Here is a 288,358-nt window from a genome sequence, read left to right as displayed (position 1 = left end):
ATAATGCCTGCTTCTCCAGTGGATAGATTCCTATTTTTCCATGGTTGTGAAGTTATTTTTAAGGCTTAGCAGGACTGGGGTGGGGATAGGACAAGTTTAAACCCCACAAAACTGACCGTTCTTACCTAGATTTAGTATTAAAAGAAAAATGCTACTATTGTGCAAACCTTAATCTCAAAAGTTCTGAAAATGTAAATTCTCATTTTATCCTTTTTATTAGTATTCTCATTGCCTTTATGGATGAGGAAAATTTAAGAGATCCTTACTTTGCTATTCTAGAAGTGCTTCTCTTTTATCCCTTTTCATAGATCAAGTTTTGTTAAAATTTTCCATATTACTACTTCTGTCTTTGTTATTCCATATTTTGAATATATTCATCATGATTGTTTAAAAATCTTGCCTACTAACTCCAACATATATATTAACTATAAGTTTCTTTTAATTTTCTCTTGCTTTTCATTCATATGGTCTTGCCTCTTTGTAATACCTAGTAATTTTTATTTGAATTATGTGCCTATACACACACACACACACATATGTACATGTATATAAACACATTATGGAGTATCTGGATGTTATATTCTTCTCCCAGAGATAATGCATTATTTCCTGTTCTAGACAATAAAGCAGCTCTGAATTATCTTAATTAGATCAAAGTTAGCTTAAGCCTGGGTTTCAAGTTTTGAAAGGTTCTATTTACCTCTGGGTCACCTCTGTTTCAGAGACATAGTCCTTGGCAATCTTTAAAGACTGATCACTACGAATCTTCCCTACTGTCTTGAACTGTAAATATTTGTGCAACAGAGCTTAAATCTTGATTCCAGACATCATCCTTTTTCCCTGTGTCCAAAATTGTAAAATGCCTCCACAAGCAAAGCAGCTGTACAATTTCAGTTCAGCTTTTTTTCCAATGTTCTAATTTCTCCAGAATCTTTGCCTCTCTATTTCTCATTTAAGTAGCTTTCTAATATTTTAAAATAGACCATTTTTTCAATATTTTATAAATAAAAAATCTTGTTTTTACAAAAATTGTTTTCATCATCTTATGTGAAAGACCAATTATGAATGCAGTGGGTTTTCCATTCATGCTGACATGGGCAAATGTTATTTCCTGAGTAGTAACCTATTTCATTTATATTCTATGTTTTTTGTGAGACATACAATTAATTTTTATAAATAAATAATTACAAACTAAGGAATATTCAAGTCTCAATTATATCAAACTTGTAAATTACAACTTAGTTGACTTTGCATGTGAGGTCATAAATTTAGCATTCCTTAATTTCTTTTTCTGGTCTCAAACTGACTAATTTAAAATTCCTCACTTGGCTCTGATTCAAATGTATATATATTTTTCTTCAAAGGTTGATGGAATGTTAATGAACTACATCTGTGAATTTACACTATTTGCAGCATTTATCTTCATTACATTTTTATTTTGGAATCATAATGTAATATTTCATACAGTTTTAGACTGTGGTGCTCAATTTTATCTGATTCCCATTTTTGTTTTATTTTGTTTTTCTTACAAAAGCTATTAATTGGAGTTAAGTGTAAAATAATGCTAGCAGCATCTTTTATAAATTGGATACAAATGAATTCCTATGAACAAATATCTACATTTGAAATGTTTAGAAATCTAGGTTATCCCTTACTAATTCTATTTAGAATTACACAAACAGGTAGAAATGAAATAAAACATGCAGAAAGTTACAAAATGATAAAATTAAACTTTTTAGGTAATCATATTACTATTTTTCTTTACAGTTATGTTGATTTCAAATTAAATTTTAATATAATGTTACTAGTTTGGGATCAGAAAATATGTGTTCTGACATACAGCACACTAATTTCTGTCAATATAATCTCCTTTTCAACAAGTTACTTAATAATCAATTCTTATTTATTTTACTGTAAAATAACATTACAGAACATTTCCTATTTCTATACATGTGCTTAGAGGAATTATTATATTCAATTTGTACAGAACTCTAGAAATGAAGATATTGATGTTTTCATTTTACACATAAGAATCAGGTATCAAGAATAAATCATTAGGTGTATGTGCATGTATGTGTGTATATGATTATTTTTGTGATATAATTTTAGACTTAGAGAAAAGTTGGAAAAATAGTACACAGATTCAAATATCCTGTATTCAGACTCATCAAATAAAGTGTTCCCAATTTGTCTTAATATCATCATTCTTTCCCTCTATCTTCATGTCTCTGTTTTTCTCTCTTCTTTTCTTTCTCTTTCTCCAAACACATCATTGTGAATAATATACATATATACATTTTTCCTATACAGTTTTAGTCATATACATAATATCCTTTTATCCCTCAGTACTTCAGTAAATATTTCCTAAGAAAGAGAGTTCTATTATACAACCACAATTATCAAAATCAATATATTTAACACTGAATCAATGCCATCATCTAACTGTTCATTTAACAAAGTCTATACATAAATTAATTGAATTGTCCGAATATTGTTCTTTAAAATTATTTTGTTTGTCTAGTCTAGGAAGTAGTCTAGAATAAATAATTGCATTTGCCTGTTGTCTTTCTTAGTTATCCACTATATGAAAAACCTTCAAAATGTTTTTGTCTTACATTTTAAAACAACACAATCGAAAAAAACACAACAAAAAAACAATGATCTCTGACCTTGTAAATGCTAAAATCTTTAAAGCCTCTCACTTTCCTATTGGTAAGATGGGTTGTTGTAATAATTAAATGAAGTACAACACATTAAACATTCAGCAAAACAATGGAACAAAAATGCTATTTAAAATCATGTGAGAGTTGGACTGTGAAGAAAGCTGAGCGCCGAAGAATTGATGCTTTTTGAACTGTGTTGTTGGAGAAGACTCTTGAGAGTCCTTTGGACTGCAAGGAGATCCAACCAGTCCATTCTAAAGGAGATCAGCCCTGGGTGTTCTTTGGAAGGAATGATGCTAAAACTGAAACTCCAATACTTTGGCCACCTCACATGAAGAGTTGACTCTTTGGAAAAGACTCTGATGCTGGGAGGGATTGGGGGCTGGAGGAGAAGGGGACGACAGAGGATGAGATGGCTGGATGGCATCACCGACTCGATGGACATGAGTTTGAGTGAACTCCAGGAGATGGTGATGGACAGGGAGGCCTGGTGTGCTGCAATTCATGGGGTCGCAAAGAGTCGGACACGACTGAGTGACTGAACTGAACAGCAATGCATGTGATACACTCAAAACAAAATTAAATAGAGATATTGGTTTTATTTAGAAAGATAAATATTTTTAAATAGTTGAAATAGGGTTTTATTTTGAAGAATAATTTCTCCCCTTTAGATTATCCTCTATTTTTCCTATTCAAATTTGTGTTTTATAGATTGAAATTTAAATAGATTAATGGCTTGATTGAATAGCAAATTAATACATTTTCAATCTGTCTCTGCTGAAAACACTTGATAAGAACCTGTAAGATACTCTAAGATACTCCATTTCTATAGTGAATCTTGGCTATCTATAAAGTCTCTTCCAATTTTAGAATTTTATGATGCTATGGTTTTATGTCAGATATCTGAGGATTAGGTAGACATCAATTATAGAAACATTTATTATCCTAAATTAGGCTCTTCAAATTTTTTTAACACATGTTAATACTAAGTTGTGTAAAACCTTAAAATATGACTCAGGGATTTTCTTCATGTTTTTAATTTTTGTACCTTACTCTTCTAAAATGTGTACAGCATACATTGTGTAAGGACACAAAAACAGTCTTGATAGTTTTGATTAATGCCCTGATCAACTTAATATTTCTCTTATATTAAGTATTATCTACCCATGATAAAATTATAATAATAGGCAAAAATTGACTGAGTATGCACCATCTGTCAAGTACTATGGTAAGCTCAATACACATATTTTCTTACATATCCTTAAACAATTTTTATATTAATATGAGGTTTTATTATAATTTTATAACATAGGAACATGAACTATATATAGATTATATTACTGAAAATTAATTGCTAATTAACGAGAAGGCAGTTAAAGTCAGATCAGCTGATTTATAAATCCTCTTTTCCTCCCATGCTAGATTATTCTAAAACTTGTTCTATAAATTGGTGTTCTGAACAAAATTATTTAATTGTCAAAAATTCTTTTACATCACAATGTTATATTATCTCAGCAGTCAATTTAAATCAAATAGAATTAAATATAACAAAATTTATTATCATGTATAACTAGAAGTCCAAAGTGAAGATAAGTTTCAGGGTTGAATTAACTTAAAGAATTTATTTTGGTTCACATCTCTTTACCTCAGTTCAGTTCAGTTCAGTCACTCAGTCGTGTCCGACTCTTTGCAGCCCCATAAATCGCAGTACACCAGGCCTCCCTGTCCATTACCAACTCCTGGAGTTCACCCAAACTCATGTCCATTGACTGGGTGATGCCATCCAGCCATCTCATCTTCTGTCATCCCCTTCTGCTCCTGAACCCAATCCCTCCCAGCATCAGGGTCTTTTCTAATGAGTCAACTCTTCGCATGAGGTGGCCAAAGTATTGGCGTTTCAGCTTCAACATCAGTCCTTCAAATTAACACCCAGGACTGATCTCCTTTAGGGTGGACTGGTTGGATCTCCTTGCAGTCCAAGAGACTCTCACGAGTCTTCTCCAACACCACAGTTCAAAAGCATCAATTCTTTGGTGCTCAGCTTTCTTCACAGTCCAATGCTCATATCCATACATGACCACTGAAAAAACCATAGCCTTGATTAGACGGACCTTTGTTGGCAAAGTAATGTCTCTGCTTTTGAATATGCTATCTAGGTTGGTCATAACTTTCCTTCCAAGGAGTTAGTGTCTTTTAATTTCATGGCTGCAGTCACCATCTGCTAACCTCCTCTAATTCTCAGCTTCATTCTCAGGTTAGTAGTCAAAGGAATGTATCACATAACTGAACAACAATGTCCAAAACCAAACACAATGAAGTGCTTCTTCCTAAAGATCAGAATGAAAACAAAATCATAAAACACATCAGAAAACGTATTGTTTTATTTCTGAATCACAGGCCTGTTGGCAAATGTAATTTTATCTGAAGGTAATGCTATACACTCCCTAACTTAGTTCTATGGCCCTAAAACAAAAAAGAAGATGGCCATGATCAACTTAGACCAGCCAGACCACTCAGCACCCCGAATCTACTTTTTAACATAATGGAATGAGATAGAATCTTGTGGAAACAAGAACTGTTTTCCTTCAAAGTGTTTTTTATATTTATCACAAACATTAATACAATAAATTTATCTGAGAATTTCTAAAGAAAGCTATTTAATTTTAAATACCTCACTATTTTCTGAAAACACATGACAGTGGCTCATTGTTTCCTAGGATAGCTACTGGCATAACTAGAGACCTTAAGTCTACTGCAAAATGTGGTGGTATATTCTGTTCTATCCTAATAATTCTCAAAATAAATTATAGGAAATAGTAATTGCCTTCCACAAGACAGATTACCAACCCCTCCCCCCCACACATATATACAAACCCATACTCCACAAATATTAGCAGAACTCTGTAAGATCTGTAGATAAGAGGTCTGGAAAAAGCTATTTTATTATTTGGTGATGGTTCATACCTGTCGAGTGACAACTGTATCTGAGTAATGTTTTAACACTAGATATAAGCGTGCTGCGGTTCATGGGGTCGCAAAGATTCAGACACGATTGAGCCACTGAACTGAACTGAATAAGCCTGGCATGCTGCAGTACATGGGGTTGCAAAGAGTCAGAAACATGGAGAAACTGAACTGAACTGAAATAAATCACAAAGATTTAATAATGTCCACTTAAGAACTTGGACACTAATACTGTAAAACTAGTTTAAAACCTATCATTAAATCTCTTCAATTGGACAATCTCAAATAGTATTCTTTATTTTCTTTCATATATGTATTTGCCATTGTGTTGAAAATTCAATCAGAAATTATAGAAAAATGTTCCACCCAGGATGCCTTCTACTTGTCATCTAAAATCTGTCAATAAAATAAATCTAGGAATGAAAAAATTTCTAAACTTGTGAGAATGTATACAATGTGTCAGAGTCACACAGGGATTTTTTAATATATTATCTGGTTTGATATTAACAGTAATCCTATAAAATAGTTATTATTATCATTTTCCAGTTAAGGGGTATTAACCACTTTACCTCCAATTTCAAAATTTATAATTATAAATTACTATAAAAATTAAACCTCCTGTAGCATAACTAGACTCACTGATAAAACATAATTGTTACACCTTTCTTTTCATTTTCAGTTTACTCATTGACTAGACCAATATTCTGTACCTAAGTATTTAATATTCTTTTTTTCTAAATGATTCCATCATCAGTTTCTATTGCATACCAAGGATTCAGATAAATGCCAATGATGCAGAAAATCTGGGTAATAGTTGTTACCTGAATTGAGGAATAAGGATATAAATGTTGTACTAACATTCTCAGATGGAAATCTTGCAATCCATGTAAAATAATGCTGAAATGGCTAATTAAATGATTATCTATGATAACCTAGTACAAAATGTCTATAGAAGTCAAAGCTTGAGGAAAATATATTTATGTTGTAAATATAAATATCAATAATTCGAGGACCATGGGGAATTGTGGGTATCTCTGAGTTAAAGAGAAAATTACTGACCAGATCAAGTACCTAGGGTGAAATTAATGGGCTTTCTATAAATATACTTGGACATTCCTATGATGCTCAGTGGTAAAGAATACCCCTACAATGCAGGAGATGCTGGTTCAGTTCCTGCGTCAGGAAGATCCCCTGGAGAAGGAAATGGCAACCCATTCCAGTATTCTTGCCTGGCAAATCCCATGGACAGAGGAGACTGGCAGGCTGCAATCTACGGGATCACAAGAATTAGACATGACTTATCAACTCAACAACAACAGTACTTCGAGTCCCTGATCTTTTCACTACAGGACTAAGTTTGCTGCTGGTGTTAAGTCACTCCAGTCGTGTCCGGCTCTATGCGACCCCATAGACGGCAGCCCACCATTAAGAATCTTTAAATTTGATCATAGGCATCACCAAATTATAATTTCAGAATAATGGAAAAGCTTACCTATTGCTACAAGAAAAAGTCAGCTGAAGTTACATAAAGAGAATTGAAATGAGGATGTCTGATAATATAGGGAAAACCAGAGTTCCCTAATGCCCTATCCAATACTGCACCTTGCTTGCTTGTCCACTGAAGGCTCTTTTCTGCATTGAGACTTCCATTCCTTCTTTACAATTTTGTTATTTTTTGCCTCAGAAATTTTTTTGCAAAAGCAATACAGTTCCACTTATGCTTCCCTACACTGTCTTCAGAACTACAGTCAGGTCCAAGTGTGTCCTAAGAAGGAAAATAAAATAGCAAAACAACATAAAGCAGTCCTCTGGGTGCATCTGAGGTATGAGATTTCTCTAATAATGTTGGAGAAATATAATTTCAGTTGCCCTCATTAGGGTTCAAAGTTCTATGGATAATAGATTGTTTCATTCAAATATTTTGTATGTAAACAGAGAGTTGTCTCAAAGGTGACCCATGTTAGAATATGTAAGATCTGCAAAAGTCTTTTCAATAGTGTAGAAATAGAAATAAAAATATTTGGGAAATTAAAAATACTAAGTGAATTTAGCTTGAGTTCAGTTTATGCAACCTCTATTTAAAATGCACAAGAGACAAAGAAATCAATCACTCAGAGCTTGAGTGGACAACCAGCAACTGAAAATTACCTTAGTCATAATGTGAAATACTATAGTTTAAATGATTATTTTCATTTCCATGGGATGGTAATAGATATAGGGTGGCAAAAAAAGTCTCTTGATATTTTGCTATCAGGGGCCATGTAACTCTAGTTACCACTTGGGGATAGAGATGATGTAAAAATCATGACATGACCTAGAGGGAATTTAGCTGGTGGATATTTTGGCATATATTACTGTATTATATTTCAATAATGCACTTTGTTCCTGAATCTGCAAGTTTTATTTCTTTTCTGATTTACCCTCTTTCTATAGTCATGAAACCATGTACGCCTTTGCAACTGCTATAGTAACAGATTGAACTATTTATGAGAAACAATCCTGTTCTCTCATATTACCTGCAGGTACAACCTTAGTGATCCTGGCTTCTTAGCTGGCTATTCTGATTCCCTCAACTCCTGCCCCAGTGTTTCTTCTTTGATACAAGACACATACACCCCTATTTGAAATTAGCCTGGGACAACCAAAAATGGGGAGGAGGTAAAACTTCATGGGTAAATACTTGATCAGTGAGAGACTTGAGTCAGTGGATAATTTTTTTCCCCTCCCATATTCATGGCCTGTGGGCTGATGATGGTCCTGCATCATCCTGCATCCAATGATGCAGTTCACATGGCTTCTTAAAAGACATACAAGGGATTTAAACAGTCAGTTGGACATCTCAGCAGTCAGTTGTAATGCAACTTTGCATGGGCTTTTCTGTCTTTTTCACTTTTCTTTTTTGCAGCCATGAAATTAAAAGACGCTTACTCCTTGGAAGAAAAGTTATGACCAACCTAGATAGTATATTGAAAAACAGAGACATTACTTTGCCAACAAAGGTCCATCTAGTCAAGGCTATGGTTTTTCCAGTGGTCATGTATGGATGTGAGAGTTGGACTGTGAAGAAGGCTGAGCACCAAAGAATTGATGCTTTTGAACTGTGGTGCTGGAGAAGACTCTTGAGAGTTCCTTGGACTGCAAGGAGATCCAACCAGTCCATTCTGAAGGAGATCAGCCCTGGGATTTCTTTGGAAGGAATGATGTTAAAGCTGAAACTCCAGTACTTTGGCCACCTCATGCGAAGAGTTGACTGATTGGAAAAGACTCTGATGCTGAGAGGGATTGGGGACAGGAGGAGAAGGGGACGACAGAGGATGAGATGGCTGTATGGCATCACTGACTCGATGGACATGAGTCTGGGTGAACACCGGGAGTTGGTGATGGACAGGGAGGCCTGGCGTGCTGCGATTCATGGGGTCGCAAAGAGTCGGACACGCCTGAGCAACTGAACTGAACTGAACTGAACACCTACTCATTGAGTTATACTGCCTAATAAAGTAATAACATGCAAATCTTCTGTTAAACACTGTTTTCTGAGACTATAGTAAGAGGGTTGCACTAAAGTTAAGATAGGATTCCAGGACTATGAACTGGTCTGATGGCACTAAGGATCCCACTATTGGGAGAAAGCTTGAAGTAACAATGAACAGCAGTTGTGACAACAGTAACATCAAACTATGAAAGTTGTCCTTTCTGTTTTATTTAGAATGAGATGTAGATGGGACATAAGAAATAGGAATATGATGATTATGACATTAAATATTTGGCAAATTATACTAATTATTATACAAATGATCATAATTTGGTACTTGGCAAATTATAATTGATTGCAGAAGTGTTATTTCTTTTAAACCCATTGATAACATTGAAAACAATAATGATATGGCCAGGGAAGACAACAACCATTGCAATGCAGTAACACTGTCAGACACAGGGAAGGCTAGATGCAGAATTATGACTAGTTTCTAACTTTAATGGTGACATATCTGCAAATAGGAGCACTGTTAGAAAATTGTAGGGTCCTGAGAAACAGGATAGGGACATTTGGATAGATGAACCTGAGCATCTTGTGCCTCCAAACTTCCCGGTGATAATTTCAGGATGACCATATGAAGAACTCACCTGAGGAAAACACCTCATCATATAAGACTGATTGTCCTTAAGATCTGCTATCATTACCCTCATGGACTCTGTTGATTATCAAGGAAACGTCTCTTTATAGCCACACTATGTGCCAAAGGAATTGCTGACTCAGGGAAATATATATGAAAGTGCAAATTGAGAGTTTTGGTCTTTGGGGGCAGAAAATAAAATCAGATATGAGCACTCAACCCTCTCTACAAAAGGGTGTCTGTTATAGTAGCTTGTAGCAATACAGCTTTCTAAGGATTACAATATATAAATATAAAATATTTTCCTGGTTCTTTTCCAAAGGGGTCTGAGGTTATTTTGTATATATATCATAGGGGAATGGGGATATTCAGACTTTCTGAGGACTGCTAGCTACATTTTCTGAGCTGAAAATTTAGTCAAATAATGTGACATATATTAATCATAATGATGCCTGAAATTATTGTATGTCATTTACTGACTAGATAGAATAATAAATAGTACCTTTAATTTTTCAACAAAAGTTATAGTTAGCCCTACCTTGAGGATCAGGAAATTAAATCTCAGAGAAATTAAATAACTTTGCTAAAAATATCACATTACTCTAAGTGTTGGAGCCAATTAGGTTTTAGTCCACACTGTGCACTCTTTCACTATTATTATGCAATCATAGCATCATAAAATGCTATTTTATATCTTCATTATTAAAGAAATACATTCTCACAACTAGAAATATAAAGAATAAAGACTAGCAAAAGAACACAGAAATTCACTCTTGACTTCATAACTTATCTATAATACCACTAGCGTTATAAAATAAAGAATTTCATATAAACAGCAACAATATCAACAAAGACAATAGCAAATGCATTGAGAAATGTGAGTACTATAACAGATACACAATAAGATGACTTAATTTCTCACGGGTCATAAAATGCTTCATTGTCCAAAACTTGCTACTCAATATGCTCTCAAATTCAGAGAAAAAATATCAATATGAATGCATATGTAAAAGAAATAGTACCATTTTTTAATTATCTAAATGTCATAATAAAACTCACAAGTTGTTTCATATGAAATTGCATACTATCAACTGGAATGAAGAGACTCCTTCACATCTGCAGGATGATCTCCGACCGTCTGGAAAAATTGTTGAATTATAACTATCTGACAAAAATCAACTTAATTTCCCAATTCACATCTAATTAGACATGGCAACACAATGTCATGGATGAAGGAGCCTGGTGGGCTATGTTCATAGAGTGGCAAAGAGTCAGCGACTTCACTTTCATATTGGATACATATTGAATACTATATCCAATATGTTTATCCATTTATGTCTTTCAAATTGTTCAGTTAATACATCAGCATATTATTCACATTCCATACTTTCAAATCATAAAGTATCTTCCTATGTATTTGAGATTGTTTTGCTTAAATATTAATTTATATATTTATTTAGAAATTCTGTAAAAAGCAATTAACTTCCAGTTTGATGGCCAACATGCAAAAAACATGGAAATGATAGAAAATGAATATATATTACTCTAACCTGAAGCTATCATGAATAAACTTAGAAAACTCAATTTTTCTCTGTGCTAAAAATAAGATGTCATGATAGTAGATCACAAGGGAAAAAAAGTGATATTTGAGAACTCATAAAATCTACTTCTAATGAGTTTGTGAGATTGAAATTTCAAATATGAAATTTTCAGCTAAAGGGAAAATGTTGTTGAATCAAGTTACATCCTTTTGGGCTATTTAACAAATATTCTACGTACAATAAGTTATCAGCATTATTTTAGCCAAATTACTTTATGTGTGTTTTTTTTTTTTTTTCCTTCATAGGGCTGTGGAGATACTTTCTGGCCTTTTAAATTCAATGGCTACCTAATCAATCTTTATGAAACATTTCAACACATTACTGGAAGTTTCCCTTTTCTTAAGCTAGAATAATTTCTTTTTCATATGTTGGGTATCCCTGCTTATTCTTTGAAAATGCATAAAAACAATGAAGAAAAAATTTTGAAAAGATTTAAGCATTGCACTTAAGTATAGAGAGCCAAATTAAAGCATCTATTTCTATGAATTTCATATCCTGATTTGTTTCCCCAGAATTCAATGATTTAGTTTTTTTTCTTCTTTTCTTTTAAATTAACATTATTGGAACACATAGAAGATACATACTCCCTGGAGTCAGATTGTATGGACTTGTGTACCAGACTTTCTACCGGATGGTTGTGTGATATTGTGCGAATTTCCTCACTTCTCTGTGTCTCTTTCTTCATCAGTAAAACATTGATATTAACAGTACCTATATGTTAGTATTGTTGTGTGGATTAAATAACTGAATACATTTAAAACATTTAGGACAATGATAGGCAATTTGTAAACGTTCAGTATCATTACCATTATACAACTAAGTATATATGCTTTTTTGTTTGTTTTTAATGTCTAAATGAAAAAATGATATTAAATATTTACCTTTGTTTTTCAAAAATATAATTGCCTTGAGGATCTTTCCATGACAGTATGTACATTTGCTTCTTCCCTTCTTTTAAAGGTTCCTTACGTTTCATGTTATTTAAATATTCTGATTGATTTAAATCAGGGTTTCTCATTCTTGGCATGCTGGGCTGAAAATTCCTTGTTGTGGGAGTTGTACTATACATTAGCAGCATCACTGATCTCTCCCTATTAATCACCCATACCTGTTCCCAGTGTAGATATGACAATCAAAATAAAAAATGTTTCCAAAAATTTCCAATTTTTTTGAGGGATGGGGTGCCCCACAGCATATGGGATCTTAGTCCCCTGACCAGGAATTGAACTTTTTCCCCCCTGCAGTGCAAGTGCAAAATCTTAACCACTGGACCTCCAGGTAAGTTCCCTGCCAAATGTTTTTTGAGAGACAAAATTATCACCAGAGGAAAACAGTGATTTAGCCAATCATCAATTAAGGGAAAGTTAGATGATTTTTAAATTTTGCTGTTTGCAACAATGTCTTGAGCTTCATTGTAAAGAAGTACTTGTTTTTCTTTTTTGTTTACACATTAGTTGGTTTCTTTCTTCCTTTTGATCCTAGAATACTGAAAGTTTTAGTTACAGTTTCTCTCAAGCAATCTGAATCTCCAGTAAAACACATTTCTATTTGTTTCTAGAAATGAGTCTTTTACTTTCCTCCTTTTAAAATCATGACTGTCTTCTCTTCCCTTTTTAAGTTTAAAAAATCCAATCAATTTTTCATTCCTGAACTCCAAGAAATATTGTTTGGGCTTGTCCCATTAGATGGAACAAGAATGAGTCCTGAATAACCTCAATATCTTGGTGAGAATAGAAAATCTGGCCAGTACCAGAAAGTTAACAGCACAAAAACCCAAAATCAATGGATGAGACAGAAGATTAAGTTAGCAGAGGTTTCAAGATGCAAACAAACAAACAAAAAAGTATCTAGAAGTTTCAAACTGTCAGGCAATGCTATCTGGTCTCTAAGTCTTTATATGTCCATTATGCAAAAGTCCCATCAATTGCTTTGAGAAGGCCTTAACAGGACACTAGTTTTTAAAAATAGGACAGTGAAGTAAAGAAGCATTTAGCAGGCATAGTTGAAAAATCAGACAAATATAAGCACATAGTCTGGATTTTACTTTTACTAGATGTATATGACCTTTCACTTTTTAAAATCCTATGAGCCTCAATTCCCTTATGTAACAAAAAGAATAACACAATCTCAAAGTGTCTCAAAGTCTTTGCGCAATATATGCTAATACAGGTATAGTATATGCAGAGGGTCTGGTGTTGATTAAGCATGAAATAAATGTCTGTTTCCAGATTACAAAGAAATCTTTCTAGATATCCTTGTGACATGATTTGTCTCTAAAAATCTCTCTAAAATTTACTTAGCAGTGATGTTCGAGATGTTGACAGGTCCTGTAGCTTCTGAAGCATCCTAGCTAGACTCTTACTGGTAAAACATAGTTAAACTTTCTTTTTATTTTTCACTTCACTAATTTGCTGATTAATATTTTATCTTAAACTAAGTATTCAATCTTTTTTTTCAAATAAATATATTTTTTTAAATCAACGTTTTCAGCATCACTTTCTGTTGTATACAACCAAAGACCCAAATTGATACTGATGATGCAATTCACTGAAATTGTACACTGAAATTCCTGACATGTATCATTTTTTATTTGTTAGTGAACCTTGGTGCTGAATAAAAGCTGTATCTCATGCAAATCTGTTAGGCAACCACATCAACAATGTATACATGAAATATCCCCCAGTTACCAGATACAAATCTTAAAAACTATGATTTGAAATACATATGTAAATCAAATACTGAACACATCAACCATAAGTTCTCCAGTGAACTTGAAAAACATATTAATTACATATGTATATATATATATATATATATATGTATATGTATATACATATACATGAGTGACTTTACTTTCACTTTTCACTTTCATGCACTGGAGAAGGAAATGGCAACCCGCTCCATTCTTGCCTGGAGAATCTCAGGGATGGGGGAGCCTGGTGGGCTGCCGGCTACGAAGTCGCACAGAGTTGGACATGATTGAAGTGACTTAGCAGCAGCAGCAGCAGCAGCAGCAGCAGCAGCAGCAGCGGCAGCATATATGCATATATATTATACTCTATGGATGTGTAACTAGAAACATGGGTAAGGCTGAAAAGAAAGTAAATAACATAAGAGACAGAAATAAATATATACAATTGAGAAAAAATATAAAATGATTAGGAGTATAAATACATGGGGAATAGGATGGCAATATTTTACATATATTTTATAAGAATCTGTGTATAAAGGAATAGGGCAAATGGAAGTTTAAATTTTTAAACTGATATTATTAAAAGAACTATGGAGAACAGTGTAGAGATTCCTTAAAAAACTGGAAATAGAACTACCTTATGATCCAGCAATCCCACTGCTGGGCATACACACTGAGGAAAACAGAAGGGAAAGAGACACATGTACCCCAATGTTCATCGCAGCACTGTTTATAATAGCCAGGACATGGAAGCAACCTAGATGCCCATCAGCTGATGAATGGATAAGAAAGCTGTGGTACATATACACAATGGAGTATTACTCAGCCATTAAAAAGAATACATTTGAATCCGTTCTAATGAGATGGATGAAACTGGAACCTATTATACAGAGTGAAGTAAGCCAGAAAGAAAAATACCAATACAGTATACTAACGCATATATATGGAATTTAGAAAGATGGTAACAATAACCCTGGGTAGGAGACAGCAAAAGAGACACTGATGTGTAGATCAGTCTTATGGACTCTGTGGGAGAGGGAGAGGGTGGGGAGATTTGGGAGAATAGCATTGAAACATGTATAATATCATGTATGAAATGAGTCGCCAGTCCAGGTTCAATGCACGGTACTGGATGCTTGGGGCTGGTGCAATGGGACGACCCAGAGGGAGGTTATGGGGAGGGAGGAGGGAGGAGGGTTCAGGATGGGGAACACAGGTATACCTGTGGCGGATTCATTTTGATATTTGGCAAAACTAATACAATATTGTAAAGTTTAAAAATAAAATAAAATTTATAAAAAAAAAAGATTGGACTTTTAAAGAGTTTTATTGAGAAGAAATAAAACAATCTCAGACTAAATATCTGAACCACAAAGTAGATGTGTACACAGTGAAACTGGTGAAGTTGACAAGAGTCAAAACATGGTCTGTGTGAAAACTTAAAATTACATAATAAGAACTAATTTGTGTGATTAAAAATAATTAAACTACAGAGGAAAAATGACACATTATGTGAGGAGAGAATAGGAGACAATGTGTTTTAAAGCTCTTACATTTTTCCAGAGACAAAATAAGTTCCTATTTATTTTAGACTTCATTAAGAATTAGAAAACAATTTTAAGAGCAACTATTTGGGAAAAAAATAAACTGGATTAGAATATTTATTATATCTCAAACAAGTACAAAGAAACAACTGAGAAAACAAACAAAAACTAAAAAAAGATAAAATGGATCTAACTGCATAGACAAAAATAAACTTGAAATGGATCAAAGACCTAAATGTAAGGCCAAACATTATGAAATTCTTAGCAGGAAACATAGACAGAACACCCTTTGACATAAACTGCAGCAATATCTTTTTGCTTCCACTTTCTAGAGTAATGGAAATTTAAAAAAAAAAGGGAGCTAATTAAATTTTTGCACAGCAAAGGCAATAATAAACAAAAGGAAAAGATAATCCACTGAAAATATTTGCAAATGATGCAATTTGACAAGAGATTAATCTCCAAAATATACAAAGAGCACAGGCAGATCTATGCAAAAAAAAAAAAACTAAAAAAAAAAATCAGAAAATGGGCAGAACACCTAAGTAGGCATTTCTCCAAAGAAGACATACAGATGGCCAAAAATCACATTTAAAAAAATGCTCAACATCACTAATTATTAGAGAAATGCAAATTAAAATTATAATGATGTATCACCTCAGACCAGTCAGAATGGCCATCATCACAAAGTCTACAAACTATAAATGCAGGATAGATTGTGGAGAAAAGGGAACCCTACTACACTGTTGGTAGAAATGCATTTTGACATAACAACAATGGAGAACAGTATGGAGGTTCCTTAAAAAAAACTAAAACTAAAGTTACCATATGATCCAGTGATCTCACTCATGGGCATATATCCAGAGAAACTATAATCTGAAGGGATACATGTACCATAATATTCACTGAAGGACTATTTACAATAGCCCAGACCAAGAAGCAACCTAAATGTCCATCACAGGGGAATGGATAAAAAAGATGTGATACATATATACAATGGAATATTATTCAGCCACAAAAAAAGAATGAATAGCCATTTGCGATAACATGGGTTGACATATAGATTACCATACTAAGTGAAGTAAATCATACAAAGACAATATCATGATATCACTTATATGTGGAATCTAGTTTTTTTTTTTTTAATTTTAAGAAAATATATGGTTTTTCCAGTGGTCATGTATGGATGTGAGAGTTGGACTGTGAAGAAGGCTGAGCGCTGAAGAATTGACGCTTTTGAACTGTGCTGTTGGAGAAGACTCTTGAGAATCCCTTGGACTGCAAGGAGATCCAACCAGTCCATCCGAAGGGGATCAGTCCTGGGTGTTCATTGGAAGGACTGATATTGAAGCTGAAACTTCAATACTTTGGCCACCTGATGTGAAGAGCTGACTCATTTGAAAAGACCCTAATGCTGGGAAAGATTGAGGGCAGGAGGAGAAGGGGACGACAGAGGATGAGATGTTTGGATGGCATCACCGACTCAATGGACGTGGGTTTGGGTGGACTTCAGGAGTTGGTGATGGACAGAGAGGCCTGGCGTGCTGCGGTTCATGGGGTCACCAAGAGTTGGACACGACTGAGCAACTGAACTGAACTGAAACAAACTTACTTATTTATAAAACAGAAATAGACAGATATTGAAAAACATACTTATGGTTACCAAAGGGGAAATGTGGTGGGAGGGATAAATCAGAAGCTTGGAATGAACACACTTACATTACTATACATAAGGTAGCTAACCAACAAGGACCTACTGCATAACATAAAGAACTCTACTCAATATTCTGTGATAAACTAATTGAGTTTATCTTAAAAGAATCTAAGAAAGAATAAATACATGTACACCTGTAACTGAATCACTTTCCTGTATACCCAAAACTAACACTATATTGTAAATCAATAATACTCCAATATAAAAAGGGAAATAAAAATATGTTGGACAATTGAAAAGCAATTCAACCTAGAAAAAAATATAACTCAAAGTATGTCATAAATATTTCAAACTGAATGATAATAAAAATACTAAACTTTAAACTCATAGAAAACCTCTAAAGTAACACTTAAAGTATACCATTAAATGCTTATATTAAAAGACAGGAAATGTTGAAAAACATAAAACTAAACCTTTGTCTTAAAGTTGTTAAAATCATACCTATCCAAGCAATATATTGATAGAGGGAAAGTATTAACAAAGACTAGACTATTCACTCTGGAGAAGGCAATGGCAACCCACTCCAGTACTATTGCCTGGAGAATCCCATGGAGGGAGGAGCCTGGTGGGCTGCAGTCCTTGGGGTCCTCAGAGTTGGACACAACTGAGCGACTTCACTTTCACTTTTCACTTTCATGCATTGGAGAAGGAAATGGCAACCCACTCCAGTGTTCTTGCCTGGAGAATCCCAGGGACGGGGGAGCCTGGTGGGCTGCCGTCTATGGGGTCACACAGAGTCGGACAAGACTGAAGTGACTTAGCAGCAGCAGTAGCAGACTATTCACTAATAAATATAAGGTTAATCCCTGGAGAAAAATGTAAATCCTGTAAAAAAAGACTAATAAATAATTCTCTATTAGGAATAAAAAGGAAATCTACAAACTGTGTTTCCCTGATGGCTCAATGGGTAAAGAATCTCTCCGCAATGCAGGAGACACAGGAGATGAGGTATGATCCTTGGGAAAATCCCCTGGTTAAGGAAGCGGCAACACAGTCCAGTATTCTTGCCTGAAAAATCTCATGGACAGAGGAGACTGGTGGGCTATAGTATAAAGGGTCACAAAGAGTGGGACATGATTGAACAAATAAGCATACATGCACAAACAAATTACATTAGGATTTAAACTTATAAAACAAGAAACTTTAAAAATGTTATCAAGGTATATATAAATTTAGGTAAAATGAAGACACTTTTAGAAAATACAACTTAACAAAACTGTCTCAAAAAATGGAAAGTATGAATAATATTATAAATATAAATTAAATTTTATATATAAATCTTCTATCAAAAGAAACCCTACACTGTGTTTTACAAGCTCCAAACTTTCATAAAATAGATAGCACCAAACATATTTACTTTTTCAACAACTACAGAAAAGAAGAAATGCTACAAAAGCATTGATTTGAGGCTAGCAAAACATAAGTGTACCATAAGTCTCCATAAGTGCATGGGCGTGTGTGTCTAAAATGCCTGCAATCTAGGAGAAAGATAACTTGCAGGTGAATTTCACATATTAACCGAAATATAAATATCCTAAGTGAAAGGAGATCAGTCCTGGGTGTTCATTGGAAGGACTGATTGTTGAAGCTGAAATTTTGGCCACCTGATGAGAAGAACTGACTCATTTGAAAAGACCCTGATGCTGGGAAAGATTGAGGGCAGGAGGAGAAGGGGACGGCAGAGGATGAGATGGGTGGATGGCATCACCAACTCGACAGACATGGGTTTGGATGGACTCCGGGAGTTGGTGATGGACAGGAAGGCATGGCGTGCTGTAGTTCATAGGGTTGCAAAGAGTCGGACACGACTGAGTGACTGAACTGAAGTGAAATGATTCCAAACTATATCCCCAAATGAACAAATTATAGATTATTTTCAAAATGGAAAATAAGTGTCAATACGATAAGTGATGAAAATGGTTAATCATGAGCTTAATGCTCAACTCAAACATTACTATTATTTGCACATATTAACTAACTTAATTCCTACAATGACCTTATAATGTAGGCCTTTTTATTACCATAAAAATTTATTAAAAAGGAAACAGAGCACTGTATGGTCATACAGGAATGAGCAGAGCTTGCTTATATTTATTTTCAAGAAATCAGGTCAGGTTTAAATATACATGGATATTCAAACCCAAGAAAAAATCCTTAAATATAAATGTATATGTGATAAAACTGCATATTATTACATCCTTTGTATATATAATAAAAATTCCAAATAAATATTTTGTCTGAAAGGGTTGATCTCTGAGACATATTCACAGATATCTAAAAATTATTGGTATGACAATGAGATTTTGCTTTAATTATTTTACCATATAGCTATGTCATACATAAAGCATACATACATAATGTATATAGTAAATATATATGCATGCAACCATGCATATGCAAGTGCAGACATATATGTAGATATGTACATATGTTTTTCATACAAGAGGTATGCTTATGCATATTATATCTATGCCAATATCTATGTATCTATGTGTCTCTCCATGTATTTATCGATCCTTCTATCTAAATATTTATTTATATTAGATGTTAAAAATTTTATCTATTTTTATTTGATAAGGGAGAAAGTGTTTTTGGAGCATTGACTGACATTTTTAACTAGATGTATACAAGTATGAATTCCACAAAATTAAAAAAAAATAATAGCTATGATAATAAAAGACAAAAGACTTTAAAATTATGTTCCAATAGCATATATTATCAATTTTTATAGCCAAGGAGTGAAGTCTCTTTAATGATATGAAATATGATAAAGGATAATAATTTAAAGGTGAAAAGGCAGTATGCAAACTAATATGTAACAGAATATGTGATAGTAAATAATTGCAAACAGTTGAAATCATCACATTTTAAATTTAAATTTATGTTCAGAAATTGTGAAGAAAGCATGAACACACTTGATGTGTTTTCTCGGAAAACAAAGGAACAGTAAATTTTATAATTATGATAGATTTAATGGAAAGAAAATGAACATCTATTTAGTTTGGCTCCTACTGTTGCAACTAGCAGATAATCTATCTCAAATAAATTTATGCAAACAAATATATCTATTTTTTCACATAACTGAAAAATACAAGATCCTCCACCAGACTTCTATCTTATAAGTTATATTGACATTACTGAAGAAACATTAAAAGCAATCCTATTAAAATGAAGTACTATGGATTGACATTAACTTTACATTTTTTCTTTGTCCTTAGCCAATGAAATAGAACAAGATATTTTTAAAAGATGAAAATATTGTGAAGAAAAAATAGTCATTTTTTATATAAATTTCTTTATTAAAAGCCCAACAGAAACAAATGAGAAGTTTATGAAAGTTAGTAAGAAATTTAGGTAGGAAAACAAACAAAAGAAAAAGTATTTTTTTTAAATCAATATCTTTTCTACTGCTGCTGCTGCTAAGTCGCTTCAGTCATGTTCGACTCCGTGCGACCCCGTATATGGCAGCCCAGCAGGCTCCTCCACCCCTGGGACTCTCCAGGCAAGAATACTGGAGTGGGTTGCCATTTCCTTCTTCAATGCATGAAAGTGAAAAGTGAAAGTGAAGTCGCTCAGTCGTGTCCACTCTTAGCGACCCCATGGACTGCAGCCCACCAGGCTCCTCCATCCATGGGATTCTCCAGGCAAGAATACTGGAGTGGGTTGCCATTTCCTTCTTCAATGCATGGAAGTGAAAAGTGAAAGTGAAGTCGCTCAGTCGTGTCCGACTCTTAGCGACCCGTGGACTGCAGCCTACCAGGCTCCTCCATCCATGGTATTTTCCAGGCAAGAATACTGGAGTGGGTTGCCATTTCCTTCTTCAATGCATGAAAGTGAAAAGTGAAAGTGAAGTCGCTCAGTCGTGTCCACTCTTAGCGACCCCATGGACTGCAGCCTACCAGGCTCCTCCATCCATATTTTCCAGGCAAGAGTACTGGAGTGGGGTGCCATTGCCTTCTCCGATCTTATCTACAGGCCAGCATTAAATGATGCATGTTTAAGTATAACTTTGGTGAATTTTTTCTAAGCTCTCCACATACACAAGTTACAATTTTATTTGAGATACTTTTCATTTTTCATTATTCCTCAGATATTTACTTTGATGTTTGTTAACTTCTCTCATGATGCTTATTTTCATCAAATATTTGGGGATTCTTTGATGTTGCTTTATCTCTCTTTTGGTAATCCTATTACTAGAGGCACACTGAGTCAAAGATACTCAGGCAACTGAAACATAGAGGCAGGACCTGCCATCCATTTTTCTATACTCCTTTCCTAAATCTTGAACAACCTTACCCTTTTTGGAATTTCTATTATTTTGACCCAAGAATGAATGCCATTGCAATTTGCTCTTCATCCCAAGTAGGAGAGGTGAGAGAGTGTCATCTTCTCAGCTGTTCTAAATGAATTAATTATATTTTGAATCTCCTCTTAACACTTTGTATTAGTAGGTTCCAATCTTGTAACAGTAAAAATCCTCACTAGTCCTTTTCTATTTGTGTTTCTGGCTGTGATTTCCTCTGGTCTTATTTCTCCATCAAATAATTAACATCTGCTTCCTAGTTTTCATGAATATTTGGGAAAAAATTGTCCTAATGCTATTCTTTCTTATTTTTCAGCTCTATTGCGGTTATATTTCAAATTAAATTTGTTTCTCTTTTCAAAAGATTGGGTGAAACAGCTGATCAATACCATCAATACCAATATCATTACCATCTTATCTCCCCAGCTTAGAAAAGGGATTATATGTCCATAAATTATTTGGGAAAATTTGCAATCTTTCAGTGACAAAATGACCTAAAAAATATTTTTAAATATGCTTATATGTAAGCATACATGTATATATGAATGTTTGTGACATTGTTAGAAAGCATATACAAACATGTCAACCTACTTATAGACATCATGTATGCATACATGAATAGACATATACACATGAATTTGAATACATATATACACACATCGGTACACAGATATGCATTCAGATATGCACATGCATGTGTACATTTGCATATGTCTCCATGTGGGTATATAACTCTATTGAAACATACACAAAGATATCAGGAAAAACATCTCCATACACAAGCATATATATACATATATATATATATACACATATATACATACATACACACAAATATGTATAAAAACAGGTATATATATATGCTTATTTATGTATGCATGCATATGAATGTGCATATAAACTATGATATAAACATACTTCAGGCTTCAGTTCAGTTCAGTCACTCAGTTGTGTCTGACTGTGACCCCATGGACTGCAGCATGCCAAGCCTCCCTGTCCATCACCAACTCTCATAGTTTACTCAAATTCATGTCCATCGAGTTAGTGATGCCATTCAACCATCTCATCCTCTGTCATCTCCTTCTTCTCATGCCTTCAATCTTTCCCAGAATTAGGGTCTTTTCCAATGAGTCAGTTCTTCACATCAGGTGGCCAAAGTATTGGTGTTTTAGCTACAGTATCAGTCAGTCCTTCTAATGAATATTCAGGACTGATTCCTTTAGGATGGACTGGTTAGATCTCCTTATAGTCCAAGGGACTTTCAAGAGTCTTATCCAACACTACAGTTCAAAAGCATCAATTCTCCGGTGCTCAGCTTTCTTAATAGTTGAACTCTCACATCCATACATGACTACTGGAAAAACCATAGCTTTAACTAGATGGACCTTTGTTGGCATAGTAACGTCTCTCCTTTTTAATATGCTGTCTAGGTTGGCCATACTTCTCTTCCAAGGAGCAAGCGTCTTTTAATTTCATGGCTGTAGTCACCATCTGCAGGGATGTTGAAGCCCAAGAAAACAAAGTGTCTCACTGTTTCCTTTGTTTTCCCATCTGTTTGCCATGAAGTGATGGGAGCAGATGCCATGATATTTGTTTTTTGAATGTTGAGTTTTATGCCAACTTTTTCACTCTCTTCTTTCACTTTCATCAAGAGACTCTAGTTTTTCTTCACTTTCTGCCATAAGGGTGGTGTCATCAGCATATCTGAGGTTATTGATGTTTCTCCCAGCAATCTTGATTCCAGCTTGTGCTTCATCCAGCCCAATGTTTCTCATGATGTACTCTGCATATAAGTTAAATAAGCTAGGTGACAATATACAGCCTTGATATACTCATTTCCTGATTTGGAACCAGTCTGTTGTTCCATGTCCAGTTCTAACTGTTGCTTCCTGACTTCCATACAGGTTTCTCAATAAGCAGGTCAGGTGGTCTGGTATTCCCATCTCTTTCAGAATTTTCCACAGTTTGTTGTGATCCACACAGTTAAAGGCTTTGGCATAGTAAATAGAACAAAAGTAGATGTTTTTCTGTAACTCTCTTTTTTTTTCGATGCTCCAACGGATGTTGGCAATTTGATCTCTGGTTCTTCTGCCTTTCCTAAATTCAACTTGAACATCTGGAAGTTCATGGTTCATGTACTGTTGAAGCCTGGCTTGGAGAATTTTGAGAATTACTTTAGTAATGTGTGAGATGAATGCAATTGTGCAGCAGTTTGAGAATTCTTTGGCATTGCCTTTCTTTTGGATTAGAATGAAAATGGACCTTTTCCAGCCCTGTGGCCACTGCTGAGTTTTCCAAATTTGCTGGCATATTGATTGCAGCACTTTCACAGCATCATCTTTTATGATATGAAATAGCTCAACTGGAATGCCATCACCTCCACTAGCTTTGTTTGTAGTGACTCTTCCTAAGGCCCACTTGATTCTACATTCCAGGATATCTGGCTCTAGGTGAGGGATCACACCATTGTGATTATCTGGGTCATGAAGATCATTTTTGCATAGTATACTTCAGGGATTTTCATATATTTGCCTAAAATACATATATGATTATGTATATTTTGAACATTTTTGTAGGCCTATGAATATCTCCTTGATATCATTTAATGGTGATTTCTATTACATTGCATATTTGTCTAATAATTCTATTTATTAAAGTTAAATTTCTATCTTTAAATTCTGTTCCTTCATTTCTACTACAATACGTTGTTTCTTTAACAGCTGGGTCCTGTAGTCACATTACATGGAACATCAGTAGTAGTGAATGCTGTTCTTCTAATAACAATGTTCTCAGGATTTAATGAGTAGGATAAGTAAAGCCCAACAGTGGCTTGTGTTTAGTAGATAGTATTTTATGAATTATAACTGTTTTTGCTGTATAAGGATATGTATGTATAAAACATTACTACATATAAATATATGGCTGCTGCTGCTTCTGCTTAGTCACTTTAGTCGTGTTCAACTCTGTGCGACCCCATAGACGGCAGCCCACCAGGCTCCCCTGTCCCTGGGCATATTAATCTAAATGCAGATATTTGCCCTTGGGATTTATCATTACTCTACAATATATTCTAAAAGTAGAGTTTGAAGGTCTAGAAAGATTTAACACTTTGACAGATCTTTCAAATTTTCTTCCAGAAAAATCGTACTAATTTATAATTGTATTCACAAGTAACTACCCACTCATTTATAATCATTCTCATCATTTTTCTTTCTTTTGTCCTTAATAATTCTTTCTCTTTAGCATAATTAAAAGATATACCATCTTTGTTTAGAAAGACTTAAGACTAGAAATACTTTATGCAAATGCAAAATGATTCCAATCAAAATGCCAAGAAGCCAACAGGCAAGATGAAGTCTTAAATGGTAACTGGGTAAGAGCTTGTAGTCTGTATGCGGTGTTCCTTGTTTACGTGGCTTTATTTTTCCTCAACATTTCCTTAAAGTAATGGCACTAAATATCACATTTCTGAACTTCCATGAAACAAAATAAATATTTGTTTTTTCCTAATTCATCCTAACCTCAGCATGCTCAATTCAAAGTTTCAATGGAAGAAGTACCAATCTGCTGAATATGGTTGCTTCCCTGCTGGTTCTGTTTTGTTTCCTTTACTTCTAAAAAACAATGACAGTGAGGTTTCTTTATGCTGCATTAGGGTATCCCTACAGAAGAAATTAAAGTCTCTATGAGAAATATGTACATTATGACTATGGCATGTTACAGAAGAGAAAAATGAGAAGCTGTCTATCCTCAACTAAGTAAACAAACAACAACAGCACAGTTAAAGGGGAAGAATAGTCAGACTTTGGTTAAGATTTCAGCCAGAGCAGGAGTTATTAAATTCAGGACGTGGAAAATGTTGGTCTTCTATCATAAAAAATCAGAAGGCGATTTGTTACATCAAAACAAAGTATCTTATATACTGATTATAGATATTAACTGAGCAAAGCATGTGACTAAAGCTTCCTGGAGTCAAAATTAAGATGTATAAATAAAAATAATTTTATAGAAAGTGGTAATCTATTTTAATTGATAAATTATTTGGGTGAGATAAACTTTCTCACCTAAGAGACTTACAATAGCTAACCTTTAGAGATTAAAATGGTTAAAGGAAATAAACTATGTAAAAGGTCTAGCACAGAAGAAGAAACGATGCTTTCTTTTTAAATATTTTCTTTTCTTACTCAATTTTCCAAATAAACAAGTAAAATCTTGACAATGTGTAGTTATTTTACTCTGGGCAAATGAGGAATTGAAAATTTTGATGTTTTTTTTTATGGTCCTGAATATTCAGTGAATCATTTTTGGAAAAAAAAATGTTTTCTACTAGGTGATATTCATAACTCAAGTATCGCCTTTGGGTTTAAACTGATTAGAATTGAGGCATTACTATGAATAATGACTTAGTAACTTTCAGTATGTAAAATATAAAGAAGTCCATTGCTTTTCCAATCCTCACATTCTTTTTTCCTCTACACAGAAACTAGAATTCATTTTCAAAAAGCTAAGCTCTCTATTAAATATTCTAATTGTCCTCATTTGACAAATAGGACACCTAAGTCACAGAAAATTTATATATTAATAATATTCAATAGATAGGGTTACATAGAACAAGTAAGAGGAATGATTAATTTTAATAGGTCTGTCTGACTTCAGAGCCTAAGTCCCTATACAATAACATACTTCTCATACATGAACACTTGAAGATCTGCATGATCTTCAGAACCTGCCAAATTCAGTGCTCAGCTCATACAACTCAGGACAGCTTCTTTAGTATATCCATCATCTTTCTTCATTGGGTTCCTCTTACAGTATTTTTAAACAAGTCGTAGCTTAGATTATAAATTTCCTTGTCTATAACCTACTTATAAACTAAAAGCTTAATTTTTCAGTTTTTAAATAGCATTCAGATTTCCACTTTGATACTTGCAAGAGAAGTGACAATAATGAAGAGCTATCTTGATTAGTTGATGGACACTTTTCACATTCAAATACAACATTTTACATACAGCTTGCATAGTAATAAAAGGTTTTATTGAACATTCTAAATTGTAGACTGTGTCTCAATTAAAATAAGGTTGAGTTATGGTTCCCTGATAATCTTACTTAAATTTTGGGTTAATATAACCAGTTTATCAATATAATTGTATGGATATAAACTTACTTACACTTTAAAATTGAAATAAATTAAAACATTTCTTCAAACTTTTCAAGAAATAATGACTCTCTTTTATCAAACATATAATTTTAAATAAAAAAATGATCTTTAATAATATGTGTTCTTTGAGTAAACATATGGTGAAACAATATGATTAGAATTATTTTGCCTGAAAGTTTTTGTGGTATAAATTTCATAGGTTTTGTAATCAAACAGAAGTGTTTAACTTTTAGCTCTGTGTTTAACTACTTTGCAATTTAAAGCACTTTTTATATTCAATTTATTTAAACTAAAAACAATGTCAAAAACAATTCACCCATTTCTCCCCAATTCTACCCCTTAACTCTCCCAATCAACAACCTGTTCTCTGTATCACCTTAAATATACCTTAATGTATATTTATAGCACAATTCCTTTATCCATTCACCCATTTACCAACAGTTAGGTATTTTTCCATATCTTGGCTTTTGTAAATAATGCTACAGTGAACATAGGGATACATATATATTTTAAGGTAGATGCCCAGAATTGGAATTACTGGGGCATATGGAAATTCTATTTTTAATTTTTTGAAAAATTTTCATACTGTTTTCTATAGTGGCCATGCTAACTTACAGTCCCAAAATCAGTGAATGAGGATTCCCTTTTCTCCACTTCCTTACCAACACTTGCTATTCCTAGTCTTCTTGATAATAGTCATTTTAAAACGTACACTGTGTTATCTCATTGAGATTTCTATTTTCATTCTTCTGATGATTAATAATGTAGATTAACTTTTCAAGAATTTGTTGGCCATCTGTATTACCTTCTTTGGAAAAAAATGTTTATTCAGGTATTTCTTTTCAGTTTTTAATTGATTGTTTTGTGTTATTGAGTTGTATGAGTTCTCTATATATTTTAAATATTATCCCCTTATCAGATATATGATTAACAAATATTTTCTCCCATTCAGTATGTTGCATTTTCTTGATGGTTTCTTTGCTGTGCAGAAGCTTTCTGGGGTCTTTTTTATAAGGACACAAAATTCATTTATGAGAGATCTGCCCTCATGACCAAATCATCTCCCAAAGATCCCACCAATGAATACCACCAAACTGGGGATTGGTTTTCAACATATGAATCTGGGGAGGGGAGGGGAAACACACATTCAGTATAGAGTACTCTTCCCCTGCATTTCCAGATTCATGTCCTCCTTGCATGCAATAAGATAACTCTAAATAGTTCTAAAACTGTTTACAGGATGGGGAAATTCTGGGCAAATTTCTTGGATAACCTATGTAAGTATCGGGAGAGATTGGATTTGTACAGGGGATCACATTGTTAGCAGAGAACAAGTCTCTACTACTGAGATTTGATGGGTATAAGTACTAAATATAGAGATACATATCAATGCATGTAATATAAAAATTATAGATTTTGTTACAGTAATCTGAAGAGGCAAGCTCTATCTCCTCTGTGGAGAGTGGAAGCTTAAATTTTTGGTCAGTTTTTGGTTATTTGGATTTTTCCCCATGCATTCATGGTTTAGGTTTTAGCAGATATTTGAACAGATTTATTTATAGGAATTTGGTTTCCCTCTCTCTTTTCCAGGATTTCCTGCCTCAACTCTCAACAGTTTTAGTTTCTTTGAATTCTATTTTCTTGATCTTCAAACCACCAAAACTGCAGGTTTTCTTTTGAATTTTAGCTGCTTCACATGGTACTTAGGCTAAAATCCTGAAACCTACCCAGTATTTTTTTTTTCTTTTTCTTTCAATTTTAAACTCTCCTTTAGTTTCTACCTGCTTTTGTTAATTTTCTAATGCCTTCAAGTAGGTTTAATGTTTTGCTTTTTAGGATTTATGGTTATTACCTGTGGGAGGACAGATTTGATCGGATCTTCTCAGCCATTATAGAAGTGGAATCTTAGATTACTTAACACAAAAATATGTTTATTATTCTACATGGTGATAATTTTTTCTTGGTCATGCATAATTTGAGAAAGTACATAAAGTTAATGGTTGTTTGAATCGTACACATTTACCAAATGTTTGGGTGTATATCATAACAACATATACATACACTTTAAAAATAGTATGCCTGGGATATATTTTTGTTTGTTTTACCCAGATGAATCTAGTACCTCACAGGTATCTTTAGATAACATACAGGAAAATATTTACTCAACTGATATCCTGAGTCTCTTTCCATAGTAAAACCTAACAATATTTTGAATTGTTGCTATTGTCATTCTCTTCACCCTCTTTGTGATTCTTATCAATTATTTTAAATGAGGAGAAGAGGCAATTGGCAAGAATCTATTTTGTCAGGATTAACTGTTAGTACAACAAAACTAGCATATTTGGTTAGCTTGATTGTTTCTAACAATCAAGACTAGGGACTCTTTCTTCCTGAATATCGATTGTTTCTTTTTGTCATCAAATTGCATTAAATTAAAGAACATTTTTGTACTTATTAATATATTACTGCATTTACATTTTGAGTGGCATTTGGCATTCAGTGCTTCTACTGTTCGTTTTAGCTTTTACTACTGTTTTATAAACTAAGGAGCTATATTTTAGTAGTCTTAATAACAAATATATTACATACAGTTTTATTTTAAATAAATACAAGCTTTACAGTTGACTGGATAATTATAGCAACTCTTTTTACACTCTCAGCCTTAAAACAATGTGGAAATAACATAGTATTTTCTAAAATACTGTCACCATATCTAGAGCACTTGGTAGAAAACCTGGCCTGTTTTCCAGTATTACCATACTTCCCTAAAATCCATCTATTCTTTAGACAAGGGATAAAAAATACAAGCTTTTGAGTCTTTCAGATTTGAGTTTGAAACATGGTTTGCCACTTACAAGTTTTTTTTTTTTTTTTTAATTTTCTGGACATTTTATTCTCTCTGAAGTTAAGGGAAATGTATCTAGTATTTATTGAGGTGATTACACTATAGTTTTTGTATTATTTTGTTTATCAAACATTAAATGTATATTTAACTGAGCATAAGAATCATTGTTATCTTTCCTAACTTACTAATATTATATATGGAGAAACTGAACGTTGAATTCAATTAATTCTCTCCAAAGTAAATACCATTTGATATATACCATATCACTTTGAGAACCTCAGTTTCCATGTGTGTAAGGTGGATAAACTAATTGCTACTGTAGGAAATTACTGGGAAGGCTTCCCTGGTAGCTCAGATGGTAAAGAACCTGAGATTACTATAAAAATTAATTTTATTGTAAAAATGTGTGGGAGATTGTCCAGTGATTGTGGATGCTTATTAACTGTTTGGTTGTTGTTTCAGGTTCTCCTATGTCAGTAAATAAAGAATTATGGATAATCAGATACAACTTATATGGGTCAGGTTAAAAAAAAAGAAAATGGTATATCAGATTTCCATAAAAGAAGCAATTGTTCCTTGTTGCTAAGTCTTAAATTATGAGAAATTTGTGATGAAAATACATATTCTACTTTAACATGTGCACAGTAAAACTGTAAATAAAATATGTATGATGTATTTCTACTCTATTGTCCCTAATAACAGGGCAATAAAGCCTGGAAATTGAGATGAGGTGTGCTAAGGATTACTATTGGTTGGTTGAGGAAGAGTTTAAAATCCTAAGCAGGAGAAGTAGTTGGAAAATTACTGTAACTACATAACTATTACTGTTGTTGTTATATTATAGTCTTTTGGTTCATTAAGGATAAAAATTGCCTAATGATGATCCCAAGGAGCAAAAGATATAGTGAAACAAAGTTTAGGTTGATTTGTTCCCCGTTCTCCAAACAAATCCCTGAATCCTAGTCTGGAGAAGAATTAATTTCAGGTAGAGAGAAGCACTTAAAGTCCTGAATGGCTATGACTCATAAGGCTGTGATAGACTTTCTAACAATAGAACAGAGGGTCTAGGTTGATGTGCAATAGCACACGTGACAGAAAAGAGGCATGCTCATTTTGAAGAGGTCGTGACTGCTATCTCTGGGGTTTACTGTTGTTGTTTTTTTTTTTCCCCAATTGGCTTCCTTCTTAAATCCCAGCTATGTTCTCTTCCTTGTTTTTCAGCTTTCTCAAGTACAAGTGATGAATATAATTGTAAGATATTTAAAGTGTAGAACATGATAGCTTGATATATATATATACACTGTGAAAAGATTCTGTTCACTGAGTCAGTAACACATCCATCACCTCGGGGATTTACTTTTGATATGGAAATTGAGAGATAGCAGGGAATTAAGTGAATTAAGTCTTTGTCAACTGGAACCACATGTAAGTTTGAGAATTTTGTGTGGAAGTTTTGCAGTCTGAATCTGGCTTTTCTTTAATCCAGTCCCATATCTGGTCTATAGTTCCGGCTGGTGACAGAAACAGCATGGAGGCACATGTACATTCTCCAAACACCTCTTTTGATTTAAAAGAATTATCTGAAAATTGACCATTCAGTCATTTTAAGACACCTCATCTCAATATCCAGGTTTTATTGCCCTATCATTAGCAATAAAATAATACAAATGAAGGTAAATAAAGTGTGCACGATGTGTTCTTAAAATCTAGTCAGTCTAACTCCAAAGACTAAATTTCTCTATCCTTTTAGTATGCTGCTGCTGCTGCTAAGTCACTTCAGTCATGTCCAATTCTGTGCGACCCCATAGACGGCAGCCCACCAGTCTCCTCAATCCCTGGGATTCTCCAGGCAAGAATACTGGAGTGGGTTGCCATTTCCTTCTCCAATGCATGCAGGTGAAAAGTGAAAATGAAGTCACTCATTTGTGTCCAACTCTTAGCGACCCCATGGACTGCAGCCTACCAAGCTCCTCTGTCCATGGGATTTTCCAGGCAAGAGTACTGGAGTGGGGTGCCATTGCCTTCTCCGATCCTTTTAGTATATAAAATACTAAAAAAGGGCACAAATTATAAACTTTCAGCTCAAACTCTTACATAGTAAATGTATTCATGTAAACCCCATCCAAGTGAAAGAACAGAATATTACAAGTTCCATATAAACCCCTTTCATGTCCCCATCCACTCATTACCTCTACTCCTAAAAGTAACCACTATCTTTACTTCATCACTGAAGAATAAACTGGGATGGTTTTATAATTCATATAAATAATATATTATTGCCTGTATTGTGTCAGGCTTCTTTTACTCAATTTTATGTTTAAGATTCATGCTGTTGTGTGAAACATTATTTTTATTTCTAAACATTGCCCCATTCATTGAATATACCAAGATTTCTTTATCCATCCATTATTAATGAAAATCTTTTTTGTTATCCATTTTTGTTGATTAGAAACATATTGTTAAAAACATTTATAAGTCTGTCTTTGGGTGCACAAACACACACGTTTTTGCTAGGCCTCTTAACTAGAAGTGGATTTTTTTTTTCTTTTTACTTATAGGATATATAAATTTATTAATCTATATTTATCTGTCTACCAACCTACTATCTATCTATTTAGCTGGCTAGCTAGCAAGCTACCAACCTATCAGTTCAGTTCAGTCACTCAGTCGTGTCTGACTCTTTGCAACCCCATGAACCGCAGCACACCAGGCCTCCCTGTCCATCACCAACTCTTGGAGTTTATCCAAACTCATGTCCATTGAGTCAGTGACACCATCCAACCATCTCATCCTCTGTCGTCCCCTTCTCTTCCTGCCTTCAATCTTTCCCAACATCAGGGTCTTTTCAAATGAGTCAGCTCTTTATATCAGGTTGCCAAAGTATTGGAGTTTCAGCTTCAACATCAGTCCTTCCAATGAACACCCAGAACTGATTTCCTTTAGGATGGACTGGTTGGATCTCCTTGCAATCATCACCTACCTATCAATCATCACAAAATAATTTGTAAACTTGCTAGAACAACTTAACTTCCCATCAGCATAGAATAAGAGTTCCCAGTACCCTGCAGCATTATCAACTTGTGTTATACAGGTATTTCTGCATACTCTTAGTGATTTATAATAATTAACTTTTACTTTTCTTGCTAACAGGTTTGTGAAATAGCTGTAAGGCTCCGCTTCAGGCTGAAGGTCTGACTGAAGTTTGCTTCATGTGTCTTCATTCTCCTTGGACCAAGACATGCTCATTTCATAAGTTAAAAGGACCACAAAATGAACAAGAAGGAATCTTACAGTGCCTTAAGCCTTTTTGCCCAGAATTGGCACAGCATCATTTCCCTCATATTCTGTTGGCAAAAGCAAGTCATGTTGGCAAGTCAAAAATCAATTGCCTAAAGCAGCCAATATGGTGGAGTAGAAAGATGAGTTCACCCCTTCTCATGAGCACTCCAAAATCACAACTATCTTAAGAATAACCATCAGTGAAAAAACTGAAACCTATCAGAAAATATCTACAACTAAATACATGAGGGTTCACAATAAGATGTGTTGAAAGGGCAGATTGAAAATATAATCAAATCTCATTACCCCTGGGGTAGGCAACCCACAAACTAGAGAAAAATTATATAACAGATTTTCTCCCATGAAAGTGAGAGTTTAGAGCCCTAAAACAGATTCCCTAGCTGAGGGATCCAACATAGGTAAGAAGTGCCCCCAGAATACTTGGCTTTGAAGACTAGTGGGGCTTAATTGCAGGAGTCCCACAGGACTGGGGGAAATACTCTACTCTTAAAGGGCATGCACAAAATCTCATGTGCACCAGGACCCAGGACAAAAGCAGGAATTTGATAAAAGCCTGGGCCAGACATAACTGCTGGTCTTGTAGAGGCTCCTGCAGAGGCAGAGGGTGGCTGCAGCTAACCCTGGTGACATGGATACTGCTTTCAGACATATTTGGGAACAGCCAACTGCATGAACATTGCTGCTTCTGGCAGCTGACATCTTGGCTCACTACCACCAAGACCTGGCCCCACCTAACAGCCTGTAGGCACTCGTGCTGAGATGCCTCTGGCCAAACAACTCACTGGGAGGGGACACACAGCCCCAGTCATCAGCAGACAGGTTGCCTAAAGTCTTCTTGGACCCACAGCCATCACTAGACTAAACTTTGACTAGAGGGCCAGCATTCAACCTGCTCACTAGAGGACCAAGAATTAGGTCCTCCCACCAGTGGGCAAGCATTGGCTCTTCCTGCAAGTAAGCCTCCAGACAAGTCTCACTCACCAGGGGCAGACATAAGAAGTTAGATAACTATGATCCCAAAGCCTATGGAACAAGTCCACCAACAGGCCAGACCCTATGCTGGGATGATCTGGGCCCTTGTTCTGACCACTGGCTGGGCAACACAACCATCAGAACACATTGGACAAAATAACCAATTGTGTCAGGAAATAGGCTCCCACATCAACAATCTGAAATGAGCTCTGTGATCCCTAGACATGGAAGCCAGATTCCAGGAATCAATTCTGCCCGTCAATAGTCAGGCATTAACCCCAGGACCTGGGTTCACCTGCCAGTGGTGGCAATAGACCTGGAGTCTCTATATGTTGATTCTGTCCACCAGTGATCCAGCACTCACCCCCAAGACCACATAGGTTTCAGCAACCATCCATCTCCTAAACAGGTCCATACTAAAAAGCAGCAAGTAACATACACAAAGCAAGGCCTGGCAAACAACCAGAATAGGAGTCAAACAAGCCTACCACACCACCCACATAATCAGCTTGCCACAAAAGAAGGATCTGCATAGCCCTCTTAAGGGCAACCACTAGAGCATACAGCTTGAGTGACAAGAGGGTGGTACACTGTTGGAATGCATAGGAAGTCTCCTGTAGAGGGTCATTTCTCCAAGGTTGAGAGATGTAACTAACCTACCACATACATAAAAATACAAATAGCAACTTCGACAAAATGAAGCAGCTAGATGTTCAAGATCAAGGTGTCAGCAGTGTTGGTTTTGTCTGAGGCCTCTTCCTTTGGCTTGCAGATGACCATCGTCTCCTCCCTATGTCTTTATATGGCTTTCATTTTGTATATAGTTGTGACCTCATCTTATGAGAAACATGGTATTATATGATTAGGGGCTTCCCTGATAGCTCAGTTGGTGGAGAATCTGCCTGCAATGCAGGAGACCCCAATTCGATTGCTGGGTTGGGAAGATCTTCTGGAGAAGGGAAAAAGCTACCCACTCCAGTATTCTGGCCTGGGAAACTCCCTGGACTGTATAGGCCATAGAGTTACAAAGAGTCAGATAGGACTGAGCAACTTTCACTTTCATTTGATTCCCCAGTGACTCAGATAGTAAAGAGTCTGCCTGCAAGCTGGAGAGCCAGGTTCGATTCTTGGGTCAGAAAGATCCCCTGGAGAAGGAAATAGCAACCCACTCCAATATTCTTGCCTGGAAAATCCCATGGACAGAGGAGCCTGGAAGACTACAGTCCATGGGGCCGCAATGGGTCAGACAAAACTGAGTGACTTCACTTTCACTTTTCCACCCTAATTACATTTTAACAGTTACTATTTTAAAGATAATATCTGCAAATATAGTCACATTCTGAGGTACTGGTATTAGGACTTCATCATATGAATTTGTGGGGGACATACTTTGGCCCTCAAAAACAGGTATTTTCATCTTGTGAAAGAAATTGATTTGTATATATACTATTTGGATAAATATATGCACACACAAAAAATACGTTTCAAATAAGAGTTCTCTCATCTGCTCTCTGATTCTGCCCCTTAAAAAAAAAAAAAAAAGATAATTGCTTTACCATGTTGTATTGGTTTCTGCTGTATGACAATGTGAATCAGCCAAACGTGTACATATATCCCCTCAATCTTGAACATCCCTCTAACCCCTACCATCCATCCCATCCCTCTAGATCATCATAGAGTGCTGGACTGGGCTCACTGTGTTATATAGCAGCTTACTAGTAAATATCTATAAATATTTTATACATGGTAGTGTATATATGTCAATACAGTTCTCTCAGTTCGTCCCACCCTCTCCTTCCCCCACTGTGTCCACAAATCTGACTTTACATCTGCATCTCTATTCCTTCCCTGCAAATAGGTTCATCAATACCAGTTTTATAGATTCCATACATATGCTTTAATATATGATTGGTCACAATTGAAACTGTGATTAAAAAAAAAAAAATCTTCCATCAAACAAAAGCCCAGTGCCAGACAGATTCATAGGAGAACTCTATCAAATATTTAGAGAAGAGTTAACACCTGAAAAAGTTGGCTTAAAACTCAACATTCAAAAAACTAAGACCATGGCATCCAGTCCCATCACTTCATGGCAAATAGATGGGGAAACAATGAAAACAGTGACAGACTTTCTTTTCTTGGTTTCCAAAATCACTGAAGATGGTGACTACAGCTATGAAATAAAAAAAAAAAAAAAAAAATTGTTCCTTGGGAAAAAAAAAAGCTAATTCCAATTTAGACAGCATATTAAAAAGCAGAGACATTACTTTGCCAACAAGGTCCATCTAGTCAAAGCTATGGTTTTTCCAGTAGCCATGTATGGATGTGAGAGTTAGACCATGAAGAAAGCTGAGCACCAAAGGACTGATGCTTTTTGACTGTGGTGTTGGAGAAGACTCTTGAGAGTCCCTTGGACTGCAAGGAGATCAAACCAGTCCATCCTAAAGAAAATAAATCCTGAATATTCATTGGAAGGACTGATGCTGAAACTCCAATACTTTGGCCACTTGATGCGAATAACTGAATCTTTGGAAAAGACTCTGATTCTGGGAAAGATTAAAGGCAGGAGGAGAAGGGAATGACAGAGGATAAGAAGATTGGATGGCATCACTGGCTCGATGGACATGAGTTTGAGCAAGCTGCGGGAGTTGGTGATGGACAGTGAAGCCTGGCATGCTGCAGTCCATGTGGTCACAAAGCGTTGGACATGACTGAGTGGCTGAACTGAACAGAACTGATATTGATATAATGAATTGCTGCCCTTAAATCTTGGCCTCTGTATCATAAGTTACAAGGTGGGAATAAAAGCATGACAAAATGGAAATGACATTATAGCTATACAAATAATGGTAGAATCAACATGCATACTAAGTTACCATAAAATTTTAGTATTGGGGACACTAGCTAAGATGATGGAGGAATAGGATGGGGAGACAACTTTCTTCCCCACTAATTCATCAAAAGAAAATTTGAACCCTGAGCAAATTCCACAAAACAACTTCTGAATGCTGGCAGAGGACATCAGGCATCCAGAAAGGCAGTCCATTGTCTTCAAAAGGAGGTAGGACAAAATATAAAAGATAAAAAGAGATGCAAAAGAGGTAGGGATGGAGATCCGTCCCAGGAAGGGAGTCTTAGAAAAAGAGAGAAGTTTCCAAACACCAGGAAACAATCTCACTGGCGGTCTGTGGCAAGTCTTGGAATCTCAGAGGGCAACGTAACCGGGAGGAAAAATAAATAATCAAAACCCACAGATTACGTGCCTAATGGCAACTCCCAGCAGAGAAGCAGCCCAGAAGCTCGCATCTGCCACTAACAAGCAGGTGCTGGACAGGGAGACACAGGCTGCATTGCTTAGTGTAAGGACCAGGCCTGAATGCCCCGAGGGCAATTTGAGGAAATTAAGGTGAGACAGCAACCCAGACTGTGGGATAGCCAGAGAGAGAGAGGAAAAAAAAAAAAAAAAAAGAGACAGAGAACTATTCCCCGAAAAGCCCTAACCTAAGACACTGCCAGGCCCCCTCACAGAACAAAGGACTGAGGAGAGCTAGTTGGCTGTGGATCGGCCCATCCCCCGCTGGAGACAGGCAGGCAGGGGCAGCCAGAGCCAAAAGGGGGCAATCACGACCCCAGAGAGGCATCCTCTACCAAACTGCAAGCAGGCTTTGTTGCTAACCAAGACTTCTTGGGATTCTGGATGGTTGACATCTGCTGGGACGGTCACAGCCAGAGATCAGCTCCCCAGAAGAGACACACAGCACACCTGAGAAGGCACACCTATTGTACACTCAGAAAACCCAGAGGCTGGGACGGGGGAGACGATAAGATGCACCCCACACCTGGGGGTGACTGTGCTAGCCAAGCACCTGGTCATCTGAGCTGCTCGGACCTGGGAAGGGCACAAAATGCAGACCCAACTGAGCCTGCACCTTTGTGGAGTACCCGAGAACCTGAAACTGAGCGACTTAGACTTGGGAAGTACATGCAATCTAGGACCCGCCTCAGACAGTTCCCAGCAAAGCAACCTAGAGCCTGAGAAGTGTAGACCATGAAAGCACACAGTGAGCAGGGCGCAAACCCAGTGCGGCTGAAACACTGTGAGCACTCCTCACACACGCCAGTGATATTTGTTTGCAGTGTTCCTCCCTCCCCACAGCACGACTGAACAAGTGAGTCTAAAAAAGTGACCACCATCACCCCCTCATGTCAGGGCGGAAATTAAATACTGAAGAGACCAGCAGAGAAGAAGCTAAAATAAACAGAAGAAACCGCTTTGGAAGTGACAGGTGTAACAGATTAAAACCTTGTAGTTAGCACTGACTACATAGGAAGGAGCCTATACATCTTGAGAAGTATAAGTCAGATCAAGTAACTATCTGAAAATGAACTGAATCCACACTGTCCACAACAGCTCCAAGGAAATTCCTAGATATATTTTTACTATTATCATTTTTTAAATTTAAATTAAAAAAATTTAAGTCCTCTATTACTCCTTTAATTTTCATTCTTATAACCTACTATTACCTTGAAAAGAAAAAGACCCTATTTTTAAAGCAAACTTCATATATATATTTTATAATTTTTGTGATTTTGTTTTGTTTTTTAATATTGTATTTTTGAGAATCTAACCTCTACTCTAGATTTTTAATCTTTGTCTTTTGGTATTTGTTATCAATTTTGTACATTTAAGAACCCAATTTTCAGTACCCATTTTTACCTGGGAGTGAGATTATTGGCTTGATTGCTCTCTGCCCTTTTTGACTTTCCTTTTTCTTCACCAGGTCGCCTCTATCTCCTCCCTCCCCCTTCTCCTCTCTACCCAACTCTGTGAATCTCTTCATGTGTTCCAGGCTGTGGAGAACACTTAGAGAACTGATTACTGGCTGGATCTGTCTCTCTCATTTTGATTCCCCCTTTTCTTCTCCTGGACACCACTGTCTCCTTCCTCCCTCTTCTATTCTCTGTGTAATTCCATGAACATCTCTGAGGGATCCAGACTCTGGAGAGCACATAGTGAAGTGATTACTGGCTAGCTTGCTCTCTCCTGTTTTGATTCCCCCTCTTCTGCTCCTGGTCACCTCTATATCCCTCCTCTCCATTCTCTTCTCCTTGTAACTCTGTGAAACCCTCTGGGTGTCCCTCACAGTGCAGAAACTTTTCATCATTAACCTCGATGTTTTTCCATCGGTGCTGTATAGATGCAGAAGTTGAGGCTACTGTAACAATAAGACTAAAAACCAGAGGCAGGAGGCTTAAGTCCAAAAGTGGAGAACACCAGAGAACTCCTGACTCCAGGGAACATTAATTGATAAGAGCTCATCAAAAGCCTCCCTACCTACACTGAAACCAAGCACCACCCAAAAGCCAACAAGTTCCAGAGCAAGACATACCATGCAAATTCTCCAGCAACAAAGGAACATAACCCTGAGCTTCAATATCAATTCAGTTCAGTTCAGTCACTCAGTCATACTCCGTTCTTTGCAACTCCATGAATCGCAGCACGCCAGGCCTCCCTGTCCATCACCAACTCCCAGAGATTACCCAAACTCATGTCCATTGAGTTGGTGATGCCATCCAGCCATCTCAACCTCTGTTGTCCCTTTCTCCTCCTGCCCCCAATCCCTCCCACCCTCAAGGTCTTTTCCAATGAGTCAACTGTTTGCATGAGGTGGCCAAAGTATTGCAGTTTCAGCTTCAATATCAGTCCTTCCAAGGAACACCCAGGACTGATTTCCTTTAGGATGGACTGGTCGGATCTCCTTGCAGTCCAAGGGACTCTCAAGAGTCTTCTCCAACGCCACAGTTCAAAAAACATTAATTCTTTGGTGCTCAGCCTTCTTCACAGTCCCACTCTCACATCCATACATGACCACTGGAAAAACCATAGCCTTGACTAGACAGACCTTTGTTGGCAAAGTAATGTCTCTGCTTTTGAATATGCTCTCTAGGTTGGTCATAACTTTCCTTCCAAGGAGTAAGTGTCTTTTAATTTCATCATCTGCAGTGATTTTGGAGCCCCCCAAAATAAAGTCTGCCACTGTTTCCACTGTTTCCCCATCTATTTCCCATGAAGTAATGGGACCAGATGCCATGATCTTCGTTTTCTGAATGTTGAGCTTTAAGCCAACTTTTTCACTCTCCTCTTTCACTTTCATCAAGAAGCTTTTGAGTTCCTCTTCACTTTCTGCCATAAGGGTGGTGTCATCTGCATATCTGAGGTTATTGATATTTCTCCCAGCAATCTTGATTCCAGCTTGTGCTTCTTCCAGCCTAGGGTTTCTCATGATGTACTCTGCATAGAAGTTAAATAAGCAGGGTGACAATATACAGCCTTGACGGACTCCTTTTCCTATTTGGAACCAGTCTGTTTTTCCAGCTTCAATATACAGGCTGACAAAAGTCACACCAAACCCATTGACATCTCAAAACTCACTACTGGACAATTTCATTGCACTCCATAGAGAAGAAATCCAGCTCCACCCACCAGAACACCAACACAAGCTTCCCTAACCAGGAAACCTTGACAAGCCACCCGTCCAACCCCACCCACAGTGAGGAACCTCCACAATAAAGAGGAAACACAAACCGCCTTCCTGACTTCAGGATCTAGTACAAAGCTACAATCATCAAGAAAGTATGGTACTGAAACAAAGACAGAAATGTAGGTCAATGGAACAAAATAGAAAGCCCAGAGATAAATCCATGCACCTATGGACACCTTATCTTTGAAAAAGAAGGCAAGCATATACAATGGAGAAAATAAAATCTCTTTACCAAGTGGTGTTGGGAAAACTGGTCATTCACTTGCAAAAGTATGAAAGTAGAACATTTGCTAACACCATACACAAAAATAAACTCAAAATGGATTAAAGATCTAAAGATGAGACCAGAAACTATAAAACATAGGAAACTAGAAAACATAGGAAAAATAGGCAAAACACTCTCTGACATAAATCACAGCAGGATCCTCTATGACCCACCTCCCAGAATATTGGAAATAAAAGCAAAAATAAACAAATGGGACTTAATTAAACTTAAAAGCTTTTGTACAACAAAGGAAACTATAAGCAAGGTGAAAAGACAGCCTTCAGAATGGAAGAAAATAATAGCAAATGAAGCAACTGACAAATAATTAATCTCAAAAATATACAAGCAACTCCTGCAGCTCAATTTCAGAAAAATAAACATCCACACAAAAAATGGGCCAAAGAACTAAACAGACATTTCTCCAAAGAAGACATACAGATGGCTAACAAACACACGATAAGATGCTCAACATCACTCATTATCAGAGAAATGCAAATCAAAACCACAATGAGGTACCATTTCACGCCAGTCAGAATGACTGCTATTCAAAAGTCTATAAGCAATGAATGCTGGAGAAGGTCTGGAGAAAAGGGAACCCTCTTACACGGTTTGTGGGAATGCAAACTAGTACAACCACTATGGAGAACAGTGTGGAGATTACTTAAAGAACTGGAAATAGAACTGCCATATGACCCAAAATCCCACTGCTGGGCATAAACACTGAGGAAACCAGAACTGAAAGAAACACGTGTACCGTAATGTTCATCCCAGCACTGGTTATAATAGCCAGGACGTGGAAGCAACATAGATGTCCATCAGCAGATGAATGGATAAGAAAGCTATGGAACATATACACAATGGAATATTACTCAGCCATTAAAAAGAATACATTTGAATCAGTTCTAATGAGGTAGATGAAACTGGAACCTATTATACAGAGTGAAGTAAGCCAGAAAGAAAAACACCAATACAGTATGCTAATGCATGTATATGGAATTTAGAAAGATGATAACGATAACCCTATATGTGAGACAGCAAAAGAGACACAGATATATAGAACAGTCTTTGGACTCTGTGTGAGAGGGTGAGGGTGGGATGATCTGGGAGAATGACATTGAAACATGTATATTATCATATGTGAAACGGATTGCCAGTCCAGGTTCAATGCATGAGACAAGGTGCTCGGGGCTGGTGCACTGGAAGGACCCAAAGGGATGGGAGGGGAGGCAGGTGAGAGAGGGGTTCAGGATGGGGAACACATGTACACCTGTGGCGGATTCATGTCACTGTATGGCAAAACTACTTCAATATTGTAAAGTAATTAGCTTCCAATTAAAATAAATAAATCTATATTTAAAAATAAATAAAAATATTTTGCTCAAAAAATAAATTTACTATTGGAACTTCAGCTTCAGTATCAGTCCTTCCAATGAATATTCAGGACTGATTTCCTTGAGGATTGACTTATTTGGTCTCCTTGCAGTCCATGGGATTCTCAAGAGTCTCCTCCAACACCACAGTTCAAAAGCACCAATTCTTCGGTGCTCATCTTTCTTTATAGTCTAACTCTCATATCCATACATGACTACTAGAAAAACCATAATTTTGACTAGAGTTGGGACACAGCAAAAAGTTGGACAAGACTGAGTGACTTAACTGAACTGAACACTGAACACCTATCCTATTCAAACTCTTCAAAAAATGCAGAGGCAGGAACACTCCCAAACTTATTCTATGAGGCCACCATAACCCTGATACCAAAACCAGACAATGATCATACAAAAGATCAGAAAATTACAGGCCAATATCTCTGATGAATAAAGATGAAAAAAATCATCATAATATACTAGGAAATGCAATCCAACAACACATTAAAAGGATCATACACCATGATCAAGTGTGGTTTATCCCAGGGATGCAAGGATTCTTCAATATATGCAAATCAATGTGGTACACTATATCAACAAATTGAAAGATAAAAACCATATGATAAACTCAATAGATGCAGAAACAGATTTCAACAGAATTCAGCACTCATTTATGATAAAAACTTTCCTGAAAATGAGCATAAAAGGAAAATAACTCAACCATAATAAAGGCCATATACAACAAACCCATAGCAAGCATTATTCTCACTGGTGAAAAACTGAAAGCATTTCTTCTATGATCAGGAACAAGACATGGGTGCTGACTCCCATCACTATTATTTAATGCAGTTTTGAAAGTCCTAGCCACAGCGATCAGACTTCACTGGTGGTTCAGTGGTAAAGAATCCTATGCACAATACAGAAGACTTGCAGGAAACACAGGTTTGATCCCTGGGTTGGGAAGACCCTCTGGAGAAGGAAATGGCAACCCACTCCAATATTCCTGTATGAAAAATCCCATGAACAGCGGAGTCTGGCAGACTATAGTTCATGGAATCAGAAACAGTTGGACCTGAAAGAGAGACTAAACAATAACAGACATGGCAATAAAAGAAAAAGAAATAAAAGGAATTAATAATGGAAAAGAAGCAAAACTCTCACTGTTTGCAGATGACGTGATACTATAGATAGAAAACCCTAAAGATGCCACGAAAACATTACAATATTCTGCTCCTTAAGCTCTGTTTTAACCTTTACTTTTTCCTGGGCAGCCCTGCTTAATTTGAATTCTAATCTTTGTAGTTTCACCATTAATATCCATCTTCATATTCTGGAAGAAAAATCTCTCTTAAAGGTTATTTTTATTTCTCACATTCTGATGGCTTTAGGCTGTGTTGTCTCATAACTCTCTAATATAGTGGTTCCCACTGGTCATTTTGATGTCAGAGACAAATTGGAGCTTCTTAGCCCTCTACAAGTCTCATAGGCTTCCTTTGCCTCCTAATAGAGGTTTCCATTCTCCTTCCAGGGAAATACTTACTTCTAGTTATGTATTCTTTCCTCCTTTCACTATTCCAGCACAGTCAGTACTAAAAGTGTTGCAAATTCTGTACAAAGTGAATATTCTTGATCCTGTATTCTCTAGTTTACTAGAAATCACTGTATTTATTCTGTTATTTTTGCTTTACCAGCTTCTATTCTGCCAGGCTTCAGCAGTACATGAACCTTGAGCTTCTAGATGTTCAAGATGTATTTAGAAAAGGCAGAGGAACAAGAGGTCAAATTGCCAGCACCTGTTGGATCATCAAAAAAGCATGAGAGTTCCATAAAAAACATCTACTTCTGCTTTACTGACTATGCCAAAGCCTTTGACTGTGTAGATTACAACAAACTGTGAAAAATTCTTCAATAGATGGAAATACCAGACCACATCACTTGCCTCCAAAGAAATCTGTATGCAGGTCAAGAAGCAATAATTAGAACTGGACATGGAACAACAGACTGGTTCCAAATTGGGAAAGGAGTATGTCAAAGCTGTATATTGTCACCCTGCTTATTTAACTTATATGCAGAGTACATCATGCAAAATGTCGGGCTGGATGAAGCACAAGCTGGAATCAAGATTGCAGGGAGAAATATCAATAACCTCAGATATGCAGATGACACCACCCTTATGGCAGAAAGTGAAGACGAACTAAAAAGCCTCTTGATGAAAGTGAAAGAGGAGAGTGCAAAAGTTGGCTTAAAACAACATTCAGAAAAATAAATCGTGATATCTGGTCCCATCACTTCATGGCAAATAGATGGGGAAACAGTAACAGACTTTATTTTTGGGGGCTCTGAAATCACTGCAGATGATGATTGTAGTGAAGAAATCAAAAGACTCTTGTTCCTTGGAAGATAAGCCATGACCAACCTAGACAGCATATTAAAAAGCAGAGACATTACTTTGCCAACAAAGGTCCGTCTAGTCAAAGCTATAATTTTTCCAGTAGTCATGTATGGATGTGAGAGTTGGACTATAAAGAAGGCTGAGTGCTGAAGAATTGATGCTTTTGAACTGTAGTGTTGGAGAAGACTCTTGAGAGTCCCTTGGACTGCAAGGAGATCCATCTAGTCAATCCTAAAGGAAATCAGTCCTGAATATTCATTGGAAGGACTGATGTTGAAACTGAAACTCCAATATTTTGACCACCTGATTTAAAAAACTGACTCATTGGAAAAGACCTGATGCTGGGAAAGATTGAAAGTGGGAAAAGAAGGGAACAGAGGATGAGATCATTGGATGGCATCACTGTCTCAATGGACATGAGTTTGAGTAGGCTCCGGGAGTTGGTGCTGTACAGGGAGGCCTGGTGTGCTGCAGTCCATAGGGTCGCAAAGAGTCGAACGCGATTGAACTGAACTGGGCTGAACTAGATACTAAACCATGGACAAGATTGTATCTCAGCAGCAAATCCTTAATTTCATAAGTTTCAAAGTTTAATAATGGCATTATACTAATGTGAGAAGCATGGAAATAAACGAAGGTGAACACTGAATGCCTAAAAATATATACATAAAACGATCTAAAGAGATTATAGCTCTGGGATTGTGCATCATTACAGTGCTCCCAACTGAATACTAGTTGGGTTTCTGGGCAGATGAACTGATAGTGTAAAATTCTAAAAGTTAACAATTATTAGTAGAGAGAGAGTTTTTAGTAGTGTTAGGTAGTTAGAATAGGAAATAGGAGTCCAGAATGGCGGTGGCTAAAAGACAAGGAAGGGAAAAGCCTCCAAAAATAGAACAAAGGAAGGTCCAAGGGCCAGAGTGAGGGCCTCAGGTAGAACAAACAGCACTTCTGGCTAGCCCAATTTACATAGGGCAGGCCTGGGGGTGGGGGTGGGGGGGCATATAAAAAGAGGAGCCAAAGGGCCAGAGCACTCTTCTCTTCACGTCTTTGGGTCAGCATGCCCTCACTCCTCGAGGATGTATTTTCCTGCTATTTTCTAAATAAAATTGAGCTGTAACATGGAGCTGTAACACCGATCTGTCTAAGAGTTATAACACAGTCTGTTTGAGACCCAAGAGCTATAACATGGTCTGTCCAAGACCTGAGAGCTATAACATGGTCTGTCTGAGAGCTGTGACATGTCAAGGGCTTTAATGTCCGTCGCTTCAAATTTTTGTTGAGATGAGGCAGAACCAAGGAGATTACACTCCCCTGACAGTAGCATGCATTTACAGAGTTCAGTGGACTTTAAAAATTGAATACATTAAATTTTCATCATTTATTGCACAATATTTAAAGTTATAATATGAAAACAAAAATTAAGTTTATGCACAGATTAAAGAAAACAAGAAATGTCATCATATATTTTTACAATACATGATGTTTTATATATATAATTTATAATTTATGATCCTATTATTAAAATATAAGTATTTATTTTTCAATATATATGCTCATAATAGTGTCTCCCTAATGAGAGTCAATTCCTAGGCAGGTTGATAAGAAGTCCAGGTTTTCTGAGGAGGAGAGAGGGATCTAGGGTTTTCAAGGAGGAGATAGGGGTCTAGAATTCTCAAGGTGGAGGAAAGGACAAACATTTTTTTTTTCTTCTGTCTACATTCCTTAGTCTTAGTCACATAAAACTTTTTTTTTTTTTTTTCTCTCTTAAGCCTGGAACAGATGATTACACAACAAAATTTAGTTAAAACCCTGTACTAAGGATTACATAACAAGAATGTATCCTGCTTGAAGACAGTTTCTCTTTCTTGAAAAACTTCTGACTAATCCTGGTATCTTAGAATGTATATTATGGGAGTGGGTCTGGTAAGACCTTTCCATTGTTAAGTTTTGATCCTGTTACCTTAAAATATAAATTGTGGGAGTGGGTCTGGTAAACGTTTTACAACTATGAGACATTCTTTTGATTTATTCTAATCAGATCAGATCAGATCAAATCAGTCACTCAGTCCTGTCCAACTCTTTGCGACTCCATGAATCACAAAACGCCAGGCTTCCCTGTCCATCACCAACTCCCAGAGTTCACCCAGACTCACGTCCATCAAGTCAGTGATGCCATCCAGCCATCTCATCCTCTGTAGTTCCCTTCTCCTCCTACCCCCAATCCCTCCCAGCATCAGAGTCTTTTCCAAAGAGTCAACTCTTCGCATGAGGTGGCCAAAGTACTGGAGTTTCAGCTTCAGCATCATTCCCTCCAAAGAAATCCCAGGGCTGATCTCCTTCAGAATGGACTGGTTGGATCTCCTTGCAGTCCAAGGCACTCTCAAGAGTCTTCTCCAACACTACAGTTCAAAACATCAATTCTTCAGCGCTCAGCCTTCTTCACAGTCCCACTCTCACATCCATACATGACCACAGGAAAAACCATAGCCTTGACTAGACGAACCTTTGTTGGCAAAGTAATGTCTCTGCTTTTGAATATGCTCTCTAGGTTGGTCATAACTTTCCTTCCAAGGAGTAAGTGTCTTTTAATTTCATGGCTACAATCACCATCTGCAGTGATTTTGGAGCTCAAAAAAATAAAGTCTGACACTGTTTCCACTATTTCCTCATCTATTTCCCATGAAGTGATGGGAGCAGATGCCATGATCTTCATTTTCTGAATGTTGAGCTTTAAGCCAACTTTTTCAGTCTCCTCTTTCACTTTCATCAAGAGGCATTTTTTTTTTTGACTTTTGTTAGATTTTATTTTTTATATTTTATTTTATTTTTAAACTTTACATAATTGTATTAGTTTTGCCAAAAATTGATCCAAAATCTTGAAATTAAAATGGAATCACAGGTAAATAGCCTGGAGACAAGGATTGAGAAGATGCAAGAAAGGTTTAACAAGGACCTAGAAGAAATAAAAAAGAGTCAATATAAAATGAATAATGCAATAAATGAAATTAAAAACACTCTGGAGGCAACAAATAGTAGAATAACAGAGGCAGAAGATAGGATTAGTGAATTAGAAGATAGAATGGTAGAAATAAATGAATCAGAGAGGATAAAAGAAAAACGAGTTAAAAGAAATGAGGACAATCTCAGAGACCTCCAGGACAGTATTAAAGGCTACAACAATTGAATCATAGGGGTTCCAGAAGAAGAAGACAAAAAGAAAGGCCACGAGAAAATACTTGAAGCGATAATAGTTGAAAATTTCCCTAAAATGGGGAAGGAAATAATCACCCAAGTCCAAGAAACCCAGAGAGTCCCAAACAGGATAAACCCAAGGTGAAACACCCCAAGACACATATTAATCAAATTAACAAAGATCAAACACAAAGAACAAATATTAAAAGCAGCAAGGGAAAAACAACAAATAACACACAAGGTAATTCCCATAAGGATAACATCTGATCCATCAAGAGGCATTTTAGTTCCTCTTCACTTTTTGCCATAAGGGTGGTGTCATCTGCATATCTGAGGTTATTGATATTTCTCCCTGCAATCTTGATTCCAGCTTGTGCTTCTTCCAATCCAGCATTTCTCATGATGTACTCTGCATAGAAGTTAAATAAACAGGGTGACAATATACAGCCTTGACATACTCCTTTTCCTATTTGGAACCAGTCTGTTGTTCCATGTCCAGTTCTAACTGTTGCTTCCTGACCTGCATACAAATTTCTCAAGAGGCAGATCAGGTGTTCTGGTACTACCATCTCTTTCAGAATTTTCCACAGTTTATTGGGATCCACACAGTCAAAGCCTTTGGCATAGTCAATAAAGCAGAAATAGATGTTTTTTCTGGAACTCTCTTGCTTTTTCCATGATCTGGTGGATGTTGGCAATTTGATCTCTGGTTCCTCTGCCTTTACAAAACCAGCTTGAACATCAGGAATTTCGTGGTTCACATATTGCTTAAGCCTGACTTGGAGAATTTTGAGCGTTACTTTACTAGCGTATGAGATGAGTGCAATTGTGCGGTAGTTTGAGCATTCATGGCATTGTCTTTCTTTGGGATTGGAATGAAAACTGACCTTTTCCAGTCCTGTGGCCACTGCTGAGTTTTCCAAATTTGTTGGCATATTGAATGCAGCACTTTCACAGCATTCTTTCAGGATTTGGAATAGCTCAACTGAAATTCTATCACCTCCACTAGTTTTGTTCTAGTGATGCTTTCTAAGGCCCATTTGACTTCACATTCCAAGATGTCTGGCTCTAGGTGAGTGATCACACCATCGTGATTATCTGGGAAGTGAAGATCTTTTTTGTACAGTTCTTCTGTGTATTCTTGCTATCTCTTCTTAATATCTTCTGCTTCTGTTAGGTCCATACCATTTCTGTCATTTATCGAGCCCATCTTTGCATGAAATGTTCCTATGGTATCTCTGATTTCCTTGAAGAGATCTCTAGTCTTTCCCATTCTGTTGTTTTCCTCTATTTCTTTGCATTGATCGTTGAAGAAGGCTTTCTTATCTCTTCTTGCTGTTCTTTGGAACTCTGCATTCAGATATTTATATCTTTCCTTTTCTCCTTGCTTTTTGCTTCTCTTCTTTTCACAGCTATTTGTAAGGCCTTCCCAGACAGCCATTTTGCTTTTTTGCATTTCTTTTCCATGGGGATGGTCTTGATCCCTGTCTCCTGTACAATATCATGAACCTCATTCCATAGTTCATCAGGTACTCTATCTATCAGATCTAGGCCCTTAAATCTATTTCTCACTTCTACTGTATAATCATAAGGTATTTGATTTAGGTCATACCTGAATGGTCTGTTGGTTTTCCCTACTTTCTTCAATTTAAGTCTGAATTTGGCAATAAGGAATTCATGGTCTGAGCCACAGTCAGCTCCCCATCTTGTTTTTGCTGACTGTATAGAGCTTCTCCATCTTTGGCTGCAAAGAATATAATCAATCTGATTTTGGTGTTGACCATCTGGTGATGTCCATGTGTAGAGTCTTCTCTTGTGTTGTTGGAAGACGGTGTTTGTTATGACCAGTGCATTTTCTTGGCAAAACTCTATTAGTCTTTGCCCTGCTTCATTCCGTATTCCAAGGCCAAATTTGCCTGTTACTCCAGGTGTTTCTTGACTTCCTACTTTTGCATTCCAGTCCCCTATAATGAAAAGGACATCTTTTTTGGGTGTTAGTTGTAAAAGGTCTTGTAGGTCTTCATAGAACCGTTCAACTTCAGTTTCTTTAGCGTTACTGGTTGGGGCATAGACTTGGATTACTCTGATATTGAATGGTTTGCCTTGGAAACGAACAGAGATCATTCTGTCATTTTTGAGATTGCATCCAAGTACTGCATTTCGGACTCTTTTGTTGACCATGATGGCCACTCCATTTCTTCTGAGGGATTCCTGCCTGCAGTAGTAGATATAATGGTCATCTGAGTTAAATTCACCTATTGCAGTCCATTTTAGTTCGCTGATTCCTAGAATGTTGACATTCAGTCTTGCCATCTCTTGTTTGACCACTTCCAATTTGCCTTGATTCATGGACCTGACATTCCAGGTTCATATGCAATATTTCTCTTTACAGCATCGGACCTTGCTTCCATCACCAGTCACATCCACAGCTGGGTATTCTTTTTGCTTTGGCTCCATCCCTTTATTCTTTCTGGAGTTATTTCTCCACTGATCTCCAGTAGCATATTGGGCACCTACTGACCTGGGGAGTTTCTCTTTCAGTATCCTATCATTTTGCCTTTTAGCTAATTTAAAATATATAACTCCCTTGCTTAGACTAGCAAGGAGGGCACTCTCTGTCCCCCTTCTGATGTCTATATCAGAAGCTTTCTCTTTCTCATACTTTGATGAAACTCTGCTACACAGAAGCTCTTGAGTGATCAATCCTGGTCCCAGTTCCTGAAGTTAAATCTTCTTCTTCAGAGATCATGAATCCAACATTGTTCACCATAACCTATCACTAACCAAGTAAATGAAATGTATGTATCATTTGAACCCCAGGTTCCTTTCTGTTAAACAATCATTATTAATATTTATTATGTACATCTTCCCATTTTTAAGTGACACAAGTATCAATTTATTACATATATCAGAATAATCTATGCATTCTTGTGAACATCACATTTCCTCTTTAACAATATCTTAAGTACTTTTTTACATTAGCACATAGCTCATTCTTCCATCATATTCATAATAGTCATCTAAATTGAGTCCTCGTAATTTATTTCTACCATCCCTACTGAAGGTCTTATTCACTGCCTAAAGTAATTTGCTGTTGCAAACAATGCTGTAACAAACATCCATTATGCAAAAAGCATAGTCTGATGGTTAAAAATTTTATCATATAATTCAAATGCTTAGTCAGTTTTATATTCTCAAATAAATAAATAAATTCTGTAAAACAGGTATCAAGAGCTAAGAAAACAAGACTGATAAACCAGGAAGAAAAAAGTAAGAGAAAGTAAAGAGAAACTCCATTTCGGAATTCAATGCTAGAAGTGTATCTATTAAATCGCCCTGGGGGAACTTAAAAGACTAACTGTAGAACCTCTGTATCTGACATGGTAACCAATTTCCATATTAAATAGTTAAGATATTTAAGTCATAAGTAAAAACCTATAGAAAAATTCTGTAAAAAACAAGCCTTAACTCAACAACTCAGAAGGTTTTACAATGAAGGGGTTGCTAGATATAATTAAATTCAATGTAATATTTCAAATAGGAATAGGTAACAGTACAATTCAAGAAAAAGCAATACACAAAGGAAATAAGGGCACTTCAATAAAATATCTAAAGTATCAGTTCAGTTCAGTTCAGTCACTCAGTCATGTCCGACTCTTTGCGACCCCATGAACTGCAGCATGCCAGGCCTCTCTGTCCATCACCAACTCCCGGAGTTCACTCAAACTCATATCCATCGAGTTGGTGATGCCATTCAGCCATCAAATCCTCTGGCGTCTCCTTCTCCTCCTGCCCCCAATCCCTCCCAGCATCAGAGGCTTTTCCAATGAGTCAACTCTTCGCATGAGGTAGCCAAAGTACTGGAGTTTCAGCTTTAGCATCATTCCTTCCAAAGAAATCCCAGGACTGATCTCCTTTAGAATGGACTGGTTGGATCTCCTTGCAGTCCAAGGGACTCTCAAGAGTCTTCTCCAACACCACAGTTCAAAAGCATCAATTCTTCGGCGCTGAGTTTTCTTCACAGTCCAACTCTCACATCCATACATGACTACTGGAAAAACCATAGACTTGACTAGACGAACCTTTGTTGGCCAAGTAATGTCTCTGCTTTTTAATATGCTATCTAGGTTGGTCATAGCTTTCCTTCCAAGGAGTAAGTGTCTTTCAATTTCATGGCTGCAAACACCAACTCCTATAATTTTGGAGCCCCCCAAAATAAAGTCTGACACTGTTTCCACTGTTTCCCCATCTTTGTCAGGAAGTGATGGGACTGGATGCCATGATCTTCATTTTCTGAATGTTGAGCTTTAAGCCAACTTTTTCACTCTCCTCTTTCAATTTCATCAAGAGGTTTTTTAGTTCCTCTTCACTTTCTGCCATAAGGGTGGTGTCATCTGCATATCTGAGGTTATTGATATTTCTCCCAGCAATCTTGATTCCAGCTTGTGCTTCTTCCAGCCCAGGGTCTCATGATGTGCTCTGCATATAAGTTATCTAAAGTATATCTAAAGTATACTGAACATCAATTGAACATAAATCTTCTTTAAACAGTAAGAGCACAGAATACATTCACTACATAGGAATATAACTGTGCCAGTCTTTAATAAACATTACTTCAATCAGAACAAATGAAGGAGTAAAAAAAATACATATATATCTAGAACAAATGTTATAAAGTCTTATGCACTCTGTGCCTAAACAGGTAAAGTAGTTGTGTGAAATTATCTTGTGTAAGGAAACAGAAACTTTAAGGACTGTGATGAAGGCAGAATAGATAGATGAAGGCAGAATAGATAGATGAAGGCCTTTAAATGGTATGCAAATTGTTTTAAAATGTAAGGAAACATTGTACCAACAAGACAAATGCTCTGTCCAGGTGGTTATTTGATTTATATAGCCTTATAACATTTCTCAGCTCCTTCTGAAATAAAATTCATAAAGATATAAATATAACTGCTCACATCTATGGTCATAATACTATAAAGCTGGCAATTCCTACTATACATATACATGTAATTGACATAAGTGAAAAAAATAATCACTAAGCTAAGTAATGCTTAAGACAAATAAAAGCTTAGAAACTGCAGTTTCAGAATATCTTCATTTTTTCTCTGTTTAGAATTAGTAAGAAATACGTGACTGCTAGGAAGAAATAGGTGTAATGAGTGATGCAAACAAGGGCCAGTTAGTATTTCAGAAGAAGCCTAAGCCCTTGCTTACATAAATAATTAGGGGTGCACAGTATGACAGTCCATGGGGTCACAAAGATTTGGACACAGCTGAGCGACTGAACTGCTTGGCTGAATATGACACGCAGGCACATTCACCAATCTGAAGTAAAAATATACCCCTTCTGGGAGATATAAATATATAAGCTATTTATTTAAAATAGGAGAGCAGAGCTGTAGTTCTTCACAGGAGTTACCTTTAAGTATTCCTCTTGTGCTATTCTCTCTCTCTCGTCTCACAGCCTCAGACAACTAATCTCTTAAACCTAAGCTATGAGTTTCAGAAGAGCAGGATGAAACAGAATTTTCTGAAAATATGATATTATAGTGAAGAGGAATTCATCACATTCATTAAAACAGATAGCGCTATTAAAAGGAATATTATAGAACATTATAGAACCTATTATAGAACATTACTAAAATATATACTGTTAGTGAAGCAAATACTTATAGTTAATAAATAATTTTAGCCATCTATTCTTGATTTTATGTGTATTCATAATAACTGCATAAAAATTCTTGTACTTAATAAAAAGAAGACTACATAGCAGCAGATAAATTTACATTAAATTTAGGAAAATTTATTTTTATCCTCCACATACTGTTATTTTTCAATAAATAATTATAGACATTGGTAGTTATAGCTTATGTACTTCTTAAATTATATTACCTAGGAAATGTAAGAAAATCAGTTGGAAATAAAAGTTATTTAGGGCATAAGAGAGGCATGAGATATCACTTAATAATTCAATAAATAAATAAAATTTATCAACTTCTTATATATTTTCAGTGTCCCCTTAGAGATTGATATAGAAAAAATAAGATTCCATTCATAATGACAATTATAAAATTTTATGTATATATTATACATATTGGTAAGTGACTGATGCAGTAAAGAGGCCAAAAACCTTAAATAAACAAAGAAGCCTGTTCTTGATTAAGAAGGGTAAATATAGTAAATATCAATTAAAGTTATACATAAACATATACAAAAATGTAATTCCAAAAGAAATTTTTAAAAATTGGAACTCGATATTAAGAAGATAGATACACACACAAAAATGTCAAAACATTTTTAAAAGGTATTGAGGGATAAGGTTCATATGATAAGCAGTTAAATACAACACAAATTTCTAAAAGTTTAAAATGTGAAACCTGGACTATACAGGTCAGAGATAGAAATGAAACTGAATTAAATAGAAAATTATGCCTATGTGTATATTAAGGGGAGAAGGCAATGGCACCCCACTCCAATACTCTTGCCTGGAAAATCCCATGGACCGAGGAGCCTGGTGGGCTGCAGTCCTTGGGGTCGCTAAGAGTTGGACATGACTGAGCGACTTCACTTTCACTTTTATGCACTGGAGAAGGAAATGGCAACCCACTCCAGTGTTCTTGCCTGGAGAATCCCAGGGACGGGGAAGCCCGGTGGGCTACCATCTATGGGGTCACACAGAGTCGGACACGACTGAAGCGACTTAGCAGCAGTATATTAAGGAGTGTGTTTTTAATTTGCTTATGTATATGTGTAGGTTTTCTAGATCATTATGCTATATAGTAAATATGCAATTATGAAAACAAGGGCAAATTGTGTTTGATTTGTTAACTCCGGAAAATGATTTTAGATTGTGTCTAACCATGATAAAACTAGAAAGAAATACATAAAAAAGAATTATGGTGTTTAGATTATGTGGTACTATTGCACTTATGTAATGAAGACAACAAATACAGAATAATATAAAGATTGGATTTGTTGAGGAAAAATAAATAAAGAATTATTTGTCCTTAGGTTTTCCTCTATGAGATCAGGAACATGAACACATCCATTACTTTTAAAATTGCAATAGGTATTTTGCTTAAGCAAAATAAGGTGTCGCTTAAGCAGATGCCACCTCCTGCGAAGAGTTGACTCATTGGAAAAGACTGATGCTGGGAAGGATTGGGGGCAGGAGGAGAAGGGGACGACAGAGGATGAGATGGCTGGATGCCATCACTGACTCGATGGACGTGAGTTTGAGTGAACTCCAAGAGTTGGTGATGGACAGGGAGGCGTGCTGCACTTGATGGGGTTGCAAAGAGTCGGACACGACTGAGCGACTGAACTGATGCATGGCTAGATGGGACTACATAGCATGCTATTCCCAGTCCCGTGGTGTCACCCACTCCAGTTCGGCTTTGCAGTTTCTGTACCCTGTCCATCATTGTATCAAGGGAAGTAAGTTGTTTTCTCCGACATCCTTTAGAATTACGTGGACAGGCGGTCTGGCAACAGAACGGCAATGACTGACATTATCCATAATTTAACTTGATGACAAGGGTTGGCTAATCAATAAAAGCAGTCTTTTGACACAGATTGCAATTTATTCTTCATTGATTGTCAGGTGATGAGCGATATCCTGCGTCTATCATTTTTACTTCTTAGGCATTATCCTGTGGCTCCATTTCTGGTCTTGACTGATTGTTGAGTCTGATAATAGATTTATTGCTTTATTCAAAGTGAGAGGACAGTGTTTTTATTCTGACTTTATCCACACATTAACACTTGAAGTTTGATTCTTATCACCAGACTCAATTTGTTTTTCAAAGATCTAGAATTTGCTTGCTTGCAATGAAATCTACTGATTACAAAAATAAACTCATGTTTATAGTTGACTCCTGTCTCAAGGAAATTATCCTGTGGCTCCATCAAATCCATTGCAGTTAATGCTGTAATTGTCCCTTGGAGTCCTTAAAAGTTATTGCAGATATGTTCACTATACAAATTTCTTTTTCTATTTTGCCTTTTCTTTGAATTATTTTCTAAATATCTCACAGTGTCTGTGAGGGGTACTTTGCCACTCTCTCTGTTGAATGCCTATGCAGGTATCTCCAGATAGTCACACTTGAGGACTGAACTATCTCCCCCAAACTGACATCTAAGTTATTAGGGTGATAGATTAGTGTGATAGATTAACTTTCCTCCTGAATGACTGCTACCTCTAGTACTCAGTAACACACACAAGCACAGCTGCAGACTCACTTGTATCACATATCTCCTTCATTCTCTTCTTGCAATCCTTTTTATTCCCCCAGGGTACATGAGTTTCTCAGGTGCCAAATCTTATTAGGTACACAGCTTTGTCAGAATTACCTCTCTCTGTAGAGGACTGAGGCTTTGCTATGAAACCATGCTTACCAGTGTCAAGGCATCTTTTTTAGTCCTCTCCAAGGATAAACTGGTGAGCCTATATGGAATGAACCATTACAGGGATCTCTGCATCAGCTACTTAAATATATCTGGGTATATCTGACAGGATTTACATGGAAATTGAGACTTCTTCTATTGGGACTAATCTATTTAAAATAATATTTCTTTATATGCAGTCATGAAATTAAAAGATGCTTACTCCTTGGAAGGAAAGTTATGACCAACCTAGACAGCATATTCAAAAGCAGAGACATTACTTTGCCAACAAATGTTCATCTAGTCAAGGCTATGGTTTTTCCTGTGGTCATGTATGGATGTGAGAGTTGGACTGTGAAGAAGGCTGAGCGCTGAAGAATTGATGCTTTTGAACTGTAGTGTTGGAGAAGACTATTGAGAGTCCCTTGGACTGCAAGGAGAGCCAACCAGTCCATCCTGAAGGAGATCAGCCCTGGGTGTTCTTTGGAAGGAATGATGCTAAAGCTGAAACTCCAGTACTTTGGCCACCTCATGCGAAGAGTTGACTCATTGGAAAAGACTCTGATGCTGGGAGGGATTGGGGACAGGAGGAGAAGGGGACGACAGAGGATGAGTTGGCTGGATGGCATCACTGACTCGATGGACATGAGTCTGAGTGAACACCGGGAGTTGGTGATGGACAGGGAGGCCTGGTGTGCTGCGATTCATGGGGTTGCAAAGAGTTGGACACGATTCAGTGACTGATCTGATCCGATATTAGATAATTAATAGTTGCTGCAGGAAAATAAAATATTTATAACAAAAACAAGGCATGCAACTATGTATTATATACATAGTGTTGCAAGTAAATTAATATATGAATCATATATATTGTGCTATACTTTTAAATTATTATATCACAACAGCTATTCTATATTAATATCATTCTGTCAATATTAGCAATAATACTCAATAAAATAGCTACAAAAATAATCACAGTTTATATTTGATGTACATTTATTATATGACAGACTATGTCGTCTACATTCTATACAAAACTCATTCATTTGCCTCAACTTTCTTATGAGTCATACACTATTCAGTTCACTTCAGTTCAGTTCAGTCAGTCCTGTCCAGCTTTTTGTGACCCCGTGAATCACAGCACGCCAGGCCTCTCTGTCCATCACCAACTTCGGGAGTTCACTCAAACTCATGTCCATCGAGTCGATGATGCCATTCAGCCATCTCATCCTCTGTCGTCCCCTTCGCCTCCTGCCCCTAATCCCTCCCAGCATCACAGTCTTTTCCAATGAGTCAACTCTTCGTATGAGGTGGCCAAAGCATTGGAGTTTCGCTTCAGCATCAGTCCTTCCAATGAACACCCAGGACTGATATCCTTTAGGATGGACTGGTTGGATCTCCTTGCAGTTCAAGGGACTCTCAAGAGTCTTCTCCAACACCACAGTTCAAAAGCATTAATTCTTTGATGCTCAGCCTTCTTCACAGTCCAACTCTCACATCCATACATGACCACTGGAAAAACCATAGCCTTGACTAGACGGACCTTTGTTGGCAAAGTAATGTCTCTGCTTTTGAATATGCTATCTAGGTTGGTCTTAACTTTCCTTTCAAGCAGTAAGCTTCTTTTAATTTCATGGCTGCAGTCACCATCTGCAGTGATTTTGGAGCCCCCCAGAATAAAGTCTGACACTGTTTCCACTGTTTCCCCATCTATTTCCCATGAAGTGATGGGACCAGATGCCATGATCTTCGTTTTCTGAATGTTGAGCTTTAAGCCAACTTTTTCGCTCTCCTCTTTCACTTTCATCAAGAGGCTTTTTAGTTCCTATTCACTTTCTGCCATAGGGGTGGTGTCATTTCATATCTGAGGTTATTGATATTTCTCCCTGCAATCTTGATTCCAACTTGTATTTCTTTCAGCCCAGCATTTCTCATGATGTACTCTGCATAGAAGTTAAATAAGCAGGGTGACAATACACAGCCTTGACGTACAGTTTTTCCTATTTGGAACCAGTCTGTTGTTCCATGTCCAGTTCTAACTGTTGCTTCCTGACCTGTGTACAGGTTTCTCAAGAGGCAGGTCAGGTGGTCTGGTATTACCATCTCTTTCAGAATTTTCCACAGTTTATTGTGATCCACACAGTCAAAGGCTTTGGCATAGTCAAGAAAGCAGAAATAGATGTTTTTCTGGAACTCTCTTGCTTTTTTGATGATCCAGCAGATTTTGGCAATTTGATCTCTGGTTCCTCTGCCTTTTCTAAAACAAGCTTGAATATCTGGAAGTTCAAGGTTCACAAATTGCTGAAGCCTGGCTTGGAGAATTTTAAGCATTACTTTGCTAGTTTGTGAGATGAGTGCAATTGTGGGTTAGTTTGAGCATTCTTTCTTTGGGATTGGAATGAAAACTGACCTTTTCCAGTCCTGTGGCCACTGCTGAGTTTTCCAAATTTGCTGGCATATTGAGTGCAGCACTTTCGCAGGATCGTCTTTCAGGATTTGAAATAGCTCAACTGGAATTCTGTCAACTGCCCTAGCTTTGTTTGTAGTGATGCTTTCTAAGGCCTACTTGACTTCACATTTCAGGATGTCTGGCTCTAGGTGAGTGATCACACCATCATGATTATCTTGGTCATGAAGATATTTTTTGTACAGTTCTTCTGTGTATTCTTGCCACCTCTTCTTAATATCTTCTGCTTCTGTTAGGTCCATACCATTTCTGTCCTTTATCGAGCTCATCTTTTCATGAAATGTTCCCTTGGTATCTCTAATGACATACCATCTTAGAAATATAGTTAGAATTTTGAATTTTCTAGGTATAGCACAATAGTTTTTAGATGGCAAGTGTAAATTCATAGAATATAGAAATGTTCAATAAAACAAAACACCCAGGCCTATTAATAGTGAAAATGCAAATTAAAATAAGAATAACCTATCTTCAATTTATTCATAATCTTTTCAAATTAAAAATGATTTTTTTTTTTTTTGGTTGAGTGTGGGACAGAGTTATCCTTACATAAAGTAGTTAGACATGTAAATGATGACAACAACTAGGGGCAATAAATCAAGACTTAATCTGTAGTATTTTAATCCTATTATCCAAATATTACGCAACAGAACATATATTGAATCATTTCATAATGTGCTAAAGTTAGAAATAAGTTAAGTGTTCATGAACTTCATAATGTTTATATAATTTATGCTCCATTCATATAATTGAATACTGTAAAGTGAAAGTGAAATGGCTCAGTCATGTCCCATTCTTTGCGAAGCCATAAACTATACAGTCTATGGAATTCCCCAGGCCAGAAGACTGGAGTGGATAGCCTTTCTCTTTTCCAGGAGATCTTCCCAACCCAGGGATCGAACCCAAGCCACCCACACTGCAGGCGGATTCTTTACCAGCTGAGAGACACCAGAGAAGCCACAATTTTCAAGAATATTTTTGGACATGAAATCGTGATGCATGCAAAAAGCAGGATTAAATACAACTAGGTTTGATATTATTTATGTTTAAATATGTACATATGTATTGCAAGAACTCCAGAAAACATATTTACCAGTAATAAAACAGCAATGTCTATTGGTGGTGGTGGCATTCTCATACAATTCTACATTTTTATACTTTTGTATCCAACTTTTAAACAAGAGAATAAAATGTTAGAAAATAGAGGAAAACATTTAATTTTGTAAAACATCTTATTCGTACTTCCCCAAATTTTATATTCAGTGATTTCTTCTAATGTTCCTGCATTTTAAATGTAATAAATATATTGTAAATGATTTGGAAATTTTATTTGGAGGTTTAGTATATTGAAATTTATTCTTTATTTAAGTTTATTTAAATAAATAGTTTTAAATTCATTTAAATTTATTCTTTAAAAATGGATAAACAGTTTATCTCAGTACTTCCAGATATTTCTTCCATCATTATTTAATGATGCCTCTTTGATCATATTTACATATTTTATGTTCTCCTTCTGGGGAGTATTCTGTATTCCACTGAATTGCCTATTATACAGCCTCAGCTTTACAGTGCTTTCATTAATTCCTTGAATGACACTTTCAAGAGGTTTCTAGCTGGTAAAATGTCATGTTCCCATATTCATTAAATTTTTATTTCTAATTCTGATAATCTTATCTTATGCTTTAATTACTGGAAATAATTCATTACACCCATCCAGTAACTTGACATTTACAATACATATTCCTGTATACCATTCCACAAACTCTTATAAAAATACTGTCAATGAAATGCTATTTTTTTCTTTTTTAGCAGATGAAAAACTGAAGGTCAGAGAGGTTATAACCACATGAGGAAATTATTATACTCTACACATAGATTTATATCTAATTTCTCTATCCCATTGAAATTAATATGCCATAAATTATAATATTTACCTATACTTTATATGTCAAAATTAAAAGCATTGTAAATTAACCTGTCAAAGAAACTACCCATATTACTTCAACTTTCTATTTTATTTCTGTTGTAAAAACACTTTGTGTATTATTTTACACACTGATTTTTATCATATACTGTGCTGCTCTAGTTTTATATTTTATACATGCAAATTACTTTGTTTAAATGCTGAATGCTTATAATGTTTTTGAAGGTATTTTAAGCAAGAAATCTCTCTCTTCCTCTCCCATATGTATTATACACACATACACACACATATATATACATACATATATACACACACATATAAAGAGACGGAGAAAAGAGATATGACTTTTATGTTAGACATATATATCTCAACATATTCATGGTTTAAATGATAACAACTCTTGGCCATATGCACAGAAATGAAAAGTACATCATTTTGCTGATTGAAAAACTACAAGTTTAAGTTGGTATCAATTATAGGGCAAATCTCCAGTTGGGATAATAAAATGTGAGAATAAATGTTCACCTTTGAATAAATGAGACAAAATTATTTCATCTCCAGGTCAAAGATATTTACTATCTATCAAGTATCATCAAAATCCTCATAAAATAATTTGAAAAAAGGATAAGAGGCATAGCAACATAAGATAACCTTAGCACCTCTGACTTTCATTCTTCTATAGCATTAAAAAATATTTAAGTATCTAATATACAATGAAGACTCTACAATGAATTCCTAGTTTCCAGAAACATGTACTTTTTTTCTAAAAAGGCACATATGTCATGTCAAATTCTTCTTCAAAAACAGTAGGTGAATTCTGAAACTTACATTAAAAAGTCATTTTTTAATCTGTTACTTATTTCGATAATATTAGGTAACTTAATGTTTTGGTTTAATCTCAAGCTATTTTTCTGTCCAATTTCTATAACTGTGGCTAATTCAACTCAGTTCTCCTGAGCATGTTTTCTTGTTATGAAAATGGGTACAATTACTCACAAATTCTTTACATGTGAAAGCTGAAACCACAAGTCTCAGTTTTGAATGGTAAAGTAGAATTCAAAAAATTCAATGAAAACAAGGCAAGTTACCAAACTGTCCATTAAAGATGGCTTTACTTGTATTCACAGAAAAGCCACACAAATAAGATAAACAACCTGAAACTAAAACAAAGAACTAATAGCAGTGATATACTGGTTTCATTTTTCTTTCATGTGCATTTGTTATTTTTTTACAATAAACCTGTATCAAATAAAATCATAAAAATGTACATTAAAATGTTTCTGTATAATGGTTTTTGGCAAAACTAGGGAAAAAGTAAAAGTGGAATAAAGCTTTCATTATACCACATATTGAAAAGTATATTCTCACTTTCACAAAATCCTGAAGGTGAGAACATAGGTAATAACAAGGTTTCATAGTGTACCATCAAAAATCATCGTGAGTTGACACCAATTTGTCATGTGCTTCTAGAGCTTCTTAATTTTTCACTGTCTGTTTACTCCATTTAATTTTTGTGATTTCCTGCTTGTCAGAGGACTTCACTGTCAGCGGACCTCAGATGACAGTGTTAATAAAGGTGCAATAAAAGTATTATAAATGTAATTATGCCTTATCTTCTTGTAAACTTCATATCTTTCGACAGAATAATACTGAATTTTAGAAAGGTGACTTTCATTACTTCGGTCTCAATATCTTCTTCATTTACATGTTATGCCTTCATCCTCCTCCCCAAATGAAAATAAATGAAGTGCCACATATACAGCAGAATTTTCATATTTGTGTCCTCATAAATGTTGAAATATCTGAGTCCCTTCATTTATTTTTTTACATTTTTAGTGAAGTTAATTTACAATGTTGTGTTAGTTTTAAGTGTAGCAAAGTGACTCAGTTTATGCCCTTTATGGCAGAAAGTGAAGAGGAAGTGAAAAGCCTCTTGATGAAGGTGAAAGTGGAGAGTGAAAAAGTTGGCTTAAAGCTCAACATTGAGAAAACGAAGATCATGGCATCTGGTCCCATCACTTCATGGGAAATAGATGGGGAAACAGTGGAAACAGTGTCAGACTTTATTTTTTTGGGCTCTGAAATCACTGCAGATGGTGACTGCAGCCATGAAATTAAATGACGCTTACTCCTTGGAAGGAAAGTTATGACCAACCTAGATAGCATATTCAAAAGCAGAGACATTACTTTGCCAACAAAGGTTCGTCTAGTCAAGGCTATGGTTTTTCCAGTGGTCATGTATGGATGTGAGAGTTGGACTGTGAAGAAAGCTGAGCGCTTAAGAATTGATGCTTTTGAGCTGTGGTGTTGGATAAGACTATTGAGAGTCCCTTGGACTGCAAGGAGATCCAGCCAGTCCATTCTGAAGGAGATCAGCCCTGGGATTTCTTTGGAAGGAATGATGCTAAAGCTGAAACCCCAATACTTTGGCCACCTCATGCGAAGAGTTGACTCGTTGGAAAAGACTCTGATGCTGGGAGGGATTGGGGGCAGGAGGAGAAGGGGACGACAGAGGATGAGATGTTTGGATGGCATCACCGACTTGATGGACGCAAGTTTGAGTGAACTCCAGGAGTTGGTGATGGACAAGGAGGCCTGGCGTGCTGCAATTCATGGGGTTGCAGAGAGACTGACACGACTGAGCAACTGAACTGAACTGAACTGAATACACACACACACACACACACACACACACACACACACACACATATATATATATATATATATTCTTTTAAAAATTATTTTCCACTATAAGTTATGATAAGACGTTGAGAATAATTCCCTGTGCTATGCATTAGGTCTGTGTATATCATAGAACCCCTCTTATTAACATGGAAACTATTTTATATACAGTTATAATGCCTCTTAAAGAGAATTAATAATGTATACATGTTTCAATACTCAAGTCAGAGACAAAGTGACCTGCTCAGTGCTACCATAAAACATTGAATATAATCCTAGATTGACCCTTTGTATGTGGCATTGTTATTTTTTGATGATTTACTTATAACTTGTCCCTTGTCCTCTCACCTGCTACAGTTCTTTACTCAAAGCAACATTTTAGTAAACACTTATTGCTAATGCATTTTAAATTTCAATGCATTAGCAATTGCTATAGCTATCAACCAACATTCCTTATCCTTATTCTTTGCTTTTTTTAAACCTTCCTATCATTTATTCTCTATTTTTACCAGGCATACATTAGTTACTTGTTTACCTCCTTTCCCTCACAGAAATTGAATCATACAGTGTATAGCTCTTTGATCCTGACTTCTTTAACTTAGCACATTCCATGTAAAATTCATTTGTGTTGTGACAAAAGAAAGAAACTCATCAGTGTCATGTGAATCAGTAGTGTTTTTTTTTTAATTTTGCTTTATGTTGTATTAATTAATAGTATTCTGTTTTGTGAATATGTTCTATAATTTATCTGTTTACTAGTTGAAGCATTTTGTGGTTATTTGCAGATTTGGGCATTCACATAAAAAGCCATCATAAATATTTGTAAATAGCTATTTGCATTAAGATACATTTTCATTTTGAGGGCAAAGCTTAGGCTTTGTGTTGCTGGGACACATGAAGAGTATATGTTAAATTTAAAAACTGATGATTGGTTGGCTAAATTGCCTGTGTCATTTTGCATTCTCTACCAATTTATGAGCTTTCTAGAATTTAGAATTGTTAGTTTTATAATGATAAAATGGTAATACCTTTGTTCAGCAACTCTAATTTGTGTGTAGTACTATTTCATTGTGGGCTTAGATTGCATTTCTCTAATGACTAATAATGTTGAACGCCTTTACCAGAACTCATTTCTGTATCTATCTGTGTGTTGTTAAGGAGGAAATCAGCAGATTCTATGTCTGATCACTAAGAAATAGTCATTTTTGTAGTATTTGACTTGGTGATCATTCTTTGGCTACAAACATGCAAGTCACCCTTCTACTAAGTTCCAGGGGGAATAGGATACCTGGATTGAGCTATTAGAGTTTGGCCATCATTCACAGAAGCAGAAGATATTAAGAATAGGTGGCAAGAACAGAGGGAAGAACTGTACAAAAAACAGCTTCACAACCCAGATATTCATGATGGTGTGATCACTCACCTACAGCCAGACATCCTGGAATGTGAAGTCAAATGGACCTTAGGAAGCATCACTAAAAAACAAAGCTAGTGGAGGTGATGGAATTCCAGTTGAGCTATTTCAAGTCCTGAAAGATGATCCTGTGCAAGTGCTGCAGTCAATATGCCAGCAAATTTGGAAAACTCAGCAGTGGCCACAGGACTGGAAAAGGTCAGTTTTCATTCCAATCCCAAAGAAAGGCAATGCCAAAGAATGCTCAGACTACCCAACAATTGCACTCACCCACATGCTAGTAAACTGATGCTTAAAATTCTCCAAGTCAGGCTTCAGCTTCATACATGAGCTGTGAACTTCCAGATGTTCAAGCCAGTTTTAGAAACGACAGAGGAACCAGAGATCAAATTGCCAACATCTGTTGGATCATGGAAAAAGCAAGGGAGTTCCAGAAAACCATCTATTTCTGCTTTATTATCCCAAAGCCTTTGACTGTGTGGATCACAATAAACTGTGGGAAATTCTGAAAGAGATGGGAATACCAGAGATGGGAATGACCTTCCTCTTGAGAAACCTGTACACAGGTCAGGAAGCAACAGTTAGAACTGGACATGGAACAACAGACTGGTTCCAAATAGGCAAAGGAGTACGTCAAGGCTGTATATTGTCACCCTGCTTATTTAACTTATATGCAGAGTACATCATGAGAAACACTGGGCTGGAAGAAGCACAAGCTGGAATCAAGATTGCCGGGAGAAATATCAATAAACTCAGATATGCAGATGACACCACCCTTATGGCAGAAAGTGAAGACAAACTAAAAATCCTCTTGATGAAAGTGTAAGTGGAGAGTGAAAAAGTTGGCTTAAAGCTCAGCATTCAGAAAGCGAAGATCATGGCATCTGGTCCCATCACTTCATGGCAAATAGATGGGGAAACATTGGAAACAGTAGCTGACTTTATTTTTCTGGGCTCCAAAATCACTGCGGATGGTGATTGCAGCCATGAAATTAAAAGATGCTTACTCCTTGGAAGGAAAGTTATGACCAACCTAGACAGCATATTGAAAAGCAGAGACATTACTTTGCCAACAAAGGTCCATCTAGTCAAGGCTATGGTTTTTCCAGTGGTCATGTATGAATGTGAGTGTTGGACTATAAAGAAAGCTGAGTTCTGGAGAATTGACACTTTTGAACTGTGGTGTTGGAGAAGACTCTTGAGAGTCCCTTGGACTTCAAGAGATCCAACCAGTCCATCCTAAAGGAAATCAGTCCTGAATATTCATTGGAAAGACTGATGCTGAAGCTGAAACTCCAATACTTTGGCCACCTCATGTGAAGAGCTGACTCATTTGAAAAGACCCTGATGCTGGGAAAGACTGATGTCAGGAGGAGAAGGGGACGACAGAGGATGAGATGGTTGGAGGGCATCACTGACTCAATGTACATGGGTTTGGGTGGACTTAGGGAGTTGGTAATGGACAGGGAGGCCTGGAGTGCTGCGGTTCACGGGGTCTCAAAGAGTCGGACATGACTGAGTGACTGAAATGAACTGAACTTCACAGAAGTTGAAATGATCTTACGGAGGGGCCCTTTCAGTTAATTGAATGTACTGTAGTCATTTTCACATCCGCACAGGTAGTAGGGATTGACATGTTTTATACTTATGCATCCTTGTCATATAAATTCCAGAATTTGACTAATTGGAAAGAATAATAAAGGAAAGTGCTAGTGAGATAGAGTAACTAAACTTCATGTGATTTGCCATCAGAGAGTCTGCCAGGATTTAGCATAAGAATATATTTTACTCTCTGACAAGCAAGATGTTCACTGTGTGAATCAATGCTTTTTTTTTTTTTTTTTGAAAGTCAGAAACCTCAGTCTCATTGGAGCTGGCTGTAATGTTGTCATACCTGTACCAACAAGGATGGTTGATACACCCCAGGAAAATTCAGAAGACTGTCAGGTAAGTAAAATATCTTGGGATTATGTGTACATATATTTAATGTTCAATCTCTTCAGTATTCAAAGAAAAAAATGCCATGTGTTTTTTTTCCCACCACTATAAAGAACATCCAGCTCATACTAGTCTCTGTGTATTAAAGATAGTATGTGATGTACATGAACTTTCTACTTGGTCATTTGTATTGGATAACCCAGTAATCAGAGATTTTGAGTGGGAGTCAAACCAACTGGCAATGCTGGAAGCTGGCAGACAAGCTGTGGCATACTTTCTATGTTTTAAGCCTACAATTCTAATAACTCTTTTAAGTTACAATCCCTGTAACTGAAGATTTTGTGGATTGGATCCCCTGGCAAAGGAAGACAAGCTTCAACCAAAGATGCTCTTTACTCAAGGATATTTTAAGTGCTCATTTTTAGTAGGTCAGTCCCAGTAGAGTGAGAGTGAAAAGCACAGATGACAGAATATTACCAAATTGGTTATTGCTTCAGCAAAGACATAACCATTCACTTATCCATGTGAGATACCACTGTGCCTTATACACACCAATAGAAAAAGGGGTGGGAGTGATTTACTTGGACCACCCTCCCAATCTTCTTTCCTTCATTGGTTAAACTTCACCCCTCTCAAATTCTAAGTTATATCATCTGGTTACTTATGTTCTTCCTGGGGAAGTCATATCCCATGACCTGTGACCAGATGCTTCACACATCTCTGAAAGTGAGAGGAGGAGCCAGCCACGTCCACCTTGATGCTGATAAACTACAAACAATAACAACTCTCAGTCTCTACAGAAATGACTAAGAAGAAAGAAATCAAGTGAGGCTGAGAGATCTGAGGCAGCACATTAGGGGCATCTGATGCATATTCCATTACTATTCTTATCTTATTTCCTTTATGAGCTATAAACATAAATAAAGGGTAATGAACACTAAAAAGGGCTATATATAAGTCAACATTCATTTGAAGTTCCTTTTATCACTTAAATTACTGGTCTAAATGAATCATTACATTTTCCATCTACTGAAGTCACTTAAAAGTTTCCTGAAGTGATATTTCCCACTACATCAGGGAAGTAGAATAAGGAAATATCTTTCTTAGGAAAGGAAATTATATATGAAATAATTTATTTCCTTTTTCTAGGCAATATTAATTATTTTAGGGGATATCTATTGCCTGCTATTATTAAATCCTGGTGAGATAGGGGGCTATTAGGCCACTATTAAATAGTGGGAGGAAATTTCTGTAGTTCATTTCTTTTTTCCTCAAGATATGACAAACATGGTTTGATAAACTGGTCAGAATTATATTTGCATTAACTAGTAATATTTTATACACTCTTAACATCTTTAGGACTTCCCTGGTGGCTCAGATGGTAAAAAGTCTGTCTGCAACGTGAGAGACCTGTGTTCAATCCCTGTGTCGGAAGATCCCTTGGAGAAGGAAATGGCAACCCACTCCAGTATTCTTGCCTGGAAAATCCCACGGATGGAGCAGCCTGACAGGCTACAGTCCATGGGGTTGCAAAGAGTTGTACACAACCGAGTGACTTCACTTTCTTTCCTTTAACATCTTTACTTAATAGGCTGTTGCTATGACACCTTTTTACCAAGAACTGTTACAATATCAAAATGAACTGTTTGATGATCCATGTCATTTGATGTGGCATTTTTTTAACCAAGTTTTATCAGTGTGGTGTATGTATTTATAGGTTTTCTCATCACAGCTGGGGAATATATGTAGCCCAGAACACAGTAAATATACTTCTGCTTCTAATGCAAGAATTTGTAATTAGAATATATAAGGAATGGAAATTTATGAATATATGTGTTTATCTGTGTGAGGAAGAGAAAGAAGTCAGGTATTTTACACATCAAACTGTTTCTTCCTGCAGTCAAAATTTAACATTCAAGTAATTACCAATATCTTCAGTAGAAATTGCCATCTGCTTTCAAAAAATTCAAAATTAACTTTTAAATACCATCACTTTGTTAGTAATTTTAAGTTGAGTAGTGCATCCTGAGTCTCAAGCCATGATCACCAAGTCAAATACTATAGAAGGACTGCTTCTTGGTTATCAGATAGAGTCAGTAGATTTTCTCAGTAACAAGATAGTTAAAATAGCAGTCAAACTCACAGAAGCAGAGAACAGAATGGTCATTGCTAAGGGACAGGGGAGGGAGAAATGGGGAGATATTGGTCAAAGGGAATAAAGTTTCTTTTATGCAAGAAGAATAAGTTCTGAAGGTCTAATGTACAGCATACATGACTATAGGTAACAATACTGCATTAGATACCTAAAATTTGCTAAAATGGTAAATCATAAGTATTGTTATCATGAAAATAAAGTAATAAAATAAAAGAAGAAAAATACAAAAATAATTTTGTTCAGTGATGTATGTATTAATTCACTTGATTGTGGTGATTATTTCACAATGTATACATATATCAAAACATCAAGTTGTACATCTTTATATCCAATTCTTATTTGTCTATTATCTCTCAATAAAGATAAGGAGAAAATCAGACTAACAGAGGAAAAAAAACAAAAACAAATTTAAAAAGAAAAAAGGAAACTTGAATTTTTATTCCTATTTGAGGACAACTGCCTTTTCAGAGCAAGGTCATTCAATACTTCAATGATACAACTGATGCACTGTAAAGCAACAATCCCCTCCTTCTTTCTATATTCTCTTTTCCACCAAAGCCTCCAAAATACTTTTTTTAGTTGTATATCAGCCAAGACCAGTTACCAGCACCTCATTATATTCTGACACTCCATTACATTCAGTAGAGCATCCGTAGGTTCATTTGTAAGACAGGTAGGAGAACCTGCACAGCCTGCTCTCGGTGGTAAATGCATCAGCTTTGACAATACGTTCTGTGTCAGACAAGCCACACTCAAGCCTCTCTACAGTAATCCTCATAATTATCACCAATTTCCTATACTCACTATTTATAAAGTCAGAGATTTTTTTCAGTATAACAGGAATTTGTATCCATACTCTACAGACAACTATAAACTTAATACAGATGAGAGAATATACATAGTTTTCAACAGTTCAACATTTATGATTAACTGGAGATCAGCCCTGGGATTTCTTTGGAAGGAATGATGCTAAAGCTGAAACTCCAGTACTTTGGCCACCTCATGCGAAGAGTTGACTCATTGGAAAAGACTCTGATGCTGGGAGGCATTAGGGGCAGGAGGAGAAGAGGACGACAGAGGATGAGATGGCTGGATGGCATCACTGACTCGATGGACGTGAGTCTCACTGAACTCCGGGAGTTGGTGATGGACAGGGAGGCCTGGCGTGCTGCGATTCATGGGGTCACAAAGAGTCTGACATGACTGAGCGACTGAACTGAACTGAACTGAATTCTTTCTAGGTTCAGTCATCCTACTTACGTTGTCCTCCATTTCCTAATCTTGCTAGGAACAAATTAGTATGATTTTCTTTTTACCACATGACAATGATTCCTTTCTGTATTGCTAACATGCAGATAATCATCCATATATACAACTCAAGCTTAACACTGGGATCTAACTTTTTAGAGCAGTGCCAGCAGCAGCAGCAGCAATAGAACTTTCTGCAATGACGAAATTGTCCAGTGGTGACTATTAACCACATGTGCTATTAAAGACAGGAAATGTGACCAATGTGACCCAGTTTTAAAATCTATAATTTAAATGTAAATAGTTAAAGGTTCTATAATATGGGCAGTAGTTTGAGAGAGTAAACTCAATTTTCAAAACCATAACCTAAAAAATATACCCAATACATCAAGGCACATTGGAGTCTAAAATTTTGACCAATTATTTGCAATATACAAATTCTATTCCTTGTAACGTAAAAACTTTGGATGAGTTATTGCTTTCAAAGTGTCAGTAAATTAGGATATTTTACCATAAAAAGGGTGAACATTTTTTATCTCCTTACTCTCTGAAATGAGAGTTCCTATGAACAAAACCTTTCACATATTAAGAAAAAATTTAAGAACAAGGAAACATTTGAAAACAACTATTCTCATTTTTATAGCTCAACAGTCCCCACTCTTTTCAAAGAAGCAAAGTAAGGATTGGACAAGGTCACATGACTACTGAGGAATAGTGTGAGTTATAGACTCAGGCATACTGGCTTCTACTTAGTGCTCTTTAGGCTAAACATATCTAATGTGAAATTATCATAATAAGTAGCTGGTTTTTTTTTTTTAAGAGAAAAAAAACCCACAAAATTTAAAAGGCTTGATATTTTAGAAATGAGTTAAAATTAAACATTCCCAAAAGCACTATCTTGAATAGCAGAGCCAGGTTTTCATGAGTGTTTTCAACTAAGAGCCTAATATATGATACGTAAATGGTCTTTTTAGCACTGAGCTTTGGGTCTTACTTGCAAACATTATTCCGTATTGGAGTAATCTAAGAGTCATCACAAACTCAAAGTGGATTTATGGACTCTTAGTTTGTTTACAGTTTCACAGGGAAGCATTTTTCTTCAAACATACATTTATACTGTAGTACATAGATCATTTTTATGGCTTAACATGTTTTAAAATGAAAAAAAAAAAACAATAATAAAAAACACCTGTGTTCCCACAAGCACTAATTAACAAGCATAAGATTTTGGCATTTTGTTTTAGAAACTTTAGGTACAAAAGATATTGCAGAAAAAGTTGAAGTTCCTTTTGTTTCCTGCATTGTATTTTCAATATTTTTCAGTTTTACTATTTAAGCGGATTTACTGCCTCCTCATACCCCAGACACAGTTGGCAGAAATAATCTGTTGATTAATCAGGATAATATTTTAAAAAAATCTGAATCTGCTCTTGCTTGGATAAATGAAAGATGTCTATCACAAAGTCTGAAATTACTTAAAGATCCATTGGATAGAATGAAGAAATAAATGCTTGGGTAAAAGGCCACATACAACTTTCTAGCTATTACATTCATTCTCCACTGCAATCATTCCAGAGATTGCCCTAGCTTTCCTTCCAAGGTTTACTTTACATAAGAAAACAGACTAACGTCGAGAATATTTTGAGAGTTCTGTCTGTTTCTTGTTCTCAATTCTTGATTTGCTATTTCTGCAGAATTTAGACTAGTCCCTTAATTGATTTTGGCATATGGATATTACAACAAACTAGCTGAAGTTTCAGTGAATTAAAACAAACAGTATTTCTGGTGGTGAACAAATTGTCTTTAGAGTTGTCATTACTGGAGGAAATAAATCTGGTCTTGGTATTAGAATCATGGAAATTTGATTTTAATTCCAAATTTTATTTCTGGCTTATCTAGTTGTGATCTTATGTGAGATGTACAAGTTTCCTCTGAGGTAACTTTCTTTCTTTCTAATAATTTGGCCAAATTAAATGAGACTAAAAAGGTGAAAGAGCAAAAGAGAATATTAGTAATATAGGAAGCTATCAATAATTATTAGATAAATACCCAATAAGTGATTTTGGTGACTCAAAACTCTTACTGCTTGCACAATACTTAGATACTTGAAATGAATACTCTTATGACAGTAATTCTATGGAAGAACTACAAAGAAAAACAGATTTCTTACATGGAATCATTTTTTTTTTTAATTGATTATTTGTAGGTCAATAAGACTAACCCTTAAAATATACTGGAGACTGTTATACTTAAAGACCTTTAGCAAATACACTTTGGGGCTACAAAAGTTAAACAATGTTTTGTTGTTCTCTTTGCAACAGAAAGAGAAAACTAACAAGTATTTTTCTTTCTATTTTCAGTTTACCATTTCCTAGATTGGAAAACATTATACCTATTAACTAACATCCATAAAATGCCTTAAGTTCCAACTGGTTCCTCAATTAGAATTTTACAAAGGGACATGAAATTCATTCACCTTTTTTGGATTCAGTAACTTAATTAGTAAAATCATTTATTATCACTAATTTACATGCCAGAAAGTCAGCCCAAAATAGTTAAATTTCATTATGTTTATTAAACAAGATTTGTTTAGTATGCATACCATGCCTTATGTTATTTAAATATTCATTGCTAATTTCAAGAGCAATCTGCTTTGTATATAAAATTCTTTAATTCTTGCAAACAATAAAAATGATTAATTCTATTTAATGGTTACTAATTGTTAAGTTACTACATTCTTTAAATACATCAGGAAGTAGGTATGGTCATTATCAATTTAGCAGGTAAAGACCTTGAAGTTTAGAGAGGTTAAATAAGTTTTAAATGTCAAAGAGCTAGTAAATGATGTCGGGCAGTGTCTAATTCTGCAACTTCTTCCCTAATATGCTATACTATATTAACATTTTTATGATACATATTTAATCTACTTTACAAAATTGTTTTAAAATTAAATACCTGCACATCATTCTACATTACTATTAATTATATATTTTAGGTTGTGTGCATGCTACATTGCTTCATTCATGTCCGACTCTTTGAGAGCCTATGGGCCATTGCCCATCAAGTCATCCCTATGCAGATTCTCCAGGCAAGAATACTGGAGTGGGTTGCCATGGTCTCCTCCAGGGGATCTTTCCAATCGAGGGGTCAAACACACATCTCTTATGTCTCCTGCATTAGCAGCCAGGTTCTTTATCACTAGTGCTACCTGGGAAGCCCATATTTTAGGTTATGGCTAGTATGATAAGAAAAGAACATATAATCAGAAAAATTTTAATCTGACTTGCAAAGTAAACAGCTGCTTACATAGAAAAGTAGATTTATAAAATATGAATTATATGTTAAAAATAGAGAATAGTTTGTTAAATTAGTAAAAAGTATTTATATATAGTACATAAAAATATTTCATAGGAAAGGATAGTACTTACATAGTTCAAACTAAGAGGTGTTATTGAAAGACATAAAATGAGATATCAAGAGTAAATGCTTTTAGAATATCAGATTTACTATTGTAAAAGTCTATTAATGTAATGTAATTAATGGAACTCTAATCAGGGTTCAGAGTTTAAGGAAAAAAAAAAGAATGATTTTAAATTCCAAAATAAGGAAAACAGTTAAATAAAAGCCAAATCCATTTTGAAAAAGCAAAATTTTAGGAAGGGCTATGAGATCATAAATCGTCTGCCTGCAATGTAGAAGACCCAGGCTGGATTCCTGGGTTGGGAAGACAACCTGGAGAAGGAAGGGGCAACCCCTTCTAGTATTCTTGCCTATAGAATCCCATGGACAGAGGAGCTTGGGGGGCTACAGTCCATGGGGTCTCAACAGTCGGACATGACTTGGCAACTAAACCCACCAACTATGAGATCATAAAATTTACCAAAAGTCTACTTCACTCAAACTAGTATAATATTGGCACAGGATAAATTAACTATTACAATATAAAATATAGGAATTGTGCTAAATATGTTGAGGAAATTATTCTATTACAAAGATAATTTTATTTCAATTAAAATAATTCAATTAATTAATTATTTCAATTAATTAAACTTAAAAGCTTTTGTACAAAAAAAGGAAACTATAAGCAAGGTGAAAAGACAGCCTTCAGAATGGGAGAAAATAATAGCAAATGAAGCAACTGACAAATAATTAATCTCAAAAATATATAATCAACTCCTACAGCTCAATTCCAGAAAAATAAATGACCCAATCAAAAAATGGGCCAAAGAACTAAACAGACATTTCTCCAAAGAAGACATACAGATGGCTAAAAAACACATGAAAAGATGCTCAACATCACTCATTATCAGAGAAATGCAAATCAAAACCACTATGAGGTACCATTTCACACCAGTCAGAATGGCCGCGATCCAAAAGTCTACAAGCAATAAGTGCTGGAGAGGGTGTGGAGAAAAGGGAACTCTCTTACACTGTTGGTGGGAATGCAAACTAGTACAGCCACTATGGAGAACAGTGTGGAGATTCCTTAAAAAACTGGAAACAGAACTGCCTTATGATCCAGCAATCCCACTGCTGGGCATACACACTGAGGAAACCAGAAGGGAAAGAGACACGTGTACCCCAATGTTCATCGCAGCACTGTTTATAGTAGCCAGGAAATGGAAGCAACCTAGATGCCCATCAGCAGATGAATGGATAAGAAAGCTGTAGTACATATACACAATGGAGTATTACTCAGCCATTAAAAAGAATACATTTGAATCAGTTCTAATGAGGTGGATGAAACTGGAGCCTATTATACAGAGTGAAGTAAGCCATAAAGAAAAACACCAATACAGTATACTAACGCATATATATGGAATTTAAAAAGATGGTAACAATAACCCTGTATACGGGACAGCAAAAGAGACACTGATGTATAAAACAGTCTTTTGGACTCTGTGAGAGAGGGAGAGGGTGGGATAATTTGGGAGACTGGTATTGAAACGTATAATATCATATATGAAACGAGTCGCCAGTCCAGGTTTGATGCCCGATACTGGATGCTTGGGGCTGGTGCACTGGGACTACCTGGAGGGATGGTATGGGGAGGGAGGAGGGAGGAGGGTTCAGGATGGGGAACACATGTATACCTGTGGCAGATTCATTTTGATATATGGCAAAACCAATACAATATTTTAAAGTTAAATAAAATAAAATTTAAAAAAAAAAAAAGAGAATTGAATTATTAATTATATTTACTTATATTAATTTGCAAGAAAATTAATATAATTTATTGTTTTATATTTATGTTTATATATATGCATATATATATAATGACACTTGGATGTATAGAATATGACCAAAAAAAAAAAAAACAGTAAGGATAAAAATAATCCAGGAGCCAATAAAGGAAATATAGCTCAACTGACTAAAAAAAAATATTAACAGTTTTGTTAGAGTATAACAGAATTGATATGCATAAACTACAAATATTTAAAGTCTAAAATTTGCTCAGTTTTGACTTACATATGAAATCCTCACCACAGTCATCATAATGAAGGTATACATTAGGTCAAAAAGCTTTCTTATACTCCTTTATAATTAATCCTTCCTTTCCTTTTTAAAATTGCTTTCTGTCACTGATTATTTTCTATTTTCTAGACTTTTATATAAATGGAATTATACAGAATCCATCTGGATTCTTTCACTCAGCATAGTTATTTTGAGATTTCTCCATGTTGCTGTACCAATCATTTCTTTCATTTTACTGCTAAATTCTATTGTATGACTACATCACAATTGGTTTACTAATTCACTTGTTGATGCACATTTGGGCTGTTTTCAATTTTATTCATTTTGAATTATCTTTGTCATGCAAAACCACGGCAAGTACAGTTGCACTATAAGTTTATCTATAAGTGCATTCCCTACGTCCCTCGCCAGGCAGAATGTGGGCACAACCAGAGCCTGGACTTGGCCCCTACTTGCCTGCCCTCTGGCAGAGGGTCACATTTGTCCAGCTCCACGGTCCTGTGACTGTGGAGAGAGGACCTGAAGGATGCTCAGGGCCATTCATGGTTGAATAGGGTCTGCTGGTGCCATTGAGGGTCCCCGCCGGAGTCTGTTTCCACCCTGAGTGAGGTGGAGGGCAGACTCTCCCACCCATCCACCCAGCTTTGGACCAAGAAAGGCTGCAGGGCCCAAGGCCATTCCCAGAGTGTCTGCTCCCAGACTCCCACTTGTCCCCTACAGCTTTCTGGTTCCTGGCCCCCCAGGACGTCCCCGTCAAGACAGACCTCGCACTACAAGGCTTTCTCTGCCGCACCCCCACCCCGCTACCAAACCCACGTCTGCACTCAAGGGTCATCCACCCCTTGCCCCTGGAGTCCCAGCACAGGTGGGAGAGCAGTGTGGGCCACCAGGGCTCAGTGCTTTGTGTAAACTATAAGTTTATCTTTAGCTCAAAGCTTTGAGTCTCACTTGCCAACTGCCTAGTTGAAATAGTCTATAGAATTAGCAGGAACTCAAAATGGATTTACAGACTATTTTTATACCTGTAATGACTTATTTGCTCCCCCATATAAGTTCATTCTCTATTATAATTTAAATGTTTTACAGTGCACAAAAAAAGAAAAAAGGCAATAAAAAGCACCTATATTTCTACAATCAATAATTAATAAGCCTAATATTTTGTCTTTTTTGTTGTTTTAGATATTTTAGTAATAAAATATAGGTTTAATGAAAAGTGGAAGTCACTCAGTCATGTCCAGCTCTTGCGATTCCATGGACTATACAGTCCATGGAATTCTCCAGGCCAGAATGCTGGAGTGGGTAGCCTTACCCTTCTCCAGGGTATCTTCCTGACCCAGGAATTGAACTGGGGAATCCTGCATTGCAGGTGGATTCTTTACCAACTGAGCTATCAAGGAATCCCAAAATATAGATTTAAATTATTTCAAATATAACATGTTAATAAATAGCAAAGTCAAATAAAAAAGCAAAACACAGACTAGAAGATGTATTTGTAGGAAATGTGACAGAAAATGGTTATTACATATAATAGATATATTCAAAATAGGTCAATTTTTCAAGTTTTTTAGTTTTTCATATGTGACACACTGTATTACTTTTTTTATATTAAACATTTAAAATGTTCCTTTTCCTATTTTACATCCTCTTCCTTTTTTCATCCTTCCCTTTTCCTCAACCTTGAAATCTCGAAATAATTCAACTCTAAAGCTAGTGACAGAAGCTGAGCAAAAGTAGTACAGTTTGTCCCTCAATCCTGACTCCTACAACAGAACTCAGAGTGGTTTAGGATTCCAAGTGGGGTGAGAAGGACGTTCACGTGGAAATGCTGGCATCCTTCCTTGTTTAGTGGATGAGAACCAAGTAGGGCAAAGAGGAAATCTACTCTTGGCTTATTGTGGAGATTGAGAGTCTGAGTATGGGGACAGGTCATCCTAACTAAGGAGCTGCTGGAATGTGGTGGTAGAGCCCAAGCAGGACAAGGATAACGTTCACACAGAGGAGGGAGTGGAAGTTGAGATGGGAAACTGCTATTAAATTGGACAAATGATCAAGTAATACCTTTTATTAAATACAGAGAAACACAGTTTTCTCAATGTTAAGCAATGGAATTACAATACAAAACTATGATATTAATAGGGATTTTGAGTATTGGTTTGTGTTCACAGTTTTCAATTTAAATAGATATAATAAGATGATTGATAAACTGAAAGTAAAAATGTACAGAGTTGTGCGTGTGTGTCTATGTAGCCAGGGAACAGAATTTGATATCAATAAGTGGGCCTCTAACAATTATATTTTAGTTTCTAAATTTTCTACTAAAATAAATTAGAACTGCTTGGGCAAAAAGTTAATTCTAGGATTGAGTAGGAAAAGCACAAGAAAGCCTGGCACTCCTTATTGTGCAAAAAAAATGCCAAAGGAATAACAGAAAAATGACAAAGAACATAAAGCCAGATTGAATGGCCAAACTGGGGATACTCTGAATACTCAAAAGATGATTATGATCCAATGAATACAAAGAAAACAAAATTTCATGAGCATGTGGTGTGTGTAATTTTATGAACAGTGGGATTTTTACAGAGCTTCAAATTCTTCAAATTACATCTTTCCCCAAATCCTAAAAATGAAGGAAAAGAAAATCTTTATAATAGAGAAATGAAATATTTCAACTATCAAGTGATCAACATAAAAACCAGTAAAGGGATATACTAGAGCTGTATACCACCTGAAAAGATACGGTGAAAGAACATACCACTTCAGTGATATTCTTGCTGAAAATACATGAGTATAATCATGAGAAGACACTAGAAAAATATAAATTAAGGGACAACCCTAAACAACTGACATTCAATCCTCAAAGCCAAAGAAAAATAACTCTAGAATAACAATAACTCTAGAGAGGAGACTAAAAAGGCATGGCATCTAAATGTATTTACTGATTATTAACAACAGCTATTTAATAGAAGGGTTTCCCTGGTGGCTCAGTGATAAAGAACCCATTGCCAATACAGGAGAGGCTGGTTCAATCCTTGGGCTGAGAAGATCCCCTTGAGGAGGAAATGGTAATCCACTCCAGTATTCTTGCCTGGGAAATCCCATGGACAGAGGAGCCTGGCAGGCTACAGACCCTGGGGTTGCAAAAATTCGGACATGACTTAGTGACTCAACAACAACAACAGTGTATATATACATATACAATACAAATATATGTGTGTATATATATGACTATTATTCAGTCATAAGAACAGGAAATCCTTCCACTTGCAACCCCATGGATAGATCTTGAAGGCATTATGCTAAGTAGAATAAATAAGAGAGACAAAAAACCAAATACTGCATTTAATTTATATGTGGGATCTAAAAAAGAAGTTATACTCTTAGTAACAGAGTAGAGAAGTGGTTGCAGTGGCTCAGAGATGAGGTAAGAAAAAATGAGGTTGGTAACAGAGTACAAATTTTCAGCTATAAGCTAATGTCTGAGGTTCTAACGTAAAACATGGTGACTACAGTTTATAACACCATAGTATATAATTGAAATTTGTGAGAGGAGTAGAAAAATAAGACACATATGTGAGATGTGAGGTGATAGATTTGTTAATTAACTAAATTGTGGAATTCCTTTCACAGTATATTGCAAAATTATATCAAATAACCACTATATGTACTTTCAATGTCTTTGATGTTGTTGAGTCCCTAAGTCATGTCTGACTCTTTGAGGCCCCATGGAGAAGGCAATGGCACCCCACTTCAGTACTCTTGCCTGGAAAATCCCATGGACAGAGGACCCTGGTAGGCTGCAGTCCATGGGGTCGCTAAGAGTTGGACACAACTGAGCAACTTCACTTTCACTTTTCACTGTCATGCACTGGGGAAGGAAATGGCAACCCACTCCAGTGTTCTTGCCTGGAGAATCCCAGGAAAGGTGGAGCCTGATGGGCTGCCGTCTCTGGGGTCACACAGAGTCGGACATGACTGAATCGACTTAGCAGCAGACTGTAGCCTGCCAGACTCCTCTGTCCATGGGATTTCCCAGGCAAGAATACTGGAGTGGGTTGCCATTCCCGTCTATGGAATTTTCCACACCCAGGGATTTAACCACATCTCCCGCATTGGCAGGCAAGGCCTTCACCACTGAGCCCACCAGGGAAGCCCTTGGAGTTTAATTGATAAATACAATTCATATTTGTGAAACTCTAATAAAGCAGAAACAAATAAATGCAATAAATGGTTCTGAAATGGGTCATTTTGCTTTATAGGATATTATTGGGAGATTGTAAAATTTAATTGATCTGAGAAATTAGATATTAGTAATTATCAGTGCTAATTTTTAATTGTTGAATTATCTAGTCTTCCTGTTTCTCTCTTTTTCTGTACAGGAGAATGTACATGTTTATAAGAAAAATACACTATAGTATGTAGAGATGATGAGGCATCAGATCAATAATTTACTCCTAAATAGTTGAAGATAAATTATTCTTTATACTGTAATTCTAATTTTTCTACAGGCTTGTGACTATTTTATGTTTTTAAATAAAAAGGTAATATTTAAGTGAAGACAAATGAAAATACTATTGCTATGATGCAATATGAAAACAAAGAGAATAGTTAAAATTAACATTTTGAATAATTTTTAAGCAAATGTAAACATTAAACAACATCATTACCATTTATAGTTACCTAAATTAATTCATCTGCAATCCAATGATTTATAATTATATGCCTAAATAGCTCACATTACAATCTGTTTATATGTGTTTAAATTAATTACATAGTCAATGAGTTCCTCTCATATATCCTGGATAATCCTTATTAATTTCTCCTCAATGAATCCATGATGCTTAATTTGGTTAAGCAAATACCTTTACTATCATAAATTAATGCATGTGATGTACTTAATATTCACAGTGAATTTTATCTCATATAAAACAATACCGATGGATTAAAGGTGTTCCAGGCAAGAAAAATAATTTCAAAATCTATTATTATATTGAATATAATTATTTTATTCAGTCTATAGCAGTGTGTCTGCTCATTAGGGAACTTTTAAAAAATCAATTATAATGAACCGATATGTCAGGAAAATGTTAAGGATTAGTATTTTTCAATGATTTGTGCACTAATTTAGAGGGAGAATAGATTTAGATTAAAAGTTGTGAGTACCTTGACAACCAGTCTCCGCCGTTTTGTCTTAACCTCTTTTTAAGAACATAAATGAATTTCATGTGCGTGCTTTCTGCTCACAGCACAGTTTACCACTTGTCTGCCGATATCCTTTCCTATGGAGATAGAGAAAGGGTCCCTTTGAAAATGCGGGTCACAAATACCATCAGTTATTTCAATGGGAGTTCAGTATTTGTACAGGAAAATGAGGACTAAGGAGAAAGTATCTGATTCAAAGTTGAGGGAAAACATTTGTTGTCTGTAGGCCTCATGCAGAGAAGACTGAATCCATTGATAGGGATAGGCTTATTGGTACCACATGTTTTGGGAGACAGGCTCCGCTTCATGAAGCCTCTCTGATTAGACAGTGCCACACCTGTCAGGGTTCTGCGATGATGAGTCAGGGCTTCCTAGCTGCAGGACTGGCCACAGGTAGACATTGTACTTCCCTTTGTGGGCTACAGTCCATGGGTTACAAAGAGTCGGACAAGACTGAGTGGCTTCACTTTCACTATACTATCTCAAAAACTTAATAGCATCCTATTTCAAGTGACAATCTAATCTCAACAATTACCTCCAATAATAAAGGTAAGATGTAGTTGAAATGAAACCTCTATGTGAAAGTAGTAGCAAGCTTAGGAAAGGCATTTCTCCAGGATGTTACTACTATGGAGATGTGATCATATATAAAGCTACTAAGAGGAATCTGGCAATAGACATGTAGCGACTATAATACATAATATCTAGCATGGATATGGAGAAGGCAATAGCACCCCACTCCAGTACTCTTGCTTGGAAAATCCCATGGAGAAGCCTGGTAGGCTGCAGTCCATGGGGTTGCTAAGAGTCGGACATGACTGAATGACTTCACTTTCACTTTTCACTTTCATGCATTGGAGAAGGAAATGGCAACACACTCCAGTGTTCTTGCCTGGAGAATCCCAGGGACGGGGGAGCCTGGTGGGCTGCCATCTGTGGGGTCACACAGAGTCGGACACGACTGAAGTGACCTAGCAGTAGCAGCAGCAGCAGCATGGATATGTAAAGAAAATAATTCTCCAAAGATTCTCGAAAATGATTACATATGAGATCCTGATGAAATGTTAAACTTTTTATTAAAAGTAGATGGGTCCCTAGCTAAATATGTTTTGTAGTGTTCATGAAAATGGGATTTAATAGGCTTGTAAAATTGGGAAACACCAGGAATAATTTTAAAAGAAGGAAACAATTCTAACCTTTCAAATACTGCAGGTGAAGTTTTGAAAGTAAATTTTGCCTCCCTCCCAAAATATGCCAAAAGTTTTCGTACTATAGATAGAACCTTTTCTCCTTTGCCATTAGTCCAGTTGCACTTGTTCATAGGGTTCTGCTTCCTCGAGCCTCTCACCCAGGACTTGAGACACAGTTCATAGAGTGAAACGGCTGCCTACACCTCAGCTCTGGAGCCGCATGCAGAAGCTGTCCTCAGCACTCAATCCAAAATGGCTGCAGGATGCAGGAGGTTGTGCTCTGAGATGATGCACCTGCGCTGTTATCTGGAGTGTGAGTGCAGGAGCACCACAGCTGTACCCTATCTAGGAGAACTCTGCCCCTTTCCCAATTATAAGATCCCTATAAATTTGCCTGGCAGCTGGGGAAAGCGCATACTCTATATGGTAGACATATCTTCCCATTTATTCCATGATAACCTATATGAGAAAATCTTAAAAAGAATGAATATATGTATATGCATAACTGAATCACTTTGCTGTACACTTGAAACTAACACAACATTTTAAGTCACATATAGTTCAATAAAACAAATATTAAAAGAATACAACTTTCCTTTTCTTCTGAATTGAGCTTGGTCTCCTAAAGTTCTGAACAACTCAGGGCAGGAGGACCCTTATAGGGGCCCTAATGGAAAGGATCAGTAATAGATACATTGGATAAAATTAAACTATCTTCCTGAGAAATGGCAAATATTCACTTTAAATTATGAAACAAAAATATACATATTTAGTGCCATACTGATGACATTCCATAAAAATTAACTGAGTTATATCTCTTTAAGACCATTCTTTTTTAAAGCAACACTTTTTATTTATCATCATAAGCACGCATAACTCTACAGTAGAAAGACACTACAGAATTCTAATATTTAAATAAAAACTATAGTTAGATACCATACAGGAAATTTCTGGAGTTTTTGTGCTTGAACAGAAATAAATTCCATATAAGTTAATTTATGTCATGTAAATAGGCCATTCTTTGATAAATAATGCTTTTGATAAAGTTAACTTTATTGAATGAGCAGCTCTACTTAAATGAAGTGTTTTAGCCACTTTCATATAAATAATATACTCTTGGAAAATTTAGGACACCTGGTTAGATAGAAAATAGTTTATACATATTGTAAGACACCTAGTTGGGTAAAAATAAAAGAGGAAATGAGGATATTTGAAATTTCTGCTAAAACATAGATTTTTTAAAACCATTTTGGTTTTAAAAATGGTTTTTTTAAAACCATTTAAAACCATTGATGATTGACTTGGGAAAAGCTATACGTATTTAATATACACAACTCAAAGACTTTGGGGATAAGGATACATTCATGAAATCATTACCACCAAGACAATAAATGAATGTTTTCTCCCAAAGATTCCATTTACCCATTATTATTGTTGTTGAAGAGCTTTTTTTTTTTTTTTTTTTTAGTTTTAAAGAACTGTAATATAAATTTTATTTTACATTGGAGTATAGTTGATTAACAATGTTGTGATAGTCTCAGTATACAGCAAAGTGACTCAGCCAACATATACATGTAGCCACTCCCTTTCAAACCCCTCTTCTATTTAGTCTGTCATAACTGAGCAAAGTTATCTGTGCTATACAGTAGTGAAGACCATTATTTTTGAATACAATTGTTTTTACCTAAAATAACATAATGTATGATTAAAACAACAACTTATTTGTTGTGAACATTCAGGCTCTTTGCTATGGATCATGGCAAGATAGTTTTCTATATTTTTTTCCTTACATTTTCTAGTTGCTCTGCTATAGTGAAGATTCAATTCCAAGTTTTCTAATCTGTCAGTGACTATAATAAAGCAGATCCAACTCACAGTGCAGGTTAGCTGTAGGTGAGTCAAAATTATTAGTAGTTATATTGATCCTCAGATTTCTTTTTAGGAAATGACAGTGCTGCTACAATTGAATGAAGATGGCAGTGACAAATCAGCAAAGTGCTGGCTCACTGATTATATCCTATTCTGACAAGACCAATATATATAGAAGTAGCATTGATTTTGTTCCCTAATTTTCTCTTGTCCTTTCCAATGAGGAATACCATACCCAATGCACCAGGATATGACTAACATGTAGCACTGTAGCATCCATGATTCCAGAGTTGAAGAGCTATAGACAGCTAGTTCAATGGGACTCTGATCAGGGGCCTCTTATAGTCACAGTTTATACAGTAACATGAACACTATCATCATCAGTCTTTGAAATTCTGTAATTGAAACTGGTAAAAAAAAAAAAGTGTATATATACCTTTCTATCATGTTCACACTTACCCAAGGTACAAAAGCCTATGAATATTTGGGATGACAAACAACACAGGATCACATAGTTGCAAAAACGTTGAGTGTATATTATCTGCTGCTTTGGAGTAACAGTTCAAATTCCTATCAGTTTTGTTGAGACAGGCTCCACAAGCAGGGTTTCTGAAAACAAAATACTGTAAAAGAATGAGAAACAAGACACAAGAATCCAGTGCAAAGCGAGGATCAGGGGACCAACACCGCTCCAAGGTGGAGGTGCTGACACTGAATCCAAGTCAGCTTAATTATACTTTCAGCCGTGAAGGAAAGAATATGCGGGGAGTTAAGCTATAACCTGTGTGGCCTTCAGGGCCGAAGAACAAAGTGATCATTAACCACTGAGTAACTAAGAAACAGTAATCAATAAAAAATCAGTAACTAGACTAATATTTTTATCTATAGATTTTCCACCAGATACATAAAACATGTGACTATGAGACGCCAGTTGAGAAAAAGTCTGAGGTCGGTTTTCTGACTCTAGGATCATACCTTGTTTTCAAGACTGTGAACTGTGCCCTCTGGACTTTTTCCAAGAGTCTCATGCCTTATAGAAACCAGTTTATCAATAATTATAATTTTCTTTTGTGGTCCTTGCCAGGGCCTGCTGTTCTTTTATCTTCTTGTCTTCTACACAGTTTCAATGATTTTCATGTCTAAATAGAAATGGAGTATTCACTCTATCAAATTACAAATATTTTACACATTTATTCAACATTTTCTTTATCTAATATGTTGAAAACTATCACTAGGATTTGTTCTAGAATTAAAAATAGTGCAAGTGTTACTGAGAATACTTTGTAGACTTATATAAGGGATTTTAAGCCATAAGCAAAATTTTTATCTGCTATCTTTGAAGCATTCAGAAGACAAAACAATCACAAATGCTAAAAATTCTTTGTGCTACCAGAGGTAAATCTTTGACGTTAACTTTGGAGCTTAGGACTACATGACTGTGCAGGGGTGCACATGTATGCATGTGTGTGTGAGAAAGGGGAAGGGGGACTGTGGCACTACCTGCTTTTTCAATATACAAAACAAAGCAAAATTCTATTCTGGACTGGTGGATTTGTAGACATTGGGCAGCAAACTTGCATTCAGTGGTATAAAAGTTCCATTTCTGGATGCAAAAGTTATTATGAGGACAGTGGATTTGGGCTTCCATTGAGAGGTTCTTAGGAACCAGACATCAAATTGCTAACATCCTCTGGGTCATCAAAAAAGCAAGAGAGTTCCAGAAAAATATCTATTTCTACTTTATTGACCATGCCAAAGCCTTTGACTGTGTAGATTATAATAAACTGTGGAAATTCTGAAAGAGATGGGAAAACCAGACCACCTGACCTGCCTCTTGAGAAACCTGTATGCAGGTCAGGAAGCAACAGTTGGAACTGGACACGAAACAACAGACTGGTTCCAAATAGGAAAAGAAGTACATCAAGGCTGTATATTGTCACCTGCTTATTTAACTTCTATGCAGAGTACATCATGAGAAATGCTGGGCAGGATGAAGCACAAGCTGGAATCAAGATTGCTGGGAGAAATATCAATAACCTCAGAAATATTAATAACCTGCAGATAACACCACCCTATAGCAGAAAGTGAAATAACTAAAGAGAGTCTTGATGAAAGTGAAAGAGGAGAGTGAAAAAGTTGGCTTAAAGCTTATGGCATCCGGTCCCATCATTTCATGGCAAATAGATGGAGAAACAGTGGAAACAGTGGCAGACTTTATTGTTTGGGGCTCAAAAATCACTGCAGATGGTGACTGCAGCCATAAAATTAAAAGATGCTTGCTCCTCGGAAGAAAAGTTATGACCAACTTAGACATCATATTAAAAAGCAGAGATACAAGTAGGCCAACAAAGATCTGTCTAGTCAAGGCTATGGTTTTTCCAGTAGTCATGTGTGGAAAGGAGAGTTGGACTATTAAGAAAGCTGAGCGCCAAAGAATTGATGCTTTTGAACTGTGGTGTTGGAGAAGACTCTTGAGAGTCCTGTGGGCTGCAAGGAGATCCAACCAGTCCATGCTAAAGGAGATAAGTCCTGGGTGTTCATTGGAGGGACTGATGTTGAAGCTGAGACTCCAATACTTTGGCCATCTGATGTGAAGTTTGAAGGGATTTTCCAGGCAAGAGTACTGGATTGTGTTGCCATTTCCTTCTCCAGAATGAAAAGCACTGCATGGCAATTTAAAATGACATTCAAAAAGTAGCAACTAGTTAAAAAACAGGCTTTTTAATGATTCTTCAGTAGTACTGAGGAGGTGCTGGACTGTTGAGTCTTAAGAGAAAAATGTAGTCTAAGAATGCAGTTTAGATATTAATGGAAAAGACACCCACATATGGCTCACTCAGATCATTGGGCTACAGTGCAGGTGCTGACTCTTGATGGCATTCCATTCCGCTATCACTTATCCATACATCATGCAATACAGGGAAAATGCCTATACACTGCCCTTTAAAGCATATGCCATTTGTTTCTGTTTATCATCACCTTCACCACAACCAGACCAGGCCAAGCCACCATCTACACCTGAGTTATTGTAGTGTTTTCTATGAGTTATCCTTACTTCCTATTTTATCTCCATTACAACCTTCTCTATACACAAATTATATTTTTAAATGTAAATCAGATCATATCACTTACTTGTCCCAAACAGTTTTATTTCATTTTACTCTTATAAAGTAATTCAAGTATCTTAACATTATTTATAAGACCCTGACTCCTGCCTAATGTGTCACTCCTTGATACTCTCTCTGCTTTAGTAGTAAAAAAGTTTTTGCAATTCCTCAAAGGCATTACTTAGCACCTTTATGCTTCTGTTTCTCACTGCACATCTTCCCATAACATGTTCCTTCACACAGCTTCACATAGCTCTATTCTTCCTGAAATAGATTTCCCAACATTCTCTCTACTTTTTTTTTCAAAGTACATATTGATTTAAAAAAAAAAAAAATTTTGTGGTATTTTTTTCTTTTTATTATAATTTTAAATAAACCAAAGAGAAGTTGAAGGAATTCAAGAATTCCTATATATCCTTTATTATGATTCAACAGTTGTTTACATTTTGTCTGTTTGCTTTTTCTTTATTATTCTCTCTATATACCTATATCTATCTCCATAAGTCAGTATAGTAGTTATATTTCCCACCAAAATTGTTAAAAAAATACAAAATAAGGAAATTTAGCATTGATTTTTATTTAATCAATTATCCATATTTAAATTTTTGAAATTGTCATAATATTGTCCATTGTATTTTTCTTTGCCTTTTCAGGGTCTATCATCCATTTAATTGTTATGTCTCAAGTGTTTGAGAGTCTATGGACAGGCTGTTTTGTGTTGTTGTTTACTGCTAATCCCATTAATTAGAACTTGTGAGGCAACATAGCACTAAGTTTATAATCATGGGCTCTAGAGGGCTGGCTTGGTCTTGCCATCCATCAGCTGTGTAAACTATGGCAGGTGATATAAATTCTCTGTGATCCTAGACTCTTCTTTTGTAAGATAAGGATGATGGCAGTCATTTTCCAGGGCTGAAGTATGATTAAAAGAATTTATGCATAAGTGCTATATTAATCTCTGCTATACAGTAAGCATTATATGTCACTGTAAAACACAATATCTGGCCGATACCTGGCAATCAGCAAACAGCTGCTGAATGAATAAATAGATTTGGTGATACATGATATAGTATAGATTTCACACATATCCCAGATCCTTACAATTAAAGTTTCAGAAAGATGATACTGATCATTGATGTGGAGGGAGAGGAAATTCTGTGGTCATTCAATAATGCCGGCTGACTGAAGCCCTGCTATTGTGAATATATGGTTTCCAAGGTCACTTGGCATATCGTATGTCACCAGTACAAGGGGGAAAATGGAATCAAAATGGTGAAAAAGCCCATGAAGGTTATTTATGGACCAGGTCTATAACATGAATAATATATTTTTTTTGCTAGAACTCAGCCAAATGCCATACCTAACAATAAAAGAAAAAGGCAGATGTGGTTTAGCTATGAGCACAGAAATATTAATAACAGAAAGTTATTCTAGTGAACAGCCATACAGACTGAAAACCATAAAAACTGTTTAAAAATAAGTAAACAAAGATGAAAAATAGCATTTATTAATCATATTCAAGGTGGTAGAAACTCTGCACCTACTACACAGGATTTCAAAATCACAGCTATTAAAGTAGCAGATTCCTATATGTGACAATAAATTGTTTTCCCATAATGATACATAAAATGACTCAGGGCTAAGTAATCAGGAGGAACGCAAATGCTGAAGCAGTGAGAAGTGAATGGTAGTACTTCGGGAAATGGTGGATGATCCAATGTGACTTGAGTCATAGAAAGAATGGAGAAATGGATCTAGAAAGCCAAATATGGCTTCCCTGGTAGCTCAGGTGGTAGAGAATCTGCCTACAATTCAGGAGACCCTATTTGATTCCTGGGTCAGGAATTTCCCCTGGAGAAGGGATAAGCTACCCACTCCAGTATTCTTGGGCTTCCTTGGTGCTCAGACAGTAAAGAATCTGCTTGTAATGTGGAGACCTGAGTTCGAGCCCTGGGTTGGGAAGATCCCCTGGAGGAGAGCATAGCAACCCACTCTAGTATTCTTGCCTGGAGAATCCCCATGGACAGAGGCGCTTGGAGAGCTACAGCTGACAGGGTCACAAAGAGTCAGATACACTGAACAACAAAGCATGGCATATATATATATATATATATATATATACATACACACACACCCATCCATACACATATACATACATATATTCACTATGTCCATAAATTGCTTATAATCTTAAACTATACAGCAGCTTATATGGAGTCTCTCTTTCACTCCAGTTAGGGTTTTAGTCATTTTTCTACCTATACACAAAAAATGTTTCTTTTGCCAGGACTTCCCTGGTGGTTCAGTGGCTGAGACTCTGTGCGCCCAATGCAGGGGACCTGGGTTCAATTCCTAGCTTGGGAACTATATTCCACATGCTGTAACTAAAGATCCCACACCCCACAACCATGACTGAAGATCCCATGTGCTGTAACTAAGACCCAGTGGAGTTAAAGAAATAAATTAGTAAATTAATAAATACATGGAATAACAAACTGGTTCCAAATCAGGAAAGGAATACGTCAAGGCTGTATATTGTCACCATGCTTATTTAACTTACATGTAGAATACATCATGAGAAATGCTGGGTTGGGATGAAGCTCAAGCTGAAATCAAGATTGCTGGGAGAAATATCAGTAACCTCAGATACACAGATGACACCAACCTTATAGCAGAAAGTGAAGAAGAACTAAAGAGCCTCTTGATGAAAGTCAAAGAGGAGACTGAAGAAGTTGGCTTAAAACTCACCATTCAGAAAATTAAGATCATGGCATCTAGTTCCATCATTTCATGGCAAATAGATTGCAGAACAAAGGGAACAGTGACAGACTTTATTTTTGGGGGGTTCAAAAATCTGCAGATGGTGACTGAAGCCATGAAATTAAAAAACACTTGCTCCTTGGAAGAAAAGCTTCCTTGGAAGAAAAGCTATAAAGCAGAGGCATTACTTAGCCAACGAAGGTCTGTCTAGTCAAACCTATGGTTTTTCCAGTAGTAATGTATGGGAGAAGAATTGATGCTTTTGAACTATGGTGTTGGAGAAGACTCTTGAGAGTCCCTTGGACTGCATGGAGATACAACCAGTCCATCCAAAAAGAGATCAGTCCTGGGTGTTCATTGGAAGGACTGATATTGAAGCTGAAACTCCAATATTTTGGCCACCTGAGGCAAAGAGCTGACTCATTTGAAAAAACCCTGATGCTGGAAAAGATTGAAGGCAGGAGGAGAATGGGACAACAGAGGATGAGATGGCTGGATGGCATCACCAACTCAATGGACACGAGTTTGGGTAAACTCCGGGAGTTGGTGATGGACAGGCAGGCCTGGCATGCTACAGTTCATGGGGTTGCAAAGAGTTGGACACGATTAAGCGACTGAACTGACTGACTGATTGAGGCGATGGACATGAGGTTGTAGGCTCCAAGAGTTGGTGATCGACAGGGAAGCCTGGCATTCTGCAGTCCATAGAGTCACAAAGAGTCAGATATGAATGAGTGACTGAACTTAACTGAACTGAATAAATACACACATATAAATAAAAAGTTTTTGTCAAGGTTACTGTGAACTTCATATTGCTAAATTAAATTAAAGCTATATACTTATATACTTATATAAAAATATGTTTAAATAATTATTACAGTAGTTACAATAACAAATAATAATGAAGTCATCTATTGCATCTACTGTGATCATCATCAACTCCAAATTTGCATGCCGTGCAAATATTTGGAAAAAAAAGAAACCTTCATTTTTCCTAGATTCAGTTCATTTCGGTTCAGTCACTCAGTCATGTCCGACTCTTTGCGACCCCATGAATTGCAGCACGCCAGGCCGCTCTGTCCATCACCAAGTCCTGGAGTTCAGTAAACTCATGTCCATTGAGTCGTGGTGTCATCCAGCCACCTCATCCTCTGTCATCCCCTTTTCATCCTGACACCAATCCCTCCCAGCATCAGAATCTTTTCTAAAGAGTCAACTCTTTGCATGAGGTGGCCAAAGTACTGGAGTTTCAGCTTTAGCATCATTCCTTCCAAAGAACACCCAGGGCTGATCTCCCTCAGAATGGACAGGTTGGATCTCCTTGTAGTCCAAGTGACTCTCAAGAGTCTTCTCCAACATCACATTTCAAAAACATCACTTCTTTGGCGCTCAGCTTTCTTCACAGTCCAACTCTCACATCCATACATGACCACTGGAAAAACCATAGCCTCGACTAGACGGACCTTTGTTGGCAAAGTAATGTCTCTGCTTTTGAATATGCTATCTAGGTTGGTCATGACATTCCTTCCAAGGAGTAAGCATCTTTTAATTTCATGGCTGCAGTCACCATCTGCAGTGATTTTGCAGCCCCCAAAAATAAAGTCTGACACTGTTTCCACTGTTTCCCCGTATATTTCCCATGAAGTGATGGGACCGGATGCCATGATCTTCGTTTTCTGAATGTTGAGCTTTAAGCCAACTTTTTCACTCTCCTCTTTCACTTTCATCAAGAGGCTTTTTAGTGCTTCTTCACTTTCTGCCATAAGGGTGGTGTCATCTGCATATCTGAGGTTATTGACATTTCTCCCGGCAATCTTGATTCCAGCTTGTGCTTCTTCCAGCCCAGCGTTTCTCATGATGTACTCTGCATAGAAGTTAAATAAGCAGGGTGACAGTATACAGCCTTGATGTACTCCATTTCCTATTTGGAACCACTGTATTGTTCCATGTCCAGTTCTAACTGTTGCTTCCTGACCTGCATACAGGTTCCTCAAGAGGCAGGTCAGGTGGTCTGGTTTTCCCATCTCTTTCAGAATTTCCACAGTTTATTGTGATCCACACAGTCAAAGGCTTTGGCATAGTCAATAAAGCAGAAATAGATGTTTTCCTGGAACTCTCTTGCTTTTTCCATGATCCAGCAGATGTTGGCAATTTGATCTCTGGTTCCTCTGCCTTTTCTAAATCCAGCTTGAACAGAATAACTGCCCTAGTATGCAAATAATATCTTTGGTTTTCCAGTTTTGTATAGGGCTTCTCATGTGGTGCAGTGGTAAAGAATCTGCCTGTCAATGTAGGAGATATAAGAGACATGAGTTCATTCCCTAGGTTGCGAAGATCTCCTGGAGTAGGAAATGGTAACCCACCCTAGTATTCTTGCCTGGAAAATCTCATAGATGTAGGAGACTGAAGGGCTATAGTCCTTGGGGGCACAAAGAGTCAAACACGACTGTGCACACATGCAGCCATAGGGCGCAACATTTCCTTTAATGTGAACAGATGCAAAGGTAAAATTGGAAAAAAAAGGGGGAATGCCCAATAACTTATTACCTTTGCCTTTTTTTTTTAATTTTCAAAATTTTGAAAGGTTTCAAAATATGAAATCAAGATTGACCCACAACATTGACTTAGTTTCGTCGTATTCTGTTATAAAGTTATGAATGGCTATGCAGTTAATATATGAGATCATTAAACATTAGAGTGACAACCATAACTATATCAATTTGTGATGTAGATCATAGGAAATAAATAGGCAACATAATAATTCACATTTAAAAATCCCTAACATGCCTATGCTGTGGCTGCTAAGTCGCCTCAGTTGTGTCTGACTCTGTGCGACCCCAGAGATGGCAGCCCACCAACTCTCCCGTCCCTGGGATTCTCCAGGCAAGAACACTGGAGTGGGTTGCCATTTCCTTCTCCAATGCATGCAAGTGAAAAGTGAAAGTGAAGTCACTCAGTCTTATCCGACTCTTAGTGATCCCATGGACTATAGCCTACCAGGCTCCTCATCCATGGGAGTTTCCAGGCAAGAGTACTGGAATAGGGTGCCATCGCCTTTTCCAAACATGCCTGTAGTAGCCATAAAAGTAGAAACAATAAAAATATCCACCAACAGGTGAAATAATAAACAAACAATGTTATATCTATACAGTGGGGTACAAGTCAACAATAGATGGGAACAAATTGCTGATACATGCTATGATGTGGATGAATCTCAAAATAATTATGCTAAGTTAAAAAAGAGTAAACACTAAATAATACTATTAATATAAAATTCCAGACAGATACAAACTGATCTCTAGTAACAGAAACTTGACCAGAAGTTCCTGAGGACATGAGGGATGAGCGAAAAGAATTGCATTTCACAAGAAGACTTCCCAAGCATGCGAGTATGACTATTATCTTGATTGTGGTGATGGTTTTATAGGCGTATACATATGTCAAAACTAACTGGAGTGTATATTACATGCAGTTTATTGTACACCAACTGAAATTCTATAAAACTTTAAAAAGATAAACAAAAGAAACATTTAAAAAAACCCTAACAACTTTCTAGTAAAGACAGACCTTTCCATTTTATAGATTACAGTGAAAGTGAAGTCACTCAGTTGTAGTCCAACTCTTTGCGACCCCATGGACTGTAGCCCACCAGGCTCCTCTGTGCATGGAATTTTCCAGGCAAGTGTACTGGAGAAGGGTTGCCATTTCTTTCTCCAGGGGATGTTCCCAACCCAGGGAGCAAACCCGGGTGTCTAGCATTGCAGGCACATGCTTTACCATCTGAGCCACCAGGGAAGCTCTAGATTACCGTACTGAGGGGTTATTGAAGATGTTGCTTGACAATTCTTTTTAAACAGTAGTCCATATTTTTAAAATTTAAAGTGATCCATCAGCATCTATTTTCTCCAACTAAATCTTGACTCTCTTGTCACACTGGCAAGCCAAAGATCTATTCTATTAACTGATTTGAGTTCAGAGTTATGCTCCGAATGGCCCCATTAGCCAGTTTGAATTATTCACCCCAGGAGGATAATGTCATCCATGCTATCACAGATAAAGAACTTCCTAGAAGAAAGTCACGAGCAGAGAAACTGTTTGCAAAAAGAGAATGCTTGAAAAAATGGTAAGAAACTTTCTTCATGTGTTAGATGCTCCCTACAGCTTAATTAATGAAGTCATGCACTCAGATTTATCTATGCCAAAAATGTTTTTCTTTTCATTTGCTGCTCTCCTTTACATTGTGATTGGCAAAAATGAGTCTCAGTTTTTGTCCTTTATTTTCCAAGTTTAAAAAGAAATGGACTTTTCACCTCTCAGCTATTATAAACAGTGCTGCAGTGAACTCTGGAGTGCATACATCCTTTCAGAAAATGTTTTTCTCCAGATATATACCCAAGGGGTGGGATTGCAGGATGATTATGTGAAAGTGCTGCACTCAATATGCCAGCAAATTTGGAAAACTCAGCATGGCCACAGGACTGGAAAAGGTCAGTTTTCATTCCAATCCCAAAGAAAGGCAATGCCAAAGAATGCTCAAACTACCACACAATTGCACTCATCTCACATGCTAGCAAAGTAATGCTCAAAATTCTCCAAGCCAGGCTTAAGCACTACGTGAACCATGAACTTCTAGATGTTCAAGCTGGTTTCAGAAAAGGCAGAGGAACCAGAGATCAAATAGCCAACATCTACTGGATCATCAAAAAAAGCAAGAGAGTTCCAGAAAAATATCTATATCTGCTTTACAGACTATGTCAAAGCATTTGACTGTGTAGATCACAATAAACTGTGGAAGATTCTTCAAGAGATGGGAATATCAGACCACCTGACCTGCCTCTTGAGAAATTTGTATGCAGGTCAGGAAACAACAGTTAGAACTGGACATGGAACAACAGATCGGTTCCAAATAGGAAAAGGAGTACATCAAGGCTGTATATTGTCACCCTGCTTATTTAACTCATATGCAGAGTACCTCATGAGAAACACTGGGCTGGAAGAAGCACAAGCTGGAATCAAGATTGCCGGGAGAAATATCAATAACCTCAGATATGCTGATTACACCACCCTTATGGCAGAAAGTGAAGAAGAAATGATGAAAGTGAAAGAGGAGAGTGAAAAAGTTGACTTAAAGCTCAACATTCAGAAAACTAAGATCATGGCATCTGGTCCTGACACATCTTGGAAAATAGATGGGGAAACAGTGGAAACAGTGGCTGACTATTTTTTTTGGGCTCCAAAATCACTGCAGATGGTGACTGCAGCCATGAAACTGAAAGATGCTTACTCCTTGAAAGGAAAGTTATGACCAACTTAGACGGCATATTAAAAAACAGAGACACTACTTTGCCAACAAAGTTCCATATAGTCAAAGCTATGTTTTTTCCAGTAGTCTTGTTGGATATGAGAGTTGCACTATAAAGAAAGCTGAATGCCGATGAATTGATGCTTTTGAACTGTGGCATTGGAGAAGACTCTTGAGAGTCCCTTGGACTTCAAGGAGATCCAACCAGTCCATCCTAAAGGAGATCAGTCCTGGGTATTCATTGGAAGGACTGATGTTGAAGCTGAGACTCCAATACTTTGGCCACCTGATATGAAGAGCTGACTCATTTGAAAAGACTCTGATGCTGGGAAAGGTTGAGGGCAGGATGAGATGGTTGGATGGCATCACTGAATCAATGGACATGAATTTGGGTGAACTCTGGGAGTTGGTGATGCACAGGGAGGCCTGGAGTGCTGTGGTTCGTGGGGTTGCAAAGAGTCGGACTCAACTGAGCAACTGAACTGAACTGAATGCCTTTGAGTGTGTGGATCACAATAAACTGTGGATAATTCTGAAAGAGATAGGAATACCAGACCACCTGACCTGTCTCTTGAGAAATCTGTATGCAAGTCAGGAAGCAATGTTTGGAACTGGACATGGAACAACAGACTGGTTCCAAATAGGAAAAGGAGTACGTCAAGGCTGTATATTGTCACCAGGCTTATTTAACTTATATGCAGAATACATCATGAGAAATGCTAGGCTGGATGAAGCCTAGCTGGAATCAGATTACTTGGAGAAATATAAATAATCTCAGATATGCAGATGACACCACACTTATGGCAGAAAGTGATGAAGAACTAAAGAAGCTCTTGATGAAAGTGAACAAGGAGAGTGAAGAAGTTGCCTTAAAGCTCAGCATTCAGGAAACTAAGATCATGGCCTCTGGTCCCATCACTTCATGGCAGATAGATGGGGAAACAGTGGAAACAGTGGCTGATGTTATATTTGTGGGCTCCAAAATCACTGCAGATGGTGACTGCAGCCATGAAATTAAAAGATGCTTACTCCTTGGAAGGAAAACTATGATCAAACTAGACAGCATATTAAAGAGCAGAGGCATTACTTTGACAACAAAGGTCCCTCTAGTCAAGGCTATGGTTTTCCAGTAGTCATGTATGGATGTGAGAGTTGGACTGTGAAGAAAGCTGAGCGCTGATGAATTGATGTTTTTGAGCTGTGGTGTTGGAAAAGACTCTTGAGAGTCCTTGGACTGCATGGATATCCAACGGTCCATCCTAAAGGAGATCTGTCCTTATTGTTCACTGGGAGGTCTGATGTTGAAACTAAGAGTCAATACTTTGGCCACCTGATGAGAAAAGCTGACTCATTTGAAAAGACCTGATGCTGGGAAAGTTTGAGGAGGAGAAGGGGATCACAGAGGATGAGATGGTTGGATGGCATCACCGCCTCAATGCACATGAGTTGGTGCTTTTGAACTGTGGCATTGGAGAAGACTCTTGAGAGTCCTGGAGTCCAGGAGTAGACTTCTGAAGTTGGTTATGGACAGGGAGGTCTGGTGTGCTGCAGTCCATGGGGTCACAAAGAGTCGGACACGACTGAGTGATTGAAGCGAACTGAGGTGCTATCTCACTGTAGCTTTGGTTTGCATTTCTCTAATAATTAGCAACGTTGAACATGTTTTCACAGGCGTCTTGGCCATCTGTATGTATACCTTGAAGAAAATGATTATTTAGATTTCCTGACCATTTTTTTAACTTTTTTGTCTGTTTTGATGATAGTAAGCATGTCCGTCAACAGAGCAATGGGTAAAGAAAATGTGGTACATATATACAATGGACTACTGCTTAGCCATTAAAAAGAATAAAATAATGCCTTGGCAATGACATCAATATACCTAGAGAAGGTCTTACAGAGTGAAGTCAGTCATAAGAAATATGTAAATTATATATATATACATATAATATTATATAAACATATTATTTATGTAGTATATAAATATATAATTTATATAGTATAAATTAAATATCATCAGAAATATCATATGATATCTCTTTTATATGCAACCTTAAAATAAATGATACAAAACGAACTTGTTTACAAAATATAAACAGACTTACAGACTTAGTGAACAAACTTATGGTTACCAGCAGGAAAGGTAGAGGAAAAGGTATAGTTAGGAAATTTGGGATTGGCAGGTGCACACATATTTAAAATGGATAATCAACAAAGACCTACAGTATAGTGGTATAGCACAGGGAACTCTGCTTAATATTATGTAAAAACCTAAATGGAAAAATAATTTGAAAAAGAAAAATGTTTGTGTGTGTGTGCATATGTGTGTTTTTTGGTTGCTCAGTCGTGTGTCAATTCTTTGTGACTTCATGGACAGTAGCCCTCCAGGCTCTTTCATTCATGGAATTTTCCAGGCAAGAATACTAGAGTGGGTTACCATTTCCTTCTCCAGGAGATTTTCCCAACCCAGGGATTGAACCTGAGTCTCCCAAGGCAGACTCTTTACCATTTGAACCACCAGGGATATATGTATATGTATAACTGAATCACTTTGTACAGATCAGATCAGATCAGTCACTCAGTCCTGTCCAACTCTTTGCGACCCCATGAATCGCAGCACGCCAGGCCTCCCTGTCCATCACCAACTCCCGGAGTTCACCCAGACTCACGTCCACCCAGTCAGTGATCCCATCCAGCCATCTCATCCTCTGTCGTCCCCTTCTCCTCCTGCCCCCAATCCCTCCCAGCATCAGAGTCTTTTCCAATGAGTCAATTCTTCGCATGAGGTGGCCAAAGTACTGGAGTTTCAGCTTTAACTTCATTCCTTCCAAAGAAATCCCAGGGCTGATCTCCTTCAGAATGGACTGGTTGGATCTCCTTGTAGTTCAAGGGATTCTCAATAGTCTTATCCAACACCACAGTTCAAAAGCATCAATTCCTTGGTGCTCACCCTTCTTCACAGTCCAACTCTCACATCCATACATGACCACTGGAAAAACCATAGCCTTGACTAGATGGACCTTTGTTGGCAAAGTAATGTCTCTGCTTTTCAATATGCTATCTAGGTTGGTCATAACTTTCCTTCCAAGGAGTAAGCATCTTTTAATTTCATGGCTGCAATCACCATCTGTAGTGATTTTGGAGCCCAGAAAAATAAAGTCTGACACTGTTTCCACTGTTTCCCTATCTATTTCCCATGAAGTGGTGGGACCGGATGCCATGATCTTTGTTTTCTGAATGTTGAGCTTTAAGCCAACTTTTTCACTCTCCACTTTCACTTTCATCAAGACACTTTTTAGTGCTTCTTCACTTTCTGACATAAGGGTGGTGTCATCTCCGTATCTGAGGTTATTGATATTTCTCCCGGCAATCTTGATTCCAGCTTGTGTTTCTTCCAGTCCAGCGTTTCTCATGATGTACTCTGCATAGAAGTTAAATAAGCAGGGTGACAATATACAGCCTTGACGAACTCCTTTTCCTATTTGTAACCAGTCTGTTGTTCCATGTCCAGTTCTAACTGTTGCTTCCTGACCTGCATACAGAGATCTCAAGAGACAGATCAGGTGGTCTGGTATTCCCATCTCTTTCAGAAGTTTCCACAGTTTATTGTGATACACACAGTCAAAGGCTTTGGCATAGTCAATGAAACAGAAATAGATGCTTTTCTGGAACTCTCTTGCTTTTTCGATGATCCAGTGGATGTTGGCAATTTGATCTCTGGTTCCTCTGCCTTTCTAAAACCAACTTGAACATCAGGAATTTCATGGTTCACATATTGCTGAAGCCTGGCTTGGAAAATTTTGAGCATTACTTTACTAGCGTGTGAGATGAGTGCAATTGTGTGGTAGTTCACTTTGTACAGTGGGTAGTAAAAAGTCATAAACAACTTTTACTTCCACAAGTTTAACCTTGTCTCCATAGGATGGATGAATGTGAGGTGGGTTTGGAGTCTAGGTAAATAAATGGAAGTTTAGTGGGTATTATTTTATGAATCATACTTAAATTGTATTCTTAAATGTTGGAGCTTATTAATAAATGTTTTTTCAATTCTAGGACTTAAAGTAATTTCACTTTAAATTAAATAAAACAAAATTAACATATGGGCCCATGATAGTTTCATGTATTGAATAGAACATTTGCACATAACTTTATTTTCATAATTAAATCCTCTTCAGAATCCATCTAAGTGGTATAGGCAACAGCTGGCAAATGTCAGAGCTGAAGCTACAACCTGGATATGGCTGAATTAAAAAAAAAAAACTATTATTTTTCTGCTATGTTTAACATTCCTGATATTTATTTACTATTGAGTGTTAAGGACATCAAATATTTCTGTCAAAAATATTTGGATTTTAACAGGATTCATACTCTGTTCAGCTTATTTCCTTTGGAAATTTCAACTTATATGGTGTATCTGTTAAGACTGACTCTTCCAGTTCCACTGTAACTCATTGATCTGATCAATACAGTTGATGCAGTGGCTGGATTATAAATATACACACAACCAAGATATGACAACGTTATATGTTTGGGCCATCAAGTTGCTCAAATTGAGTAGAAAACTCAAATTAATTCCAAGCACTGAATAGTTATCCCCTACATGACTCTTAAATTTCTTCCAAGCCATTCATCTTTAATGTATGTCGAATCAATGCTTTTACACCTATAGGAACTGGGTATTCATTATCTCAGTTAGCAGACATAGTTGAATCACTTTGGCACAAAACTCTGCCTTCACTTAAACACAAATCTATTTTTTGAAATACTTATCTAAAACAGACATTAATCCCTTGCTCATGACAGGCTTTCAAATACTGAAGAGATATACCTAATTCCTTGTGAGCTCACTCTTTGCTGTTTTAAAATGCCATGCTGCCTTCCATCATATGTCAATTTAGACTCCCTTAGATTCTTCTTTACTTCTTCATTTTTATCTGAATTAATTCCATTTTATATACCTGACATTGAACAAAACATCTGAAGAAATGTCATACCCTTAGTTTCCTTGACTGGCAAATCATGAGACTTGTCATACACAGTTACACATCCTTTGAGGATCTTGTAATTTTGTAGTATCTACAGAAATCTCCCAGGTGGCGCTAGTGGTAAAGGACCTGACTGTCAATGCAGGAGACATAAGAGATGCAGGTTTGATCCCTGGGTCAGGAAGATACTCTGGAAGAGTGCAAGGCAACCCACTCCAGTATTCTTGCCTGGAGAATATCATGGAAAAGTAGCCTGGCAGGCTACAGTTTATAGTGTTGCACAGAGTCAGACATGACTGAAAAGACTTATAATGCACAGAATCTAGCAAAGTGCATAGTGTCTTTTTAAAAATGTTAATTATAAGATTGTACATCTACAAATATTACTGTGTTTCATTTACAGTTTAATATCAGAGAGTGAAAATTTAGAAGACATAGATGAATGGTTAACAAGTTTTGCTCTCTGACAGTTACTATCAGCCATAATGACTGTCAGTTTATGTAGATATTATTTTGAAGTTGACTTAGGTGAGCAAGTAATTTGTATGATTTTCCTACAATATGTTCAGTTTAGAGATTTATAATATTCTCCAATAATGATAAAATGATTAAATAGTTCAAAAGACAACTACTAAACTCAAACTTCATTTAAAAATAATACTCAAATTTCCTTTTAAAACTTCTTCTCCTTTTAAGATTTTTATTTGCATCCAGCAACAAAGGAAAAGCACCAGAAAGATGGAATGAGGGGAAAATCATGCTTAGAATCAAACCCCATTCATGCCAGAGACACTCAGAGGTTTCAAACAAACCTTCGACAAACACCAGGACCCAAAGACCTACAGAGACTGAAACATAAATGTGTTTGAGTGTCTCCTTCAGAGGTATGGGTCAGCAGTGGACTGCTCCAGGAACAGGGCCTTTGGGTGCAGTAGACCTGGGTATGGAATAAGCCCTCTTGGAGGAGGTCACCATTAACCCTACCATGGAGCTGCCAGAACTTACACAGGACAGGGGAACAGACTCTTGGAGACCACAAACAAAATCTTGTGTTTTCACCAGGACCCAGAAGAAAGGAACAGTGACCCCACAAGAAACTGACTCAAATTGCCCATGAGTGTCCATGAGTTTCCAGTGCAGGCATGGGTTGGTGGTGGCCTGATGCAGGATTGGGGCCACTGAGTGCAGCAGTACATGCAAGGGTCCTTTTGAAGGAGGTCAACATTATCTTCATTACCTCCACCATAGTTTGGGGTCAGGTCAAATAACAGGGAGGAACACAGCCCGCCCATACACAGAAAATTAGACTAAATTAGATTAAAGGTTTACTAAGCATGGCCACAGGACTGGAAAAGGTGAGTTTTCATTCCAATCCCAAAGAAAGGCAATGCCAAAGAATGCTGAAGCTAATGCCTAATTGCACTCATCTGACATGCTGGTAAAGTAATGCTCAAAATTCTCCAAGGCAGGCTTCAGCAATACGTGAACTGTGAAATTCCAGATGTTCAAGCTGGTTTTAGAAAAAGGCAGAGGAACCAGATATCAAATTGCCAACATCTGCTGGATCATGGAAAGAAGCAAGAGAGTTCCAGAAAAACATCTATTTCTGCTTTATTGACTATGCCAAAGCCTTTGACTGTGTGGATCACAATAAACTGTGGAAACTTCTGAAAGAGATGGGAATACCAGACCATCTGACCTGACTCTTGAGAAACCTATATGTAGGGTGGGAAGCAACAGTTAGAACTGGACATGGAACAACAGACTGGTTCCAAATTAGAAAAGGAGTATGTCAAGGCTGTATATTGTCACACTGCTTATTTAATTTTTATGCAGAGTACATCATGAGAAACACTGGGCTGGAAGAAGCACAAGCTGGAATGAAGATTGCTGGGAGAAATATCAATAACCTCAGATATGCAGATGACACCATCCTTATGGCAGAAAGTGAAGAGGAACTAAGAAGCGTCTTGATGAAAGTGAAAGTGGAGAGTGAAAAAGTTGGCTTAAAGCTCAACATTCAGAAAACTAAGATCGTGGCATCGGGTCCCATCACTTCATGGGAAATAGATAGGGAAACAGTGGAAACAGTGTTAGACTTTATGTTTTGGGGCTCCAAAATCACTGCAGATGGTGATTGCAGCCATGAAATTAAAAGATGCTTACTCCTTGGAAGGAAAGTTATGACCAACCTAGATAGCATATTGAAAAGCAGAGACATTACTTTTGCCAACAAAGGTCCGTCTAGTCAAGGGTATGGTTTTCCAGTGGTCATGTATGGATGTAAGAGTTGGACTGTGAAAAAGCTGACCACTGAAGAATGGATGCATGGACATCACCCAGGTGTCCCAAACAGTTTTATTTCATTTACTCTTATAAAGTAATTCAAAGTATCTTAACATTATTTATAAGACCCTGACTCCTGCCTAATGTGTCACTCCTTGATACTCTCTCTGCTTTAGTAGTAAAAAAGTTTTGCAATTCCTCAAAGGCATTACTTAGCACCTTTATGCTTCTGTTTCTCACTGCACATCTTCCCATAACATGTTCCTTCACACAGCTTCACATAGCTCTATTCTTCCTGAAATAGATTTCCCAACATTCTCTCTGTTTTTTTTTTTCAAGTACATATTGATTTAAAAAAAAAAAAAAATTTGTGGTATTTTTTCTTTTTTATTATAATTTTAAATAAACTAAAGAGAAGTTGAAGGAATTCAAGAATTCTATATATCCTTTATTATGATTCAACAGTTGTTTTACATTTTGTCTGTTTGCTTTTTCTTTTATTATTCTCTCTATATACCTATATCTATCTCCATAAGTCAGTATAGTAGTTATATTTCCCACAAAATTGTTAAAAATACAAAATAAGGAAATTTAGCATTGATTTTTATTTAATCAATTATCCATATTTAAATTTTTGAAAATTGTCATAATATTGTCCATTGTATTTTTCTTTGCCTTTTCAGGTCTATCATCCATTTAATTGTTATGTCTCAAGTGTTTGAGAGTCTATGGACAGGCTGTTTTGTGTTTGTTGTTTACTGCTAATCCCATTAATTAGAACTTGTGGAGGCAACATAGCACTAAGTTTATAATCATGGGCTCTAGAGGGCTGGCTTGGTCTTGCCATCCATCAGCTGTGTAAACTATGGCAGGTGATATAAATTCTCTGTGATCCTAGACTCTTCTTTTGTAAGATAAGGATGATGGCAGTCATTTTCCAGGGCTGAAGTATGATTAAAAGAATTTATGCATAAGTGCTATATTAATCTCTGCTATACAGTAAGCATTATATGTCACTGTAAAACACAATATCTGGCCGATACCTGGCAATCAGCAAACAGCTGCTGAATGAATAAATAGATTTGGTGATACATGATATAGTATAGATTTCACACATATCCCAGATCCCTTACAATTAAAGTTTCAGAAAGATGATACTGATCATTGATGTGGAGGAGAGGAAATTCTGTGTCATTCAATAATGCCGGTGACTGAAGCCCTGCTATTGAATTTTGCCAACAAGGTCCATCTAGTCAAGGCTATGGTTTTCCAGTGGTCATGTATGGATGTGAGAGTTGGACTGTGAAGAAAGCTGAGCACTGAAGGGTGATGCTTTTGAACTGTGGTGTTGGAAGACTCTCTTGAGAGTCCCTTGGACTGCAAGGAGATCAACCAGTCCATCCTAAAAGAGATCAGTCCTGGGTGTTCTTTGGAAGGACTGATGCTAAAGCTGAAACTCAATACTTTGGCCACCTCATGCAAAGAGTTGACTCATTGGAAAATATTCTAACTATTTGCTTCCTAAATTGCTTATAATTTCTCAAGAGAGGCAGGTCAGGTGGTCTCTCTTCCCATCTCTTTCAAATTTTCCACATTTTTCTACCTATCCACAAAAATGTTTCTTTTGGCATAGTCAATAAAGCAGGTTAGATGTTTTCTGGAACTCTCTTGCTTTTTCATGATCAGCAGATGTTTCATTCAATCCCAAAAATCTGCAATGCCAAAAGAATGCTCAAACTACCACACAATTGCACTCATCTCACATGCTAGTAAAGTAATGCTCAAAATTCTCCAAGCCAGGCTTCAGCAATATGTGAACCATGAACTTCCAGATGTTCAAGCTGGTTTTAGAAAGGCAGAGGAACCAGAGATCAAATTGCCAACATCCATGGATCATGGAAAAAAGCAAAGTTCCAGAAAAACATCTATTTCTGCTTTATTGACTATGCAAAAGCCTTTGACTGTGTGGATCACAATAAACTGTGAAAATTCTGATACAGTTCATGGGGCTGCAAAAAGTTGGACACGATTAAGCGACTGAACTGACTGACTGATTGAGGCGATGGACATGAGGTTGTAGGCTCCAAGAGTTGGTGATCGACAGGAAGCCTGGCATTCTGCAGTCCATAGAGTCACAAAGAGTCAGATATGAATGAGTGACTGAACTTAACTGAACTGAATAAATACACACATATAAATAAAAAGTTTTTGTCAAAGGTTACTGTGAACTTCATATTGCTAAATTAAATTAAAGCTATATACTTATATACTTATATAAAAATATGTTTAAATAATTATTACAGTAGTTACAATAACAAATAATAATGAAGTCATCTATTGCATCTACTGTGATCATCATCAACTCCAAATTTGCATGCCGTGCAAATATTTGGAAAAAAAAGAAACCTTCATTTTTCCTAGATTCAGTTCATTTCGGTTCAGTCACTCAGTCATGTCCGACTCTTTTAGGGTACTCCCATGAATTGCAGCACGCCAGGCCGCTCTGTCCATCACCAAGTCCTGGAGTTCAGTAAACTCATGTCCATTGAGTCGTGGTGTCATCCAGCCACCTCATCCTCTGTCATCCCCTTTCATCCTGACACCAATCCTCCCAGCATCAGAATCTTTCTAAAGAGTCAACTCTTTGCATGAGGTGGCCAAAGTACTGGAGTTTCAGCTTTAGCATCATTCCTTCCAAAGAACACCCAGGGCTGATCTCCCTCAGAATGGACAGGTTGGATCTCCTTGTAGTCCAAGTGACTCTCAAGAGTCTTCTCAACATCACATTTCAAAAACATCACTTCTTTGGCGCTCAGCTTTCTTCACAGTCCAACTCTCACATCCATACATGACCACTGGAAAAACCATAGCCTCGACTAGACGGACCTTTGTTGGCAAAAACAATGTCTCTGCTTTTGAATATGCTATCTAGGTTGGTCATGACATTCCTTCCAAGGAGTAAGCATCTTTAATTTCATGGCTGCAGTCACCATCTGCAGTGATTTTGCAGCCCCAAAAATAAAGTCTGACACTGTTTCACTGTTTCCCATGATATTTCCCATGAAGTGATGGGACCGGATGCCATGATCTTCGTTTTCTGAATGTTGAGCTTTAAGCCAACTTTTTCACTCTCCTCTTTCACTTTCATCAAGAGGCTTTTTAGTGCTTCTTCACTTTCTGCCATAAGGGTGGTGTCATCTGCATATCTGAGGTTATTGACATTTCTCCCGGCAATCTTGATTCCAGCTTGTGCTTCTTCCAGCCCAGCGTTTCTCATGATGTACTCTGCATAGAAAGTTAAATAAGCAGGGTGACAGTATACAGCCTTGATGTACTCCATTTCCTATTTGGAACCACTGTATTGTTCCATGTCCAGTTCTAACTGTTGCTTCCTGACCTGCATACAGGTTCCTCAAGAGGCAGGTCAGGTGGTCTGGTTTTCCCATCTCTTTCAGAATTTCCACAGTTTATTGTGATCCACACAGTCAAAGGCTTTGGCATAGTCAATAAAGCAGAAATAGATGTTTTCCTGGAACTCTCTTGCTTTTTTCCATGATCCAGCAGATGTTGGCAATTTGATCTCTGGTTCCTCTGCCTTTCTAAATCCAGCTTGAACAGAATAACTGCCCTAGTATGCAAATAATATCTTTGGTTTTCCAGTTTTGTATAGGGCTTCTCATGTGGTGCAGTGGTAAAGAATCTGCCTGTCAATGTAGGAGATATAAGAGACATGAGTTCATTCCCTAGGTTGCGAAGATCCCCTGGAGTAGGAAATGGTAACCCACTCTAGTATTCTTGCCTGGAAAATCTCATAGATGTAGGAGACTGAAGGGCTATAGTCCTTGGGGGCACAAAGAGTCGAACACGACTGTGCACACATGCAGCCATAGGGCGCAACATTTCCTTTAATGTGTGAACAGATGCAAAGGTAAAATTGGAAAAAAAAAAAAGGGGGGGGGGAATGCCCAATAACTTATTACCTTTGCCTTTTTTTTTTTAATTTTCAAAATTTTGAAAGGTTTCAAAATATGAAATCAAGATTGACCCACAACATTGACTTAGTTTCGTCGTATTCTGTTATAAAGTTATGAATGGCTATGCAGTTAATATATGAGATCATTAAACATTAGAGTGACAACCATAACTATATCAATTTGTGATGTAGATCATAGGAAATAAATAGGCAACATAATAATTCACATTTAAAAATCCCTAACATGCCTATGCTGTGGCTGCTAAGTCGCCTCAGTTGTGTCTGACTCTGTGCGACCCCAGAGATGGCAGCCCACCAACTCTCCCGTCCCTGGGATTCTCCAGGCAAGAACACTGGAGTGGGTTGCCATTTCCTTCTCCAATGCATGCAAGTGAAAAGTGAAAGTGAAGTCACCAGTCTTATCCGACTCTTAGTGATCCCATGGACTATAGCCTACCAGGCTCCTCATCCATGGGAGTTTCCAGGCAAGAGTACTGGAATAGGGTGCCATCGCCTTTTCCAAACATGCCTGTAGTAGCCATAAAAGTAGAAACAATAAAAATATCCACCAACAGGTGAAATAATAAACAAACAATGTTATATCTATACAGTGGGGGGTACAAGTCAACAATAGATGGGAACAAATTGCTGATACATGCTATGATGTGGATGAATCTCAAAATAATTATGCTAAGTTAAAAAGAGTAAACACTAAATAATACTATTAATATAAAATTCCAGACAGATACAAACTGATCTCTAGTAACAGAAACTTGACCAGAAGTTCCTGAGGACATGAGGGATGAGCGAAAAGAATTGCATTTCACAAGAAGACTTCCCAAGCATGCGAGTATGACTATTATCTTGATTGTGGTGATGGTTTTATAGGCGATACATATGTCAAAACTAACTGGAGTGTATATTACATGCAGTTTATTGTACACCAACTGAAATTCTATAAAACTTTAAAAAGATAAACAAAAGAAACATTTAAAAAAACCCTAACAACTTTCTAGTAAAGACAGACCTTTCCATTTTATAGATTACAGTGAAAGTGAAGTCACTCAGTTGTAGTCCAACTCTTTTATGACCCCATGGACTGTAGCCCACCAGGCTCCTCTGTGCATGGAATTTTCCAGGCAAGTGTACTGGAGAAGGGTTGCCATTTCTTTCCCCAGGGGATGTTCCCAACCCAGGGAGCAAACCCGGGTGTCTAGCATTGCAGGCACATGCTTTACCATCTGAGCCACCAGGGAAGCTCTAGATTACCGTACTGAGGGGTTATTGAAGATGTTGCTTGACAATTCTTTTTAAACAGTAGTCCATATTTTTAAAATTTAAAGTGATCCATCAGCATCTATTTTCTCCAACTAAATCTTGACTCTCTTGTCACACTGGCAAGCCAAAGATCTATTCTATTAACTGATTTGAGTTCAGAGTTATGCTCCGAATGGCCCCATTAGCCAGTTTGAATTATTCACCCCAGGAGGATAATGTCATCCATGCTATCACAGATAAAGAACTTCCTAGAAGAAAGTGCGAGAGCAGAGAAACTGTTTGCAAAAAGAGAATGCTTGAAAAAATGGTAAGAAACTTTCTTCATGTGTTAGATGCTCCCTACAGCTTAATTAATGAAGTCATGCACTCAGATTTATCTATGCCAAAAATGTTTTTCTTTTCATTTGCTGCTCTCCTTTACATTGTGATTGGCAAAAATGAGTCTCAGTTTTTGTCCTTTATTTTCCAAGTTTAAAAAGAAATGGACTTTTCACCTCTCAGCTATTATAAACAGTGCTGCAGTGAACTCTGGAGTGCATACATCCTTTCAGAAAATGTTTTTCTCCAGATATATACCCAAGGGGTGGGATTGCAGGATGATTATGTGAAAGTGCTGCACTCAATATGCCAGCAAATTTGGAAAACTCAGCATGGCCACAGGACTGGAAAAGGTCAGTTTTCATTCCAATCCCAAAGAAAGGCAATGCCAAAGAATGCTCAAACTACCACACAATTGCACTCATCTCACATGCTAGCAAAGTAATGCTCAAAATTCTCCAAGCCAGGCTTAAGCACTACGTGAACCATGAACTTCTAGATGTTCAAGCTGGTTTCAGAAAAGGCAGAGGAACCAGAGATCAAATAGCCAACATCTACTGGATCATCAAAAAAAAAAAAGAGAGTTCCAGAAAAATATCTATATCTGCTTTACAGACTATGTCAAAGCATTTGACTGTGTAGATCACAATAAACTGTGGAAGATTCTTCAAGAGATGGGAATATCAGACCACCTGACCTGCCTCTTGAGAAATTTGTATGCAGGTCAGGAAACAACAGTTAGAACTGGACATGGAACAACAGATCGGTTCCAAATAGGAAAAGGAGTACATCAAGGCTGTATATTGTCACCCTGCTTATTTAACTCATATGCAGAGTACCTCATGAGAAACACTGGGCTGGAAGAAGCACAAGCTGGAATCAAGATTGCCGGAGAAATATCAATAACCTCAGATATGCTGATTACACCACCCTTATGGCAGAAAGTGAAGAAGAAATGATGAAAGTGAAAGAGGAGAGTGAAAAAGTTGACTTAAAGCTCAACATTCAGAAAACTAAGATCATGGCATCTGGTCCTGACACATCTTGGAAAATAGATGGGGAAACAGTGAAACAGTGGCTGACTATTTTTTGGGCTCCAAAATCACTGCAGATGGTGACTGCAGCCATGAAACTGAAAGATGCTTACTCCTTGAAAGGAAAGTTATGACCAACTTAGACGGCATATTAAAAACAGAGACACTACTTTGCCAACAAAGTTCCATATAGTCAAAGCTATGTTTTTTCCAGTAGTCTTGTTGGATATGAGAGTTGCACTATAAAGAAAGCTGAATGCCGATGAATTGATGCTTTTGAACTGTGGCATTGAGAAGACTCTTGAGAGTCCCTTGACTTCAAGGAGATCCAACCAGTCCATCCTAAAGGAGATCAGTCCTGGGTATTCATTGGAAGGACTGATGTTGAAGCTGAGACTCAAAATACTTTGGCCACCTGATATGAAGAGCTGACTCATTTGAAAAGACTCTGATGCTGGGAAAGGTTGAGGGCAGGATGAGATGGTTGGATGGCATCACTGAATCAATGGACATGAATTTGGGTGAACTCTGGGAGTTGGTGATGCACAGGGAGGCCTGGAGTGCTGTGGTTCGTGGGGTTGCAAAGAGTCGGACTCAACTGAGCAACTGAACTGAACTGAATGCCTTTGAGTGTGTGGATCACAATAAACTGTGGATAATTCTGAAAGAGATAGGAATACCAGACCACCTGACCTGTCTCTTGAGAAATCTGTATGCAAGTCAGGAAGCAATGTTTGGAACTGGACATGGAACAACAGACTGGTTCCAAATAGGAAAAGGAGTACGTCAAGGCTGTATATTGTCACCAGGCTTATTTAACTTATATGCAGAATACATCATGAGAAATGCTAGGCTGGATGAAGCCCTAGCTGGAATCCAGATTACTTGGAGAAATATAAATAATCTCAGATATGCAGATGACACCACACTTATGGCAGAAAGTGATGAAGAACTAAAGAAGCTCTTGATGAAAGTGAACAAGGAGAGTGAAGAAGTTGCCTTAAAGCTCAGCATTCAGGAAACTAAGATCATGGCCTCTGGTCCCATCACTTCATGGCAGATAGATGGGGAAACAGTGGAAACAGTGGCTGATGTTATATTTGTGGGCTCCAAAATCACTGCAGATGGTGACTGCAGCCATGAAATTAAAAGATGCTTACTCCTTGGAAGGAAAACTATGATCAAACTAGACAGCATATTAAAGAGCAGAGGCATTACTTTGACAACAAAGGTCCCTCTAGTCAAGGCTATGGTTTTTCCAGTAGTCATGTATGGATGTGAGAGTTGGACTGTGAAGAAAGCTGAGCGCTGATGAATTGATGTTTTTGAGCTGTGGTGTTGGAAAAGACTCTTGAGAGTCCCTTGGACTGCATGGATATCCAACCGGTCCATCCTAAAGGAGATCTGTCCTTATTGTTCACTGGGAGGTCTGATGTTGAAACTAAGAGTCCAATACTTTGGCCACCTGATGAGAAAAGCTGACTCATTTGAAAAGACCCTGATGCTGGGAAAGTTTGAGGAGGAGAAGGGGATCACAGAGGATGAGATGGTTGGATGGCATCACCGCCTCAATGCACATGAGTTGGTGCTTTTGAACTGTGGCATTGGAGAAGACTCTTGAGAGTCCTGGAGTCCAGGAGTAGACTTCTGAAGTTGGTTATGGACAGGGAGGTCTGGTGTGCTGCAGTCCATGGGGTCACAAAGAGTCGGACACGACTGAGTGATTGAAGCGAACTGAGGTGCTATCTCACTGTAGCTTTGGTTTGCATTTCTCTAATAATTAGCAACGTTGAACATGTTTTCACAGGCGTCTTGGCCATCTGTATGTATACCTTGAAGAAAATGATTATTTAGATTTCCTGACCATTTTTTTAACTTTTTTGTCTGTTTTGATGATAGTAAGCATGTCCGTCAACAGAGCAATGGGTAAAGAAAATGTGGTACATATATACAATGGACTACTGCTTAGCCATTAAAAAGAATAAAATAATGCCTTGGCAATGACATCAATATACCTAGAGAAGGTCTTACAGAGTGAAGTCAGTCATAAGAAATATGTAAATTATATATATATACATATAATATTATATAAACATATTATTTATGTAGTATATAAATATATAATTTATATAGTATAAATTAAATATCATCAGAAATATCATATGATATCTCTTTTATATGCAACCTTAAAATAAATGATACAAACGAACTTGTTTACAAAATATAAACAGACTTACAGACTTAGTGAACAAACTTATGGTTACCAGCAGGAAAGGTAGAGGGAAAGGTATAGTTAGGAAATTTGGGATTGGCAGGTGCACACATATTTAAAATGGATAATCAACAAAGACCTACAGTATAGTGGTATAGCACAGGGAACTCTGCTTAATATTATGTAAAAACCTAAATGGAAAAATAATTTGAAAAAGAAAAATGTTTGTGTGTGTGTGCATATGTGTGTTTTAGTTGCTCAGTCGTGTCCAATTCTTTGTGACTTCATGGACAGTAGCCCTCCAGGCTCTTTCATTCATGGAATTTTCCAGGCAAGAATACTAGAGTGGGTTACCATTTCCTTCTCCAGGAGATTTTCCCAACCCAGGGATTGAACCTGAGTCTCCCAAGGCAGACTCTTTACCATTTGAACCACCAGGGATATATGTATATGTATAACTGAATCACTTTGTACAGATCAGATCAGATCAGTCACTCAGTCCTGTCCAACTCTTTGCGACCCCATGAATCGCAGCACGCCAGGCCTCCCTGTCCATCACCAACTCCCGGAGTTCACCCAGACTCACGTCCACCCAGTCAGTGATCCCATCCAGCCATCTCATCCTCTGTCGTCCCCTTCTCCTCCTGCCCCAATCCCTCCCAGCATCAGAGTCTTTTCCAATGAGTCAATTCTTCGCATGAGGTGGCCAAAGTACTGGAGTTTCAGCTTTAACTTCATTCCTTCCAAAGAAATCCCAGGGCTGATCTCCTTCAGAATGGACTGGTTGGATCTCCTTGTAGTTCAAGGGATTCTCAATAGTCTTATCCAACACCACAGTTCAAAAGCATCAATTCCTTGGTGCTCACCCTTCTTCACAGTCCAACTCTCACATCCATACATGACCACTGGAAAACCATAGCCTTGACTAGATGGACCTTTGTTGGCAAAAAGTAATGTCTCTGCTTTTCAATATGCTATCTAGGTTGGTCATAACTTTCCTTCCAAGGAGTAAGCATCTTTTAATTTCATGGCTGCAATCACCATCTGTAGTGATTTTGGAGCCCAGAAAAATAAAGTCTGACACTGTTTCCACTGTTTCCCTATCTATTTCCCATGAAGTGGTGGGACCGGATGCCATGATCTTTGTTTTCTGAATGTTGAGCTTTAAGCCAACTTTTTCACTCTCCACTTTCACTTTCATCAAGACACTTTTTAGTGCTTCTTCACTTTCTGACATAAGGGTGGTGTCATCTCCGTATCTGAGGTTATTGATATTTCTCCCGGCAATCTTGATTCCAGCTTGTGCTTCTTCCAGCCCAGCGTTTCTCATGATGTACTCTGCATAGAAGTTAAATAAGCAGGGTGACAATATACAGCCTTGACGAACTCCTTTTCCTATTTGTAACCAGTCTGTTGTTCCATGTCCAGTTCTAACTGTTGCTTCCTGACCTGCATACAGAGATCTCAAGAGACAGATCAGGTGGTCTGGTATTCCCATCTCTTTCAGAAGTTTCCACAGTTTATTGTGATACACACAGTCAAAGGCTTTGGCATAGTCAATGAAACAGAAATAGATGTTTTTCTGGAACTCTCTTGCTTTTTCGATGATCCAGTGGATGTTGGCAATTTGATCTCTGGTTCCTCTGCCTTTTCTAAAACCAACTTGAACATCAGGAATTTCATGGTTCACATATTGCTGAAGCCTGGCTTGGAAAATTTTGAGCATTACTTTACTAGCGTGTGAGATGAGTGCAATTGTGTGGTAGTTCACTTTGTACAGTGGGTAGTAAAAAGTCATAAACAACTTTTACTTCCACAAGTTTAACCTTGTCTCCATAGGATGGATGAATGTGAGGTGGGTTTGGAGTCTAGGGTAAATAAATGGAAGTTTAGTGGGTATTATTTTATGAATCATACTTAAATTGTATTCTTAAATGTTGGAGCTTATTAATAAATGTTTTTTCAATTCTAGGACTTAAAGTAATTTCACTTTAAATTAAATAAAACAAAATTAACATATGGGCCCATGATAGTTTCATGTATTGAATAGAACATTTGCACATAACTTTATTTTCATAATTAAATCCTCTTCAGAATCCATCTAAGTGGTATAGGCAACAGCTGGCAAATGTCAGAGCTGAAGCTACAACCTGGATATGGCTGAATTAAAAAAAAAAAAACTATTATTTTTCTGCTATGTTTAACATTCCTGATATTTATTTACTATTGAGTGTTAAGGACATCAAATATTTCTGTCAAAAATATTTGGATTTTAACAGGATTCATACTCTGTTCAGCTTATTTCCTTTGGAAATTTCAACTTATATGGTGTATCTGTTAAGACTGACTCTTCCAGTTCCACTGTAACTCATTGATCTGATCAGTACAGTTGATGCAGTGGCTGGATTATAAATATACACACAACCAAGATATGACAACGTTATATGTTTGGGCCATCAAGTTGCTCAAATTGAGTAGAAAACTCAAATTAATTCCAAGCACTGAATAGTTATCCCCTACATGACTCTTAAATTTCTTCCAAGCCATTCATCTTTAATGTATGTCGAATCAATGCTTTTACACCTATAGGAACTGGGTATTCATTATCTCAGTTAGCAGACATAGTTGAATCACTTTGGCACAAAACTCTGCCTTCACTTAAACACAAATCTATTTTTGAAATACTTATCTAAAACAGACATTAATCCCCTTGCTCATGACAGGCTTTCAAATACTGAAGAGATATACCTAATTCCCTTGTGAGCTCACTCTTTGCTGTTTTAAAATGCCATGCTGCCTTCCATCATATGTCAATTTAGACTCCCTTAGATTCTTCTTTACTTCTTCATTTTTATCTGAATTAATTCCATTTTTATATACCTGACATTGAACAAAACATCTGAAGAAATGTCATACCCTTAGTTTCCTTGACTGGCAAATCATGAGACTTGTCATACACAGTTACACATCCTTTGAGGATCTTGTAATTTTGTAGTATCTACAGAAATCTCCCAGGTGGCGCTAGTGGTAAAGGACCTGACTGTCAATGCAGGAGACATAAGAGATGCAGGTTTGATCCCTGGGTCAGGAAGATACTCTGGAAGAGTGCAAGGCAACCCACTCCAGTATTCTTGCCTGGAGAATATCATGGAAAAGTAGCCTGGCAGGCTACAGTTTATAGTGTTGCACAGAGTCAGACATGACTGAAAAGACTTATAATGCACAGAATCTAGCAAAGTGCATAGTGTCTTTTTAAAAATGTTAATTGTAAGATTGTACATCTACAAATATTACTGTGTTTCATTTACAGTTTAATATCAGAGAGTGAAAATTTAGAAGACATAGATGAATGGTTAACAAGTTTTGCTCTCTGACAGTTACTATCAGCCATAATGACTGTCAGTTTATGTAGATATTATTTTGAAGTTGACTTAGGTGAGCAAGTAATTTGTATGATTTTCCTACAATATGTTCAGTTTAGAGATTTATAATATTCTCCAATAATGATAAAATGATTAAATAGTTCAAAAGACAACTACTAAACTCAAACTTCATTTAAAAAAATAATACTCAAATTTCCTTTTAAGCTTCTTCTCCTTTTAAGATTTTTATTTGCATCCAGCAACAAAGGAAAAGCACCAGAAAGATGGAATGAGGGGGAAAATCATGCTTAGAATCAAACCCCATTCATGCCAGAGACACTCAGAGGTTTCAAACAAACCTTCGACAAACACCAGGACCCAAAGACCTACAGAGACTGAAACATAAATGTGTTTGAGTGTCTCCTTCAGAGGTATGGGTCAGCAGTGGACTGCTCCAGGAACAGGGCCTTTGGGTGCAGTAGACCTGGGTATGGAATAAGCCCTCTTGGAGGAGGTCACCATTAACCCTACCATGGAGCTGCCAGAACTTACACAGGACAGGGGAAACAGACTCTTGGAGACCACAAACAAAATCTTGTGTTTTCACCAGGACCCAGAAGAAAGGAACAGTGACCCCACAAGAAACTGACTCAAATTGCCCATGAGTGTCCATGAGTTTCCAGTGCAGGCATGGGTTGGTGGTGGCCTGATGCAGGATTGGGGCCACTGAGTGCAGCAGTACATGCAAGGGGTCCTTTTGAAGGAGGTCAACATTATCTTCATTACCTCCACCATAGTTTGGGGTCAGGTCAAATAACAGGGAGGGAACACAGCCCCGCCCATACACAGAAAATTAGACTAAATTAGATTAAAGGTTTACTAAGCATGGCCACAGGACTGGAAAAGGTGAGTTTTCATTCCAATCCCAAAGAAAGGCAATGCCAAAGAATGCTGAAGCTAATGCCTAATTGCACTCATCTGACATGCTGGTAAAGTAATGCTCAAAATTCTCCAAGGCAGGCTTCAGCAATACGTGAACTGTGAAATTCCAGATGTTCAAGCTGGTTTTAGAAAAGGCAGAGGAACCAGATATCAAATTGCCAACATCTGCTGGATCATGGAAAGAAGCAAGAGAGTTCCAGAAAAACATCTATTTCTGCTTTATTGACTATGCCAAAGCCTTTGACTGTGTGGATCACAATAAACTGTGGAAACTTCTGAAAGAGATGGGAATACCAGACCATCTGACCTGACTCTTGAGAAACCTATATGTAGGGTGGGAAGCAACAGTTAGAACTGGACATGGAACAACAGACTGGTTCCAAATTAGAAAAGGAGTATGTCAAGGCTGTATATTGTCACACTGCTTATTTAATTTTTATGCAGAGTACATCATGAGAAACACTGGGCTGGAAGAAGCACAAGCTGGAATGAAGATTGCTGGGAGAAATATCAATAACCTCAGATATGCAGATGACACCATCCTTATGGCAGAAAGTGAAGAGGAACTAAGAAGCGTCTTGATGAAAGTGAAAGTGGAGAGTGAAAAAGTTGGCTTAAAGCTCAACATTCAGAAAACTAAGATCGTGGCATCGGGTCCCATCACTTCATGGGAAATAGATAGGGAAACAGTGGAAACAGTGTTAGACTTTATGTTTTGGGGCTCCAAAATCACTGCAGATGGTGATTGCAGCCATGAAATTAAAAGATGCTTACTCCTTGGAAGGAAAGTTATGACCAACCTAGATAGCATATTGAAAAGCAGAGACATTACTTTGCCAACAAAGGTCCGTCTAGTCAAGGGTATGGTTTTTCCAGTGGTCATGTATGGATGTAAGAGTTGGACTGTGAAAAAAGCTGACCACTGAAGAATGGATGCTTTTGAACTGTGGTGTTGGAGAAGACTCTTGAGAGTCCCTTGGACTGCACGGAGATCCAACCAGTCCACTCTAAAGGAGATCAGCCCTGGGATTTCTTTGGAAGGAATGATGCTAAAGCTGAAACTCCAATACTTTGGCCACCTCATGCGAAGAGTTGACTCATTGGAAAAGACTCTAATGCTGGGAGGGATTGGAGGCAGGAGGAGTAGTGGACGACAGAGGATGAGATGGCTAGATGGCATCACTGACTTGATGGACGTGAGTATGAGTGAACTCCGGGAGTTGGTGATGGACAGGGAGGCCTGGCATGCTGCGATTCATGGGGTTGCGAAGAGTCGGACACGATTGAGTGACTGAACTGAACTGAACTGAAGCATGGCCCCACAATTCAGAACAAGACCCACCCCCTCAGTCAGTCTCTCTCATCAGGAAACTTCCATATGCCTCTTATGCTTCTTCATTAGAAGGTATGCAGAATGAAAACCACAACAAAAAACTAACCAATCTGATCATATGGACCACAGCCTTGTTTAACTGAATGAAACTAAGAGTCATGCTGTATAGGGCCACCCAAGATGGATGGGTCATGGTGGAGAGTTCTGACAAAACGTGGTCCACTGGAGAAAAGAAAGGCAAACCACTTCAGTATTCTTGCCTTGAGAACCCCATGAACAGTATGAAAATGAAAAAACATAGGACACTGAAATATGAACTCACCAGGTCGGCAGGTGCCCAATATGCTACTGGAGAAGAGTGGAGCAATAACTCCAGAAAGCTTGAAGAGACGAAGCCAAAGCAAAAACAACACCTAGCTGTGGATATGACTGGTGATGGAAGTGAAGTCTGATGCCGTAAAGAGCAATATTGCATAGGAACCTTTAAATTCAGATTCATGAATTAAGGCAAAATGGAAGTGGTCAACCAGGAGATGGCAAGAGTGAACACTGACATTTTAGTAATCAGTGAACGAAAATGAACTGGAATGGGTAAATTTAACTCAGATGACCGCTAAATATACTAATGTGGGCAAGAATCCCTTAGAAGAAATGGAGTAGCCATCATGGTCAACAAAAATCTGAAATGCAGTACTTGGATGCAAGGTCAAAAAAAGACATAATTATCTCTGTTCGTTTCCAAGGCAAACCATTCAATATCGCAGTAATCCAAATTTATGCCCCTACCAGTAATGCTGAAGAAGGTGAAGTTAAATGGTTCTATGAAGAGCTACAAGACCTTCTAAAACTAACATGCAAAAAAGATGTCCTTTTCATCATAGGGGACTGGAATGCAAAAGTAGAAAATTAAGAAACACCTGGAGTGACAGGCAAATTTGGCCTCGGAGTACAGAATGAACCTGGTCAAAGGCTAATAAAGTTTTGCCCAGAGAACACACTGATCATAGCAAACACCCTCTTCCAACAACACAAGAGAAGACTCTGTACATGGACATCACCAGATGGTCAATACCGAAATCAGATTGATTACATTCTTTGCAGCCAAAGATGGAGAAGCTCTATACAGTCAGTGAAAACAAGACTGGGAGCTGTCTGTGGATCAGGTCATGAACTCCTGACTGCCAAATTCAGACTTAAATTGAAGAAAGTAGGGAAAACCACTAGACCATTCAGGTATGACCTAAATCAAATACCTTATGATTAACAGTGGGAGTGACAAATAGATTCAAGGCATTATATCTGATAGAAAGAGTGCCTGAAGAACTGTGGACAGGAGTTCATGACATTGTACAGGAGGCAGTGATCAAGACGATCCCCCCAAAAAACAGAAATGTAAAAGGCAAAAATAGCTCTCTGAGGAAGCCTTACAAACAGCTGTGAAAAGAAGAGAAGAGAAAGGCAAAGGAAAAAAAAAAAAACTTACATTCTTAAGAATAAAAAATAAATAAATAAATAAAAATTAAACTGTGCTCTAAAAAAAAAAAAAAAGAAAAGGAAAGATATACCCATTTGAATACAGAGTTCCAAAGAAAAGCAAGGAGAAATAAGAAACACTTCCTCAGTGATCAATGCAAAGAAATAGAGGAAATCAATAGACTGGGAAAGAACAGAGATCTCTTCAAGAAAAGGGAACATTTCATGCAAGGATGGGCATAATAAAGGACAGAAATGGTATGGATCTAACAGAAGCAGGAGATATTAAGAAGAGGAGGCAAGATATACAGTAGAACTATATAAAAAATCTTCATGACACAGATAATCACGATGGTGTGATCCCTCACCTAGAGCCAGACATCCTGGAATGTGAAGTCAAGTGGGCCTTAGGAATCACCACTATGAGCAAGGATAGTGGAGGTGATGGAATTCCAGTTGAGCTATTTCAAATCCTGAAAGATGATGCTGTGAAAGTGCTGCACTCAATATGCCAGCAAATTTGGAAAACTCAGCAGTGGCCACAGGACTGGAAAAGGTCAGTTTTCATTCCAATCCCAAAGAAAGGCAATGACAAAGAGTGCTCAAACTACCATACAATTGCACTTCTCACAAGCTAGCAAAGTAATGCTCAAAATTCTCCAAGCCAGGCTTCAGCAGTACATGAACCGTGAACTTTCAGATGTTCAAGCTTGATTTAGAAAAGGCAGAGGAAACACAGATAAAAATGCCAACATCCATTTGATCATTGAAAAAGTAATAGAGTTCCAGAAAAACATCTACTTCTGCTCTATTGACTATGCCAAAGCCTTTGGTTGTGTGGATCACAATAATCTGTGGAAAATTCTGAAAGAGATGGGAATACCAGAACACCTGATCTGCCTCTTGAGAAATCTGTGTGCAGGGGTAGAAGCAACATTTAGAACTGGACATGAAACAAAAGACTGGTTCCAAATCAGAAAGGAGTATGTCAAGGCTGTATATCATCACCTTGCTTATTTAACTTATATGTCGAGTACATCATGAGAAAGTTTTGACTGGATGAAGCACAAGCTGGAATCAAGATTGCTGGGAGAGATATCAATAACCTCGTATATGCAGATGACACCACCCTTATGGCAGAAAGCAAAGAAGAGCGAGCCTCTTGATGAAAGTAAAAGAGGAGAGTGAGAAAGTTGGCTTAAAGCTCAACATTCAGAAAACTAAAATCACGGCATTTGGTCCCATTGTTCATGGCAAATACATGGGGAAACAATGAAAGCAGTGACAGACTTTAATTTTTTAGGCTCCAAAATCAGTGCAGATGGTGACTGCAGCCATGAAATTAAAAGACACATGCTCCTTGGATGAAAGGCTATGACCAATAAAGACAACATATTAAAAATCAGATGCATTACTTTGCCAACAAATGTCCATATAGTCAAAGCTTTGGTTTTTCCAGTGGTCACGTATGGATGTAAGATTTGGACCATAAAAAAGCTGAGTCCCAAAGAATTGAGGCTTTTGAACTGTGGTGTTGGAGAAGACCCTTGAGAGTCCCTTGGACAGCAAGGAGATCCAACCAGTCTGTCCTAAAGGAAATCAGTCCTGAATATTCATTGGAAAGACTGATGCTGAAGCTGAAACTCCAATACTTTGGCCACCTGATGCAAAGACCTGATTCATTTGAAAAGACCCTGATTCTGGGAATGATTGAAGGCCAGAGGGGTATGGGATGACAGAGGATGAGATGTTGGATGGCATCTCCAACTGAATGGACAGAGTTTGAGTAGGCTCTGAGATTTGGTGATGAACAGCGAGGCCTGTTGTGCTGAAGTCCATGGGGTCGCAAAGAGTCAGACATGACTGAATGACTGAACTGAACTGAACTTAGGAGTTTTAAATAAAAAATCAATTAGAATAAAATAATATCCAATTTTATGAGCCGTGGGAAGACCATGCAATTTAATCTATCATTAGACATCACTTCCACTAAGATATCTTTTGAACATTTTATTCCTAGGGATTGTCTTTCTTTCAGCTGCGTCAGTAAACAGAAGGTGTAATAGTGTTCAATTTTTCTTGTATGTGCTTTGTTTTCATCTGCCATCAGCTGAAGTCACTTGTCGGTCTCGAAGATGTAATTTTGCCATAGAGAATGTCTTGACACAGTTATTAAAATAACAATGAAAGGTTTCTCTAGAGGACACATTTTCTGAACACCATGCAAATGTAATCCTTTTAAAGTGCTTTTTTTTTCCAACATGAATTCCTAACACTATACTTATTTCAAAGTTAAAAGGTACACTTTTAAATTTGTTATTCATATGGATATGTAGTCTTGATGATATGTAACAAAACTAGTAAATACCACATTAAAATCAAGTTAGTTTTTCTTTTGTGGCAAAATAAATAAAACATAAATTAGTATATTAGTCTTTTAACACTTGATACTAAATATGGTCTTAGAACCAAACAAAAAAATAAGTAATGTAATAAATTATATTACAAAATCATGTGAACCTTTTTGCTTTGGAATCTAAAAGAATACAGTTTCTATGAGATACTGTATATGTTCCAATAAAACAGAGAAATAAAAGCATGAACTTAGAAAATGTAATTTTAGTTCCTTTAGGTATAACTTTATTTGACTATGCTCTTCCAAGAAAAGCGTTATCTTTAAATCTTATTTTATTTACAGAAAACTCTAAATTATCATGTGAATAAAAACTTAAAATGAAGGAATTACAGAATGTGATTATATGCTTAGTGATTACATCTGTTACTGAATATTCAGGAACAAAAATTAGCAGTTTAGAGGATAAGGTAAATGGAGTATGTGACAACAAATCTGATGAAATAAATTAAATCTTTGGGAAGTGACATGCAGTATAAGGGAAAAGGGGTCCAGACAGATATATTAAATATTTTGATCCCATCTTACTCTACCACATCTTACTACAGTTGAGTATTGAGTAGTTTATAGATAAAGAAATATCATTCTTATGTTCTAGCTCATTTTTATCTTTCTAAAAATAATTTCTCCCTGCTCCCTATCTAAGAGAGTACAGTTCATTATCCTCTATCCTGCCATCTTTATTCTCATAGTTCTGTTTCTCTCCTCATCCTTTCCACATCTTCTCTCTTCAATTCTCCTTTTCACTTTTCTGCTTTTCTCCTTTGAAATAATCAAAAGTGGTGATTTGATATAGGAAAACCCACTCCTTAATTCTGTCAAATTGAGGCAGAAGTCTCAAGGGATATGTTTTTTCTTACTTTTGAGAATGTATTATGCTAACTTTAAATATGCAGATAAGCAATAGTAAACTGAGCTGCATATTTTAATATAATAAATTTTATGTTACAATGTATTTTCATTTTTTTTTTATCAAATTAGTTTTTAGGTACTTGGTATTTATAGCTTGCCAAGTGACAATCATAAACCACCAAGTAAAAAAAGATTACCATGTGCTCTCAAAGGTCCTGTAATGAATAAAGGCTAAGGTTTAAAACAAAGCTGGGATCTGACCTTAACAAACCAGTTAAACATTCTTTGCTTCATTTATATGTAGTATTAAATGAGGATATTCTTATCCATGTTGTCTATATAACTATTATATTATGGTATTGAGTAGACAGTGCCTTTAGAACAAAATAAGAAATAGAGCCAGCCATAGAGTATTCTGGTAATGAAATAAAACTAATTCTGCCTTTTTTCTTTCAAGAAATGTCTCCTTTTTTGTGTTGTTGTTTAGTCACCAAGTCGTGTTCAACTCTTTGCAACCCCACAAACTGTAGCCCACCAAGCTCCTCTGTCCATCAGATTTACTAGGCAAGAATACAGATGTGACTTGCCATTTCCTTTTCCGGGGAATCTTCCCTGGCCCAGGGATTGAACTTACATCTCCCTTCTGGTACCTAAGGATTGAACCCACTTTCCTGCTTTGCAGGCAGATTTCTACCGCTGAGCCTCCAGGGAACATACATATCCAGGGGTCATATTGCAGCTTCAAATATGTGAAGGGAATTTTAAAACCTGACCTTGCAAACTTTCTTAAGTTTCTTAAGTAATTCTTCTACTAATCTCTCCTCACATCCCTTTGTCAAATTGCACTCTGTTTTCCTTTATAGACTTACCCCATGGTTTTCTTACTTGATTATTTTGTGTCTTGCTCATTAGACCATAAGCTCTGTGACACTGGTGAACATGTCTTTTTAGTTCATCATTATATACCCAGAACAAAACAGAATTGAAAAAAAGGTGGATTAGTGAAAGGAAAAGTAATCTGATTAAGTTCAGTTCAGTTCAGTTCAGTCACTCAGTCGTGTCTGACTCTTTGAGACCTCATGAATTGCAGCACGCCAGGCCTCCCTGTTGGAGAAGGCAATGGCAACCCACTCCAGTACTCTTGCCTGGAAAATCCCATGGACGGAGGAGCCTGGTAGGCTACGGTCCATGGGGTCGCTAGGAGTTGGACACGACTGAGAGACTTCACTTTCACTTTTCACTTTCATGCACTGGAGAAGGAAATGGCAACCCACTCCAGTGTTCTTGTCTGGAGAATCCCAGGGATGGAGGAGCCTGGTGGGCTGCCATCTATGGGGTCGCACAGAGTCAACACAACTGAAGTGACTTAGCAGCAGCAGTAGCAGTCCTCCCTGTTCATCACCATCTCCCGGAGTTCACTCATACTCACGTCCATCAAGTCAGTGATGCCATCTAGCCATCTCATCCTCTGTTGTCCCCTTTTCCTCCTGCCCCCAATCCCTCCCAGCATCAGAGTCTTTTCCAGTGAGTCAACTCTTTGCATGAGGTGGCCAAAGTACTGGAGTTTCAGCTAGAGCATCAGTCCTTCCAAAGAACACCCAGGGCTGATCTCCTTCAGAATGGACTGGTTGGATCTCCTTGCAGTCCAAGGGACTCTCAAGAGTCTTCTCCAACACCACAGTTTAAAAGCATCAATTCTTCGGCGCTTAGTTTTCTTCACAGTCCAACTCTCACATTCATACATGACCACTGGAAAAACCATAGCCTTGACTAGACGGACCTTTGTTGGTAAAGTAATTTCTCTGCTTTTCAATATGCTATCTAGGTTGGTCATAACTTTTCTTCCAAGGAATAAGCGTCTTTTAATTTCATGGCTGCAGTCACCAGCTGCAGTGATTTTGGAGCCCAAAAAACTAACTAAAGTTTGACACTGTTTCCACTGTTTCCGCATCTATTTCCCATGAAGTGATGGGACCAGATACCATGATCTTAGTTTTCTGAATGTTGAGCTTTAAGCCAACTTTTTCACTTACTCTTTCACTTTCTTCAAGAGGCTTTTTAGTTTCCCTTCACTTTCTGCCATACGTGTGGTGTCATCTGCATATCTGAGGTTATTGGTATTTCTCCCCGCAATCTTGATTCCAGCTTGTACTTCTTCCAGGCCAGTGTTTCTCTTGATGTACTCTGCATAGAAGTTAAATAAACAGGGTGACAATATACAGCCTTGACATACTCCTTTTCCTATTTGGAACCAGTCTGTTGTTCCATGTCCAGTTTTAACTGTTGCTTCCTGACCTGCATATAGGTTTCTCAAGAGTCAGGTCAGATGGTCTGGTATTCCCATCTCTTTCAGAATTTTCCACAGTTTATTGTGATCCACACAGTCAAAGGCTTTGGCATAGTCAATAAAGCAGAAATCGATGTTTTTCTGGAACTCTCTTGCTTTTTCCATGATCCAGTGGATGTTGGCAATTTGATCTCTGGTTCCCCTGCCTTTTCTAAAACCAGCTTGAACATCTGGATGTTCACGGTTCACATATTGCTGAAGCCTGGCTTGGAGAATTTTTAGCATTGCTTTACTGGTGTGTGAGATGAATGCAATTGTGCAGTAGTTTGAGCTGATTAAGAGTATCTAATTCCATACATTTTAAAATTACTCACAATAAAAGTGAAATACAAATTAAAATATTCACGAGAAAAAAAATATTCACAAGATATCATTCATCATCATATAGATTGCCAAAGCATACAAACACTGGTAAAGCACAGAACTGGCAAGGCTGTGATAAATTTACACTTATTTGTAATTATAATAAATAATCACATTATTTTTAGGGTAAATTTTAAATTTGTGAGGAATAATTCTTAGGTGGATGTTATTAGGTTGATGAGAAATATGTTTTCTTTCACATATCAACTAAGATTTTTCAATATAAATTTAATATTAGCAAAAAAGTTGAAAAAGGACAAAATTTGTAACTCAGCTTATCAGCTAGGATCACCCTTTCCCTTAACATCCAGACAAAAGCAACTTGAGGGACTTCCCTTGTGATTTAAATGGTAATGAACCTGCCTGCAATGCTAAGATACCCTAGTTCAATCCTTGGGTCTCGTAGATCCCCTGGAGATGGAAATGGCAACCCACTCTATTTTTGTATTTTTACCTGGAGAATCCCATGGACAGAGGAGCCTGGTAGGCTACAGTCCATGGGGGTGCAAAGAGTCAAACACGACTGAGTGACTAACACGTACACATACACACACACACACACACACGATTAGCTTGAATATTCATTTTATATCTTGTGTAAGGAATAGTGTCTTCTTATACAAATAATCAGGCAGCCACCTGTGGCACCATTACTTTCCTTTATTAAGTTATCTTTCTCTGTTTATGCTCTTTCACTTTGGTAACAATTTCAAGCATGCCCTTTATCTTGAAATTTCCCCATCCTTCAACTAAATCAAGCAAATAATAATTTAAAGATGTTTTTATGCACAATTTTAATGAATTCCTGTCAGTGATGAAAGAGTAATTAGGTTGCTGAACTTTTGAATATTATTTATCAGGTACCATATTTCTTAAAAAAAGTCTGAGAGTCCTGTTGACAACTGTCCATATGATGCATCCTTATGTTTATGGTTCCTGTTTCCTGAACTCCACTCTTATTGCACATTTCCTGTATGGATCTTCCAACTGTGTTCTCATTTTTCAATCCTTCCCTAGCAATCTTAGCTGCGGACCTATAATGTTAAAATTTTTTTAACTAAAATAAATACAGGGTACTGTGTGACCATTTGCTAGTAAGAAGGACAATACTTTTTCTCCTTTAAAATAATGTCTAGTTGTAAAATATAGTCATATTTTTATTTATTTTTTTAATTTTATTAAAATTTTAAACTTTACAATATTGTATTAGTTTTGCCAAATATCGAAATGAATCTGCCACAGGTATACATATGTTCCCCATCCTGAACCCTCCTCCCTCCTCCCTCCCCATACCATCCCTCTGGGTCATCCCAGTGCACCAGCCCCAAGCATCCAGTATCGTGCATCGAACCTGGAATGGTGACTCGTTTCATACATGATAGTATACATGTTTCAATGCCATTCTCCCAAATCTTCCCACCCTCTCCCTCTCCCACACAGTCCATAAGACTGTTCTATACATCAGTGTCTCTTTTGCTGTCTCATACACAGGGTTATTGTTACCATCTTTCTAAATTCCATATATGTGCGTTAGTATACTGTATTGGTGTTTTTCTTTATGGCTTACTTCACTCTGTATAATAGGCTCCAGTTTCATCCACCTCATTAGAACTGATTCAAATGTATTCTTTTTAATGGCTGAGTAATACTACATTGTGTATATGTACCACAGCTTGCTTATCCATTCATCTGCTGATGGACATCTAGGTTGCTTCCATGTCCTGTCTATTATAAATAGTGCTGTGATGAACATTGGGGTACACGTGTCTCTTTCCCTTCTGGTTTCCTCAGTGTGTATGCCCAGCAGTGGGATTGCTGGATCATAAGGCAGTTCTATTTCCAGTTTCTTGAGGAATCTCCACACTGTTCTCCATAGTGGCTGTACTAGTTTGCATTCCCACCAACAGTGTAAGAGAGTTCCCTTTTCTCCACACCCTCTCCAGCATTTATTGCTTGTAGACTTTTGGATCGCGGCCATTCTGACTGGTGTGAAATGGTACCTCATAGTGGTTTTGATTTGCATTTCTCTGATAATGAGTGATGTTGAGCATCTTTTCATGTGTTTGTTAGCCATCTGTATGTCTTCTTTGGAGAAATGTCTATTTAGTTCTTTGGCCCATTTTTTATTGGGTCGTTTATTTTTCTGGAGTTGAGTTGTAGGAGTTGCTTGTATATTTTTGAGATTAGTTGTTTGTCAGTTGCTTCATTTGCTATTATTTTCTCCCATTCTGAAGGCTGCCTTTTCACCTTGCTAATAGTTTCCTTTGTTGTTCAGAAGCTTTTAATTTTAATTAGGTCCCATTTGTTTATTTTTGCTTTTATTTCCAATATTCTGGGAGGTGGGTCATAGAGGATCCTGCTGTGGTGTATGTCGGAGAGTGTTTTGCCTATGTTCTCCTCTAGGAGTTTTATAGTTTCTGGTATTGCTAGTCATATTTTTAAAAGTGATCTCTTCTTTAGATGATTCAAATAATTTGTAATGTGATAGGACCAACATGTGACTGAGAATTGTGAAACTTCTAGTCTCTGCTCTGACCATTGCTTTATGAAAGTTGTGGTAAGCAGAATAATCACTGCCTAAAAATTCCTGTATCTTGGGACTTCCCCTGGAAGTCCAGTGATTAATACTCCACACTTCTACTCCAGGGAGCGTGAATTCAGTCTCTGATTGGGGAACTAAGATCCCACATGCTGCATCGTGCTGCCAAAATAAATAAATAAATAAATAAAGCCTATTATCTTAATCCTGCAACCTGTGAATATCTTGCTTTATATGGTAAAAGAACTTTGGAGGTATGATTAAGATGAAGGATCTTGAGATGGACAGAACTATAGCATGATAAACTTGAGCTGTTTTTACCTAGTAAGTTTGTGATAATGTGTTACAGCAGCAAGAAGACACTGACATAGGTTCATCGCATTTCCACACTTGCCAGTATGTGGAAACCAGAATGTATGGGTTTTAGAATAATTTTAATGCACAGAGGCATGTATGTCTCAAAAACTTTTCTAATAAAGACTTATTAAAGAAAATATATGGTCTTTGGAGAAGAGACTATTCTATGAATATACACAATAAAGTAAGTAATCTTGTAGTCACCAAGTATAATACCGAAGTATAATTCAGAAGTAGTTAGTAGAGCAGTTATATGGCATGTGAGAAGTTAAATATAATTTCCTCTCCATGCCATGCATTTGTAATTAATTTCAACACTGAATCAGAGCCACAGTGTAAGCTTAAAATACACTGCAACACAACACTCAAGGGTGCTACTACTAATTTTTAGTTGAAGTGTATGTCATTCAAAATTCATTCTGAGTAGAGTAAGGGTCGTAAGTACTCAAAGTAGTTAAAATATGGGCAACTTAATAGAGAGCTAATTACAAAGGTGACTGAAATCTAAGAAGATAAAAGGGAAAACTGAGGATACTTAGAGATTAACAATGGCAGGAAAACACTACAACCCTCTGCAGGAGTTCTATGTCCTGCTGCTTAGAAGTTATAGCCAGTGCTGGAAAATTTTATGAGGGAAATGAAGGTTGAAATATATATCCTTTGTGTATGTGGATATGTATACATACCTCACTTTCTCTTTATCCATTCAGCTAACAGGGAATTCTTAGTTTGTTTCCCTATCTTCACTATTATAAATAATCCAACAGGAAACATGGGGCTGAGGACATTTTTTCAAGTTAGTGTTTTGTTTCCTCTGGATAAATACTCAGAGTGAAACTGAGTGGATCATATGGGAGTTCTATTTCATAATTTTTGAATACCCACCACTCTACCATCTCCCACTAGTACCTCTCATTAACTCCAAACAAGCTGGAAGCCAAGTGAAACTGAGCCAAGGAAACGTAAGAGGCAAATATCTACTGTACCAAAAAGAGCAAGAGGGATGAGGAAGGGATCTGAGAGCAATTGGCTCTGGATCATCAGTTCAGTTCAGTTCAGTTGCTCAGTCGTGTCCAACTCTTTGCAACCCCGTGAATCATAGCATGCCTGGCCTCCCTGTCCATCACCAAGTCCCGGAGTTCACTCAGATTCATGTCCATCGAGTCAGTGATGCCATCCAGCCACCTCATCCTCTGTCGTCCCCTTCTCCTCCTGCCCCCAATCCCTCCCAGCATCAGAGTCTTTTCCAAAGAGTCAACTCTTCGCATAAGGTGGCCAAGGTACTGGAGTTTTAGCTTTAGCATCATTCCTTCCAAAGAAATCCCAGGGCTTATCTCCTTCAGAATGGACTGGTTGGATCTCCTTGCAGTCCAAGGGACTCTCAAGAGTCTTCTCCAACACCACAGTTCAAAAGCATCAATTCTTTGGCGCTCAGCCTTCTTCACAGTCCAACTCTCACATCCATACATGATCACAGGAAAAACCATAGCCTTGACTAGACGAACCTTTGTTGGTAAAGTAATGTCTCTGCTTTTCAATATGCTATCTAGGTTGGACATAACTTTCCTCCCAAGGAGTAAGCGTCTTTTAATTTCATGGCTGCAGTCGCCATCTGCAGTGATTTTGGAGCCCCAAAAAATAAAGTCGGCCACTGTTTCCACTGTTTCCCCATCTATTTCCCATGAAGTGATAGCATATAAATTTAAGACAAAAATTTTTTAAAGGGCATTCCCTATTAAAACAAACAAACAAACTCTTTGATGTATCCAGAACCTGAAGAAATCATATTTTGAAAAATAGGGATTCTGTAAAAAGGGATGCATTTTCTAGGATGTAATGATGACAAAAACTGAAGTATATAAGACAGAACTGCTCCCACATAAAACTCCTTCCTATTTCACTTGTTTGTAGAAAGCCAGCCTGGTATGCTACATGCATTGGAAAAGATATTTAATAAAAATTGCATGCCCTTTTATTTGACTTGTCCGTGTACAATATAACCATTCTAGCTCAAAAAGTCAATTTATGAATTACATAAGATTAAATAGGTGCAATTTCCAAGTTTTTCAAATGGGTGCTTTGTGGAAATAATTGTTAGGTACGCTATTAGATTAACATAAAATATTAAGAGACTGTTGACTGGATATAGTCATAATGTGGTCATATAGTTTTACTATTTCCACATTTAAGATACATCTAATATTGATTTCATAAGACATAGATAAAATTTGGAATATTCATCATTTTTTAAAAATGAAGATTATAAAGTTTCTGATTTTGTTAGGTGTGTTTCTCTATTGCTATATATAATAATTTCCAGCAGAAAATTATGCTTGGCATTTTTAATTAAAAAAATGAAGTAAAATGTATGCCAATTAGTAGGCAATGATAATTTTCCTAGGATAGATTATAATAAGCACCCACTACACAGATGATTAACTTTGCAAAAACAATCATCAAGATATAATCTGTCTCTCAGCATTTATCAATCTTTTCCCTCCTCAGTCCATCAGCACAGACTTCATGCCCATCTGTCATAATCAATTGAATATTTTTCAGCTGATAGACTAAAGTACATGGGGAAATTCCTAGATGACATGATGGCCAGAACTCTTTCTGTCGGAAAACTGAAAGGTAGATTAAGGATTCATTTTGTCTATTACAAGTGTTTAAGCATTTTGGTTCCTAAAAGTTAGAGTGAAAATTTGTGCCTTTATCCATTGTTCTGCTATGTTAGGGAATTTTCACATTTTATTTACAAATATTTTTATTTTTATTTTTTATTATTATTATTATTTTACTTTACATATTGTATTGGTTTTGCCATACATCAACATGCATCTGCCACAGGTGTACACGTGTTCCCCATCCTGAGCTCCCCTCCCACCTCCCTCCCCATACCATCCCTCTGGGTCATCCCAGTGCACCAGCCCCAAGCTTCCTGTATCCTGCATCAAACCTGGACTGGTGATTCATTTCTTATATGATATTATACGTGTTTTAATGCCATTCTCCCTGATCACCCCCGCCCCCCCTGCCCACAGAGTCCAAAAGACTGTTCTATACATCTGTGTCTCTTTTGCTGTCTTGCATACAGGGTTGTCGTTACCATCTTTCTAAATTCCATATATATGCGTTAGTATATATTTACAAATCTTATGGTATACTTTGCTTTATTTCTCATAAAGAAATCCATCTGTCATTTGAAATGTCTCTGTATAACACAGGTTAATGCCTGTTTGATTCAGTGCTAGGAAGGTGAATTCCTCAATTTAATTTCCTCGGTTAATAGTTTCATCGATAATAAGGTATTGAACTTCCACAATGCATTAATTTTATCTTAATGAGCTCACTGTCTGATAAGAAAGATAAATGTATAAACAAAGTATTACTATTTAGAGTATCACATGTAAAAATGAACTTACGGATACAACATTAAATAGTTGTTGTGGTTCAGTTGTCAGTCGTGTCCGACTCTTTGCTACCCCAGGTGCTGCAGTACGCCAGGCCTCCCTGTCCCTCACCATCCCCTGAAGTTTGCCCAAATTCATGTCTGTTGCATTGGTGATGGCATTCAGTCATTTCATCCTCTGACACACTCATCTACTTTTTCCCTCAAATTTTCCCAGCATCAGGGACTTTTCCATTAAGAGCTGTTTGCATGAGATGACCAAAATACTGGAGTTCCAGCTTCAGCATCAGTCCTTCCAATGAGTGTTCAGAGTTGATTTCCCTTAAGATTGACTGGTTTGATCTCCTTGAAGTCCAAGGGACTCTCAGGAGTCTTCTTTAGCACCACAGTTCAAAGACATCAATTCTTCTGCACTCCGCCTTCTTTACAGTCCAGCTATCACAACCATACATGACGACTGGGAAGACCATAGCCTTGACTATATGGACCTTTGTTGGCAGAGTAACGTTTATGCTTTTCAATACACTGTCTAGTTTTGTCATAGTTTTCCTGCCAGGAAACAAATGTATTCTGATTTCATGGCTGTAGTCACCATCTGCAGTGATTTTAGAGTCCAAGAAGAGGAAATCTGTCACTACTTCCACCTTTCCCCCTCTCTATTTGCCATGAAGTAATGGGACCAGATGCCATGATCTTAGTTGTTTTATAATATTTCGTTTTCAGTCGACTCTCACTTTCTCTTTCACCCTCATCAAAAGGCTCTTTAGTTCTTCTTGGCTTTCTGCCATTAGAATGGTATCATCTGCATATCTGAGGTTGTTGACATTTCTCCTGCCTATGTTGATTTCAGTTTGTAACTCATCCAGACCAGCATTTCTCATGATGTGCTCAGCATATAGGTTAAACAAACCAGGTGACAGCAGACAGCCCTGTCATACTCCTTTCTCAATCTTGAAACAATTAGTTGTTCCATACAGGGTTCTAATTGCTACTTCTTGACCTGCAAGGGACAGGTAAGATGGTCTGGTATTCCCATCTCTTTAAGAGCTTTCTACAGTTTATTATGATCCACACAAAGGCTTTGGCATAGTCGATGAAACAGAAGTAGATGTTTTTCTGGAATTCCCTAGCTATCTCTATGATCCAACGAATGTTGGCAATTTGATCTCAGGTTCCTCTTCTTTTTTCTAAACCCAGTTTGAACATCTGGAAGTTTTTGGTTTGCATAATGCTGAAGCCTAGTGTGCAAGATTTTAAGAAAGATTTTAAGCATGACTTTACTAGTATGAGATATGAGTGCAATTGTTTCATGGTTAGCACATTTTTTGGTACTACCCTTCTTGGGAATTGGGATGAGGATTGACCTCTTCCAGTCCTGTGGCCACCGCTGGATCTTCCAGATTTGCTGACATATTGAATGCAACATGTTGATGGCATCATCCTTTAGTGTTTTGAATAATTCTACTGGAACACTACATAATTAGTTCTACTAAATGATTATTAGTTCTACTAAATAATAATAATAATAATTTTAAAATATAAATATAATAAAAACACTTCTACTAAACCATTAGTCAGGTGGATTAATTTCCTGAAGAATGAGAGGAGTCTTCATGGGAGGTAAAGCTTATCTTTTGATGGAAATGAGCTTTTATTTGAAAATCAGGTATGAGTGTTTATCACAGGAGTGAATGTGTGTTTTCCACTTCATTTATATATGCCCTGCCATGCTAAGTCACTTCAACTGTGTCCAACTCTGTGCGATCTCATGGACCATAGCCCGCCATGCTCTTCTGTTCATGGGATTCTCCAGGCAAGAATACTGCAGTGGGTCACCATGCCCTCCTCTAGGGGATCCTCCTCACCCAGGGATTGAATGTTCGTTTCATGTCTCTTGCATTAGTAGGTGAGGTCCTCATCACTAGTTCTTCATCTACATCAGATAGCATTGTAAAGGCACAGGATGCACACACACACACACACACACATCTATGAAAATTCCATTATCACTACTGACCAAATCTCTTATTAAATTCTAGATGTGAACCAGAGGATGTTTTTATATTAGTTGATTTATACCAGGCATTCAGGAAATTTTACTAATCCATAATGCTCCTATCAATCTAACTCTATACTAGCCATGATAGTGAAAAATATATCTTGATTCTAACCATGCCTCAGTGGGAAATGAACATCTACTTAGTTCTGGCAAAATGCAAAGTCTAGTGCCTGCAGTAGACTTCTAGCAGCTGTCAGTGTGGGGAAGTTATTGTGAGGCAGTCAATCATGAAACTTAGTTTGGATTTTTAATGAGTGACCTTGGTTGAATATTATCAACTCTTATTTAGTATCTTTAAGAAGACCACCACATGGTGTCTTCTATAATATATTGATCTAATGTAGTGTTAAATTTCCTGATGTTGATTCACCCTTGAAGACTTAGAATAAATCCTATTTCTATTATTATTTCTATTGAAATAATCTATTGATGTTAATTTCATTTGCTTTTCCTTTTTTTCACCATTCACAATCATACTAGCTAGTAGTTTTACTGATTTAAATTTGTTACTTTGTTATCAAACATATTCTGGTTAATGAAGCCAGCTAGGGAGATTTCATGTTTTTTATAGTTGAATGTTTTCAATTATATTGGATTTAATTACTATTTTAAAATTATATGTAGAACCCATCTGTAAATTATCTATTCATGGTGACTTTTAAGAATATATTTTAAATTTGTTATATTACTCAGGGAACTTAAACTGGGGCTCTGTAACAACCTAGAGGGATTGGAAGAGGTGGGAGGTGGGAGAGAGGTTTAAGAGGGAGAGGACATTTGTATTTCTATGGCTGATTCATGGTGATGTATGGCAGAAATCAACAGAATATTGTAAAGCAATTATCCTTCAACTAAAAATATTTTTAAAGAATAGATTTTCAACTATCTTCATAATGTATTCTACGATAAATGGTTTATCAAGTCTTTGTCCTTATTTAATAAATAGTGGAAGTTTATCACTAAGAAATTGTCTATTTCCTTCAGATTTTGAAATTTCTTGCCCTAGAGTTTACAGGTAATACTCTCTTAAAAATATATTAACTCTGCTGCATTTGTGGATAAATTTCTGTTTTCATTTCTAATCCTTGAGAATTAGATAAAGGATGAGAATCCTTTCATCTCTAATCCTTCTAATCCTTTACTCTGTCTCTATTTTTTTTCATCAAGCACATGAACCAGTTCTTCATTAATTTATCCTTTCCAGTATTTTCTTGGTTTTCTATATCATTATATTTCTTTTTTTTAATTTTTAATTTAAATTAATTTTATTTTTAAACTTTACAATATTGTATTGGTTTTGCCAAATATCGAAATGAATCCACCACAGGTATACATGTGTTCCCCATCCTAACCCTCCTCCCTCCTCCCTCCCCATACCATCCCTCCAGGTAGTCCCAGTGCACCAGCCCCAAGCATCCAGTATCCTGCATGGAACCTGGACTGGTGACTCGTTTCCTATATGATATTATTCATGTTTCAATGCCATTCTCCCAAATCTTCCCACCCTCTCCCTCTCCCTCTCCCACAGAGTCTATATCATTATATTTCTATGTCTGCTTTTATCATTATTAATTTCTACTTTTTTATTTAAAAAATGCTGCATGCTCTCTTAAAGTAAGTATTAAATTCTTATTGATTAGTCAGTTCAGTTCAATTGCTCAGTTGTGTCTGACTCTTTGAGACCCCGTGGACTGCAGCATGCCAGGCTTCCCTGTCCATGTAATATTATACACACTAACATCAACTTCATGTGAGATTCACTCTTATCTACTATTAGGTTGAGATTACCTTTTAATGAAATATATTTTCATATAACAGAACAGGTCTACAATAAAGATGGAGACTCTCTATTTATAGTTAAATTGTGACCCCAGAAAGATATTTTGCTGTCCTTATATCTGTAGTTATGAATGAGACCCTATTTGGAAAAATATTTGCAAATGTAATCAAATTAAGATGAAGTCATTAGGATGAGTCTTAATTCAATATGACTGGATTCTTATAAGAAAAGGAAAACACTATTTGAATACAGACACTCAGGGAAAATGACATGTGACAGTGGGAACAGAGATTCAGATGCTACAGCTGAAAGCTAAGAAATGCCAAAGATCCCCTGGCAAATCACTAGAAACTAGAAAGAAGCAAGGAAGGAGATACCTCTTCTTGTGAATCATCCCTCCATTATTTATTTCAAGCTTTTATTTAATCATCTGGTTTATCTACAAAAATTACCTTACTATGCTTGTTCATTTGAGGCCACTCCCCACTTTGAGTAAAGATGAAGTTTCACACCATTTTTGTTTGATTTGGTCATATCTTTAGAATTTTATGTAGAAATTTCATGTTTCCATAATCTTAGATTCCCTCTCTTTTCTGAAAGTAGGCTTTTTGATAGGTGGAACTATGTTTATTTTTGTAACTTTCACACCTAAAAAAACTAGGTGCACTGTAAGTATAAAATAAAAATGTATTAAAGGAATGAATGTTACCAATTTGTTCATTATCAAATGACGAGTGTGAAAAAAATTCCCAAAGACATATAATATTTGACAATGGAAAATAATATTTCATATGGCTTTTCACTTACAAAAAGATAAAGTGTATACAATAATTGAGATATAACATCCAGTGTTAAAATGAATTTTCTATTATGTGTTGGTTATTTTTAAAGGATGATCTATACTTTTTTCTAAAGCTAGTAAATATTTTTCATTGATATTTTCATGGTTTCTCAATTTTTACTTAGCAATTTTATCAGAACAGTAGAAACTGCATTATTATTGAGAAATAGGATTTAGAATCCAAGTTCTGTTTCTGTTCATCTTGGTGCATGAGAGTTTTCCAGTCAATTAAAAAGGCCAGTGCCATATTCACCCATGACTGAGATGAAGACAGTATTTAGCTTTAGAATTCTCAATGGATAAAAGATAGTAATTCATGAACCCCATTGAGCATAAATACAAAATCAAATCAATGAATCAAACTCCCTTTTATCAATTACCTACCTAATAGCTAGAAAGTCCATTTTTAATAGCTAGTCATTAGAGACTTGCCTTGGAGTAGAATAAAAAATACTTTAGACAAATGGCATCTGCCTTTAATATTTTCTTTTCCTGTTCTTATTTATCCTAAGAATTAAAAAATCTAAATGTAATAGCACTTCTTGAAGAGTCCTTGACTGTTTTATAAAAATCACTGACCATAAATTTTAGAATTGCTTGTCCAATTTTTCCAAATGGGATATGTGAAGAAAAAATAGAGTGTGTATTTTAGATCATCCAAGAGAGTGAATGCGAGTCTAGAATAAAAAATGTCTCTGAAGAATTCTCAGTTATGTTATTTGAGGTAAAATACTACTATTTTTACAGGGTTTTGACCTTTTTTGTGTATTGAATGCTCTCCAGTTTTCCATACTTTTTCTGACTAGTTGTTAGGGAATTGATTCTTCCTCATTTTTCACTGTCATTCTGAAATTAGCTATCCAGATATCATCTTCTTTACTAGTGGAGAGAGAGAATTATAATCTAAGCTTGACCAGACAAATGCTTTCACTCTAAGAATTTTGAAACTTGAGGTTAGTAATGGAAGTATGGAGATGATTCATCTTGTCAAAATGCAATTTTGAGACTAATCTGGATCTTGGAATTTGCCAGGCATTTTTTTCCTCTTTCCACATCTTGATTTTCCTGATTTCCTAAAAACAGAGATATAATCTTATTTTTTAACTAAAATATGTCTTTCTTACTAAGGAAATATGAACACAATAACTGAGGACAAAAAGCTAATAAGAGAGAATCTTGACTGTTAAAGTACCAAAAGTAAGTCATATGAAGCAAAAACATTGATAAGTTGGACTTCATTAAAATTTAAAAATCTGTCCTGATGAATCTACTTTAAAGAGAATGAAAATACAATTCACATACTGAGGGAATTTTCAAAACCTGTGTGATAAAGAACTGTTATCCAAAATCCACACAGAGTCTTTAAAGTTCATCAACAAAAATAAACAATACAATTAACAAATGCGCAAAAGATCTTAAAAAGATATTTCAGCAAAGAAGATGTTCAGAATTCAAACAAAGAATACTCAATACCATACATCATTCAGATCAGATCAGTCGCTCAGTCGTGTCCAACTCTTTGCGACCCCATGAATCGCAGCACGCCAGGCCTCCCTGTCCATCACCAACTCCCAGAGTTCACTCAAATTCATGTCTATCGAGCTGGTGATGCCATCCAGCCATCTCATCCTCTGTCGTCCCCTTCTCCTCTTGCCCCCAATCCCTCCCAGCATCAGAGTCTTTTCCAATGAGTCAGCTCTTCGCAAGAGGTGGCCAAAGTACTGGAGTTTCAGCTTTAGCATCATTCCTTCCAAAGAAATCCCAGGGCTTATCTCCTTCAGAATGGACTGGTTGGATCTCCTTGCAGTCCAAGGGACTCTCAAGAGTCTTCTCCAACACCACAGTTCAAAAGCATCAATTCTTCGGCACTCAGCCTTCTTCACAGTCCAACTCTCACATCCATACATGACCACAGGAAAAACCACAGCCTTGACTAGACGAACCTTTGTTGGCAAAGTAATGCCTCTGCTTTTGAATATGCTATCTAGGTTGGTCATAACTTTCCTCCCAAGGAGTAAGCGTCTTTTAATTTCATGGCTGCAGTCACCATCTGCAGTGATTTTGGAGCCCAGAAAAATAAAGTCTGACACTGTTTCCACTGTTTCCCTATCTATTTCCCATGAAGTGATGGGACAGGATGCCATGATCTTCGTTTTCTCAATGTTGAGCTTTAATCCAACTTTTTTCACTCTCCACTTTCACCTTCATCAAGAGGCTTTTTAGTTCCTCTTCCCTTTCTGCCATAAGGCTGGTGTCATCTGCATATCTGAGGTTATTGGTATTTCTCCCGGCAATTTTGATTCCAGCTTGTGTTTCTTCCAGTCCAGCGTTTCTCATGATGTACTCTGAATATAAAGTAAATAAGCAGGGTTACAATATACAGCCTTGATGAACTCCTTTTCCTATTTGGAACCAGTCTGTTGTTCCATGTCCAGTTCTAACTGTTGCTTCCTGACCTGCTTACAAATTTCTCAAGAGACAGATCAGGTGGTCTGGTATTCCCATCTCTTTCAGAATTTTCCACAGTTTATTGTGATCCACACAGTCAAAGGCTTTGGCATAGTAATAAAGAAGAAATAGATGTTTTTCTGGAACTCTCTTTCTTTTTCCATGATCCAGCAGATGCTGGCAATTTGATCTCTGGTTCCTCTGCCTTTTCTAAAACCAGCTTGAACATCAGGAAGTTCACAGTTCACATATTGCTGAAGCCTGGCTTGGAGAATTTTGAACATTACTTTACTAGTGTGTGAGATGAGTGCAATTGTGTGGTAGTCTGAGCATTCTTTGGCATTGCCTTTCTTTGGGATTGGAATGAAAACTGACCTTTTCCAGTAGGTTAGACATTGCTATAAAAATTTTTGAAAACTACAACCAGTCTATATGGAGAAAAAATTATAATGAAGTAATAGGAAATAACAAACCACTCCAGTATTCTTGCATGGAGAATCCCATGGACAGAGGAGCCTTGTGGGCTACAGTCCATGGGATTACAAAGAGTGAGACATGTTGAGGGACTTCCACTTTCATCTTCATATAATCTATTATTTTAAGTAATGACTGCATGCATGCATGTTCAGTTGCTTAGTCATGTTGGATTCTTTGCAACTGTTTAGACTGTAACCTGCCAGGCTTCTCTGCCCATGGAATTTTTCAGACAAGAATATTATGGTGGATTGCCATTTCCTCCTTCAGGGGATCTTCTTAATCCAGGGATTAAACCTGTATCTCCTGAGTTGCAGGCAGATTCTTTACCACTGAGTCATCAGGGAAGCCCAAGTAATGATTACTGCTCTATAAATTGCAAATGAAAATTATTATTTTTGTCATAACTGATACTTTACCAATATAGACATAAATATAAATATGAGATCTTGAATATATAGAAAGAAATGTTTAACAGCAGATCAACTAGAAGAATATCAACAGAAATTTGCAAAACAATTATTAAAAAGAAAGGTGCTCAGAACTTCCACATAGAGTATCTAATGATAGATTTAATAATCAACTTAAAAAATAAAATGTACAACTCTATATTCCATAAAAATATGGAAATATTAAATCACAACTCTGTATCACGTTCATCCTAGTATATTTTAAGTAAAACTCTAGTATCTACAAACAAGGAATTTTTATGGCTATGCATCTGTTCATTTTGCTGATCCTGTCTAAAAGGGCATGGTTTTGATGTTGATTTTTCCTTCTTTCATTGTTACCTAACACAAAATAGGAAGATATTTACTAGAAATTTCTCAGGTTTTTCTTCATGGAATTTGAAGTTCTATTCTTACATGCATTAAACAATTAAGCATATTATGTCTCTTTTCTGAATATAGTCCTTAATAGTTCTGAAATATCCCTCCTCTTTCTGTTAACAGTCCTTGATCTGAAGCCTCTCCAGTTTCCTTTTGATTAATGTTTTTATTGCATTTTCCCTCCTCTTTTACTTTTAGCTTATCTACTGTTACATTTAAAATGAAATTCCTGGAGAAAGTATATAAGAATGTCTTATTTTCATTATCAACCTTAGAATCAGTCTTCTTATGAGGATGCTTAGATCATTTACACTTAATACAATTATTGATGTGTTTATGACTGAGCGACTAAACTGACTGACTGATATATAAATATATAATTGTGCTAGTTTCTTTTCATTTTACCTTTTAGTCAACTTTTTTCTGCCTAATTTTAAATTAAATGTGGATTTTTATTACTTAGTTTTATCGTCTTTATAAATTTATTAGTTATGTTTCATTGTCTGTTTTATTAACTGCTCTCAGATGTACAGCATGTATCTTTAACTTATCACAAAGGATCCACAAATATATATTTTTGCACATATTATATGAATATTGCAACAGTGGATTCTAACTTATTTCCCCTCCTTTGTGTCCTTTGTTATATTTTTCACTTACATGGCAGAAACCTATAATTAATCGTTGTCATTCTTGCTTTAGGCAGTCAATTATCTTTACAAGTAGATAATTGTAAATAATAATAAATCAATGCTCTATATTATATCTTGTTTAAGATAATAAATAATTTTTGCATTCACTTTTCTTCTTCCCATTTCTGAAACTACTTATTTATTTGTGTAAATACAAGTTTTTCTCTGTCAACAATTTCTGTATAGATTTTCTTTACCATTTGTTACAGTTCATGTTGGCAACAATTTATTTTTTCAAATATTGCTTGTCTGAAAGCCTTATATTGCCTACTTTTTAAAATTTATTTATTTTAATTTACAATATTGTAATGGTTTTTGCCATACACTGACATGAATCAGCCATGGGTGTACATTTTCCCCCCATCCCGAGTCCCCCTTTCTTCTTCTCTCCCCATCCCATCCCTCTGGGTAATCTCAGTGCCCCGGCCTTGAATGACCTGTTTCATGCATTGAACTTGGACTGGTCATCTATTTCATATATAGTAATATTCATGTTTCAATGCTATTCTCTCAAATCATCCCACTCTCACCTTCTGCCACAAAATCCAAAAGTCTGTTTTTACACCTGTGTTTCTTTTGCTCTCTTGCATATAGGGTCATTGTTATCATCTTTCTAAATTTCATATATATGCATTAATATACTGTATTGGTGTTTCTCTTTCTGACTTATTTCACTCTGTATAATAGGCTCCAGTTTCATCCACCTCATTAGAACTGACTCAAATGTGTTCTTTTTTATAGCTGGGTAATAGTCCATTGTGTATATGTAACACAACTTTCTTATCCATTCTTCTGCTGATAGACATCTAGGTTGCTTCCACGTCCTAGCTATTGTAAACAGTGTTCCAATGAACTTTGGGGTAATGGTTTTCAGGTTTTCATATTAGAATTCCTCTGTTATTGTCATTTTTTCTTATATTTGCTGATTCTTGATATATGGCTAACCTCAAGATCTTCCTTTCATCTGACTTTCAGCTTTCTGAATATTATTTGTCTTGGCATAGTTGTGTTTATTGGTGAGTGCATGTGTGTATATGTGTATGAGTGTGTCTGTCTTAGATATTTATTTTTATTTTACTTTCCTTCACTTTTTGGATTCATTGCTTGATTTATTTCATCATATTTTAAATTTGCTTGCCAGTGCTAAATTCAAACATTTTCTCTTCTTTCCTTCTGCTTCTGAAATTCCAAACTGATATATTCTGCACTATTTGACCAGTTTATCTGTTCTCTTTCCACCTTTGTTTTGTTTTTTTCTTTATGTTTAAGGTTAGTGATTGAACTATATTCAATGTATTTAATTTTTGCTTCAGCACTGTTAACTCTACTGAATAAAACTTTCAAAGGAAATAACCACCGTGACTGCTTTTGATCAGGAAGCAACAGTTATAACTGGACATGGAACAACAAACTGGTTCCAAATTGGAAAAGAAGTATGTCAAGGCTGTATATTGTCACCCTGCTTATTTACTTCTATGCAGAGTACATCATGAGAAACGCTGGGCTGGAAGAAGCACAAGCTGGAATCAAGATTGCCGGGAGAAATATCAATAACCTCAGATATGCAGATGACACCACCCTTATGGCAGAAAGGGAAGAGGAACTAAAAAGCCTCTTGATGAAGGTGAAAGTGGAGAATGAAAAAGTTGGCTTAAAGCTCAACTATCAGAAAGCGAAGATCATGGCATCTGGTCCCATCACTTCATGGGAGATAGATGGGGAAACAGTGGAAACAGTGGCAGACTTTATTTTTTGGGGTTCCGAAATCACTGCAGATGGTGACTGCAGCCATGATATTAAAAGACGCTTACTCCCTGGAAGAAAAGTTATCACCAACGTAGATAGCATATTGAAAAGCAGAGGCATTACTTTGCCAACAAAGGTCCGTCTAGTCAAGGCTATGGTTTTTCCAGTGGTAATATATGGATGTGAGAATTGGACTGTGAAGAAAGCTGAGTGCTGAAGAATTGATACTTTTGAACTGTGGTGTTGGAGAAGACTGTTACGAGTCCCTTGGACTGCAAGGAGATCCATCCAGTCCATTCTGAAGGAGATCAGCCCTGGGATTTCTTTGGAAGGAATGATGCTAAAGCTGAAACTCCAATACTTTGGCCACCTCGTGCGAAGAGTTGACTCATTGGAAAAGTTGCTGGGAGGGATTGGGGGCAGGAGGAGAAGGGGACGACAGAGGATGAGATGGCTGGATGGCATCACCAACTAGATGGACGTGAGTTTGAGTGAACTCCGGGAGTTGGTGATGGACAGGGAGGCCTGGTGTGCTGCAATTCATGGGGTCGCAAAGAGTCGGACAGGACTAAGAGACTGAACTGACTGACTGACTGACTGCTTTAGTGGCAGCATTTCATTTTCATACTTCATTCTATTTTCCATCTCTTTTCTGAAATTCCCTTTACATTCATACGTGTTGTTAGCTGTTCCCCTCAAATGCTTTAACATCTTGAGTATAGTGGGTTTTTTTTTAAAGACCTTGTATCCAATGTCCATCATCTCTCAAATTGATTCTCTAGATTGCTAGATATAGATCTTTTATAATGCCTCAAACATTTAACTAAATGCCAAACATCAAACCAGTCAATCCTAAAGGAAATCAATCCAGAATATTCATTTGGAAAGACTGGTGTTGAAACTGAAATTTCAATACTTTGGCCACCAATGAGAAGAGCTGACTCATTAGAAAGGACTCTGATGCTGGGAAAGAATGAAGGCGGGAGGAGAAGGGGATGACAAAGGATGAGATGTTTGGATGGCATCACCAACTCAATGGACATGGGTTTGAAAAGGCTCTGGGAGATGTTGAAGAACAGGGAGACCTGGTGTGCTGCAGTCCTTGGGGTTGCAAAGAGTCAGACACGACTGAGAGATTGAGCAACAATGGACCAGAGGTGGATATTCCTTGAAAGTAGAGCTTCCCCCTTAAGTTTCAGCTGATTCTTTAAGCTTGCACCTAATGAGGGATGTCTCTCTCCATGCTCTTCTCCCTCACCTCATGGCAGACTATTCCTGCTTGTTACTTGGTGCTTGCTAGGCACAGTTGTGGTATGTGTGTCTTATTTTAGCATGTTCCCTGCTGTCCCTGTAGTTAAAGAGTTCTGGGTAATTGCTTCTTACACTGTAGCTTTCTCAGAATTCTTGTCCCTCTGTTCCAAGTCAATGAGGCTCTGTCTTAAATCTCTAGTGAGTCTTGTGATGGAGAAAGTCCCCACCACCACCTTCTTCCAGTGGTAAGAGACCTGTAATAATAGCTGCCTAAAGTCAAATCTGCTTCCCATCCTTTCCTTAGATGTAATACGGCTTTTTAAAAAAAATCATCCTTTAGCAGTCACATGTCTTTGTTTCCAGGAAAAACTCATCTTTCTATCCCTCCCCAAGAGGCTTCAGGCTTGATTTGGGAAGGGTTGGAAGGTTTTTGCCTTTTATTTTGCAGGATGCATCTTACCTTCTGCAATACCTGCACTAGGAAAAGGGCCTCTCTCCGGTCTCTTGCACCTCCCACATGCTTTTTTTTTTAATTTATTTATTTATTTTAATTGGATGCTAATTACTTTACAATCTTGTAGTGGTTTTTGTCATACATTCACATGAATAAACCATGGGTGTACACGTGTCCCTGATGCTGAACCCCCCTCCAACCTTCCTCCCCATCCCATCCTTCAGGGTCATCCCAGTGCACCAGCCCTGAGTGCCCTGTCTCATGCATCAAACCTGGACTGGCAATCTGTTTCACATATAGTAATATACATATTTCAATTCTATTCTCGTAAATCATCCCACCCTCCCACAGAGTCCAAAAATCTGTTCTTTACACCTGTGTCTCTTTTGCTGTCTCACAAATAGGGTCATCGTTACCATCTAGGAAACTATAAGCAGGGTGGAAAGACAGCCTTCAGAATGGGAGAAAATAATAGCAAATGAAGCAACTAACAAAGAATTAATCTCAAAAATATACAAGCAGCTCATGCAGCTCAATACCAGAAAAATAAACGATCCAATCAAAAATATGGGCCAAAGAACTTAACAGACATTTCTCCAAAGAAACATACAGAAGGCTAACAAACACATGAAAAGATGCTCAACATCACTCATTATCAGAGAAATGCAAATCAAAACCACTATGAGGTACCATTTCACACCAGTCAGAATGGCTGCAATCCAAAAGTCTACAAGCAATAAATGCTGGAGAGGGTGTGGAGAAAAGGGAACCCTCTTATACTGTTGGTGGGAATGCAAACTAGTACAGCCACTATGGAGAACGGTGTGGAGATTCCTTAAGAAATTAGATTAGAAATTAGATTAGAAATTCATGGTATTCCATATGAGTAGCTGAGCCCTCTTACATCAGTGCCTCTCAAGGGTTGTATATGCTACTACTCTAGCCCAAAATCTGTCTTTAGCAGTTGGCTGAACTTTAAGCTGATGTCTTCCAACCTGTTTGTATTGCAGTTTCAATTCCTTCCCATGGTTTGTGACAGGCAAGACAGTCTAAGTAACCTAGCTGTTTTTGGTGGGGGATGGATGCTGTCCTTTCTTGGACTTTATGCTACTCTTACCTTCCAACCTCACTTTTCTGAAGGGATTAAGAAAAAATATTCCTTTAGTTAATTATCTGTCTTATGTCCCCCTTATTTCTAGAGTTATTGAAGTGTTATTTTCATCTTTCTACATTCTAGGAGGAAATGGAATTGTATACATTTAAAATTAATTATATACAGGTATTACATATATATGCACATACATATATATATACACACAAAACATGCATTAAAATACTTTAAGAAAGTTTGCATTTCTCATTACTTAAAGTAAAAGTAAGCATTTCATAAAAATTATTTCAATATTTATTGCTTAGGCTCATTAGAATCCAGTTTTATATATTGCATCTTTATTTAATTCACTCTACATTTCCAAATTTGTCCCTACTCTTTGTATATGTATACTCTGGTAAATGGCACTGCCTCTACAGCTTTTTTTTTTTTTTTTGAGGGAATTCTGTCTAATTTTAGGCAATATTTTATTTTTTAAAAAATGAGTGATGTTTGTGTAGCTTATATTTTGTAGTATTTGCTTGATCACAGAAAAATTTGTCATGAAAAACAAATTTCATTCACTAAAAGTTATGAAAAAATAACATCAGGCATTCTCAAATATACAAAATTAAGTCAAATATCTAGTAGAGAAAATTCTTAAATGATGTCCAATATTCATAATATGCTCTATTTTAAATTGGCTGCGAATATTTTTTTAGAAGAAAATCCCAGTTCAGTTACTAATGGTAAGCAAAACACAAATCCAGATCCTTACCTCTTGTCAGAAACTTTTCCTGTCAACTCAGAAGATTTGATGGGATCCAGGGGTCAGTAATTGCTCAATATCATTTTTTCAACCTACATTTCTATCTCTTGGTCTGAAGAACTCTTTTTAATTCAGATCAGCCTCCAATTTAAGTTGCCATAACTCGTTCTGATATAGTGAGTCACATGTTCCTCGCTGTACCTCTGTCAACAGCTGAGCTGAACCGTCTTTGAATTCATATTGATAAACTGGGTTCTAAAATTTCAGTATCCTAAGAGTTTGCATCTCTTCATTCTACTGCTGCTACTGCTAAGTCACTTCAATTGTGTCAGACTCTGTGCGACCCCATAGATGGCAGCCCACCAGGCTCCCCCCGTCCCTGGGATTCTCCAGGCAGGAACGCTGGAGTGGGTCTTCATCCTACAGAGTGCATATATAAATTATTACATGTTAATACCAAATAAACTTGCATCTCTTTCTATATTATTATGACAAAATTTATTTTTATCCCAGTGAAATATTGACAAAAAAATCACTGCTTAATAAAAGGAGAAAATTTCCACAGTTCTTCCAACATCTGCTTGATGTAGGGTGAAGGAAAAGCTAAAAGGCATGGACAGGTAAGGTGAGTACATTCATGAGAAACAGATTTAGTCTTTATATCCTGGGGCTTTGTTTTAGATAATCTAAAAATTTGCTACCACCATATTCCTTTATGCTTCTTCTAGTCTGGAAATTCATTGTCTCTGAATGGTAAATTAGTGATAAAATCCCCAAATTTCTTGATCTTTAAGATAATATCTTAACATTATACACCACCACTCAGAGGAAAAAAATCCACATAACAGTTCTATTAAATTATGGTACCCATATATATGTATTCTATTTTTAAAATACCTTTTTCCCAAATATATCATTGAAGAACTAATTCACCAGGTACCTCAGTGGAAGACTGACTTCTCTAGAAGGATTTTGTGCAGTCTTTCACTGCATTACTTCTTTTATTCATCATTGTACAGTGTTTGATATATTTAGTGATTGTGTATTAGTTTCTTAAAAATCATTTTTAAAAATACAAGTGGTTAAGTTTCACAAAAAATCATTATTCAGTAGTTAGATTTCTATTACTCATTCTTACATTCTTAAGTATCAATGCATAAACTTATGCACCCAAATAGATAGTCATAATTTCTTTGCAAAGCTATGAATACTTTCAAAAGGAAAACAATTGTATTTTACACTTAGACTTTATTCTGTACAACTGTTACTAATAAATAACATTGACTTTCCTCCTTCCTTGTCTCCACCTTCCTCTTTCTCAGCCTCTCTTCCTTCCTTTCTTCTTTTCTGCCCTTCTTTCTGTCTTTCCTCCCTTCCTTCTATTCTTCCGTTTTTAGTCTTCCTTTAAACTTAGACATAAATTAAAAAACAAATGTAAGTCAAGTTGTTGTTGTTATGTTGCAATTACTAATTTAAAAAATAAAACTCTGTCTCTGTCCTCCAGAATTTAACAAGTCAGATATGAATTATCCAACATTAACTCCTAGTTGATCAGTGCTCTAGGTATTCATATTCCCCAATTCAATTTATGGTGATGTCCTAGAGACAAAGGCAAATGTTGAAAAGATCAATCTATTGAAAGAGAACCACTCTAAGAAGAATGTTGGTGATTGTATGTATTGAAGAAATATTAGTCAATCCCTGGATTCAAAACCTTGCTCTAATTTGACTATGTGACCTTGAAGAACTCATTCAATAGTTCAGTTTTTCATTTGTAAAGCAGATATAATTCCTAATCTATAGAGTTATCTTGCCATATAAATGTGTTGCTAAATGGGATACACTTACAGAGAATATTAAGCATTAAAAAGCATAAACTATTATCCTAATTATCATCATACACTGAAAAAGACATATCAAAATGGGAAATTTATAACAAGTGGCACTTACAGGTGTAGTTGGTAAACCTCAAGTCTGAGTTTCCATCTATCTGATCATATACATAAAAAATGAAGTGAAGTCACTCAGTCGTGTCCAACTCTTTGTGACCCCGTGGACTGTAGCCCACCAGGCTCCTCCATCCATGGGATTATCCGGGCAAGAATACTGGAGAGGGTTGCCATTTCCTTCTCCATATACATAAAGTAAAGTCAAATGATCTATCAAGAACTCTGAAGAGTTTTGGATTTTACTCTACTTGCAAGCTGTTTTGGACCACAGTTTCTTTGGTAAGGGTCTACATCAAGAGACTCTTGCAACAGAGATATGATTACTTAGGGCATAGGAATTAGTTCTTTGGCTTCCCTGGTAGCTCAGATGGTAAAGAAGCTGCCTGCAATGCAGGAAACCCTGGTCCATTCCTGGGTCAGGAAGATCCGTTGAAGAAGGGATAGGCTACCCACTCTAGTATTCTTGGGCATCCCTGGTGGCTTAACTGGTAAAGAATCTGCTTTCAATGCAGACCCTTAAATATGTATGAACACTTATAATTTAATATTTACACTTGTCTTCAATTGTTCACAAAGTGCATTAATTTGTGCATGCTCAGTCACTCAGTCATGTCCAACTCTTTGTTACTCTGTGAACAGCCACCTATGAGGCTCTTCTGCCCATGGAATTTTTCAGGCAACAATATTGGAGCAGGTGGCCATTTTCTTCTCCAGGGGCTCTTAACCGACCCAAGGGTTGAATCTTTGTCTCTTGAGTCTCCTGCATTGGCTGGCAGATTCCTTACCACTGTGTAACATGGGAAATCCTTTTTGCATTTGCGTATTAATTCTATATAGTCTAACTATGTATGGATGTGAGAGTTGGACTGTGAAGAAGGCTGAGTGCTGAAGAATTGATGCTTTTGAACTGTGGTGTTGGAGAAGACTCTTGAGAGTCCCTTGGACTGCAAGGAGATCCAACCAGTCCATTCTGAAGGATTCAGCCCTGGGATTTCTTTGGAAGGAATGATGCTAAAGCTGAAACTCCAGTACTTTGGCCACCTCATGTGAAGAGTTGACTCATTGGAAAAGACTCTGATGCTGGGAGGGATTGGGGGCAGGAGGAGAAGAAGAAGACAGAGGATCAGATGGCTGGATGGCATCACTGACTCAATGGACATGAGTCTTAGTGAACTCTGGGAGTTGGTGATGGACAGGGAGGCCTGGAGTGCTGCAATTCATGGGGTCGCAAAGAGTCAGACACGACTGAGTGACTGATGATCTGATCTGATGTTTTATGAATCCCATTATTTAATACAACCTTTACCTCCAAATCATCAATGTTCTTACACAAAGGTGAAGGCATTTGAAAAATTTTACCTCTATATTACAATTAGTTGTCTAATTTTTCATTCCACTTGGCATGTATTAGTAAATATTAGGTAGAAATACTAATTTTCTCTGTAATATATAAGTGAAAATTTTGTGCACACAGTTTACACTTGATATGTGTTTATTAAAAGAATTGCTGAAAGTCTAAATGGATGTCATAGATTGACAAAAAATGAAGTACAACATTACTTTGTTGGCAAAAGACTATTATAAAGAGAAATCTGACTTCTAGGGACACATATTTTATTCAATGGTTGCATAAAGAGAGGAAATAACAAGCATATCATAACTGGTTTCAGTATCTGTGAGAAATGTAGAGCATCCTATGTAAAGAACTTATGTTTTCAGTAGCAGAAACTTCCAAAATAACTATTTCTGTGACATATATGGGCAAATTGTGGTTCTAACTAACATCCAAGCTAGTTATGGTAGATACCTAGAAAATATAATTGCATTTATTTAGAATATAGTATGGATTTCACTATTTTACCATATCCACTGTCTCAGACTACTGACCTGAAGATCAGAAATATTTAAATGAGAAGGTATAGAAATTAGTTCAAATATAGAAAATAATATAAAGTCTATAACATATATTAAGGAATACTATTTTTACAGAATAGGACTGAGAATTGAAAATATCATGTTAACTTCCCACAATCCACCCCCTGTCACATATTATAGAATATAGAGTCAAAGCATAATAAAATGAGGCCTTTGCTAAAAATCTAAGAAATGTTGATCAAGTGGTAAATTAACTGAAGTTTAGGGATGTCCATGAAACTTTAAGTTGTGAATTATTTGACAGTGAGTGAGTTAGTCCCAGATAATCACAATGGTGTGATCACTCACCAAGAGCCAGACATCCTGGAATGTGAAGTCAAGTGGGCCTTAGGAAGCATCACTACGAACAAAGCTAGTGGAGGTGATGGAATTCCAGTTGAGCTATTCCAAATCCTGAAAGATGATGCTGTGAAAGTGCTGCACCCAATATGCCAGCAAATTTGGAAACTCAGCAGTGGCCACTGGACTGGAAAAGGTCAGGTTTCATTCCAATCCCAAAGAAAGGCAATGCCAAAGTATGCTGAAACTACCACACAATTGCACTCATCTCACACGCTAGTAAAGTAATGCTCAAAATTCTCCAAGCCAGGCTTCAGCAATATGTGAACCATGAACTTCCAGATGTTCAACCTGGTTTTAGAAAAGCCAGAGGAACCAGAGATCAAATTGCCAACATCCACTGGATCATAGGAAAAGCAAGAGAGTTCCAGAAAAGCATCTATTTCTGCTTTATTGACTATGCCAAAGCCTTTGACTGTGTGGATCGCAATAAACTGTGGAAAATTCTGAAAGAGATGGGCATACCAGACCACCTGACGTGCCTCTTGAGAAACCTATATGCAGGTCAGGAAGCAACAGTTAGAACTGGACATGGAACCACAGACTGGTTCCAGGAAAAGGAGTACATCAAGGCTGTATATTGTCATCCTGCTTATTTAACTTATATGCAGAGTACATCATGAGAAACACTGGGCTGGAAGAATCACAAGCTGGAATCAAGATTGCCGGGAGGAATATCAGTAACCTCAGTTATGCAGATAACACCACCCTTATGGCCGAAAGTGAAGAGGAACTAAAAACCTCTTGATGAAAGTGAAAGAGGAGAGTGAAAAAGTTGGCTTAAAGCTCAACATTCAGAAAACTAAGATCATGGCATCTGGTCCATGGCATTTGCCATGGTTCGTGGCAAATAAATGGGGAAACAGTAGAAACAGTGTCAGACTTTATTTTTCTGGGTTCCAAAATCACTGCAGATGGTGATTGCAGCCATGAAATTAAAAGACACTTACTTCTTGGAAGGAAAGTTATGACCAACCTAGATAGCATATTGAAAAGCAGAGACATTACTTTGCCAACAAAGGTCCGTCTAGTCAAGTCTATAGTTTTTCCAGTTGTCATGTATGGATATGAGAGTTGGACTGTGAAGAAAGCTGAGTGCCGAAGAATTGATGCTTTTGAACTGGGGTGTTGGAGAAGACTCTTGAGAGTCCCTTGGACTGCAAGGAGATCCAACCAGTCCATTCTGAAGGAGATCAGCCCTGGGATTTCTTTGGAAGGAATGATGCTAAAGCTGAAACTCCAGTACTTTAGCCACCTCTTGAGAAGAGTTGACTCATTGAAAAAGACTGATGCTGGGAGGGATTGGGGGCAAGAGGAGAAGGGGACAACAGAGGATGAGATGGCTGGATGGCATCACTGACTCGATGGACGTGAGTCTCGGTGAACTCTGGGAGTTGGTGATGGACAGGGAGACCTGGCGTACTGTGATTCATGGGGTCGCAAAGAGTCAGACACGACTGAGCGACTGATCTGATCTGATCTGAGTTAGTCTTAAGATGATATATGAGTGAGGAAGAAAGCCATGTGTATATTTGAGGAACATAATACATGCATACATATTTTGAAAAACATCTACATGGAAAACTTGCTTCTAGTTTTCATATGTGGAACCAAGGATTCAATTAGCACATGGTGTTCTGATTTACATGCAAAATTTTTAGTCACTTCTGGGAGATGAAATGTATTTATTTAAAGTAGCATGTGCATTTCAACAAATTATGACTGAGGAGTGGAAAAATAAGCATGTAAATAACCTGATCTTTGTTGAAGTCAAACTTATGGTTATCAAAGGGGAAACATGGGGGTGATTTATAAATTAGGAAATTGAGATTAACATATACAGATTACTTTATACACCTTCCCAGGTGGTGCTTTTGGTAAAGAAATCACCTGCCAATGCAGGAGACATAAGAGATGTGGGTTCAATCCCTGGGTCAGGAAGTTCTCCTGGAGGAAGGCATGGCAATCCATTCCAGGATTCTTGCCTGGAGAATCCCATGGACAGAGGAGCCCAGTGGGCTACAGTCCATAGGGTCACAAAGAGTCAGACACATCTGAAGCGACTTAACACACACAAACACACACACACATACACACACACACACACACACACACACACTACTATATATAAAATAGATAATAATAAGGATCAATTCTCCAGGCAAGAATACTGGTGGGGTTGCCATTTCCTTCTCCAGAGGATATTCCCAGCTCAGGAATTGAACCCACGTCTCCTGCATTGGAGGCAGATTGTTTACTGACTAAGCCACCAGGGAAGACACTGTAAAGTATAGAAAACTCTACTCAATATTCTACAATAACATATATTGAAAAAGAATCTGGAAAAGAATGGATCTGTATATATGCATAACTGATTCAATTTGCTATACACGAGACTAACACAAAATTATAAATCAATTCCATGAGAATAAAAATTAAAAAATAAAGTACACTCCAACAATTATAACTGATAAGTATAAAAATAAACATGGATATACTCTAGCTTTTGTTGAAATAAGTCACAATTGTAATAGTGCAAACAATATTGGGAATGAAAAATACAGCTTCAATAAATCTTTTTATGATACATGTGATTCTGATTCCTTTAGAAATATAAAATAATTTTATGGGTTTTTTAAATTTTATTTTATTTTTAAACTTTACAATATTGTATTGGTTTTGCCAAACATCGAAATGAATCCGCCACAGGTATACACGTGTTCCCCATCCTGAACCCCCTCCCTCCTCCCTCCCCAATACCATCCCTCTGGGTCATCCCAGTGCACCAGCCCCAAGCATCCAGCATCGTGCATCGAACTTGGACTGGCGACTCATTTCATACATGATAGTATACATGTTTCAATGCCATTCTCCCAAATCTTCCCACCCTCTCCCTCTCCCATAGAGTCCATAAGACTGTTCTATACAACAGTGTCTCTTTGCTGTCTCATATACAGGGTTATTGTTACCATCTTTCTAAATTCCATATATATGTGTTAGTATACTGTATTGGTGTTTTTCTTTCTGGCTTACTTCACTCTGTATAATAGGCTCCAGTTTCATCCACCTCATTAGAACTGATTCAAATGTATTCTTTTTAATGGCTGAGTAATACTGCATTGTGTATATGTACCACAGCTTTCTTATCCATTCATCTGCTGATGGACATCTAGGTTGCTTCCATGTCCTGGCTATAATAAACAGTGCTGCGATGAACATTGGGGTACACGTGTCTCTTTCCCTTCTGGTTTCCTCAGTGGGTATGCCCAGCAGTGGGATTGCTGGGTCATAAGGCAGTTCTATTCCCAATTTTTTAAGGAATCTCCACACTGTTCTCCATAGTGGCTGTACTAGTTCACATTCCCACCAACAGTATAAGAGGGTTCCCTTTTCTCCACACCCTCTCCAGCATTTATTGCTTGTAGACTTTTGCATTGCAGCCATTCTGACTGGTGTGAAATGGTACCTCATAGTGGTTTTGATTTGCATTTCTCTGATAATGAGTGATGTTGAGCATCTTTTCATGTGTTTGTTAGTCATCTGTATGTCTTCTTTGGAGAAATGTCTATTTAGTTCTTTGGCCCATTTTTTGATTGGGTCATTTATTTTTCTGGAATTGAGCTGTAGGAGTTGCTTGTATATTTTTGAGATGAGTTGTTTGTCAGTTTCTTCATTTGCTATTATTTTCTCCCATTCTGAAGGCTGCCTTTCCACCTTGCTAATAGTTTCCTTTGTTGTGCAGAAGCTTTTAAGTTTAATTAGGTCCCATTTGTTTATTTTTGCTTATGGGAGGTGGGTCATAGAGGATCCTGCTGTGATGTATGTCGGAGAGTGTTTTGCCTATGTTCTCCTCTATATAATACAAACAGGGAAATTTTTCAGAAAAATTTTGCATATAAAAATACACACAAAAACTAAGAAGCTGACTAAATCATAGGCATAAATGCCGATAAAAGAAATTTTGTTCAAGGATGACTTTGCTACCATTCAAGCTCAATGGGAGGTGTTAGAATTCCTATAAGAAAGGTCATTATAAAGATAAGTAGCTTTAAATCCAATGTCATTATTTTCATCATTCATAATTGCTGTTTGCACTTGCTTTAGTACACATTTGCTTTGTTGATTTATGTTGTTATTCCTCCCATATGAGCGAATTAAATTGCTACAAAAAATTCCCTTCAGCCATTTCAACATTATTACGTAACAAAATTTCAGACATAAAACAACAGTATTGCCATACTAGAGTGCAAGCTACCATGGAAAATTAATAGCTGTCTGTAAATGGGTAGCTTAACTGGCAAAATCATGTTTCCTGGCTGTTAAGAGACATCTAGGCTTCTGAAATTATTATTATTAATAATAATACACAATAATTCTCTAGAAATGCAGAGTAGAGGGGAAATAATTCAAGAACATTTTTAATACACTGCAAAACTGCTAATGATGCATGATATGTGTGGGGTGGTCAGGAAAAGGGTGGGGATAATTGTTCTTGCCTGTATTGTCAACAGTATCAATGTTGTCTAAACTGGTGTTACTATACAAACATCAGACAATATAGATTTTTAAAAAAGACACAACAGTTTAGTGTTAAATGTAGAGTTGAAGAAGGTCATCAGTTCAGTTCAGTTCAGTCGCTGAGTCATGTCTGACTCTTTGTGACCCCATGAATTGCAGCACGCCAGGCCTTACTGTCCATCACCAACTCCCAGAGTTTAGCCAAACTCATGTCCATCGAGTCGTTGATGCCATCCAGCCATTTCATCTGTCGTCCCCTTCTCCTCATGCCCCCAATCCCTCTCAGCATCAGGGTCTTTTCCAACGAGTCAACTCTTCGCATGAGGTGGCCAAAGTACTGGAGTTTCAGCTTTAGCATCAGTCTTTCCAAAGAACACCCAGGATGTCTGGCTCTAGGTCAGTGATCACACCATCGTGATTATTTTGGTCATGAAGATCTTTTTTGTACAGTTCTTCTGTGTATTCTTGCCACCTCTTCTTAATATCCTCTGCTTCTGTTAGGTTCATACCATTTCTCAATATATATATAAAAGAGAAGGAAATAAGAAGAGTCAGATCATGAGTACTAAGACTAATGGGTTAAGAGGAAACATCACACTGAATAGCTGGTGATGTAGACACTAAATTAGGTTTTTCTATTAATATATATTCACTTTAATTGCTTTTAAATTATAATATAAATACACTACTACCTTCACCATTTAGCAGATAATGAATGTTCCAAAGACCATATGAAACATTCAGTTTATAGAGCCACAGTTCCAAATTTGGTGTCACTTACCTCTAATGTAGGTATTTTACCTCAAAATAGGCAAGGATGCCAATAAAACATTGAAGAAGATTCAGAAAGAAGTCCATATATGTATGAGAGATTAATTTATGACAAGCTATAAACCAGTGAGGAAATACTAGTCAATAAGAATAAAGGTATGCAAACAATGGTCTTTATTAATTAAAAGAGGGATTGATTACTAATCGTATCAGCCAAAATCCTAGGTAGATTGAGTTCTTCAAACATAATGATATTGTTCTAAGGAAATTTTTCTTATCAGCCCCAAAGTAACATAGAAACAGTGTAAATAATATAAAAATAAAATCAACAAGTATATTCACAGCATATGTAACTGATAAATATTAGAATCCAGAATACATAAATGTTAAATATTAAAATATGAAAAAAATACAGCATATATGAATTAGCAATCCATCTCACTAATAAATGACATTCTATGATATATGCATTAAAATGACTATTTTAAAAAATCTGACAATTTTAACTTCAGCTTATTCTAATTATTCTTATTTTAAGAAATATTAGCAGTCATATACTTCTAGTGAAAGTATACACTGAAGTGCAATTTAGTAATATCTAGTTAGGGATATGGAGAAGGCAATAGCACCCCACTCCAGTACTCTTGCCTGGAAAATCCCATGGATGGAGGAACCTGGTAGGCTGCAGTCCATGGGGTCTCTAGGAGTCAGACACGACTGAGCAACTTCACTTTCACTTTTCAGTTTCATGCATTGGAGAAGGAAATGGCAACCCATTATCCAGTGTTCTTGCCTGGAGAATCCCAGGGACGGGGGAGCCTGGTGGGCTGTCGTCTCTGGGATCGCACAGAGTTGGACACGACTGAAGCGACTTAGCAGCAGCAGCAGTTACTGCTATTGCAGTAATGTAATACTCTATTACACAGTAATGTCATGTGTAGCTATACATGTTAGAAATAATCTTTCTCCTCTCAAAAAGGAGGTATACCCAACTGTTCATAGCTTCACCATTAGGCATAGCAAAAATTTAAAAGCAATATTGAACACTCAGTCACTCAGTTGTGTCTGACTCTGCAACTCCACTGACTGTAGCCTGCCAGGCTCCTCTGCCCATGGAATTTTCCAGGCATGAATACTGGAGTGGGGTGCCATTTTGGAAAAATAAATTGATAGGCAAAAATAAATTATAATTACATTCATTTAAAATGAATGAAATAGAGCCACATATATCCATGTGGAGTCAAACAATTCTTTTTTACCAAAATTTTCAAGAAAGATGGTAATGATAACCCTGTACGTGAGACAAAAAGAGACACAGATGTATAGAACAATCTTTTGGACTCTGTGGGAGAGAGCAAGAGCAGGATGATATGGGAGAATGGCATCGAAACATGTAAATTATCATATGTGAAACAAATCGCCAGTCCAGGTTCAATGCATGATACAGGGTGCTGGGGGCTAGTGTACTGTTATGACCCAGAGGGATGGGATAGGGAGGGAGGTGGGAGGGGAGCTCAGGATGGGAAACACATGTACACCCATGGAGGATTCATGTCAATGTATGGCAAAACCAATACAATATTGTAAAGTAAAAATAAATAAATAAATTAAACAAAGAAAAATAACTTGAAAAAAAAAAGAATCATAATATGTGCTAAATAATGTCTTTACTTAATTTTTGAAAGCACAGAGAGTCCCAGATTATGATGGTTCAACTTATGTGATATTTCAAACTTTATGATGGTGTGATATTCATTCGGAAGAAGCTGTGCTTCACATTTTGAATTTCGATCATTTCCAAGGCTAATGATAATCAGCAAGCTTCCTTGATAGCTCAGATGGTAAAACATCTGTCTGTAATGCAAGAGACCCCGGTTCAATTCCTGGGTCAGGAAGATCCCCTGGAGAAGGGATAAGCTACCCACTCCAGTATTCTTGAACTTCCCTTGTGACTCAGCTGGTAAAGAATCCAACTGCAATGTGGGAAACCTGAGTTCAATCCCTGGGTTGGGAAGATTCCCTGGAGAAGGGAAAGGCTACCCACTCCAATATTCTGGCCTAGGGAATTCCATGGACTGTATAGTCCATGGGGTCACAGAGAGTTGAACACGACTGAACAAATTTTGATTATAAGCAGCAGTTTGCCACAACTCCTAGTCAGCCACAGGATCATGAGGGTAAACAACTGACACACTTGCAACCATTCTGTACCCAAAAAAGAAACCATTCTGGTCTTCATGTTCAACGCAGTATTCAATAAATTACATAGAGATGTTTGAGACTATTAAAAAGTTGGCTTTGTGTTAGAGGACTTTGCCCAAATGTAGGCCAATGTAAGTGTTATGAGAACAGGTCAGGTAGGCTAGGCTAAGCTATGATGTTTGGCATTTTAAGTGTATTAAAGGTACTTTTGGCTTACAACATTTTCAATATTGAAATGGGTTTATCAGGATATAACCCTGTTGGAAGTCAAAGAATATATGAAACATAGAATGTAAGTATCACAACAGTCAGAGGTGTGTGTTGTTTCTGTCAAACCTTAAAACATGACTCTTGAATTTATAGCATGCTTCATCCTTCACAGAAAAGACATTTCACAGTGTGTCATCACTGTGAATATACCAAAAACACAGAGTTCAAAAGTACAAATGCTACAGCCAGAAACCAGGGTTGCTTAGATTTGTTTTTGGGAAATCATTCAAGATTATAGCTGTCTAGACTTATGAGAAAGGAATAGCAAACCACTTCAGTATTCTTGCCTTGAGAACCCCATGAACAGTATGAAAAGGCAAAATGATAGATTACTGAAAGAGGAACTCCCCAGGTCAGTAGGTGCCCAATATACTACTGGAGATCAGTGGAGAAATAACTCCAGAAAGAATGAAGGAATGGAGCCAAAGCAAAAACAATATCCAGTTGTGGATGTGACTGGTGATAGAAGCAAGTTCCGATGCTGTAAAGAGCAAAATTGCATAGGAACCTGGAATGTCAGGTCCATGAATCAAGGCAAATTGGAAGTGCTCAAACAAGAGATGGCAAGAATGAACGTCGACATTCTAGGAATCAGAGAACTAAAATGGATTGGAATGGGTGAATTTAACTCAGATGACCATTATATCTACTACTGTGGGCAGGAATCCCTCAGAAGAAATGGAGTAGCCATCATGGTCAACAAAAGACTCTGAAATGCAGTACTTGGATGCAATCTCAAAAACGACAGAATGATCTCTGTTCGTTTCCAAGGCAAACCATTCAATAGCACAGTAATCCAAGCCTATGCCCCAACCAGTAACGCTGAAGAAGCTGATGTTGAACGGTTCTATGAAGACTTACAAGACCTTTTAGAACTAACACCCAAAAAAGATGTCCTTTTCATTATAGGGGACTGGAATGCAAAAGTAGGAAGTCAAGAAACACCTGGGGTAACAGGCAAATTTGGCATTGGAATACAGAATGAAGCAGGGCAAAGGCTAATAGAGTTTGCCAAGAGAATGTATGGGTCATAGCAAACACCCTCTTCCAAAAATACAAGAGAAGACTCTACACATGGACATCACCAGATGGTCAACACTGAAATCAGATTGATTATATTCTTTGCACCCAAAGATGGAGAAGCTCTATCAGTTCAGTTCAGTTTGGTTCAGTCGCTCAGTCGTGTCCGACTCTTTGCAACCCCATGAATCGCAGCACGCTAGGCCTCCCTGTCCATCACCAACACCTGGAGTTCACTCAAACTCATGTCCATCGAGTTGGTGATGCCATCCAGCCATCTCATCCTCTGTCGTCATCTTCTCCTCCTGCCCCCAATCCCTCCCAGCATCAGAGTCTTTTCCAATGAGTCAACTCTTCGCATGAGGTGGCCAAAGTACTGGAGTTTCAGCTTTAGCATCAGTCCTTCCAAAGAAATCCCAGGGCTGATCTCCTTTAGAATGGACCGGTTGGATCTCCTTTCAGTCCAAGGGACTCTCAAGAGTCTTCTCCAAAACCACAGTTCAAAAGCATCAATTCTTTGGCACTCAGCCTTCTTCACAGTCCAACTCTCACACCCATACATGACCACAGGAAAAACCATAGCCTTGACTAGACGCACCTTTGTTGGCAAAGTAATGTCTCTGCTTTTCAATATGCTATCTAGGTTTACAGTTAACAAAAACAAGACCGGGAGCTGATTGTGGCTCATATCATGAACTCCTTATTGCCAAATTCAGACTTAAATTGAAGATAGGAGGGAAAACCACTAGACCATTCAGGTATGACCTAAATCAAATCCCTTATGATTATACAGTGGAAGTAAGAGATAGATTTAAGGGACTAGATATGATAGATAGAATGCCTGATGAAATATGAACAGAGGTTGGTGATACTGTACAGGAGACAGGGGTCAAGACCATCCCCATGTAAAAGAAATGCAAAAAAGCAAAATGGCTGCCTGAGGAGGCCTGACAAATAGCTGTGAAAATAAGAGAAGGGAAAAGCAAATGAGAAAAGGAAAGATATTAGCATCTGAATGCAGAGTTCCAAAGAATACCAAGGACAGATAAGAAAGCCTTCCTCAGTGATCAATGCAAAGAAATAGAGGAAAACAACAGAATGGGAAAGACTAGAGATCTCTTCCAGAAAATTAGAGATACCAAGGGAACATTTTATGCAAAGATGGGCTCCATAACGGACAGAAATGGTATGGACATAACAGAAGTAATGACCAAGATAATCACGATGGTGTGATCACTGACCTAGAGCCAGACATCCTGGAATGTGAAGTCAAGTGGGCCTTAGAAAGCATCACTATGAACAAAGCTCGTGGAGGTGGTGGAATTCCAGTTGAGCTATTTCAAATCCTGAAAGATGATGTGAAAGTGCTGCACTCAATATGCCAGCAAATTTGGAAAACTCAGCAGTGGCCACTGGACTGGAAAAGGTCAGTTTTTTTCCAATCCCAAAGAAAGGCGATGCCAAAGAATGCTCAAACTACTGGACAACTGCACTCATCTCACACGCTAGTAAAGTAATGCTCAAAATTCTCCAAGCCAGGCTTCAGCAATACGTGAACCTTGAACTTGCAGATGTTCAAGCTGGTTTTAGAAAAGGCAGAGGAACCAGAGACCAAATTGCCAACATCCGCTGGATCATTGAAAAAGCAAGAGAGTTCCAGAAAAACATCTAGTTCTGCTTTATTGACTATGCCAAAGCCTTTGACTGTGTGGATCACAATAAACTGTGGAAAATTCTGAAGGAGATGGGAATACCAGACCACTTGACCTGCCTCTTGAGAAACCTATATGCAGGTCAGGAAGCAACAGTTAGAACTGGACATGGAACAACAGACTGGTTCCAAATAGGAAAAGGAGTACATCAAGGCTGTATATTGTCACCCTGCTTATTTAACTTCTATGCAAAGTACATCATGAAAAACACTGGGCAGGAAGAAACACAAGGTGGAATCAAGATTTCTCTGAGACATATCAATAACCTCAGATATGCAGATGACACCACCCTTATGGCAGAAAGTGAAGAGGAACTAAAAAGCCTCTTGAAAAAGTGAAAGAGGAGAGTGAAAAAGTTGGCCAACGGAGATCATGGCATCCGGTCCCATCACTTCATCAGAAATAGATGGGGAAACAGTGGAAACAGTGTCAAACTTTATTTTTTGGGGCTCCAAAATCACTGCAGATGGTGATTGCAGCCATGAAATTAAAAGACACTTACTTCTTGGAAGGAAAGTTATGACCAACCTAGATAGCATATTGAAAAGCAGAGACATTACTCTGCCAACAGAGGTCCCTCTAGTCAAGGCTATGGTTTTTCCTGTGGTCATGTATGGATGTGAGATTTGGACTGAAGAAAGCTGAACACCGAAGAACTGATGCTTTTGAATGTGGTGTTGGAGAAGACTCTTGAGAGTCCCTTGAGCTGCAAAGAGAATCAACTGGTCCATTCTAAAGGAGATCAGTCCTGGTGTTCATTGGATGGACTGATGCTAAAGCTGAAACTCCAATACTTTGACCACCTCATGTGAAGTTTTGACTCATTTGAAAAACCCTGATGCTGGGAGGATTGGGGGCAGGAGGAGAAGGGGACGACAGAGGATGAGATGGCTGGATGGCATCACCAACTTGATGGACATGAGTTTGAGTGAACTCCGGGAGTTTGTGATGGACGGGGAGGCCTGGCCTGCTGTGATTCGTGGGTTTGCAAAGAGTCGGACATGACTGAGCGACTGCACTGAACTGAGACTTATGATATTTTTAAACTTATGATGGGTTTAGGCGATGTAACTTTATCATAAGTTAAAGAAGATCTATATTCAAATCCATATTCTATACTGATTCCGTATGTGTGTGTGTACTAGTCACATATGCTGCTGCTGCTGCTGCTGCTAAGTCACTTCAGTCGTGTCCGACTCTGTGCGACCCCATAGCCGGCAGCCCACCAGGCTCCCCCGTCCCTGGGATTCTCCAGGCAAGAATACTGGAGTGGTTTGCCGTTTCCTTCTCCAATGCATGAAAGTGAAAAGTGAAAGTGAAGTCTTTCAGTCATATCCGACTGTTTGCGACCCCATGGACTGCAGCCTACCAGGCTCCTCCGTCCATGGGATTTTCCAGGCAAGAGTACTGCTTGGGGTGCCATTGCTAGTCACATATAGATGCTCTAAATAAATGGTCTATTTTAGGAAACTTTTAGCTTTACACACAAATTGTGAAGGTAGCATGGAGTTTACAGATATCCCATACTTTGTTGCATTTACTATTTAAATCTTATATTAGTATTGTACTTTCTTCACAAATAATGAGACAATATGATACATAGTTATGAACTAAATACATGCTTTATTCAGATTGCCTTCACTTTAAACTAATGTCCTTTTATCCAAGTATATAGAACTTCATTATATGTATTGGCTGCACCAGTTTTGTCTTACTTTTCCACAATAAATTTATTTTATCTCAACTTTTCATACAAAATGTTATGTATTGGATATGTTTGAATATAACATAATTCCACTTTGACATTGGGAGCTTTTTCAGTTGGTTCCTGTGTCCTTTTATAGACTCCATTATTTATTCTATTTTTAAATAATTTTCTTAATTTCTGGTATTATAAGATGCTCAGGCTTGTTTTGTTATTTATGCTCTTGTCCTAGAGATAACCATTACTTCAAAGACCATGGTTCCTTTAATTGAAGATAATATTAAAACTCTGGATGCTAAGCATGCTTGTACTACTAATATCTTCTTGCTTCTTATCCATTTCAGGTGACAGCACAGGGTAATATATGTGTATATACTAACCTGTGCCTATTCTCATATTTCTATATTTGACTACCTATTTTATATGTTGTCATGCATACATGCTCATTCATGTCTAACTCTTTGTGAACGTATGGACATAGCCTGCCAAACTCCTCTGTCCATGGGATTACGTTGACAAGAATACCAGAATGGGTTGCCATTTCCTCTAGAGGAATTTCCCCACCCAGGGATCGAAACTGCATCTCCATTAGCTCCTGAATTGGCAAGTGTATTCTTTACCACTGAGGCATCTTCTTTTATATTTAGGTGTTCATGAATTTATACTGATGTCTCCAGCTCTAATCTGTTAATACATGGATACGTCTAGCCTCCCCTTCTTATTTCTGTCTACTGTATCACTTCAACAGTGAGAAGTATGAATCCTACCATCTGCTGCTCTTTTACCTAATTGTTCATCATACTATATACATGAAGTGAGGGGTTTCAGAACTGTTAATCAGTTCTCCATGAGAAACACTCTACCCAAAAGAGGACTGTGATATGCATGGTTCCTTTAGCTTTACTTTTATGTGTCTACTCATTTCCAAAATCACCTACATAGGAACACTATCCCACTACACCTTCATTGAGTTATTTGATATATTTGAGGTGGCAGATTGATCCCAGGGTAGCGAGCAGCAGCAGAGAGGTGGGGGAGCCCTCTGCTTCTGAGTGTCCTCTAACCTCAGCTTGAGCCTTCCCCAGAATGCCTTTCTGGGACTTCAGCAGGGTCTTTGCCCCTGACCCAAGGCAGCACATTGACCAAAACCCAGCAGCTGGTGAAGGTTTGCACTCTCAATGAGGATACGCACTGGGAAAACCAGGGAGCTGCACATGTTGTCAGCTATGTGGTGAGGCTGAAGGGCGTGTCTTTGTTAGTCAGGGCCTGACAAAATTTGGTCTGCTAGAGAAGGGAATAGCAAACCACATCAGTATTCTTGCCTTGAGAACCCCATGAGCACAATGAAAAGGCAAAACTATATGACACCAGAAGATGAGACCCCCCAGGTCAGTAGGAGTCCAATATGCTGGTAGGGAAGAGCAGAGGAACAACTTTACAAATAATGAAGAGGATGAGCTAAAGCGGAAACGTTGCTCAGTTGTGGATGTGTCTGGTGCTGAAAGTAAAGTCCAGTGCTGTAAAGAACAATATCACATAGGAACCTGGAATGTTAGGTCTATGAATCAAGTTAAATTGGAAGTGGTCAAGCAGGAGATGGCAAGAGGGAACATCGACGTTTTAGGAATCAGTAAACTAAAATGGATAGGAACAGGCAAATTTAATTCACATGATCATTATATCTACTACAGTGGGCAAGAATCAATTGGAAGAAGTGGAGTAGCCCTCATAATTTAGAAAAGAGTCCAAAATTCAGTACTTGGGTGCAATCTCAAAAATGACAGAATGGTTTCAGTTCATTTCCAAGGCAAACCATTCAACATTAGAGTAATCCAAATCTATGTCCCAACTGCTTATGTTGAAGAAGATGAACATTTCCTTGAAGATCTACAAGACCTTCTAGCACCAAAAAAAAAAAAAAAAGATGATCTTTTCATCATAGGGGACTGGAATGCAAAAGTAGGAAGTCAAGAAATACCTGGAGTTAACAGGCACTGGCCACAGGACTGGAAAAGGTCAGTTTTCCTTCCAATCCCAAAGAAGGGCAATGTCAAAGAATGTTCAAACTACCTACAGTTGCACCCATTTCACATGCTTACAAGGTAATACTCAAAATCCTTCAAATTAGGCTTCAACAGTATGTGAACTGAGAACTTCCATATGGACAAGAAGCAACAGTTAGAACTGGACATGGAACAATGGACTGGTTCCAAATTGGGAAAGGAGTATGTTAAAGCTGTATTGCCAGCCTGATCATTTAACTTATATGCAGAGTATGTCATGAGAAATGCTGAGCTCTGTGAATCAGAAGCTGGAAATAAGATTGTTGGGAGAAATATCAACACTTCAGATAAGCAGATGATACTACTTTAATGACAAGAAAGCAAAGAGGAACCAAAGACCCTCTTGATGAAGGTGAAAGAGGAGAGTGAAAAAGCTGGCCTAAAACTCCACATTAAAAATACTAAGATCATAGCATCTGGCCCCATTCTTTCATGGCAAATTAATGGGGGGAAAGTAAAAACAGTGACATATTATCTTCTTGGTTTCCAAAATCACTGTGGACAGTAACTGCAACCACGAAATTAAAACACACTTGCTCCTTGGAAGAAAAGCTATGGAAAACTGAGACAGTGTTAGAAAGTGGACACATCACCTTGCCAACAAAGGTCCATATAGTCAAAGCTGTGATTTATCCAGTAGTCATAAACAGACATGAGAGTTGGATCATAAAGAAGGTTGAGCACTGAAGAACTGATGCTTTTGAACTGTGGTGCTGGAGAAGACTCTTGAGAGTCCCTTGGACTGCAAGGAGATCAAACAAGTCAATCCTAAAGGAAATCAACCCTGAATATTCATTGGAAGGACTGATGCTGAAGCTGAGGCTCCGATATTTTTGCCACCTGAGGTGAAGAGCTGACTCATTGGTAAAAACCTTGATGCTGGGAAAAATTGAGGGCAAGAAAGGAAGGGGGTGGCAGGGAATGAGATGCTTGGATGGCTTCACTGACTCAATGGACATGAGTTTGAACAACAGGGATATAGTGAAGGACAGGGAAGCCTGGTATGGTGCAGTCTGTGGTGTCACAAAGATCCGGACACAACTTAGCGACTGAACAACTCATTTCCAAAGCACTTACATATGTATACTGTCCCACTACCACTTTCAATGACGTTATTTTTCACATTTTTAATGCAGTCAGTTTCTTTCGTCACAGTCGTCATTCCAGTTTGTGATCCAAGAGCTTCTTCTTCTTCTTCTTTTTTTTCAGCTTTCTTTTCTTTTTAATTTTATTTTATTTTAAAACTTTACAGTATTGTATTGGTTTTGCCAAATATCGAAATGAATCCGCTACAGGTATACATGTGTTACCCATCCTGAACCCTCCTCCCTCACCCCTCCCCATACCATCCCTCTGGGTCGTCCCAGTGCACCAGCCCCAAGTATCCAGTATCATGCATCGAACCTGGACTGGCGACTCGTTCCATATATGATATTATACGTATTTCAGTGCCATTCTCCCAACAGCTTCTTAAATGGCTTTCTTTATTTGAATATAAACAGGTATTCTTTGTGTCATTAAGTTCCACTGCTTTTGACCAATGCATAGTGTTATATATCCACCATTACAGTATTGTACTGAATACTTTCAATGATCTAAGAAAATCCCTATTCTTCACCTATTTAAATACCCCTCCAGCACATGGCAACTACTGTGCTTTTAACTATCTTCATAGTTTTGCTTTTTTGGAATGTCATATTAATGGAATTATACAGTATGTAACCCTTCCAGATTAGCTTCTTTGGTTTATAAATTTGCATTTATGATTAATTTATATATTTTCATGTTTCTTTTATATTTACTGATGAAGAATATTCTACTTTATGGATGTACCACAATTTTGTTTTTTCTATTTACAAACTGAAGACACATTGATACTTTGCAGTTTTCATAAATTTTAAAGGATATTGCTATAAACAATCATATACAAATTCTTTGAGTGGAGGTAAGTTTTCAAATCAGTTCAATATATATCTAGGAACTTAATTTCTGGATCACAGGGTAAACATAATATACTTTTGAGGTAAATCAAGGAATTAAAAGCTCACAATAAAGTATAGACATCACAAAATGATTGTGTATTGCTGTAGGTAGGACTTAAGTTCAAACTAAATTCATTTTAAAAATATCTACCTGCTTTCTGATTCAAAAATTTCAAAAGCTATTAACCTTTACTTAGTGATACAGCCTAGCAGTTGCAATCCATTGCAGGCTCTATACATGGCAATGGTGTGCATAAATCAAGGGGTTAGTTTGTCCAGTAGTGATGGAAAAAATCAATAGTTTAAGGAAACTGGCTTCACCTCCATGACTTATGTCAAAGAGATGCTTGGCACTGCTTGATTCCCAAACTCTATCTACATTCTTCTCCCTCAAATTGGTTCTAAAGTTATCCTCTCTTGCAGGTTCATTGTGGCATGTTACACAAGCCTAGTTTTTCACATGCAGTTGTGATGAAATTAGGATTATTACATTTTGGAAAAAAAAAACAAGATATCTAAAATTGAGTCAGATAAACAATAAATTTTAAAGCATAAATATGTCTCAATGTTGCAACTATTAATTATTTATCACAAATTCATATTTTACTGCCATTAAATGTTGGACATGACTTTGCACCTGAAAAACAACATATTTAAATGAGTGTCTTGCATTTTGATTTCTACTTAATAGCTTTTATTCTATACTTTAAAGACACGCACTAAAAAGCTCTTACTGCTGACTCAAACTGACTCTTCATTCCTGAAGTTGGTTTTTAAATTTTTTAATCACAATAAATTATGGAAAATTCTGAGAGAGCTGGGAATACCAGACCACCTGACCTGCCTCTCGAGAAACCTGTATGCAGGTCAGGAAACAATAGTTAGAACTGGACATGGAACAACAGACTGGTTCCAAATAGAAAAAGGAATACATCAAGGCTGTATATTGTCACCCTGATTGTTTAACTTATATTCAGAGTACATCATGAGAAACACTGGGCTGGAAGAAGCACAAGCTGGAATCAAGATTGCCGGGAGAAATATCAATAACCTCAGATATGCAGATGACACCACCGTTATGGCAGAAAGTGAAGAGGAACTAAAGAGCCTCTTGATTAAAGTGAAAGAGGAGAGTGAAAAAATTGGCTTAAAGCTCAACATAAAGAAAACTAAGATCATGGCATTCAGTCCCATCACTTCATGACAAATAGGTGGGGAAACAGTGGAAACAGTGGCTGAGTTTATTTTTGGGGGCTCCAAAATCACTGTGGATGGTGATTGCAGCCATGAAATTAAAAGACACTTACTCCTTGAAGGAAACTTATGACCAACCTAGATAGCATATTCAAAAGCAGAAACATTACTTTGCCAAAAAAGATCCGTCTAGTCAAGGCTATGGTTTTTCCAGTAGTCATGTATGGATGTGAGAGTTGCACTATAAAGCTTAGTGCTGAAGAATTGATGCTTTTGAGCTGTGGCGTTGGAGAAGACTCTTGAGAGTCCCTTGGACTGCCAGGACATCCAACCAGTCCATCCTAAAAGAGATCAGTCCTGGGTGTTCATTGGAGGGACTGATGCTGAAGCTGAAACTCCAATACTTTGGCTACCTGATGCAAAGAGCTGACTCATTTGAAAAGAACTTGATGCTGGGAAAGATTGAGGGCAGAAGGAGAAGAAGATGGCAAAGGATGAGATGGTTGGATGACATCACCGACATAGTGGACATGAGTTTGAGTAAACTCTGGGAGTTGGTGATGGACAAGAAGGCTTGGCGTGCTGCAGTTCACAGGGTTGCAAAGAGTCGGACAGGACTGAGTGACTGAACTGAACTGAATGAATTAATCAACTCATTTCCTAATTAGTTATTGGATCTCATCATATCTAGAGAAACTTTCAGGCATTCTGTTGACTTTAGAACAACAGCTTTGCCAATTATCTGACTGTTCTTGTAAGTAATCAAAGTTCTTCCTTTGAACTCACTGAATTGGCTAGAGGTCTGATATATACTGATAGAATTCCTTAGAGCCACTGACTTTCTGCTAACTTGTATGGCACAGTACCACCTGTTCCTGTGTTCAGTGTTCCCATATTCTAATACTATACAATTGTTTAATGTTGAATCCACTGGTGTCCACTGCCGAGCTCCGATACTGTGTTCTGGTTAATGGTTTGCAGTATGTGCATATTTTTGGTATGCACTCAGCCCAAAAAATGGGTATTCTCTCTTCCTTCCCTCGTACCCAGCATTACAGCATTTTTTCAATAAATTTCTAAATGAACAGAGATTTTCTTTCACTAAAATTCTTCCTATGTATTATGTTTTTTAACTGGACACAGTGTATAGAATGATCTCTAGGTTCGGTGCTCTTTCCAGCATGTTCAGATCCCTCAATGGTCAATATTGAAAGTAGGAAAATTGATCCAACTGAAGAACAGAATGCTCAGGCAATATTTCAGTGGTGTAGGAGAGGAAGAAAAATTTAAATTATGTGGGAAGAAGAGAGTCAAAGAAGCATGAAGAAATAAAATTAAATGCCTGAAGATCAAAATTGATGACAGTATTTCATCATGCTTTGTGGAGTCAGTTCCGTCTCGACCTCACATATTTCTCAAAATCCTTCTACATTTTATTAATTGGTGCAAACTATTTGCAAAATAGCTTTAACATTATTTGGCATTGCCCTTGTTTGGGATAGGAATGAAAACTGAACTTTGCCATCCCTGGGCCACTGCTGAGTTTTCCAAATTTGCTGACATATTGAGAGCAGTGCTTTAACACATCATCTTTTAAGATTTTAAAGAGCTCAGTTGGAATTTTTTCACCTCCACTAGGTTTGTTCATAGTAATGCTTCCTAAGGCCCACTTGACTTCATACTCCAGGATGTCCGGCTGTAGGTGAGTGACCATACCATGACCACATCATGGTTATCCAGGTTACTAAGATTTTTTTTTTTTTTTCGTACAGTTCTGTATATTCTTGCCACCTCTTCTTAATCTCTTCTGCTTCTGTTGGGTCCTTACTGTTTCCATCCCTTAGCATGCCCATTCTACCATGAAATATTCCCTTAATATCTCCAATTTTCTTAAAGAGATCTCTAGTCTTTCCCATTCTATTGTTTTACTCTATTTTTTTGAATTGTTCATTTAAGAAGGCCTTCTTATCTCCCCTTGATATACTCTGAAACTGCATTCAGTTCTTTCTTTCTCTTTCTCCTTTGCCGTTCACTTCTTTTCTTTCCTCAGCTAATTGTAAAGCTTCCTCAGGCAACTAATTTGCCCTCATGCATTTCTTTTTCTTTGGGATGATTTTGGTCACAGCCTCCTGTACAATGTTATGAATCTCTGTCCACAGTTCTTCAGGAACTCTACCAGATCTAATCCCTTGAGTCTATTTTTCACCTCCACTATATACTCATAAGGTCATACCTGAATAAACTATTGATTTTCCCTATTTTCTTTATTTAAGCCTTAATTTTAAATAAGGAGCTCATGATCTAAGCCACATTCAGCTCCAGGTCTTGTTTTCACTGACTATATAGAGCTCCATCTTCTGTTGCAAAGAACTGATTTTGGTATTGACCATCTGGTAATGTCCATGTGTAGTGTTGTCTCTTGGGTTTATGGAAGGGGTGTTTGCTATGACCAGCATGTTCTCTTGACAAAACTCTGTTAGCTTTTGTTGCTTCATTTTGTACTACAAGGCCAAACTTGTCTGTTATTCCAAGTATCTATTGACTTCTTATTTTTTCATTCCAAACTTCTGTGATGAAAGGACATCTTTTTTTGATGTTAGTTCTAGAAGGTGTTGTAGGTCTTCATAGAACTGGTCAACTTCAGCTTCTTTGCCATTAATAGTTGGGACCTAGTCTTGGATTACTGTGATACTGAATGTTTGCCTTGGAAGAGAACCAAGACCATTCTGTCATTTTTGAGGCTACATCCAAGTACTGCATTTCAGACTCTTTTGTTGACTATGAGGGCTACTCAATCTTTTCTAAGGGATTCTTGCCCACAGTATTAGGTATAATGGTCATCTGAATTAAATTTGCCCACTGCTGTCCACTTTAGTTCACTAATTCCTAAAGATGTCAGTGTTCAATCTTGCCATTTCCTGCTTGACCATATCCTATTTACTTTTACTGATGGACGTAACATTCCAGGTTCCTATGCAATATTGTTCTTTATAGCATTGAACTTTACTTTTAGCACCAGACACATCCACAGCTGAGTATTGTTTCTGCTTTGGCCCAGCCGTTCATACATTCTGGAGCTATTAATTGTACCTAGTAATTGTCCTCCCCTCTCTCCCAGTAGTATGTTAGACACCTTATAACCTAAGGGGTTCATCTTCCGGTGTAATCGTTTTGCATTTTCATAGTGCTCACGAAGCTCTCAAGGTAGGAATACTGGAGTACGTTGTCATTTCCTTTTCCGATGAACCACATTTTGTCAGAATTCTTTACTATGACCCATCCATCTTAGGTGGCCCTTCATGGCATGGTTCATAGCTTCACTGGATTAGGCAAACCCCTTCACCATAACAAGGCTGTGATCCATGAACTGGCTTTGCCAAATAATGTTCAAAGTACCATACAATTGTGCTCATTTCATGTATTAGCAAGGTTATGCTCAAAATACTTCAAATGAGGATTCAGCAGTACATGAACTGAGAACTTCCAGATGTACAAAGTGGGTTTTCAAGAGGCAGAGGAACCAGAGATCAAATTGCCAACATTCTTTGGATCATAGAAACAGCAAGATAATTTCCTCCCAAAACATCTACTTCTACTTCATTGACTATGTTAAAGCCTTTGACTCTGTAGATCACAGCAAAGTGTGGAAAATTCCTAATGAGATGTGAGTACTGGACCCCCTTGCCTGTCTCCTGAGAAACCTGTATGTGAGACAAGAACCATCAATTAGAACCGGAATAACTGACTGGTTCAAAATTGGGAAAGGAGTACAACAAGGCTGTATATTGTCACCCTGCTTATTTAACTTATATGCAGAATACATCATACAAAATGCCAGGCTAGAAGAATCACAAGCTGGAATCAAGAGTGTTGGGAGAAATATCAACAACCTGAGATATGCAGATGATATCACTCTAATGGCAGGAAGTGAAGAGGATCTAAAGAGCCTCTTGATGAGGGTGAAAGAGGAGAGTGAAAAATGGCTTGAACTCAACATCAAAAACATCTAAGATCAAGGCTTTTGGTCTCATCATCTCATGGTAAATAGATGGGGGAAAAAGTGGAAGAAGTGACAGATTTTATGGATACTGATATGGGAATAAATAAACACAGATATAAACACCTGTATTGGAGTAGGAAATGGCAACCCAATTCAGTACTCTTGCTTGGAAAATTCCATGGACAGAGGAGCCTGTAAGGCTGCAATCCATGGGGTCATAAAGAGTTGGATATGAATGAGCACAATACAGCATACATCTGGACATATAGCTATACAGATATTAATATAGAATTCCTATAGGTGTATATTAAGTATATATTAAAAACAGATTTAATATACACTAGGAATATCTGTAAACATTGACAATAAAAAAAAAACACAATAAAAGTGTACCTATTCAGATTATTTAGATAGATTGATCTAAAGTTGAGAAAGGAAAAATAAACTGAGAAACTGAAAATAGTTCATTTAGGTACAATAGAGACTCCTCCAAGGAGACTGGCAAGCATTGAGTTTTACTAACCAAAACATAAAGTGATTATATTAGAGGACCTATTAGATTAGAATGAGTTATTAACTTAATTGATCAATTTTGAAACCTATAATTGTAATTAAGTAGCATAATTTTGAAACCACAGTATTTTGCTTGACTTAATGAGCATTTATTTAACTTTTATTATTTGCAATTTTTGGTGTGCCTTCCAAAGATTACTGAGATGTAAGTAGTGATGCAGTGGAGCCAGCTCTTACTAGCTCACTGGAGTCAATTATGCACAACTCTTTCCAACTCAGTTTTTAAGGATGTCAAGTTAGCAGCATCAAATCTGCCACGGTAAAAATATTTATGGAAATTAGTCTAAACTCAGGGCATCTTGTTATATACATATTTTTAAAAGTTTGAGAGCCAGTAAGACATTTGCTATGTCACTGAGTCATTATTAATTAATGTCTAGACTACTGAAACCCTGATGCTGAGAGGGATTGGGGGCAGGAGGAGAAGGGGACGACAGAGGATGAGATGGCTGGATGGCATCACCGACTCGATGCACATGAACTTGGGTGAACTCCAGGAGTTGATGATGGACAGGGAGGCCTGGCATGCTGCAATTCATGAGGTTGCAAAGAGTCGGACACGACTGAGTGACTGAACTGAACTGAACTGAGACTACTGAAAAATGATATATATTCTTTAATTTTTTTCACTTAAATAGTGCTTTTACTTATTTCATATAAAATTATGTTTCTTTACAATTTAGTTATTGGTAATGTCATATCAATAAACATTTAATATGTTTCCATGATAATTATGTATTTTTCAAAATGTGTATTTGTATCAAAGAAGAAAATATATTCCTTTTAAAGCAAATTAAAGAAAAATTTCATGATGATAAAGACAAAGCTGACCTGGACAACTTGAAAGTAAAAGTATATTTTCACTTTTCTGGGCTACAGTCCATAGGATTAGAAAGAGTTGGACATGACTGAAACAACTTAGCCTGTAGCAGATTATCACAGATAAGTCAGGTACAGTGATGCTGGTATATTATTAATTGGGATGTTGGGGAACTTTAAATCAGTGAGTCTACTTCAAATTTAAATTGTTCATGTTTTTAAAACATTACAGTAAATTATTCATCATGAACGAACAACCAAAACACCCTCCTGTCAGTTCATCTGCTTCATAAAAACATGGAAACTTTCAAAAAACAAACCTGTGCTTTCTGTACTTATTGTTGATCAATACAATATGATCCAAATATCTGGATGTTGAGTTATCTGACCATGGAATAGCCAAAAGGCTCTTCTTCCTTCTATCTGACACTTGGTATCATCTAATTCTTTTGTTTGATTGCAAAGCATATTTTTTAGTTTTGTTTTTATTTAATCTTAAGTTTTTGTTGTATGTCATGTAACGTCAAATGTTATGACAGTAACATTGAAAAGTATTATTCATGTTGAGACAAGTTTTGGCTTCCACGTGGGTTGTGTAGTTTCATCCTGAAGAAATATCTTACTAGAGGACCATTAGATCATTTTAGAAGTAGCTATCAAGAAGAAGACAATCAGCAGTCAGTAAGAAGAACAAATAAAACTTAACACATTCTTCTCCATTTTGTTTTCAGAGTTCAAAATTATGGGAGTTATAGATGTTTTCCACAATTGAAAAATTTGTATTTCTTATTTACCAACAACATAAAGTATATAATTTTTCTTTTGTCTGTCTCTCAGGAAGTTTTCAAAAATCTCAAATTCTCTAATGTTCATTAACAGTTCCTTATATCAGAGGAGCTCCCTAATTTTCATATACTAATTTTTAAAAAAACATTGATTTTTTTTGTTCAGCTTAAATTATTCTTATTTCTATTGAAAAAACCTATTGATCTCTTAGCAGAATTTTAATAGTACGTTTTAAATTTCTCCTTTAGCACTTATTAGAGTTTTTACAAAATAGGAATTATTTGTTACAAGCTTATACTCAGAGCAAGCTATGCAGAAGTTATTTTCAGTATTGAGACTTTGGTATACCAAAAGCAAAACAAAACTGCCATCCTAAATAAATCAAGGACTGTGTTTCAATATATCTGAATAGTGCTATGCCACATACTAATATCTTTCTTAACTTTTTTATTTCATCACAATAGTAAGCTTAAAGAATCTCATTTTATAACTGTTATGTAAGGGTTCATATTTTGAACACAGACTAAAAATAAGAAATAGCTCATAAATTATCATCACTGTTTTACAACTTTTTTATACTTTTCTTTCTGCTTCCTTTTCATAATTTTTTCCTCTTTATTTCTTCTGTTTTTCCTTTTTCTACTATTTTCTTTCTCTTCCTCTCTTTTCATTCTTTATTTCTCTTCCTATTATACTTATTCTTTCCATTAAAATCTTTATCTTCTTTTTTTTTCTTTTAACAGATTTATTTTATTTTATTTTATTTTTAAACTTTACAATATTGTATTAGTTTTGCCAAATATCGAAATGAATCCGCTACAGGTATACCTGTGTTCCCCATCCTGAACCGTCCTCCCTCCTCCCTCCCCATACCTTCCCTCTGGGTCGTCCCAGTGCACCAGCCCCAAGCATCCAGTATCGTGCATCGAACCTGGACTGGCGACTCATTTCATACATGATATTATACATGTTTCAATGCTATTCTCCCAAATCTCCCTGCCCTCTCCCTCTCCCACAGAGTCCATAAGACTGTTCTATACATCAGTGTCTCTTTTGCTGTCTCATACACAGGGTTATTGTTACCATCTTTCTAAATTCCATATATATGCGTTAGTATACTGTATTGGTGTTTTTCTTTCTGACTTACTTCACTCTGTATAATAGGCTCCAGTTTCATCCATCTCATTAGAACTGATTCAAATATATTCTTTTTAATGGCTGAGTAATACTCCATTGTGTATATGTACCACAACTTTCTTATCCATTCATCTGCTGATGGACATGTAGGTTGCTTCCATGTCCTGGCTATTATAAACAGTGCTGCAATGAACATTGGGGTACACGTGTCTCTTTCCCTCCTGGTTTCCTCAGTGTGTATGCCCAGCAGTGGGATTGCTGGATCATAAGGCAGTTCTATTTCCAGTTTTTTAAGGAATCTCCACACTGTTCTCCATAGTGGCTGTACTAGTTTTTATTGCCACTTCTCTTCCTTCCTTCTTTTTTTTTTTCTTTTTTTTTAAACTTTGTATCATCTCTTCTGCAATGAACCCACCATATATTTCTTCCTCCTTGGCCTTTCCCTTTTTCCTCCTCTCTACTCTCTTGCTTTCCCATTTCTGTTTCACACACCCTGCCCCTTCACTTTTCATTTTTAATCTTCCACTTCTTTGGAATAGTCATGGAAGAGAAAACATAAAGACATCTTGACCTACCTCATTCGAGTTTCCATTGTTCATAATTCTATTGGGGGCTTTTTGTATTATGCACAGATTCATACTAAACTACATATATTATTTTTCCTACATTTCTCTTGCATTATGATTCCAACACTAACTTGGATCCACAAAGTAAAATTTTTATAATTTTGAATACAAAATTCCCACATTTATTTTCTATTAGCTTGCCTCTGTTCTTGTTTTTGCTACATAATTTTCACCTTTATATACCTATGACATTTGGACAATGAAAATGAAAGATAATAACAGTCAGTTAGTTAGAAAAGTCCATTAATAAATATTATAGATATGTTTACATAAAATGATATGCCTATTAGTGTCACCTAAGACTATCATAAAGGAGAATAAATAGATTTCCTCATATATGAAGTAAAGGAAGTGGTTAGCAAACTTCAGTTCAGAAGTGGGAGGATGGTCAGAGAATAGGTTATACTGACTTCGAGTTCCTCAGGAAAGGCTTACTTTATTAATAAACCACTTATTTTCATTTTTAATTCATGAAGGCACACAGTGCCTCTCAACACATGTCTTTTGGCAACTTCTATGTATTTGTCTAAATTCAATTTCTATTCTTCCAGCTTTCAGATAATGAAGACAAATAGGCTTCATATGTCGAACTCTGTCACTACTTGGAGAAGACTGTTAAAAATCCATCACCCATTGCCTAGAATCTTTATTTTAAAAGTACACAAACTTCTTTAGTCCATTAATTTGTGTAAATAAGAGAAAAATATGAGGTCTTTGTATTTTTTATATAAGTGAATCTGTCACACTTTTACATTTACACATGCTTTTGGAATTAAAGTTGGAAACATTTTTCCCAAGATTACAGCTTAGATTGTTTTCTAAGTATTAACCTTGGAAAAAATAACTTTATGTCTTATTTTATTATGTTGCTTTTGTGGAGATACGGAGTTTACATAGTCAATTTACTTTCCTTATTAACTTGTTCCATAGTGTGGATATTTATTTTTAATTTAGCATTTATAAGGATGCATATATATATATATACACACACATATACATTTCCAAAAGTCTTACTTAGTTTAGTTTTAGGGTTTAGGTAACTTATTAACTTCTCTCTTTATAACTCATAAATACTCCAGGGAATCCAAGGAAAATTTTGTCTGCCATCAATTTGAAGTAAGTAACTGTCTTCAACAGGCCTGCCTCATCTCCCTTTCCTTGTCTCTGTCATTCGCCACCTTTCTAACAAGTATCCTAGACTCACGTTAACAACTTCAGCTATAAACCAGTTCCCTGACTCTTATGGGCTGAATTGTGTCCTGCTTTATAATTTGTATGTTAAAGCTCTAACATGAGACATCTCAAAATGTGGCTATAATGGGGGACTGTCTTTAAAGAGATAATTAAGTTGAAATGAGATAGTATGGGTGGGGCCCTAATCCAACAGGACTAGTGTTATTGCAAGAAAAGTATGAGAAATGAGAAGTATCTGTTCATAGAGAAAAGGCAAGATAAGGACAGAAAGATTAAACAAGCCACCTGTAAGTCAAGGAGAGAAGGCTCACCAGAAACCAACTCTGTCTGTAATTTTCTTGGACTTCAAGTCTCCAGAACTGTGAGAAAATAAAATTTTACTGTCTAGAATGAGTTATAGCTATTAAGTTGCCTTAAATTGTCAATACAAATAATGAACAGATAATAGATTTTTATTGATTCCAAGTCATGTTCACCTGTACATTTCCTTTATAATTCATACTAGTTCAGTTCTACAAAAGTGCATATGTCAATATTCATGCCAGATATCAGGCTAAATACAAGAACATTTGAGGGAGACAATGATATAAATAGCAATCTTTTGTATGATTTGGTGGCTCAGATGTTAAAGAATCTGTCTGCAATGCAGGAGACTGGGTTCAGTCCCTGGGTCAGGAAGATCCCTTGGAGGAAGTATGACAACCCACTCCAGTATTCTTGACTGGAAAATTCCATGGACAGAGGAGCCTGGTGGACTACAGTCCACAGAGTCACAAAGAGTCAGACAAACTGAGTGATTAACATTTTCATTACATTTTCACTTTATTTTATTTTTTATTTTTTTTCATAGGCTGGATAAAATACACCTAGAACTTACACTTTATTTGTGAATTCTTTGCCTTCCTCCTAGCCTCCTTTTCTCCATCCCTTCCTTTTGCTTGCATCTGAACTTGGCTTACCCCTTTGTCCTGGACAACTGGTGACTTCTCCAACTTTAATTATGCTCTCTCCTTTACATTTTCAATGTTGTATTATGTTTAAATTTCATGCTATGACATGGAAGCAACCTAAATGTCCATCAACAGAGGAGTGGATAAAGAAAATGTGGTACATATATACAATGGAATATTACTCAGACATAAAAAGGAATGAAATTGGGTCATTTGTAGAAATGTGGATGAACCTAGAGACTGTCATATAGAATGAAGGCAGAAAGAGGAAAACAAATATCGTATAATATCACTTACATGTGGAATCTAGAAAATGATATAGATGAACTTATTTGCAAAACAGTAGTAGAGACACAGACGTAGAGAACAAATGTTTGGATACCAAGAGGGGAAAGGGGGATGAAATAAATATGTATGAAATAGATAACTAAAGGAGATCAGTCCTGGGTGTTCATTGGAAGGACTGATGCTGAAGCTGAAACTCCAATACTTTGGCCACCTCATGGGAAGAGTTGACTCACTGGAAAAGACCCTGATGCTGGGAGGGATTGGGGGTAGGAGGAGAAGGGGACGACAGAGGATGAGATGGCTGGGTGGCATCACCGACTTGATAGACATGGGTTTGAGTGAACTCCGGGAGTTGGTAATGGACAGGGAGACCTGGCGTGCTGTGATTCATGGGGTCGCAAAGAGTCAGACACTACTGAGGAACTGAACTGAACTGAATTGAATGAGAACCTATAGTATTGCTTAGAGAACCCTACTCAGTGCTCTGTGGTGACCTAAATGGGAAGGAAATCCAAAAAAGAGGGGATATATGTATACATATAGCTGACTTGATTTGCTGTACAGCAGAAATTAACACAGCATTGTAAAGCAACTATATGCCAATGAAAAAATTTTTAAATAAATTTCACATTCACTGCAATGTGAATTCTCAGCCACCAGCACACCCAATATCCCTGGCATGACCAACCTGAAAGGTACCATCAAGAGAGGATATAACTGCAGATTACAGCTGAGAAGACAAAGGTGCAGAGAGGGAGCATGTTTTTCTCAAGAACATGACACCAGTTCAAGTTTGAGCAAGCTCCGTGAGATAGTGAAGGACAGGGAAGCCTGGTATGCTGCAGTCCATGGGATTGCATAAAGTCAGACACAAGTGAATGACCAAACAACAGCAAGGCAGAGCTGGACCCTGACCTTATCCTCTGTTCCCCATCCAGTGCTCATTTTAGCACATCATCTGAGCACATGTGTATTCTCTCTTGGGGGAGAATTTAGTTTCTTAGGAGTGGTTGGTTTGCAGAGTTCCAACAGACTTCTCATGTGCTATTTCAAGATAGAATCCATGGGGTATTTAGAGCTGGGGGTGGGGGAGTTTAAGATCATCAAATCCACTGTCATCCTGTTGCAGAGGAGATGACCAAGACTGAGAGAAGTGAAGAGGGTCTTGCTCAGATCTCACAGCTGGAGAGGGGCAGAGTAAGGTCAGGGATTCCAGTCCACTGACTCTCAGGCCCATGTTTTCTCTCTCTACATGCTCATCCTTATTCCTCAGAGTCTCCACTTCAAGAATCCATCTCATTACGGTCACACACACTGAAAGGAGTTCTGCTGCACAAAGCCTGGGGGAGCTTCAAGTGGAATGTATCCATATCAGGATGAAGCTGTGTCCTTGGTTTTCCTGAGATGGTCAGTTCAGGTTGGTGTGTGGTGGGGTGGAGGTGTGGGAAACTGGCCAATTCTGCTCTGGCAAGTCCTTCATCCTTTCCTCCCCGAAATGTATCCCAGTTATTGACGTCTTCGTGAAACCAGAGCCCAAGCCAGTCAAAGCGGAATCGGGAACTTTGAACTGGGCCCAACCCTTTAATTTTCAAACGATCAGTATAAAAAATGAAGAGGGAGAGTTCCTCACTGATTCTAACTTATGTTCACATGTACATTTCCTTTGTAATTCATGTTATTTGGCAATCCACTCCAGTACTATTGCCTGGAAAATCCCGTGGACAGAGGAGCCTGGTAGGCTACACAGTCCATGGGGTCACAGAGTCGGACACGACTGAGTGACTTCACTTTCACTTTCCAGTTTCATAAAAAGGTGCTTGCCAACATTCACACTAGCTATCAGGCTCGCTATAACGACATTTGAGGAAGATAATTATATAAATAGCAATCTTTTATATGATTTAGAAACTGACTAGGAATATAGTCACATATTATTAGGGACTACAGAGAAGGAGCTTCCCTGGTGGCTCAGACGATAAAGCATCTGCCTGCAATGCAGGAGACCCGGGTTCGATTCCTGGGTCAGGAAGATCCCCTCGAGAAGGAAATGGCAATCCACTCCAGCACTCTTGCCTGGAAAATCTCATGGATAGAGGAGCCTGATAGGCTGCAGTCCATGGGGTCGCAAAGAGTTGGACATGACTGAGCGATTTTACTTTCACTTTCACAGAGAAGGACAATCTGTATCAAAATAGGGTGATATCTAAACTGAGTGTTGAGGAATAGTAACTACAAGTTTGACAAGCGGAAAAAAGAATATGAGGAAATGACATACTAGAAAACAGAACAATAAGGATTCCCTTCATGGTCCAGTGGCTAAAGACTCCAGGATCCCAAGGCAGTGGGTCCAGGTTAAATTCCTGGTCTACAATTACTGTGTTCAACACATAATTCTTTAGGAAACTTAGCATTTTCTGTCAAAATTTAAATGTACAGAATCTTTTAGTTAACAATTCTTTGTCTAGGACTATATTCTGCAGGAATCCCCCAAATGGAAACAGAATATATTTTGTAGTAATCCTTCAAATGGAAGCAGATGTATATTTTCAATAATATTCTTAGAATCATTCACTCATTCATTGAATATTCGTTTCACCTACAATATGTCAGGAACTACAGTATGCACTTGGAATGAAGCAATAAGCAAAATAGATCTATCACATGCCTTCCTGAAGATTAGAGATTAGTGAGCAAGAGAAAAATAATTAACATTTACACAGATGGTTAGATATAAACTGTGAAAGTAGAATGGAAATAAATACAAGATGCTATGAGAGCTTGATGGAGGCTTCCCTGGTGGCTCAGACGGTAAAAGCGTCTGCCTACAATGCGGGAGACCCAGGTTCGATCCTTGGGTGGAGAAGATCCCTGGAGAAGGAAATGGCAACCCACTCCAGTATTCTTGCCTGGAAAATTCCATGGACAGAGGAGCCTGATAGGCTACAGTCCATGGGGTCGCAAAGAGTCAGACACGACTGAGCGACTTCATTTCACTTCTTCATGAGAGCTTGATAGAACAATTTTTATATTAAGGTATACTGTAGTGACTACTACTGAATTAGTTACATTCAGGCTGACATTTCAAGGATAGCTATCAGTATGGTAGGGGTTAAGACTGAGGGTGGAAAAAAAAAAAAAATGAATCTTAGTCTGTAAGGTCATAGAAATATCCTTTAAGGAAGTGACATTTCATCTGAGATGTGAAAAGAGAGAGTGGGGTATGTGGGGAAGAGAAGAAATTTCCAGACAAAGGAAACCCCATGTGAGAATAATATACGAGAAAAAAATAAATGTTGGGACTAAACCAAGGTTATTATGTTGCTTAAACATAATATTTCAAACTCTGACAGAAACTCTAAATATGATTAATAAAGAGCTAAATTATGCTACACTCATAATATGAAATCCTATGAAAAATATAGATATACAAACAGATTAGACAGAAGATAGATGTCTTGTTAAATGAAAAAAAAATGTATCTCAAAACAATGTTTCAATTTAGAAAAGAAACAAAAATTATACCATCTGCATATTGTGTGTATATGGGTATTTATTGGTTGAATGATTTTATAGTCCTTCATATATGAAAACTGTATTTTGTTTTCATCATTATTGTTTTTTAAGGCATTCCATGTTCTATACTTTTACCTGATTGTATGGTCTGATTGTATGGTCATACAATACATACCTGATTGTATGGTCAGAACAAGATAGGTTACTCTCTTGTTCTCAGTACAGCCCCTGCCTACCAGTCTCAATCTACAACCTACTCAATGACTGACCTGCCTTCTTAATCTTAAATGGCTTCCCTGGTAGCTCAGCTGGTAAAAAATTTGCCTGCAATGCAGGGGACCCTGGTTGATTCCTGGTTCAGGAAGATCCGCTGGATAAGGGATAGGCTACCCACTTCAATACTCTTGAGCTTCCCTGGTGGCTCAGATGGTAAAGAATCTGTCTGCATTGTGGGAAACCTGGGTTTGATCCCTGGGTTGGGGAGATCCCCTGGAGGAGGGCATGACAACGCACTCTAGTATTATTGCCGGGAGAATCCCCAAGGACAGTGGGGCCTGGCGGGCTATAGTCTATGGGGTTGCAAAGAGTCAGACATGACTGAGCGACTAAGCACAGCACTTAATCTTAAAGCCTAATCAGTAACTGCCTAGGGGCTTGCTCCCCAGCCCCAGCTAGAGTCCACTGGGTTGGTGTCGCAAAGAGTCAGACAAACTGAGCAACTAACACTAACCAAGACTTAGGTACTTCGTGATAGTTTCCCTGATAACCAATAAGTCAAAGAAGGAGTCAATTTCCCCTATAACTGACAACACTCCCAACCCCATTCTGCCACCTTAGTGAAGATTGCTGCAAGCCCTGTCCTACTTGCTGTCTGTCATCCACATTTGGGTGTCTCTCCAGAACCCACTTGGCTCAGACATTTAAGATCAATTATCAAAATAAATCACTGATGTCTTTGTCACTGTCTTCAGGTCCTTCAGTGTTGAGGATGGGCAGTTATAGGGTTTGCAGCTCTACAGGGTGCAGCCCTAGATATCCACAGGAAAAAAATTAATTTATCTGTAGCAGATCTTATTTTTCTTTCAATCTGCTTTTTCTGTCATCCACTTAATTAAATGTTTCACCTGTAATGGTGCAGAATTGTACAATGCACAATCAGATTTTATGACAGTATCATTGTTTGGTAGCTAAATCGTGTCCAACTCTCTTGCAACCCCATGGACTGTAGGCAGCCGAGCTCCTCTGTTCATGGGATATTTCAGGCAAGAATACTAAAATGGGCTGCCATTTCTTTCTCCAGGGAACCTTTCAGACCCAGGGATTGAATCTGTGTCTCCTGCATTGGTAGGCAGATTCTTTACCACTGAGTCACCAGGGAAGCCCTAAGCCTCTTGTACATATAGGTAGAGAAAGATACTTTAACTGAAAAAAATAAATTGAATATTTTTTGTTTTATTTTTATTTTAAGTCTGGGGGTGGATGAGTCTTTGCAGCAAGGAAAATAAGCAGCTGGATTGTTAATGAATAGATAATGTTCCATAAGAGCTAATTTAAGATTCTAATCCAAGTCAATATATTATATTGAACCCAAGGGGTAAGTAAAGACAAATTCAGTAAGAGATGCCTAGGACCTCAGAGTTTAAAGTTGAGTCTGAATTTTTGTTAAAAAAAAAAAAAAAAAAAGGAAGGGGGAAATAGTTCACAGCAAATATTTTGAGGTGCGTGACATGAAATCTTTATCAGAAAAGGTTAAGGGCAAACAATTTTGGAATATACAGGCTGTGTTAAGGATATCCATGATTCAAGGTTTAGATTACTTTTTAGTGTTTATAAGATTTATTGCAACAGCTAAGATGTGTAAGAAAATAAAGGCCCAAAGTGGAAAAAACAATCAGTAGCCTATAGATGGTATCTCAGTCACTGAACGTGATAGGCAGGGAGAAGTGCTCCACAGATGAAAAAGCCTAGGATCCACCTTGGACATTAATTCATTTATTATTCAATAATCATTTATGCAACATCTATTGCACATAGGATTCCCTGGTGGCTCAGTCAGTAAAGAATTCACCTGCCATGCAGGAGACACAGGTTTGATCCCTGGGTTGTGAAGAGCCCCTGGAAAAGGAATCAGCAATCCCCTAAAGTATTCTTACCCAGGAAATCCCAGGACAGAGGAGTCAGGCAGGCTTCATTGCAGTCCATGGGGTCGCAAAGAGTCAAACATGATTTAGCGACTAAAGCACCACCACAACCATCATTGCTACATAGAAGTATTTCTTTATTTATCAGTGATAAAGCAGTGAAAAATACTAGTCAAACTATTCACTTTTATGGAATTCATGTTCTAGTGGACTCTAGAATATTATAATAAGGGCAAGTGTGAAGAAAGCACCAGCTAAACAGTGTGAGAAGAGGCTGCTAGCAAGGAGTGAGTAAAAACAGAAATAATATGGTATCACTCTCAGAGAGAGAAAGGTTGACAGATGCACAAAACATATTGAGAAGAGAAGAATGGAAAGATGCAGTCACCAGGGTCAAATACTAGATAAACCAAATGGAAAAATGTCTCCTGGATTGCCCCCCTGGGCCTGTGGGGGCATGTGTCCTACCGACAAGTATACTTTCACATATGCACAGCCATCATGCCATTCAGAGTGGTATGTGCCGTAAAAAGAAATAAACAACTGACTAGATTCAGAGTGAGGATAAGCAGAAGCATGAAAAGATGCCACATTCCAGCAGCAGAAGTAAGACATGTGGTCTATAAATGCTTCCTAAACAGTTCCTTCCTAAACAGTCTTTGTAATTTCTCACTCTCAAACACGCAGACTTTTCCATAAAAAGAATATACAAAAATAGTGCTCTGAATTGGCATTATCTTGACAGCAAGAGTTTCAAAAAACACGTGAAAAGGTGTGTTGAATATTTTATTGTGTGTCTACCCATCCTTCAAAAGAATAGTGTGTCTATTCTAAGTCGGTTGCCGATAAGCAAAAACAGAAAATCAAAAATATAAATATTTTTCAAAACTCTTAAATTCCTATATGACAAAAAATGCATAAAATTCAAGTTACATAGACCATATTAGATAGACTGTTGTTGAACTGGCAATCTCAATGCATTTACCTTTGCAGAACAAGAAGCATCTGTGAAACAGTGTAAGAATATTAGTATCAGAGTAAGTCTGGAAACCTTTCTGATTAGTTTGTTCTTCATTTTGAAAAAAAAAAAAAAAAATCAGCTTGTATGGAAAGATATTAGCATTACTCCAGAGCTAGTTTGACCCTGTAACCGAAACATGATAGAGAGGTTCTTTTCTTAGCGCACATGTACCCCAGTGAGCCATTGCTTTAGCAGTGATATCGTCTTTCATGTATTTATATCTGTTTCAACATAGGACAGTTTGAATATGCGTTGCTAAGATTATTTGAGAGGGTATTGTCCCACCTTCATTGCACCATGTAGTTTTGCTTTTTTTCCTTTTCTTTCCCACAGATAATGTAAACCTAATTGGACATCTTGCAATTCTGCATCATTATAAAAGAATGCTATACATGAACAATGCTTTATTTGAGCGGTTTATTTCCCTCTTCTGTAAGATAATACAAATGACAATCAGCTTGGGATCCTACACATGGCAGATTTTCATGGTGCTATTATATCAGTTTAGGTGCTATCTATGAAATCCTATGTGCCTAGTAATAACTTTAGAAAGCAGGGTTATCAAAGGAGTGCCTATTTCAGCAAGAAAGAGAATCATCCACAACTGGCAATCTCTATAGACTGCCAAATTACCCAAAATTCTATTCTGTAAAGCAGTCATCTTTAATGTTTCAATAAAAAGGAACTCTTTCAGGGATAGCTATTGTGCTTATAACTGCACACTCAGAAACTAATTTGCATAATATTGCAAGAGACCACAGAAAACACACTGATAAAAAAAGATAATTTAAGATGAATGGAAGGCTGTTTGTGCCTATGATACTCTGTTTTCATTCAATTATCAAGCACCTACTCTGTGCCTGGCATATGTGAGTCAGTGAGAATAAAGATTTGAAAAGAAAATTCCCATGCCCCAAAGGAATCTATGTTTTAGTGCTATAAAATAGCACAGACAGTAAGAGCAATGCTTCAGACTTGTCACTATAAAAGTATGTATCATGGATATTTGGAGATGGGAATTTGAGCCTTTAAGAGTGTTGAGTCAAGGAAGCTATTTACACAAGAAGGCATTTGATGAGTTAGAAACAAAGATGAGGAACCAGAGAGAGGGTATTCTATAGAGAGGGAGTATCATGAGAATGCACTAAAAAAAAAAAAAAAAAAAAAAGGTGGGTACATTTTGTGCATAGAATATGATTTAGGTTGACCATGTATGTGGAAGAAAGAGAAAAAATAAGAGCATGCAAGCCCTTGCCCTCCAGAGGAGACACAAAGGACACAATCTCTGAAGCATCCAGTTTGGGGTTATTGATTTTATTTTTCCATAAGCATATTTTCCTGTTGCTTATCTCTTCTTAACCAGAGCCAAGCATTTACATGTGTGAATAGGCTGAAGTGAATAAGCAAATTACTGATTTTCGGAGTCATAAAGAACAGAAAGTTACACCTGAAAACGCATGCATCTTCTAATCCAAAGTTCTTTTTTTACAGATAGATGAATTGAGTCTGGTTGGGAAAAGGAACGTGCCTATGGTCAAATGCATTGCATAGTTGAATCAGATACAGTATTTTAAATGGTGTAACCTTATAGATTTTGTTATACCACAGTGAAAAGTGCCTGTCGGAACTATTATGTAGACTTGATTCCCCTATGCAAGTATGAGACAGATTATATCCAAAACTCACATTCCAAAAATCATTCTGTTATCAGATGCTTAATGAGCCCTTAACAAACTTATTGTCTGAAGTTTCTTTATGCTTGTATCTGCTGGATACCGCTCAGTGTGTCTCTTCTTACTTTGTTGTGGAGTATAAACTCATCTTCTTTGTGTTTCTTTTAATATATTTGTGCTAATTTACTTTTGCTCTTTGGCACATCAAGCACAAAAAGCACATTAAATTCAATTTTGAGGTTTTTTTTTTTTTAGAGTATGCATATAGTTAGAATTTTGGTGAAATATTTGAAATCTACACAAGATTTGACTTGTGGTTATCAAATATTATTTGTGACTTTATTTCCATTGAAGAGACAATAAAAATTCATGAGAGAATGCTTTCCTATTCCTGTGAGCCTACTGAGTTTATTTTTGCATTCACTCTTAAAATCAGAGTCAAGAATTTGAGGGTTTATGCAGAGGTACACTGTTAAATTATCACTTTTGGTGAATTTGAGTGTTTATATCCTGTCTTGCATATTTCTCAAAAGTGTAAAAACAGAAACTCAAGTTCTCCAGAATTTGCTAAGAAGACTAAAACTATAATTAAGGTTTAGATTTCACTTCTTGAAGATTATGTTTCACTATATTTTGGGGGTTTGTGGATTCTTTAGCTTTCTGCCAGATATTTAAAAATATCTGTTCAGCAAATTATTTGTTTACAGTTCTATTTGTCTTTTGGGTCTAAGCATTTAGCTCACCTTTTAGTAAAAGCAAGAATATCACTGTAATTTCCACTGGAGATAATATAAACAATTGCCAAGCAAAGCAAATTAAAATAGAAATAAAATAAACAATCTATAACAAAGTTGAACACTACAGAAAAGTTCAATAAGCTGTGGATGTAAAATATGTATTTGGATCAAGACATTATATATATATATATATACACATATATATATACACACACATACACATATATATATCAGATCAGAACAGATCAGTCACTCAGTCATGTCTGACTCTTTGCAACCCCATGAATCGCAGCATGCCAGGCCTCCCTGTCCATCACCAACTCCCGGAGTTCACCCAGACTCATGTCCATCGAGTCAGTGATGCCATCCAGCCATCTCATCCTCTGTCATCCCCTTCTCCTCTTGCCCCCAATCCTTCCCAGCATCAGAGTCTTTTCCAATGAGTCAACTCTTCACATGAGGTGGCCAAAGTACTAGCTTTAGCATCATTCCTTCCAAAGAAATCCCAGGGCTGATCTCCTTCAGAATGGACTAGTTGGATCTCCTTGCAGTCCAAGGGACTTTCAAGAGTCTTCTCCAACACCACAGTTCAAAAGCATCACTTCTTCGGCGCTCAGCCTTCTTCACAGTCCAACTCTCACATCCATACATGACCACAGGAAAAACCATAGCCTTGACTAGACGAACCTTTGTTGGCAAAGTAATGTTTTTGCTTTTGAATATGCTACCTAGGTTGGTCATAACTTTCCTTCCAAGGAGTAAGCGTCTTTTAATTTCATGGCTGCAGTCTCTATCTGCAGTGATTGTGGAGCCCAGAAAAATAAAGTCTGACACTGTTTCCACTATTTCCCCATCTTTGCTTTCCCACTGTCTGATAAAATGACTATTGCAGATATGTATATCTCTGCAATAGTCATTTCATCAGACAGTGGGGAAGGAACTCAAATTATAGCACTCCTTGAACTCAATGGTGAGTTAGCATATGGCACTTTTAAGAAATATGGTAGTATTTGTTGTTGTTTAGTCACTAAGTTGTGTCTGACTCATTTGCAACCCCATGGACTGTAACCTGCCAGGCTCCTCTGTCCATGTGATTTCCCAGGCAAGAATACTGGAGTGGGTTGCCATCTCCTTCTCCAAGGGATCTTCCCAAACCAGGGATTGAATTCATGACTCCTGCATTGGCAGGTGGATTCTTTACCAGTGAGCCACCAGGGAAGCCTCTGCTGCAGTAAGTGCTCAATCTCTTCAGTTGTATCCAGCTCTTTGTGACCTCATGAACTTTAGCCTGCCAGGCTCCTCTGTCCATGGGGATTCTCTAGGCAAGAATACTGAAGTGGGTTGCCCTGCCCTCATCCATGGGATCTTCCCAACCTAGGGATCAAACCCATGTCTTTTATGTCTCTTGCATTGGCAGGTGGGCTTTTTTTTTTTTTTTTTTCACCACTAGCACCATCTGGGAAGCCCATCTATTAAAGTATAGAGGAGAATAAAATAAAGCCATTTAATTGAGGACCTTAAAGTTTCATGAAAAATTAGCACACTAAGGATATGATTTGAGGATGTCTACAGCCCCTTGAAAAGTTACCAAAGAACTGGGAGAGATAGAATACACATAATGCAAGAAGAAGTTAATTGGACAAGACTGTATTTAAAGGGACATGAAGGAATAGCACTGGGAAGTCTATCATTCTTGTAATCTTTTTTGTTTCTTTGTTTATTAGCATAGCAATGCAGCTAAATTTCTGTCTATAGCTGACTGCCCATGATTTCATTTTTAACTATTCAGGTGTTATGGTCCTCTACAATTTACAGAGAAGCAATATAGGTGTGTGTAAAATGGTTAGAGTTACAAGTTGGAATTAAGAGAGGCAGGAAATGCAGATGATACCACTTTAATGGCAGAAAGCCAAAGGAACTAAAGAGACTCTTGATGAAGGTGAAGGAGGAGAGTGAAAGAGTCAGCTTAAAACTAAATATCCAAAAAAAAAAAACACCTAACACCATAGCATCTGGGCCCTACTTCATGGCAAATAGAAGAAACAAATGTGAAAATAGGAACAGATTTCCTCTTCTTGGGCTCTAAAATCACTGCGGACAGTACTGCAACCATGAAATCAGAAGGTGATTGCTTCTTGGCAGGAAAGCTAAGAAAAAACTTGACAGAGTGTTGAAAAGCAGAGACATTACTCTGCCAAAAAAGGTCCATATATTCAAATCTATGGTCTTTCTATAACCTTGTACTCATCTCACACAATAGCAAAGTAATGCTCAAAATTCTCCAAGCCAGGCTTCAGCAATACGTGAACCGTGAACTTCCAGATGTTCAAGCTGGATTTAGAAGAGACAGAGGAACCATAGATCAAATTACCAACATCTGTTGGATCATCAAAAAAAAAGGAGAGTTCCAGAAAAACATCTACTTCTGCTTTATTGTCTATGCCAAAGACTTTGACTGTGTGGATCACCGCAAACTGTGGAAAATTCTTAAAGAGATGGGAATATCAGACTACCTGACCTGCCTCCTGCGAAATCTGCATCCAGGTCAAGAAGGAAAAGTTAGAACTGGACATGGAACAGACGGATTCCAAATCAGGAAAGGAATATAGCAAGGCTATATATTGTCACCCTGCTTATTTAACTTATATGCAGAGTACATCATGAGAAATGCTGGGCTGAGAGAAGCGCAAGCTGGAATCAAGATTGCCAGGAGAAATATCAATAACCTCAGATATGCAGATGACACCACCCTATGGCATAAAGTGGAGAGGAACTAAAAAGCCTCTTGATGAAAGTGAAAGAGGAGAGTGAAAATGTTGGCTTAAAGCTCAACATTCAGAAAACAAAGATCATGGCATCTGGTCCCATCACTTCTTTGCAAATAGATGGGAAATAATGGAAACAGTGAGAGACTTTATTTTTGGGGGCTCCAAAATGACTGCAGATGGTGACTGCAGCCATGAAATTAAAGGATGGTTTCTCCTTGAAAGAAAAGCTATGATCAACCTAGACAACATATTAAAATGCAGAGACATTACTTTGCCAACAAAAGTCCATCTAGCCAAAGCTATGGTTTTACAGTGGTCATGTATGGATGTGAGAGTTGGACTGTAAAGAAAACTGAGTGCCGAAAAATTGATGCTTTTGAACTGTGGTGTTGGAGAAGACTCTTGAGAGTCCCTTGGACTGCAAGGAGATCCAGCCAGTCCATCCTAAAGGAGATCAGTCGTGAATATTCATTGGAAGGACTGATGCTGAAGCTGAAACTCCAATCCTTTGGCCACCTGATGGGAAGAACTGACTCAATTGAAAAGACCCTGATTCTCGGAAATATTGAAGGCAGAAGGAGAAGGGGATGAGAGAGGATGAGATGGTTGGATGGCATCACTGACTCGATAGACATGAGTTTGAGTAAGCTCCAGGAGTTGGTCATCTACAGGGAAGACTGGTGATATGCTCTACAGAGAGATAATTTCCAAATCTAAGAGGATGTTTTTAGCAGAACAAGCAACATGTTTTAAGTGCTAGAGTATGAAAAAGCATGGCATGTCCAGGTGGAGAATGTTAAGTTTAGTAGATTTTACTAAAATCTGTCTGTCATAAACAGATTAAACATGACAGACAGATAAAACTAGAGATAAAAATACACTTTCTTATATTATTTGTGCTTTGGATAATATAAGCAGTGAGTGTTCCTAACCTTGCTCATAACTTATGTGTTTTCCATGGGAATAATAATAGAATTCTTAAATTTGTTTATCATTTCTGTTCATTTGAGAAAGCTGATCAAAGGAATAAGAATGTTTTTTTTTATGATTTCTACCTAAAACATGAGCTTAGAAAAAAATCTTTGCATAGCAAATGTACTACATTAAAAAAAAAAATCAGGATACACTAAAATCAATCAGGATATCCTTCCTTTTATGTCACGGTTGCTCAGTTAATATATACCATCTTAAACACGTAAAAAGAGAGGTAGAGGCTTAGTTGAAAAGAGAGGAGTCCATGAAAATAACCTTAGTCATCATAACTTGAATTTCTTTGCTCAAATTATCTTGTTCTGTGGATCAGAAGATGATATTATTGAAGAAAAAAGAAATTGCAAGAGCATAATTCTAATATCAAAGTCATAGATATATCCCAACAAATATCACATTACTCCTTTTCCTACTGAAGAACATACAGAAAGCAATATTTCCTAAATGCCTATATTGAACCACATTTTGCCTGTAAGAAGATAATAAAGTTCTGGGTTGAGAAGACAACTATTTGGAAACTTAGAATCCTTTGTAATCCACATATTATGAAAGCAAATTATAAACACAGTGAACCCTCACTAATCCCTTAATTATATGAATAGAAGAGGAAATCCACTCCTCCCCAAAAAGTATACTATATATAATATATATTATATATAATATATATTATATAATATATATATATTCCACACACAAACAACATGTGCTTTTTTTTGCCATGCTTTTATAATTTATTAAAGCTTACTAATATCCATCCATTTGCTCATTCAGAGATCTGGTGTCATTTTATTGCATCTTTCTCACTACCAGGCCCATGAATTCAATTTTCAGATTACATTGACTTTTTCAAAAGATAAGTTCCCTAACCTATGTTCTTGAATCATTCTTACCAATTTAGAATCCATTCTCCTCTAAGTTTCCAGGGTATCCTTTCAAAATGTCATTTGGATTTTGAAAGTTCTATGGTTAGAACTTTTTAATAGCTTACTGTTTCCTTTAAGAAAAACCCAAATCTCACTAAAACCTACATTTCCCAGATACTGCCCTTCTCTATTGCTACTTTTGAGATTTTAGGCTCAGCTCATTAATGGTAAAGAATAACAATTAGTGAAAAGCTTTTTAGAATCAAAGTTCAGTTACTTCAAGTATTAAATGGAATTGTTAATAACTCAGTACTTGTAAGGATTCAGTAAAAGTGTATCATTTTCTGATACAACATTCTTTTTTTGAACTTCAGCTTTATTAAATTATTGACACATTGTAAGATATTTAAAGTGCACATAATGATGTTATATGCATATATTTTGAAAGGATTCCCCCATCTAGTTAATTAACACATCTGATAGAACAATTTTTAATATGCAGTCTATACATTTGGTTTCTTTAATAATAATAAGTGATTTGCTCTTTGGTGAATAGGAGTTATCCTAATTTTTCTATTCCTTTATTTTGAATCCATGATGGCAAATGATTCTGTTTCACTTAGAATTATTCAGATGCCTAACCTTCTGCCTGGTTCAAACCAGATAGTCAGAATACTTGGTTGAATAACTTTTGGGGATAGAGAGATCATATATGTAAATATAGAATGTGACCTAAGTCAGTTCTTAAGTTATAATGTTTTCTTTTAGGATATAATTATTCATATAATCTAATGATTACTTAAGGGAAACATTGATTACATTTCTCAGACCCATCTCTGGCTAGATTTCCTGGAAGACTTATTTTCCTCTACTACAGGGACTTAAACCTTTCACATTACCTTCTTTTAGTAGTAGTTTACTAGTCCTTGCCTTATGACACAATATGGTCGCCGGGTTTGTGCTGAGGAGAACAATGGCAGAAAGTATTCCATAAGTAGGCTCATACACCCTAGTACCCTCTAGCTGTCCTTTCACATTTATAAGAGGTCTTAGCCCTGCTATCGAATCTGATATGAAGGCAGGTCATTCTTTCCCCCTTGCATGACACAAAAACTTAGAATATTAAAAGAAGGAACACACTATTCATGGAATCAATTATCCTCATACTGTCTGTATCACATCCTATAGATGGACTTCAAATTGTCACACTGGTTTACAGCACTATTTCATCTTTGGTATGTTTCTATTAACCCGTGTATCTCTGTGGAGAGGAGCCTCAGTAGCTTCTCTACCTGCTCTCTGACTCTACACAGCAGAGCTGGACATATTTTATTTCCTACTGTATTAAAACATATGATAATAGAGGAAGGGGAACCTACAGGACTCTGATAAAATTTTATTAAGGCTATACTGAGAGGTGAGAAACAGTTGAGGAGTCTACAGCCTCTAGCAGGATAAGAAAGAAATCCTGGTTGGGTGGGGAGGGGGCGGGGAGGCGGCAGCAGCGATGATTTTTTTAAACATGGAATTGGTTTTCTCCCTTTCTGTGAATGCAAAATCTAATCACTTCCAAAATTTACTTTCAAATTTTATAAAATATGAAGGTCCTGAACTTTATCCATCCTTAAAATTGAAGAAGTATTTCTAGAATCAGGTCCCAAAGTTACATGAGCCCTTGAGCTTCTAGAATTCATTATGCTAGTTCTAATTTCATCTGGGATTGGAATTAAGACAGGATCTGTTACTAACAAGGCTATTCTTGCTCATTTCTTTTATCGCTGGGATGAAAGTCATCAAAAAGAGCTCCATGCTCTCCCCCACTTCACTTTCCTTTTAGAAGGAACCTGCATGTCCCACAGCAGAGTCCTTTCTGGTGGGCCTTAGATACTGGTCTCAGGAGGGTGGGTTTTCCTCTGATTTGGTTATACCACCATTTGTTTTTTCTGCCAACTGACCCACTCTCTTAATTTGGGGCACATAGTATCCTCTCTCAATGAACTTCCCAAGTGGTTCAGTGGGTAAAGAATCTGCCTGCAATGCAGGAGATACAAGAGATGCAGGTTCAATCTCTGAATCAGGAAGGTCCCCTGGAGAAGGGTATGGCAACCCACTCAGGTATTCTTTCCTAGAGAACCCCATGGACAGAGGAGCTTGGTGGGCTACAGTCCATAGGGTCACAAAAAGTTGGACTTGACTGAAGAAACTGAGAACAGCACAGCATAGTATACTCTTTCAGCCATATGGACTGCTGACTTCTTTGGGCTCTTGCTTGCAGCCTGAATCTTGGGCGTTCTTGCTATCACGAACTCTTCCCTCTGGCTTCTCTATTGGCATCTGACAGCTGGGAAATTTCCAGAGCCCACCATACCCACTCAGGGTATGCTTTTCTTTTAATACATAAATGTCACTTTTCTAAATGCAGCTAAATTGCATGATTACATAATTTCTGCATTAAAATGATGTATCTTTCAGTTCAGTTCAGTTCAGTCGCTCAGTCGTGTCCGACTGTTTGCGACCTCATGAATCCCAGTATGCCAGGCTTCCCTGTCCATCACCAACACCTGGAGTTCACTTACATCCATCGAGTCGGTGATGCCATCCAGCCATCTCATCCTCTGTCGTCCCCTTTTCCTCCTGCCTGCAATCCATCCCATCATCAGAGTCTTTTCCAATGAGTTTACTCTTTGCATGAAGTGGCCAAAGTACTGGAGTTTCAGCTTTAGCATCATTCCTTCCAAAGAACACCCAGGACTGATCTTTAGAATGCACTGGTTGGATCTTCTTGCAGTCCATGGGACTCTCAAGAGTCTTCTCCAACACCACAGTTCAAAAGCATCAATTCTTCAGCGCTCAGCTTTCTTCACAGTCCAACTCTCACATCCATACATGACCACTGGAAAAACCATAGTCTTGACTAGACGGACCTTTGTTGGCAAAGTAATGTCTCTGCTTTTGAATATGCTATCTATGTATGTTTTACTTAGTGCTAAATAGGGATCACCATTCATTTACTATTCCTGATAACAATATATTTTTTACAAAGTGGAGAAATGTTAAGATATTTATCAAGCAGAAATGGTATGAATTGCACAATCATTTCAAGAGAGTGTAAGAAGCAGTCAGGAGTCAGACACTTGTCAATCCTGCCTTATTTCCCTTTGTTTTTCTTTAACACAAAACCTAAACCTTGGCTTAAGATCCTCTTTCACTAGTTCTGCAATTTTTATAATTCAAGCTAAGTATGAATTGGGTCATACCTGAATAGACTCAGCAATCTCATTTCCCTTCCAAAAATGGATAGTTGTGTTTTAAATTGCTTAACGTTCAATACCCTGATATTGCGTTCTCTTGATATAAACTGATTTGAAGTATTTCTCTCTTCCACCTTCCAAAATTATTATGTAATTTGTTGTTACTGTTCTTTAAATGAGGCTTCTTACTTCACTCTTTTGTTTAGGTCCTCACTTTAAGTTTTTCATAATAGTGACTTATGAAGCAAATCCCTTACCTAGACTTAATTCAACATTAGTTTTCAATTTCCCCTGAAAATATAGTGAGTTCCACCCTTGAACTCAAATACATTACCTGCTTCATCAGAATAAGTCTCTAGGAGTCAAATGGAATTCCTTGATACGTTAAATGGAACTTCTGATGGCAGGCACGGCTAAGGTAAAAGTTTGATACCAGAATATTAGTGTAATTAAATCTCACTAATTCCCTTATCCACAACTGTTTTAGATGTTTTGGAAAAGATCTGAAAATCAAATTTCAGGGATTTTTAAAAGAAGTTTTCAGTGCTTACACCGGCTCTGTGGTTTTGCTACATTTTTTTTCCTTTTTTTTATTTTTTAACTTTACAATATTGTATTGGTTTTGCCATATATCAACATGAATCTGCCACAGGTATACACGTGTTCCCCATCCTGAACCCTCCTCCCTCCTCCCTCCCCGTGCCATCCCTCTGGGTCATCCCAGTGCACCAGCCCCAAGTATCCAGTATCATGCATCGAACCTAGACTGGCGACTCGTTTCATATATGATATTATACTTGAACTGTGAAGGAGGTATTCACTTTAAAATACTTTAAAACATGCAATGGTCCCTACACTCACCAATCCATTAAGGGAGCCCAACTCATATATAAATAGCTACCATACATAACAATAAGTTTATACTAGATATTTCAACCATTTAGAGTAACAGAAAAAAATATGAATTCTGTCTATCCTAGAGATGACAAGAACTGTCCAAAAATTCTTCAAGGTGAATGTGACCTATATTTAAGATGTGCAGCTGTACTCTAGGCAGGAAGCAGATATGTGAGGACAGGGAGTCAGAGCGCAACTCAAACCTCCCCCTTCCCTGCCTCCTGCACCAGGATTTTAACAGATATATTTTCAACACCTTCCAAATACATTTATTTCTCTTTCAGATGTCCCATGGGCATAGACACAATATTTTTTGAGTTATTACAAGATTTCATTTCCTAAGAAGAAAGGAAAAGTTGCTCACATATGATGTATCAGGAGCAAAGAGCCTGTTCATTCTTTTTTGGCCTCCATTTTTTAAGTGTCCTGGTTTTCCACTTCTCTGTAGCCTGTCCTCTCCTATTGCCACCACCAATTTTATAAATAAATCATAAACAAATGTCACTGAGAGCCAAGGTATTTAAAATACATATTTACTTTGAGATTTTCAAAAGCATTTCTTCTTACTCGGGTGGCAGTTGCATTTTAAGAAGTTTTGGCTTCCTCATTTTAGCATTGTCTCTATTTGTGGAGTAATATTTCCCTATTGTTTGAAAGGCAAAAGGAATGCTGTGATCTTGTCTTGGCCTTGACAGTTTAAAGTCTTCTCTGATAAGTTTCTTCAATATTTATAATACAGAGGATATATCCTAAAACTTTAACTATTTTTTTCTGAAATAACAATAATCACAATTGTAAATCTATAATTAAATATCCAGTTCATGCTTCAGGAGAATGGTTAAACTGGGTAGTCTTCAATACTCCTTGAAATTCCAATATTGTATAATTCTACTGTAACTTTTTCTGAAAAAGAGGAACCCTTGTGTACAGGGGGAGCTTTCACCTTTAAATCTCCATAATTTTCTCTATCCAGTGTCAAAAAATAATGACTTAACTAATTTGTATCTTAGAAGAAGGAAAAGGAAGTGGTCTAGTGTTTTCATGTATCAATGAAAAGTTGTGACCCAGTTTTAAAGTGGATATAGTAGAATGTTACCAAGATAATTACACTCAGATTTTAAGCCAAATAACTTATTAGCATGTATATTTTTAAAGATAGACTAATATTAATTACATACACATTTCCCTGAATGCCATTTAAATAACTTGTTACTTAGGGAAAGTGTAACAATTTTGGATTTAACCTGCTTTTCATTCAAGGACATTACTGAGAAAAAACAGAGTTAGAATTGATTCAGAAGCTTATGAGATTTCAGGGAAACTGTTTCCTCCCACCCATGCCAACTTCAATTGCTTAAAAAATTTTTAAAGAATAATCAAAAGGATATGAAGTGTAGAAAGAAGGGTATTCTCTCCCACTCCAAATAGCCACACACACACAGATACGCATACATCTCTAAAATGTAATTTTTGGACTATTGTAGAAGTTTCTAGAAAACATCAAGGGACTAAGATGTAATAAATTCTGAAGTAATATTCTTAAATTATGTACATTTGTGAGAATTTTCGGGAGCACAGTTCAGTTCAAGAGATCAGTAGGCAGTCCATATATCCTTAAGGCACTGCCACTATAGATCAGAGGTCTAGAAGCTTTTAAAAAATGTAGCAAAATACATCTAACATGAAATTTACCGTTTAACCATTCTAACTATTCAATTCAATGGCTTTAAGTACATTCAGAACTTTAGGTACATTATGATGTTGTACAACCATCAGTTCAGTTCAGTTGCTCAGTTGTGTCCGACTCTTTGTGACCCCATGAACCTCAGCACACCAGGCCTCCCTGTCCATCACCAACTCCTGGAGTTCACCAAAACCCATGTCCATTGTGTCAGTGATGCCATCCAATCATCTTATCCTCTGTCGTCCCCTTCTCCTCCTGCCCTCAATCTTTCACAGCATCACCATCTTTTCAAATGAGTCAGCTCTTTGCATCAGGTGGCAAAAATATTGGAGTTTCAGCTTCAACATCAGACCCTCCAATGAACATCCAGGACTGATCTCCTTTAGGATGACTGGTGGATCTCCTTGCAGTCCAAGGGACTCTCAACAGACGTCTCCAACAGCACAGTTCAAAAGCATCAATTTTTCAGCGCTCAGGTTTCTTCACAGTCCAACTCTCACATCCATACATGACCACAGGAAAAAACCATAGCCTTGACTAGACGGACCTTCGTTGGCAAAGTAATGTCTCTGCTTTTCAATATGCTATCTAGGTTGGTCGTAACTTTCCTTCCAAGGAGTAAGCATCTTTTAATTTCATGGCTGCAATCACTATCCACAGTGATTTTGGAGCCCAGAAAAATAAAGTCTGACACTGTTTCCACTGTTTCCCCATCTATTTCCCATGAAGTGATGGGACTGGATGCCATGATTGTGTTTTCTGAATGTTGAGCTTTAAGCCAACCAACTTTTTCACTCTCCTCTTTCACTTTCATCAAGAGGCTCTTTAGTTCTTCTTCACTTTCTGCCATAAGGGTCGTGTAATCTGCATACCTGAGGTTATTGATATTTCTCCCACACTCTTGATTCCAGCTTGTGCTTCTTCCAGCCCAGCGTTTCTCATATGTACTCTGCATATAAGTTAAATAAGCACGGTGACAATATACAGCCTTGATGTACTCCTTTTCCTATTTGGAACCAGTCTGTTGTTCCATGTCCAGTTCTAACTGTTGCTTCCTGACCTGTATACAGGTTTCTAAAGAGGCAAGATGGTCTGGTATTTCCATCTCTTTTAGAATTTTCCACAGTTTATTGTGACCCACACAGTCAAAGGCTTTGGCATATTCAATAAAGCAGAAATAGATGTTTTTCTGGAATTCTTTTGCTTTTTCCATGATCCAGCAGATGTGGGCAATTTGATCTCTGGTTCCTCTGCCTTTTCTAAAACCAGCTTGAACATCTGGAAGGTCATGGTTCACGTATTGCTGAAGCCTGGCTTGGAGAATTTTGAGCATTACTTTACTAGCCTGTGAGATGAGTGCAATTTGTGTGGTAGTTTGAGCATTCTTTGGCATTGCCTTTCTTTGGGATTGGAATGAAAACTGACCTTTTCCAGTCCTGTGGCCACTGCTGAGTTTTCCAAATTTGCCAGCATATTGAGTGCAGCACTTTCCCAGCATCATCTTTCAGGATTTGGAATAGCTCAACTGGAATTCCATCACCTCCACTAGCTTTGTTTGTAGTGATGCTTCCTAAGTCCCACCTGACTTCCCCTACTGAAATCATCACCACTCTCTAACTCTAGAACTGCTTTCATTTTGCAAAACTGAAACTATGTATCCATTAAGCAATAACTCTTCATTCTCCCCTCTCCTCTTCTCTGGCAGCCACCATTCCTTTTCCTATCTTGATGAATTTCAGTACTAAGTGGAATCACAGTATTTGCCCTTTTTTGACAGGCTTATTTCACAAAGCATTATGTCCTCAAAGTTCATCTACATTGCATGTGTGTCTTTCACTTTTAAGGCCGAATAATACTCCATTGTACAAGCATATCTCATTTTATAGCACTTTGCTTTATTGTACTTCCTTGACGCTGATTTTTTTTTTTTTTTTTTTTTTTTTTTTTTAACAAATCCAAGGTTTGTGGCAACCCTGCATGGAGTAAGACTAGTGGCACCATTTTTCAAACAGGATTTGCTTATTTTATGTATTTGTGTTACAGTTTGGTAATTCTCTCAATATGTCAAATGTTTTCATTATTATCAAATTTGTTATGGTGATCTGTGATCTTTGAGGTTAGTATCACAAAAAGATTGTAACTCACTGAAGACTCAGATGATGGTTAGCAAATTTTAGCAATGAAGTATTTTTTTTAATTAAGGTATAAGCATTGTTTTTTAGACAGTATTATTGCACAGATAATAGACTATGCTTTATATTGTAAAAGTAAATTTTATAGGCACTGAGAAACCAAAATATTTGTTTGACTCATTTCATTGCAATATATTCTTCATTGCTGTGGCCTAGAACTAAACTTGCAATATCTCTGAGGCATGTCTGTGTACATTATATGTGATAAATAAATATCAAATACAGTATAATAAAGTAATTATATACATACACACACACATTTAGATTTGATGGAGAAATCAAAAGCTTTACAGGCAAGCAACAGCTAAGAGAATTCAACATCACCAAACCAGCTTTACAATAAATGCATGTGGATATTCATTCAGTTTTCTATTCTACTCCACTGGTTTGTATATCTGTCTTTAGGCTGCTATCACATAGAATTTTGATTACTATAACTTTGTACTAAGTTTTGAAGTCAGTATTTGTGAGACCTCCAATATGCTCTTCATTTTCAATGTTGTTTTGACTTTTCTCGGGACTTCTGTGGACTGAGATTTGTGTACTCTCAAATTCATACATTGATACTTAATGCTCAATGTGATGGTATTAACAGGTGAGCCTTTGGGAGTTATTTAAGTCATAAGTTAAGTCATTTAACTCAAATTAAATATGAATTTAAGTCATATTTAAATCATAACCTTCTTGGGTAGGATTAATATTCTTATAAAAGAGACCACACAAGAGCTCCTGAGTTCCCTTCCATCACATGAAAGCATAGGAAAAGATGGAAATCTAGAGTCCCAGATTCCATTCCAGGCCTACTGAGTCAGAGTAGGCCTTCATTAAAATGTACACTTTCATGAAGATTCCTAAGGTGATTTTTTATATACTCTTCTGGGACAACTTTTCTCACCTTTATTTTTATTGGGTTTTTTACAATCATTTCTATCTCTAATAAAAATAAGTATTAAAAAATTTTCTGCCTTTCATCTAAACTCAAATAACATCAAGCCATCCTTTGTTTCATGCCTTCATTGAGAATCATTGCTGTCAATATTCTATTTTTTGGTTTCACTGGCTCTTTGCCTTTAGAAGATTTAAGAGATATTTTAGTAGTACAGGTATTTTTTCTATTGACTTTAGTTTTTGACATATCCTTAAGTTGGCTTGAAATTCCCTAAAGTCTTCAAAAACTATTTTATTGAAAAGGTATGGCCTTGGAGATTATACTTAGTTGAACTCGCTTATTGAACCTGCTATTCACTATCTCTGAGGATCTGGGAGAGTTATTTAATGCCAAGAACTCTTCATTGGACTATAATGAAGACTAGATGGTAGAGACTATTTAAATCTTATATTCTGTGCTTTCCTTATATTAACCTGGTAAATTTCATCTGACACCCCACATTTCTACTTGCTTTCCATTAAGTGGAGAAAAGTATAACTCTTATAGGAACCTGTCAATTGCCCTATTCCAATTCTTCCTTCTTCCAGAATAGTAGAATCTGTGATTCTGTGTGAATATGTAGTTGCCTAGACTAAAGACTGTTTCCAAGCTTTCTTGAATGTGATCATGTGGAAAAAGTAGAAGCACTATATATACAAGGACAGCAGTTTCCTTAAGACAAATGACATTGCTCCTCATTTTTTTTTCTTACTTGCTATTTGGAGTGTGGATATATTAAGTGAGCCTACAGCAGGCATCTTGAATCATAAGTTGTAAAGTTCATAATGAAAATAACAGAAAAAAAAAAAGATTAAAAGAACTGGATTTCTAGACATAAGTGGCTTTCATATCAACCCAGGGCCAGGCATCTGATTTTAAATTACAAATCAACTTTTATCTTGATAAAGCTGTTAATGAATTCCCTGGTGGCTCAGACGGTAGAGCGTCTGCCTACAATGTGGGAAACCCAGGTTCAATCCCTGAGTCAGGAAGATCTCCTGGAGAAGGATATGGCAATCCACTCCAGTATTCTTGCCTGGAAAATCTCATGGACGGAGGAACCTGGTAGGCTACAGTCCATGGGGCTGCAAAGAGTCAGACACACAACTGACTTCACCTCACTAAGCTATTAGTATTTTATATTTTTGATTATTCAGAGCTGATATTAGTCTTTTTTTATTTTATTTTTAAACTTTACATAATTGTATTAGTTTTGCCAAACATCAAAATGAATCCATCACAGGTATACATGTGCTCCCCCTCCTGAACCCTCCTCCCTCCTCCCTCCCCATACCATCCCTCCAGGTCGTCCCAGTGCACCAGCCCCAAGCATCCAGTATCGTGCATTGAACCTGGACTGGCATCTCGTTTCATACATGATATTTTACATGTTTCAATGCCATTCTCCCAAATCTTCCCACCCTCTCCCTCTCCCAGAGAGTCCATAAGACTGTTGATATTAGTCTTAACTATTACAAACACTTAACTAAAATAATAACATAAAAGAACAAGTAAGAGAGTAAATGGGTCAAGAAAATATAGTTCCAAATCATAGCTCAACTTTTAAGTATAATGACAATACATTTAAGCATTATGTGCCTCAACTTACACTTTTTAAAGCAAAATAATAATAATGATAATAGTAATAAAAATAATAAGGTATACCCTGTATAAATGTAAGAATTAAATGAGATAAATCACATGCAGAGTCTAGAATAGGAGTCAGTAAATTAAGGCCCAAAGTCCATACATGGCCTGTAGGTCATGTCCTGCACTCTGTTTGTTTCTGTGAGTAAATTTTTGTTCAAACACAACCACATCATTTGTTTATGTATTGGTTTCATTACTTTCATGCTAGAATGGCAGAGTTACATAGTTGCAGCAAATACTTTATGGCCCACAGAGCCTAAAGTATTTATTATTTGGCCCTTTACAGAAAAAGCTTATATACCCCTAATTGAGGACACAGAAACTGATCATTTGATTATACATTTTTCTCTATGAAATCTTTATAGTAAGATATCATCTTGCCTAGAAAATGAATATATCACCAATCAACACTCAATTACACATATGCTTAGCTGTGGCTTTTGAGTGATAGATATAAGATTTTACTAATTCAGCAGTGCTTATTGACCTTTGAGGCCTATGGCATCTATCTACTGAATGCTACTTTTAGTCTATAGCATCAGAACAGAGAATAACAGATTGGTCAATACCGTATGAAACCCTTGATTCATCAATTGCTATTATGGGTTAGAAAGCCAGCCTGCATATAAGTCCTTTCCCAACCAATGTAAGATTCTTCTCCTTATGGCATGCAATACACTAACACTTACATATTAGAAGGCTGCCAGGAGTAATCAATTGCTTTAAACTCAATTGAACTAATATAGCTCAGGCACTAAAAATCAATGATTCAAATGAAAGAAGTATCATACAAAAATAACTTGTGGAAATGTTAAAAAATCCAGATCCTTCTTAAACAACTAATGCATCAGTGGATTTGAACGAATCCTATTTGCCTTAAGGGCTTCCCTGGTGGCTCAGAGGTTAAAGCATCTGCCTGCAGTGCAGGAAACTTGGGTTCAATCCCTGGGTCGGGAAGACCCCCTGGAGAAGGAAATGGCAACCCCCTCCAGTATTCTTGCCTAGAGAATCCCATGGACAGAGGAGCCTGGTGGGCTACAGTCCATGGGGTCACAAAGAATCAGACACGACTGAGTGACTTAACTTTCTATTTGCCTTTATTAGAAATCACTACAGTGTTTCCCATGTATCATGCTCTGATTTTTAAAAATTAAATTATTTTTTATGGAAGGATAATTGCTTTACAGAATTTTGCTGTTTTCTGTCAAACCTCAACATGAATCACCCATAGGTATACATATATACCCTCCCTTTTGAAACTCCCTCCCATCTCCCTCCTATCCTACCTCTCTAGGTTGATACAGAGCCCCTGTTTGAGTTTTCTGAGCCATACAGCAAATTCCCATTGGCTATCTATTTTACATATGGTAATGTAAGTTTCCGTGTAACTCTTTCCATACATCTCACCCTGTCTTCCCCTCTCCCCGGGTCCATAAGTCTATCCTCTATGTCTGTTTCTCCATTGTTGCCCTGTAAATAAGTTCTTCAGTACCATTTTTCTAGATTTTGTATACATGTTCTAGAATATGGTATTTATCTTCCTCTTTCTGACTCACTTCACTCTGTATAATAGGTTCTATGTTCATCCACCTCATTAGAACTAACTCAAATGTGCTCCTTTTATGGCTGAGTAATATTTCATTATGTATATATGACACCACTTTATCCATCCATATCAATGGACATCTAGGATGCTTCTATGTTCTAGCTATTGTAAATAGTGCTGCAGTGAACAATGGGATACATGTGTCTTTTTCAATTTTGGTTTCTTCAGAGTATATGCCTAGGAGCAGGATTACTGGGTCATACGGTGGTTTTATTCCTAGTTTTTTAAGGAATCTCCATACCATTTTCCATAGTGGCCACATCAATTTACATTCCCACCAACAGTACAAGAGTGTTCCCTTTTCTCCACACCCTCTCCAGCATTTATTGTTTGTAGACTTTTTGATGATGGTCATTCTGACCAGTGTGAGGTGATGTCTCATTGTAGCTTTGATTTGCATTTCTCTAATAATAAGTGATGTTGAACATCTTTTCATCTGTTTGTTAGCTATCTGTATGTCTTCTTTAGAGAAATGTCTGTTTAGGTCTTTTTCCCACTTTTTGATTGGGTTGTTTGTTTTTCTGGTATTGAGTTGTATGAGCTGCTTGTATATTTTGGAAATTAATCCTTTGTCAGGTGTTTCATTTGTTATTATTTTCTCCCATTCTAGGGTTGTCTTTTCACCTTGCTTATAGGTTTCTTTGCTGTGCAAAAGCTTATAAGTTTAATCAGGTCCCGCTTATTTACATTTGTTTTTATCTGCATTATTCTAGGAGGTGGGTCATAAAGAATCTTAGTTTGATTTATGTCATCAAATGTTCTGCCTATGTTTTCTTCTAAGAGTTTTAGTGTTTCTGGTCTTACATTTAGGTCTTTAATCCATTTCGAGTTTATCTTTCTGTATCGTGTCAGGAAGTGTTCTAATTTCATTCTTTAACATGCAGCTATACAGTTTTCTCAGCACCATTTATTGAAGAGGCTGTCTTTGCCCCATTATATATTCTTGCCTCCTTTGTCAAAAATAAGGTACCCATAGGTGCATGGGTTTATTTCTGGGCTTTCTGTCTCGTTCCATTGGTCTATATTTCTGTTTTTGTGCCAGTACCTTACTGTCTTGATATCTGTAGCTTTGTAGTATAACCTGAAGTCAGGAGGCTTGATTCCTCTACCTCCATTCTTCTTTCTCAAGACTGCTTTGGCTATTCAGGGTCTTTTGTGTTTACATACAATTGTGAAAATTTTTATTCTAGTTCTGTGGAAAATGCCATTGGTAATTTGATAAGGATTGCATTAAATCTGTAGATTGCATTTGATAGTATAGTCATTTTCAAAATATTGATTCTTCCTACCCAGAAACATGGAATATCTCTCCATCTGTTTGTATCATCTTTGATTTATTTCATTAGTATCTTATACTTTTCTGTGTACAGTGCTTTCATCTCCTTAGGTAAGTTTATTCCTAGATATTTAGTTCTTTTTGTTGCAATGGTGAATGGGATTGATTCCTTAATTGCTTTTCTGATTTTTCATTGTTAGTATATAGAAATGTAAGTGCTTTCTGTATATTGATTTTGTATCCTGCAACTTTGCTAAATTCACTGATTAGCTATAGTAATTTCCTGATACTATTCTTAGGGTTTTCTATGTAGAGTATCATGTCATCTGCAAACAGTGAGAGCTTTACTTCTTTTCCAATCAGGATACCTTTTCTTTTTCTTCTCTGATGGCTGTAGCTAGGACTTCCAGAACTATGTTGAATAACAGTGGTGAACATGGACACTCTTGTCTTTTTCCTGATCTTAGGGGGAATGTTTTCAGTTTTTCACCATTGAGAATAATGTTTGCTGTAGGCTTATCATATATGGCCTTTACTATGTTGAAGTAGGTTACTTCTATGCCCATTTTTTGAAGACTTTTAGTCATAAATCAGTGATGAATTTTGTCAAAGTCTTTTTCTGCATCTATTAAGATGATCATATGGTTTTTATCTTTCAATTTGTTAATTCGGTGTATCACATAGATTGATTTGTGTACATTAAAGGCTCCTTGCATCCCTGGAATAAACCCAACTTGATCACAGTGTATGAGCTTTTTGATGTGTTGCTGAATTTTGTTTGCTAAAACTTTTTTGAGGATTTTTGCACCTATGTTCAACAGTGATATTGGCGTGTAGTTTTCTGTTTTTGTGTTGTCTTTGTCTGGTTTTGGTATCATGGTGATGGTGGCCTCGTAGAATGAGTTTGGAAGTATTCCTTCCTCTGCAATTTTTTGAAAGAGTTTTAGAAGGCTAGGCATTAGCGCTTCTCTAAATGTTTGATGGAATTCTCCTGTGAAGCCATCTGGTCCTGGGCTTTTGTTTTTTGGGAGATTTTTTATCACAGCTTCAATTTCAGTGCTTGTAATTGGGTTGTTCATAATTTCTATTTCTTCCTGGTTCAGTCTTGGAAAATTGAACTTTTCTAAGAATCTATCCATTTCTTCCAGGTCATCCATTTTATTGCTACAGAGTTCTTCATAATAGTCTGTTATAATCCTTTGTATTTCTGCATTGTTCATTGTAACCTCTCCTTTTTCATTTCTAACTTCGTTGATTTGATTCTTCTTTGTTTCTTTTTTTTTTTCTTGATGAGTCTGGCTAAGGGTTTGTCAATTTTGTTTATCTTCTCAAAGAAACAGCTTTTAGTTTTATTAGTCTTTACTATTGTTTCTTTCATTCCTTTTTCAATTATTTCTGCTTGGATCTTTAAGATTTCTTTCCCTCTACTACTTTTTTTTCTTCTTCTTTTTTTCCAGTTGCTTTTATATGTAAAGTTAGGCTGCCTATTAGATGTTTTTTCTTGTTTATTGAGGTAGGATTGTATTGCTATAAATTTCCCTCTTACAACTGCTTTCACTGCATTGCATAAGTTCTGAGTTGTTGTGTTTTCATTGTCATTTGTTTCCAGATTTTTTTTTTTTCCCTTTTGATTTCCTCAGTAACCTATTGGTCATTTGGAACCGTGTTGTTTAATCTCCATGTGTTTGTGTTTCTTACAGTTTTTTTTTTTTCTCCTTGTAATTGATATCTAGTCTCATAGCATTGTAGTCAGAGAAAATGCTTGATACAATTTCAATTTTCTTAAATTTACTGAGGTTTGATTTGTGACCAAAGGTGTGGTCTATCCTTGAGAATGTTCCATGATCACTTGAGAAGAAAGTGTATTCTTCTGCATTTGGATGGAATGTCCTGAAGATATCAATGAGATTTATCTCATCTAATATATCTTTTAAGACTTGTGTTTCCTTATTAATTTTCTGTTTTGATGATCTGTCCATTGGTGTGAGTGGGGTGTTAAAATCTCCTTCTATTATTGTGTTACTGTCAATTTCTCCTTTTGTATCTGTTAGTGTTTGTCTTATGTATTGAGGTGCTCCTATGTTGGGTGCATAGATATTCACAATTGTTATGTCTTCCTCTTGGATTGATCCATTGATCATTAAGTAGTGTCTTCCTTATCTCTTGTAATCTTTATTTTAAGGTATATTTTTCTGGTATGAAGATTGCTACTTCAGCTTTCTTTTGCTTCCCATTTGCATGGAATATATTTTTCCATTCTCTCACTTTCAGTCTATATGCGTCTTGAGGTCTGAAGTGGGTTTCTTGTAGACAGCATATATATGGGTCTTATTTTTGTATCCACTTAGCCAATCTTTGTCTTTTGCTTGGAGCATTTAATCCATTGACATTTAAAGTAATTATTGCTGTATATGTTCCTATTGCCATGCTCTGATTTTGATTGCAAAACTTTCCAGGTTGATTAAAGTGAGTCTATCAGTCATTACAATAGTACTTTTAAACTAGAATCAGACTTTGTACCCCAAGAAATATTTCCAGACACTATGGCATTTCTCATTAAACTATGTAAGCACTTACGTTGAGACTTTGCTCTTTAATGAACTTCTGCCCCCTCCTAAATTCAAGGTACTTATTAGATGTCTAAATTAATCACATTCCCCTCCCTTAAGGATTTAGAATTGTTAATGCATTATTGTAATAGGCTTTTCAGTGTGCTTTTCTGTATAATTCTTTTTTTTTTTTTTGCAAGACTGAGTGTTAGTTTCTCAGTCGTGTCCAACTCTTTGCAACCCCCTGGACTGTAGCCTGCCAGGCTCCTCTGTCTATAGGATTCTCCAGGAAGGAATATTGGAGTGGGTTGCCCTTCCCTTCTCTAGGGGATCTTCCTGACTGAAGGATCAAACCGAAGTTCAATTTAACTTGATTCAACAAGCATTTATTTTATTTGACATATGTCAAAATATTCTGTCACTTTCAGATATATGTTTAAATTACTCATAGTTTCTCCTCTCATATAGATAAAAATCCAATGGTGTTGATATATATATATAGTTAAAAGAGGGAAGGGCAACCCATTCCAGTATTCCAGCCTGGAGAATCCTCATGGACAGAGGAGCTTGGCAGGATACAGTCCATGGGATGGCAAAGAGTTAGACATGACTGAGCGACTAAGCAGAGCACACAGAAAATTTGAAGAACAAGCATAAGTAAACAGTAAAATAACTGAAATTAAAAATACATTCAGTTCAGTTGCTCAGTGGTGTCCAACTCTTTTTGACCCCTTGGACTACAGCATGGCAGGCTTCCCTGTCCATAACCAACTCCAAGAGCTTGCTCAAAGTCATGTCCATTGAGCTGGTGATACCATCTAACAATCTCATTCTCTGTCATCCCCTTCTTCTCCTGCCTTCAATCTTTCCTAACATCAGGGTCTCTTACAATAAACCACTTCTCTGCATCAGGTGGCCAAAGTATTGGAGCATTACCGTCAGCATCAGTCCTTCTAATGAATATTCAGGACTTATTTCCTTTAGGATTGACTGGTTTGATCTCCTTGCAGTCCAAGGGACTCTCAAGAGTGTTCAGCACCACAGTTATTCGGTGCCCAGCTTTCCATATGGTCCAACTCTCACATACATACATGACTACTTGAAAAACCATAGCTTGAACAAGATGGGCCTTTGTCAGCAAAGTAGTGTGGCTGCTTTTTAATATGCTGTCTAGGTTGGAAATATCTTTTCTTTCAAGGAGCAAGTGTCTTTTAATTTCATGTCTGTAGTCACCATCTACAGTGATTTTGGGGCCCAAAGAAAGAAAGTCTGTCACTGTTTCCATGGTTTCCCAATTTATTTGCCTTGAAGTGATGGGATAAAATGCCATGATCTTAGATTTTTGACTGTTGAGATGTAAGCCAACATTTTCCCTCTCCTCTTTCAATTTCATCAAGAGGCTCTTTAGTTCCTCTTTGTTTTCTGACATAAAGGAGGTGTCATCTACTAAACTGAGGTTATTGATATTTCTCCCACCAATCTTAAGTTGAGCTTGTGCTTCTTCCAGCCCAGCATTTTGCATGATGTACACTGCATATGAGTTAAATAAGCAGGGTGACAATATGCAGCCTTGATGTACTGCTTTCCCAATTTGGAGCCATTCCATTTTTCCATGTCCAGTTCAAACTGTTGCTTTTTGACCTGCATGCAGATTTCTCAGGAGGCAGGCAAGGTGTTCTGGCACACCCATCTCTTTATTTTCCACAGTTTGTTGTGATTCATACAGTCAAAGTCTTTGGTGTAGTCACTAAAGCAGAATTAAGTATTTTTCTGGAACTCACTTGCTTTTCAGATGATCCAACACATGTTGACAACTTGCTCTCTGGTTCCTCTGCCATTTCTAAATCCAGCTTGAACATCTGGAAGTTCTCAGTTCATGAAATGATGAAGCCTGTCTTGGAGAATTTTGAGCATTACTTTGCTAGCATGTGAGATGAATTCAATTGTATGGTAGCAGGGCATTCTTTGGCATTGCTTTCTTTAGCATTGGAAAGGAACTGGCCTTTCCAGCCCTGTGCCCTCTGTTGAGTTTTCCAAATTTGCTGATATATTGAGTGCAGTACTTCAGAGCATCATCTTTTAGGATTTGAAATAGCTCAACTGGAATTCCATCACCTCCCCTAGTTTTGTTCGTAGTGATGCTTCCTAAGACCCACTTTACTTCACATTCCAGGATATCTGGCTTTAGTCCAGTGATCACACCATCGTGATTATCTGGGTCATGAATATCTTTTCTGTATAGTTCTTCTGTGTATTCTTGCCACATCTTCTTAGTATCTTCTGCCTCTGTTAGGTCCATACCATTTCTGTCCTTTATTGTACCCATATTTGCCTGAAATATTCCCTTGGTATCTCTAATTTTCTTGAAGAGATCTCTAGTTTTTCCCATTCTATTGTTTTTCTCTATTTCTTTTTGTTGATCACTGAGGAAGGCTTTCTTATCTCTCCTGCTATTTTTTGGAACTTGACATTCATATGGGTATATCTTTCCTTTTTTCCTTTTCCTTTCATTTGTCTTCTTTTTTCAGCTATTTGTGAGGCATCCTCAAACAACTATTTTGCCTTTTTCCATTTCTTTTTCTTGGGAATGGTCTTAATCACTGTCTCCTGTACGATGTCACAAACCTCCATCCATAGTTCTTCAGGCTCTCAGTCTATCAGTTCTAGTCCTTTGAATCTATTTGTCACTTCCACTGTATAGTCGTAGTTCAGTTTAGTTCAGTCGCTCAGTCATGTCCAACTCTTTGTGACCCCATGGACTGCAGCATGCCAAGCTTCCCTGTCCATCACCAACTCCCAATGTTTACTTAAACTCATGTCCTTTGAGTCGGCGATGCCATCCACCTATCTCATCCTCTGTCATCGCCTTTGATTTGATTTAGGTTGTATCTTAATGATCTAGTAGTTTTCCCTACTTTCTTCAATCCAAGTCTGAGCCACAGGCAGCTCCTGGTCTTGTTTTTGCTGACTTTGTAGAGCTTCTCTATCTTTGGTTGCAACAATATAATCAATCTCATGTTGATATTGACCATCTGGTGAGGTCCATGTGTAGAGTCTTCTCTACACATGTGTTGTTGGAAGAGGGTGTTTGCTATGACCATTGTATTCTCTTGGCAAAACTGTTAGCCTTTTCCCTGCTTCATTTTGAATTCCAAACCTAAATTTCCTATTATTCCAGGTATCTCTTGACTTCCTACTTTTCATACATTAGAAGGAATCAATAGTAGAGTAAAATGAGGCAGAAGAATGAGTAAGTGATCTGTAAGACAGAGTGGTGGAAACCACTACCACTGAACAGAGTAAAGAAAAAAAGAGAGAGAGAAAGAGATAGAGAGAACAATGTAAATAAATGAATATGGTCTCTGAGACCACTGGCTAAATATTACGTGCACCAACATTCACATTATAGGCATCTCAAAAATACAAAAAAAAAAAAAAAAAAAAGAGAGAGAGAGAGATAAGAACTGAGAAAATATTTGAAGATATTACAGTTGAAAACTTCCATAACATAAGAAACACTAACTCATGTCCCAAAATGTAGAGAATCCCATGCATGATGTACCCAGGGAGGAACATGTCAAGATACATATTAATCAAACTGATAAAAATTAAAGGAAAAAATATTTAAAGCAACAAGGGTAGAGCAACAAATAGCATATAAAGGAATCCCCACATGGTTATCACCTGATTTCTCAATGTGCCTGAAGGGAATAGCACTATATATTTTAAGTAATGAAAGGGAAAAACCTACAACCAAGAATACTCTACCTAGCAAGGCTCTCATTCAAATTTGACAGAAAAATCAAAAGCTTTACAGAGAAACAATAGCTAAAAGAATTCAGCACCACCAAATCAGCTTTATAATAAATGCTAAAGGAAGCTCCCGAGACGGGAAAGAGACAAGCAACTTAAAACACCCTTGTACATATGTTGTTGGTGTTCAGTCGCTAAATTATGTCCAGCTCTTTGCAACTCCATGAACTTCAGCACACTAAGCTTCCCTGTCCTTCACCATCATTTGGATTTTTCTCAAATTCATGTCCATTGAGTTGGTGATGCGATCTAACCATCACATTCTCTGCTGCCCTCTTCTCCTTTTGCCTTCAATCTTTCCCAGCAATAGGGTCTTTACAGTAACTTGGTTCTTCAGATCAGCTGGCCAAAATACTGAAGCTTCAGCCTCAGCAACAGTTCTTCCAATGAATATTCAGGGTTTATTCCCTTTAAGATTGACTGGTTTGATCTCATTGTAGTCCAAGGGACTCTCAAGAGTCTTCTCCAGCAATTTGAAAACATCAGTTCTTCACTGCTCAACCTTTTTAATTGTCCAGCTGTCACATCTGTATATAACTACTGCAAAAATCATAGCTTTGACTAGATGGACCTTTGTTGGCAAAGTGATGTCTCTGCTCTCTAGGTTTTTTCTTAGCTTTCCGTCCAAGAAGCAAGCATATGTTAATATCACAGCTGCAGTCACTGTCTGCAGTGATTTTGGAAGAAAATAAAGAAAATAAAATTTGTCACTGCTTCCACTTTTTTCCCATCTATTTGCCATGAAGTGATAGGACCTCTTGTTGAAAGTGAAAGAAGAGAGTGGAAAAGTTGGCTTAAAATTTAACATTAAAACAAACAAACAAATAACTAAGGTCATGGCATCTGGTACCATTACTTCAATAAGTGGTGCTGAAAAAGCATGACAGCTACATGTAAAAGAACGAAACTAGAACATTCTTTAACACTATAAACAAAAATAAACTAGCTGAAGGGCTCAATTTTGGTAGATAACTCACTCCAATGTGCACATGGGGAACATTTTTTCCTCTCAATCTGGGCTTTTCCTTTATGGGACAAGCCAATTTGGTTGGGTATCCATTTGCAGAGAGGAAGTATTGTTGGTCTCTACCCTGAACCAGTTCATTGGGAACTAGTCCTTGTGGGGCAAGCCCACCCTAGTTGGAATTAGCTCATTTGTAGGGTAAATGTATTTACCTGACTTAGCAACTGGTCAGCAACTGGAACCAGTTCATTTGGGAGCCAGTTCTTGTGGGGGTGGTTAATGTAGTTGGAACTAGTTCATTTGTTTTATAGGGTAAATTTATTTACCCTATCAAGGAATCGGTTCCTATGTATGCATCAGTGTTGGAATCTGTGCTGTTCTTGTCAGAATTTGTCTGTTTCTTTTGTTTTAGTGTTACATAGCTAATAAAAATGGGAAATATTTCACTTCCCATTCATTCCTGAGAAGGAAACAGCAACCCACTCCAGTGTTCTTGCCTAAAGAATTTCATGACAGAAGAACCTGGTGGGCTACAGTCTATGAGATCACAAAAAATCAGACATGACTGAGTGACTAACACTTATATTTACTTATTAAACTCAAAAGGGATTAAAGGCCTAAGCGTGAGATTGGATACTGTAAAATGCTCAGAAAAATATATAGGCAGAATGCTCTCTGACATAAATCACAGGAAGACTTTTTTTGAAATAACTCTGAAAGTAGTGAAAATAAAAACAAAAATAAACAAATGAGACTTAATTAAACTTAAAAGATATTGCACAGCAAGGAAAGGAAAGTGAACTCACTCAGTCGTGTCTGACTCTTTGCAACCCATGGACTGTGGTCTACCAGTCTCCTCCATCCATGGGATATTCCAGGCAAGGATACTGGAATGGGTTTCCATTTCCTTTTCCAGAGGATCTTCCCAACCCAGGGATCAAACCCCGGTCTCCCACATTGCAGGCAGACACTTTACCATTTAAGCCACCAAGGAATGGAGACTGTAAACAAAATATAAAGAAAACTCAAAATGGGAGAGCATATTTGCAAATAAAGAGATCCATAAAGGATTGATCTCGAAAATATACAAACAGCTCATGCAACTCAATATCACATAAATGAGCAAGCCAATAAAAAAAAAAAAAAATGAAGCATCCAAACAGACATTTCTCCAAAGAAGACTATAAATGGCCAAAAAGCACATAAAAAGATGCTCAGCATCACTAATTATTAGAAGAATGCAAATCAGAACTATAAGAGGTATCACATCACACCACTTAGACTGCTGCTGCTCCTAAGTCGCTTCAGTCGTGTCTGACTCTGTGCGACCCCAGAGACGACAGCCCACCAGGCTTCCCCATCCCTGGGATTCTCCAGGCAAGAACGCTGGAGTGGGTTGCCATTTCCTTCTCCAATGCATGAAAGTAAAAAGTAAAAGTGAAGTCGCTTAGTCGTGTCCAACTCTTCGCCACCCCATGAACTGCAGCCTACCAGGCTCCTCCATCCATGGATTTTCCAGGCAAGAGTACTGGAGTGGGGTGCCATTGCCTTCTCCGCCACTTAGACTAATCGTCATCAAAAAATCACAAACAATAAACTCTGGAGATGGTGTGGAGAAAAGGGAACCCTCCTACACTGGTGGGAACGTAAAATAGTATAGCCACTATGGAAAACAATATGGAGAGTCCTAAAAAAAAAAATAAAAATTACAGCTATCATATAATCAAGCAATCCCATACTGGCCATATATCTGGTGGGGGGGGGGTGGGGGTGGACAGCATTATTTGAAAGCATACAGACACTGCAGTGTTCATTGTAGCACTATTTACAATAGCCAGGACATGCTGCTGCTGCTTCTGGTAAGTCGCTTCAGTTGTGTCCACCTCTGTGCAACCCCATGGACTGCAGCCTACCAGGCTCCTCCATCCATGGGATGTTCCAGGCAAGCATACTGGAGTGGGTTGCCATTGCCTTCTCCAAGCCAAAACATGGATGCAACCTAAATGTCCATTGAGGGAGGAATGGATAAAGAGGATGTGGTGCATATATGCAATGGAATATTAGTCCTAAAAAGAATAAAATAATGCCATTTGCAGTGACATGGGTAGATCTAGAGTTTGTTATACTGACTGAAATTAAGTCAGACAAAGACAAATGTCATATGGTATTTCTTATATGCTAAATCTAAAAATAACTGTCTAAATTAACCTATTGACAAACAGAAATTGAGTCACAGATTTGAGCACAAACTTACGGTTATCAAGGAGGAAGGGGGAAGGACAAATTAGGAGACTGGGATTTAATGTGCACACTACTATATAAAAAATGGATGACTGATGGGAACTTACTGTATAGCATGGGAACTCTAGTCAATACTCTGTAATGATCAATATAGGAATAGAATCTAAAAAGAGTGTGATATACATATATATATATATTATACATATATATATGTATAATATATATATACATATATATAAACACATATATATACATACATATACATATATATGTATATATGTATAACTGACTCACATTGCTATACAGCAGAGACTAACACAGTTTTGTAAGTGAAACATACTCCAATAAAAATTACTTAAAAAAAGAGTATGGAAAAAATGAATTGTGCTTAAGGAAGAAAATTTAACTTATTATTTATACGTACCCATTTCAGTTAAGATTAATAATGATGGCACATGTTAGAAGTTTGGCATTTGGTTGGCCTTTGATTAATATGGGTTCACTTTTCTACTTTGAATGTATATAGGGGCATGGAAGAAAGAGTGTTTCCAAGGAAGAGACTGTTAATAAAAATCAAAATTTTAAATAGATACAGCTTTTATAGGCAGAAGCAGTTCATTCCTGGAAGCCAAAAAGTGTGAAGGTAAGGCTTTTGAGAATACAGGGCAGGCTTTTTGATCTGGATATGTTTGTGAAATAGTGAAGTAGGCTCTAAGACTGGCTAGTTTTGTGAAGGACTTCCCTTGTGGCTCAGCTGGTAAAGAATCCATCTGCAATGCGGGAGACCTGGGTTTGATCCCTGGGTTGGGAAGATCCCCTGGAGAAGGGAAAGGCTAACCACGCCAGTATTCTACCCTAGAGAATTCCGTGGACTGTACAGTCCATGGGGTCGCAAACAGTCAGACATGATTGAGTGGCTTAATAAAAAAAAAAAAAACGTTTTGTGCAAAGGTACAGGTTAATTGAAAGGAAAGTGTAATGAAATATCACATTATTGTGATTAGAAAAATTAATGGAATATAGTTACACTTCAATAAATGTTTGATGAATGAATTTTGATACATATATTTCTACCCCAGTTCATTGTGTCAGTTATTACTAATGAGATGGCAACAGGTTCTATTCTTTGCAAAATGTTTATGTTAGTGCAATGAGGTAGGCAAATTACTGAATGTCAGTCTAGTAAAATGCTACATAGGGTACTCTACTTTCCTGGCATGACTAATTTCATTTCAATTGCAAAATAGAAACTGGGTTATAAACACACAGACCCACAACCACAGACACACACACACCGTGCGGCACTGTCCTTCAAAGAAAATATAATACTTATGACAGTGCTACTGTTATCTTCTTGCCCTTTTCTGCCACTTTTTAAAATTTAAGTCTTTACTTTCCCAAATAAGTATATGCCACCCAATGTGACAGTTGTGCTAGAAGCAAAGGACACCTGTCATTCTTCCCAAGTGAATCCTGGAGTAATGAAAATGGTGTGGTTAGAAAGAAGAGAACCAAATGAGAGTCTCAAGTGTAGAACTAAATGGAGAGCATAAAAGTTCAGTGAAATCTCCAGTTTAGAAACCTCCAGCCACCATCTCAAGAAAGATCTTATCTTTAAATACATTATTTGCCCTAATTTCTTATTTTCCTGTAATAATGATTCATAAACAATTAAAAAATAATCTTCAAAGTAAAGGACTTGTATGCTTATTTTGATGGAACTAAAGAAGAGAAAGAAATGTGAAAATTTGCTTGGAAATCCAAAGCCAAGCTTAAAAGGTACATAAAATCTGGTAGTGAAGTGAAAGTGAAAGTGAAGTTGCTCAGTCGTGTCCGACTCTTTGCGACCCCATGGACTGTAGCCCACCAGGCTCCTCCGTCCATGGGATTCTCCAGGCAAGAATACTGGAGTGGGTTGCCATTAAAATCTGGTAGGAGACACCCAAAGCCAGCATTATAACATAAGGATATGTGAAACAACTTTTGTGACAGGGTTACATTGATCCAAGCAATAAATATCAATAGATATATCTACAGAATCCCTAAGGTCCCTATTTTTTAAAGCTAACTTTCAATATTATCATAATGTAGCAAAAGCAGATAGTGACCTCAGTAGAAGGAATAAGGTTTGACCCATTTCTTTACTTCTCTTCCAGCTATGTGACTTGGGACAACTCATGTAACATCTCTGGTAGTATTTGAATAAATTATTTTCAAGAGCTATTCTTGCTCTAAAATGCTCCTTGATGCTATGAAATGGATTACTGGAACCAGAGACACAAAAGCAAAGACAATCTTAATCATGATGCAAACAAGATGCAGCAGTAAAAGACACTGGAATTTCACAATAATTCCCTTTCCTCTGATAAGGAGACTAATGAGCAGTGAAATGACCAATTGTAAGCAACAGATGGAAAACAGGGGAAAAAATTCTGAAAAAGTCCATTACTTAGATAATCATCTCCTGAATAATTCAGTGATGACTGAATTGCTTTTCTCGTTGCCCAAATATTTAGCAAACCTCATTGATGTTACTTCTATGACTCTCCTGAGGTCACTTTCATCAAAACAAATGCACCTCCATAACAATTCAATGATAAGAAAAGAACAAATGAGGCTTTCCCCATTTGCCATTCATCGGTGACTTTGAGTCCAGCTAGGTTTTCCTTGTCTCTTTTTCAAAAGATTATATCCAGTCCATCCTCACTATCAATCCCTTTGTCCATGCCGCAGTACCTCTCTCCTAGATTTTTGTCCTAATTGTGAATATTCAAATTGTTCATTGAAAATTGACCAATATCTCTCTTTAGCGAAAGCTGTGCTGTGCTGTTCTAAGTCGCTTCAGTTGTGTTGCACTCTTTGTGACCCTATGGATTGTATCCTGTCAGACTCCTTTGTCCATGGGATTTTCCAGGCAAGAATACTGGAGTGGGTTGCCATGCCCTTCTCCAGGGTATCTACAATCCAAAATGCATGTTATTGCAAGACCTCCCTTTAGCTTTTAAGCACATTTCTTTTCAATTCCACCTTTTTTATTCCAATAATAAGGAACATTTTTATTCTTCTTACATCAGATTGGAGTAGTTCCAAAGTTTATGTTATTTTTTTTAATAGAAATTTATAGATACTGTATACGTGTATACCTGTGGCGGATTCATTTCGATGTTTGGCAAAACCAATACAATATTGTAAAAAGTTTAAAAATAAAATAAAATTAAAAAAATAAAATAAAAAAATGTAAATGTAACAAAGCAGTAAGTAGTAAAATGTAAAGAGAAAAAAAATGCAACTTGTTTACTACTCTACTTCTTGAACTCCATCACTTAGCAACTTGTATCTATTTATATTGCTGTTATTAATTTATTGTAATTAAACAACAAATTGATGTCTAGGCCTGGGTCTTATTGAATATAACATGCTCAGATAACACATCAGTGTTTGGAAGGTAAACAATTCTGTAAATGTTTATGGACTGGATTCTATGCTGGTTTCCCATGGTTGCCATAAAAAAAAAAAAAAGTACAGATTTGGTGGTTCATAACAACAGTACTGCATTCTATCTTATTTCTGACAGTCAGATGCTTGAAATCAAGGTGTCAATAGAGTGTGTTCCTTCTGGAGGCTCAGAGAGTGAGTTTTATACCTTTCTTGTAGCTCTCCTGGCTTCCCAGCATGCCTTTTCTTGGTGCCAGTCTCTGGCACCGTTTTCACATCATCTTCTCCCCTGTGTTTCTGTATGTTCTATTTTGTCTCTTATAAGGACACTTTATCATTCGATTTAGGACTCATTGTAGTCCAGTATGATCTCATGTTAAGTTTTACTTAAATTACATTTACAAAGACCCTATTTTCAGATAAGGCTGTCTTCAGAATTTCAAATTTCCATTAAAATATCCCTATGAAATTCAATCTGTAACCAGGAGATAATAATAGCTAATAACTATTGAGAGCTTTTAGTCAGTTTAACACTACTCTAAGTGTTCTATATGAATTAAATAATTTGTCTCATATCAACCCTGTGATACAGGTACTAATATCACATTATTCCTATTTTACAGATGAAAAAACTAAAGCAGAGTTGTTTTATAACTTACCTAAGGTTTTATGATTAGTTATTAGTAGAGCCAGGCTGTGAACCCAGACATTCTGGCACCAAACCTCACATCTTTAAATACGGCTCAACTACCCCTCAGTGGAAGGGTTAAGCTCCACTAGGAGGAAGTGGGGCTAGCTAGAGTCTTCTATTTCTGGCTTGTCAGGCTACTGCTTTGTTTAATAGGCTGTAGGTTTATTAGTTGAGGAGGGCACAGGCATCCCAGTCCAGTATTCTTGCCTGGAGAATCCGTGGACAGAGGAACCTGGCAAGCTACACTCCATGGGGTCACAGAGTCAGACACGACTGAGCAATGAAGCACAGCAGAGCACAGCACAGGCCTATTAGTGATCTTCAGAGAAACAGAACCAATAGGATGTCCAGTTGATCCTTGAACAACAAGAGTTTGAGATGCACAGGTCGACTTATACATGGATTTTTTTTTCAATAAATACTGCAGTGCTACATGATCTGTTATTGATTGAATCTGTGAATGCCAGAAGTGCAGCTATGGAAGGCTGACAGTAAAGTTGTCTGCATTTTTTGACTGTGTGTGGGTCAAAGTCAAGTGCTGTGTGTAAGTCCTTCAGATAACTTCCATACAAGTTAGAACAAATAATTTTGCCAATAGGTATGCTCTATTCCTTTCTATTAAAGCAGGTTTCATCCCTCCTCCCATAAAATTCTTACACTTATGATTCATCCATTTGAGTTTTCTGTCTTCATGCAGATATTTATTTTCTGTCACTTAGTATGGCCTATCTCCTAACTTCCTTGTAGCTTTTATTTATTTTTTTTAATTTTATTTTATTTTTAAACTTTACATAATTGTATTAGTTTTGCCAAATATCAAAATAGCTTTTAAAACCTAATCCTTGGAATGCAGTCCCAAGATGGCAGAGAAATAGGGAGAGGAGACCAGTTTCTCCCCCACAATTCATCAAAAGGTCATTTGAATGCTGAGCAACTTCCACAAAACAACTTCTGAATGCTGGCAGAGGACACCAGACACCCAGAAAGGCAGTCCATTCTCTCCAAAAGGAGGTAGGACAAAATATAAAAGACAAAAGAGAGACAAAAGAGTTAGGGATGAAACCCATCCTGGGGAGGGATTTGTGAAAGAGAAGTTTCCAAACAGTAGGAAACCCTCTCACAGGCGAGTCTGTGGGGAGTTTTGGACTCTCAGAGGCCAACATAATGGAAACAAAACAAAACACATACACAGAATAAGCACGCCTAACTGCAACTGCCAGCAGAGAAGAAGCCCAGATGCTCATGTCTGCCACCAGCAAGAAGGGGCTGAACAGGGAGGCACAGGCTGCATAATCATTGCTTAGGGAAAGGACTGGGCCTGAATGCCATGAGGACAATCTGAGGGAGCTAACATGAGACAACAACCCAAACTGTGGGATCACCTAAGGGGAAAAAAAAAAGAGAGAGAGAGAATGCTCCCATGAAAGGCTCTAATGCACAGCCTGGTCCGTGCACAGAACACAGGATTGAGCAAATACCAAAGGAGAGCTAGCTGGCTGCTACAGGCCCCTCCCCTCCACCGGAGGTAGAGAGGCAGGCTTGCAATAGCCAGAGCTGGAAGGCAAGAGGCTGGCTGCAATCTTGGCCCCAGAGACTGCGTCTTCCACCAAACTGTTAGCAGACTCCCAATTGCTAACCACATTTTCCTGTGATCCTGGACGGTTGACATCTGCCAGGAGGGTCACAGCCTGAGATCAGCTCCCCAGAGGAGACACACGGCACAACAGTGCACTTGAGAAATCTGGGAAATGTTCAGATCTGGGAAACTGAGCAGCTGGGATTTTTTTTTTTTTTTTTTTTTTTTTAAATTTTTTTTTTAATTCTTTTTTTTTTTTTTTACTTTTAAATTTTATTTTATTTCTAAACTTTACATAATTGTTTTTAAACTTTACATATTAGTTTTGCCAAATATCAAAATGAATCCGCCAAAGGCATACATGTGTTCCCCATCCTGAACCCTCCTCCCTCCTCCCTCCCCACACCATCCCTCTGGGTCGTCCCAGTGCACCAGCCCCAAGCATCCAGTATCGCGCATCGAACCTGGACTGGCAACTCGTTTCTTACATGATATTCTACATGTTTCAAAGTCACTCTCCCAAATCTTCCCACCCTCTCCCTCTCCCACAGAGTCCATACATCAGTGTCTCTTTTGCTGTCTCGTACACCAGGTTGTTGTTACTATCTTTCTAAATTCCATATATATGCATTAGTATACTGTATTTATGTTTTTCCTTCTGGCTTACTTCACTCTGTATAATAGGTTCCAGTTTCATCCACCTCATTAGAACTGATTCAAATGTATTCTTTTTAATGGCTGAGTAATACTCCATTGTGTATATGTACCACAGCTCTCTTATTCATTCATCTGCTGATGGACATCTAGGTTGCTTCCATGTCCTGGCTATGATAAACAGTGCTGCGATGAACACTGGGGTACACGTGTCTCTTTCCCTTCTGGTTTCCTCAGTGTGTATGCCCAGCAGTGGGATTGGTGGATCATAAGGCAGTTCTATTTCCAGTTTTTTAAGGAATCTCCACACTGTTCTCCATAGTGGCTGTACTAGTTTGCATTCCCACCAACAGTGTAAGAGGGTTCCCTTTTCTCCACACCCTCTCCAGCATTTATTATTTGTAGACTTTTGGATCGCAGCCATTCTGACTGGTGTGAAATGATACCTCATAGTGGTTTTGATTTGCATTTCTCTGATAATGAGTGATGTTGAGCATCTTTTCATGTGTTTGTTAGCCATCTGTATGTCTTCTTTGGAGAAATGTCTATTTAGTTCTTTGGCCCATTTTTTGATTGGGTCATTTATTTTTCTGGAGTTGAGCTGTAGGAGTTTTTAAAATACCGTATTCACAGTACAATGTTTTGACATTTATTAGTACAAAAGATACTTGGATTTGATATGTATTTACACTCGGAGAATGATCCTCAAACAAATAAAACAAATATAGAAAAAAACTAGTGGTTACCAGTGGGGAGTATAAGAGGGGATCCACAGGGTTGGAGGAGTGGGAGGTTCAAACTCTGGAATGTATAAGCTAAAGGGATATATCATACAGCATGGGAAAGTAGCCAATATTTTGTAGTAACTGTCCATGGAGGTTCTCCTTGAAAAACTGTATAACTTTTTTTTTTATTAAAAAAAACAATGTTACTTGTCATTACTGATATATCTTTACATAAATTAAAAAATATGTATTTTTTTTCTTTCCTCCATCTGTCTCTTATAGTTGGGAGGACTTAAAGGACTCTGTTTCCTCCATCTATCTCTTATAAGATTAAATAATTATTTTAAAATTTATCAGATTATAGCAACAGGCCTAAAGCAATAATTTTCAATGTGTGGTCCCTTGACCAGCAAACTTATTAGTTCACCTGGGACCTTATTAGTTCACCTGGGACCGGACCTTGTTAGATATGGAAATTCACAAGCCCTACCAGAGAAATATTAAATCAGAGACTCTTAGCACTGGGTCCCAACAGTCAATATTTAATGAGTCCTCCAAGTGATTTTGACACACAGAAAAGACACATTCTCTAATAAAAAGATGCATATTGATACTAGAATTGAATGGAAGGGAGTAGATATATGTGACATATGGAAAAACCGGAGTATAATGAGGCCCACTAAATCACTGTTTTAAACATCTAAAGTTCTTAGAGATAACTAATTTTGTCTATGTTTACACATAAAAATTCAAGGACCAGAATGGTTAGATCTATTATATACTGATTTAAGTTAATCGACATTTTGGAAATAGCTTGTTATGCAGCAACATTTTTATTTCTTCAATATGTCAAATTTTTCAATGCCTGAAAACAATCTAATATTGTTATTAAAACATCAGCTTTATGAGACTAGTTTAACATTTAACTTTGTAAACCTTTGGTCAAGGGGGTGGTAAAGCCCAAATTGACTGCCTCTTTCAAATTCCATGTTGTGTTTCCAGGAAGACAGTGGGTGGAAACTCTGACACTTACTGATTTGATTTCTTATTCAATTGTGTAGTCAATTTCAAGTTTATTAACTTACTCAACAAATGTTTACTGAATATTTAATTTAACCCAGGCACTAGGTAAGGGGCAGATCTCTCCTCATGCTTCATAAAGAGATGACTTCAGCTTTAAAAAGGAAATTCTTGAGAGCTACAGTGAGGGCCACTTCTTGAATTTCTATGATCCATACAGTCGATGAGAACGTATTTTCTCAAAGGGTGTTGGATATCCTTGCTTCTTAAATGTAGAGTTGGGGTGTGTGTGTGTGTGTGTGTGTGTGTGTGTGTATGTATACTCAATCATTTCAGTCATGTCCAGCTCTTTGCAACCTAATGGGCTGTAGCACAGCAGGCTTCTCTGTCCATGGGATTATTCTGGCAAGAGTACTGGAGTAGGTTGCTGTGTCCTCTTCCAGGGGTTTTCCTAATCCAGGGGTCGAACCCAAGTCTCCTGGGTCTCTTACATTCACAGGTGGATACTTACCACTAGTGCCGTCTGGAAACCCTATATTATATAAATAATTGTATGTAGAGAAATTATGAAAAAACTGCAAATATATCAGTTCAATTCAGTCATTCAGACATGTACAGCTCTTTGTGACCCCATGGATTGCAGCATGCCAGGTTTCCCTGTCCATCATCAACTTCTGGAGCTTATTCACTCATCTCCATCAAGTTGATGATGCCATTCAACCATCCCAAAATAGCATCAGTTATTCAGAGCTTAGCTTTCTTTATAGTCCAACTCTCACATCCATACATGACTACTGGACAAACCATAGCTTTGACTAGATGAACCTTTGTTGGCAAAGTAATGTCTCTGCTTTTTAATATGTTGTCTTGGTTGTTGATAGCTTTTCTTCCAAGGAGTAAGCGTCTTTTAGTTTCATGGCTGCAGTCACCATCTGCAGTGATCTTGGAGCCCCCCAAAATAAAGTCTGACATTGTTTCCACTGTTTCCACATCTATTTCCCAAGAAGTAATGGGACCAGATGCCATGATCTTCGTTTTCTGAATGTTCAGCTTTAAGCCAACTTTTTCACTCTCCTCTTTCAGTTCCATCAAGAGGCTCTTCAGTTCCTCTTCACTTTCTGCCATAAAGGTGGTGCATATCTGAGGTTATTGATATTTCTCCCAGAAATCTTGATTCCAGTTTGTGCTTCTTCCAGCCCAGCATTTCTCATGATGTACTCTGCATATAAGTTTAATAAGCAGGGTGACAATATACAACCTTGATGTACTCCTTTTCCTATTTGGAATCAGTCTCTTGTTCCATGTCTAGTTCTAACTGTTGCTTCCTGACTTGCATATAGGTTTCTCAAGAGGCAGGTCAGGTGGTCCAGGATTCCCATCTGTTGAAGAATTTTCCACAGTTTATTGTGACCCACACAGTCAAAGGCTTTGGCATAGTCAGTAAAGCAGAAATAGATGTTTTCCTGGAACTCTCTTGCTTTTTCAATGATCCAGCGGATGTTGGCAATTTGATCTCTTGATTCCTCTACCTTTTCTAAAACCAGCTTGAACATGTGGAAGTTCACAGTTCACATATTGCTGAAACCTGGCTTGGAGAATTTTGAGCATTACTTTACTAGCGTGTGAGATGAGAGCAACTGTGCGAATAACTGATGATAAAGTTTCCCGACTGACTGCAGTCAAGGCATCCTCACCAGTTGCTGGTGCCCAGGAGTTGGGTGGTCTGTACTGTGACCCATAAAAAAAAAAAAAAAAAAAAAGAAAGAAAAGATATTCATTACCCAGATAACCACAATGGCATGGTCACTCACCTAGAACCAGACATCCTGGAATGTGAAGTCAAGTGGGCCTTAGGAAGCATCACTGTGAGTAAGGCTAGTGGAGGTGGTGGAATTCCAGTTGAGCTATTTCAAATCCTAGAAGATCCTGTGAAAGTGCCACACTCAATATGCCAGCAAATTTGGAAGACTCTGCAGTGGCCATAGGACTGGAAAAAGGCAATTTTCATTCACATCCCAAGAACAGCATTGCCAAAGAGTGTTCAAATCACTGTACAATTGCACTCATCCCACATGCTAGCAATGTAATACTCAAAATTCTCTGAGCCAGGCTTCAACAGTATGTGGACCATGAACTTTCAGATGTTCAAGCTGGATTTAGAAAAGGCAGAGGAACCAGAGATCAAAGTGCCAACATCCTTTGGGTCATTGAAAAAGTGAGAGAGTTCCAGAAAAAAAGAAAATCTGCTTTATTGACTATGCCAAAGCCTTTGATTGTGTGGATTACAACAAACTGTGGAAAATTCTTAAAGTTATAGGAGTACCAGACCACATGACTTGCCTCCTGAGAAATCTGTATGCAGGTCAAGAAGCAACAGTTAGAACTAGGCATGGAACATCAGACTGGAATCCAAATTGGGAAAACAGTATGTCAAGGCTGTATATTGTCACCCTGTTTATTTAACTTATATGCAGAGTACATCATATGAAATGCCAGGTTGGATGAAGAACAAACTGGAATCAGGATTGCCAAGAGAAATATCAATAACCTCCGATATACAGAAGACACCACCCTTATGGCAGAAAGTGAAGAAGAACTCCAGAGCCTCTTGATGAAAGTGAAAGAGGAGACTGAAAAAGTTGGCTTAAAACTCAACATTCAGAAAACTAAGATCATGGCATCCGATCCCATCACTTCATGGAAAATAGATGGGGAAACAGTGGAAATAGCGACAAATGTTATTTCCTTGGTCTCCAGAATCACTGCAGATGGTGATTGCAGCCATGAAATCTTTAAGAAAAGGTATGAACAACCAAGACAGCATATTAAAAAGCAGAGACATTACTTTGCCAATAGAGACATTACTTTGCCTTTTCTGGCAAAGGTGTGGTGGCATCTTTGCCAACAAAGGTCCATCTAGTCCAGGCTATGGTTTTTCCAGTGGTCATATATGGATGTGAGAGTTGGTTTGTGAAGAAAGCTGAGCACCAAAGAATTGATGCTTTTGAACTGTGGTGTTGGAGAAGACTCTTGAGAGTCCCTTGGACTGCAATGAGATCCAACCAGTCCATTCTGAAGGAGATCAGCCCCGGGATTTCTTTGGAAGGAATGATGCTAAAGCTGAAACTCCAGTACTTTGGCCACCTCATGCGAAGAGCTGACTCATTTGAAAAGACTCTGATGCTGGGAGGGATTGGTGGTAGGAGAAGAAGGGGATGACAGAGGATGAGATGGCTGGATGGCATCACTGACTTGATGGACGTGAGTCTGAGTGAACTCTGGGAGTTGGTGATGGACAGGGAGGCCTGGCGTGCTGCGATTCATGGGGTCGCAAAGAGTCGGACACGACTGAGCGACTGAACTGAACTGAGGTTGGTCATAGCTTTTCTTCCAAGGAGAAACCATCCTTTAATTTCATGGCTGCAGTCACCATCTGCAGTCATTTCGGAGCCCCCAAAAATAAAGTCTCTCACTGTTTCCATTATTTCCCATCTATTTGAAAAGAAGTGATTGGACCAGATGCCATGATCTTAGTTTTATGAATGTTGAGCTTTAAGCCAACAGGGAGGCCTGGCGTGCTGCAATTCATGGGGTCACAGAGTCGGACACGACTGAGCGACTGAACTGAACTGAACTGAATGAAAACTTCAGATACTTGTACAATTACAAGGTCACTTTTTATAACAAACATAAATGCTATTATACAAAATCACTTTGAATTCACTTAGTAATTTTATTTTTACATTTGTGTGCCATTGTTTAGTGTCTGAAATCTTTTTTGCAACACAGAGGGAAATGACCAAATTGATAGTCCCGTCTATGGATGGATAGATAGATATACAAATCATACATATATACATCTTTACAGGCATATACACATAAATAGGTGAATCACTGAAACCATCACAAGCTTGAAGAACCTATTTTATCTCAGAACCACTTTTATGTATTAATATCTATATATCTATATATACATATTTTATGGGGAAAACTATGTGCCATATTTTCAATTAGTAACATTTTGCAAAATCTTATAAAATAACTTAATATCCAGGACCAGCTATCCTTACCTTTTTAATGTGTTATTTAAGAAATAATTAATATAAAAATTATAGCCTACAAAATACTTACTGTGGGCTTAGAAATTCATACTTTTCTTACTAAATAAGCACTTTGCAGGAAAACATCAGCATTAATAGTGTTGAATTAGAGGATAGTAAAGCAATATATCTGGAGAAGGCAATGGCACCCCACTCCAGTACTCTTGCCTGGAAAATCTCATGGATGGAGGAGCCTGGTAGGCTGCAGTCCATGGGGTCGCGAAGAGTTGGACACGACTGAGCGACTTCACTTTCACTTTTCACTTTCATGCGTTGGAGAAGGAAATGGCAACCCACTCCAGTGTTCTTGCCTGGAGAATCCCAGGGATGGGGGAGCCTAGTGGGCTGCCATCTATGGGGTCACACAGAGTCGGACACGACTGAAGTGACTTAGCAGCAGTAGCAGCAGCAGAAAAGCAATATATCAAAGTCAGACATGACTTTGTGACTCAACAACAAAGTCCAGCTGGTGTGTGGTGGCACCTCACTGTAGTTTTGATTTGCATTTCTGTAGTTATTAGCAATGATGATTTTTTTTTTTCATGTGGCTATTAGCTAGCTGCATGTCTTCTTTGGATAAAAGTCTATTTAGGTCTTCTTTCCATTTTTCAACAGAGTCATTTATTTTTGTTGTTGTTATTAAATTGTAGGAGCTGTGCTATATTTTGAAAATTAAGCACTTAGCAGTCACATCATTTGCAAATATACTCTCCCAGTTCATAGGCTGTCATTTTGTTTTGTTTATGGTTTGCTTTACTATGAAAAAATCTTCTAAATTTAATTAGGTTTCATTTGTTTATTTTTGCTTTTATTTCTATTACTTTGGAAGACTGATCTAAGAAAACACTGGTACAATTTACGCCAGAGAATGTTTTGCCTATGTTCTCTTATAGGAGTTTTCGTGTCTCGTGTTTTAGTCTTTAAGACATTTTGAGTTTATTTTTGTGTATGGCTTGAGGGTCTGATGCTGAAGGTAATGAGGAGTTAAGGGGGACCCTCCTATACTGGTGGAGGTATTTAAATTGGTGCAGTCACTATGGAAAAAAATATGGAGTTTCTTAAAAAAATTAAAAATGGAGTTACCATATGGTCTAGCAATTCCATTCTTGAGCTTATATCCAGAAAAAACTATAATTCAAAAACATACATGCATCTTTATGTTCATAGCAACACTATTTACCATAGCCATAGCCAGGGCATAGAAGCAACCTAAATGTCCATCAACAGATAATGGATAAAGAAGTCACACACACACACACACACACACACACACACACACACACAATGGAACATAACTTAGCCATAAAAGAATAAAATAATGCCATTTGCAGTAACATGGATGAATCTAGAGCTTATCATACTTATCAAAGTGAGTCAGAAAGAGAAAGACAAATACTATATGATATCACTTATATATGGAATCTAAAATATACCAGAAATGAACATATCTATGAAACATAAACAGAATCACAGACTTGGAGAACAGACTTGTCATCACCAAGGGAGTGGGGAGTTGGGTAGGGAAGGATTGGGAGTTTGGGATTAGCAGATGCAAATTATTATGTATATGGAGAATAAAACAGTAAGGTCCTAACTGTATAGCACTAGGAAACTGTATCCAATATCCTGTGATAATCCATAATGCAAAAGAATGTGAATTACTTTCTTGTAGAGCAGAAATCAAAACAATTTTATTATTGATTCTAAAATTATATATATGTATATAATTTGGGGGGAAAGAAAGTCAGCTGAAATTCCCTGAGGAGCTAAATAATGGCAACTTATGCAAATACTATTCTGTATAGTATTTTTATTCATATATATTAGTTGGATGGAGTGGTAGGTAGAATTAAAATTTTCTAACTCAGCTCTATCTATAAGTTGATAATGTTAATAAGCACCTAGACTTCTTTAAGGCTTCCCTGGTGTCTCAGACAGTAAAGAAGCTGCCTGCGAGGTGAAAGACCTGGGTTCGATCCCTGAGTTGGGAAGATCCCTTAGAGGAGGGCACAGCAACCCACTCCAGTATTCTTGCCTGGAGAATCTGCATGGACAGAGGAGCCTTATGGACTGTGGTCCATAGGGTCACAAAGAGTCTGACATGACTGAGCAACTAAGCATAAGCGCAAGTCTTTAAAAACTTGTATCCGTGAGCAACCAATAAGGTTACAAAAGTAAAAGGCAATGTAAGGTTATGCAAAGGATTTAACAAAAGACACATGAATGTCAGGGAAGTTAGGATTACAACCAAGCTTAACAGATAGATGTTTAGATTCATACTTCTGTCATGTCATCCAATAAATTAAGCCTATATGAAAAACTGCAACAATTTTTATTAAGATGTAAATCAATTGGTTATTTTAAAACCATTTAGTCAGTAAATGTTTATGAAAGTAAACACCAATATTAGACTGAGTAGTAGAAAACATAAAACACAAGTAGAAGTGGCTCCTTTGTTTTTTTTTTTCCTTTAACTCTCAGGGTTCTTGGCTCTTTATGATGTCACCACTTAGCATCACTAATTTGAACTCACAATGCTTAAGTCCTGGAAAATCATAGGTGGGGGAAATGTCTGTACCAAGATTGTAAGTCCTCTTGTCAAATTTTATCTTTTAAAATAACTGAAATGCTCTAGTTAGCTTTACATTTATTCTCTTCAGTGTAAAGAGATGTTTGCTATATTATTTTATTCCAGTGACAGAGAGCATGTGTTTAGTAGACACTTCTGTTCTCAAGCAGCATCATAAGTCATTTTGATCCAAGACTTAACTAGTTCATTCATTTAAGTAAAATATATATATATGACAATGGATAATTCTTTTTCAATGTGATTCTTCATTTTTTATTATATTGTATTTTGGATCATATAAAATGAAAGAATACATGATTGATATTCAGAGAACTATCATCTCCTTAGAGGCCATTTGGAAATTTATGGGAACATATTCTTTGTCACAGTGACTAAGGAATGTTACTGAAATTTAGGGGACATAGGTCAAGGGTGCGAAAACTTTGGCAGTAAGTGGCACAGCCCAACATAAAGAACAATTAAACACTAAATGTATCTCCTTGAGAAATATTGAGTATGCAAAAGTACTTTGCAATTAGAAGCAGATTATCCAGACCTAGGATGATAATAGCATGCTTATCCTTAAATTATCTTGTGTTAAAATGAGCCAGAAAAATAAAACTTTTCAATTATTTAAAGCTTTTTTTTTTTTTTTTTTTTACTGTGAAGACATGGAACAGGCAAAGGCATGTAACTCTGAAATATAAAGGAGAGTGTAATTGGGTTTTCTTTGGACACTACTGTTAAAGGAAAGATAAAACACAAATCTTGAAAATAAAACAGGCTTCCCTGTGCCTACCTCTTTATAATACAATCACTACTTTAAAGGAAAATCTTTGGCAAAATGTTTATAATTTTCATGATTGCTTTTTAGATGTTGGGTGACTTGCTGACTATTTCACAGTAATCTCTGCTCAGGCATACACCATGACAGAACAACATTATATTGTAATTTCTTTAAAATGTTTCAGTGCAATAAAATACTGATGTTATTATTATTATGAGCATTGTGTAGCTTTCAAAGAATTTCACCATAATGGTTAAAAATTTTATTTTTGGTTTTAGGAATATTTTTATAATGTTGGTTTCTACTGTAACCCCAAAACACTTGTGCTATTATAGAATAAAAGTGTGGTTGAATTCATAATCAAATAGCTTCATTTTTGGCCAATGACATACAAAAATCCTTAATAAAATTATCATATACCTTCTGTCTCAAGTGGCAAGTTCTCATTCTCATTTTGAAATGCAGAAAATAAATTTCTACTTCGTCATTCCTCTGAATTTGTCTGGCAATGATAGGAATTTAATATTAGGCTTACATTTCTATTCCATGACTACCAACTTTGTCCCTGATAAATAAAATTCTCCTCATTGAGCTCACTACGCCTTCCTCCCATTCATTCTTCTTTAATATCTTTATTCATCTGAACCTGAAGAGTTTTACCTCATCTTGCTTTCGCCTCTAATTCAGGTTGTGTCAGTCAACTCTACCCTTCCATTACTAATTTTAAGTCTGTATAGGACATCTGAAGGAAGTGGAGAGGTTTTCCCCAAAATTTGGCATTACATATGGTATCTAAAAATGTGAACTTCAAAAAACTTCTAGCCTTAGCTTCCACATCTCATATCCATTGTGCATTTTATCTCTCTCTTCCTTACATTGCATTAATAAGTTCTTTCTTACTCTCTTGGCCTAGAGATTCACCTTGATATATAGAACAGGGTTTACCAACCTTGGTACAGTTGACATTTTAGGAGGGATAACTCTTTTCTTGGAGTTGAAGATGGGGTAGGGGGTGCAGGGAGGAATGGGAGTCCTGTGTATTGTAAGATGTGCAGCAGTATTCTTACCCACTAGTTGTCAGTATCAGCAAGTGTGTGTGTGTGTGTGTGTGTGTGTGTGCGTCGTGTGCGCACGCACTAAGAGCCATCCGTCACCAAGAAAATCCCATGTGGCTCTTGACATTTGCCTTTATTTAGAGACACCTCTGCAAATACAAGATTGACTCAGGCCCCTGCCAATCCCGGGAAAACTTTTTGCTAAGTCTTTTGTGCCCTTGTTTACTATGCAATTGATACAGAACTCCAAAATCCAACACCTGTTGACTGGATATATTGGGATATTCTCACATAAAGGCTGTCTATGGGCATTTCAAATGGAACTACAGGCACCAAGATATGGAAGCAATGTAAATATCCATCAACAGATGAATGGATAAAGATGATATATATGCCACATCTCTGTCACATCTGATTTTTTGTGACCCAATGGACTATAGCCTGCCAGGCTCCTCTGTCCCTGAAATTTTCTAGGCAAGGATACTGGAGTGGGTTGCTATTTCCTACTCCAAGGGATCTTCCTGATCCAGAGATCAAACCTGTGTCGCTTGTGTCTCCTCAATTGGCAGGCAGATTCTTTACCACTGTGGTGGTACTCGGTAAGCCACTATATATATGTACATATTATTATACATAAGGAGAAGGAAATGGTGAAGAACTCCAGTGTTCTTGCCTGGAGAATCCCACAGACAGGGGAGCCTGGTGGATTATAGTCCATGGGCTGCAAAGAGTCAGACACAACTGAGCACATGTCTGACTTGTGCTCATTTATATATTTATGTATATACACACATATATGTATTTCATATATATATGAAATAGAATATGGCTCAGCCATAAAAAAGAATGAAATTGTGCTACTCTAACAAAATAGATGGACTTGAAGAATGTTTTGTTAAGTAAAATAAGTTAAAGAAAGAAAAATACTGCATGATATCACACATAGAACCTAAAAAAAATAAAACAAACTAGTGAATATAACAAACAAGAAACAGACTCAGAAATACAGAAGATAAACCTGTGGCTACCAGTGGGGATGGGGAAGTGAGGAGGGGCAATAAAGAGGGAGGCAATAAGAGTTGCACAAACTAGTATAAATAAGCTACAATGATATATTGTAAAATATAGTGAATATAGCCAATATTTTATAATAAGTGTAAATGGAAATGGAATATAACCTTTAAAATTGTACATCTACTATAACATAAAAAGACTTCAACAAAATGAAATTGGAGGCAATATCACATTATTGAGAGTCCTTACCCCATGAATTTATTATTCATTTTTATAATTATTTCCAAACAGAGATACTATTAAAGGAAAAAGTAAAAGCAGGTGTATTTTGTTCTTATATTAAGTTTCCAGACCAAAACTAAATCCTACAAACTTGGTTCAATGTGTAATCCTTTAATAAAGTACAATTTACAGTGGTAATATAGAAACAGATTTTTCTCTTAACATATGATCTCCTCATGTCTCCTAGTTTGGGATCTCAACCTTTTATTCAGGAAAATCTAAAGCTAGCTTCCCTTTGTTAAGTCCTGAACATATTATATTCCCTAATGCTGACAATGTCTATCTTCTTCACATAAAAAAGCTCACAGATACTCAAACTTTTTTCTAACAATTAGATATGTGGATTGGAAGTAAAGATCGATTTGTGACTTCTGTGTTCCATTTAATCTTAGTTAAGATGAAGTATTAGTTACGCTGTATGTATGTATAATTCATTGTGTGTGTGTGTGTGTGTGTGTGTGTGAGTGAGCGTGCGTACACGTGCACTAAGTTGCTTCAGTTGTATCCAACTCTTTGTGACCCTATGGAGGACTCTACCAGGCTTCTCTGTCCATGGGGATTCTCCAGGCAAGAATACTGGAGTGGGTTGCCATACTCTCTTCCTCCAGGAGATTTTCCCTACCCTGAGATGAAACTTGCATCTCCCGCATTATAGGTGGATTGTTTACTATCCGAGCCTCCAGGGAAGCCCAAAGATCTTAATATATATATATATCTTCAAAGACCTTAATTCAAACACTAATCGTATCACAAAATAACAGTCTTTCTACTTAAATATCATGTTTCATCTTTTTAAAGTAATTAAATTAGACCATTTCCAAACTTTTGAGGGACTTCTTTAATGAAGGATAGAAATAAATTTATAGTCACATAAAAATGGTTTTTAAATAAAACCTATTAAAACATATACTGGCAGTTTGTGTTTTTTTTTTTGTTTTCTGTTTTTTCCATAAGAAACTTCAAAAATTAAATCTGAATACATCCTGGTCTAAACAAATTTCTTGACTGTTACAGAGAGGCAAGGAGAGAGATTCGATTACTAGCAGAACCAGACTTAGGGGGACTATCGAGTCCTAAAATAGTAAATTGATTTAACTGCTTATGATGTGTGTAAATTTACATAGTGAGTGAGAACTATGATATTTGGATCATTGCTATTTTGGGGTCCTATAAATTCTCTTCAGTAAAAACAAAATTAAATGCATTGAATTGTCGTTAACCCTAACCTAGCCAACCTTAAGAAACAGGAATTTCAACCATATCATTAAGTTACATTTTGCCAGTTTATACTCAGTCCATTCCTCCCCTCTTCATAAATGGCTGCTAAGTTACCATTGAAAATCTTTCCTATTCCTGAAAATCATACAAATTAAATCATAACATATATACGCTGTAATTTTTGGCTTCTGGAATTTTTTTTTTCTTTCAGTATAGCATTTTTTTGAATCATCCATGTTGCCATGTTGCATACACTAGTAATTCATTCCTCTACATTGCTGAGTAGTATTCCATTACATGGATACACTGTATTTAGTTTACCCATTCCCCAAATGATTGCTTTAGTTTTTGATTATTATGGGGTACTTCAGTTTTGGGTTCTTACGAATAAAGCTGCTATAAATATTTTCCCCAAGTTTTTGGTAGAATTCTCTTGGGTAAGCTACTAATGAAAATATTGAACCATAAAACATGTGTATGCTTAATTTTATTTTAAAATATCAAATTACATTCAAAATTGATAGTACTATTTGCATATCCATCATTGATGATGAACATGTCAGATACTCTATATTGTATTGTAGCTGATGACTGGTGTCATTAATCCTTAAAACTTTAGGTATTCTAGTGGGTTTTAAATGGTTCTTTTATTTTTAATCAGAGAAAAGTTTCTTTTATTTCTAATCAGAGAAATATATATTTTTACATGTATAATTTTTTTTTTTTCATCTTTCATTTCCCAGAAGATTTATTATTTTTTTTTGGTTTCTTTTTACATAGGTCCATATATTTCAATAAAATTATTTTAAAATAATTTATTACAATTTATATTCTATTGTTTCTTTAAATGTAAATTCTTTTATAATTATAAATATATAATTAATTTATATAATTAGAGCTTATATTATATGATCTTATTACATTCACTAAATATCTCTAAATAATTATTTTTTAGCTGTCATTCAATATAGTATTTACTCAATCATGCGCTCTGTGAATAAAGACCATTTTGCTTCCTGTCCAGTCTTAATGTTTTTAGTGCCTTATAGAACAAAACAGGGTCTAGGTTAAAATGCAGGAATGAAGTGAATATCCATAACTTGTTTACAGATTTTAGAGGAAAGACAGTCAATATTCCACCATTAATTTAATTTTAATAGTAAGTACTGTCTAGACTCATTTATCAATTTGAGGAAGATGTGTTTTATTTTTTGTTTTCTCAGACTCTTTAATCATGAATGAATGTTACTTTTTTTCAAAACTTCTAAATATTTTGAGATGATCAAGAGGATTTTCTTATATTTTTTGAGGTAATTACACTGATTAATTCATATACCTTAAACTAACATATTTACATTCCAGAGAGTAAACCTCAACGATCATGATGTATTAGACTTTATGTATATTACATATTGTTCAGCAAGAATAAGAAATCGTTAAGGAATTTTGTCTGTAATAATGCATAGTATTAGTCTGTAATATACATTTCTAGTAATGTTCTTGAGACATTTTGATGACTGTTCTTTATATCTGTCTCAAGAATGGGTATAAACCTCTGCTCCTTCTTGTTTCTGAAAAAATTGTGTAGAGTTAGTATTTTTTCCTTAAGTTTTAAATTTGATTTATCAATAAAATGCTATGAGCCTGGGCTTTGATTTCTGGGAAGCTTTAAGATAATAGATGAAATGTATTTAATAGTTATTGGACTATTCACTGTTTTATTTTTTCATTGAGTGTCAGTACTGGTAAACAATCCTAGAGAAGGGAACCCACTCCAGTATCCTTGCCTGGAAAATTTTATGGATAGAGGAGCCTGGTGGGCTATAGTCCATGGGGTTGCAAAGTGTTGGACACGGCTGAGAGACTAACACACTTATTGGTAAATAAACAAATTTTACAAGGAGCTCATCTATTTCACTTAAGTTGTTCAATTTACTGTAGTAAAATTATTACTGATATAGCTCATTATCCTTTAAAATATATATAATTATAAAACCTTCATCTGTCCTGATACTGGTAATCTGTGTATTCTCTCTCTTTTTCTAATCAATCTTCTTAAAAGTCAATATATTTTAATAACCTTTTCAAAAAGCAAACATTGGATTTTTATATTTGCTCTAATTTTTTAAAATTATCATTTTATATTGGAATAAAGCTGATTTGCAGGTTTCGGGGATACAACAAAGTAACTCAGTTATACATATACATGGACCAACTCTTTTTCAAATACTTTTCCCATTGAGGTTATTTCAGAATATTGATCAAGGTTTCTTGTACTATAGTGTAGGTTCCTGTTTGTTATCTACTTTTAAATACAGTAGTATGTATATGGCAACCCAGGAACCCAATTTATTCATCCCCCTACTAAAGTTTGTTTTTAAGTCTGTGAGTTCCTTTCTGCTTTGTAAATAAGTTCATTTGTATCTTTTTATTAAGATTCCACATATAAGTGATTATGATGTTTATCATTATCTAACATACTTAATATGACAATTTCCAGGTCCATCCATGTTGTTAACAAATGGCATTATTTCATTCTTTTTAATGACTAATATTCCATTGTATATGTGTACCATATCTTTTTTATCCATTCCTTCATCAATTGACATATAGGCTGCTTCCATGTCTTGCTTATTGTAAACAATGCTGCAATAAACAATGGGGTGCATGTACACTTCGAAACCATGTTTTCCTTCAGATATATGCCCAGGAGTGGGATTGTTGAATCATATGATAGCTTTATTTTTAGTTTGTTTCAGGAACCTTTATACTGTTCTCCATACTGGCTATACCAATTAACATTTCCACCAACAGTGTAGGTGGGTTCCCTTTTTGCCACATTCTCTCCAGCATTTATTGTTTGTAGACTTTTTGATGATGGCCATTCTGACTGCTATGAGGTGATCTCATTGTAGTTATCACTTGCATTTCTCTAATAATTAGTGAAGGTGAGCATCTTTCCACGTGTCTTTTGGACATCTCTATGTCTTCTTTAGAGAAATGTCTATTTAGGTCTTCTGCTCACTTTTAGATTGGGTTATTCATTCTTTTGGCATTGAGCTGAGTGTGCTGTTTGTAAATTTTGGAGATTAATCGCTTCTTGGATGCATTGTTTGCAAATATTTTCTCCCATTCTGTAGATTTTATTTTCTTTTTGTTTATGGTTTCTTTTGCTGTGAAAATATTTGAGCATAATTAGGTGACATTTGTTTATTTTTATTTACATTATTCTAGGAGATGGACCAAAAATATATTGCTGCAATTTATGTCAAAAAGCATTGTAATATATTGTGGACTTATGTTTTCTTCTAAGAGTTTTATAGTATCCAGTCTCAGATTTAGGTCTTTAATCCATTCTGAGTTTGTTCATGTGTATGGTGTGATCAGATGTTTTAATTTCATTTTTTTACATGTAGCAGTCCAGTTCTCCCAGAATCATTTATTGAAAAGACTGTGTCTTCTCCATTGCATATTCTTGATTCTTCATCACAGATTAGAGGAAATGCTTTCGAGCTTTTCAACATTGAGTATGATGTTAATTGTAGTTCTGAAATATGTAGCCTTTATTATGTTGAGGCATGTGCCCTCATTGCCCACTTTCTGGAGAGTTTTTATCATAAATGCTTGTTGAATTTGGTCAAAAGCTTTTTATCATCTATTGAGATGATCATATGGTTTTTAGTCTTCAATGTGTTATTGTGGTGTAACATACTAATTGATTTGTGGATATAGAAAACTGCTTGTATTCTCGGGATAAATCCTACTTAATAAGTGGTGTATGTCCTTTAAGCAGAGACTTTACTTTGCCAACAAAGGTCCATCTAGTCAAGTCTATGGTTGATCCAGTGATCATGTATGGATGTGAGAGTTGGACTGTGAAGAAAGCTGAACGCCAAAGAATTGATGCTTTTGAACTGTGGTGTTGGAGAAGACTCTTGAGAGTCCCTTGGATTGCAAGGAGATCCAATCAATCTATTCTAAAGGAGATCAGCCCTGGGTGTTCTTTGGAAGGAATGATGCTAAAGCTGAAACTCCAGTACTTTGGCCACCTCATGAGAAGAGTTGACTCATTGGAAAAGACTCTGATGCTGGGAGGGATTGGGGGCAGGAAGAGAAGGGGACGACAGAGGATGAGATGGCTGGATGGCATCACTGACTCGATGGAAGTGAGTTTGAGTGAACTCCGGAAGTTGATGATGGACAGGGAGGCCTGGCGTGCTGCAATTCATGGGGTCACAAAGAGTCGGACATGACTGAGCGACTGAACTGAACTGATGATCCTTTAATGTACTGAAGGGATTTCATTTGCTAGTATTTTGTTGAGCATTTTTGCATCTATATTCATCAATTTATTGGCCTGTAATTTTCTATTTTTTGTAGTGTCTTTGGTTTTGGCATCATGGTGATGGTGGCCTCATTGAATGAACTTTGGAATGTTCCTTCCTCTGTATTTTTTTTTTTTTTTTTTGAATAGTTTCAGAAGGATGGTTTCCCTGGTGACTCAGTTGCAAAGAATCCACCTGCCAATGCAGGTGATATGGGTTCAATCCCTGGGTCAGAAAGATCCCCTGAAGAAGGAAATGACAACCCACCAACTGTACTCTAAATATTTGAGAGACTTGGCCTGTGAAACCATCTGGTCCTGGACTTTTGTTTGCTGGGAATTTATAAATCACAGTTTCAAATTCAGTACTTGTGATTGGTCTGTTCATATTTTCTATTTCTTCCTAGTTCAGTCTTGGGAGATTGTAATTGTCTAAGAATTTGTCCATTTCTTCTAGTTTGTCCATTTTATTGGTATATAATGCCATCAGTAGTCTATTATGATATTTTGTATTTCTTTAATGTCAGCTCTAACTTCTTTTTCATTTGCTATTTTATTGATTTGGGTCCTCTTCCTTTTTCTCTTGATGAGTCTCACTAACAGTTTATCAATTTTGTTTATCTTTTCAAAGAACCAGCTTTTAGATTCATTAATGTTTTCTATTGTATTTTCATCTATATTTCGTTTATTTATCCTGTTATCTTTATGACTTTTGTCCTACTAATTTTGGGTTTAGTTACTTCTTTAGTTACTTTAGGGTAAGATTGGGTTGTTTATTAGAGATTTTTCTTGTTGCCTCAGGTAAGATTGTATTGTTATAAACTTTCTTCTGAGAACTGCTTTTGCTCTGTCTCATAGGTTTTGAATTGTGATGCTCTCATTGTCATTTGTCTCTAGGTATTTTTTAATTTTCTCTTTGATTTCTTCAATGATCAACTGATTGTTTAGTAGCAGTTTTTTTTTTTAGTCTCTACATGTTTATGTTTTTTAGGCTTTTTTAAAAAATTGATTACTAATGTCATAGACTTGTGGTCAGAAATATGCTTGATTTCAACTTTCTTAAATTAATCAAGGCTCATTTTGACACCCAAAATATGATCAATCCTGAGGAATGTTCCATGTACATTGGGAAAAAAATACATTCTTCTGCTTATGATGGAATGTTCTACAAATATCAATTAAGTTCCCCTGTAAGTATCAAGTAACTATGTGAACACTTTTTTCAAATCCTAAAAGTAAATTCTAAAAGTACAGGAGGCAGTGATCAAGTGCATCCCCAAGAAAAGGAAAGCAAAAATTCAAAATGGTTGTCTGAGGAGGCCTTACAAATAGCTAAGAAAAGAAGAGAAGCAAAAGGCAAAGGAGAAAAGCAAAAATACACCATCTGCATGCAGAGTTCCAAAGAATAGCAAGGAGAAATAAGAAAGCCTTCCTCAGTAATCAGTACAAATAAATAGAGGAGAACAACAAAATGGGAAAGACTAGAGATCTCTTCAAAAATTAGACACATTAAGGGAACATTTCATGCAAAGATGGGCTCAATAAAAGAGAGAAACGGTATGGACCTAACAGAAGCAGAAGATGTTAAGCAGTGGCAAGAATACAAAGAAGAACTATACAAAAAATATCTTAATGACCCAGATAACAATGATGGTGTGATCACTCACCTAGAGCCAGACATCCTGGAGTGCAAAGTCAAGTGGGCTTTAGGAAGCATCACTATGAACAAAGTTAGTGGAAGTAATGGAATTCCAGCTGAGTTATTTCAAATCCTAATTTCAAATCCTGATGTGGTGAAAGTGCTGCACTCAATATGCCAGCAAATTTGGAAAACTCAGCAGTGGCCACAGGACTGGAAAATGTCAGTTTTCATTCCAGTCCCAAATAAAGGCAATGCCAAGGACTGTTCAAACTACTGCACAATTGCATCCATCTCACATGCTAGCAAAGTAATGCTCAAAATTCTCCAAGCCAGACTTCAACAGTACATGAACTATGAACTTCCAAATGTTCAAGCTGGATTAGAAAAGACAGAGGAAGCACATATTAAATTGCCAACATCTGTTGGATTATAGAAAAAGCAAGATAATTTCAGAAAAACATCTATTTCTGCTTCATTGACTACACTAAAGCTTTTAACTGTGTGGATCACAGCAAACTGTGGGAAATTCTTGAAGAGACGGGAATACCAGACCACCTTACCTGCCTCATGTGAAAGCTGTATGCAGGTCAAGAAGCAACAGTTAGAACTGGACACTGAACAACAGGACTGGTTCCACATTGGGAAAGGAGTACATCAAGGCTGTATATTGTCACCCTGCTTATTTAACTTATATGCAGAGTACATCATGTGAAATTCTGGGCTGGAGGAAGCCCAAGCTGGTATCAAGATTGCTGGGAGAAATATCAATAACCTCAAATACACAGATGACATCACCCTTATGGCAGAAAGCAAAGAGGAACTAAAGAGCCTCTTGATGAAAGTGAAAGAAGAGAGTGAAAAATCTGGCTTAAAATTCAACATTCAAAAAACAAAGATCATGGCATCCAGTCCCATCATTTCATAGCAAGTAGATGGGGAAACAGTGGAAACAGTAACAGACTTTTTTTTTCTTGTGCTCCAAAAATCTTCAGATGGTGACTGCAGCTATGAAATTAAAAGACACTTGTTCCTTGTCCTTAACTTGTTCCTTGTCCTGGTCCTTAAAAGACACCTATTTCCAACCTAGACAGCATATAAACAAGCAGAGACATTACTTTGCCAGCAAGGTCCGTCTAGCCAGTAGTCATGTATGGATGTGAGAGTTGTACCATAAAGAAGGCTGAGAGCTGAAGAATTGATTCTTTTGAATTGTATTGTTGGAAAAGATTTCAGAGTCCCTTGGAGTGCAAGGAGATCAATCCAGTCCATCCTAAAGGAAATCAGTCCTGAATATTCATTGGAAGGACTGATGCTGAAACTGAAGTTCCAATACTTTGGCCACCTGAGAGAAGATGTGACTCATTAGAAAAGACCTTGATGCTGGGAAAGACTGAAGGCAGGAAGATAAGTGGACAACAGGGGATGAGATGGTTAGATGGCATCACTGACTAAATGGACATGAGTTTAAGCAAGCTGGGAATTGGTGATGGAGAGAGAAGCCTGGCATGTTGGAGTCAATGGAGTCAAAAAGAGTTGGACACGACTGAGCAACAGAACTGACGAGTTCAAATCCTTGTTGTTCAAGGGTCAACTGTAATTTTGTTATTGGTTTTTAATTCAATTGCTTTATGATCAAAGAATATTCCTCAGAGATTACATACAATTTCATGGACCATGCTTATGTACCACTTTAAAATCTCATATATAATAACGTGTTTTCTGTTTCAGAGCACTTACGGAAAAAAGTTTATAACCATGATTGAAAATAAAAAAATTTCACCAGGGAATCAACAGCCGCCATCTTGTCGCGGACCCGACCGGGGCTTCGAGCGCGATCTACTCGGCCCCGCCAAAAAAAAAAAAAAATTTCACCAGTATATAAATGTACATTGGCGAGATCTAAGCCTAGAAATTTAGATATAGTAGGACAAGTAATTTTAATACACATCCCCAGTCAAGAAATACTAGGTCAGATAACTTAATAGTCAATACATTTTAAATTTTATTCAATTAATTCATTCAAATTTTTGTAGAGTGGCAAACATGTGCCAGGTTTTGTGCTGGGAACTAAAATTTTAATGAAGCTACCAAGATACTTTTTTTTTTTTTTACTATATTTTATTAGTATTATTTATGCAATGTCAAAGAAGTAAAATGCTTTGTGGCCATGTGTGTTTTTAGGTGTATGCATGTGTGTGTTTGTGTGTGTGTGTGTGTTTGTGTGTGTGTGTGTGTCAAACTGAAACTCATGATCATCAGTGACTTTATTTTTGTAATATAATGGGCTAATGTATAAATATATTCTTTTAACAGATCTTATTATGTGCCTTAGTTAAAATAAGAATTAGATGTAAGATGTTTCTTTGTGAGCATAAACATGTGTTTATACTGCTAAGACAAACAGAAACTACTTTATAACACCAGTTTTATTTATCTTGAAAACATCAAAATCCATATCAATAATTGTGGTAACCACTGGCCAACACACACACACACGCATCTCATGGAAAAACATGTTTGCCATTTATCAATTTGGATTTGGTTAAATTCTGAGATTATTTTGAGGATCTGGCCTTACCTAGGCATAGTCTTTTTAAGACTATATCTTATAATTCTTACAATGTCTTACAGTTCAATTTTAAGAGTCTTTGGAACACAAAGTGGGGAAAATTTCACTCATGGTTTCACATTAAAAATAAATCATAAATGTCAATATTTAAGATATGTTAATTGAGTTTTTTCTGAAAAATCTTTACCCACCTTATTTTAATTATGTTGAAGTTTGTGCTAAAAACACATATTTTACTGCTCTGCATTTTTCTGTGTTGAAGTAATCTTACATAATAAACAGATCTAAGAATGCAAAATATTTCTCTAGCTTGCAGTGGCAAGTGTTTATGTGTAATAATGATCATTAAATAGAGTGATTTTATATAAATTGATTAAAACTTTTCCCTCTTATTTCAATAGCCAAAAAATAAACTTTGGAGCATATGATAATTACGTTCCAGGTAAGAAAGAGTTCATTTTAAAAAAATGTATAAGTAATTTTAGGGGTAAGTGATAAAACAACAGCTGTTAAGGAGCATTATTAAAAATCAACTTTTAATTTTTCAAGCACTTTTATGATGGGTTCAGTAAATACCTTCTAAAGATATTTTGTCTTTAATTCAAAGAAAATTAAGTAAATATGTTTAGCAACATAAAGAAGGACATATTTACATGTTAGAACTCAAAACAATCAGAAAATCTTACATGAGAGGCAGTGTAAAGAATGGATAAACAACTTCTCATCTGTGTCAGAAATGTCTTCTGCTACATTCCTGATACTTTGTACCAGACTTATAACTGACAAAGAATTCATTACTTGACAAGGCCAATCAATCTGATGTTGAAGTGTAAGTAAGTGTTAGTTGCTTAGTCATGCCTGACTCTTGGCAACCCCATGGACTGCAGCCCACCAGGCTCCTCTGTCCATGAGATTTTCCAGGCAAGGATACTGGAGTGGGTTGCCATTTCCTTCTTCTTCTCTTATATCAAGTAATCAATTTTAACTCATATATTGAACTTAAACACATCTTTCATTTTGCATATTTTCTCATTGATCCTGATTCTGTCTTTAGAATGACAAGTCTCATATATAGCATGTTTTATACATATTTAAATTGAATGAACATATCTCTTTCACTGGTCTCACTGGTAACCTTAATGTTTTTAACTGTTTATATTATAGTTTCTATGTAACTCAACCATCATAATCATAATTCTGTAGGTACTCCTTATCAATTTTCTTCATTAGTATATCACTTATAATACTGCAGTTCTTGGGCATATAACATTTATTCTTGTAGCTTAGAAAATGGTTAATAATTAAGAGAATCTTAGACTCAATCATATATTTACTGATTATTTTAAACAAGAAATGTGCTAAGGGCTTTGGAAGTTACAGAAGTAGTTACAACATCTTCTGTTCTCCACAGAATTGTATTCCAACCAAAAGAGTATTAATAAAAAACCTAGAATGGAGAGATAGAAGGATTAAGAGGAAACAGTAAAACTGCTTCTTTCTATTTACATGACAGACTATATTAGTTTCACAGTGACTATATAGCTAACCATAAAGCTGGTCAAAATTTTAAAATGATCAAATTTAATTTCCTCATATTAATAATAAAAATTTTTAAATATTACCAAATGCATGAAACCATAATTTGAATCTTTTATTTATTCATTTACATATAATTACCTTACTGCCATTTTATACCTGGTAAAATTCTATTTACTCTGAGATGTATTCTTATTTTTTTTTATTTCAGTCAGTGAATTAAGCAAAAAATCATGGAATCAGCAACATTTTGCCCTGGTATTTCCCAAACCACCAAGGCCAGGAAAAAGAAGGAGATCAAAACCTTCCCTACTACAAGAAAATACAAGTCCTGTGAGTATTGAAAAAGTTATATAATTTTACTCATAATAATCTTCAAATCATGAATATTTTGTATATGTTATAGATGAGTGCTGACCAATGGGATTTCCGTGATGATGGAAGTATTTTATACCTTTACATTCTAATTCCAGTATTGCTACTGAACACTTGAAATGAGACTAGTCCAACTGAGCAATTGGATTTTACAATTCAGTTGGATTCAGTTCACATGAGGCTTTTAAATAGCATACTGGACCATACATGTGAGTTAAGTCGTTTCAGTCGTGTCTAACTCTTTGCAACCTTATGGACTGTGGCCCACTGGACTCCTCTGTCCATGAGATTCTCCAGGTAAGAATACTAGAGTGGACTTCCATGCCCTTCTCCAGGGGATATTCCCAACCCAGGGATCTAACCTCCATCTCTCTTTTTTTTTTTTTTAACAGGTTTTAAATTTTATTTTATTTTTAAACTTTACAATATTGTATTAGTTTTAAGGGAGGGAGGAGGGAGGAGGGTTCAGGATGGGGAACGCGGGTAACCTCCATCTCTTATGCCTCTTAAATTAGGAGGCAGATTATTTACCACTAATGCCACCTGGGAAGTTCATGAATAGTACAGTTAAAGGTAGTTCAATTCTACTACTTGGAGAAAGTAGTTATATTTTATTTGCATTTCACTGTATAAAAAGTATTCCCATATTTTCTATCAAATATTAGTTCAGCAATACCACATTACAGAAAATATGTATCCAAGAAACATAGAAATCTGTATATCCTAATGTTACAGTTAGTATGAACATTCAGAAAATATTCATCAGCTGGAGATATCCCTTCATTAGAATCATGGAGTTACATCATACACTGAGAAAGTTTCAATGCTTTCCCATTTCCAGAAATATATAATTCAGAATTCTGAGCATTAGAAGATTAATATTTCCCAATGTTTCTGGGATCATCATGGAATATGAAAAATTTCAAGAAAAGTTTTCACAAAATGATGTATCTTCAACTCATTGATGTAACCCAATTTCTTCTGTTTTTTCATGTGCTTTTTTTTCTTTCTTTCTTGTTTGTTTTATCATTCATTAACATTCTTTCCAAAATGTGTTACTTTTGCAATTAAGTTTTTAAAAATATTTGACTATGAGTTGAAAACAGAATATACCATTCTGCAGAAACTAGTTGTCAATGAAAGGTTATTGCTTTCATTATTGCAGGTTCTTAGCTGATGTTCAAATTATATCTTGTCAAGGAGAAGAGTACCAGGCTTTTAATTTTAACCACAGGTAGCATTCAAACTTCCAGAGACCTTGAATGTAACAATAGAGACCAGAATATACTTGAACATGAAACTCTTAGATATTAGAGAATAATTAGTTCTTGAGTTAGCATAGAAATGGAAAGTGGGTAAGATATTCCAACAAGCTTCAAGAACACAGAGTTCAAAAAAAGAAAAGGTCTCTCATGATTGTGAAGAGAGCTTCTGATACGTCATTAGAAAATGGATGTCTCTGAGAATTTTAACATAAATCTTGAGGGAATTATGAAGGTCCTCTAAATTAAAATTAGCCCTAAAATGAGATATGGCTGTCCTTTATTACAACAAGGAACAAAATTTTTTAAAAAGCACAATAAACTATGCAAACTACCACTTATCTGCTTCCCTGGTGGCTCAGAGGTTAAAGTGTCTACCTGGAATGCAGGAGATCTAGGTTTGATCCCTGGGTCGGGAAGATCCCCTGGAGAAGGAAATGGCAACCCACTCCAGTACTCTTGCCTGGAGAATCCCATGGAGGGAAGAGCCTGGTAGGCTACAGTCCATGGGGTCGCAAAGAGTTGGACACGACTGAGTGACTTTTCTTCCTTTCCCCAAATCTTTTCATGGTCAAAGTTGAATGCATTCAATATCTGGTAAAAAGGGCTGTGTAATTCACACACAAGTTGCTCATCATTATTCTAACCCATATTTCAGAAACATGATGCAGAGAAGTTAAGGGGAGATCGTAAACAACCTTTATGGATGCACCGTTCTTTAATGAGAATTTCTGAGAGACCATCTGTTTATTTAGCTGCCAGGAGTCGGCATCCCCAGAAAGAAACTCCTCCCTCCCAGGAGGATGCTAAACAGGCAGCAAAACCTTCATCTCCGAAGGTTAAGAAAAGTAAAGAAGACAAGGACAAATCAGATTCAGAAGCGGAGTCCATAGTTTCAAAGGAAAAACCCAGGAAACTTTCAAAAGCTAAAGAAGAGAAACCAGATGAAAAGAAAGATTTAAAAAAAGAGAGAAAAGATTCAAAGAAGGGCAAGGAATCAGCAACAGAATCTGAAGATGAAAAAGCAGGTGCAGAGAAAGGTGCTAAAAAAGATAGGAAGGGCTCAAAGAAGGGCAAGGAGACTCCTTCAGATTCAGGAGGTGAAAAAGGAGATGCAAAGAAAGATTCCAAAAAAAGTAAGAAAGATTCAAAGGGCAAGGAGTCTGCTACAGAATCAGAAGGTGAAAAAGGAGATGCAAAGAAAGATGACAAAAAAGGTAAAAAGGTTCAAAGAAGGGCAAGGAGTCTGCTACAGAATCAGAAGGTGAAAAAGGAGATGCGAAGAAAGATGACAAAAAAGGTAAAAAAGGTTCAAAGAAGGGCAAGGAGTCTGCTACAGAATCAGAAGGTGAAAAAGGAGATGCGAAGAAAGATGACAAAAAAGGTAAAAAAGGTTCAAAGAAGGGCAAGGAGTCTGCTACAGAATCAGAAGGTGAAAAAGGAGATGCGAAGAAAGATGACAAAAAAGGTAAAAAAGGTTCAAAGAAGGGCAAGGAGTCTGATTCAAAGGCAGAAGGTGATAAAGGAGATGCAAAGAAAGATGACAAAAAAGATAAGAAAGGTTCAAAGAAGGGCAAGGAGTCTGCTACAGAATCAGAAGGCGAAAAGAAAGATTCAAAGAAGGATAAGGCAGGGAAAAAAGATCCAACGAAAGCAGGTGAGAAAGGTGATGAATCAAAGGACAAAAAAGATGCAAAGAAGAAGGATAGTAAAAAAGAAAAGAAAGATGAGAAGAAGCCTGGTGAGGCAGAAAGTGAACCAAAGGACTCAGCCAAGAAGGATGCCAAGAAGGACGCCAAGAAGGATGCCAAGAAGGATGCCAAGAAAGATGCCAAGAAAGATGCCAAAAAGGGAAAGTAGGCCTTGGATGATAATTCAAAAGCATACTTGATGAAACAACTTTAGTAGTCTGAAACTGCATCTATGAGTGGAAGTTGTATCCAAAGAATTAATGACATAATTTGTAAAATGGAGGAAAGAAGAATTCAAAAGATGGACTCAAAAAAGCTTCATTAAAAAAAATAAGGAAAAACATTAAAAGGGCTTGGAGGTTAGTTACAAAAAATTTGGGGAGATGAGGATTCAAAGAAAGACCCCCAGAAAGATTCAAAAAGAATATTCAAATAAGAATGTAGAAGTTAATGATGTTGAATCTATGGATACAAGGAAGAAACAAAATCAACAAAGGAGTAAAAAAAAATCATGGATACAGATGTTGAATACATAGATTTAAACAACTTGAAGTTAATACCCACAGATTTAAATAAAGAATCGTAGAAGTCGTGAGGGGAAGTCAAACAAATTTCATAAAATCTACTTTCAAATAAGCACAAATACAGCATTCCTAAAAAAAAAAAAAGAAAAAAAAAAAAAGGAAAAAGAAAAAAAATTACTGCTTTTTTGTGAGCCTATACCATCTCTGAAGAATAATCAGCCACAAACAAGTTGATGGATATTGAATACTCTGCTTCCAAGACAAGATAAACATACTTGGTAAGTTAGTTTTGCTTCCTTTTAAATAAAATAAGATTAAAAATCAATTGAACTAGCTTAAAGGTTTGAGTTTAAATTTATAATTCTTATAAAATCTCTGTAATCTGATTAGATTTTCATCAGGTTTGAACATTTTCATAAGAAATATTTAAGAATGTGGTGGGGACACCACATGAATGAAGGTTTTTAAAGTGCCAGTAGAAAGGTTAAGGGAAGCAGAATTATTTAAGGTGAGGGAGAAGAGACTGGTTTATGATATATAACATAATTACTTACCAAAAATTTTATGTATTTGATTGTTTTAACAGAAAATGGTGGCCAACTTCTCTCCATTTAAGGAATGATGTAAATCAAAATTGTCCAAATTACAAATGTGAGTAAATTTAAAATAGAGATATTGATTCTTGATAATCTGATAAATACATATATAAAAGCAAATGAACCAGAATTAAACAGAGTTTAGCAGGGGCTTCCCTGATAGCTCAGTTGGTAAAGAATCCGCCTGTAATGCAGGAGACCTGGTTTGATTCTTGGGTTGGGAAGACTTGCTGGTGAAGTGATAGGCTACCCACCCCAGTATTCTTGGGCTTCCATTGTGGCTCAGCTAGTAAAGAATCCTCTTGCAATGCAGGAGACCTGGGTTCAATCCCTGGATCAGGAAGATCCCCTGGAGAAGGAAAAGTCTACCCACTCCAGTATTCTGGCCTGGAGAATTCCATGGACTGTATAGTCCATGGGGTCGCAAAGAATCAGACATGAATGAGTGACCTTCACTCACTCACTAGCAGAGTGAAAATACTGCCATGATGTTATTTTCATGTGAAAATAGTTAACTTTATAACTATATTAAACTCTCTTCTATCCCATGAATCTTATTAATGTGAAAAAATTAAAAAGCAATATAAAACAAAAGTCAAAACCTTGGACTTGCCAATTAGTGTCAATTAAATCTTTTTTTGATTTAAAACATACTCTTTCAGATGAACTCAACAACGTTGCAGAACTTGCTTCTCTCCCCTTTCTTATTCCCAATAGAAACTCTAGATCTAAGATAAAGCTTCCCCTTTAATATTAAAGGAAGGGTCTCTGATTCCAAATGCACTCAAAAGCTAACTTTCTATTAAGAGTGAAGTGTAGTTTCTTTGCCTGTTCTTAAAATATTGGCCCCTGTCTCCATATATCAACTACTCAGGGGTTAATGGCTGTTGTAGCTCATGGTCTTCCAGGTGGTCTTACCTTCCTGATCTGAAACAATTGTGATGACAAACAGTTGAATCCTGCCCCATTGGTCTCCTCTCCCCCTTCCAGGAAACTCCTCATTCTCCCTCTGCTTATAGTAAAATCCTGTGTTCAGATATTCAACCTTTTCTGAAAATATTAGCATCAGTCTGAAAATTTAGGAGAGCATTTTAAAAACAAAATTTATTGAAGTGTAGTTAATTTACAATGTTGTATTAGTTTAGGAAATCATTTAGTCTCCCACTTACCTCTAAAAATACCTTAAAATTTTCTAACATAATATTCAAAAGTCAAATTTTAGATTCAAATTTAATATCTAGTGAAAGAACATCTGAACATTTGCCTTTATCATTCTACTGAACTGCACCAAAGTCATCAGGAAACCTCCATACAGCCAAATCAAACAGCAGTATATTTTTATCCTGACAGCTTGTCTCTTTTCTATCTGTATATTTCCCTGAGTTATCCCATCCATTCAAAGGGATTTATAGATCATTCTTACACTGTTGAATCCTGCATTTTAAACATAGTATTGATTTCTCCACTCAACTCCAAATTCATATATCCAAATATTAAATTAAAGCATCTACATCATTCTCTTCCAGGCAACTCAAAATTGTTTCACTTAGTTTCTTAGTCATGTCTGACTCTTTTGCAACCAATTGATTGTAGCCCACCAGGCTCTTCTGTCCATGGGATTTCCCAGGCAATAATACTATAGTGGGTTGACATTTCCTTCTCCAGGGGATCTTCCCAACCCAGGGACTGAACCTGCACATTCTCCACTGACAGGCAGATTCTTTACTGCTGAATGGTAAAGGAAGTGCATCTCAATTTTTTTGTTGTTCAGTCACTAAGTTGTGTCCGACTCTTTGTGACACCATGAACTGCAGCATGCCAGGTTTCTCTGTCCTTCATTATCTCCCTAAGTTTGCTCAAACTCATGTCCATTGAGTCAGTGATGCCACCCAACCATCTCATCCTCAATGGTTGAGATGAAATCCTCACCCCCTTCTCCTCTTGCCCTCAATCTTCCCCAGCATCCCCCCTAATGTGACTCTTCTTCGCATCAGGTGGTCAAATTATTGGAGTTTCAGCTTCAGTATCAGTCCTCCCAATGAATATTCAGGGTTGATTTCCTTTAGGATTGACTGGTTTGATCTCCTTGCTGTCCAAGGAACTCTCAAGAGTCTTGTCCAGCACCACATTTGAAAATGTCAGTTCTACAGCGCTCAGCCTTCTTTATGGCCCAACTTTCACATTCATACATGACTACTGGAAAAACTACAGCTTTGACTATATGGACCTTTGTTGGCAAATTGGTATTTCTGCTTTTTAATACATTGTCTAGGTGGTTTGTCATAACTATTCTTCCAAGGAGCTCTTCATTTTCTCAAATTAACATTTCCCAAATAGAACCCTCCTGTGGTTCTCCAAAATTTCACCAAATCAGTAAATGACAGTGGTATCTAATCTGCTGACTCAATCCAAAATTTATGGGTCATTCATAATTAATTTTTCCTTTTATCCTACTTATTAATTAACAAATTCTTCCTGATTACCTCCAAGATAATTGCATTGGTCTTTTTCACTGCATTTCCATCACTTTCACACTAGAAGTCCAATTAGCTATTATAACTCTGTTGGATACCTCCCAAATTCCACCTAAATGTAGGGGAAGCCCACTCTATCATGTCTTACCACTATGCTGTAAATCATTCTTAACAAAGTCATGATGTTTCTCCATTACTCAAACTTCCCAGTGTATTACCATCACATTAAGCATAAACTTTCCTTCTGCTCTAGGTTATAAAGTCTTTAATAATCTGACTGCTCACTACTTCTCTGCCCTTTTGTATCAAAATTGCCTAGAATGGTCTTGTCATACTGGATTTCTTTCTGTATTTAACTATACAGACCAGCAAGGTTTTTCGGCTTCACACTTGTTCTCTCTGCTTATAACACAAATCTCCACACACTTCACACTGCTGACATCTTCAAATTAATTGTCTTCAGCTTAAACTTTACCTGAGTGTTTTAAAATAGATTCTACTTTTAGAACAGTTTTAGGTTTACAAAAAAATTAATCTGTGAGTACAGAGATTTCCCATGCATGCCCTGAACCCACACATGCGTAGTTTTCCCCATTGTCAACACCCCTCACCAGAGTAATACATGTTACTACTGATGAACCTATATTTATATATCATTATCACATAAAACCAATAGTTTACCATTGGTGGTGTACATTTTGTGGGTTTTTAAAAATGCATAATGACACATAATAGTTTCACTGTCCTAAAACTCTTCTGTGCTCTGTTGATTCATCTCACTGTTGCCCCCTACCCCTAGCAAGCAATGATCTTTTTACTGTCTTCAGTTTTTCCTTTTCAAGAATATCATATTGTTGGAATATTAATAGCCTTTATTAGACTGGCTTCTTTCATCTAGCAATATGCATTTAAGATTCCTCCATGTCTTTGAATGGCTTAATAGCTCATTTCTTTGTAGTGCTAAATAATATTCTATTACCTAGAAACACCACAATTTGTCTATTTACCTACTGAAATGGAGAAAGAAATGACAACCCACTCCAGCATTCTTGCCTGGAGGATCCCATGGACAGAGGAGCCTGGCAGGCTACAGTCCATGGGGTCGCAAGAGTCGGACACAGCTTAGCAACTAAACCACCACCACCGCCACCTACTGGAAAATATATTAGTTGATTCTAAACGTTAGCAATTATGTATAAAGCTACTATAAACATGCATATGTAGATATTTTCATAGGCATAAATTTTCTACCCCTTTGGGTAAAAACCATGGAGCAAATTAATGGATTGTATGATAAGAATGTTTAGTTTTGAAACAATACTATATTATATACTTAGAAATTTGCTAAAAGGTTAGGTCTGTTTTTATCCTATTAAAAATGGTAACAATATATAAAGAAGGTGAAAGGAAACTTTTGGAGGTTATGAATATGTTTACAGTGAAGACTGGTGAGATGGTTTCTAAGATATATATTTATCTCCAAACTCATAAAGTCATCAAGGTGTCTACATTAAATATCTATAACTTTTTGTGAGTCAGAAAAGTATGTGTGTATGTATATATGTGTATACATACAGATATATACATGTACAGGTTCAATCCCTGGGTTGGGAAGCTCTCCCAGAGAAGGAAATGACAACCCACTCCAGTATTCTTGCTTGTAAAATCCCACAGACAGAGGGACCTGGTGAGCTACAGTCCATGAGGTTGTGAAGAGTTGGACACAATTGAGAGACTGAGTCAGACACACATGCATGTATGTGTACTTTATTATTACACATGCTCATATACACACATACACAAAAGAAATTTGAAAACTACTTTTTATAGTGAGCTTCACAGTTCTGCATTCCCACCAGCAATGAATGAGAGTTACTCTTGCTCTACATACTTCTTAGCATTTGGCAGCATCAGTGTTTTAGATTTTGGCCATTCTAATTGGTGTGGTACCTCATTATTTTGATTTGCATGTCTTCTAAGACACACAGGTGAGAACCCTTTCATATGCTATTTGCAATCTATCTTCTTTGAAGAGGTCAAGGTTTTGACTCATTTTTTAACCAGATTGTCTGTTTACTTATTGTTGATTTTCAAGAATTCTGTGAATATTTTTGATACACATTACTTATCAGATATATCTTTTTCAAATATTTTCTCCCACTCTGTGGCTTATCTTTCTATTCTCTAGTCAATGTTTACATAAAGCACAGTTTTTAAATTTGTTTTAATGAAGTCTAGCTTATCAATTCTTTCTTTCATGAATTTCTTTGGTTTTGTATCTAAAAAGTTATTACCAAACCCAAGATTATTTAGTTTTTCTCTTATAGTCTAAGACTTTTAGAGTTTTACATTTTCTATTTAGGTCTATGATCCATCTGATCCAGACATGTTTCTCTGTACATCTTTTTGTCCTTCACTTCCCTGTCACCCAGCTACTTCTCTCCTCTAACATGCTATATTCTTCTGTGTAACATATATAATCACCTGTTGTCTGTCTATATCCATCAATCTATTTTATTTGTTTTCCAATGTAATTTATCTTTAATCTATCTACTTCTCTCTCTAGTCAAAATCATTTATTGCATTCTTCCTGTTTTCTTGATAAGAATAAAAACTTCACCAGGGAAGGAAAATTATGGGACTTATTTACTGCTGTCTCTAGTATACAGCATATACTACACTGCACACGAAGTATACACTCAAACCATATGTCTGGTAAATGAATGTGTCAGTTGGAGTATCTACTTGAAATTACTTACTTGGGGTAGGCATCTCCAAGATCCTAAACTGAAACTTATGACTTAGAAAAATCAAACTAATTCTCCAATTGCTATTTAGCTCACAAGGATATGGCCTAATCTCATTTGATAAGATTCCTCTCAATGTGACTATCAGATCAGATCGGATCAGATCAGTCGCTCAGTCGTGTCCGACTCTTTGCAGCCCCATGAATTGCAGCATGCCAGGCCTCCCTGTCCATCACCAACTCCCAGAGTTCACTCAGACTCACGTCCATCGAGTTAGTGATGCCATACAGCCATCTCATCCTCTGCTGTCCCCTTCTCCTCTTGCCCCCAATCCCTCCCAGCATCAGAGTCTTTTCCAATGAGTCAACTCTTCGCATGAGGTGGCCAAAGTACTGGAGTTTCAGCTTTAGTATCATTCCTTCCAAAGAAATCCCAGGGCTGATCTCCTTCAGAATGAACTGATTGGATCTCCTTGCAGTCCAAGGGACTCTCAAGAGTCTTCTCCAACACCACAGTTCAAAAGCATCAATTCTTTGGCACTCAGCCTTCTTCACAGTCCAACTCTCACATCCATACATGACCACAGGAAAAACCATAGCCTTGACTAGACAGACCTTTGTTGGCAAAGTAATGTCTCTGCTTTTGGATATGCTATCTAGGTTGGTCATAACTTTCCTTCCAAGGAGTAAGCGTCTTTTAATTTCATGGCTGCCGTCACCATCTGTAGTGATTTTGGAGCCCAGAAAAATAAAGTCTGACACTGTTTCCACTGTTTCCCCATCTATTTCCCATGAAGTGATGGGATTCACTCTCAAATGCTTAGCTCAACTTAGAAGTTATGTTACCTAGTTTCACACCCTTCCTGTTTATGATCTGGCAAAATAGATTAGAATTAAAAAAAAAAAAAGGTTTCCACTACATAGAAACAATTAAGGATCATATCCCCTCCAAATCTAGTATGAAGAAAAAGTACAGGTTCAGTTTTTTGAGTCATTACTTGTAGCTCTGATTTCTAACCTATGTAATTAATTCTTCTATAAGGGCTACTAGTATCACCTAAAAACAACTATACTTATCAGTTTAGACTCTGATCTATAGCAGAGGCTCTTGGTTTTTTCCTAATGCTATATTTTATGAGCCAAATGTGGACTATGAGTTCTGTTAGAAATATATGGAAATGATAAAAAAATAAACCTGTAATTCATATACAAAAAAGGCTTTTGGCCATTAACATAATAAATATAATATATATTAAGAAAACTCTGCAATCAATGAGGATTATACCTGTCTCTAAATATATCCAGTTTTCTAACTTTTAGTCATTTGCTTTTTCTTTATTTCTAACAGTAAGCAGCAGCAGAGATGATTGATTGTTTAACTATAGGTTGTTTCTCTAACCCTTATTGACCTTGTCTCCTACTAAGGCCAAACAGGAAGTGAAACAGGATGGGATATCAATTCAAATGGAGAACTCCATGTATAGGACAACATTCGTCTCCATAATCTTGACATATGATTCAATTCTCAATTTTGACTTTTCATCACACAGTTTGCAGGGGAAGATTGTCTTCTTCTCTTACTGGTTAATTTTTCTTGAGTAAAGTTTAGAGCTATAAAATTGAAATCCAGATATTAAAGAATTGCTACTTTTGTAAGCTTGTGATCAGTGGATATATGATTAAATCATTGGGATGACTTGCAGTGATGGCTAAAGATTTTCAGTATGACTAAAATCACATTAGCAGTTACTGTTTAAAAGAAAAAGGAAATCTTATCTTTAGCAATGTATATGTCTGGAAAAAAATACATAATTTCTCTGGCCTCCTTGTGTGGAAAATTAAGGTAGTACAATAAATCATTCTTTAGTCATGTTTGATATTATAGAATTCTATAGATACTCCACAATATGCTTCATTACCTGCAATGGTATGAATATTTGCAAGGTGTTCCTGGTTTGAAGATTTTTTTCTTCTCTGTGTGTATATGTGTGTCTGTCTGTGTTTATGTAATTTTGTCAATGTTAGAGAGCAAATAAAAATGTTAAAAGTGAATATCATTTAAGATTAAATAACTGATTGACTTTAATTGTTTGTTTTATGTAAGAGAAAACAAACATCACAGTATGCCCAATATAAAATACCCACTGATTTTCTGAAATAATAGATTTTAGATATTACCAGTTTCCTTCAATTTCACTAAAATCACTATTATCAATAATTCTAATATAGGAATAAAAATCAATAGCAAAAAGGAGGGGGATTAAGATGGCAGGGTAGGAAGACATAGAGCTCACCTCTGCATAACATGCAACATCAAAAATACATCTATAGAGACAGAGATGGCAAATGTGCACAGTTTCAAAACTAGAAAAGGCAGGGAAACTGAGTATCCTCTAGAGGCTCCAAAAAAGAAAGCTACTGGGCTGACATGTTGATTTTTGCCAGTGAGAACCCTGTTGGATTTCTGGCCTATAGTGCTATCAGATAATTCTCCTGTGGGACTTTCCATAGAGGAAAAAAAGATGTTTTATTGGATCTTCTATGAAGTGGTGAGTTAGAGCTTGCATCTCAGTCTATGGATCATCAGCAGGAACTTCACTGACTGAGGTTTGTGAATAAATATTCTACATAACATGAAGACAAAAGACACCATTTTAGCTTTAGTTCTAAGAGCAGACCCTGACATGAGGACTTGGGTGATGCTAGGAAACAAAAATGAAGAATGAAGAAAAAAATCAGGGAAACGAAACGCTAATGAGCAGATAATCACTCAGTTCCCCTCTGGAACTTCTGATAAGCCATGGAGAACACATACTGGGATCTTCCTACTGTGGAATGGCACGTGAAAACGAAAGTGAAAGACACTCAGTTGGTGGCAGACTCTTTGCGACCCCATGGACTATGCAGTCCATGGACTTCTCCAAGCCAGAATACTGGAATGGGTAGCTGTTCCCTTCACCAGGGGATCTTCCCAACCTAGGGATCACACTCAGGTCTCCCACATTGCAGTGGGCTTCTTTACCAGCTGAGCCATGAGGGAATGGCAAGGCCAGGACATTTATCCTCTGATTCTTCTCTCCTAATTGGGAAAATAGATTGCTCATCACTGAGTACTGGTCTCCCAGACTACACTTTCCCACAATTCTGGGTTGCTCCTAATCAAGAGAAACCTGTAGTGCCAGAGAAAGTTCTGAAGCAGAGACTAAGAGATTCTGGTGTTTAAGGTAGGACTGTTCGTTTGTTAGAAACATCCACAGCTGTCTGTGAGCTCAGATGAGCTGAAAAGATAAGGGACAGCAGATCTTGTTGACAAAAACCAGAAAACTATACTTGTGGTGGGAGAAAAACCTAGATGATACACACTTAAAGTGATTATTTGAGGGGAACAAAGGATTTACTTACTGTTAAAATGGGAATGGGCTTCCCTGGTGGCTCAGTGGTAAAGAATCTGCCTGCAGTGCTGGAACCACAGGAGACTGTGGGTTCAATTCCTGGGTTGGGAAGATCCCCCTGGAGGAGGAAATGACAACCTACTCATCAGGACAATCCCATGGACAGAAGAGCCTGGTGGGTTACTGTCCATGGGATAGCAAAGAATCAGACCCAACTGAAGCGACTGAACAGGTATGCACAAAATGGGGATGACAAATGAATTCCAACTCTCATACCATCTCTGATTAACTGGATGCACAGTGTGCTATGTTGAGGAGGATTCTCAAAAGGCTTAGTAGGAAATTGTATCTTTATCAATTAGCAACCAAAACATGGAAATGGAAGAACAGAGGGACAGCATGTGGGCCATGTATGTGCCATACTTTTTAAAGTAGAGGCTATTTTTATTAACAGCATCACTGAATGTTATTTCTTTAATAAATTCTTCCACAGATTTGATCTTTCAAAATGCACAGCATGTGAGGTATCTTCGGTTAACAGGCAAATTCTCCAATTAAAGTTATGAATAAAACTGGGATAACTTCAAAAGCACAGTAGTTTTGGCATTAGCTTTGTTATTCTGCTACATGCTTCAAGTAAACATGATATTTTTTTCTCAGTTATACACAAAAATCAGTCATGATATTAACCAGAAGATACAAAATGTATTAAAGAAAGACAGTGTTTAGTAGTGTCAGTGCTTGGTCATAGTCATCAATGTTGGAACAATGAGGGGTGTTAATATATCAGTTCCCTTAGTAATTTTCATTAAACAATACAGTGTTAACAAATATGGATATGTTAGTTAGTTAGATGGGAGGAATCCTTTCACAATGTATATGTATATCAAATAACCATGATGTGTACTTTTGTCAATTATACCTCAATAAAACCGGAAAAAAATCCTTAGAGGAAAATGAATCATTAAATCAAGTGGGCAAAAAAAAAATTATTCATCTGTCATAATATCTTGATAAGGAAAATATCACCATTTACTTTAAGATATTATTTGAACTTCAGACTCCAACAATAAGTACAATATCTCAACTTCTACTTTTGCAACACAACTCAATTTCAAGTTCTATGGTTATTCCTAAGTGAAGTGAAGTCGCTCAGTTGTGTCTGACTCTCTGTGACGCCATGGACTGTAGCCTACCAGGTTCCTCCATCTATGGGATTTTCTAGGCAAGAGTACTGGAGTGGGTTGCCATTTCCTTCTCCAGAGCATATTCCTGACCCAGGGATTGAACCCAGGTCTGCCACATTGTAGGCAGACACGTTACCATGTGAGCCACCAGGGAAGTCCTGGTTATTCCTAAGTAGCCCTCAAATCTCATCTCCAATAATGTTTATGAGTAAAAACTACCATCAGGTCCTGCCAAAACCACTACTGCTAATATACCTGTATTTAGCTTCATCACAATGTAGCAATAGTAATATATGTATATATACACACACACACATATATGATGCACAAACGTGGAATAATTCTCATGGAAAACTAACTGGAAACTGGCAGAAGAGCTCCAACACAGTCAAAACTGGCCTTTGTCAGTGTGTGCAGAGGGAGTTGGTGACCCAACAGTATGCAAAGGCTAACCAATGAATCTAGGGCAGAGAGCCACTGGCATAGGACTCATTTAGCTACACAGAGGCAGCCTGGAGGATCTGGGCTGTGGTTACGGTGGGAGGGTGGCAGTCATTGTCAGCACACTCAGAAGTATACAGTGGTTTGTCTCCCAGAGAGAGTATTCCAGTTCTGCTCACTCCACACTGAAGCTTGCTAAATCTGGGGCAGACAGGTCCTGGGATAAGACTGCCACAGAGACAGCCAAGATCTCAGGCAGCAGTGCAGTCACCTCAATTCTTGCATAGCCACAACTCCAAACCACCAGCTCTAGGCCCAGACTACTAAACACAACAGCTTTGCACTAACTAGATCTGTGATGAACATAAGAGAGAAAGGTTTGTGATGGGGACTCCTTCTGAGCAGAATCATGGCTACATACAGAAACGATTCATACGTCCTGGGTGACCACACAGGCCTTACCTGCATTATCAATCCCTCTTTTGGGGCAAGGTGCACACTCATGGGCAACCATACCTGGTTGAACTTGACCCTCAGAGCTTCTTATCCAACAACTGGGGGGCAGACTTCACACCCAACAGGACATTGGCAGATATAACAGAGAGGAAGCCCTGACTCACATCCTGCACAGGCTTCAGACAAACCAACACCAGCTACACCCTCTATCAAAGAGATAATGGCCAGCACACCCTGAGTAAAGACAAGCATCCAGAAGAACAAAACAATAAAGTCTCTAAATTTTCTTCATGAAGTATACACATAAAGTTTACCTCCAAGGAAGGAGATATTAATATAAAGCCTATAAGTATCTAAAACTTACATGAAGGTTTTGTGATATGCATGATTTTTTTTTAACACAAAATTTGGCCTCATCAAGAAAGTTACAGTTCAGGGAAAATATGAAAGCAATTTTGAATAAGGTATTATTCAAATTCCCTTTGCAATGTACATCTTTCTCAGGTAGGAAAGGAATAACTTGCTCAAATCTGGATCAATCTCTGCAAAAATGAGAGAGGGGTAATCATTGTTATAACACATTTCTCTAAAGGTCACTAGTGAGGAATATCCTTCCACCTATATATTTATCTATCTACCCATCCATCCATCCACTGGCATACCTATCTACTTATACACCTACCTGTCTACCTACCTGCCATCTATCTCTATGGTCTGCTTTCAGTTATTTTAGTATTTTTGCATCATGCCTTGCTATTTCAATTTTATTTATTCATTGGACAATAATTCACTAGTAAGTACACCAGATGGGCTTCCCTGATAGCTCAGTTGGTAAAGAATCCACCTGCAATTCAGGAGACTCTGGTTTGACTTCTGGGTCAGGAAGATCCGCTGGAAAAGGGATAGGCTACCCACTCTAGTAATTATTGGGCTTCCCTGGTGGCTCAACTTGTGAAGAATGCACCCACAGTGTGGGAGACCTGGGTTTGATCCCTGGGTTGGGAAGACCCCCTAGAAAAGGAAAAGGCTACCCACTCCAGTATGCTGGCCTGGAGAATTCCATGGACTGTGTAGTCCATGGGATTGCAAAGAGTCGGACACGACTGAGTGACTTTCACTTTCACTTTCAAGTACACCAGATGGAAGAAGTCTGGGTTTTAGTTATCATTGAACATGGTATCTGGAGAAATCTAATAATTTCTAAGAAAACATAGCTCTGATTTCAAGACTCTCCTTGTTAAATGATTCAAATAGAACTGCACTCAGTCTAATCTGGAGCCTAGTGTATTATAAAAATGAAATTGTCTATAAAAAAAAAAGTGCTTCCATAGGCAATTACAGAACAAGTATATGAAACACGTATAGCATGTTATGAATGAAAAATATTACTATGAGTAAATGTAAGAGGAAGGTATCTGGATAGTGACTTCTAGTTTTCTTACCAGATTGAGGTAGTAGGAGACAAATAACAGGAAATCTATTTGTAGTGCTGAATCTGTTTAAGAATTAATTTTATGGTTCTCAGAAAGTTATAATACATGCTATAATTTTTAATTTCCTAAGTTCTTGAATGCAAAAACAAATAGCATCCATGATAATTACACTTGCAGTTCTAACAGTTAGAAATAAAATAAGTTTCAGAGTGTGTGAGTGGGTAATAGTGACAGAACACTGAATTGTGCAACACAGTTTTGGGATAAAGAATGTTAAATCAAAAACATACATAAACAATGGAAATACATTTTTTAGAGAAAGAAGTAAAGATGTGATTTTATTGATACCAAGATTAAGTACCATGTAATATGTTTGGAAATCTAAGGATAAATCTAGAATAATAATCCTTGAGATATTTTCAACATGAATCACCTCTAAAATGTATCTCTTAAGTGTTCCTTGGAGTATCTATGTGAGCATGTCAAGTGATATGGATTACTAGATTTCAGGATACGGCATTTCTGTCTCTGACTATCTATGGCTTTTAGAAGACATTCTCCCTACGTCTAGCTATACACTTTCCCTATGCAGATTCTAACCTTCTAGTTTCACTTCTTGCTTTGCCCCAAATAACTGTATTCATTCAAATTTAAGTATGCATTAAATCACAAAAAATGGAAAGATAGAGACAAATCTCAATTGCTCAGGCCCAGTCCAAGCTCAGCTTTGGAGATAGAAGTGAATGACTGAGTGAATGGAAATCAAATGAAAACTGATAAAGAACTCAAAACTGGGCAAAGAGAGTGGCCTAAGATTGAGGGAAAGCAGCAATCTCTGGAAGCAGAAATTCATCATCATGGGTAGAAAATGGGTCAGACAATGGGACAGCTTTTCTCTTGAGTACTTTGCCATGGGAAGATCATTGCATGCTGCTGCTCCCTCTGAGCAGAAAAATGGTGCAAAGCAATGTCATAGTTACTGTAAGGTGTTGGTAGCATCGGTGTAGGATGATTCTTCTTCTCCTGTCCTTTAATCCCTTGAGGATTATAAAGCCAGCTAAGGAGAACAGCTCTTAATGAGTGTTCCCTCATAAATGAGTGGTTCCCTGAACCACATAATGGGAGTGAAGCAAAAGAGGGTAATCAATACTATGACTACGTGAAAAGTCTCCAACCATCGGGAGCCCTATCATGAACTGTATGAACTGGGTGAAGTGTATTGAATCTTAAATCAGTGCATTCTTATTTATCAATTATATTATTTGTATTCATGCTATTCATTTATCCTTCCCTTCAGAATTTTAATAGAATTTTTGTATGTGCTAGCCAGTAACGCCATTATTGTTATACTTTCTGCTTTTACTACTTCTAAGGACATTTCATGGTAGTTTAAGACTTTCTTTTCTTTTTGGTTTAGATTATTCTGTTATCTTATCCATCTCCAGTTAAAGACCTGACTGAAGCAAATTGGCATGCACCCAGCTTCTCATTAAATTATTGATTGTAAATAATTTTCTTGTGATCAAGTGAAAAAAGCTGCATGCTGATTGATTTAGTTGAATTAACAGGAAAAGTTTTCTTTATCTTAAATAAAATACCTTGAAATAGAATAATAAGATAATTAAGCATGAGAGATGAGGTCTTCTAAGTATAGCCCAGATAAAAGATATTTACATTAGAAAAGTCAATTCCTCTACATAAGAAATAAAAAGGAAATTATTGTTCTTGTTGTTGATTGAGATGGAGAGAGGGAAGCTGGCAGCTAGTGCTAAAGTTATCCTAAGTGGCAAGAGTAAAGTAGCGAAAAAGGACATAGGAAAACCAGGAAAAATATTAAATTACCCTTTATGTGTAATGAAGATCTAATTTTAAGATAATCATGTTTAGTATATGTTTTTTTTTCTTGCCACATCTATTGTCATTATCTGCTGTCCAATATCTGCAATAAAAATCATTTCTACCATTATACTTGTTTTAATGATATTTATGGAGAATAAATGAAATGTTAGGAAATAATAAGGAGAACAGAGAAAGAAATTTAAAATGAAATGTAAAGTGGGAAGCAGCTGTGAAACAAGTTTAAAAATGAACTATTAAAATACATCCTATTAATACTGAAAAACTCCCCAAATTCAAACTAATATTAAAGAGTTAGAAAATCTTAAGGTTCATGTGATTATAGTTATAGGTTTCTTATTTAGACATAAAGGATATAGACAGATTTCTTAAGGTTTGGTGTCATCAGAAATATATTTATTTCATAAAGAGTTGTTTAATTTTCAAGGAAAGCATGCTTTAGCTGTTGCCTCTAATTTAACTAATGAATTTGTCTGAAAAAAATATAGTCATCAATTATATATTCTGCTTATCTATTCAGAAACTTCTCTTTCATGGCATTTTACTCTATTTATACATGTTTGAATGTAAGTAAGTATATTCGAAAAAGCAAGAGAGTTCCAGAAAAACATCTATTTCTGCTTTATTGACTATGCCAAAACCTTTGACTGTGTGGATCACAATAAACTGGAAAATTTTTAAAGAGATGGGAATACCAGACCATCTGACCTGTCTCTTAAGAAACCTGTATGCAGGTCAGGAAGCAATAGTTAGAACTGGACATGGAACAACAGACTGGTTCCAAATAGGAAAAGGAGTACGTCAAGGCTATGGTTTTTCCATTGGTCATGTATGGATGTGAGAGTTGGACTGTGAAGAAAGCTAAGTGCTGAAGAATTGATGCTTTTGAACTGTGGTGTTGGAGAAGACTCGTGAGAGTCCCTTGGCCTGCAAGGAGATCCAACCAATCCACTCTGAAGGAGATCAGCCCTGGGATTTCTTTGGAAGGAATGATGTTAAAGCTGAAACTCCAGTACTTTGGCCACCTCATGCAAAGAGTTGACTCACTGGAAAAGACTCTGATGTTGGGAGGGATTGGGGGCAGGAGGAGAAGGGGACGACAGAGGATGAGATGACTGGATGGCATCACTGACTCGATGGACGTGAGTCTGAGTGAACTCCGGGAGTTGGTGATGGACAGGGAGGCCTGGCGTGCTGGGATTCATGGGGTCACAAAGAGTCAGACACGACTAAGCGACTGAACTGAACTGAACTGAAGGCTGTATATTGTCACCCTGCTTATTTAACTTATATGCAGTACACCATGAGAAATGCTGGGCTGGAAGAAGCACAAGCTGGAATCAAGAGTGCTGGGAGAAATATCAATAATCTCAGATATGCAGATGACATCACCATTGTGGCAGAAAGTGAAGAGAAGCTACAAAGCCTCTTGATGAAGTGGAGGAGGAGGAGAATGAAAAAGTTGGCTTAAAGCTCAACATTCAGAAAACGAAGACCATGGCATCTGGTCCCATCACTTCATGGGAAATAGATGGGGAAACAGTGTGAGACTTTATTTTTGGGGCTCCAAAATCACTGCAGATGGTGATTGTAGCCATGAAATTAAAAGACACTTGCTCCTTGGAAGGAAAGTTATGACCAACCTAGATAGCATATTTAAAAGCAGAGACATTACTTCGCCAACAAAGGTCCGTCTAGTCAAGGCTATGGTTTTTACAGTGGTCATGTATATATGTGAGAGTTGGACTGTGAAGAAAGCTGAGCGCTAAAGAATCGATGCTTTTGAACTACGGTGTTGGAGAAGAGTCTTGAGAGTCCCATGGACTGCAAGAAGATCCAACCAGTCCATCCTAAAGGAAATCAGTCCTGGGTATTTATTGGAAGGGCTGATGTTGAAGCTGAAACTCTAATACTTTGGCCACCTCATGTGAAGAGTTGACTCATTGGAAAAAATCCTAATGCTGGGAAGGATTGGTGGGGCAGGAGGAGAAGGGGACTACAGAGGATGAGATGGCTGGATGGCATCACCAACTCGATGGACATGGGTTTGGGTGAACTCTGGGAGTTGGTGATGGACAGGAAGGCCTGGCGTGTTGCAGTTCATGGGGTCTCAAAGAGTCTGACATGACTGAGTGACTGAACTGAACTGAACTGAATTGAAGTATATTAAAAACATGTATTTTTCTAAACTGGCATGACCAAATATCAGTTGAACCCTCCTTTAACTTTTCTAGATATAATTGATAAATCTTTCTTAGAATTTATATAGGAAGGATATATTTGTCTTCTAGGGCTTCCATAGTAAAGTACCACAGACTGGGTAGCCTAGTCACATCAATTTATGTTCCTACAGTTCCGGAAGCTAGAAGTCTGAGAGCAAGGTGTCTGCATAGTTGATTTTTTCTGAGTCATCTCTCTTTGGCTTGTAGATATTCTTGTTATCCCTATTTCTTCATATGGTGTTCCCTCTGTGTATGTGTGTATCCTAACCTTTTATAGGAATATCATTCATATTGGATTGGGGCTACCTTAATGACCTCAGATAACCATAATCACCTAATTTAATGTCCTCTATATCCAAACCACATTCTGAAGTACTGGGGACAGGGATTTCAACACATGAGTTTAAGAGCATATATAAGACTAGCTCATTTTATAGTTTTAATTACTCAAATCCATAAGGTAGTAGGTTTGAAACTTACAATTGCAGTAGAGGAATTTGTACTTATTCTTTTGGTATAAATTGTTGCCCCTGGAGATAAACTTTAGTATCTTACTAGATTCTGGTCTTATATTTCAGGACTGCCATGAAGATGTACTGAAAGTTCTACCACACTGGAAGAGTCTAATACCCCACTCATTTGATGATTTGCCAGCTCTAATTTTGGAAGAACATACTGACCACGATGGTGAAAATATCAATTTAAAAAAAAAATCTACTCTCTGTACTATGTGAGTCTATTTCCCTATTTTCCTGTGTGTTTTGACCAAACTTACAACTACTTGCACACAGCTGCATGTGGCTTCTGTTTTGTCAAACTATTAAACCAGTCTTACTTAAAATTATATTTCTCTTTCTCTTTTTTTTTTTCCCCTACTGGTCTACCTTGACTTTGCCTTCAGCATTTGCTCATCAAGACTGAGATATGAAAGGATCCTGATCTCCTTCACCATATGATTCCTGTGTCAGAAAATTCAAAATGTCTTTCAAGTTTTGCAGTTATGTATTTGACTTTATTCTCAACATATTCTCTAATTTCAACACTGCATTTTTCATTTTTTTTTCCTCATGTAATTTGTGTTGGTTCCCATAAATTTGAAAATTTACACTTTTATTCTTCCACAAAATTCCCATCCACAAGGCTTATTTCTAGTTGGGAGTTTAGGAATTCCCACCTTATCAAAATGTTAGTACTCAGGTTCTTTATTTCTAGTTTACCCTCTAACACATAACTTACAGTTTGAAATTTAGCTAATGAATTTTGTGACATGTAACCCTTAGAGTTAACTCAAAATTATCATTTGTTGTTGTGTTAGTTCCTAAGTAATGTTTGATCCCTTGTGATCACATGGACTGTAGCCCACCAGGCTCCTATATCAATATGATTTCCCAGACAAGAATACTAGAGTGGGTTGCCATTTCCTTCTCTAGGGGATCTTTCCAACCCAAGGATCAAACCCACGTCTCCTGCAGTGCAGGCAGATTCTTTATCATCTGAGCCACCAGGGAAGTCTCAAACCATTATTCAGTTCAGTTCAGTCGCTCAGTCGTGTCTGACTCTTTGTGACCCCATGAATCCCAGCATGTCAGGCCTTCCTGTCCATCACCAACTCCCGGAGTTCACTCAGACTCACGTCCATCGAGTCAATGATGCCATTCAGCCATCTCATCCTCTGTCGTCCCCTTCTCCTCCTGCCCCCAATCCCTCCCACCATCAGGTTCTTTTCCAATGGGTCAACTCTTCACATGAGGTGGCCAAAGTACTGGAGTTTCAGCTTTAGCATCATTCCCTCCAAAGAAATCCCAGGGCTGATCTCCTTCAGAATGGACTGGTTGGATATCCTTGCAGTCCAAGGGACTCTCAAGAGTCTTCTCCAACACCACAGTTCAAAATCATCAATTCTTCGGCGCTCAGCCTTCTTGACAGTCCAACTCTCACATCCATACATGACCACTGGAAAAACCATAGCCTTGACTAGATGGACCTTTGTTGGCAAAGTAATGCCTCTGTTCTTCAATATGCTATCTAGGTTGGTCATAACTTTCCTTTCAAGGAGTAAGCATCTTTTAATTTCATGGCTGTCCTTCAATTAAAAAAATAATTAAATAAAAAATACATGATTTATACTCTACAAACCATTATTAGTAGAGTACAAATCATGTATTTTTAAAATTAATTTTTTATTGAAGAATAATTGCTTTACAGAATTTTGTTCTTTGCTGTCAAACCTCAGCATGAATCAGCCATAGGTATACATATATATCCTCCTTCCTGAATGTCCCTCCTATCTCCCTCCCCATCCCACCCCTCTAGGTTGATACAGAGCGCCTGTTTGACTTTCCTGAGCCATACAGCAAATTCGCATTGGCTATCTATCTTACCTATGGTAATGTAAGTTTCCATGTTACCCTTTCCATACACTTCACCCTCTCCTCCCCTCTCCGCATGTCCATAAGTCTATTCTTTATGACTGTTTCTCTATTGCTGCCCTGTAAATAATGCTGGGAGGGATTGGGGGCAGGAGGAGAAGGGGACGACAGAGGATGAGATGGCTGGATGGCATCACTGACTCGATGGACATGAGTCTGAGTGAACTCCAGGAGTTGGTGATGGACAGGGAGGCCTGGCGTGCTGCAATTCATGGGGTCACAAAAAGTCGGACATGACTGAGTGACTGAACTGAACTGAAAATAAATTCTTCAGTACCATTTTTCTAGATTCAATATACATGTGTTATAATACCATATTTATCTTTCTGTTCTGACTCACTTCACTCTGTACAATAGGTTCTAGGTTCATCCACCTCATTAGAACTGACTCAAATGTGTTCCTTCTTCTTATTGCTGAGTAATATTCCATTGTGTATATATGCCACCACTTCTTTATCCATTCATCTGTCAATGGACATCTAGGTTGCTTCCATGTTCTAGCTATTGTAAATAGTTCTGCAATGAACGATGGGATACATGTGTCTTTTTCAATTTTGGTCTCTTCAGAGTATATGCCTAGGAGTAGGATTGCTGGGTCATGTGGTAGTTTTATTCCTAGTTTTTTAAGGAATCTTGATACCATCTTCTATAGTGGCTGTATCAATTTACATTCCCATCAACAGTGCAAGAGTGTTCCCTTTTCTCCACACCCTCTCCAGCATTTATTGTTTTAGGCTTTTTGATGATGGCCATTCTGAGCAGTGTGAGGTGGTGTCTCATTGTAGTTTTGATTTGCATTTCTCTAATACTGAGCGATGTTGAGCATCCTTTCAGGTATTTATTAGCCATCTGTTTAGGTCTTTTCCCCAATTTTTGGTTGGTTGGTTTGTTTTTCTGGTATTGAGTTGCATGAGCTGCTTATATATTTTGGAAATTAATCCTTTGTCAGTTGTTTCATTTACTGTTATTTTCTCCCATTCTGAGGACTGTCTTTTCACCTTGCTTCCCTGGTGGCTCAGAGGGCAAAGCATCTGCCTGCAATGCAGGAGACCTGGGTTCGATCCCTGGGTCAGGAAGATCCCCTGGAGAAGGAAATGGTAACCCACTCCAGTACCCTTGCCTGGAAAATCCCATGGACAGAGAAGCCTGGTAGACTACAGTCCATGGGATCGCAAACAGCTGGACATGACTGAGTGACTTCATTATAGTTTCCTTTGCTGTGCAAAAGTGTTTAAGTTTAATTCAGGTCCCACTCATTTACTTTTGTTTTTATTTGTGTTACTTTTAGGAGAGGGGTCATAGAGGATCTTGCCTTGAAAAAATATGAAATGATTCATGAATCCATACTTCATCCTAGAACAGGGGCCATGCTAATCTCTGTATCATTCCAATTTTAGTATATGTACTGCCAAAATGAACATTTTCTTTTCTTTTCTTTTGATGCAAGTGCCTAGCTTAAACTTTGATTGCTGAGGCAACCACTTCAAGGGCTATCTACTCCAAAGTCAGCTATCTAGAATAAATATCTACATCCTCAGAAACTTGACTAGATAAAGTACCAGGCCACCTCTCAACACTGCGGCTTATTTTTTTAGAAATCCTAGTTGATTTCCATAACTGATCATTTGGGCCACTTTTTATTTTCCCCCCACACTTTAAATTACCACTTTTGTTTTAAATTCAGCAACAGTGAGCCCACAAAACTTCTAGACTATTACCTTCATCCCAAATAAAAGCAGAACCTCAGACCAGTGCACTCTTTTACCCACTCTAGCTCTGATTCTCCTTCACTCTCCCATTTCCCATTCCCAACTCCCTGCTGTATGACTCCAGTTGCACTGTGTGATTTCTAGATCTTATAATTAATCAGGGTTTCCTTGGTGCCTCAATGGTAAAGAGTCTGCCTGCAATGTGGGAGACCTGGGTTTGATTCCAGGGTCAGGAAGATTCCTGGAGAAGGGAAGGGCTACCCACTCTGTTATTCTTTCCTGGAGAATTCCATGGATAGAGGAGCCTGGTGGGCCACAGTCCAAGGGGTTTCAAGGAGTTGGACATGACTGACTGACTAACATTTTGGACTCCCTGGTGGCTCAGTGGCAAAGAATCTACCTGAAATGTGGGAAACCTGAGTTCAATCCCTAGGTTGGGAAGATCCCCTGGAGAGGAAAATGGCCTACATGCTACAGTATTCTTTCCTGGAGAATTCCATGGACAGAGGAGTCTGGTGGGCTCATGTCGCAAGGAGTCAGACACAACTGAATGACTTTCACTTTCATTATAATTAATCAACCTTTATTTTTTCAAAGTTTCTTGATGATATTGCTGAACGGTGTCTTGAAATCATAATAAGAACTATAAGGTCAGTCCAGCCACAATGGTAGTTATTAACAGGCTAAGAGAGAAAACAAAACAAAACACCAAATTTTATCAATAAAACTGAAATCTGTATCAACCAGTTAATATCAGGCCATATAATTCCCTTTAGTAGATCACTTTTGAGTTTTAAATAGTCTTTAAGTTGAGTGAAAATGATTTACAATCAAAGCAATTTATTTTTTTCAATCTGATTCCCACTATTATTTTACCTCTCTTCCTTAACTCAACAATATATGTCAATGTTCTTTTTTTCCCCCAAAATATGGTTTATATTTCCTTTCTTGGTGTATATATCATGCTATTTACTTGACCTAGAATATCATTTTCTTTCACTGTTTCTGCCTTTTTTTTTCTCTTAATATCCTCCAGTGTTCCTATTTAAGCAGTTATCTTCACAAGTTTCAGTCCTATAATCTGAGCTTAAGGCCGCAGGTGGGTGTATACTAGAGAAATGTTGAGCTCTCTTTATTTTCATAAACAGAAATCAGAGTAAGTTATGGATAGCAGTATAATTGGTTCAAAAGAACAGTGCTTAACTCCATAAATTCTTCTCATCAAATTTGGCTTCATGGACCAGTGAACTTGCTAGGGTTTAGCTGTACTTGGAGTTGAATATTCTGTAGTCATTGTGTTGAAATTTTATCTTTGTGTGTTTTATAAATGAATCCTATCAAAAAATGCAGAATGGGAGTGGGAAGCATCAAATTTAAATGAGAACCCTGCAGCATCTGGGTCTAGATAAGTTACTGTCCATCCCTGACTCATCCAGGCAGCTCCATGGTACTTTCCAGGGGGACTTAATGAGGGCTTCTCACCTAATCCCTATCCAGACACTTAGTACATCCCTCATGAATATTGTAATACATTTGGGAGACTGAAAGTGTTAGGGTGGTGGACTCTAGGGAAAGGAAACTTATGTCTTGCCCCCAGCCAGAGCCTTGCTTTTTTTTTTTTTTTTTTTTTTTTGGCTTGGGTCCCTCACGTTATGTAGTAAATCATGCCTCCAATGAATTACAATGAATGCCTCCAGTGAATGAGCAAAGAACCACTCCATACCAATTATTCTGAGGTAAGTGAAGCTCCTTCTCACACTGCCACTCACACAGTTGAACATTTAAAATTAAACAAGAGAAACACAGAGGGGTAAATTCACTCCACAGCCATTGATTATATACTTTTTTCTCCTGAATGGTTTCAATACACAGTATTATAATGTTAAACTTAATACAGCTCTGAAGGTAAGATATATGTATGTGTATGTGTGTGTATATATATATATATATATATATATATATATAAAAGCATAAAAGAATAATCTGAGAAAAAAGTTATATGTATGGAAGTAATAAAGGGAGATTTCAACATAGTGCAATACATAAACTGTGTGTGTCTTGATTTTGGACCCACCACTTTTTAGATGTTTATTCTGGTTTCCAAATATCACATTTTTTTCTTATTTTTATTTGTTTAAATCTGAAATGAACTATTGATAGATGTTCAGTAAATTTTAATTACTTTTTTACTCTAAAGCAATTATCTTCTATCATTAACTCAGAAAAGCACATTGAGTTGCTAAATAACTCTTAAAATATATCACACAGGGAATGGCCTGGAAATAAAAACACTGACACACAAAAAATTTAATTTTAAAAATTAAGTGAGAAATTTAGATTTTCCAAGACCACCTAAGGAAAGTAAACATAGAGCCCTTAGAAGGGGCAGAGGGGAATCAAAGACAGTAAATGATATAATTAACACATCATGATTATTGATGGTTAGTGAGAATTACTCAGAGACATTTGAAGAACTTTTTGTTGAATAGTAATGGCATATATTAAGGCTTCCCTGGTGGCTCAGTGGCAAAGAATCCACCTGCCAACACAGGAGAAGCAGGTTCTATCCTGGGTTGGGAAGATCCCTTGGGGAAGGAAATGGCAACCCACTCCAATATTCTTACCTGGGAAAGTTCATGAACAGAGGAGCCTGGTGGCATACAGTCCACAGAGTGGCAAAATAGTTGGACTCAACTCAATGACTAAACAATAACAATTGCATATAGTACTCTTCAATAAAATATCTCCCAATGGTCAATAAAAATTAAGTACAGGCTTGAACAATAATTTTGTGAAGAGCAACTAAGTAAGGGAGATCTATTGGAGAAGTGCACCATGGTGCAAACTAGGGATAACCCATGAGAATGGGGTGTTCCAACCACTGTGCTGATTCACTAGGTATAAGAACTCAACTCAGATATGTGAATTTCCTATTCTCCTTCTGCTGGAGAGAAAAAGGATAAAAACTAACTAGCACAAAAATTATCTCAGACACTTAGCATTAAATGTGTAAGAGACAATTTTTTATTCAACATAAAACTATTCTGAAGCAGATACCATCATTAGATGGATAAGGAAATTAAGGGACAGAAAGGTGGTTTGCACTCTTTCACATTGATTACAAGTGTGACAGCCAGGATTGAATCATGACTCTCCAATTACAGAGTCTATGTGGTTAACCTCTATATCACAAGATCTCTCTTTAGAGATTTCTTTTTTAATTAAGGTATAATTGATTTATACTACTATACAAGTTTCAGGTGTGCAAAGTAGTGATTCACAATTTTAAAAAGTTAAGGCACTACTCAGTGAGATGTCATTCCAGGACCTTGCTTCAGACAGTTTTCCTCCAACACAGATAACTAGGAAAATATGAAGGAAGCCTAGTACCAAGGAACTGATCTGGATCCAGGGCATGCAGCATTCACTCTGGCTTCAAGATATCAAGTTCTGAGGCTTTGGAGTGGGAGCACCAACTTCAACTAACCCTAGGGAGTATCAGAGAGAACTCACACAATGGAAACCACTTGAAGATAAGACCCAGCATCACCCAACCACCAGTAGCATGTTGTGCAGGATGCTTAATCTAAACAACAACAACAAAAATACAAACTTAATCATCAGCAGACACGATTACCACATCACTCAGCCTTACCCATCAGAGGAAAAACAAACAAAACCTCAGGATAAATCTCACCCTATGCAAAGCCTACACAAACCACTGGACCAACCTTGGGAGGGAAGAAACCAAAAGGAAGAAAGAATTCAACCCTGAAGCCCGGGAAAAGGAAACCTCATACACAATATGTTGAAAAAAAAAATAATGAAAAGGCAGATAAATACACAAATGAAGGAACAAACTAGAAACACAGAAGTCCAAATAGATGAAGAGGAAATAGGCAAACTACTGGAAAAAGAATTCAGAATAATGATAGTAAACATGATCAAAAACCTTGAAAACAAAATGGAGAAAATGAATCAATTAACAGTGATATAGAAGAATTAAAGAATAAACATACATAGAAAAACAGCACACTTACTGAAATCAAAAATATTTTAGAAGGAATCAATAGCAGAATATATGAAGCAGAAGAACTAATCAGTAAACTGAAAGATAAAATGGTGGAAATAACTTCTGAAGATCAGAATAAAGTAGAATGAAAAGAACTGAAGATAGTCTTAGTGACTTCTGGGACAATATCAAATGCACCAACATTCTAATTATAGAGCTCCCAGAATAAGAAGAGAAAAGGAGGGGTATGAGAAAACTTTTGAAGGTATTATAGTTGAAAATTTCCCCAACATGGAGAAGGAAATAGTCAATGAAATCCAAGAGGCACAAAGAGTCTCATACAGGATAAACCCAAGGATAAACTTGCTAAGGCACATACTAATCAAACTAACAAAGACTAAACACAAAGAAAGAGTATCAAAAGCAGTAAGGGAAAAGCAACAAGTAACATAAAAGGGAAATCCCATACACTTAATGGCTGATCATTTAGCAGAAACTCTACAGCCCAGAAGGGAATGGCAGGATATATTTAGAGTGTTGGAAGGGAAAAATCTACAACCAAGATTACAGTACCCAGCAAGGATCTCATTCAAAATTTATGGAAAAATAAAAAGCTTTTCAGACAAGCAAAAGTTAAGAGAATTCAGTACCACCAAGCCAGCTTTATAACAAATGTTATAGGGACTTATATAGCCATGATATATGAGAAGAAAAACATCTACAAAATCTACATGAAACAATTAAGAAAATGGCAGTAGGAGCATATATATCAATAATTAATTTAAACATAAATGAATTAAATGTTCCAATAAAAAGACCCAGGCTGACTGAATGTATACAAAAACAAGACCCATATATATACTGTCTATAATAAACCCACTTCAGACCTAAAAACACATATAGACTGAAAGTGAGAGAAAAAATATATTCCATGAAAATGGGAAGCAAATGAAAACTGGAGTAGCAATTCTCATCTCAGACCTTAAAATAAAGATTAAAAGAGATAAGGAAGGAAACTACATAATGATCAAGGGATCAATCCAAGAGGAAGAAATAACAATTGTAAATAACTATACACCCAACATAGAAACACCTCAATACATAAGACAAACACTAACAGATATAAAAGGAGAAATTGACAATAACACAATAATAGTAGGAGACTTTAACCCCCCACTTACACCAATGGACAGATCATCAAAACAGTATTAATAAAGAAACATGCATCTTAAATGATACATTAGATGACATGGATCTCATTGACATCTTCAAGACATTCCATGTTAATGCAGAAGAATACACCTTCTCAAGTGCACATGGAACATTCTCCAGGATAGGTCACATCTTGGGTCACAAATCAAGTCTCAGTAAATTTTTAAAAATTGAAATTATATCAAGCATCTTCTCTGACCACAACGCTATGAGATTAGATATCAATTACAACAACAACAAATGTAAGAAACACAAAAACACATGGAGATTAACAACACGTTTCTAAATGACCAATAGGTTACTGAAGAAATCAAATGGGAAATCAGAAAACTTCTATAAAAAATGCCATTGAAAACATCATAACTCAAAACCTATGGGATGCAGCAAAAGCAGTTCTAAGAGGGTAGTTTGTAGCAATACAATCTTACCTCAAGAAACAAGAAAAACATTGAATAGACATCCTAATTTTATACCTAAACAACTGGAAAAAGAAGAACGACAACAACAACAGCAAAAAAAAAACACAAAATTAGTAGAAGGAAAGAAATAAAAAAGATCCAAGCAGAAATAAATGAAAAAGAAATGAAAGAAACAATAGTAAAGATTAATAAAACTAAATCTGGTTCTTTGAGAAGATAAACAAAACTGACAAACTTTTAGCCGGACTCATCAAGAAAAAAAGAGAGAAGAATCAAATCAACAAAATTAGAAATGAAAAAGAAGAGGTTACAACAGGCAATGCAGAAATACAAAGGATTATAAGAGACGATCATGAACAACTATTTAGCACTCAAATGGATAACCTGGAAGAAATGAATATAGTCTTAGAAACGTTCAATCTTCCAGGACTGAACCAGGAAGAAATAGAAATTATGACCAATCCAATTATAAGCACCGAAATTGAAGCTGTGATCAAAAATTTCCCAAAATACAAAAGTCCAGGGCCAGATGTCTTCACAGGAGAATTCTATCAAACATTTAGAGAAGAACTAATGCCCATCCTTCTAAAACGTTTTCAAAAAATTGCAGAGGAAGGAACACTTCCAAACTCATTCTATGAGGCCACCATCACCCTGATACCAAAACCAGACAAAGACAACACAAAAAAAGAAAACTGCAGGCCAATATCACTGATGAACACAGATGCAAAATCTCTAACAAAATTATAGCAAACAGAATTCAGTGACACATCGGAAAGCTCATACACCATGATCAAGTTGGATTTATTTCAGGAATTTTCCATATCTGCCAACCAAACAATGTGATATACCATATTCAGAAATTGAAAGATAAAAACCAAATGATAATCTCAATAGATGCAGAAAAAGCCTTTGACAAATTTCAGCACCCATTTATGATTAAAACTCTTCAGAAAATGAACATAGAAGGAATCTACCTCAATATAGTAAAGGCTATATATGATAAGCCTACAACAAGCATTATTCTCAATGGTGAAAAACTGAAAGCATTCCCCCTAAGATCAATAACAAGACGAAGGTGTCCACTTTCACCACTATTATTCAACATAGTTCTGGAAGTCCTAGCTACAGAATCAGAGAAGAAAAAGAAATAAAAGGAATCCATATTGGAAAAGAATTAAAGCTTTTACGGTTTGCAGATGACATGATACTGTACATAGAAAACTTTATTATTTATTTATTTATTTATTTTTAATTTAATTTAATTTTTAAACTTTTACAAAATTGTATTAGTTTTGCCAAATATCAAAATGAATCCACCACAGGTATACATGTGTTCCCCATCCTGAACCCTCCTCCCTCCTCCCTCCCCATACCATCCCTCTGGGTCGTCCCAGTGCACTAGCCCCAAGCATCCAGTATCGTGCATCAAACCTGGACTGGCATCTCATTGCATACATGATATTTTACATGTTTCAATGCCATTCTCCCAAATCTTCCCACCCTCTCCCTCTCCCACAGAGTCCATATAGTATCAGAAAATTGCTAGAGCTAATTAGTGAAATTAGCAAAGTTGCAGGATACAAAATCAACAAACAGAAATCACTTGCATTTCTGTATACTAACAATGAAAAATCAGAAATAACAATTAAGGATTCAACCCCTTTCACCATCACAACAAAGAGAGTTAAATATCTGGAAATAAACATACCTAAGTATGAAAAGGCAAAATGATAGGATACTGAAAGAGGAAATCCCCAGGTCAGTAGGTGCCCAATATACTACTGGAGATCAGTGGAGAAATAACTCCAGAAAGACAAAGGGATGGAGCCAAAGCAAAAACAATACCCAGCTGTGGATGTGACCGGTGATACAAGCAAGGTCTGATGCTGTAAAGAGCAATATTGCATAGGAACCTGGAATGTCAGGTCCATGAATCAAGGCAAATTGGAAGTGGTCAAACAAGAGATGCCAAGAGTGAACGTCGACATTCTAGGAATCAGAGAACTAAAATGGACTGGAATAGGTGAATTTAACTCAGATGACCATTATATCTACTACTGTGGGCAGGAATCCCTCAGAAGAAATGGGGTAGCCATGATGGTAAACAAAAGACTCTGAAATGCAGTACTTGGATGCAATCTCAAAAACGACAGAATGATCTCTGTTCGTTTCCAAGGCAAACCATTTAATAGCACAGTAATCCAAGCCTATGCCCCAACCAGTAATGCTGAAGAAGCTGATGTTGAATGGTTCTATGAAGACTTACAAGACCTTTTAGAACTAACATCCAAAAAAGATGTCCTTTTCATTATAGGGGACTGGAATGCAAAAGTAGGAAGTCAAGAAACACCTGGAGTAACAAGCAAATTTTCCCTTGGAATAGGGAATGAAGCAGGGAAAAGACTAATAGAGTTTTGCCCAGAAAATGCACTGGTCATAGCAAACACCCTCTTCCAACAACACAAGAGAAGACTCTATAAATGGACATCACCAGATGGTCAACACCGAAATCAGATTGATTATATTCTTTGCAGCCAAAGATGGAGAAGCTCTATACAGTCAACAAAAACAAGACTGGGGGCTGACTGTGGCTCAGATCATGAACTCCTTATTACCAAATTCAGACTTAAATTGAAGAAAGTAGGGAAAACCACTAGACCACTCAGGTATGACCTAAATCAAATCCCTTATGATTATACAGTAGAAGTGAGAAATAGATTTAAGGGCCTAGATCTGATAGTTAGAGTGCCTGATGAACTATGGAATGAGGTTCATGACATTGTACAGGAGACAGGGTTCAAGACCACCTCCATGGAAAAGAAACACAAAAAAGCAAAATGGCTGACTAGGGAGGCCTTATGAATATCTGTGAATAGAAGAGAAGTGAAAAGCAAAGGAGAAAAGGAAAGATGTAAGCATCTGAATGCAGAGTTCCAAAGAATAACAAGGAGAGATAAAAAAAGCCTTCCTCAGCGAACAATGCAAAGAAATAGACGAAAACAACAGAATGGGAAAGACTGGAGATCTCTTCAAGAAATTAGAGATACCAAGGGAATATTTCATGCAAAGAAGGGCTCAATAAAGGACAGGAATGGTATGGACCTAACAGAAGCAGAAGATATTAAGAAGAGATGGCAAGAATACACAGAAAAACTGTACAAAAAAGACCTTCACGAGCCAGATAATCAAGACGGTGTGATCACTGACCTAGAGCCAGACATCCTGGAATGTGAAGTCAAGTGGGCCTTAGAAAGCATCACTATGAACAAAGCTAGTGGAGGTGATGGAATTCTGGTTGAGCTATTCCAAATCCTGAAAGATGATGCTGTGAAAGTGCTGCACTCAATATGCCAGCAAATTTGGAAAACTAAGCAGTGGCCACAGGACTGGAAGTCAGTTTTCATCTCAATCCCAAAGAAAGGCAATGCCAAAGAATGCTCACACTACCACACAATTGCACTCATCTCACATGCTAGTAAAGCAATGATTCAAAATTCTCCAAGCCAGGCTTTAGCAATACGTGAACCGTGAACTTCCTGATGTTTAAGCTGGTTTTAGAAAATGCAGAGGAACCAGAGATCAAATTGCCAACATCTGCTGGATCATTGAAAAAGCAAGAGAGTTCCAGAAAAACATCTATTTCCGCTTTATTGACTATGCCAAAGCCTTTGACTGTGTGGATCACAATATACTGTGGGAAATTCTGAAAGAAATGGGAATACCAGAACACCTGACTTGCCTCTTGAGAAATCTGTATGCAGGTCAGGAAGCAACAGTTAGAACTGGACATGGAACAACAGACTGGTTCCAAATAGGAAAAGGAGTACGTCAAGGCTGTATATTATCACCCTGCTTATTTAACTTCTATGCAGAGTACATCATGAGAAACGCTGGACTGGAAAAAGCACAAGCTGGAATCAAGATTGCCGGGAGAAATATCAATAACCTCAGATATGCAGATGACACCACCCTTATGGCAGAAAGTGAAGAGGAACTCAAAAGCCTCTTGATGAAAGTGAAAGAAGAGAGTGAAAAAGTTGGCTTAAAGCTCAACATTCAGAAAATGAAGATCATGGCATCTGGTCCCATCACTTCATGGGAAATAGATGTGGAAACAGTGTCAGACTTTATTTTTGGGGGCTCCAAAATCACTGCAGCTGGTGACTGCAGCCATGAAATTAAAAGACGCTTACTCCTTGGAAGGAAAATTATGACCAACCTAGATAGCAATTGAAAAGCTGAGACATTACTTTGGCAACAAAGGTCTGTCTAGTCAAGGCTATGGTTTTTCCTGTGGTCATGTATGGATGTGAGAGTTGGACTGTGAAGAAGGCTGAGTGCTGAAAGATTGATGCTTTTGAACTGTGGTGTTGGAGAAGACTCTTGAGAGTCCCTTGGACTACAAGGAGATCCAACCAGATCTCCTTCAACCATTCTGAAGGAGATCAGCCCTGGGATTTCTTTGGAAGGAATGATGCTAAAGCTGAAACTCCAGTACTTTGGCCACCTCATGCGAAGAGTTGACTCATTGGAAAAGACTTTGATGCTGGGAGGGTTTCAGGGCAGGAGGAGAAGGGGATGACAGAGGATGAGATGGCTAGATGGCATCACTGACTCAATGGACATGAGTCTGAGCGAACTCAGGGAGTTGGTGATGGACACGGAGGGCTGGCGTGTGTGATTCATGGGGTCACCAAGAGTCGGACACGACTGAGCTACTGAACTGAACTGAAATGAAGGAGACAAAATAAGTGTACACAGAAAATTAAAAGACACTGATGAAAGAAATCAAAGATGACATAAACAGGAAAGATATCCATATTCCTGGGTAGGAAGAATCAATATTGTGAAAATGACTATACTATCAAATGCAATCTGCAGATTCAATGTGATCTCTATCGAATGACCAATGACATTTCCCCAGAACTATAATAAAAAATTTCACAATTCATATGGTATCACAAAAGATCCCAAATAACCAAAGCAGTCTTGAGAAAGAAGAATGGGACTGGAGGAATCAACCTTTCTGACTTCAGATTATACTACAAAGCTATAGTCATCAAGACTGTTTGGTGAAAGTGAAAGTCGCTCAGTCATGTCTGACTCTTTGTGACCCCATGGAATAGCCCATGGAATTTTCCAGGCCTGAATACTAGAGTGGATAGTCTTTCCCTTCTCCAGGTGATTTTCCTGATCCAGGAATTGAACGAGGGTCTTATGCAGTGCAGGTGGATTCTTTATCAACTGAGCTATCAGGGAAGCCTGGACATTATGGTACTGGACAAAAAATGGAAATATAGACAAATGGAACAAGACAGAAAGCCCAGAAATAAACCCATGTACCTCTGGGCACCTCTTTTTTAACAAAGGAGCAAAGAATATACGATAGGGCAAAGACAGCCTCTTCAATAAATGGTCCTGGGAAAACTCAATAGCTACATGTAAAAGAATGAAACTAAAACACTTCCTAACAGCAAACCAAAGATAAACTCAAAAAAAATGGATTAAAGACCTAAATGTAAGACCAGAAACTATAAAACTATTAGAGGAAAGCATAGGCAGTACATTCGATGACATAAATCAAAGCAAGATCCTCTATGACCCACCTCCTCAGTTCAGTTCAGTTCAGTTGCTCAGTCCTGTCTGACTCTTTCCGACCCCATGAATCGCAGCACGCCAGGCCTCCCTGTCTATCACCAACTTCCGGAGTCTACTCAAACTCATGTCCATCGAGTCATGAAAGGAGGAATCATTGACATAAATTGGATACACATGAAATTTAAAATGAGGTAACAGTGTCCAGAATAGTCCAATATTCAAGGTAACACAGGGATACTAATGTTTAGGAAGACATTAGACAATATGTCTTAATTAGGAATTTGGTCCAGGATTAAAACTGTAACATATTCTTGGAGAAGCTGTCACTTGGCACAAATATGTGATTCAAAAGAAAAATGGAAATTAATTTTTTGATTATACTGATTTCTTTTTTCCATTTTTGAGGAGATGATTTTCCTATATGGATTTTTCCCTCAAGATATTTTAAAGTGCCATAGTAAACATCAAATATTTAAGTCAACTCAGTTAAAATCCAAAAGTCCTGTATTTTGAAATAGACTATTGTTTTGATAATGACAAATATTAGATATTTTTTCTCCTGTTCACAATCTATGATTCAGATATCACTGATCTGATATGATTCTCAATACCACTGAATTTATGTTCTGGAAAATAAGTTTTCCTGGAAAAAACTGTTTTGGGCTAGTATGTAGCTTGTTTCTTTAATATTTTAAAATTTAAATGAATAATTTAATACTTTTAAATATTTGATGCTATAATAAGTTTGTTTCATATTAGTTGAATCTTTCTAAAAGTAATATTCATGAAAGACTTGACATGGGATTTAAACAATTTCTGATGTCCTAAACAACTCAATACACCTTCACAGAGAAATACATTATATTGAAATAATCATGTAAATCCCAGTTTTAGCCAGTCTATTCTTCAAATTAATCCATATTAGGAAATAAAAGCTAGCACTAGGCTGCTAAAACCATCACTTCCTTTCACTAACCTCTGGTTGAGGCTCGATAAATATGAAACTTTGAGGCTTTCAGCACTTGATGCCAATATCAAATTTGATCAGTTAGGTCGACATCAAATTCTTGCACAGAAATTATGAAAAGATAAATATTCACTGTGGACTGAACCTGTTAAGAGTTGTTGTAATTTGTTACTCAGCAATAGGTAAGTGATGTACAGAGCAAAGGGTTTACATAAAAAGCTTTGGCTTGAAATCCCAATGTTCTGCTTTGGTAAGCTGTGCTGGTCGGTGCTCAGAATTCTTTTCCCTATTCTTAAGGTCTTCAATTCTAAAACAATGCAGTCAAAAGACCTGCTGTGATTCTAACCCCTTGTGAATGTACTGGATCTTAAATTTTCATACATTTAAACAAGGAGAAACAACACACTGAAACAAAGCATTCCACGTAGATTCTATCCTTGGACAACTCTCAGTGCTTCAATCTGCATCCTACAAATAGTACTCCTTTTCCTTGATGCACTCCTTTTCCTCAATGATTGTGTTTTCTAATAAATGCCAAAGTCTTTAACTTCTTTCCTGGGAAGTCAGAGAGATGAGAAGTGAAGCATAATAAAAAGGGAACCTAAACTTTACCTGGAAATAAAGATAGGTTATATTTTTTATTATTTAATAAAGAGGTAAAATTAGAGGCATTAAAAAAAATAGATCATCTGTGGTTACCAGAGTATAACGAATGGTGGAGAACTAGGGAGGGAAGATACATGATCAGGCATTTGTCAAAACCCATAGAACCACTTATTACCAAGAGTGATCTTTCATGTATGCAAAAAAAAAAAAAAGTAAATAATGGTGAAGAATACTAGGATGGAATGCAACTATTATAAATAAATCTAAGTGTATTACAGATATATCACTTTACTCTCTTAAAAGGGTGGGGGGGATACAGAATCTTACATAATTTTGGGAAACGATGTTTTGACTGGAGACTCTAAAATTAAAAACAAAGGAATTCCTCAACATAAGCAATGCACTCTGGTTGGTACGTTCATATTTCCTGGTGGCATGGATTAACAAGAATACTGGGAGCTAAGTGTTTCACTGTCAGAGACGGAAGTTATAAATAGACAAGAAGGAAAGCTAGTCTAGAGCCTGTGTTAGAGACATCCATATAAACTCATTTGTTGATGTGTGTGCATGTGTGCCTACATACAGATAAATATATAATAAACAATTATAGATATGTGTGTATATGCATGAATAGTTAATCATACATATATTACCCAGCTCTAGCCTCTAAGAGAACTGAGATGCATTTTACAGTACTGAAAAGAAAGTACTCAAAACCAAAACCATGTTGTCATTGTGGCACAAGAACCAACCTGAAAGATTTCCCAATGGAAACAGTGTCCCCACCTGAAAGATTCCCAATGGAAACAGTGTCCCATTGAAATAATCTGAGCAAAATATTCAAAAATAGATGACAGTATCATATTCAGTTCAGTTCAGTTCAGTTAGCAAGGTAAAAATAAAATATATATCAAGGTCATATTATTATACATTATAAAATAAATAAGTAAATAAGAGACAAATCATCCAGCAGAAAAAAAAATTCAAATATTACACGTAAATATTCTCTTCTCAAGGTTGTAGAGTTTATACACTTGCCCTTTAACTATGGGCAGGACATAGTGACTTACTTCCAAATAAAGGATACTGAAAAGGGGAAACAATCATTTTAAAGTGGAGAAACCTGGCAGATGCTACATTGATCAAATGATCAAGGCTAAAACTATCAATGATGTTATGTGGATATCAAACAACCCTATAAATGATATAAATAATACGAACTCTAAGGGGAAAAAAAGGTACTTTACCTCAATGATATTCTTCTCTAAAACTAATCAACCAAGTCTAATCATTAGAAAAACATCAGACAAACCCAAATTGAGAAACCTACAAAATATTGACTAGTTGTCCTTAAAGCATTCAGACATAAAAAACAAGGAATGACTGGGAAACTGTCATAGGCCAAGGGAGATCCCAGGTGGTGCTAGTGGTAAAGAACCCGCCTGCCAATGCAGGAGATATAAGAGACAGGAGTTCGATCCCTCAGTTGGGAAGATCTCCTGGAGGAGGCGATGGCAACCCACTCTAGTATTCATGCATGGAGAATTCCTCGGACAGAGGAGCCTAGCGGGCCATGGCCCATAGGGTCATGTAGAGTCAGACATGACTGAAGCACAGTACACAGTACAGGGGAGTTTAACCCCAGAGACTTGACAAATAAGTGCAATGTGATATTCTGGAACATGAAAAGGACACCAATAGAAAAGTTAGTTAAAGGAATATGAATACAGACTGGAACTGAGTTAATAGCAATATACCAAAGTTGATTTATTAGTGTTGAAATGTCAAGGTAAACTATTATAATGTCAAACAAACTAAATAAGGGGTACATCAGAACACTTGGTATTTTCTTTGCAGCTATCCTATATACCGATTGTTATTCCAGAAGTAAACATGTATGAAGATTCTATAAAATAAATTTTATTTTTATAAGTTAATAAAGTTGCTAAATATTAAAAATTCAGATTATTTTAATCTTAATCAGATTATACTAATTGCCCTTTAGTATACTTTGTGCAGTAAGATATAATGACAGATCTAATCAGCTAATAGAAAAACAGAGAAAAATTACTTTCATATATTAATTTAATGTAAATAAATGAATACTTAACCTGTCTATAAATACATACTTCTGTTGTAGTTCACCATACAGCTTTTTCAAAAATTCCCATTGTATTTTAAGTCAATATTTAAAAGAATCTCATGTAAAAATATTTTAGAAGTAAAACAACCACAGAAAGAAATTATCCTTTTCACATGTTGTTTATAAACTACTTTAATTTTATGTTGTATAATCTGAACCCTGTGGTTTTAAAATACATTTGACATCTAAAGGATAAATTCCTTCATTACTCTTCCATTTGAAATCTTCCAGAGTATTTGCAAGTATACTCTTTCAGAAGTACTACAGAATCATTTTGTTAAATTTTATGTAATTTAGGTTCTATAATGGAAAGTCATATATTTAGTGAATTATATTTTGAGAGATTTAGTAGGTCTAAGGGCTTGCCAGGTGGCACTAGTGGTAAAGAATCTTCATGGTGGGTTCAATCCCTTGGTTGGGAAGATCTTCTCGAGTAGCAGCAGCAACAGTAGGTCTAGACTATATAATCTCCTGAGCCCAAGTTCATGGCAAATCTCTACTGTAGAGTTTAGAGTCTCAAAAAGCATAGCTACTGCATAGTTCAAATTTTTCTTTAGTTTTATTTTTTTACATTTTTCTCACTTCTCTGAATGAGATATTTTATTTCATATTATTCTCCTTACTATCACTCTAGTAAAAAAGAAATCTATGATATTTGTATATTTATTTTATAACAAAACGCTTAATTGAAATACTTATTATTTTTGATATTTGTTCATTAGATTATCATATGATTGTTTATATAGATAGTCCTATCACCTGCAGAGTGAAAAAAAAAAGTTGTTCTAATCCTTACACTTTATATAATTTTCTTGCAATTACAGTGACTAAAACTCAAGTAAAACAAATAAATAAGAATAACGAGGGTTGCTCTAGTGCTGTGCTGCGTTGTGCTGAATCGCTCAGTCGTGTTTGAATCTTTGAGACTTCATGGACTGTAGTCCTCCATGCTCCTCTGTCCATGGGGATTCTCCAGGCAAGAATACTGGAGTAGATTGTCATCCTCTCCTCAGGGGGATCTTTTAGACCCAGGAATCGAACTAAGGTATCCTGCATTAGAGGACGATTCTTTACCAGGGAGGCCCTTCCAGGGAGGTCCTGCCCTGGTGATTCATTGGTAAAGAATCTGCTTGCCAACTCAGGAAACAAGGCTTTAATCCCTGATCAGGGAAGAACCCACATGCCACAGAGCAACTAAGCCTATGCACCACAACTAATGAGCCTGTGCTACAGAGCCCAGAGCTACAACCACTGAGCCCACATGATGCCACTGCCGAAGTTCCTGCACCCTAGAGCCAGTCCTCTGCAGCAAAAGTAGCCACCATAATGAAAAGCCTCCATGCATGGCAACTGGCGAGTAGCCTCCTCTCTCTGAAAACAGAGAAAAAGCCCACATAGCAGTGAAGACCCAGCACAGCCAAAAATAAAAAAAAATAAAATAAATAATTAAATAAAAAAAGAATACTGATGTAGGTGACATCTGGGAATAGCCTTGCTATAAACTTTAACACGGACCCCTTTATGGTCCATAATTTCAAGCCAATTCATGCTTACATGATTAGTTTTGTTTTGGTTATGTTCAATTTTATGAACTGGAAAAATAGTTTGAATTTCTTTTTTTTTTTATTCAATTTTAATTTAAAAAAAATTATATATGTGTTCCCCATCCTGAACCCTCCTCAATAACTGAAAAGTTTCTGCTTTGCCTACTTATCTCTTTTCTTATTATGATACTAGGACTGGAAAAATGTGATATCACACAGTATCATACAGAATCTCAATTACGAAAAGAAATCCAACTCTGTGTCTGACCCTTCTTTTCCACTCTCTGTTTTGGTCTAATACTAATTTTACCACATCAAAGCAAAGTCAAAAAATGTGACTTGATATGATGCTTTGATTTTGATTATTGTTTTTTGTTTTTTAGATTCTGTGTTGCTTCAGTTCAGTTCAGTTAACTTCAGTCACTCAGTCATGTCTGACTCTTTGCGACCCCATGAATCGCAGCACGCCAGGCCTTCCTGTCCATCACCAACTCCCGGAGTTCACACAGACTCACGTCCATCGAGTCAGTGATGCCATCCAGCCATCTCATCCTCTGTCGTCCCCTTCTCCTCCTGCCCCCAATCCCTCCCACCATCAGAGTCTTTTCCAATGGGTCAACCCTTCGCATGAGGTGGCCAAAGTACTGGAGTTTCAGCTTTAGCATCATTCCTTCCAAAGAAATCCCAGGGCTGATCTCCTTCAGAATGGACTGGTTGGACCTCCTTGCAGTCCAAGGGACTCTCAAGAGTCTTCTCCAACACCACAGTTCAAAAGCATGAATTCTTTCTGGCTTACTGGAGCCTATTATACAGAATGAAGTAAGCCAGAAAGAAAAACACCAATACAGTATACTAACACATATATATGGAATTTAGAAAGATGGTAACGACAACCCTGTATGTGAGACAGTTAAAGAGACACAGATGTATAGAACAGTCTTTTAGACTCTGTGGGAGAGGGGGGTATGGTTTGGGAGAATGGCATTAAAACATGTATAATATCATATAAGAAATGAATCACCAGTCTAGGTTCGATGCAGGATACAGGAAGCTTGGGGGTGGTGCGCTGGGATGACCCAGAGGGATGGTATGGGGAGGGAGGTGGGAGGGGGTTCAGGATGGGGAACATGTGTACACCCATGGGGGATACATGTTGATGTATGGCAAAACCAATACAATATTGTAAAGTAAAAATAATAATAATAATAATAATAATTTTTTTTAAAGCCCACAAAGCATCAATTCTTTGGTGCTCAGCTTTCTTCAAAGTCCAACTCTCACATCCATACACGACCACTGGAAAACCATAGTCTTGACTAGACGAACTTTGTGTTGCTTATTACCATCCAAATACATGAAGTTCTAATGAAATAAAATCATACAGTACAGATAAAACTTGGCTATGAAAGGCCAGAGCTGTTTTAGGGCCAAATGGTAGACTACTCAATAGTTCACACTTTAGGAATTTGAAATGCCTAAAAATAGGTTTAGAAAAGAGAAAAGAAAAGAAAAGATCAAAGAAAGAAAGGAGAGCTTGGGGTGGTGCGCTGGGATGACCCAGAGGGATGGTATGGGGAGGGAGGTGGGAGGGGGTTCAGGATGGGGAACATGTGTACACCCATGGGGATACATGTTGATGTATGGCAAAACCAATACAATATTGTAAAGTAAAAATAATAATAATAATAATAATAATTTTTTTTAAAGCCCACAAAAGCATCAATTCTTTGGTGCTCAGCTTTCTTCAAAGTCCAACTCTCACATCCATACACGACCACTGGAAAAACCATAGTCTTGACTAGACGAACTTTGTGTTGCTTATTACCATCCAAATACATGAAGTTCTAATGAAATAAAATCATACAGTACAGATAAAACTTGGCTATGAAAGGCCAGAGCTGTTTTAGGGCCAAATGGTAGACTACTCAATAGTTCACACTTTAGGAATTTGAAATGCCTAAAAATAGGTTTAGAAAGAGAAAAGAAAAGAAAAGATCAAAGAAAGAAAGGAGAAAAAGAGGAAGGAGGGAAAGAGGAAGGAGACAAGAAACCATTCAGGAAATGTTAGCTCACAAGAACACCTGACTTAAAAGAAGCAAAAAATGCAGAAAAATTACATAAACTTTGTGCAGGTTAATGAAATAGTAAACAATGGAATATATAGGCTTCCTAATACTTTTGCAATGGAATATACATAATGTCTCCAGCACTTTTGGAAAATATGCAGACCTTAATTAAAGATCATCCTTTGCTTAGCCACTCAGTTGTGTCCAAATCTTTGTGACCCCATGGATTGTAGCCTGCCAGGCTTCCCTGTCTATGGGATTCTCTAGGTAAGAATACTGGAGTGGGTTGCCATTTCCTACTTCTAAGATCATTCTAGATAAAGCAGAGACACTACTTTACCAACAAAAGTCCGTATAGTCAAAGCTATGGTTTTTCCAGTAGTCATGTATGGATGTGAGAGTTGGACCATAAAGAAAGTTGAGTGCAGAAGAATTGATGTTTTGAACTGTGGTGTTGGAGAAGACTCTTGAGAGTCCATTGGACTGTAAGCAGATTAAACCAGTCCATCCTAAAGGAAATCAGTCCTGAATATTCATTGGAAGGACTGATGCTGAAGCTAAAATTCCAATACTTTGGCCACCTGATGTGAAGAGCTGACTCATTGGAAAAGACCCTGATGCTGGGAAAGATTGAGGGCAGGAGAAGAGGACGACAGAGGATGAGATGGTTGGATGGCATCACTAACTCAATGGACATGGGTTTGGGTGGACTCTGGGAGTTGGTGATGGACAGGGAGGTCTGGCGTGCTGCGGTTCATGGGGTCACAAACAGTCAGACACGACGAGTGACTGAACTTAACTGAATATTCAAAGGTCCCCCAGAATATAGATTCCCAGAGAATAGTTCCAGGGAATAGATTCCCAGGGATCAATCCATGGATGGCTGAGTTTTGGGATGAGAAATGAGGATATAGAAGGTCAATATTTTATGCATGAGACGTGAGCATCCACTGATTTTGGTATCCAGGAATGTCTATATATCCAATATTGCTAAGTATCTGTCTATTTTATAATTTCCAATAGAAGAAAACATATAACTGAGCATATTTGGTATTTTAGTTTCTAAAATAAGTATGAATTTCAAAGGAATAGTTGAACTGTTATATACTTGTCCTAACACACTGGTTATATTTTTCTGGTTATATTTTTATATTTCTCCTCCACATTCCCTCTCTTCCTCTACCACATTCTTCTCTTTTTACTGCTTCTTCTGTCTCCTTCCTCTTTCTTGTCTTTTTCTTCCTCCTCTTTCTTCTTTAATTCCTAGTTACTTTTTACATTAAAAAATATTTGCAAACAAGAATCATTATTTTTGTTTATTTGCTATTTATGTATTCCATTACTGTTGTTCATTACATGTAAATAAAGCTATATGTTCACATTTGAATCTATCCTTTTCTAACTATTCATATTTAGTATTTTTTTTTCTATTGCCTCTTTTTGGAAAAATTAAGAAATTGTCACAATAGCACATTCCTATTCTATGCTTCCCCATGCATTAAGTTGCTGTTTGGTTAAATTTGGGATGGTTAAATTTGGACTCAATTTTTTCTATTTATTCTCTTTTTATTTTCAGTATGACATTTATTATTATATTAGTTTACATAGATTACCTACCACAGACAAATTTTTGAATCTTATTAATATTCTTATTTGCATTTAATTCTGATATTCAATAATTTGTTTCTTAGTACCTGCTATTTTACCTAATTAAATTTTGATTCTTTGTTTTTACTCATTTCCTTATGGCAAAAGGTTCATCTTCATATAAGCTTTCAGAAAACTCATTTGGTGTTATTGTTCCCTTTGCATGTAAACAAAATTTAGCACTTTAGTTCTCTGTCTCTTCACCCTTGCCTCCAAATCTCCTGTCACTTGATAGATCACATTCTATTAAAAGGTGGAAATGATATTGTTATGTTTACTGGAGATTACTACAGAATATTTCACCAGCAGATAGTGTTCACAGCAGACTGATAAAGGTATAATAAGATTAAAAACAAAAACTTTAAAACCACTAATACAAAGTCTATTTTATAATAAACTGACTATGTCTTGTAATTTATTGAATGCTGCAGTAAAAGTGAAAAAATATTATGGTTGTAGAGGTATAGAATGCTTGTGATGGTTTAGTTGCTAGGTCATGCACAATTTGCAAATCAATGGACTGTAGCCTGCTAGGCTCCTTTGTCCATGGGATTCTCCAGGCAAGAATACTGGAGTGGGTTGCCATTTCCTTCTCCAGGGGATCTTCCTGACCCAGGAAACAAACCCAGGTCTCCAGCGTTGCAGGCAGATTCTTTACCAACTGAGCTATGAGGGAAGTATGCTTATAAGTGTATCTATTGTT

General features: G+C 37.0%; 1 protein-coding gene and 1 non-coding gene across 2 annotated transcripts; one reads left to right on the top strand and one right to left on the bottom strand.

The window, feature by feature from the left end:
• Positions 1 to 107,438: 107,438 nt before the first annotated feature.
• On the top strand, positions 107,439 to 246,141 carry CYLC2 (cylicin 2). Its single transcript, XM_070374918.1, has 8 exons — positions 107,439 to 107,573; positions 240,268 to 240,413; positions 241,510 to 241,550; positions 242,856 to 242,977; positions 244,940 to 245,321; positions 245,570 to 245,758; positions 245,795 to 246,022; positions 246,053 to 246,141. Exons 1-8 carry the CDS (start codon positions 107,439 to 107,441, stop codon positions 246,139 to 246,141), a joined length of 1,332 nt encoding a protein of 443 aa, XP_070231019.1.
• Positions 246,142 to 267,046: 20,905 nt separating this feature from the next.
• Positions 267,047 to 267,148, bottom strand: LOC138989076 (U6 spliceosomal RNA). The gene has a single exon (XR_011465307.1). It is a non-coding gene; the product is annotated as a U6 spliceosomal RNA (small nuclear RNA).
• Between the last annotated feature and the right edge of the window lie 21,210 nt (positions 267,149 to 288,358).

Source organism: Bos mutus, chromosome 8, assembly GCF_027580195.1.
Source record: "Bos mutus isolate GX-2022 chromosome 8, NWIPB_WYAK_1.1, whole genome shotgun sequence".
NCBI lineage: Eukaryota > Metazoa > Chordata > Mammalia > Artiodactyla > Bovidae > Bos > Bos mutus.
Note: the sequence above shows the minus strand (reverse complement) of the source record. Positions and strands in the feature narration are given on the sequence as shown.

Excerpts from the sequence above, each read along its gene's own strand:
- CYLC2 (XM_070374918.1), top strand. The coding sequence starts at position 107,439 with ATGGCCCCATTAGCCAGTTTGAATTATTCACCCCAGGAGGATAATGTC. Across the intron at positions 241,551-242,855 it reads ATATGATAATTACGTTCCAG|TCAGTGAATTAAGCAAAAAA; the intron begins GTAAGAAAGAGT and ends TTTTTATTTCAG. Across the intron at positions 245,759-245,794 it reads TGACAAAAAAGGTAAAAAAG|AAGGTGATAAAGGAGATGCA; the intron begins GTTCAAAGAAGG and ends ATTCAAAGGCAG.